Source organism: Cetorhinus maximus, chromosome 13 (assembly GCF_964194155.1).
Source record: "Cetorhinus maximus chromosome 13, sCetMax3.hap1.1, whole genome shotgun sequence".
Taxonomy (NCBI): domain Eukaryota; kingdom Metazoa; phylum Chordata; class Chondrichthyes; order Lamniformes; family Cetorhinidae; genus Cetorhinus; species Cetorhinus maximus.
In genome coordinates this window covers 90,872,437-91,160,794 of record NC_135891.1, presented here as the reverse complement: position 1 = coordinate 91,160,794, position 288,358 = coordinate 90,872,437, and the positions used below count along the sequence as shown (strand labels likewise).

The window sequence follows — 288,358 nt, the reverse complement described above, 5'->3', positions numbered from 1 at the left end:
ACATGTAGCAATACACAGACTTTTACAGCTGTTCAGCATATTTATTATATACAATACTTTTTAATATATTTTAATTTCACATCACAGGACTCTAATACAGTGGAGCAATCTTGAGGTCATTTTTTTCTGGCAAATATAATTAAGATCTTAAAGGAGCATTCCATTCTAATCAAAGCCTGGACCATTGTAAATAGCAATTTGGGGGGAAAAATGGTAAATTTTAAAAGTGCTGCTCATGTAATCTTTCCTTTAGTTCTGATGGTATATGTTTGCACAAACCTCCGATGTGCATACATTTCTCTCTTAAATGCACCATTTTGAGTATTAATTTAGCAGTGCTGGGACTGCAAATTACTTCATAGTATGTACTAAGAGCTGGTGCATCACCCATTAAGTTTTCTGGAAATGACAAAAGAACTAATCTCACATTTTTAGCCTGATGTTCTTCAGAAATATTAGTGTCAGTTTTTAATAACTTTAAGGCAGCATGGAATTCTGCTAGCTAATCTCCCTAAAGTTTTGCTATGACAATGAAGGGAAAATCTCATTCAAATTTACCGTCTGCCACTAAATATATGTGGTTTTATTTAGTAAATGCAATGTTGTAGAGTAGATTATTTTCAAAATATGCTAAGGACATCTAACATAAGGTATTGTTAGTTATTAAATCACTGTTGATTGCAAAACATACCTCAGCTAAAGCATTAGCAGAGCAATAAACATAACATTAGAAATGTATGAAGACTTGTAGTTACAAAAGCTTTGTGCAGACATTGATTTTATAAGTTGGATCTTAAGTGTTCATGAATGGTATTGGATTTGCTAGTCATTGATCTTTCGTGAGCTCCACTGCATTTACTGTAGTATTTAATGGGGCATTTGAAGTAAAACATTTTATACAGAAATCAGCTTTGTGTTCATACTGTGAAAATATACATTTTTAGAGTGTAAGCCAGTGCATCACCATTGAACCAGATATTGTATGGAAAAACTATTCTGCCTGAAGTTATATAAAATGTATATCTATATCTATAGATATATATCTACATCTATCCTAGAATTCTGAGGTTATTGTTGCAGAGAGTGAAAACCTGCCTTATGAAAGTGTTATATGTTCTTTGAGAGGATGCAGTTAACAAGTTCAGTATTTTATTTGTAGATTTTCAATCAAGTGCTTTTATTCCACTCCGTCAAAGCAATTGTTTGTTGAACAGCAAATTTTCCTTTTTCATTTATTTACACTTACACTACAGTTTATGTAGCCAAATGTGATGATGTACTGCCTTCATCATGCCTTCAGTGTGCTTAACATAGGACGCCAACATGCTGAAATTAATTTTGTACCATCGCATTGAAATTAATGAAAAGCAAATATTGCTGGAGACAATATCTTTACTTCTGATACGTGTTATTGGGTTTTACTGGATGTACTCAGTGGGTTGGGGGTGATGGGGTGAAGTCCTAATCTGGAATTATTGAAAGCTGGTATCAGCTTCTTGAAGAAACTATTCCCATTGAAATAAGTAGAAAAGTAATTAGTTGTAACATACTTCCATTGCTGATAGATTTACTCATATGGTTTTTTTAGAGGTAGTATTCAATTATATTGTCCTATCTCTGAATATTAGAAGTCAAATATAATTTACTTTTCTAAAGTGTGATGCAAGTGAGGGGTTTTTTTTTGCAGTCATTGGTGATGGTTATATTGTGCAAATACTTCAAATCAATTGGGTTTAAATCAATTTAAAAGATTGGAAAAAAAGAATATACAATGGCTTTACAATAAGACTGACTGTTTTGAGGTTGCTGCATAATATATAAATATTTAGACAAACCATATCACCTGAGGCATTTTTAAGCTACAAGTATAATTAATCCTACACATGGAGTATGCTTTTTTATTTTTTCCCCTACTTTCTGCTGATTTTTCTCCTCTTCTGAAGGCCTTATCTCTTATTAGATATGATTCCATAGGTAAGCATTTCCCTGAGGCACCAATATATAGCCAGTATTGGCAGGCTATTTGACTGTAGTGAGCAACATAGCGAAACCCAACCTTATCCAATTGGCGCACATGGGCTTCCAGCTTCCAGGAGTTGCTGGCTATTGATCAGTGGTCAACCCTAACTGAAAGCACTGAAGCCAGTTGTAATTGAGCAGGTTTTGACAGTAATTTCTTGGATTTTTACTTTGGAATTTTGTTTTTAAAGACTAATGTCTCTCAACTAATGTACCTACAAGACTGGGACCTGCTAAGTAAAGAAAGAACGTGTATTTGTATAGATTGTTTCACATCCCCGGGTTGTCCAGAGCACTTCTTTGTCAATATTTTTTTAAACGTGGTTACGGTTCTATAGTTAAATGCGACAGCTAATTTATACATAAGATCTTGCAAACAGGAAAAAAAATGCATTAAATCATGGGATGCGGACATCACTGACAAGGCCAGCATTTATTGCCCGGCCCTAATTGCCTTTGGTGATGAATGGTGGAAATCTACCTTGACTACAACTGAGTGGCTTGCAAGGCCATTTAAAAGAGCAATTAAGAGTCAACCACAGTGTCATGGGTCTGGAGTCACATACAGGCCAGCCCGATTTAGGAGAGCAGATTTCCTTCCCTAAAGGACATTATTGAACCAGATGGGTTTTTACAACAATCCGGTTGTTTCATAGTCACCATTATTGATACTCAGCATTTTTCCCCTAGATTTATTTAATTAACTAAATTTAAATTCCTCATCTCAGGATGATTAGTCCTCGCCTCTGGATTATTAGTCCAATAATGTAACCACTATGCTACTGTACCCCTAAGATGAATGATCAGTTAATCTCTTTTTAGTGGTATTAGTTAAAGGAAGAATGTTGGCTGGGACACTGGGAGAACTCTTTGCTGTTGAAATAGTGCTATGCTTTTTAAAAAAAAAATCTTTTGAACAAATGGACAGGGCCTTCGTTTAATAACATACCAATAAACAACCTTTAACAATGCAGCACCCCTTCAGGACTGCACAGAAATGTCAGTTAAATTGTTTGCTCAAGTCCTAAATTGGAGTTTTGAAGCAGATCCTTCTAATTATTCAACTATTCAGTATTTCAGTCAAGACTTGTTTGTTTCTAGGTACCACTTTTGCAGCTGGATAATGTCAGATGTTTATGGAAGAAGGAGATACTGAACATTGGGCACAGTGGTGATGCTTAAATTAGTGTTCTGAAGGTAGTTGTCTAATTTTCTTTTACCGTAAATGTTTCCAACATTCAGTACGCACACTTAAAGCAGGTTATAATACGCCATAAAAGTGTTAGATTATTTTATTTCCTGTAACACTTTCTCCAGGTTTACATAATTAAACTAATAATGCAGTTAAATTTAGAGATAATGCTGTTGATTCTGAGATGTAAAGGTATGTATCTTCATAAATTCTGTCTTTTTACTCTGGCACTAAAATTAGTTGCAGATAACTACCTCATCATCCTTCTATGATTATTAGATTCTATCTGGGAGTAAAAAGAATTCACTGAATGCATTACCAGCTTGCCAGGAAGGATGAATCTGGGCAATTGTTTTGCCCCAGTGGAGCTGCTTTTGGGTTTATTGGGGTGAGGGGGGAGGGGGGTAAAGTATTGCAATGAGGCCAGGACCTGTCTGCCCTTGGGATCTTGACCTTTTTACATTGCAACAAGATAGCGGTAGGAAATAATCTATTAAATATGCAATTTCCTGTCCCTCATAATAAAGCTTTGCTACTCTCAGCTTTTATTGCTGTGATAAAATGATAATTTATGTTCAGAGATAATAGTGCAGGGAGGTTATATTGGCTTTTTAAAAAAATCAATATGTTGTTGTAGTTGACCCAATGACCTAAGCCTTTTGGGGATGGGATGGATACTCAGTTGTTGCTGGCAAATGTGGTTCTTTTGTATGGCGACAAGCTGTGCCAGATTGATTTCCTTTTTGTAATCTATTGCTTGTACAGCACTCGAAAATAGTGATAAATTAGTAAACTGAATTGTATCTCTATCTTTGCCTAGTTGGTATTTGTAGTGAGCTGCACTTTTTACATTTTAGACCTGATTCTGCTATTGGGTTTAATAAATTACATAGAATTACAAAGAATATACAGCACAAATTGTATCTCTGTCTTTGCCTAGTTGGTATGTGCAGTGAGCTGTAGTTTCAACATTTTTAGACATGATTCTGCTATTGGGTTTAATAGATTTATGCTGATTTAGTTCTACCATTTCAGGGAACAGAACTTAATTCAGTGTCTATCTGCTTGTTAGTTGGTGGCCAATTTTCAATATTTGCCCCAACCGTTTTTTAATAAGACGACCTTTCTGATCTTTGTGTTATGTTTACTTCTTCCAACGCTAGAATAAAAAAAATCTTAAACTGCATATCTTGAGGAAGGTTTGTTGTGGTTCCTGTGTGCTAGTGACATTGTAAATGTAATGGAAAAAGTTCTGATTGCTATATCTAATGAAATTTCTCTCTTTTTTGCTACAAATAGTAGTTAGAGAGAACTTCTGTTTATAATGTCAACAGTGATTAGAGGAAAGCTTTGATATCGGAAAGTAGCTGCTTGTACACTGCAACTAATAATTAAAAAGAGTGAAAGATGCATAAGGGACTCCGTGCCTTACACAAAATATACCTCCACTTTTTCAACAGAAATATTGCCATTTAAGTATTGAGATACCAATAAACATCAGCAGGCTTCAGATTTGGGATTTGATGCTGTGACGAATTTTAGGTTGAAAATTAGCGTTTAAATATGGTTGCGGCTAACAGCTGTCAATCTCAAGCCCAAAACCAATAGCTGCTACTTTGTCAAGAGCTTTAAACATCACAGTGGATTAAGTAGTGAGCTGTATTGTGAAAACTGTATCCACTGTGTTGAAGTAATGCAAAAAAATGTCTCAAATGTGCAAATTATGTAAGTTGAGCTTAGTGATAATGAAAATACATATTCTGCAAAAAATAAATCAAAATATGAGGCATTGACTTTTGAATAATAGACCTAAAATGAGAGGGCAGATTTCAAATTGTCCCTTTTGGTGAAATATGATTACAACCATTGTAACACAACATACTACAAGCACTTTCATCTGTACTCTTCTTTTGTTCCTGATATTTCCTTTTGTTCAAATGTGCCCTGCACTGCATGTTCACAGGACAGAATTTATATTGTGTTCAAGCATTCAAGAATACAATATGGTATTAGAACTATGTTACTGAGATTCCTTGATGAGAATGTGCACCATGTGTTGTGGTACCAAGCCATAGACAGCAGAAGGTTAGTTCTGCCAGTGTGACATTTGGGGTGCTACAGTTTGGTCATGCTGTCCCTGGTGGGAGAAAATCAGAAAATGCTACTGCTGAAATGGGTAGAAGGGAGGAAAATGAGTTTTAGAAACTTATTAGTATATATACTTCCGAGTAAACCAAAGGAAATTGCTAATTGCTGCACCACTTAAATTGCTGTACAATATGGACCCAGTAATCAACATAAACCTTAGAAATTAAAAATCCTTTTAGGCTTTAGAAATGGAAGCATTTGCCATAAGCAAAATCCTACCAGTTTCTGGAGCTACCTAGTTAAAAATCTATGGTATGCCCAAATCTGAACTAGTAAATGGTATTACCAGGGAAGTTCAGACCAAAAAGTTTTCAGTAACTAGTAACTTAGAATTTTTGAACTATTGTTAGAAATGCTTTTTGAAACCCAATGCAAACTGGAGGAACAGCACCTCAGCTTCCTATTAGGCACTTGACAGCCTTCCTGACTTAACATTGAGTTCAACAACTTCAGACCATGGACTCTCTCCTCTATCCATGCCCCTTTTTTCAATATTCATTTTTATTTTTTATCCACTTATTTTTATTTATTTTCATTCTTATTCATTGTTTTATCCCAATCTTCTTTCCTATTTTCGATCTTTTATCCCAACACTGTCTCTTCTCTCTCTCTCTCTCTCTCTCTCCCCGCCACCCCCCAAGGGTCATCTGTCACTTGTTCATGTTGATCTTTTCAGAGTGCTTACCCTTGTCCTGCTATTAACACATTCTGCTTTCTTACCATAATGCCACCATCAGCACCTCCTTTAGTCCATACCACCACCATTAACACCCCCTTTGCCTTTTTGTTCATGACATCTTTGTCAATATCTCCTTTGTCCCCGTCTATCGCTCGCCTTCTATCCAGCTTCACCTGCTCCATCCCCCTTAAATTTCATCACATTTTTACTTCTCTTTAGCTCTGAAGAAGTCATACAGACTTGAAATGTTAACTGTTTTTCTCTCCACAGATGCTGTCAGACCTGCTGAGTTTTTCCAGCATTTTCTGTTTTTGTGCCTTTTGAGGAATTAGTCTATTAGTTAAGGGCACCACCTAGTTATTGCACTAGGCCATAAAGACCTATAGGCCCATGTTTGTGTTAAGTTGCCTGATCTCAGTTGGCACAGAGTGGGGGTACTACAAGTGGCATGAGCATGAGGTAGGAAGGAAAAAAATGACAAAGATTTCTGCTTCTGATTGTGCTTGATTTCTTTTGGGAAGTGCATGTCTTTTTACATTAGTAAAAGATAGGATTGGGATACCAAAAGGTTGGCAATGCCTGTGAAACCATATCCCAGTGAGAAACGGTGGGAAGAAGGAAGGTCATTTTTTAACTATTGCATTTTTTCATATATTTTGCATTTTATTTGTAGCTGATCGCTTTAGACTTAAGGATGATTAGCTACTGGTGCACAGCTTTTAAACCCAGTGATTTGAAAGACCAATCGCAAGCCATTGCTTATTGGAATACGCTCAAGCATAAAATTGCTATGTAAAGAGCTTCAGAGAGAACGAGCATTGGTCATTTCAGTAAACTAATGCACATTGCAGATCGTCTGCATTAATTTAGACAGAAACTTTCAGAATAAATAGCTCCAAGTTTAAAATTATACTTTCCAGTGATCGATTTCAGGCTTCTCCAACCACACTTTTAGTTCACCCTTTAGGGGTTCATAGGCATGTTAGCACAGGAGGAATCATAATCTAATTAAGTACAGTTTGCATAACACATTTGAATATTCTTACTGGATGTATTTTTACTGCAAGTCATTTTCTGCTTTCAAAATATGAACCACATATTTGTTAACCTTTTTTACTGATTTATAAATCATAAACTCTTTTTGAAAATGATAAACTTGAGCAAAGCCAACAGTTCCAGCAAATTCTCAAAACCATATTGCAAGTAATTGACATCCAAAGAAAAGTGCTCAGGGTTTAGGTGTGTAATTGTCTTGTATATGGTTTTACAAGACAATTGTCTGTGCACACTTGTGCACCAGTAGTTAGTAAACTCTACTCCCAAAAGTTGGCAACAGAAACATCTTATTTATTTATGTATTTTTATTTAAGTAACCATAAAGCCCAGTGCATTGGATCCTGAATCTTACACATTGTTGACTTAAGTGGCAACGGAAAGTTAATTGTTGAACAGTGTGATGGAGATTAATGTATCAGTTCCTTTTACCATTAGCACATTTTATTCTGTGGACATCAGCTGTTTTAAAATGGACACATTTTGTTTTAAATGACATGGCAGTTTTGTAATCCACAATTATGTGAATGGAAATATGAATATCAGCCTTACAGATTGAAGGTTGCTATTGATTTCTTTCCATTTAAACTTTGCACAGTAACGGGTGAATTAAGTGTTTTTTACTTGCAGATCATTGCAATCTTAAAGGGGAATGATCCTGGACTGGGTATCTATTTTGGCTTTTAAAGGAACGTTTGACTGGGACAACTTAAACATGAATTTGCACTTCCAGTCTTATGAGCATTTGATAGTGAAATTATGCTCTGAACGTAACACTTGTTTCTCTAAAATTGGTAGTCTGTAATTGGCCGATCCACTATGGGTCAAAAAATACAGAGTGGTAGTTAAATTGTTTATATCAGTAAATTTGGTACCTACAATCTGTAGGCAGATTGATTTATAACCCTGTAATGCATGACTACTGTAGTGATATGAAGCAGGTACCAATAAAAATATGTTGGCATTTAGGCTAATTGTAGCCTCAATTACACTGGCAGTACATAGAGAATTAAATTGCAAGATGTGTTAGGGCCTCTTAAAGTTCAAATCACTGAGCCAGGCAGCCTAACATTTTTTTTCTTGCTTTATTTATAATGCTTTATTGAATGTTGTTACAAACCTCTGAATATATATGAATCCTAATCTGTTTTTTGTATGAAATCTATGTTTAATATTGAGTTACAGGTACTGTTTAACATACCTCACCGATAAAGTGATCAATATGATCTTGCCAAACAGTTGCAGTTACTTTCCTTTCTGTACTTGTCCTTTATGTGAATAGTTATAAAATCTTTGCTTACTAATTCTTCAGATTCACTTACTGGGAATATAATGATGGTTCCTAGGACTTAAAATATTGGCAACAAACCGTGGAAAACTGGTACAGGGTTTTAGTGGAGGTATTAAATGGACAGCAGGGATGCACCACTTTGGTTTCAGTTGGCATTAGAAAATACCTAAAGACAGGGATTAATTGTAGAAGATGTAGTTAAAAGTACATTCACTGCATTAGACTTTTGACTTCAAATCAGTCTGAAGCAAAATTAGTATAGTAAACTAACTTGTAGTGATTAGTGTCCAGTCTTATAAGTGGCCTTAAACAGGTGTTTAAAAGCCAAATTTTAACGTTTTTTTAGAAATGCTTTTAATTTTAAACCCATTGGCATTAGATACTACCCATTAATAAGAACTACAAAGATAAGAAAAAACTGCAAGTGCTAAAAATCTGAAATCCGCAAAATACAAAGGTCTATCAGTGAAAGGCTAATATGTTTAGTGTATGCTGTCTATCAGTGAAGTCTGAGAAAGGGTCGAAAGTTGAAACATACGTGTGTGTGTGTGTGTATTTTCCTCTCTATAGATATTGTGTATTTCCAGCATTTTTTCAATTTTTTCTTTTCTATCCATTTACATAGGTTGTACATGTAAAGCCTTCAATGTACAGCGATGTCTGTGTATAGTAAGTCGACACAAGTCCTTTATATAGTTACTATATTCAACCCTGAACATCAAATTAGTAAAAGAAAAAGCCTATCTGTCCATAAAGATTACTTTTGGCCAATCTCCAGAGTTGGTTACCATAGGCTTTTTGGGAATCTGGATACATCTAAACCTGCTCTGGTAGAACTGCCATCAAATTATGCTTGAAATATTTACCTGTACTGTATTAAGCAGTTTTACATCTTTTGAGCTATAGTATAATTGAATCATGATTGAATTATTTTAATTGCTAACAAAATATAAACCCAGTTGCTTGAATGGTTTCTTGCACTCTGTGAAGGAATGCCATTACTCCAATTTTAATGGTTTCTTAGAAATTTCTATTATTTTAATCATTAGGTTCAAATATTGGATTATAGTTTTTGATTTTCATAATTTCTCCATTTGTAGCATTTTTGTGAAAAATTCTATCATCTGCTATGAGTTTCTTTAAGGATAAGGATTGCTGTATACCAAAGACGTAAATGAACACACTTTAAAGAAAGCAAAAGCACTATGGAACGTACTGCTTTGATATTGTCAACTTGTACTTGCTGTGTAAAGGCTAATAATTATGCTGTGCTGATAGAATTAGAATGAATAATGACTAATAAATATATACTTTTGTCTCAATGTGCTGTTTACAATCTAGTACTATCTATTAGAGGCTAGATTGTGATTCTCAGGGGTTTTGAAAACATTAACTGCTGTATATCTTCCAGTGATTGTAGAAATCAAATATTTACTCTAACTTGTAACTATTGTGAAGACCTATCTTACCTTGTGCCCTTTTTTCCTGTTTTTGTTTCATGTTTTGCCCTATTTGTGGGAGTCTTATTTGAGCAATTGACTAGGAAAATGAGAAATGCCAGTAGTTAAATTAATTGACTGACAGCCTTTAAACTGGTGTGGAAGAAGAATTGGAGTAAACATCTCCAGTTGATGTGCTACAAGTGATATGAGCTCTGATGAAAGGTCATCAACCGGAAACATTACACTCTGTTGCTGTTTCCACAGATGCTGCCAGACTTGCTAAATAATTGCAGAATTTTCTGTTTTTAATAAAAGGGTCTGTTCCATCTTACAAATTAAGGAGTGATGAAAAATAATAGTACGTAATAAAGGGGACATATTAATGTAGATCTTTTATTTCCTGTGATGAAGACAGGAAGAAAGAAATTAAAAATAAGCTCCCACAAATAAAGCTTCCAGGTTTTCTTTGTTCTGGGGTAGTTTCTTTGGCTTTTATTTCAAATGTTGACAAATACTGAATATTATGTATCTTTTAAAATATCACTTATTCTAACGAGTTAGAACAGGAAAATATATGTCTCAACTCAGGAAGACCACTTCAACTTATGCAAAGCTTCAATTATAAAGATGTGATTTATTCCACCGCCTTGTTTTGAGTTCACTTTTCTCAATTGTACTGGTGTTATGTGACTGATCACTAATGGTTTACATTTTATAACAACTTGTATTTAACCCTCTGTACATTTAAAAGGATAAAAATGAGAACATAAGATTTGACAATATTGATAATAAACAAAGTTCTGACTTTTTCCGATTTCATCTTCTGCCTATTTTTTTTACCAATGTGTCACAGTGTAGCATAATGAAGTGTAGTCAGAGATATTGACAATCTGAAGTAGCTGGTCTCAGCATTAAACTGTTAATGGTAACTGTAAATATGTTCTAGACCATGTACCCACTTGAATTTTACCACAACTATTTTTAAATTTTGTTCCTTTTATGGTAGTAAATTCATGCGATAACATTATTTTGGTACTGTTTTCATGAGGCTATTTTTGACCATCGTGCATATATCGTCCTATTGCTTTTCTCCAATGAAAACTCCAGACTAAACATGGGCAAAAATAATTTTTAACAGAGATACACCAATAACTAAAAATGATGTGAAATGTTTTTGTCCCTTTTTCTCTTTGACAGGATCGGTTATAGAATCATAGAATGGTTACACCACAGGAGGTCAGTCAGCTCGTTGTGTCTGTGCTGGCCCTCCGAAGGAGCATTTCATCTAGTGCCACTCTCTTGCCTTTTCCCCATAGCCTTGTAATTTTTTCCTTTTCAGATCATAATCCAATCCCTTTTTGAAAGTCTCAATTGACCCTGCCTCCACCACAACTCTATGCATTCCAGATCCCCACTACTCACTGCGTGAAAAAGTTTTTCCTCCTGTTGCCATGCATCTTTTGGCATTACCTTAAATCTGTGCCCTCTGTTTCTCGAGTCTTCCATCAGTGGGAACAGTTTCTATCTATCTACTCTGTTCAGACCCCTCATGATTTTGTATACCTCTACAAAATCTCTCCTCAACTTCTCTTCTCCAAGGAGAACAGTCAATTTTTCCATTTTTCCAAGCAAATGGTTGAATCTTTTCTGCACTCCTCTAATGCCTTCACATCCTCCCTAAAGTGTGGTTCCCAGTACTGGACACATTATTCCAGTTGAGGCGAAATCAGTGTTTTAACATATCTACCTTGCTTTTGTATTCTATGCCCCTATTGATAAAGCCTAGGATATTGTATGCTTTATGGCCCGTGCTCTCAACCTGTCCTGCCGATTTCAATGGTTTATGCATATAAACACCCAGGTTCCTCTGCTCCTGCATCCCATTTAGAATTGTAACCTTTATTTTATATTGTCTTTCCATGTTGTTTCTACAAAAATGAATCACTTCACATTTCTCTGCATTAAATTTCATCAGCCATTTGTGCACCTATCCTACTAACCTGTCCATGTCTTTTTGAAGATCTACATTATCCTACTCATGGTTCACAATACAAGTTTCGTATCATCCACAAATTTTGAAATTATGCCCTGTACACCATGGTCTAGGTCATTCATATATATCAGGAAGAGCAGGTGTCCTAACACTGATCCCTGGGAAACTCCACTTTTAAACCTCCCAATCCAAAAAACAGCATGACTTTTTGTTTCCTGTCATTCAGCCAATTTCGTATCCATGTTGCTAATGTCTCTTTTATTCATGAGCTCTAACTTTGTTCACAAGTCTGTTAAATAGCATTTTATCAAGTGCCTTTTGGAAGTCCATGTGCACCACATCAACAGTATAATCCCCTCTGTTAACTCAGCAAGTTAGTTAAACACTATTTGCCCTTAACAGATCCATGCTGGCTTTCCTTAAATAATCCATATTTGTGCAAGTGACTATTAATTTTCTTCCGAATGTCGGTTTCTAAAAGCTTTCCCACCACCTAGGTTAAACTAACTGGCCTGTAGTTGCTAGACTAATCTTTACACCTTTTTTTGAACAAGGGTGTAACATTTGCAATTCTCCAGTCGTTTGGCACCACTCCTGAGTCTAAGGAAGATTGGAAAATTATGAGCAGAGCCTCCACAATTTCCTTCTTCCTTCGGTATCCCGGGATGCATCTTATCCGGTCCTTGTGCCTTATCAGTAAGTACAGACAGCATATCCAATGCCACCTCCTTTATCAATTTTTAAATCCTTCAAATTGTCTGAATTACCCCCTCTTACACCATGACCTAGACTAGACAGCAGCATCTTTCTTGGTTAAGACAGATGCAGAGTATTCATTTAATACTTCACCCATGCCCCTTCCTCCATGCAAAATCCCCTCATGGCCCCACTCCCCCTCTTACCACCCTTTTCACTTCTCTGAACCTGGTTTATTCAGCCTGTTTCTCAATTCTATTATCCACCTGACATTTGTCAAAAGCGCACTTTTTTTCTGCTTTATCTTAATCTCCATCTCTCATTGAGGGAGCTCTGGATTTGTTTACCTTACCTTTCTCCTTCATGCAAATATACCTTGACTGTCCTTGAAATATCTCTTCTTTAAAGACAGTCCAATGTTCAGGTACAGTTTTGCCTGTTAATCTTCGATTTCAATTTATCTAGACCAGATCCATTCTTACCCGATTGAAGCTGGCTTTCCCCCAGTTAATTATTCTTTCCCTGATTCTTCCTTGTCCTTGTTCGTAGAAACCTAAACCTTAAGATACAATGATTACAGTTCCCTAAATGTTCCCCTACTGACACTTGATCCACTTGGCTCCCAAGAATGTCCCGCAATGCCTCCTTTCTGATTGGACTGGAATCACACTGCTTTAGAAAATTCTGCTGAACACATTCTAGGAACTTGTTCCCATCTCTGCCCTTTACACAACTATTATCCTGGTCTATATTCAGACAATTAGAGTCCCCCGTTATAACTACTCTAGAATTTGAGTATTGCTAAAAAATGAGACATGGTTGGCTTGCTGTATATCATGAATGGGCCTAATGCCACCACTTTCAATCTTGAAAAGTGTCCAGTCCATCTCAGATTACCCTGGAAGGGTAAGGTGTCTCAAAAATTTGAGCAACAGGTGAAGCCAGCTGTTTCATGCTGCTACTATGCTGTAGCAACACAAAAATGGTATTCTCCACTAACAGGATGCTATCAAGCTAAAAAGAGGTTCTGCTTACCACACAAATGAACAATGTGGTGTATGGATTTCAGTGCCGATGTGATGCCTGGTATCTATGTCCAAACATAGCCATATGTCCGAACACCTGATGGATCATATCAAGCCACACATTAAGAAAGTCAAATACTTAACTTACTTTTAAGTCAGAGGTCAGGAACTCTGATCTCCTGTGCATGTTCCAGCTGGAAAGTGGCCGCATGTGCACAGTTGGTGTCTTTTACCAGCTTTAGGCGCACCCCCGCAGAAGCAAAGAAGTGAAACGGTATAAAACTGCAGGTCAGGTGACCTGAACCAGAGCCCCATTACTGAGGAAGGGGTCACAGGGAGCAGGACACAAGGAAGGGGACAGGGAGATGTCCTGGGTAGGAAAAAAGACAGGGATTGGAAAGAAGTCCCAGGTAAGGGACAGTCGGGGATCAGGAAAAAATCCTGATAAGTAAAGTCGAAAGAAAGAAGCAGCGTAATAAGCTCCAAATTAAAGACAGATTGGTGAAGAGCAGACTTGAAGCAAAGCAGGCTTGAGAGAAGCCCTAAAGATCTGAGGGGGCAGCCGAAGGTGGTGACTCCTTACTTGGTGGCCTTTTGGAGCAGTGTTGTTTTGCTTGGCGTAGCTTAGAATCTGAAATTGTGCTTGGAAAGTGAAGCTTGAGTGTACTCGGAGATCCAGGGAAAGAAATCTCTGAAGGTGAGATTGAAACCCTAGAGGTGGATCCTTGTTGAAGCCCTCTGAGTGGGGATGACATTTGAAGAGAATTCCAAGGCAAGTTCTTCAAATGTGGAGCATGGAAACCCTCGTAAGAAAGACACAGTTTCAGTGAAACTGGTTGGTCCACGATGTGACAAACGTCTGGGTGGATTGTTGAGAAATCCATGGAATCTGCTTTGGTTGCATCTGTCATTTACTTTGGAGTGTGGTGTGTCTGACCACCATTCACCTGTTAATTCACATGTACCTCATAAGAGTATAAGATAGATTCAAATTCAGAAAGATAAAACAATTTGCAATGTGCTGTAAGGACATTGTTGGGGTAAAGGAATGGTGTGAATCTGAAGTATGCTTGCACTGAGATCTTTCCATCTTTTTGTTTGGTGTAATATAGTTCATTTTTTTCTTGTTTAATAAATATCTTATTTGTTGTACTAAAAGTTCATCAGACACCTGTGAATTTGTTCAACTTTCCTCCATGGATTTAAAAAAAAATTAAGGATCTATCAGCCAGGTTTCACTTTGGGATTTGACTTGTCCAGTATTAACATCAGCTGAGATCGTAACAAAGTCCTTTCAGCTGCTTGCTGTGGACCATACTCAACCAGTCCACGCTTGCAAAACTCAGAACATAGCGTCCGTCATTAGATGTGATACCATGATCGGATAATAGTTACTAAACAATCCCGATTGTGCTAAGAATTATATTAATAACCAATTTAAGATTATTAGTTGGGCTCGCAAGTGCCCTCTTATGCATGCTAGAAGCTACATACATTCATACGTAGGGTCTTGACGTGTGCTAACAGAATATGTCCGGGCATTGCGCCTTTTTGAACCGAACAAAAGTTTGGAAGACAACTGGTCCCTGGTGCAATCACAGTCATCTTGCCTGATTTGAATTTAAACAAAAGCTTGGAGGATAACTGTTCCCTGCTGCATTCTCCATGGCAATGCCTCTACCAATCAGATTTTAATGTCAACCAATCAGCACTCTTTTCTCATGCAGTACAAATAGTTATTCACTTTGAAAATTGGTATTCTTGTAATTCTGTCCTGATGAGTGCATGCTGAAAAGATTCAACAGCATGACTTTTTTTCAGCAATACTCAAGTTCTGTATTCTATAATTCTTGCACTTCTCTGTAATTTGCAAAAGTATTTGGTTACATCTTTCCCATTAGTTGGTGGCATATAGACTACACCAAGCTATGTAATTGCATCTTTTTTGTTCCTTAGCTCTAGCTTAATAGATTTTGTCCTTGACCCATCTTTCTCCAGCACTCCTTTAATACTGCCATCGCTCCTCCTATCTCAACTTTCCTGAACCTTATTTCCAAGAATATTTAATACCCAGCCCTGCCCTTTAAGCCAGGTCTCTGCAACTCGCCCCACAAGGAAACTGGTCCTGGCTCTGTTTAGGTGCAATCTGTCTGGTCTGCAAGTCCGATCTCCTGCAGACCTGATCCCAATGTCCCAGGAATCTAAAGCCTTTCTTGCACTATCTCTCCAGCCACGCATTCAGCTGCTCTACTCTCCTATTTCCATACTCATTTGTGTGTGGTACCAGGAGTAATCCAGAGATTGCTACTTTTGAGGCCCTACTTGATAATTTCCTCCCTAGCTCTCTCAATTCTGACTGCAGGACCACATCCTTCTTTCTACTTGTGTCATTGGTATTGATATGGACCATTTTATTCCCCATTCTAGTTTGTTAATTTTGTCCTTTGCTTTCCTCTCTTAACTGCTGACTCTTGGTGTGATTGGTTCCATGAATGCCAGATGTGTTCTCTAATTCTGATTAAGTGTCCATTCTGCAGTAAGTGTTAGCAAGCTAATTAACTGTGGGGAGTGTCACAGGCAAACCTGAGCCTGCTGTCAAGCAGCATTAAGCTGGGGCTAAGAAATGGAAATCTTGCCTTATTTTCTGTCACCTGGGGGTACTGACACTGCTATTCTTGACAAAGTTGAGATCCTTTTAAATCAATATTGACTAGAAAGGAAACCTGGACCATATTACCTTAACAAACTGAGCCAAAGCTAGAGCCTATTTTTAAGAAATGTGGTTTTGTAATTTTATTATAGTACGCATGTCAATGTAGATGAATATTTTTATTTTCCTTTTCCAACTCATTTCCTCCACCCGCCCCCATTCTCACAGGAAATGGTGGTTTGTACTGAGTTTGTTTTGTGATATGGTAATTTATCCAGATGGGCATGCTTAATGTAATGGACAATGAGTGCCCATGGTTTACAGCTGAGCATTAGCCAAACCTAATCCTCTCCTTGCATTCCAAAACCATCACATGCAGCAATGATTGCTTGATTTTTCATTAACCAAAAAGGCTGAAACCATACTGCCAGTGGTTGGTGGATGGGTCAGGGTCGGTCGGTTGGTTGGGGGGGGTGGGGGGCGGATGTTGAGGGGATCAAAAGTCAGCAGCACAGATTGAAAATTTGGGCATATGCCTACAATTTTCTGATCTTTTAATTAGTGTCATGGTTAGCATATGCCTGAATTCCTCATATGTGCTGCTGTTGGGTAAAGCTTTTTCTTGCCAGTAAGAACTAGTAATATTATACCTCAGATCTAAACTCCAATGTTGAAATCGACCGAATCAACACAGATCAGGTAGTAAACTGGGAATTACTATAGATGACACACCACTGCATTTACCCAGTGAACCATCTGCAGATGACATATTTTGGCCCAGGCCCTCCTTACAAGTGAAATTCTCATCCTCATCCAGGAGAGGGTTTGCAGCAGGAAGGACATCTGGCTGTCAAACCTCCCGCCAAATCCAAAAAACTGATGGTGATATGAAGCGATCAACCAGCATTTTGGCAACTGCATGTAACATGAGAAAGGAAAGGAAGGAAGTCTGCACTCGGGGAGTTGTTTGGCCTCTTGCTGATGCAGCGATGTTGAATTTTGATAGCTCCAGCGTCATTGGCAGAGTAAAATGCAGACAATTAGCTTGCAGTTGGAGTGGGGGAATATTGATCATATATATTGTATGTGTGTATTGTCATAAATGATGTAAAATGGCTAGAATACTTGTATTACCTTAAATTTATTATTAAAAAAAAGTCCAAAGATAAAATCATGTATGACTCAAAAAAAAGGCATTCAGTTATGATGGATCTTTCAATTAATTTATACCTTATTTCACCACATCTGTAGTATTTGTGGCTGCCTACTTAAGTGCACTATTTGGAGAAATTTAATGCATAAAATGACAGGTGCAACTAAGCGCCTAGAGGGAGGTTTCAAAACTGAGTTTTTGTTTCAAAGTTATACATGAAGTATGTAAAATAAAGGAGTATTAATAGAATGTGAGAATTTAGATCTGTAATTTGTTTAATGTAACTCTAAATGGATTGGGCATATGCTCTCCCCCAGAAGGTTTGGAGTTCAATCTTCAATTATGTTGACCATTTTAAAATGGATGATTTTATATAGATATGTTTGCTCCAGGCTTTGATTATAAATAATATAAGCAAGCCAAGCATCTAAGTTGGCTGTTGGATTAGACTTTGTTCCCTTTATGGGATTGACTTGCAAAATAGACGTATGAGGAGTGGCTAAAAATGAAGCTTTGTACAAATGATAATTCATTTTCCAGAGCTGCTACCTATGAGTACATAATCCAGAAACGTGCTTTGTTTGTGCAACCTTGCACTGTAATAATAGATTTTGACTCCCTATATATAGAGCTCAAGTTCTTTCTCATGTACAAAGTACAGATGCTTTCTGCATGACATTAGCAAGTACAAAAATAACTTAGACCCTGTTTCTGTTCAGTACTCAATTTTCCTCGAGCAATGTTATCTAATTAAAGCTATCTAATTAAAACTCAAATTGAAAAAATATCAGCAATATCTCTTCCTCCTCCACCTCACAAACCACCTCGCCAAACCCAGTCACTAAAAAATGACCATCCAAGTGACCCAATGTGTCACATTTATTTATTTTACGAATTTTTTGTCCTCATGAAAGCTCTGCCTCCTCCTGGGCTACAGTTCCATGGGTGCTAGGTGTCTTCTGGAACCTTGATGAATTGGTAGCTCATAGGAGTCAAAAACATGAGCATCAGCAAACTAATTGATTGCAGAGCATACAGCTGAGTGTTCCATGTCTACATTTAAGCACTTTACAGCCCGTGTTACTAGATAGTGACAGAGCAGTAACATAGAGTCATAGAGGTCTAGAGCACAGAAAAAGGCCCTTCGGCCCATCGAGTCTGCGCCAGTCAAACAAGTATCTAACTATTCTAATCCCATTTTCCAGCACTAGGCCCATAGCCTCGTATGCCATGGCATCGCAAGTGCACATCCAAATACTTCTTAAATGTTATGAGGGTTTCTGCCTCTACCACCCTTTCAGGCAGTGAGTTCCAGATTCCCACCACCTTCTGGGTGAAAAAATTCTTCCTCACATGCCCTCTAAACCTCCTGCCCCTTACCTTAAATCTATGCCCCCTGGTTATTGATCCCTCCACCAAGGGTAAAAGTTCCTTCCTGTCTATCCTATCTATGCCCCTCATAATTTTATACACCTCAATCATGTCCCCTCCTCAATCTCCTCTGCTCCAGGGAAAATAACCCCAGTCTTGCTGGTTTCCTGTCCTGTACCAACCCCACAACCAAGGAAATCTTGGAGCAACTATAGTGCCCCTTGTAATGTTGCACAGAGAATCATTTCTTGACTTCCTTCAGTATCATAATGTAGTTTACTGGGGGTGGGGTAAGTAAATAGTTTTCATTTAATCAGTTCAGGTACAGTATATGTTTATACTGGGAATGACATATGGCTGCAAGTAGAGCAAAAGTTAAAGAACGGGAGTAAAATTCAGAGGAAGAATGGGTTTTATAAAGGGAAGTAAAATCACAACAGCATTGTGCTTTGATTATACAAAATTGAAGGACCTTAGAGAATATGAAACACTCTCCTGCAACATACAGCTTCTCCCACAACACTGCAGTGAGATAGGAAATAGCTGTAAATTTTCAATTGCTGTCTACCTCTGAACAAATACTTGCTTACAGAGGGGTGGGTCCTTTTAAAAGACTAGTCTGTCTTCATTCCTCAGATGCATAGGCCCGAATCCATTATATTATTAATACCCAAAGGTTAAGGGTGCCTGACTCATGACCTCAGAAACAAGAAAGGTGAGATTAGTCCAAAAAACAGTCCTGCTGACAGAAACAGATTGATTAAAATGTTGATTTTGTTTGTGGTGCTAAGGCCTGTGTAATCAAGGGAGTCAAAAGCAGTGTCAGTCTTTTACTCGTTGCAAGTACAAACTTGTTAAACATTATACTGATGTAATATTCTTTTAGTTCTATGATACCCAGCAATGCACTTTTATTGGAAGTCTTTTTTTTAAATCATGAAATGGTTAAGCAATTTTTAGTCTTTGTGGTAATTTTCAGTCCTTGTGGCTAGGGACTGGCCCCTTTGTAGTTGCTAGACCCTTGCAAAAAAAAAGTACTGACTGAATTCAATCATGGCTTAATATTACTCTACTCCTAAGTAAATTTCTAGGTCAGTATATAAGAGCTGTACCTTCTTGATGAAAGATAGTTAATAATTTGGAACAGCCATTAATATTAATCATGTGTCATATAAATGTGCTCTGATCACCAACAGTTGTTTAATTGCTACTAAAAGTAAATTACGGTGATGGATTATTGACTATACATTAAACCTGCTGTCAGTTGCAGGTTATGTTTACAACAAAAGTACATCACTCAAAGGAGGAGACTGAGGAGGTTACTATGTCAAAAGGTCAGAAGGGGTTAATTTAACTACTGAATATAAAAGAAACCAAATAAATTTCAACTGTAGCATTGTGTGACAAAATCTGGGTTAGGAGCATTCCAGAGAATGATGGCATTGTAAAGCTTCTGTGAAAATTAAGGCATGATCCTGAGCATTTTAGTTTGACGTCTATCGTGGTATATTCACCAGCATGATTTACAAAAAAATCAACTTGGGAGCATCCAGTGAGAGTTAAGGCAATCGAGTCCAATATAAGATCAGGAAAGGAATGTTATTATTAACTATTAACTTAAACTTCCTTAGGATATAGGATATCCTTTAGTTACCAACTGAGTGTCATTATGACAAATCAAGATTATTAAACGGACTTGTAGTTGGGACCCCTGGCAATTCAGTGGGTTAGTGAACAATTCCCAGATCTGTATTGAGCCTCAAATGTAAAAAATGCCTCACATATTACATCTGCTACATTCTGTATGTTGTCATGGACAGATACATCTACGACAGGTAAATTGGGGAGGATGAGGTCAAGAAGGTTTTTCTCCCATGTTGGTTCCCTCTCAACCTGCTGCATACCCAGTCTAGCAGTTATGTCCTTCAGGAATCGGTCAGTAGCAATGTTCAACTGTATATCAATGCGCCACCACCTCTGGTGAGTCTGTCCTACCAATAGGACAGGACCTTCCCAGGGATGGTGGCTGTTGCTTGACTAGTCTATGGGACAGTTCTCCCAACTTTGGCACAAGCCTCCACATGTTAGTAAAGACTTTGCAGGGTTGGCTGGGCCGGGAGTGCCATTGTCATTTCCAGTGCCTAGGTCGATGCCAGGTGATCCATCCAGTTTCATTCCTTTTTGACTTTGTAACAGCTTGATACAACTGAGTGGCTTGCTAGGCCATTTCAGAGGGCATTTAAGTGTCAACCACATTGCTGTGGGTCTGGAGCCAGACCAGGTATGGACTGCAGATTTCCTTCCCTAAAGGACATTAGTGAACCAGAGGGGTTTTTACCACAATCGATGATGGTTTCATGGTCACTATTACTGAGAATAGCTTTATAATTCCAGATTTGTTGTAATTAAATTTCATCGCTTGCCATGATGGGATTTGATAACCATTTTCAGGGACTTCTAATAGAATACAGTTGCCACTGTAAGTGACTAGAGGGCCAAATCTATTGAGTGGGTAAAGTGAGAGATCTTACATACTAGAGGCTGCGTTGGATTGCATGTGGTGTCACATTTGTGCAGGGAGTGATGCGAATGCTTGTAATTTTGTGAAGAATATCTTTGTGGCATTGCCTATTTATAGTGAAATTCAACTTTGAGTGAAATACCATTTCTTAATGCAAGCTTAATTTTATGTAGATTTTGAGTCTGACTGTTAGAGTAAAAGTTTTAAAAGTGAAATCTTGTCCATCAATTCCTTTAGTCAGAGTTGTTTGGGGATTCTTTTCTTTTCTGGTTATTCGTCTCTTCGGGGATCATAACAAACTGTTTGGATGAGTGTAGTTCCAACAACGCTTAAAGCTCAACACCATGGGCTGAGTTTTCCGGGGGGGTAAGGGTCATATATTGTTCACCCAACCTGGAAGAAATGAGACACCAGCCGACCCACGTTAAACAAGACCACTACACAGCAATGACACGCTGCAGCGGCATGAACGAGATGAGGGTGGGACTTCTGCCCCTCTGTGGGATGAAGTCCTGCCCTCTAACTGCTGGCCAATCTGATGTGCTGCTAGGGCAAAAATCTCAGTAGTTGATGATAGAGACCCTTTTGGTAGCTCTAACAGACAACAGGAATTGGGTAACTATGGCGGGAGAATGAATCCCAGGAATAACCAAGGAATGGTAGACAGGTGTTTCAGATGTGACTCAAAACAGCATTCTGATGAATTGTCTGAAACGGAAAAACAGGGTTTTTGAAATGACATGACAGGGAAGATGATGATACTGATCAGTCAGAAAAATTGTACTGGTCACCAGAAGCTTTAGTCCAGTAATGGGTGTTCCAGTTGTGGACTCATTCAATTGTACTGTATTACAGTGGGTACACATCCACAATATGTAGACTGGATTGGTTAAAGTGTTACCTGGATTCTCTAAATAGTGAAGACTGAAGTATGGTGAAGGAATATGAAAGTTCTATTTACTCTAGGTTTCGGGACAATAACACATTAAAATCACTAAAGAGAGTGGTGATTCCTTGTAAAATAGTCGGGGTAAACCATTTTATCAGCACAAATGTAGTATCCAGTGAATATTCTTTCTTTGAGTATACCATCTATGAGAAGGGCTCAAATGAACTTAGATATGGTACACAATAAGGCAATTGCTTTTGGGAAACCTGTAGATTTACAATTTACACAATTGGGACATTATTGTATCCCCTTAACAAGACCTAACATTTCTATTCATGATGTTAAAGAAGTATAGATGACATCAGGGGATAGGAGTTTAAAAGGCAAATAGTTTTAAAACTACGTCGGCAGTTTGCCCATCCATCTTGTCATAGGTTAAAACTTCTACTAAAGGGTGCAGGGATTACGAGTGATGAATATACTAACTTACAGAAGGGATCAGTGAGAAATGTGATATATGTAGAAAATATAGAGGACACCATCACGGCCCGAAGTGAGTCTCCCATTAGCAAGAGACTTTAATGAAATTGTAGCAATGGACTTGAAGGGGTATGGGATAAGGACAAAAACATTTTTCTCTTTGTTATGATCCCAGCTGAGATTAGCCCTGGACAAGCCTGATTCCAGGGTGGAACCTAGCTTGATAGACCCTAATTTTTAATTTGTTTGTTTAGATACGTGGAGAGTGGCTACTGAACAGAGTCACCAGAGTTAGTTAACGAACTTCCAACAAAAGAATAAAACATTTAGGAACATAGGAACAGGTTGAAGGCCATTCAGCCCGTCGAGCCTGCTCCGCAATTCAATACGACCGTGGCTTTTACCCACACTATCCCCATAACCCTTTACGTTATTGTTAATCTGAAATCTATCATTCTCTAACTTAAACATTTTCGATGACTGAGCTTCCACGGCCTTATGCGGTAGAGAATTGCAAAGATTCAAAACCCTCAGGGTAAAGAAATTTCTCCTCATCTCTATCCTAAGTTGCTTCCCCCTTATTTTGAAATTGTGTCTTCTGGTTCTAGACTCCCCAACCAGGGGAAAAAATCTTACCTGCACCTACCCTGCCTATTCCTTTAAGTATTTTGTAGGTTTCAATAAGATCACACTCATTCTTCGAAACACTAGAGAATACAGGCCCAGTTTCCCCAATCTCTCTTCATAAGACAGTCCCACTATCCCCAGAACAAGTCTGGTGAACCTTCGTTGCAATCCCTCTATGGCAATAATATCCTTTGAGGTAAGGGGACCAAAACTGCACACATTACTCCAGGTATGGTCTAACCAAGCTTCTATACAATTGAAGCAAGACTTTCACTACTCCTGTACTCAAATCCTCTTGCAATAAAGGCTAACATTCCATTAGCCTTCCTAATCGCCTGCTGCACCCGCGTGTTACCTTTCAGTGACTTATGGACAAGGACACCCAGGTCCCTTTGTACATCTACACTTTCTAATCTCTTACCATTTAGGAAATATTCTGCATATCTGTTCCTTCTACCAAAGTGGATAACCTCACATTTTTCCACATTATATTCCATCTGCCATGTTCTTCCCCACTCACTAAGTTGGACCAAATCCTCCTGTAGCCACTTTACATCTTCCTCACAACACACATTCCCACCTAGCTTTGTATCATCTGCGAACTTGGAAATATTACATTTGGTCCCCACGTCCAAATTATTGATATATTTTGAGAACAGCTGGGGCCCAAGTACTGATCCTGTAGTACCCCACTAGTCACAGACTGCCAATGCGAGAATGTTACCGGATGAAAGCTTTCCCCCAGGAGCTAATTGCAACTGGGCAACCTGGAAGTGCCTTAACAGACTTAGGACTGGTGTAGGTCGTTCAAAAGTGTCACTAAGCAGATGGGGATATACAACCTGTCCAACAACTTGTGAATGTGGAACTGAGCCACAGACTATGCAACATCTCCTGCAATGTCTATCGCTAAAGGAACCCTGCACTGTTGCAGATCTTGCTGAATTCAACAACAAGGCGCAAAAATCTGTCCAGTTCTGGCTGAGCCATGTATAGACTGTTCGTGGACACGATAAGAAGAAATGCGAGAATGACCCGTATATTCCTACTCTCTGTTTTCTGCCTGTTAGCCAATCCTTAATCCATGCCAGTATAATGCCTCCTATCCCATGTACTTTTATTTTACTAATCAATCTCCTGTGGGGGTCTTTATCAAAAGCCTTCTGATATTCCAAGTATACTATGTCCATCGACTCTCCTTTATAAATTTGTTAGAGTAACATCCTCAAAAAGCTCCAACAAGTTCGTCAAACATGATTTCCCATTCGCAGATCCATGCTGACAATGCCCAATCAGATCATGATTATCCAAGTATCCATTAATCACATCCTTTATAATAGATTCTAGCATTTTCCCTGCAACTGATGCAAGGCTAACAGGTCTGTAGTTCCCCATTTTCTCTCTCCCTCCCTTCTTAAATAGTGGGGTGACATTTGCTACCTTCCAATCTTCAGGAACCATTCCAGAATCTATAGAATTTTGGAAAATGATCACCAATGCATCCACTATCTCTAATAGCAACCTCTTTCAACACTCTGGGATGCAGAATATCAGGTCCCGGGGACTTAGCAACTTTCAGTCCCATTAATTTCTCCAATGCAACCTTCTTATTTATACTAATTTCCTTCAACTCCCCATTCTCCCTCATCCCTTGGGTCTCTAAATCTGGAAGATTTCCTGTATCTTCCTCAGTGAAAACAGATACAAAGTAATCATTTAGCTTCTCTATCAGTTCTCTGTTCCCCATTATGAATTCTCCTGACTGCCTGTAATGGACCCACATCTGTCTTAGCCAAATGCTTCCTTTTTACAAACTTATAGAAGCTTTTACAGTCTGTTTTTATGTTTTTTGATAGATTGCATTAATATTCTATTCTCCCTTTCTTTACCAGTTTCTTTGGCTTCCTTTGCTCTATTCTTAAAAACCTCCCAATCCTCAGGTTTACTACTACCACTGGCAACTTTATAAGCCTTTTCTTTTAATCTTATACAATCCTTAACTTCCTTTGTCAGCAACGGTTGACTGACTTTTTTTGAGGTTTGCACCTTGAAGGAATGTATAGGTGTTGTAAGCTATGTAATAGTTCTTTTGAAGACTATCCATTCTCTATGTACAGTCATACCTTTTAATGTATTTTCCCAATCCACCTCAGCCAATTTGTCCCTCATGCCTTCACAATTTCCTTTATTCAACTTTAATACCCTTGCTTCAGAGTGAACTGCCTCACTTTCAAACATAATGTAAAATTCTATCATAGTGTGGTCACTCATCCCTAAAGGTTCTTTTACATCAAGATTATTAATTTGCCCCTTTTCATTACATAATACCAGAACTAAAATAACCTGCCCTCTAGTCGGCTCCTCAACATACTGCTGTAGAAAATCATCCCTGACACACTCCAGAAACTCGTCTTCCAAAACATTAATACTCAATTGGTTTACCCAGTCTATATGCAGATTGAAATCACCCATGATTACTGTATTGCCTATGCTACATGCTTCTCTCATCTCCTGATTAATACCATGTCCCACATTACCACTACTGTTTGGTGGCCTATAAACAACTCCAACCAATGTCTTCTGCCCTTTGCTGTTTCTTAGCTCCACCCAAACAGATTCCACACATTGTTCTTCTGAGATTCTCCCTTACTAATGCACTGATCCCAACCCTGATTATCAGCGCAACTTCACCTCCTTTCCCTTCTTGTCTGTCCTTCCTAAGTGTCAAATATTCAAGGATATTCAGTTCCCAGTTTTGGTCACCATGCAGCCATGTTTCTGTGATGACAATTATATCATAACCATTTACCTCGATTTGTGCCTTAGATCACCTACCATATTGTGAATGCTGCGTGCTTTCAGATACGACTGCCCTTAACTTTGTTTTTTTGACATCATTTCGCATTCGAAGCATACTGAATGCTCTGCTTTGTTTCTCCCATTTCTCCTGCCTTCTAGTCTCACTACTACTTCCTTAAAAGAAGAAAAGATTAACTATATTACAATATTTATTCACCCACAACTATACCTTTACAGATATATACAGATTTGTAAGGATAACACAAGTTACAAAAGCCATCTTATGCTAATGTCCACAGTAAGTACACAGTCCATGTACCAGTAGGCACCCTGTGGTCAGACACACCACACTCTGAAACCAAGTGACAGATGCCACCTCAACCAGATGCTATGGATCTCTCAACTGCACCCCCCCAGATGATTGATATACCATGAGCCAACCAGTCTCACTGCACTCCACCTTTCACATGAGGGTTTCCAATCTCCTTCCAAGACCTCGCCTTGGAATTTTCTACCAAACTGACACTTTCCCTCAGATACCTTTCACAAGGGTTCACCTCCAGGATTTTAAACTCTCCTTCTGATGTTCCTCTTCCTTGCATTGCCACATGCATTCAAGCCGTCTTCCACACAATCTCTCTCACCGACTCAGCCGCCAACAGTACCACTGCTTCATATGCCCGTAGCAAAGAGTTATAGACCTTCAGTTGTCTCTTTGGACCTGCTTGCCTCTTGCAAGCTGTTCTCGCTTTAAATCTGATTTCTACAGCTTTTGTCTCTTTAAATCTGAAGCTTGGAGCCTTTCTCTCTGCCCCTCACTCTTAACTTCTCTTAACAGGAACTTTTCCAGGTTCCTGTCCTTCCTTTGAATAGAAGGTGTGCTTTGGACTTTCCCCTGTTCCACTCCCTGCCCTGGTCTGTAAAGTGTGTCCTGCAGTCAGCATCGCAGTGAAGCAGCCTGGAAAAGAGTGTCCTGCAGTCAGCATCGCAGTGAAACAGCCTGGGAAGAGTGCCCTTCAGTTAGTTCTTGTTGAAAATAACAAGAGTGACATCACAAGACAGCGCGAGAGAGTGGCGGAGAGATCAGAACCAGCGCAAGTGCGGGGAAGCTTCAAACGATGACGTCAGCACAAAGGTGAGAGCTGATTGGTGAGTAGTGGGTAAGTGTTTTTCTGCAGTTTTCTCCAGTTTAAAATAGATTAAGTTAAGGAAAGGTAACAGTTCTAGTTTTTATTTAAAGTACATGTGGGAAGTCCTTGACGCTCCTTGCACTCTGACCAACCACGTGTGCAGGAAGTGCCACCAGCTGCAGCTACTTGAACTCCGAGTTTCGGAGCTTGTGCGGCAGCTGGAGGCACTGAGGTGCATCCGTGAGGCAGAGTGTTTCGGGGATAGCATGTTTTTAGAAGTGATCACCCCACAGCTTACGGAAGTGCAGACAGAGAGGGAATGGGTGACCATCAGTCAGAAGAAAGGTGTCAGGCAGGTAGTCAGGAAATCCCCAGGGTGCATCTCACTCGAGAACCATTTATCCGTTTTGGAAAATGGTGAGAGTGACGGATCCTCTGGGGAGTGCAGCCACGCTCATGACACTGAGTGGCTCAGCTGCATGGTGGGCAGGGGGGGAGGAAAAAGAGGGGAACAGCAATTTAGTGGTAGGAGGCTTGATAGTAAGGGGAATAGACAGGCATTTCTGTGGCTGTTGACATGACTCCAGGATGGTATGCTGCCTCCCTGGTGCCAGGGTCAACGATGTCACTGAACGGTTGCAGGGCATTCCAAAGGGGGAGGGCAAACAGACAGAGATTGTGGTACATATTGGTACCAACGACATAGGTAGAAAGAGGGATCAGGTCCTGCCAGCAGAATTTAGGGAGATGGGAAGCAGATTAAAAAACAGGACCTCAAAGGTAGTAATCTCTAGATTACTTCCGGTGCCACGCGCTAGTGAGTATAGAAATAGGAGGTTAGTCCAGATGAATGTGTGGCTGGAGAGATGTTGCAGGAGAGAGGGCTTTAGATTTCTGGGACATTGGGACTGTTTCTGGGCACGGTGGGACCTATACAAGGCAGACGGGTTGCACCTGAACCAAAATGGGATCAACATCCTTGCAGGGAGGTTTGCTAGTGCTGTTGGGGAGGGTTTACACTAACTTGGCAGGGGGATGGGATCCTGAGAGGAGGTTCAGCAGGGGGAGATGCACAGCCAAAATTAGAAGAGAGAGCAAGTGAGTCTGGAAGGCATAGAAGTTATAAGCCAGTTAAGGCACAAGGGAGTTTGGCACGGTTGGATGGTATTTATTTTAATGCAAGGAGTCTGACAAATAAGGCAGATGAGTCGAGGGCACAAATTAGCACATGGAAGTATGATGTCATTGCTGTCACAGAGACATGGTTGAGTGAGGGACAGGATTGGCAGCTCAATATTCCAGGATATACAGTCTTCAGGCAAGACAGGGAAGGAGGTAAAAGAGGAGGGGGTATCGCAATATTGATCAAGGAATCAATTAACTTAAAAACAAAAAAGAAGCAATCACATTGCTAGGAGTGTACTAAAGGCCCCCAAATAGTCAGAGAAATGGAAGAGCAGATACGTAAGCAAATTTCAAAGAAGTGTAAAAATAATAGTGGGGGATTTCAACTTCCCCAACATTAACTGGGTTAGTCATAGTGTGATAGGTTTAGAGGGAGCGGAATTCTTAAAATGCAGCCAGGAGAGCTTTTTAAGCCAGTACGTAGAAGTTCCTACAAGAGAGGGGGCAGTCCTGGACTTTAAGGGAATGAAGCCGGGCAAGTGGTAGAGGTATCAGCGGGGGAGCATTTTGCAGATAGTGATCATAACTCCATTAGATTCAAAGTTGTTATGGAAAAGGACAAGGATGGGCCAGAAATCAGAGTTCTAAATTGGGGGAAGGCTGATTTTAATAAGATCAGATATGATTTGGCCAGAGTGTACTGGGAGCAGCTACTTTTAAATAAATCTGCGTCAGAGCAGTGGGACTCATTCAAGAAGCAAATAGGGAGAGTACAGGGCCAACATATTCCAGTAAAGACAAAGGGTGGGACCAACAAATCCAGGGAACCCTGGATGTTGAGGGATATACAGGATTGGATAAAGAGAAAAAGGGAGGCTTATGGCAGATACCATATCGAGGGCTCAAAACAGCGGAAGCCCTAGAGTATAGAATGTGTAGGGGGGAAACTTAAAAAGGAAATTAGGAGAGCAAAAAGGGGGCATAAAAAAACATTGGCAGGTAAAATAAAGGAAAATCCAAAGTTATTTTACAAGTATATTAAGAGTAAGAGGATAACTAGGGAAAGAGTAGGGCCCATTAAGGACCATAGTGGTAATTTGTGTGTGGAGCCAGAAGACGTAGGTAGGGTTCTAAATGAATACTTTGTGTCGGTGTTCACAAGTGAGAGGGACGACGTGGGTATGGAAATCAGGCAGAAGGACTGTGATATGATTAAAGAAATTAGCATAGAAAGGGAGGAGGTTTGAAGTGGTCTGGCAGGCTTAAAAGTAGATAAATCTCCAGGCCTGGATGAAATGTATTCCAAACTGTTGAGTGAGGCAAGGGAGGAGATAGCAGGGGCGCTGACAATAATTTTCAATACCTCTCTGACCACAGGAAAGGTGCCAGAGGACTGGAGGACAGCCAATGTGGTACCGTTATTCAAGAAGGGAAGAAGGGATAAACCAGGGAACTACAAGCCAGTCAGTCTAACCTCAATGGTGGGGAAAATTTTGGAAGCAATTCTGAGGGACAGAATTAATCTACACTTGGAGAGGCAGGGATTAATCAAGGACAGTCAGCATGGTTTTGTTAAGGGGAGGTCACGTCTGACCAATTTGATTGAATTTTTCGAAGAGGTGACTAGGTATGTAGATGAGGGCAATGCATTTGATGTAGTCTACCTGGACTTCTGCAAGGTAGTTGATAAGGTCCCGCATGGGAGACTGATAATGAAGGTAAGAGCCCATGATCCAAGGCAATTTGGCAATTTGGATCCAGAATTATCTGAGCGGCAGGAAGCAGAGGGTGATGGTGGAGGGGTGTTTTTGTGTCTGGATGCCTGTGTCCAGTGGGGTTCCACAGGGATCGGTGTTGAGTCCCTTGCTGTTTGTGGTATATATAAACGATTTAGACTTGAATGTAGGAGGGTTGACCAGTAAGTTCGCGGATGACATGAAAATTGGTGGGGTGGTAAATAGTGAGGAGTATAGCCTTAGATTACAGGAGGATATAGATGGGCTGGTCAGATGGGCTGATCAGTGGCAAATGGAATTTAATCCAGATAAGTGTAAGGTGATGCACTTGGGCAGGACAAACAAGGCACGGGAATACACGATGAATGGTAGGACCCTGGGAAGTATCGAGGATCAGAGTGGTGTGCATGTCCACCGGTCCCTTAAGGTAGCAGGACAGTGGATAAGGTGGTTAGGAAGGCTTATGGGGATGCTTGCCTTTATTAGCTGAGGCATAGAATATAAGAGCAGGGAGGTTATGCTCTAACTGTATAATATACTGGTTAGGCCACAGCTGGAGTATTACGTGCAGTTCTGGAATCCGCGTTATAGGAAGGATGTGATTGCACTAGAGAGTGCAGAGGAGATTTACCAGAATGTTGCCTGGGCTGGAGAGTTTTAGTTATGAGGAGAGACTGGATAGACTGGGGTTATTTTCCTTGGAGCAGAGGAGATTGAGGGGGGACATGATTGAGGTGTATAAAATTATGAGGGGCATAGATAGGGTAGACCGGAAGGAGCTTTTCCCTTTGGTGGAGGGATCAATAACTAGGGGGCATAGATTTAAGGTAAGGGGCAGGGGGTTTAGAGGGGATGTGAGGAAGAATTTTTTCACCCAGAGGGTGGTGGGAATCTGGAACTCACTGCCTGAAAGGGAGGTAGAGGCAGAAACTCACATAACATTTAAGAAGTATTTGGATGTGCACTTGTGATGCCATGGCATACAAGGCTATGGGCCTAGTGCTGGAAAATGGGCCTTTTTCTGTGCTGTAGATCTCTATGACTCCCCTGGATTTTTGGGGTCTTCTCTTTAGCTTGGGACTGGCTATCTGTGCCCTTTTGCTCCAGTCTCTCCTGGCAGCTACTTTCAAAACCAACTGAACTCAGCAGTTTTCAAAATCAAATTGCTGTTTCTCTTCTGTATGTGTGTCTGTGGGAGGGACCTGCCTCTCTGACCCCTGTTGCTCGGCAACAGCCGAATTCCTCTACTCGTTTGTTTACCTTAGCTGCAACCGTCGTAAAAACCTAATTAGAAATGCAAGCACTTTTTAAAAAGTGAATCTAAAACTCAGTTGGACCTTTTCTTAACACACAAATACAGAAATACAAATCAAACTTAAACATTAAAGCTAAAACTCATTCCTAACACCTACAAATACCAACATAGCTTACTTAAACTATCTCTATTTCCTAACATCTTCCACTTCATAGACATGGCAACTAGATTCAGTGTATCAGCAGTCATATATGGTAAAGACAAAAAATATAATTGTGGACAATGGAAAAATGGATAGAAACTGGACTGGGAACAGCGGCTAAATTCCTAACTGACCATGGGTGGGAGTTATTATAGTGGTAATTTGTAGACTTATGTATGTGCTTGAAATCTTTTTTAATGAATGTTTAATTTATTTTTCCAAAAACCTCTGAAATCATGGCAGTCTCATTATTTCTGAATTCAGGGCATGCATCTCTAAATAAAATACAAATTGCAAAACAGTTGTGACCGCGTGATCAAGTTTCCCTTGTGGATTTGATCCACGTGGCACACATCATCTGCCATGTCATAACAGGGCTACAGTCCCTATCAATTAATTTATGGGAGAAATCCAAAAATACCTTTGATGTGGGATCATTCCCTGGCCTTGGAAGGGACTACAATTAGGTTTTTTTTCTGAGCACTTGAATGCCCTGCATGCAGTGAGAAAGGCATTTACCAAGGCTCAGGTTTCAGGGAAAATTTGACAAGCCTTAAAGCACCACATAAGGCCATCGGAAATAAATTTTAATCCAGGGAACATGGTTTATGATAAAGGAGAAGGGCAGAAAGACTGGAAAGGCCCAGGTAAGGTTATAGGCAGTGATGGAAAAACAGTAATTTTACAACATGACAATCAAACTGCTAGGGTTTGTCGAGGCTAATTGGCATTGATTATACATTTACAAAACCCAAACAGGTAATAGAAAGTGAAGAGGCACTACGCACTTAACATATGCATATGTTGGACAATTACAAGGAGCAGATTATGGCAGATAAAGAGCTAACTGAATATGAACAAAGTGATACTGAAGTGAAGGATAAGTCTAATTATCCCAAAGGGCAACTATCAAAAGTTGGTGCTAGAGTTACATATATGCCAGTAGGGGCCAGTGATTGGAGGGGTGCAATCATTATAAGGAGAGCAGGAAAAGCCACCAGCAAATACAAACATTGGCTGAATCTGCAAGATGAGGGACAGGAGGGAACATCCATTGATTGGCAAAATAAGGTAAAGATGTGGAAGGCCAGAAAATGCAGGAAAGTGGACCAGGAAGTAAACACATCCCAAGGAAAAGATCACAGACTTGCAAAAGGGACTCAGATTGTAGGAGAGAGAACATGCAACATTAGTCAAGAAAGAGCTAGGAAGGCGAGTAGAGGTCGTAGTTTGGCAAGAACAAGGACCATTGAACAGGCTAGGATTGCCACTAGAAGTAGAGGCCCTTCTGTTCAAGAAATTTTAATAGCTACTAACAAGTTGATAAAGAACGCCAAATAAAAAGAGTTGGAAAGAATTTGGTGTATACTGAAATACAGACAGGGTACAGCTAGCCTTATCAAACAGGTGGATATGTACAGAAAAAGTACTTCCTGTTGGCACATATAAAGCTAAAGCCAGACTAATAGCTCAAGGTTTTGAAGACAGAATTGGTGATCAAAATGTCAGAATGGACTCAACCATTGCAGGAAAAAAAGTGAGCTTGAAGATTTTCTTAGCTCTTTTAACAACATATTCCTGGGAACGTAAACTGATTGATACAAAAGCTGTATTTTTGCAGGGTGAGAAATTTCAAAGGGAAGTATTTTTGAAACCACCTAAAGAAGCTGGCAATATAGAAGGGGAACTATGGAAATTAAACACGTTTTTTTATGGGTTGAATGATGCATTAATGGTGTGGTATTTCTCAGGTCCATCCTGTTGAATATGGGTTGTATTCAGCTAAAAGCAAGCCCAGCATTGTTCTATGTATCACAAGGAGAAACTAACAGGCATCTTTATGATTTTATGATGCACGCTGATAATTTTCTATGGGGAGATTCTACAGAATTGAGCAATGGGCGATAGATAAAATAAAGGAGTTTAAGATTGGAAGTCAACTTTGGGGGCCTTTAAATATATAGGGTTAGACATTGAGCAGAATAAGTCAGGACTGATCTTGAATTAACAGTCTTATTTAGAATATGTCAATTGCATCCCAATAATTCGGGCCAGGTCCTCACAAACCTCAGGTTCCCAGCAGCTAAGGAAGAAATAGACCAATTAAGAAGTTTGTGCACTCAGAGACTTGATTCTAGTTTCAATGTATTGGAAATGATGAAACATGCTACAGTTGAAGTTCTAAGAGCAAATAAAACATTAAAGAAATTAAATTCAGAGAAATGCACACTCAAGTTTCCAGACTTGGGTGATCCAGAAGATATGAAATCAGTCATTTTTAGCAATGCTTCACATGCCAATCTTCCAGATGGATATTCTAGTACAGCAGGGTTTATCATATTCTTGGTGGGAAAGAATAAAAAATGTTGTTCATTAGCCTGGGAACTGAAGAAAATAAAAAAGGGTTGTTGAAAGCACCTTAGCTGTAGAAACACTGGCTCTAGTAGAAGCAATAGATATGGGATTTTACTTAAACATTTTGAGGGAAATCCTATAAAAGGGACATTCTGAGAAAAGTTTGCCAATTAAATGTTATGTGGATAATGTACATTCAGGAGTGTGACTGAGAAAAGGTTAAGGATTGACCTTGCTAACATAAAAGAAATGTTGGAGAGATAAGATAGGTCATGCAAACCACCAATTATTGGACTGTTTTACAAAAAGGAATGCTTGCTTGAAGAAATTGTTGGAGGTCCAAGAATTATGTCCCGTATTATGACGCGTTATATGAAACGTGGAAAATCTTTTTTTTCTTTGTTCCGAAGGAGAGTGGTTTGTTTTCTCAGTCCCAAAGAAGAGTCATATTGGACTTGAAACATTAACCCTTTCTCTCTTCCCCTCCACAGATGCTGCCAGGCCTGAGTTTTTCCAGCATTTTCTGTTTCTTTTCTTTGATTTGTTTGAAATTATTTGTGTATGTTATAAAGTTTGTTTAAAGAAAAGGGGAATCTCAATAATATAAATATAATTAACATACAATAAAAGATATACAGTTTAACTAAGTACTTTGATCACATAAATAGGGGATAGTTGGGACACCGGGTATTGAAAGGAGAGGTATGAGACTGAACAAAGTCAATAAACTTTCTCAACAAAGAAAAGCTCTGTGCCTTGGTTTTGACTTCACCAACCGGCTTGGATTATATTAACAGGGTTGACGAGTGAAAGGGACTTGGTGCGAGTGAGGATCTGGACAGCAGAGTTTTGAATGACTTCAAGGTTCCATCTGCTGTAATGCGGGAGGCCAGCCAGGAGTGCTTTGGGATATTCCAGTCTAGAGATAGCAAAGGATTTTCAGCAGATGTGTTAAAGCAGGGATGAGTCAGGCAATATTACACACATGGAAACCAGAGATCTTGGTGATATATGTGATTGCAAACTCATCTCAGAACCAAATATGATACTAAGGTAAGAATCTGGTTCAGCCTCAGACAGTTGCCAGAGACAGGGATAGAGCTAGGGAATAAAGTTCATGGCGTGGAGCGAAAAAAAAAGGAAACTAGCTATTGATTTCAATCCCACTTTCCAGCACCTGGTCCATAGCCTTGAAGGTTACATCATTTCAGGTGCAGATTTTAAATAAGTTGAGCATTTCAACCACCAGTTCAGGCAGTGAATTCCAGGTGCCCACCACCCTCCGAGTGAAAAAGTTTTTCCTCATGTCCTCTTTAATCTTTCTACAATCACCTTAAGTCTGTAATTTCCTCAGCTAGGGGAAATAGGTATTTCCTGTCTACTCTATCTAGGCCCCTCATAATTTTGTACACCTCAATTAGGTCAACCCTCAGCCACCTCTGTTCTAAGGAAAACAACCCTAGCCTATCCAAACTTTCCTCACAGCTGTAATTTTCAAGCCCTGGCAACATTCTTGTGGATCTCCTCTGTACTCTCCCCAGAGCAATTATGCTCTTTCTGTAATGTGACTGCTACTGTACAAAAATTCCAGCTGTGGCCTAACCAGCATTTCACACAGTTCATCATTACATCCTGCCTTTGTATTTGTGGGGAGACCCTAGGTAATGCTCTGGGGATCCAGGTTCGAATCCCGCCACGGGAGATGGTGGAATTTGAATTTGTTAAAAATCTGGAATTAAAAGTCTAATGAGCATCATGAAGTCATCAAATCTAAATGGTGACCATGAGGCCATTGTCGATTGGTGTGAAAACCCATCTGGTTCACTAATGTGTTTTAGGGAAAGAAATCTGCCGTCCTTACTTGGTCTGGCCTACATGTGGCTCCAGACCCACAGCAATGTGGTTGACTCTTAAATGCCCTCTGAAATGGTCTAGCAAGTCCTTAGTTGTATCAAACCGCTACAAAGTCTCAAAAAAAGGAATGAGACCGGACAGACCATCAGCCTGGCATCAACCTAGGCAATGGCAAACTCAGCCCTGTCGACCCTGCAAAGTCCTCCTTACTAACATCTGGGGGTTAGTCCAAAATTAGGAGAACTGTCTCAGACTAGCCAAGCAAAAAGCTGATAGTCATCCTCACAGAATCATACGTTAGAGATAATGTCCCAGACACTACCATCACCATCCCTGGTTATGTCCTGTCCCACTGGTAGGACAAACATCCGGATTTGATGTTGAGGACTCCCAGGGCAACTCTCTCCCGACTGCCGGTGGGACAGGACATAGCCAGCAGAGGTGGCGGCACAGTGGTATACAGTCAGAAGAGAGTTATCCTGAGAGTCCTCAACATCAAATCTGGATCCCATGAAGTTTCATGGCATCAGGTCAAACATGAGCAAGGAAACCTCCTACTGATTACCACATACCGCCCTCCCTCAGCTGATGAATCAGTGCTCCTCCATGTTGAACACCACTTAGAGGAAGCACTGAGGGTGGCAAGGGCGCAGACTGTACTCTGGGTGGGGGACTTCAATGTCCATCACCAAGAGTGGCTCAGTAGCACCACTACTGACCAAGCCCTAAAGGACATAGCTGCTAGGTTGGGTCTGTGAGGAAACCAACAAGAGGGAAAAACATGCTTAATCTCATCCTCACCAACCTGCCTGCCACAGATGCATCTGTCCATGACAGTATTGGTAGGAGTGACCACTGCATAGTCGTTGTGGAGACAAAGTCCCACCTTCATATTGAGGATACTCTCCATCATGTTGTGTGGCACTATCACCGTGCTAAATGGGATAGATTTCAAACAGATCTAGCAACTCAAGACTGGGCATCCAAGAAGGAGGCACTGTGGGCCATCAGCAGCAGCAGAATTGTACTTGAATACAATCTGTAACCTCATGGCTTGGCACATCCCCCACTCTACCATTACCGTCAAGCGAGGGGATCAATCCTGTTTCAGTGAACAGTGCAGAAAGGCATGACAGGAGCAGCACCAGGCATACCTAAAAATGTCAACCTTATGGAGCTATAACATTGAGCTATTTACATGTCAAACAGAAAAAGCACAAGTGATAGATAGAGCTAAGCGATTCCACAACCAACGGATCAGATCTAAGCTCTGCAGTCCTGCCACATCCAGTCATAGATAGTGGTGGACAACTCACTGGAGGAGGAGGCTCCACAAATAACCCTATCCTCAATGATGGGGCAGCCCAGCACATCAGCGCAAAAGACAAAACTGAAGCATTTGCCACAATCTTCAGCCAGAAGTGCCGAGTGGATGATCCATCATTGCCTCCTCCGGCGCTCCACATCACAGATGAGTCTTCAGCCAATTCGATTCACTCCACGTGTTATCAAGAAACAGCTAAGGCACTAGATAGTGCAAAGGCTATGGGCCCTGACAATATTTCGGCAATAGTACTGAAGACTTGTGCTCCAGAACTTGCTGCGCTCCTAGACAAGCTGTTCCAGTACAGCTACAACACTGGCATCTACCCGGCTGTATGGAAAATCGTCCAGGTATGTCCTGTACACAAAAAGCAGGATAAATCTAACCCGGCCAATTACCGGCCCATCAGTCTACTCTCAATCGTCAGTAAAGTAATGAAAGGGGTCATCAACAATGCTATCAAGCAGCACTGCTTAGCAATAACCTGCTCACTGATGCCCAGTTTGGGTACTGCCAGGGCCACTCAGCTTCTGACCTCAATATAGCCTTGGTTCAAACATAGACAAGAGATGAACTCTCAAGGTAAGGTGAGAGAGATTGTCCTTGACATCAAGGCCGCAATTGACTGAGTGTGGCATCAAGGAGCCCTAGCAAAACTGGAGTCAACGGGAATCAGGGGGAAAACTCTCCACTGGTTGGAGTTAGCACAAAGAAAGATGGTTGTGGTTGTTGGAGGTCAGTCATCTCAGCTCCAGAACATTACTGTAGGAGTTCCTCAGGCTAGTATCCTCGGCCCAACCATCTTCAGCTGCTTTATCAATGCTCGAAGCTTGACACCATCCAGGACAAAGCAGCCCGCTTGATTGGCACCACATCCACAAACATTCACTCCCTCCTCCACCAACGCACAGTAGCAGCAGCATCTACAAGATGCACTGCAGGAATTCATCAAGGCTCCTTAGATAGCACCTTCCAAACCAACGACCACTACCATCTAGAAGGACAAGGGCAGCAGACACGTGGGAACACCACCACCTGGAAGTTTGCCTCCAAGTCATTCGCCATCCTGATTTGGAAATATATCGCCGTTCCTCACTGTTGCTGGGTCAAAATCCTGGAACTCCCTCCCTAACAGCACTGTGGGTGTACCTACACCACATGGATTGCAGCGGTTCAAGAAGGCAGCTCACCACCACCTTCTCAAGGACAATTAGGGATGGGCAATAAATTCTGGCCCAGCCAGCGAAGCCCACATCCTGTGAATGAATAATAAAAAAATTTTAAGACCTTGTCCAATAAAGGAAAGCATTCCATATGTTTTCTTTACCACCTGCCCTGCCACCTTCAGGGGCCTGTAGACATGCACTCCAAGGTGTCTCACTTCCTCAACTCCTCTCAGTATCCTCCCATTTATTGAGTATTCCCTTGCTTTGTTTGCTGTCCCCAAATGCATTACCTCACACTTCTTTGGCTTGAATTCCATTTGCCACTTTCCACCCACTCAATCAAACCATTGATATCATTCTGCAGACAATAGCTATCCTCTTTTCTATCAACTACACGGCCAATTTTTGTGTCATCTGCACATTTCCCATTCATGCCTCCCACATTTAAGTCCAAATCATTAACATATACGACAAACAGCAATGGGCCCCAACACTGAGCCTTGTGGAATGCCACTGGAAACTGCTTTCCATTTGCAAAACATCTATCGACCATTACTCTGTTTCCTGTTGCTGAGCCAAGTTTGGATGCAACTTGCCACCTTCCCCTGTGTCCTATGGAATTTCATTTTTTTGACCAGTCTGCCATGTGGGACCTTGTCTACATGGATTTTAATAAGGCATTTGACAACATCCATTGCACTACCCTCACCAATCCTCCTTGTTACTCGTCAAAAATTTTGATTAATTAGGAAGACCCAATCTTCCCCTAACAAAACCGTGCTGACTATCCCTGATCAATCCATGCCTTTCTAAGTGACAGTTTATCCTGTATCTCAGAATGGATTCCAATAATTTGCCCACCACCAAAGTCAGACTGACTGACCTATAACAAAAACAGAAAATGCTGGAAAAACTCAGCAGATCTAACAGCATCCGAACTTGAAACATTAACTGTTTTCTCTCCACAGATGCAGTTAGACTTGCTGAGTTTTTCCAGCATTTTCTGTTTTTGTTTCAGATTTCCAGCATCCGCAGTATTTTGCTTTTATCTGACTGGCCTATAATTTTGATGAAGGAGGGAGCCATGAAACAGGAAGGAGAGGGGGAGCAAAGGAGGCAAGGCAGAAGACAAGGTGGGAGGGGAAAAGGAGAATGGTCGGAGGAGAAGGTGGTGGTGAGGGAGGGGAGGATGAAGGTGGAGGAGAGTGTTGGGGTAGAGGTGTGGATGAGAGGTGAAAAGAGAGAGGAAGTGAGCAAAGTGACATTAGGGAATTGGGTGGTATAAAGTTGTCAGTTTATAGAAGGGGAACACGAGGCCAGGAAATTTCAATCAGTGCTGCCAAGGAGAATGAGTCCAAAATTCAGCTCTTGGGAATTGTGCAAATGAACAACCTCAAAATCGGTTCTATATTTACAGCTCTTGCAGTTTTCCCTTCCATGGATTTCATTTTCAACTATAGCTATACGAATATTCAACTATACGAATAATTTCAATTATTCCTTTTTAATCTTTAGTGGTGTGTGACACTGTGGAGCATGACCCTTCACCTAGGTTTCTCAGTCAAGAATAAATATGGCTGATTGGTAACACTGAATAAACAGAACACAAGCTTTGTTCAGTTAGGGGTTTTGATGGTAACTTTGTGCTGATAGAGTCAGCATTCCTACAGTTGAGTCCTTTTGGGAAATTGAATATTTAAATCAGCTTTGGGCATCATTACAGCCTGTGGAGTAAAGGATTAACATCAGAAGCACCTAATGTAAATATGATATAATGACACATGACTAAGTGACAGAACTGGAAAAAGGAGAAGTCCAACCTTGTGCAGAGTTTCTAAGATGTACATAGAGCTGTAAATAAATGATAATGGTTTTATCAAACTACAGTCATGAGTAGCTTACTTAGGGAAAATTTACAAACCCCGAAGAACCCCATCTAGACCAGCTCAACACTGGGACAACTGGAGGAGGAGGTTTTCCAGGTTTGGAACTGCTTCTGGTTTGCACAAAAAAGGAACAAAAGGATCAGGTTAGTACTTCACTCTGCAGTTGGAGCTATTGTCAATGATGTAATAGCAAGGCAGAGTTGATGCAATTTCACGCACCTTCGAGGAGGTCCTCCAGGCATTTGATTCATACTTCAGGATTTGCTAAAATTTAATTATAGAATGGGCAAAATTTAACAAACAAAAACAAGGACCAGGCGAAAGCATGGATTCGTTCGTCAACTATCTCTACGGGCTGGCAGAAAATTGCAACTAAGGAATATTGAGGGATGAATTTATTTGTGATTGCATAGTAGTTGGAGTCCTAGATGAAGCTTTATCTGATCTCTTGCAAACTTTAATTAAGGCAGTACAAATCATGAGGCAAACTGAGCTCAGAAAGCAAAACAGAATATTTGTTTATGGGGAAAATGAGGTCTCTTGGAAATGAATGAGTGAGGCTGTTCAATATGTAGGCCAAAAGAGGGAACGTGTACAAAAACAGAAACCTCTGAAAACAGGGAAAAGTACGCCAATCTCCATCTAGAAATGCTCTTGGTGTGGCAGGAAAATCCTGCACAAGCAGGAAAAGTACCCAGAAGGGGGAAGCAGTGTGCCACAACTGTGGGAAGTTAGGACATTTTAGAATTATTTGCCGATCTAAAACACAGCCTGCAAAAAGAAAGAAAAATATTAAGGCCAACCCATGTACAAGGAGTAGAAGAACCACAGAAAAAAGGAAATAACTTTCCTAGGAGAAGTATATAAAACAGAAAATAAATACAGGAGCATTAAACTTGAAGTAGATGGACACCCCATGGAGTTGAGACACATGGGTAGGTGTTTCAGTCTTATCTGATGAAGTAAATGGCTTAAGCACATCATACTACAGACAAGATCCAGGTGGGACTACACTGGAAGCCATAGGACAATACCTGGCAAAATTAAAATACAAGAATAGAGAAATCATTGAACCTCTGTCATCAGAAACAAAAGTCATTGCTATTAAGCAGGAGGGCATGCTTACAATTGAAGCTGAAGCTGATCTATAAAGTTGATGAAGTTGCTGACTAGCAGTACAGTAGCACATTCAGGAATAAATTTGCAAGATTATTTACAGATTTGGGAAAACTGAAGACCAAATACCATATTACCCTAGTGTGGTAATCTGAGGTGCAATACACCTTTAAGAGAATGTGAGCGGATTGACCATGTGACTGTATTACCCAATTGCTTTGTAACACAGGCTACAATGTCAATGAGTAGTTTAGAGTAGGGTCTGGTTGGGGAAGCACACATCATGTTAGTGCTCTGTTACCTGTGTAGATAAACAGCATTTGCTTCATCTTATATTGGTCTCTATGGCTGCAATATCTTGTCAATTCATCCGTCGGTAGATAGGCATGCAACCGTGTTCATGAGCAAAGTGACCCAACAGTAGAACTTAACAACTGGCAACGAGACAAAACACGACCATGAAAATTCCATTGAAGTCAATCAGCTGTGTCGCGTGATCAGGCCACCGATGACTGGTCACATTATATTGAATGCCTTGTGTTCTTCTTTTTGGGGAGGAGAAGAGGTGGGCGATCCTCTTATCGACATGTGGCAGTAAAACATACGACCTAATTCGTAGTCTAATGGCACCCGATGCCCCAGATTCCAAGAGCTTTGATGAGTTGGTGAATCTTCTGAAAAGCCACTTTCAGCCTAAACCCCCAGTAACAACGTAGCATTTTAAACGAGGTGTCACGCCTCTGGAGAGACACTCACTTGCTATGTAGCTGTCTTAAAACAACTGACAGAGCGCTGAGTTTGGGACATCAATTAATGACATGTTGAGAGACCGATTAGTATATGGGATTAACGAAGATGCCATTCAAAAGTGGTTGTCAGAAACAAATTTAGACTTCCAGCAAGGTCCATCTTTGCTAAGTTAAAGACATAAATCTGGAAAATTCAGATGCTAAATTAAAGACTGGTGAAGACATATGAGTAAGAGGTATATGCAAAGTTCCAGAACAGTATGCCCAGTCTGTTAATCTACCCCTAATAATGATAGCAGGCAAAGGACCAAGTCTCCTCAGAAGAAACTGGTTAAGAGAGAGCAATCTTGAGGCTACTGAGATCTCAATCAGAAGCAGGAAATGTTACTGTTTGGAAAAAGGAGCATATAAAGACTCAACAAAAGGAACTTGTAGAGCTGATGCTTCAGGACAGAGTTCGAGTTGAAGTCAGTAACCTCTAAAAGGGAAAGAGAAAACCTGCTGAAGGTTCTGCATATTGCAAGATTCCCTCCAATCCCAATTTGTACCACTAAAAAAGGTATGAGAAAGAACAGAAAGAATTCAGCATATCTCTGGCCGAGATAAAGAATCAGTTAGGCAGGAAAACACAACAACACTTAATTCTCCAGGAAACAACTAACAAATATAAAAAAGAAATGGAAGAGCTGAAGAATCAGCTACATGAAAGCCAAGATGCCTTAGAAATAGAGACCCCTGAGTTTTCAAAGGAGTTAACAGATGAGGAAATGCTAGAAGATTCAACCACTGAGTTCACTCAAATTGAGCTTATACCTGAGCCTAGTCTAGCCAATAGAGAAATTGAAAAGAAGGGTGAGATTAAAGTCAGCACTACCAAGAAGAAAACCCATCAAAAGAAGACAGAAAGAAAAAGCAGAATTACTAACAAGGCCCCAAAATTTATTTATTTTCACACAACAGGAAGCTGATCATTCAGTGTTGAATTTAGCCTTGCTCAACATCCTGATTCTCAGAACCTTCCTGACAGTTGCCCTTCATATTTCTGAACTTGGAAGGGAGGGGCAGCAGGACTGCATGTGATGGGGCCCAAAAGAGGATGAAAACATTCCCATTGGAGTCTACATCACAGGTAGTAGGAACTCCCTTGGCTTTGGAAGTATCTGTAGGATTGGCTGAGCCTGAGAGAGTTGAAGAGACTAACTTACAGGTTCCTACTGGACAGCCTAGTGGACAGATAACTCCTGAGAGGATAAACCATCTGAAGTCATAGAACTACGACATTCGACATGTTTGAAGAAGCCTCCAGAGAGACTGAATTTGTAATAGTTATTTATGTAAATAGTTGATATATTGTAAAGATTGTAAATTGTACTTTCGAGTAAAGGGGGAGGGATGTGGTAATGAGGTGCAATACACCTGTAAGAGAATGTGAGCAGATTGACCACATGACTGTATTACCCAATTGCTGTGTATTGCGGGCTACAATGTCAATGAGTAGTTTAGAGTAGGATCTAGCTGGAGAAGCACACATCATGTTAGTGCTCTGTTACCTGTGTAAATAAACAGCATGTGCTTCATCTTATATTGGTCTCTGCATCTGGAGAATATTGTTGCCAACTCTCCAGCTGGTAGATAGGCCTGCAACCATGTTTGCGAGCAAAGCGACTCAATAGTAGAACATAACACCTAGGAGTTGATGCTAAACCAATTTGCCTCTTCATACTGAGGAAGGTCCCTCATCCACTCCTGGACAAAGTCAAGGGTGAAATTGGGCACATGGTACAGCATAGGGTTCTCTCTCTAGTAACCATACTGACAAAGCAGTGTTCTGGAATGGTCATGGTTCCAAAGGCAAATGGCTGGATTAGGATTTGCATGGACTTGACTTAACTAAACATCAGTGGAATGTGAGTTCCACCTGATGGCATCAGTGGTTAAGCATCTTGCCAAACTAGCTAAAACTATCCTTTTTACCAAATTAGATGTAAACAGTGGATTTTGGCAGTTGCCACTGGACAAAAAAATCCAGACTGCTGAACACGTTTATAATGCCATTGGTCGTTATTGATTTAACACATTTGGAATTGCGTCTGCTCCAAAAATATTCCAGAGAACAATGTCTCAGACCCTAGAAGGCATGGAAGCAGTAATATGCCATATGGACAACCTACTCGTATGCAGACCCACGAGGGAAGACATGACTGTGGAATGACAGCAGTCCTGAAAGTTCTACAGGATACAGATTTGACATTAAATGAGAAATGTGAATTTGCAAAATCTACGATTAAATTTTTAGGACACATCGTGCAACCCTCAGGAATAATAGCCAGCCCACAGAAAACATGATTAGAGAGTTTCCACAACTCAGGAACATTACAGAGCTACAGGCCATTCCTCGGAATGGTCAACCAAGTAAGCAGGTTCCTACCACAGAAGCCAATAAGCTGTTGCGACAAGGTCAACAGTGGTGCTGGAATGTGGACCAGCAAAGTGATTGAGAAAATCAAAAACCTTCTAATTTCTCCTGAAATTTTAGAGCACTATGATCCAGAACTGCTTACCATAGTTGCAGCAGATACATCACCAACAGGTCTGGGTGCGATTTTATTTCAATACAAAGAGATGGTAAACATAGACCAGTTTATTATGCCTCAAGATCACTCAGACACAGAAAAATTTTATGCTATAATTGAGATGGAGCATTGGCAGCAACATAGGCTTGCGAGAAGTTCTCAGACTGTGATGGGATTGCTGTTTAAAATTGAAACCAACGATAAACCACGAGTCACTCTTCTGAACATGAAAGAAATTACAAGGATGCAGCCTAGAATTCAATGCTTCGGACTGAGACTAAAAAGGTATGATTCAGTATCTGAGTATGTTCAAGGGAAGTACCAAATGACAGAAAATTCACTCTCAAGAATACCAGTTGAAGGAACCAAAATAGAGGATTTGAATTTATTGAAGAGGTGGAAGCGTATACATCATTCATTATCAAACATCAACTGACTATTGCAAAGAAGCTATGGAAATAAAACAAGCACAACAGCAAGATGACAAATGGGTAGATAAAGGAATATTGTCTGGAAGGATGGCCAGGTTATACTCCTAACAACCCAGTACTATGGCAGCACTTCCAATAGAGAAAACACCTCACAATAATTGATGATCTCCTATTTTTAATGACAGAATAGTCATTCTGAGAATGCTTGATATTTTCCAAAAAATTCATCAAGGTCACCTGCCGACTTATCACAGGTTGTTTAAAACCAACAAACACCAACAGCCTATATATCCTGGTGGGGTATCACTCCCCCTGATATAAGAAGAACGGTAGCCAGCAAGAAAGAGTGACTCTGTCAAACATCAGATGAGAGGCACCCTCTACATGGTCATACACCTATACCCAGCCGCCTAAAGTCAAGGAAGAGCTTCATGAACAGTGTTGTTCCATTACAATCAACTCCATCTGAAGCCCGCATCACCTTGTGGAAAGACCGGCTCGCCAGTCTCGAACAACCCCCAGCGATGGAAATTCTACTGGATGAAAGCCTTCCTCCAGGAGCTAATTGCAACTGGGCAACCTGAAAGTGCCTTAATAGACTTAGGACTGGTGTAGGTTCAAAAGTGTCGCTAAGCAGATGGGGATATACAACCTGCCCGACAACTTGTGAATGTGGAACTGAGCCACAGACTATGCAACGTCTCCTGCAATGTCTATCGCTAGAGGAACCCTGCACTGTTGCAGATCTTACCGAATTCAACAACAAGGCGCAAAAATGTGTCCAGTTCTGGCTGGGCCATGTATAGACTGTCCGTGGACATGATAAGAAGACGACTTAGGGATAGCAAAACATTGAGCAAGAGGCCAGCAATCAGTCTGGTGGCCAGGCATAACTTATTCTATTGAAGAGTTAATTTCGAATTGTCTAAAATGTGCAGTGAACAGCCAAGAGCAAAGAGAACGACTATCACCCTCCACTTTTCCATCAAGGTCATGGGAATGCCTGGGAATAGATTTATTTTATTTTAAAGGCAAGGTATTTATTGTCTTTAATTACTACTCCTGATGGGTTGAGGTGAACAGATTGCACAGCGGAAACTGTCACGCACTCACTGAAGATAATCTATGCAACTCATGGCATCCTGGACATTGTAGTGTCAGACAATGGTCCACAATTTGCTAATGAAATATTCCACAACTTTGTGAAGGAATATGGATTAATATACATGACTCGCTCACCTCGATATCCTGAAGCGAGCGGAGAAGCTGAGAGAGGTGTTCGAACCATCAAAGACTTGATGAAGAAAAATGAAGATCTCAACTTAGACCTTTTTAGTTACTGAACCTCACCACTACAAATGGATTCTCACCATCGTTATTGTTAATGAGAAAATGACTGAAAACACAACTTCCAGCTCTGCAACAGAAACGAGAACCAAATATCCCCCTGAATGAGCATGAGAGAATAAAAAAGCATAAGGAAGAACAGAGACACAAACAAGCTCGCAACTTCAACTTGAGGCACAGTGCATGAGACCTTTCAGTACTGTATGGGGAGAGAGACGAATAGAAAAAAGACATAATAACAGAAAGAGCTCCACAATGGAGATCTTATAGGATTGAGATGGACCAGGGAAATATAAAGAGAAACTGCAGTGTCTTCATATCCTTGGGAAAAAAAGCAGAAAGAAACTTGGAGGCTTATTCAGATCCAGATGGAGATAAGGAATAAAAAACAAGACAAAGCTCAATAGCTGTCCAGAAGGACACTGATATCAAACAAAGAGTGCAGAATGCCCTCAACATCAGAAAGAGATCAGAACAAGATCAGGGATATTCGTCAAGGCACCTTGGAGACGAACCCTGTGGAGTCTGAGACTTTGTGGGGAGGTGTAGGAGGTTGTATACAGTTGGGATAAAGATTTGGGAGGAAGATGTAAAGGGTTAACACCAGACGCACCTAATGCTGATGTAACTATGGTGTAATGACACATGACTAAGTCACAGGAATCTGGAGGCAAGAGAAGTCCAATCTCGTGCAGAGTTCCTAAGATGTACATAGGGCTATAAATAAATGATAATGCTTTGAACAAACTGCAGTCTTGAGTAGCTTACTCAGGGAAAAGAGACAAACTCCAAAGAACCCCATCTAGACCCCAAATGCACAATAAAACACAGCTTGGGGGAGAGAAGAGCATTGCATTTGTTTTGGATGAATTACACACAAAAGATATTTGCAGTCAGAGTGATTTACTTACCAGGGCATTTGTAGACATTTAAAAAAATATTCAAACTTTAAAGTTTGCATAGACTAAGCAACTTTTGGAGAGTGGTTTATGCTCTAGGCAATGGCTAAGTATTTGAATACTTAATTGAACACTGGAGATGAGGATATATATATATATATTTCTATTGTTCATTAAAATTGAAAGCTGATTATTCATCTGTGCCAGGCAAACTGGAGATCAAACCTGGGACTTCCCTGTGTGTAGTTCAGGTATTTAATGGAAGTCATGTTTTTTTTTCTCCCAAGGTTAATTGGAGGCAAATTGCTAGTCAGTAGATTGTCAACTGTTTATGAATACCTGGCTACTCTCCAAGATGAGAAAAAAAAGTAGGTTGCTATCTTTTTCTCTTTGATACTTTTAAAGTGACATATCTGGATGCATCATAGGATTACCCAGGCTTGGCCAAGTTGCGGATATAAGTTTTAAAAGTGCTTGCAGTTTAAAAAAAACTAGAATGAATATAATCCTCTGGCCAGGCCAGAAAGTTGATGAATGGTCTATGAATTATACTATAATAAACTGATAGCTTGATCTCAGGATCAAGGTATGTAGAATGCTCAGCACTGCAGTTAAACGTCAGGATAGATAAACAAAGTACATGATTTGGAACATTGTTTGTGCTAATGGTCAGGTCATTCCATGATTGCTTTACAAATTCCTTCTTAACTGCGGTGGTGATGAACAGGTCATTCTGTGTTTATGTTGTAAACTCATTTGTAATTAAGAACATTGTGAGTTAATGATGAATTATCCCAAAGATGGTATATATAACTGACAGAAACTGTGTAACTTTGAATTGCCTTTTAGAGCACTCTGAAAGAGCATTTCCCATTTGTGCACACTTGCACTGAATAAAAAAACTGCTGCTTGAGTCTACCTACAGTTGACTCTGTGTCAAGTGTCTTTTAGATACTCCACAGCAATTGGCACCCCAAGCAGTGTCTCCACCAGAAACTGAGGAACTGATCGGTTGGATGCACCAGGCAAGTGAGTATTTTTACTTTACCACTCACTCAAGAGTGCAAGACCACCGTTCGTGTGACACAGTTCACGGAGACCCAAGTCGGCGAAAGTGAGGAAGCAAGAGCTGCACAGTTAGTGGTGAGCTTCCAGTAGGCAGGTCAGACTGTTGCACTAGAGGAATTATGGTAACTTTTCCATTTTAAAATACATTAAGAAGGGGATTGTTGCAATATGGACACTTTTGGGGCTGTTGGGTATCAGATCTGAAAACTCAATCATTTTCCACTGAGAATGTGATTTGTTTTTTTTAAAACTTAGTAAACATAGAATCAGAACGATTACTGCACGGAAGGAGGCTATTGATGTTAATGTGACATCAATTACATTGTTACGATTAAGAGAAACGGGTGATGGTTATTAACTATCTGAGCACATATAAATAGGTGATAGCTGGGACACTGGTTGAAGTGGGAAGAGAGCTGTGAGACTGAACAAGTCAATAAACTCTTTCAATAAAGAAAAGCTCTGCGTCGTGGTTTTGGCTTCACCAACCAGCTTGGATCCACTAACAATTCAGCCTGTCGTGTCTGTGCTGGCACTCTGAAGGAGCAATTCACCTAGTGCCGCTCCTCCACCTTCTCCTTGTAATCCTGCACATTTTTCCTTTTCAGATAATAATCCAACTTCCTCTTGAATGCTTCGATTGAAACTTCCTCCACCACATTTTCAAGCAGTGCATTCCAGATCCTAACTACTTGCTTCATGAAAAAGTTCCTCATGTTGCCATTGCTTCTTTTGCCAATTACTTTAAATCTGTATTCTTTGGTTCTTGATCTTTCCACCATTGAGATCCGTTTCTCCCTATTTACCCTGGCCAGACCCCTCATGATTTTGAATACCTCTATCAAATCTCCTCAACTTTCTTTTCTCCAAGGAAGACAATCCCAGCTTCTCTAATTTATCCACATAATTAAAGTTTCTCATCCCTGGAACTGTTCTCATGAGTCTTCTCTGCGCCCTCTCTAATGCCTTCACATCCTTCCTAAAGTGTGGTACCCAGAACAGGACGCAATACTCCAGTTGAGAGCGAACCAATGTTCTAAATAAGTAACATATTCTCCTTGCTTTTATACTCTATGTCCCTATTGATAAAGCCTAGGATGCTCTATGCTTTATTAACTGCACTCTCAATCTGTCCTGACACCTTCAATCATTTATACATATTTACGCCCAGGTCCCTCTGCTCCTGTGCTTCCTTTAGAATTGTACCCTTGATTTTGTATTTTCTCTCTGTGTCCTTTGTACCAAAATGAATAACTTCATACTTCTCTTTATTAAATTTCATCGGCCACTTGTCCGCCCATTACACTAACCTGTCTATGTCCTTATCCTACTCAGTTCAGAATACTTCCAAGTTTTGTATCATCTGCAAATTTTGACATTGTGCTCTGGGCACAAAGGTCTAGGTCAGATATATCAGGAAGAGCAGGTACTTAACACTGATCCCTGGGGAACTCCACTATAAAATTTCCTCCAGTCTGAAAAAAAACTGAACCACAACTCTTGTTTCTTGTCGCTCAGCCAATTTCATATTCATCATATTTGCTACCATTCCATTTATTCCATGAGCTCCAATTTTGCTCACAAGTCTATCAAATGCCTTTTGGAAATCCATGTACATCAACAGTATTACCCTCATCAACCCTTTTTGTTACCTCATTAAAAAAACTCAAGCAAGTTAGTTAAACACGACAGTCCATTAACAAATCCATGCTGGCTTTCCTTAATTAACTCGCATTTGCCCAAGTGACTGTTCATTTTGTACTGAATTATTTTTTTCTAGAAGCTCCCTAACCACCGAGGTTGAACTGATTGGCCTGTAGTTATGGACTTATCTTTCCAATGTTTTTGAATAAGGGTGTAACATTTGAAATTCTCCAGTCCTCTGATACCCATCCCTGAGTCTAAGAAAGATTGGAAAATTTATGGCCAGTGCCTCCGCAATTTCCACTCTCACTTGCTTCAGTATCCGGGGATGCATTTCATCTAGTCCTGGCACCTTCTCGACTTGGAAGTACAGACAGCCTATCAAATACCACCTCCTCATCAATTTTAAATCCTTCAAGTGTCTGAACTACCTCCTCTTACATCATGACCTGTGAAACATCTTCCTTGGTAAAGATGGATGCAAAGTATTCATTTAATATCTCAGCCATGCCCTCTGGCCTCCATGCGTAAATCCTTTTTTGGTCTCTAATCAGCCCCACTCCTCTTACCACCCCTTTATTATTTATATGCCTATAGAAGACTTTTGGATTCCTTTTTATGTTGGCTGCCTGTCTCTTCTCATACTCTCTCTTTGCTTCACTTATTTGATTTGTTAGTTCCCCTCTGAACATCCTATATTCAGCCTGGTTCCCAGTTGTATAGTTCACCTGACATTGTCATAAGCACACTTCTTCTTCTTCATCTCAATGTCTATCTCTTTCATCATCCAGGGAGCCATGGATTTGCTTGCCCTAACTTTCCTCTTTGTGGGAATATACCTCAACTGACCCCAATCTACCTCTTCTTTAAAAGGCAGCCTATTGTTCAGTTACAGTTTTGACTGCCAAGCTTTGATTCCAATTCATCTGGGCCAGATCCATTCTTACTGAATTGAAGTTGGCTTTCCCCCAGTTAATTATTCTTACTCTGGATTGCTCCTTTTCCATAGCCTTATGATACAAAGATCACTGTCTCCTAAATGTTCCCCTGCCGACACTATCCACTTGGTCCACTTCATTCCCAAGAACCACGTCTAGCAGTGTATCCTTTCTCATTCGACTAGAAAATACCGCTGTAGAAAATTCCCCTGAACACACTCTAGGAACTCCTACCCCTTCTGCCAAATACACTACTATTATCCCAGTCTATATTCAGATATAGAAAGCTGCCATTATAACTACTTTAAAATTTTTGAACCTCTCTGCAATTTCCTTGCAAATTTGTTCCTCTACATTTTCTCAATAGTTGATGGCCTATTAGCTACACCGCACAATGTAATTGCACCTTTTTTGTTCTTTGGCTCTAAATTCTGTCCTTGACTCCTCTGGGAGATCTCCCGCACTGTGATGTTCTCCTTAATCAATAATGCCACCCACCTACCTTTCCTGGACACATTGTATCAGGAATATTTAATACCCAGTCCTGCCCTTCTTTGAGCCAGGATTCCATTATAGCCAAATTATCATATGTTCCCTGATCAGGTTCCCATCCCCTGCCACTCTAGTTTAAACCCTCCGCCATAGTACTAGTGAATACTCCTGCAAGGATATTGGTCCTGGTCCTGCTGGGTGCAACCTGTCCAACTTGTACAGGTCCCATTTTCCCCAGAATCAGCCCCGATGCCTCAGGAATCTAAACCCCTCCCTCCTACACCCTCTTTCCAGCCACCCATTCATCTGGTCTATCTCATATTTCTGATCTCACTAGCACGTGACACTGGGAGTAATTTTCAGATTACTACCTTTGAGGTCCTGCATTTAAATTTATTTCCTAGCTCCCCATATGCTGCTTTCAGACCTCATCCCTCTTTTACTGATGTCATTGGTACCGATATGGACTACAACTTCTGGCTGTTCACCCTCCCCCTTCAGAATATCCTGCAACTGCTCAGTGACATCCTTGACCCTGGCACTAGGGAGGCAGCATACCATCCTGATGTCACATCTGCAGCCACAGAAACATCTGTCTGTTCCCCTTTTGTTAGAATCCCCCATCACTATTCCTCTCCCACTCTTTCTTCTCCTTCCTGTGCAGCTGAGCCACTCATAATGCCACGGACTTGGCTCTTACTGCGTTCCCCTGAGAAACCATCTCCACCAGCAGTATCCAAAACAGAATATCTGTTAGAGAGGGAGATAGACCCAGGGGACTTCAGCACTACCTGCCTAGTGCTTTTAGTCTGTCTGGCGGTCACCCATTTTCTTTCTGCCTGTGCATTTTTTACCTGCGGTGTGACCACTTCACTCTATGTGCTATCCACAGTGACTCCAGCCGCAGCTCCAGCTCCAAAATGTGGATTTCAAATAGCTGCAGCTGGAGACACTTTCTGTACATGTGGTCACCCTGGACACTGGAAGTGTCCCTGACTTCCCACATTGCACAGGAGGAGCATTCCACTTGGCCAAGTTGCCCTGCCATGATTTACCCTTGAATGACTCACTTTACCTTTACTTCCTCTAGTTTAGAGAATATTAGGAAGAGAAGGTGCGGCCTAAAATGTTAATCAGTAGTTTAGAATAGGGTCTGGTTTGAGAAGCACACATGTGTTAGTGCTCTGTTATTTGTGTTAACAAACAGCATGTGCTTCATCTTACATTGGTCTTTGCATCTGCAGTATATCATTTACCAATTCACTCACCAGTAGATAGGCATGCAACTGTGTTCGCAAGCAAAGCAACCCAACAGAAGGAACATAACAAGTAGAAAATTAATGTATCCCTCCTTCCCTCTTCACCAAGCTCCAATTTAAGCACTCTAATGCAGCCCAAAGCAACACTTCAGGGCAGACAAAAACAGCATTGTAGATGGCCTGCTTTTATGGTATCTGAATTTAGCTTCTGAAAACCTGTTTAAGCCAATTATCTAATTAACCAGCTGCAAGCAGAGCCCCTGTTTTAAAACTGGACTAAAACTCACCTTCTCCCAGCCCGAAGAGCAATTTTTAGTTAGTTGTTAAATTAAAGAAAAATTAGATTTTAGATAATTAACCCTTACATTAATCCTGAAAAGTCCCTCTCTCACCAGCTCCAACATAAGTACTCAAAGCAGCCCTCTACTGCAGCCAAAAAATAAACTAATTCTGATTGTCCTCTTGATTATGTCCTGATTTCAGGTGACAATTTGCATTCCAAAGTCTCACTCTTATTTGTTTAAAAAAATAACTTTTTTTAGCTATATCTCACTTAAGAATAAGCACAGTTCATGGGTTTAAAAGGATTTGTGATGAATCTCAGTCCGATTCTAACTCTCATCCCAGTCAAACTGTTACTATGGTGACTGTTAGGCCTCTCTTGTCGCGCTGCTCTTTGGCAGCGGGAATTGTGGGAAGTCTCGTAAGATGGCGGCGTTGGCGTTCGAGGTGGTGCTCAGTTGTGATGCTGGGGGCTCGCTGTGGAACTGCAACGTGTGGGAGCCGCGCTCAGGGACTACGCTTACCAGCTACCGGGGCGGCAATACCTCGGCTCGTGGTCTGTGCATGCTCCCTGGCGATTACCTCCTGGGAGCGCAGCTCGGCAAGAACTACATCAGCGTGTGGGAACTGCAGAGGAAGGTGAGTGACCGGCGGCAGCGGGAACCGACAGGGAAGGAACATAAACTGTCTCCCAGCTAACGGTTCGGAGAACTCCTACTCCTCCCACCCAAGAATATGTCAGGAGTCCCGGTTAAGTGTACGCGGAGACGCTGCGAGTTTAACCAGCCAGAATCCGTTTGACACCAAACACGTGCAGCTAGTCCAGCCAGGAGCACGCATTGCTTTGCAAAGTTATCTGAAGTTACATAAAAATAGGAGCAGCAGTATGCTATTTGCCTTGAGCCTACTTTGTTATTCACTAAGATCATGGTTGATCTAATACCTTATTTACACCTTCCCGCACTATCCCCATATCCCTCGATTATCTTATTGTCTAAAATCTATCGATCTCTGTCTTGAATATACCCAATGACTGAGCATGCACAGCCCTCGGATAGTGAATTACAAAGATTTTGAGTGAAGATATATTTTTCTTCATCTCAGCCCTAAATGTTTGATCCTTTTGCACTGTGATTGTGGCCCTGTATCCTAGATTATGCAGCCAGGGCAATCAGCCTCTCAGCATCTTCCCTCTCCAGCTCTCTCGGAATTTAATATTTCAACGAAATCATCTCTCGCCCTTCTAAACTCCAGAAACTGTAGGCCTAGCCTTTTCAACCTCTCACAGGACAATATTGTATACCAGGAATCAGTAAATCTTTGCTGTAATCCTCTTGGGTAAGGAGACCAAAACTGTACACAGCACACCAGGTGTGGTCGCACCAAGATGCCATGCAATTACAGTAAGACAAGTTTACTCTTATATTCCAGCCCCTTTATAATAGAAGATGAAATACCATTTGCTTTCCCATCAACGAATTTATTACATTTGACCCATTCATTTAAGTCATTGATATAGGTAGTAAATAGCTGAGGCCCAAACACTGATCCTTGCGGTATCCCACTATTACAGCCTGCCAATCTGGAAACTATCCATTTATCCCTATGCTATTTTCTGTCGGCTAATAAATCCACAATCCATGCTAATACATTAACACCCCCAACCCCAATCCCACCAAATCCCAAAAACTCAAATTTTGCATTATCATCTCGTGTGGCATCTTCTCAAATGCTTTTTGAAAAGCTGAATACATTACAGCCACTCCCTTAACCAAATTTGAAAAACATTTTAAAAATTTGTCAAACGGGACTTTCCTTTCATGTTGACTGCCCAATCTTATGATTTTCTATGTACTTTGTTATCGCATCCTTACTTATAGATTTTCATTTGCATTTTCCTACTACTGATGCCAGGCTAAATGGCTCCTACTACCCTGTTTTCTCTCTCCTTCCTTTCTTGAATAGTAGGGTTATATTTGCTACCTCCCAACCCATGGGTATTGTTAGAGAATCTAGGAAGTTCTGGAAAATCAAAACAATTGCAGCCACTATCTCTGTAGCCATTTCTTTTAAAACCCTGGCCATCAGGTCCAGATGATTTGTTAGTTTTTAGTCTTGTTGCTTTCTGCAGTACTATTTCTTTACTAATATTAATATCCTTAAGTTCATCATTTCCTTAGAGCCACAGTTCCCCACTCCTTCTGGAAGGTTTTGTGTGTCTTCTACTGTGAAGTAGAGTAAAATATTTGTTTAATAAGTCTGCTGTTTCCATATTTCCTAGTATAATACCCTCTCTTTCTGCCTCTAAGAGGCATATGTTTACACTTTTTAATCTCTCCCTCTGTAAAATGCATTTACAAACTGTTTTCAGGTCTCTAACTAGTTTACTTGTATCTTATTTTCTCTTTCTTTATCAATTTCTTGGTCATACTTTGCTGACTTTTAAAATCCTCCCAATCCTCAGTTGTATTATATAATTTTTTGGCTTTAATGCTACCTTTAGCTTTTCTTGTTAGCCATCTTTGGCTTACTTTACCCATGGGGATTTTATTCCTTAAGGGAATGTATGATGATTGACTTAATTCTTTAAATGTTTGCCATTGGCCCAGGTCTTCCGTTCTCCGGAGGTCGTACCTTGGAGGTACACCAGAAGATGTGTGGGGATGCCTCTGAAGTCCCCATGCAAGAATAGCACAGGAATTGCGCGGGAAGCTTCAACTTCCGTTGGGCAATTATCCTGTGCCTGGAACCCTCTGAAACTCCAATTTAAAGTTGGAGACTTAGGGTGGTACCGACTTACATAGCAGAATAGTTACCCAGGAAAGGTCAGAAGGATTAAAACCAGTTTTAATTCTTGGGTAACTATACTACCGAACACCTGCTCCTCCTCTGACTATCCCCCCACTGATCCTCTGACTACTCCCTGACCACCTTCTTTGCCCCTTCTGACCCCCAACCCATTCTATCCCCTCACCCATTTACCTTACATACTTAACTTCTCTCCTAGCTTGTTAAAGTGGCTGTGACATTTAAACTTACCGGTATATGGCAGCTAGTGTCGTAAAAAGGGGGTGTGGCTTTGTTTCCCCCAATGTTTCTACACTACACTGAAGGACTCCAGGAGCAGCTACACTCCTCAGCGGGCCGGGGGTCGATGTCCGATTGAGAAATGTGGAGCTGCAGTCCATGATAAGAAAATAAGAGCGGAGTGGCAATCCAGCTGAAGATTCGGCTCAATGCCTACCTACCGTCATAACTTTTAATCCAAATTACTAATCTACTTTAGCCAACTCGCCTGTTAAACCTATGCAATTTACTTTGTTCAGATTTAAAACCCTAGTTTCAGACTTAATTAAATCTTGCTCAAACTCAGCATAAAATTCATCATATTATGATCATTATTCTTCAGAGGCACCTTTACTACAATGTTATTCATTACACTGTATCACCTGCTAGCGCAAGATGGTCGTTGATACCTGTCTGCGCAGAATCCAATGACATTATTTACAGGAGACACAAATCCACCCTCATGAACAGTGACATCTTTTTGGCAGTTTACTTCATTGCCCATGGATCCCTAAAATAATTTATACCACACACAAAAAAACACAACCATACCTCTGTACTAAATTTCAAGCACCTTCTTGAGCCTCGCAGTGGATGGGCACTTAGGCTGCAGCCATTTCCCTGTCTGTCAATTCTGCGTTAGGCTGCGTTTGCTGCCAAATAATTAACCCTATCTCATTGCACAATACTACAATAAAGATAGTTTGATTACTGTAATACCTTTGTAATTAATATTAAAGACAAAAAAGTAATTATCAATAAGATAATGGAAAGATGGATAGGGACAAGGCTGGGAGCACCAGCTAAATTCTTAACGGACGATGGAGGGGAACTTGCCAATGATGAATTTAGAAGCGTGAGAAAATGTGAATATTGTGGCAATGCATACAGCAGCAGAAAGTCCTTTTAGCAATGGGATTTGTGAGAAATCACACCTGTGATTGATGAAATGCTCCGAAAAATTTTAGCTGACCAACCAAATTGTAAATTGACAACTGCTCTAGTGTGGGCAGTATATGCAAAAAACACGCTTCAGATGGTTGAGGGCTGTAGCCCCCATCAGTTAATATATAGCAGGAATCCAAAGGTACCTTCAATACTGTGGGACCATCCCCTGCCTTTGGAGGGGACAACCATTAGTTCCATTTTTGTAGAATATTTGAATGCTGTGCATGCAGGGAGGAGAGCATTTATTAAGGCAGAGGTTTCAGGAAAAAGTCAGGAGAGCTTTGAGGTATCAAATCAGGCCGTCAGAAATGAATTTAAACCCAGGGACATGGTGTATTATAAAAGAGAACAGAAAGGATGGAGTTGCCTAGGAAAAGTTATAGGCATTGAAGCAAAATGATAATCTTGCAACACGGTAACCAAAACTGCGAGAGTACGTTCCATGTGGCTTACTGGCACTGATTACGCATTGACGGAACTTGGACAGATGATAGAAACTGAAGATGCACCTTGTGCTTCACACATGTATATGCCAGACCTGTACAGACAGCAGATTGTGGCAGATAATGGGCTGACTGAGAGTGGATCTAGTGATAGTGAAGATCAGGATAGGGCCATTTATCACAAGATCAACTACCAAAAGTTGGAACTAGGGTAGCCTATATGCCAGAAGAGGCTAGTGAGTGGAAGAAAGCCACCCTAATAAGAAGGGCAGGAAAGGCCACTGGGAAATACAAAACCTGGCTGAATGTACAAGACAAGGGGCAGAATATCAGATCTATGGATTGGCAGAAGGAAGTAAAAATGTGGAAAGCCAGGAACTGTAGTGTAAGTTCAAACAATGGGCCTAATGGTGATCACGGCCCAAGGAAAAGATCAAAAACTTGTGAAAGGGAGTCTAGACGCAGGAGGGAAAGGTCGAGTAGTAGTAGTAGTAGTCCAGATAGGGACAGGGGACCTAGCAGGGGACGTAGTTCAACAAGAGCAAGGACCAAAGAACAGGCGAGGAGCGACGCAAGAAGTAGGACCCCATACAATAGAGAAGCTCTGGTGGCCACGGACAAGTTGGATGGTAAATTGGTAAAGGAGGCAAACCATAAAGAACTTGATGTTAGGAGAGAGTTTGAAATTTACATGGAGGTGCCAGACAAAGGACAGCCAGCATTGCCCCATAGATGGATATGTACGGAGAACATGTATAGTATAAAGCTACAGCTAGACTTGTAGATCAGGGATTTGAGGAACAACTGGGCAACCAGGAAGTTAGAGCAGTCTCCCCAACAGCAGGAAAAGTAAGTTCGAGGATTTTCCTAGCGCTGTAAGTGATATACTCATAGGAATCTGAATCCATTGACGTCAAAGCAGCATTTTTGCGAGGAGAATACTTTCAAAGAGAAGTATTCTTAAAGCCTCCAAAAGAAGCTGGAGATATAAAGGGGAAATTATGGAGGCTGAACAAATGTGTTTATGGGCTAAACAATATGGTATTTTTCAGTTACGCCCTTCCTAAATGCTGGTTTTCTCCAGCTAAAAGCAGATCCAGCAATGTTTTGTTGGAACTCTGAAGGAAAACTAGCAGGCATTTTCTTAATGCACGTAGATGATTTCCTGGGGTGACATTTGAGAAATTTGTGATAGATAAAATTATAAAGGAATTCAAAATTGGAAGTTGGGCTTCTGGAGCTTTTAAGGATATAAGGTTGGACATTAGGTAGACTAAGTTGGGAATAACCCTAACCCAACAGCCTCACCTAGGGAATGTCAATAGGATCCCGATAAATCAGGCTAGATCCTCACAGAAGAAAGACTCTACGACCAAGGAAGAAGCAGATTAGTTGAGAAGCTTAATTGGACATTTAAATTGCACACAAACTAGACCGGATGTGTGTTGTGATGTATTAGAATTGAGCACCATGCTGAAATATGCTATTAAATAAGCACTTGGGGAAGTGCTTAAAGCAAAATAAGACATTGAAGAAATTAAATTTAGAAGATTATATGCTTAGATTCCCAGACCTGGATGACCCAGGAGCGGTGAAACTAGTCGTTTTAGTGACATCTCGTACGCTAACTTTCCCGATGGTTATTAGAGTACTGCAGGATTTTTAAAAATACTTTTAATGGGAAGAAATGATAAATGATGTCCATTAGCATGGGAATCAAAGAAAATAGAGTAGCTAAAAGTACCTTAGCTGCAGAGACACTTGTGCTGGTAGAAGCGGCAGATATGGCTATGTATTTATCGAGTGTTTTGAAGGAACTCCTATATAAGGGGCAACTGGGGAAAAATATGTCTATAGAATGCTATAGAGATAACTGTTCGCTCTGGGATAATGTCCATTCTACAAAGTGTGTTACGCAAAAGAGGTTGAAGATTGATCTCATGAGTATAAAAGAGATGCTGGAAAGGAAGGAGATTTCAAAATAAAATGGGTCGACGCAAGTTGTCAGATTGTTTCACAAAATGAACAGCTTGTCTAAAATTGTTGGATATTCTTGAAGAGGAACGCCTTGTGTTATAAAGGAGTAGGAGAAAATGAAAATGTTTTATGTTGTAACCTTAAACAGTTTTTTTGTCTTCAAGATGGTGGGGTGGGGGAATATGGTGTATGTTAAAGATTGATTATACAATATAACGTATTATAATTTTGTATTTTTCTTATAGTTTTGTTTATATATCGATTTAATTGAAAGAAAGTAGAAGAATCTGTTAGAAGCTGAAGTTTTGTTGATGGATATTAAATACCTAGTAGTTTAAGGTGATAAGGTGAACAGGTGTTGGGTATTGATTTGTTAATTATACTTAAATGTGTATATGTTACACACAATTTGTGAAACTGCCTATTTCATGAAATGGCCAGTCAAATTGCCCATTCTTTGAAATGGGCAGCCTACCTGTACAGTTCATGAAATTGGCAGTTTGAACATCCAATTCATATAAATGGAAGTTAGAAAACTCGCCCAGTTCACGAAACGGTTAACTTATATGAATGAAAAATAAAATTTCATTTACAAATGTATAATTTGCTTAATTCTGTTTATTGTCCTCTTATGTTTCATCCAGTATTAAATCCAAACCATTCAGATATAGCTTACATTCATCAATGATTACAATATAGCAAAAACAAATAAAGAAACAATTCATATATGCACAATGTCCCTTTATTCAATGTACATTTCAGATTCATTGTGACATCCAAACATTTCAAATTCATTGGTTTATGTTCTGTTATATTTCATTCAGGATCGCACCCAAACATTCAGATAGCTTATACATCAATGTTTACAAAAACAGCATAAAGATAATTCATACATATTTAATATGCCAGCACCGGTCAACGTTGTCACAAGACTTGTGGCTTCGACAAGCACTGTTGCAGCGGAGACCTGCTTTCAAACAGGAACATCATCTTGATAAGCAGTTACTTCCGCAGTGATATCTCTGGAAGCCTTGCCCACCACAAATACTTTGAGCATGTACAATCTCACGAAGGCGGAGTTGTTCTGGTGGAATGTCTTCTGCACTTAGTCCACTGTACTGCACAAATTCAAACTGATTCCTGGCAGGTTTGTTGTTCACAATCCCCTTAGCTGTTCCAATGGTGTAGCCAGTTTCATCTGCTGCCAGCACCACACCTATAACATTTGGTGGGTCACTCTTGCTGCGGTCAAGTGCTGACACTGGGACAACCACATTGTCTCCAACAGTAACAGCCTGAAGTGATCTTGTGCTGTGTGCCATCATCCACTTGGCTTGCTGTGTAATGCTCTGTTGTGCCACCTTCCATGCATGTCTGGCAGGATCAGATTTAGGGTCATCTGTAGTGGATGATCCAGAGGCCTGTTCAGGATACTTCATGGCGGATGGTCCCAGGGATGTCTCAGGATCATCCATGTTGAATGATCCAGGGGCAGGCTCAGGGTTGCCCATGTTGGGTGGACCAGGGGCCATTTTGGGGTCATCGATGGTGGATGGTTCTGGGACTCGCTCAGGATCTTCCATGCTGAATGATGCAGGGGCTGACTCGGAGTCATCTGTGGTGAATGGTTCTGGGCCAGCTCAGGATTGTCCATGGAGGATGGTCCAGGGGCCAGTTCAGGGTCAGGATTTTCCATGTTCTCCTCGAGAAGTCTTTCCAGTTCTCCTTCAAGGGCTGTGGAGGTTCTGTTGAGGAACTCAAATGGCAACTTTGATCTGAGGCTGCACTGTGGTTTGTTTCCAGTGAGTGCTTGCTAAGGAGCCATCTTTACCACCTGCTGTTCATTGGCCACTGAACAAAACGGACACCATAGCTCCACTGAACACAGTTGCTGTTATGCATCCAGGTCATTAGCTTCAGCTCTCGATCATCAGTAAAGTGATGGAAGGAGTCATCAGCAGTGCTAGCAAGTGGCGCTTGCTTAGCAATAACCTGCTCGCACGCTCAGTTTGGGTTCTGCCAGGGCCACTCAGCTCCTGACTCATTACAGCCTTGGTTCAAACATGAACAAAAGAGCTGAACTCCAGAGGTGAGAGTGACTGCCCTTGACGTCAAGGCCACATGTGACCAAGTGTGGCATCAAGGAGCCCTAGCAAAACTGGAGTCAATGGGAGTAAGGGGGAAATCTCTCTGCAGGTTGAAGCCATACCTAGCACAAAGGAAGATGTTTGTGGTTGTTGGAATTCAATCATGTCCGTTCCAGGACATCACTGCAGGAGTTCCTCAGGGTAGTGTCCTAGGCCCAACCATTTTCAGTTGCTTCATGAACGATCATCTTTCCATCATAACATCAGAAGTGAGGATGTTCACTGATGATTGTATAATGTTCACCATTCGCAACTCCTCAGACACTGAAGCAGTCCATGTCCAAAAGCAGCATGACCTGGACAATATCCAGGCTTGGGCTGACGAGTAGCAAGCAACATTCACACCACACAAGTGTCAGGCAATGACCATCTCCAACAAGAGAGAATCTAATCATCTCACCTTGACATTCAATGGCATTATCATCACTGAATTCCCCACTATTAACACTCTGGGGTTACCATTGACCAGAAACTGAACTGGACTAGCCATATAAACACTGGCTTTGACAGCAGGTCAGAGGCTAGGAACCCTGTGGCGAGTAACTCACCTTCTGACTCCCAAAGCCTATCCACAACCTACAAGGCACAAGTCAGGATTGTGTTGGAATACTCTCCACTTCTTGGAGCTGCACTCATCCAGGTAGCACTCGAAGCTTGACATCATCCAGGACAAAGCAGCCTACTTGATTGGCACCCCATCCACAAACATTCATTCCCTCCACCACTGTGCACAGTAGCAGCATTTTAACATCTACAAGATGCACTGCAGAAACTCACCAATGCTCTTTAGACTGCACCTTCCAAACCCATGGTCACTACCATCTCAAAGGACAAGGGCAACAGGCACGTGGGAACACCACCACCTGAAAGTTCCTCTCCAAGCCACTCACCATCCTGACTTAGAAATATATCACCGTTTCTTCAGTGTTGCTAGGTTAAAACCCTGGAACCCCCTTCCTAACAGCACTGTGGGTGTACCTACAGCACATGGACTGCAGCAGTTCAAGAAGGCAGGTCACCACCATCTCGAGGGCAATTAGGGATGGGCAATAAATGCTGGCCTAGCCAGTGAAGCCCACATCCCTTGAATGAATATTAAAAAAAATCATTACTGTGTTCCACAGAGCCTTGACTCTGTGGATGTCTGGGACACCCGTTGACCAACACCAGTTCTTCTCAGTTCTCTGTGTTCTTCTCAGAGTGTTGCCAGTTTTTGGATGACCTGTGCTGTGAACTCCCTTCCGTTATCTGACCGAAGAATATGTGGGGCTCTGTAGACTAGAAATATGAGAAGCAGCTCACGGACAACCCCAGCTGCTGTCTTGGGATTTCAGAGGACGAACGATGTGAAACTTGGTCAGGTGCTTTGTGTAGTTAAGTATGAAACTTCATAGTCTGCATATCAACCAGGCCTACCACGTTCAATCAAATCGTTGACAGACACAGGCCTCACAACCACTCTTATTGCTGTCTACTGCCTGCACTGCTTTTTTTTGCATCTCTCACAGCGACTGATGTATTATTCTATAAGAGACCTTGGGATGTTTGCATACTTTTCAGAACTTCCACCAGGCACCATTTATGACTTTGTAGACAAACTTGCTTCCCCAAATTTACAATGTTCATCTACTATTGAGCAACGTTGTACATGATGTTAAGCTTGTACTTGCAACAGGCTTGAGCAACAATTCCACAAATAAGATTTTAAAACTCCTACATAGCACTGGCCATTTCATGAAATGAGCAGTCAAACTGTCTATTTCATGGTCTGTGTAAAGGGCTTGCCCATTTCATGAAATGGGCAGTTTCACAAATTGGGTGTAACGTATATAAAGAAGCGTCAACCAGCACTAGGTGTCTGCTGTTGGGGTGGGGAAGTAAGCTCTGTGGTGAACAATAAATAGTCTCTACCAAAGCATCCTAGCCTGTGTCTTCACTATGTTCATCACTAAGCACACAATGTGACTCTTGATGATGCTCATATGACAAAACTAATGTTATTGTCAGAGGTTGGGTGGGAACTACCAACACTGATGCATGAGCTTCAGTTGCTTTTAAAGTTGTGTTTACAAAAGTAAGAAGTTGCTTTTGTATAATTTCTGTAGTGTTGCTGAGATCCTTTACATCCATAGCACAGAGTGATCTAACCAAATTCAACACAGTAGAAATCAACTCATGGTTTGATGTTTTATACTGGAAGAGGCCTATAGTAAATGGGGTTCAATGTTTTGAGGGTTCATGCTGTCACTTGGTACAGTATAGCCTCGTTCCTCGTGATGGTGAACTCCAGGTGCTGCTCCTGAAAGTGCACAGGGATCTGCCATTGCCTCTTATATTTACTTTCAACAAAGCCAATATTTAAATTCTATTCAATGATACTTGAGAGTGAATAATGGATGGTCATCTGATTGGCTGTGTTGCTCCACATAGAAAAATCTCTACAATGCATCTTAAAGTAACATAAAATCAGAGAAAGATTATTGGCACAGGAGGAAGCCATTCAGTCCATTGTGTCTTTTGAAGGTTGGAAAAAGAGCTATCCAGCTAAATTCCACCTTCCAGTTCTTTCTCTGTAATCCTGTAGATTATAGCACTTCTGGTACATGTTGAAGTATTTTTTAAATGTGATGAGAGTTTCTGCCACTACCACCCTTTTCAGGCAGAGAGTTCCAGACCATCCACCCTCTGGATGAAAAACTTACTCCTCAACTCCTTGCTAATCCTTCTACCAATTACTTTAAATCTAAACCCCTGGTTATTGGCCTCCCTGCCAATGGAAATACTTTCTTCCTATCCACTCTCTCTAGGCCACTAATATACTTCAGTTATAATATATTATATATTAATTTCCCTCAGTTAAATCTCCCTTCAGCCTCTTCTGTTGGGGGGGTCTTTCACATTGCTCGGGGTTGGGTGGGTGTGTTCCCTTTTTGACCCACTTGGGTGGAATGCAAATTGTATATTCTGGCTTGCTAGCAGCCCTCCATTGTCTTTATAGGGTTACAGTTTTTTTTTGAAAATCCAGCCAGAAAAAGGAGAATTCAAAATTGTATTTTTTTTAAAAAAGCACATCTTCGTAACAAGCGTTCCAAAGAAGAGTCATATTGGACTTGAAATGTTAATTCTGTTTCGATCTCCACAGATGCTGCCAGACCTAAGTTTTTCCAGCACTTTCCGTTTTTACTAAGGAAAATAGCTCGATAGTTTTCACATGATTTATCTTCCTTCTTGAAATAGTTATACTTGGTGCATTCTTGAAATCCTTTTTCCCCCCCCCCAAGTCTGTAGGATGTGTGCATGGAGTCTTGATGGGAGTAAAAGCCCACTAACTTTGAAGACGTCAGCTGGAATGCCAACAGGGTTGCAAACTTTCATATCATATCAATTGTCATATAATTTGCAAACCTCTTATCCATGTCCCCTACATTTAAGTCTAAATCATTGATATTTTCTGAGGAACAACAAGGGACCCAATACTGAACCCTGCAAAGCCCCACTGGAAACAGCCTTCCAGTCATGAAAACACCCATCAACCATAGCCCTTTGTTTCCTCCCACTGAGCTAGTTTTGGATTCAACTTTCCCTTGGATTGCAAGAGCTTTTAATTTTCTGACCAGTCTTCCATGTGGGACCAAAAGTCTTTCTAAAATTCATGTAGATGTCATCAAACATCCACCCTCTTTGTTACTTCCCCAAGAAAATCAAAGTTAGTCAGACATGATCTTCCCCTAACAAATCCATGTTGACTGTCCTTGATTAATCCGTGCCTTTTAAATGACAATTTATATTCCTCTCAGAATTTTTTCCAATAATTTGTACACGGCCGAGGTTAGGCTGACTGGGTCTGTAATTACTCATCTACCCCTTCCTCTGTTATTAAACAATAGTACAATGTTAGCTGTCTTCCAGTCCCCATGCCTATAGCCAGAGAGGACTGAAAATGATGGTCAGAGCTTTTGTTATTTTTCCCTTGCTTCCCTTAGCCTAGGATACATTCCATCCAGGCCTGATGCTTTCTCCACTTTCAACAGTGCTAAACAGCTTAATATTTCCTCCTTCACTTTGTTTCTTATCCAGTTTTTCACTTTCGTCCTCCTTAACTACAATGTCTGCTGTATTTCCCTTTTTTATGAAAACAGACACAAAATATTCGCCAAGAACCACATCTTCTGTCTCCACGCACAAATTACCTATTTTGGTTTCTAATTAACCCTATTCTTTCGTTATCCTTTTTGTTCTTAATGTATTTATAAAATATCTTTGGATTTTCCTTGCTTTAACTTGCCAGAATTTTTCATGGCCTCTCCTTGTTTTCCCAATTTCCTTTTTAGTGTCACCCCTGCACTTTCTATTCTTAGGCTTTCTGTAGTATTGAGCTTTTGACATCCGACTTCAACTTTTTTTGCCTTACCTTACTCTGTATGCTCTTTGAAATCCTGGGGAAGTCCAGATTTGGGAGTGCAGAGTTTCATATGAATTTTTAAAAATTCACACATGATATCCTTTGTAAAAATTGCACCAATGTTTAAAATGTGTTTACGATTGAGCTGCTGCACTTGGTGTGCCTTTTCTGGCTGAACACTGATGGCATTCCTTGGTTAGGAGTAAGATTCTTTGCTTGGACTAGTTGATTGTAATTTTAATACGTCGGATAAAAACTGTTCATATGTGTATGAATCACACCGTTTAAAACTATATTTTTCTTTTGAAATATGGAAAGACATTACATTATCTGGACACTTGGATGCGGTCCTGGAATGTTTTTAAGAAAGCCATAAGTTCACCTTGGAACTGTCAACAAGCATGCCTTTTCCAAGAAATCACCTGACCATCATGGTACTTGAGGGGGAAGAGCAATTTGTTTGTTTTGAACTGCAATCATTTTAATTAATTGAAAAAAACTGTCAAAGGCTAGTGATTTACTGGAAATCACATGACTGAGACAAGTTTTAAGTTTTGAACCTTTTATACTGTGTGTTTTGGGGAATAAACCGAAAAGGAAGGCTGCCCTAACTCGTGGCCTCCCTGCCTTGCCTGAAATTCCGTGTATGGTTATCAACCTGCAGCCAGAGAATCTTCATCTAAGTATAACTTGTCTGCATTTGCACCTGAAAAACTGAGATGAGAATCGATCCAGCTGTATATTCTCCTCCACGCCGAAGCTCTGGTGGCGAGAACCTCCAGACATCTATTGGGATCAGCAGCCTGTCTTCACACGAGGGAGCTCCAGATCAACAGCATCAAAACTCTGCGACCTTTATCCTTTATTTTATAAGCCTATCTTCCAAAACGCATCGCCGCACAGGCCCTATCTGTTTGTCCTTTGTTTGTGTGCGCATGCTGGGGTATTTTTAAAAAGGGATAGATATACTTCCAGAGTATATTGTGTGTGTGTTCCAGTTCTTGCAACTTGTATTTAAAAAAGTTGGTTTATTATAAAACAAAATCGTTCTGAGTTTATTGAAAGAAGTCTGGCTAAAGTCTCTTTTATTCTGGGTAACAGCAGTGAAGGTAAACTACTGCCCATTTTAGTGAGTGAATTAATTTTTTAAACTAATGGTATGACTCACGGAGTAGTGGGGCTAGATAAACTGTGCACTCCTCCCATCCCATATGGTAGTTCAAATCTCTAAATGTATCGGTAACAGCTAACAGTAGTACCAATGAATAACAGTTGAGTAACAGTCTATTGTTTCAATGGTGTATAATTGCAAATGATGCTGTGATTGAGCACCTTTAATTCCTTTTAATTTAGGATCAGCTGCAGCAGAAGATCATCTGTCCTGGGGTTGTGACCTGTCTCGCTGCATCACCTAATGGACTTCACGTTACTGCTGGGATTGGAGAGACCATCTATGTGTGGGAGGTAAATGTTAAAGCACCTGTTTACTGTTGAGCACTGAAACTGTATACAGAATTGGAATTTGGACATAAACACACAGTGGCTTCAGGCTTAGTTCGTAGAGAGTTCTTGTGTCAAGTTCTGTAAAACTTCTGAGTCTCAATAGAACTTTAATTTTCCCCAGGCTAAACAGTTACGAAAACAATAGCTGGTATTTCCCAGCCCCATCTGCTGCTGGGATCTTCCAGTCCTGCCGAAAGTCAATGACTTTTGGCTGGCATGCCAAAATGGGGCCAAAATATCCCGTCCAATGTCTCATTTCTAAATTGTCAATTCTGTGTTAAAATGAATGGAAAATGTAATTAAATAGCCATGGAAACATTTCAAGCTAAATATTTGACCTGCCAGTTTTGTTTCTTGAAGTGCATCAGTAGTCACTTTGCTATAGAATTTGCAAAAGTTGATTGGTTATTGGAGTTAAATTGAGTGAAATTTCCAGGTTCTGTAACTGGAAGCATTTCTTTAAAATAACCACAATGTGGCACTCTATGCACATTTCAGAGTCAGAAAAAATTCCTGCTACTTCACATTCTCAGTGGGGTTTCATTTTAATTTTTTTCATCATTTTATGGCTGTGATAGTTAAATGTGGTGCAGCTGAAGACTTAATTGAGGTAACCCGAGTGCAGATTCTGAAACCAGAATTCACAAAGAGAAAAAAAAGGCAGATGTTGGAAATCTAAAGCAGAAACAGAAAATGATGGAACATTCAGTCAGTCAGGAAATGTATTTAGAAAGCAGATTTCCAACATCTGCATTGTTTCACCATTTGTTTGTATTGTTTAGTTTAGTCCGACTTCTGCCTACCTTGGAGAAATTTTGCTCCTCTTTTCAACATGATTTCCATTTGCCCTTTTTATTCCTTTCATCTTCGTTGCTATCTATGTACCTTGTTTTTGATCACGCCTTTGCTAAGGCCCCTGTTCTACAGGCACATCTCTTTTCTCAGCACCAATCTCCAACTCTGATTCAATTCACATGGATTTTTTGCTTAAATCCTATTTTGGATCCATCCGTGATCACTGAAATTTGCATGAAATTCAACGGTCCACAAATAACTGTTTTCATCACTTCATGAATTTCTTCCTCTCCTGTTTAATTACTCAATCTATCCCTTCTTCTCTTCTTAAACAGTAGTACAATGTTAGCAGTCCTCTAGTCCCCTGGCACCATGCCTGTAGCCAAAGAGGACTGTGGGGGGTGTTCAAAAAGGAAATGGGGAGGGTACAGGCTCAACATGTTTCCTCTAGGGTGATAGGAAGGAGTAACAAGCCCAGAGAACCATGGATGGCCAGAGATATTCAGGTTACGATGAGAAGGAAGAGAGAGGCTTTTAGCAGGTACAAGGGAAGCAAATCAGCAGAGGCATTAGTGGAGTACAGACAGTGCAGGGTAGAGCTTAAGAAAGCAATTAGGAGAGCAAGGAGGGGATATGAGAAAGCTCTGTCTGGTAAAAGTAGGGAAAATCCCAAGATATTCTATAAGTACATCAATGGGAAGAGGATAACCAGGGAAAGAGTAGGGCCCATAAGGGACCAAGGGGGTAATCTATGGGTGGAGCCAGAGGACATCGCTAGAGTGTTGAATGAATACTTCATGTCCGTCTTCACCCAAGAGAATGAGGATGAAGGTATCGAACTCGGGGAGAGAGACTGCGAGGTTCTTAAGCCAATTAATATAGGGAGTGACAAGGTATTGGAGGTGTTGGCAGGCTTAAAAGTGGACAAATCTCCAGGTCCGGATGATTTGTGTCCCAGACTGCTGATGGAGGCAAGGGATGAGATCGCAGGGGCTCTGACCCAAATTTTTAATTCTGCTCTGGCCACGGGGGAGGTGCCAGAGGACTGGAGAACAGCTAATGTGGTTCCGCTATTTAAGAAGGGCTGTAGAGATAAGCCAGGGAATTACAGGCCAGTGAGTCTCACGTCAGTGGTAGGGAAACTATTGGAAAAAGTTCTGAAGGAGAGAATCTATCTCTACTTGGAGAGAGAGGCAAGGTTTGATCAGGGATAGTCAGCATGGCTTTGTCAGAGGGAGGTCATGCCTAACAAATTTGATTGAATTTTTTGAGGAAGTGACCAGGTGTGTAGATGAGGGTAGTGCAGTTGATGTAGTTTATATGGATTTCAGCAAAGCCTTTGGCAAGGTCCCACATGGGAGACTTATAAAGAAGGCAAATGCACATGGGATACAGGGTAATTTGATAAGGTGGATTCAAAATTGGCTTAGTTGTAGGAGACAGAGGGTGATGACAGAAGGATGCTTTAGTAATTGGAAGCCAGTGTCCAGTGGCGTACCACAGGGATCTGTGCTGGGTCCCCTATTATTTGTCATTTATATAAACAACATAGATGACTATGTGGGGAGTAGGATTAGTAAGTTTGCGGATGACACAAAGATTGGCCGGGTGGTTAACAGTGAGGTTGAGTGTCTTGGGCTACAGGAAGATATAGGTGGGATGGTCAAATGGGCAGATAAGTGGCAGATGGAATTTAACCCTGAAAAGTGTAAGGTGACACACTTTGGAAGGAGTAATTTGACAAGGAAGTATTCAATGAACGGCATGACACTAGGAAGTTCTGAGGAACAAAGGGACCTTGGCGTGTGTGTCCAGAGATCTCTGAAGGCAGAGGGGCATGTTAGTGGGGTGGTGAAAAAGGCATATGGGACACTTGCCTTTATCAATCGAGGCATAGATTACAAAAGTAGGGAGGTCATGTTGGAGTTGTATAGAGCCTTGGTGAGACCACAGCTGGAGTACTGTGTGTAGTTCTGGTCGCCACATTATAGGAAGGATGTGATTGCAGTGGAGGGGGTGCAATGGAGATTCACCAGGATGTTGCCTGGGATTAAACATTTAAGTTATGAGAGAGGTTGGATAGACATGGGTTGTTTTCATTGGAACAGAGAAGACTGAGGGGCGACCTGATCGAGGTGTACAAGATTGAGGGGCTTGGACAGGGTGGATAGGGAGCAGCTGTTTTTCCCTTAGTTGAAGGGTCAGCCACAAGGGAACGTAAGTTCAAGGTGAGGGGCAGGAGGTTTAGGGGGGGATGTGAGGAAAAACTATTTTACCCAGAGGGTGGTGATGATCTGGAATGCACTGCCTGGGAGGGTGGTGGAGGCAGGTTGCCTCACATCCTTTAAAAAGTACCTGGATGAGCACTTGGCACATCATAACATTCAAGGCTATAGGCCAAGTGCTGGTAAATGGGATTTGGCTGGTAGGTCAGGAGTTTCTCACGTGTCGGTGCAGACTTGATAGGCCGAAGGGCCTCTTCTACACTCTGATTCTGTGTGTTATATTCTCTGATTCTTTTTAACAAGAGCTGCCAGTCATGTCAGTTTTTCCACTCCCCTCACTCAGCACAAGTCAGAGACTGGGGAAGATGTTTCTTCCTGGGCAGAAATAAAGTTCAAGTGCAAAATCCTGTACTGGTGCTTCCACTTTGTTGATAAACTGCAAACCTGAGTAGGTTGAAACTTGGTGAGCTGTTCACTCAGAGCTGATCAGTGGTCTGATAGAACCTTTGGATCCCTTTCTGAGAAGATGATATGAGCAGCTCATTTCTGTGACACTGTAGTGCTCAGTGTGAGTAAATGGCATCGCACCTTTATTAACTTCTCTAATGAATTGCATGTTTTTTTTGATGCAAGGTTGATTTTTAATTTGCAAAGAATTGGTAGATAATGAACTCAGATTAATATTTTCACAAGTTAATTTTGGTGGAGGTTTTCTTTGTTCAAATTAATTTACGTGAACATAGTATAAAAATAAAAGAAGATGACTTGTTATGTTTTGATGCAGCATCGCATGAAATGAAAGTATTTGGATTTACTCAAGGTTATGGACATTGTAAATTGAATTGCTGCTGAATCATTCTAGAGGGGGTAGAAAGTGTAAATGGAGCAGTAATCAGATGCTATGTTTTTACGTAAGAAATATATGGAGATGATAACCTGGGCTGTGCTTTGACCTTATGGGTTCATAACAAAATTGTGCCTGGGGCCCAGGAAATGTCTATCTTGTGTCCATAGTATATTTTGAACAAGTGATGTTGTGAATAGTGTAACGGGTTTATGGTGCTAATGTTTTGCTTTGTTGTTTTCAGGTATCTACTGGAAACCTCCTGCTCACACTTAACAGGCATTACCAGGACCTGACATGCATTCGCTTCACTGATGACAGCAGCCACTTCATCTCAGGAGGGAAGGATAATCTCGTGCTGGTATGGAGTTTGTGCAGGTAATGGATTAAATAGAAGATAGTTTTAAGGGTGTCTGACTTCAATGAGGTGATGCTACAATTTGGCTGCTACCTAATGCAGCAGGTACTGATACTTACTGTATGACTCTGCTCTACAGCTGTAATTCTTAGTCATTTTTATACTAGAAAGTAACAGGCCTATTGAGAGACCTAAGCAATAGTTGCTAAGGCATTCAATTTCAAGTTATTTGACCAAAGGAGGTGGACGTACTTAAAAACAAACTTTTGATTATCTTCTATTTAAGTTGAAATTCTGAGTCCATCCCTTTTTTTCCTCCTAGACTTGATTATTCCAACACACTGCTGGCCAACCTTCCATCTTTCATTGTCGTCAAACTTGAGGTCATGCAAAACGCTGCAGCTCATGTCCTAACTTGCACCAAATCCTGTACATCCACCATCCCAATGCTCGCTCGTGGACTTAAATTGACTCCTTGGTTTTAAAATTTTCATCCTCTCTGGCCTCACCTCTCCCTATCTCTATAAACTCTTCCAGTCCTACAACCTTCCAAGATATTGCACTCCTCCATTTCTTGCCTCTTGCTCATCCCCAATTTTAATCACTTCAGCTACTGAGGCCCTAAGCTCTAGGATACCTTCCCTAAACCACTCTACCTTTCTATTCCATCTCCTCATTTAAGGCACTCCTTAAAACCTACCTCTTTGATAAGGCTTTTGATCATCCACCCTCTTATTTTATGTAGTTTTGCATCAGATTTTGTTTGATGATGCTCCTGTGAAGCATCTTGGGATGTTTTACCACGTAAAGGTGTGATATAGATACAAGTTATAATTTGTGTGGGGCAGCTTCCCTTGTTAGGTCTTCCATTAAAATTAACGGGATGGAAAATCATGAGTGATATCCTCATATGCTCCCTGTGAGAGTGCATCATTCTTTATCTTCATTGGCTTCTCAATTGCTTATGGTTGAGCCCTGTGGGCTGCATAACGACAACTGCAGAAAAAAAATACTGAAATTACACAATCATTCCCCTCTACAAGGCAAATTATAAGATAAAATAACTTGTGTAATTAACAATGCATAATAATGATCCTCTTGTTCACATATTATTGTTTAAAATTACGGGAGAGAGAGTCACTGTGGTTCTGCAGCTTAGATATGGGCAGTCTTCTAACTGTTCTGACCACAGGTTAACAACATTGCCAATCTGAGATGTTGGTTCCAACCTTCCCAGCAGGTGTTTGTGGCGAATTTGTAGAGTTATTGGGGCAGTGACTAGGGTGAGTGTTGTGGCTCTTTAGAGTTGCTAGGTGAATGGAGCACCTGATCTGACTGCTTTCATATCAACACCATGTCTCATTTCTTTCTTTTGAATGGATTAACTCCAGTAGAGGGGCACAACATCTTTATGGTCATAATCTTGTTACACTTTTTGGATTTTTGTCCAGACAGAAGACCATGTGTGCCTGACTCTGCTTGAATACATTATTCATTTCAAAACTCCAGTCCTTAATAGTATGATAGGCAGTTAGTAATTGTGTCTCGTAGATTTCCAAGCTATTGTCCCTGAAGGGATTCCAGGACTTCCATAAGGGCATTAGATATCTGTGATTGCGTATAACATGTGCTTACACATAGATGTACGGCACAGAAACAGGCCACATGACCCAGCCAGTCCATGCTGGTGTTTATGCTGCACTCAAATCTCCTCCTGCCTTTCCTCATCTAAATCTATCACTGCAAACCTCTTCCCTTCTCCCTTATATGCTTGACAGCTTCCCCTTAAATGCACCTATACTGTTTGCTTCAAACATTTCCTACGGTAGTGAGTTCTACATTCTCGCCACTCTTTGGGTAAAGAAGTTTCTTCTGAATTCCCTTTTGGATTTCTTGTTGACTACCTTATATTGATGGCCTCTAGTTATGCTCTTCTCGACAAGAAGGAACATTTTCTCTGTCTCCACTCGATCAAAACCTTTCATAATTTTAAAGATCTCTATTAGGTCACCCCTTGGCCGTCTTTATTCAAGAGAATAGAAACCCAGTCTGTTCATCCTTTCCTGCACCCTCTCCAGTGCCTCTATATCCTTTTTATAAAATGGCAACCAGAACTGCGCACAGTACTCCCAAGTGTAGTCTAACCAAGGTTTGATACATGTGTAGCATAACTTTCCTCCTTTTCAATTCTAACCTTCTGGAAATAAAGCCTTCTGCTTGGTTTGCTTTTTTAAAATGCCCTTGCTAACCTGTGGTGTAACTTTGAGTGGTGTATTTGTACCCCATGATCCGTTTGTTCCTCTACCCTATCTAGACTCTCTTATTCCAAATAATAAGTAAGCTCCATGTTCTTCCAGTAAGCATGGCATCTTGAGCCATATTTGTTACTATCAATAATCTTTTTGTAATGATTCAGTTTTCCTTTGGATAGCTGACTGTTAGTTTAGAATTACGACATGGGTTTCCTGGAAGTGTGTCAATATTTACAGTGCCCCCTCAACACTTCTCCCAAATGGAAAGGCATGAACATTACTTATCGCGACCAAGAACATACCAGGTTCCATCCCCAGGCTGCATTGAGTTAGCTGAGTTTAGCAAGAGCATTGATTGCTGCTACTGGCATTTGTGCTCCTGAGTTAAGGAGGAGAAAATTAGTCAACTTCCCACCTATGGTTGGCATCCAGTAATCCCATTTAAAAAATAAAGATTGGATCTTTACACTTCCAGACTGAATAAGCTATTTTAAAACTGGAGGGTGATTTGTTGCAAGATTGGAGACTGAAGATTCTTTGACTGTAATTCATTATTTGTAATTGGACATAAATTGCACAAGTATGATTCATGTTCTGGCTGAGCTGTAGCCCTGTTGATGAAGGTTTGGGGGGTGGGTGGGGGTGGTGAAAAGAAAGAGACACTGCTGTCATGATGGATTATTGAAAGGATTCCAATATATCTTTTCCTTAGGCAGTTTACTTTTAATGTTGGCGGCCTTGCAGGTGTAAGGGAGGACAGTGATTGGGACTGAAACCCTTTTTAATTCGGTGCTTCTTTTACTATTCTGGAGACTAGTTGCTGAATCTGATCATTACATGTTCCACTGCTAAACCTTCTGCTTTGCTAGGATTTCCCCATGTGAGTTGGATTCCCTGTCACCTCAGTTTAAAGGTTTCACTCTTGGAACTGTCCAGAGCTTTCCCAATGAGTGTAACTAGCTTACTGATATATTTAATACAGCATATTACCTTGATAGCATGCTCTAATCTGTCACACTCATACATTTAACATACATTTTCATCCCAAGCTGTATTTTCTGATTAATACGCTGTAATACTTTCATTTTAACTTTCAATTTTAGTTCCATAATCCCATAATAATTATTCTACCCTAATCACCTTATGAATAAGTCCTAAATCCTTATAAACTGGTTACATTGCAGTGCTAACTTTGGTATGATTTGAAAATTTCCTCTGCATTCTTGTCAATTATTCTTATCTATCTATCTGTACTATATACAAAAAAAACTTAGCTTGCTCATACTTTGTGGTCTACAAATTCTTACTTTCTGTTGTCACCTTAGGTTAACTTTTATAGATTATAATTCCTATGTCCACATTTATTATACAAACTACCTATGTAAATGTTATGCTATAAAGTACCCTTCCACCAGTGGCAGCACCCATCATCATCATGTGTGCTCTGCCTGAAGGCAGGTCCCTTAGTTTATAGTAGTTTTTTCGTATCTCTATCCTGTGCCATTCTTTTCATTTTCCAATGGCTTCCTTTAATTTCCAAGCCATCCAACATTGATATTTTCTTCCGTCCTCTTCTTTGAAATCTTCCCTCCGTAATGTAGTTTACAAGTCCATTTCCTCTTAAAATGTGCCCTACCCAGTCTCTCTGCTTTTTCCTAATTATGTTCAACAAATTTCTTTGTTTATTCACTCTCCGCAGCCCTTCATAATTTCTTAATTTTTCTATCCCGCAGATCCTTTCCATTCTCCCACATTTCAAAATTATTTAACAAGTTGATCTCCCCCTTCTGTAAGGTCCAAGCCTCACATCCATACAAAACAACACTCCAAATCAAGCTCTCTGTAAGTTGCTTTTTGAGTTGTTTGTTCAGCTTTCTGGTTAATAACTGAATTTTCTTACCAAATACGTTCTTTCCCATTGCTATCTTTGTTTTTTTATTTCTGTGCATGGGACAAACGGCAACAGTGCGAGTAGCCAAACCAAAGTCGGAACCATGTGTAATTGGAAGAGGAGTTCGACAAGGATGTTCTTCAGTGTCTGTGCAGAAGCAATGATCAAAGAAGCATTTGGAAACACAGAATCTGGTGTTAAGATTAGGGGGGGTGGGTGGCGCGGGCGATTGATAACATCAGTTAGATTTGCAGATGGCAAAGCACTTGTAGAAAGCCCAAAAGAAGGATTGCAAGAAGTAGTAGATAGACCAGTAACAGCGGGATGAACTTTGGAATGAAAGTGAACATTGGCCGAAGCCAAAGTGATGCATATCTCAAAATCACCAAGAAATACTTACATATCTGTAGAAGGAAGAGAACTAGAACAGGTGCAAGAGTGCAAGAATTCAAGTATTTAAGAAGCATGATATTTGCAGATGGAAAATGCAACAAAAATAAGAACAAGGATGGCGATGGGAAAGACCTATATTTGGTAAGAAGAGACAGTTTCCAACCGGAAAGTTGGTAGTATTATATACTCCCTTAATTTTACACCTTGCAACTCCTTGGCCTGCAGTGTAGAGAATTTCTAAGCTCCAAACATTTTAACTTGGCTCTTTACAAATTGCCCAATGTTGTGCTATTCAGTAACTATAAATCTATTTTTATATTAAAATTATTGGGCTGGCTGCAAACAGAGCTTCTATGTCAGTTGACCTCCATGAAAAATGCATTCTGACAGTTTCCGCATGTATTGGCGTGGTGAAGGTTTCAATGTTACAAAAGAAGTAACTACTTGAGCAATAGTTGAAATTTTGTTTAAAAGGCAAAACACTGCAGATGCTTGAAATCTGAACTCTATGAAATCCAGTTTGACGATATTGGGGACAATGATGAGGACATTGATGATATCTAAAGTGGGATTCCAACCTTGTACCAAGCTTCCTTTTGAATTGAATTATTTTTTGTGGATGAGTTGATTTATGACTAATGTATCTAAGAAACCCATTCTGTAACTTTTTTTGTTTTAAAAATCTTTTGATGACCTTTCATCAGAACTTAGCTCTGTTCTGCTCAATTTGGGCAAAAGATCATCAGCCTGAAATGATGTTTGAGTCTTCAGTGGTGACAACCATATTGGCAAATATAGGTAAAGGAAGTAAGGAAAATATTTCCATATCGTGGTCTGGTATTTGCTTTACTTTTAGAATCATACGGCCATAGAAATTTACGGCATATAAGGGAGCCAATGGCTCATTGTATCTGTGCCAGCTGAAAGAGAGTTATTAAACCTAATTGCCCTTTCCAGCTCTTGGTCCATAGCCTTGTAGATTCCAGACCTTCATGCGCATATCCAAGTACTTTTTGAATGTGATGAGGATTTCTGCTTCTGCAACCCTTTCAGGTAGTGTGTTCTACACCCCCACCACATGCTGGGTGAGGAAATTTCTCAAATCGCTTATAATCCTTCTGTCAATTATTTTAAATCTATGTCCTGGTAATTGACCTCACTGCTGAGGTACAGAGGTCCTTCTTATCTGTTTCAATGAGGCTTCCCTTCTGTGATGAGTGACTTGTGATATTTGGCATATAGTTTTTCTAGAAACTATATATTTATACTATTTACAAGACTTCATGTTAAGTACAAGGTTCCATGGATGCAGTCTGTTGTCTTGGAGCCTCTTGGTCATCTGACCCTGATGACATGCTTACATCATCATTAACATCATTGTCTCATTTAAATAACCATTAATCCTTTACACTATCCACTCTATTAAGATCCGTCATAATTTTATGCGCCTCAATTAAATCTCCCCTAAACCTTTTTTGTTCCAAAGAAAACAACCTATCCAATTCCTTTTCATAGCTAAAATTATACATCTCTGGCTACATCCTCACAAAACTCGTCTGTATTCTCTCTGGTGCAATCGCATCTTTCGAATAATGTAACCAGAGCTGTATGCAGAACTCTAGCTGTGGGCTTTATACAGTTATAGCATAACCTCCCTGCTCTTATGTCTGTGCTCAGCTAATATAAGAAAGTATCCTTTACGCCTTTGTATCCATCTTTTCTATCTGCCCTATCTTCAGGGACCTGTGGACATGTACTCCAAGGTGCTCTGCTTCTCATTGCTTCTCAGTATTCTACCATTTATTGTGCATTCCCCTATTTCCCCAAATGCATTCCCTCACACTTCTGATTGATTTCCATTTGTCATTTTGCTACCTACCTGACCAGTTCACTGATATCTTCCTGCAATCTACAGATTTCTTCCTCACTTTCAACCTCACAGCTAATTTTCGTGTCATAGAGGTCTACGGCACAGAAAAAGGCCCTTCAGCCCATCGAGTCTACGCCAGTCAAACAAGCACATAACTATTCTAATCCCATTTTCCAGCACTAGGCCCATAGCCATTGTATGCCATGGCATCGCAAGTGCACATCCAAATACTTCTTAAATGTTATGAGGATTTCTGCCTCTACTACCCTTTCAGGCAGTGATTTCCAGATCCCCACCACCCTCTGGGTGAAAAAATTATTCCTCGCATCCCCTCTAAACCTCCTGCCCCTCAGCTTAAATCTATGCTCCCTGATTATTGATCCCTCCACCAAGGGGAAAAGTTCCTTCCTGTCTACCCTATCTATGCCCCTCATAATTTTATCTACCTCAATCATGTCCCCCCTCAATCTCCTCTGCTCCAGGGAAAATAACCCCAGTCTATCTAATCTCTCCTCATAACTAAAACTCTCCAGCCCAGGCAACGTCCTGGTAAATCTCCTCTACACACTTTCTAGTGCAATCACATCCTTCCTATAATGCGGATTCCAAAGCTGCACGCAAAACTCTAGCTGTGGCATAACCAGCGTTTTATACAGTTCCAGCATAACCTTCCTGCTCTTATATTCTATGCCTTGGCTAATAAAGGCAAGTATCCCATATGTCTTCTTAACCACCTTATATACCTGTCCTGCTACCTTAAGGGACCAGTGGACATGCACACCAAGGACCCTCTGATCCTTGGTTCTTCCCAGGGTCCTACCATTCATCGTGTATTCCCGTGCCTTGTTTGTCCTGCCCAAGTGCATCACCTCATACTTATCCAGATTAAATTCCATTTACCACTGATCAGCCCATTTGACCAGCCCGTCTATATCCTGTAATCCAAGGCTATCCTCCTCACTATTTACCACCCCACCAATTTTTGTGTCATCTGTAAACTTCTTTATCATGGCCCCCACATTTAAATCCAAATCATTGATATATATACCACAAGCAGCAAGGGACCTAGTACTGAACCCTGTGGAACTCAGTCACGAAAATCCCCTTTGTTTCCTGCCAGTGATCTAAATTTGGATTCATCTTGACGCTTTTTCTTGGATCCTATGGACTTTTATTTTTCTGACCTGTCTTCCATGTAGGACCATATCGAAAACCTTGCTAAAATCCATGTAGACTACATCAAATGCACTACCCTCACCAATCCTCCTTGTTACTTCCTCAAAAAAATCCATCAAGCTAGTCAAAGGTGTCCTTCCCTTAACAAGAAGTGTGAAGTGATTCATTTTGGTAGAAAGAACGTGGAAAGACAATGAAAATTAAAGGGTACAATTCTAAAGGACGGCCAGAGCAGGGGGACCTGGGTGTATATGTGCATAAATTATTGAAAGTGGCAGGGCAGGCTGAGAGAGCAATTAATAAAGCATACAGCATCCTAGGTTTTATTAATAAGGGCATAGAATATAAAAGCAAGGAAGTTACGTTATTTATTTATTTTTTTATTCGCAGGATGTGGGCTTAGCTGGCTGGGCCAGCATTTATTGCCCATCCCTAGTTGCCCTTGAGAAGGTAGTGGTGGGCTGCCTTCTTGTACCGCTGCAGTCCATGTGGTGTAGGTACACCCACAGTGCTGTTAGGAAGGGAGTTCCAGGATTTTGATCTAGCAACAGTGAAGGAATGATGATATATTTCCAAGTCAGGATGTTGAGTGACTTGGATGGGAACTTCCAGGTGGTGGTGTTCCCATCTATCTGCTGCCCTTATACTTATTAAACTTATATAGAACACTAGCTTGGCCTCAACTGGAGTATTGCATCCAGTTCTGGGCACCACATCTTAGTAAAGATGTGAAAATATTAGAGAGGGTGCAGAAAAGATTCATGAGAATGATCCTGGGATGAGGAACTTCAGTTACACAATAGATTGGTGAAGTTTAGGACTGTTTATCTTGCAGAATAGAAAGTTGAGAGGAGATTTTATGGAGGTATTAAAATCATGAGGGGGTGGACAGAATAGATAGGGAAAAATGTTCCCATTAGTGGAAGGATTGAGAGCAAGAGGGCAGACTTGAGTAATTGGCAAAAGAAACAATGGCGACATGAGGAAAAGCTTTATCATGCAGTGAGTAGTTAGGATCTAGAATGGACTGCTTGAGAGTGTGGTGGAGGCAGGATCAATTGAGGTATTCAAAAGGGAGTTGAATTGTTATCTGAAAAGGAAGAATGTGCAGGGCTACAGAGAGAAGGCAGGGAAATGGCATTAGGTAAATTGCTCCTAAGGAGAGCTGGTGCAGACATGATGGGCTGATTGGCTGCTTTCTGTGCTGTAACCATTCTATGAAATCCATACTAATTGCCCTTGATTAATCTGTGCCTTTCCAAATGATGATTAATACTTTCCTCAGAACTTTTTTCAATCATTTGCCCACTGCAGAGGTTAGGCTGATTGGCCTGTTATTACTTGGGCTAACTCTTTTTTCCCTTTTTAAACAACACTAAAGTGTTGGTAGTCCTCGGGCACCATGCCTGTAGGCATAGAGGATTGAAAAATGATAATCTGAGCCTCTGCAATTTGCTCCCTTGCTTCTCTTGGGATACATTTCCTTCTCCTGGGATACATTTTATCTGGACCTGGCAATATATCTACTTTCAAAGATTCGAAATCCCTTAATATTTCTCCCTCACTATGTTTATCCCACCCAATGATCCATACTCCTCCTTAACTACAATTTCTCCATCGTGCCATTCTTTTATGAAAACAAATGCAAAGTATTCATTAAAATTTTGCTTTCCTAATTTCCTTTTTAACTTCTCCCCTGCGAAACTGAGGACTACTAACATTGTAGTGTTGTTTAAAAAGGGGAAAAAAAGATTGGCCTGTAATTACTTGGGCTATCAGCCTAACCTCTGCAGTGAGCAAGTTATTGAAAAAGGTTCTGAGGAAAGTATTAATCATCATTTGGAAAGGCACAGATTAATCAAGGGCAATCAGCATAAACTTCACTCCTCTAGACCTTCTGCATATTGAGCTGTTGATGTCTGCCGTAATCTTCCCTTTTTTGCCTTATCTATGCTATGCTATCCCCTGCTCTGTGACAACCAAGAAGTTTTAGATTTGGAAGTGCCACCCCTTTTCTTTCTAGGATCAAATTTGTTCTGAACCCTCTCCATTTCTCCTTGAATACTTCCCACTGCCCTGACTCTGGTTTACCTTCAGGTAGCTGTTTCCAGTTCATCTTTGGTTAATAACATTTGTTTCCCCAGTTGAGAACTTTTACTTATCTTTATCCTTTTCCTTAACTATGCCAAATCTAAATGAACTGAATTATGATCACTACTACCAAAATTTCCCCATTAGAGGCTCGCTATTTATTTAACTTTGCTAATGGAGACCTGCTCTTCAGTTTTCCAGATTAAGGTCTGCTCTTTATTTTCTTGGTTTTTCTGATATAGAGAACCTCCCCACCTCTTTTCTGGGCAGCTCTTCAATTAATTTTGCCTATGTGTAAGGCTGCTATCAATTTATTAACCCCCATACATTTAATTGGTTTTACAGATGAATGGTTGCAAGTTTAACAAACACACGTACTAACACCTCGGACTGATTGCTACATGTGAACTGAGCTTAATCAGTTTATGGCTGTCAGGCTGGAAAATATTTTAAACTGATCTGAATCAAATGTCTTTGGGTTATGATGTAATTGACATGCAGTGATTCCCACTGAAGTTATGCTTCTCCATTCCCATATCTGTTTGCATTTCACTATTCCCATATCTGCTTGCATTCCTGCTCCCATAAAGTTCATGGCTACAGAGTTCAGTATGTAGTTCTAACCAAATGTTAACTTTTCCTTATTTTCTCTCAATCTTCATTCAAGTACTGGTAACCTTTGCTGTCATTGAAGCAGGATTGCCTTTAAGAAATTTGTACCCTTGTGCTATCCCTTGGTGCTGCTGTTGCTCCATTACAGAATTTATAAATGCTTATTCTGAGCTGCACCTTCATTCTTTTATTTATATACTTTGGGGAGAAGTTCTGAGTGGAGTTCTCCAGGACTGATTGTTAGGACTATTTTATATTTACATCAATGACTTGGATTCAGAAACTCAATGCAAATTAGTTACATTTGCAGATAATACAGAACTAGGAAGCCCAATAGAACTGAAGGATGTACCTCAGAAATTATCATAAGTTTGACAAAATATGTTTATGAGCAGAACAATGGCAAAATAAACTTAGTAGGACAAGTGTAAAGTAAGAAATAAGCAAGGGTGATCCACGTACTCCCTAAAAGGTATTGAAATTGTTAAAGAAGCTCTAGAAGACCAAGATGCCTGGGGGGACCATCATCTCCCAGTTGCTTATCATTCGTACCTGGACGTTTATTGCTGTTCTTTCGTTGTTGCTGGGTCAAAAATCTGGAACTTCTCATCTAACAATATTGTGAGAGTTCGTTCGCCACATGAGTTGTGGTGAACAAGATGGAGGCTGTCCATCATCTTTTTAAAGGCAACTAGGGGTGTTGGCCTTGCTAATTACGCCCTTATGAACAAGGAGTAAGAGTAGGCCATTCGGCCTCTCGAGCCTGCTCCGCCATTTAATAAGATCTGGCTGATCTGATAGTAACCTCAAATCTGCATCCCGACTATCCCCGATAACCTGTTACCCCCTTGCTTACCAAGAACTTATCTACCTCTGCCTTAAAAATATTCAAAGACTCTGCTTCCACCACCTTTTCAGGAAGAGAGTTCCATGAATATATGGGTATTAAAAGCCTGGTGATGACCATGAAACCATTGTCAATTGTTGTAAAAACCCATCTGGTTCACTAATGCCCTTTACCTTACCCGGTCTGGCCTACATGTGACTCCAGACCCACACCGATGTAGTTGACTGTAAAATGCTCTCTGAAGGGCAATTAGGGATGGCAATAAAAGCTGGTTTAGCCAGCGATGCCCACATCCCATGAATGAATAAAAAAAAGACCCACAGCCCTCAGAGAAAAAAATTTGCCTTGTCTCCATTTTAAATGGGCGACCCCTTATTTTTAAAGGGTGACTCCTAGTTCTAGGTTCTCCCACAAGAGGAAATATCCTCTCCATATCCACCCTGTCAAGTCCCCTCAGGATCTTGTATGTTTCAATTAAGTAGCCTCTTAGTATTCTAAACTCCAGTGGATACAAGCCTAGCCTAGCCAACCTTTCCTCAAAAGACAACCTACCCATTCCAGGCATTAGTCTGGTAAACCTGCTCTGAACTGCTTCCAATGCATTTACATCCTTCCTTAAAAAAGGTGATCATAGTACTCCAGATGTGGCCTCACCAGTGCTCTGTATAACTGAAGCATAACCTCCCTGCATCTGTATTCAACCTCCCTCGCAATAAATGTTAACATTCTGTTAGCCTTCCTAATTACTTGCTGTACCTGCATACTAGCCTTTTGCGATTCATGCACGAAGACACCCAGATTCCTCTGCATTTCGGAGCTCTGCAGTCCCTCACCATTTAGATAATATGCCTCTCTTTTATTTTTCTTATCAAAATGGACAATTTCCCATTTTCCCACAATTTCCAGATCTTTTCCCACTCACTTAGCCTATCTATATACTTTTGTAGCCTCGTTATGTCCTTTTCACAAATTACTTTCCTACCTATCTTTGTGTCATCAGCAAATTTGGCAGCCATCCCTTCATCCAAGTCATTTATCTAAATTGTAAACAGTTGAGGTCCCAGCAGTAATCCCTGTGGCATACCACATGTTACACCTTGCCAACCTGAAAAAGACCCATTTATGTCTACTCTCTGCTTCCTGTTGTCAGCCAATCTTCTATCCATGCTAACATGTTACACCCTATACCATGAGCTTTTATTTTCCGCAATAAGTTTTGAAATGGCACTTTAGCAGATACCTTTTAGAAATCTAAGTACATTACATCCACTGGTTCCCCTTTATACACAGCACATGTTACTTCCCCAAATAACTCCAATAAGTTGGTGAAACATAATTTCCCTTTCACAAAACCATGTTGACTCTGCCTGATTACCTTGAACTTAACCAAGTGCCCTGCTATAGCTTCTTTAATAATGGCTTCTAACATTTTTCCTGTGACAGATATTAAGCTAACTGGCTTTCTGTCTCCCTTTTTGAAGAATGGAGTTCCATTTTCTATCTTCCAATCTAATGCGACCTTCCCCGAATCTAGGGAGTTTTGGACAATTAAAACCAATGCACCAACTATCTCACTAGCCACTTCTTTTAAGATCCTAGGATGAGGTCCATCAGGACCTAGGCACTTGTCGGCCTGCAGCTCCAACAATTTAGTCAGTGCCATTTCTCTGGTGGTTGCAATTTTCCTGAGTTCCTCTCTCCCCTGATTTATAGCTGCTTCTGGGATGTTACTTGTATCCTCTATAGTGAAGACTGACACAAAATACCTGTTCAATTCATCTGCCATTTCCTTCTTTTCCAGTATCAATTCTCCAGACTCGCTTTCTATAGGACCAATGCTCACTTTATCAACTCGTTTCTTTTTTAAATATTCATAGAAACTCTTATCTGTTGTTATATTTCTGACTAGCTTTCTCTCGTATTCTAATTTTTCCCTCCTTATTAATGTTTTAGTCATCCTTTGTTGTTCCTTATATTCTGTGCAATCTTCTGATCTTCCACCTATCTTTGCACAATTATATACTTTTTTTTTAAGTTTGATACTATCTTTAACTTTCTAGTTAACCACGGATGGTGCGTCTGCCCCTTGGACTTTTTCTTGTTGGAATGTATCTATTCTGTCTATTCATAAATATCCCCTTAAATGTTTGTCATTGCATCTCTATTGACCTATCCCTTAACCTAGTTTGCCAATTCACTTTAGCCAGTTCTGCTTTCATGTCCTCATAATTGCCCTTATTTTTAAAAACATAGTCTCGGACCCACTCCTCTCTCCCTCAAACTGAATGTAAAATTCAAGCATTTTATGGTTGCTGCTACCTAGGGGCACCTTCACTATGAGATTATTAATTAATCCCATTTTGTTGCACGATACCAGGTGTAGTATAGCCTACTCTCTGGTTGGCTCCAGAACATGCTGTTCTAAGAAACTATCCCAGAAACATTCTATGAACTCCTCATATAGGCTACCTTTGCCCATATGACTTTTCTAGTCTATATGTAAATTAAAATCTCCCATGATTATCACTGTGCCTTTCTGACAAGTTCCCTTTATTTCTTCCTTTATGCTCCATTCTACCATGTGGTTAGTATTAGGGGGCCTGTACACGACTCCCACAAGCGACTTGCAACTTTACCATTTCTCATCTCTACCCAAACCATTTCCACATCCTGGTTTCCTGAACTTAAGTCATCCCTCTCTATTGTGCTAATACCATCATTAACTAATAGAACCATTCCTCTACCTTTTCCTCGCTTCCTGTCCTTCCTAAATGTCCTATGCCCTTTAATATTCGGGTCCCAATCCATGTCCGCCTGCAGCCACGTCTTTGTAATGGCTGTCAAATTGTACTTACTTACTTCTATGTGCACTTTTAGTTTATCTGTTTTGTTTTGAATGCTTCATGCAATCAGATACAGAGCCTTTAGTTTTATCCTTTTATTCTTTTTATAACCTCTAGTCTCATCTGTTGATTTACTGTTAGAATTGTACTCTCTATCCCTTCCTGTTGCCATCTGCTTTTCATTTCCTATAATAATACCTTTCTCTTTTGCCTTGCCTCTACTCTTTGACTTACCACATCTCCAAGTTTGTACCCTGCCCCCACTACTTAGTTTAAAACCCTGTCTACTTCCCTAGTTATGTGGCACGCAAGAAAACAGGTCCCAGCATGGTTCAGGTGTAGTCTGTCCCAATATATTTGTATTGGTGCCAGTGCCTCACGAACCAGAAAGCACTCCTCCCACAGCAGGCTTTGAGCCACACATTCATCTACCTAATCTGATTTGTCCTGTGCCAGTTTGCGTGTGGCTGAGGCAATAATCCAGAGATTATGACCTTTGAGGTTCTGCTTCTTAATTTGGTGCCAGGCTCCCCTCACTGACTATGCAGAACCTCTTCCTTTGTCCTGCCTATGTCGTTGGTACCAACATGGACCACGACAAGTGGGTCATCTCCCTCCCACGGCAAGTTCCACTCAAGCCCAAGCAAATGTCCCGAACCCTGGCACTGGGCAGGCAACACAGCCGCCTGGACTCTCGCTCTTTGCTGCAGAGAATGCTATCAATCCCTCTGACAATACAGTCCCCGACTACCACTACATTCCTTGTAATTCCCCCTGCTTGAATGGCTTCCTGTACCAAGGTGTAATGGATGGTTAGCTCATCCACCCTGAAGCCCCCACTCTCATTCAAACCTCAAACCTGTTAGACAATTGCAAGGGCCGAGGCTCCTACCCTCTGGGTCCCCTCACTTGTAGTCACACCCTCCTGCCCTTGACCACTGACCAAATCAGAAGACTCCATCCTAAGGGGTGTGACTGCCTCCTGGAATAAAGCATCCAGGTAACTTTCCCCCTCCCTGATATACCACATTGTCTGCAGCTTGACCTCTAGCTCAATAACTTGGAGGCGAAGTTCCTGCAGCTGCAAGCACTTACTGTTGATGCGTTTGCCCTGGATTACACCAGTATCCAGAAGCTCCCACACTCTGCAATCGCAGCACATCACCTGCCCTGCCATCTCCAATATGTGTTAATTAATTATTTGCTATAATTAATAAAGCTTACACTTCCCTGTACATTTTGGCATTGCCAGTAAACTTTACAATACTGGTAAAACTAATAATACCAGCTACCGGTTTACCTGCTCCTTCTGCTGCACCAAAGTGGAAATCAAATACTGAAGGCTGAAAAAGAGTAGAAGAAAAAAAAAGCACCTACTCCCCACCCTTCACCAAGCTCCCCACTCAGCACACTAGATAAGGTTTACTCCAAGAAGTAAAGTACTGCTTTCCCCCTGTGCACCGAATTCCCACTTTGAACCAAATTCCCAAATATACTCACTTAGCCTCTGTCTCACTCAGGCCGAAATCTCCCCCCTCTGACCATGTGTCCCTTACTGATTTAGATGTTGGACCCAGGAGGAAGTTTTAGTGTATGTGAAGTTTAGTCCTCATTCACACCTTAGCTGACGAATGCTTCTTGTTTCTTTTTTTTTAAATCAATCAATACAACTGAACTATATAGCCAGAAGAGCTGAACTTAGCTTAGCTTAGAGAAAGTTATGATCGAACTGTATAATGCTCTGTTCAGACTGCTCCTTGAATTCAGTGTCGCCGCACAACATAGACAACAGCTAGGAGCTGGTGGTATTGCAGAGAAGAGCCGCAAAGCAATTTCTGGTGGTAGAGAAATGAGATATAAGGAAAGATTGGAGAAACTAATGGATAGGCGGTGCCTAAGAGGTGACCATATAGAATTATGCAAGCTAGACAAGGGAATGGAAAAGATAAATCCAAAACATTACTTTTAAATTAAATTATGGCTTGGCTGTTCGTTCAAGATATCGGTTTGGGAATGGTTTGACTGCTTGGCATTGAGTTCTCTTTTTGTGGGATTTAGATCTGGCTGCTGAGGAGCACTTTAAACTAGCAGCTCATGACATTTGTCAGAATTCAGTAAGCTAATTGGCTAATGAACTGTCTCTGCTCTGACATCTTATTTCAGAAACTGTCAAAGGATGTTTTCAGCATTATAGTGCCTGCCTGGTTGGATAGGGCAAATTGAAAGATACTGTAGTACTAATAATTATCAGTATCGATGGACTGATGCTAAGCTTTCTTTGGAATACATTATCCAGCTGGTAGCCTAAAATAATGGCCTGTGGTGTATCACTGTTAAAAGTAATGCATTGTTATGGTCATGTCTTGCTCAAAAAAATTTCTCATTAGCATATGTGCGCATAACAATTTCTATGGAGTAAGAGTAACATAGGTGCTTTTTGAGGTTTATATATTCTAATTTTATGGAATACTGAGCTCTTGCTGCTGTAAGCCCTAAGGCTTCAGTTCATAATGCCAAAGGTGATGACTGTTGTTGCTTAGTTTGAGTCCTCTTTTCCAGACTTTCGTTTTGCACTCCTTAATTTGCTCCAGCTTCCATTACCAGGTTTAAATTAGAGTAAAAGAGGGTGCGAGGGAGCTTAGTCAGCTTGTATATAGAACTTTATGTAAGGTTAAACAATATTTCACTTTGTATGAAGAAGATCCCACAGCTCATTCGACTCATTCTTTCAAAATCCCAAACCAAATATCTCTCCATTACAGGAGCTGATTACTGAATGATTTCAGTATCCCAGATCTTCTGGTCAGTGGTGATGCTGAGGATATTGCCAATGACAGTGAAGATAATTATGATCCTACCTTTTTGCATTCTTATAGCCAGACCTTCCTGTTTTAGCAGCAGCAGCAATGCTTCAGTGCAGCCAACCATGGAGGGCAGTGGTGAGGAGCAGCAGTGGAGAGGGCATGCCCTCTTTATACGACATCAACTGCTGTGTTCAGTTTGTAATGGTCATAAGGGTTTCAGTGGAGTGGAGTGGGGTGTTTGGGAGGGTGTATTTTTTGGGGTGGGTCATTGGGTCGGTGGGGTTGGGTGTTCAGGGGTGGGTAGTTGGGTTGGGGGGTTCGGGTTGTGTAGTTATGTCGGGGGTGGAGGCACTCAGGTTGGGCAGAGGTATATGTAGGGGGATGGCGTTTGGGTTACGATATTAATCACAGAGTTATACCAGAAGTTAAACTGGAGTAAGTATCTGGGTAAGTATTACGCATCCTGCCCAAGTCTCTGACCCTGAGCTCAGTGTTGGGGATATGTCCCGGGCAGCGCAAATCAGCCTGTCTGAAGTGCAATGGTCAGGATTTTTCATCTGTCATAAAGCACAACAGCGGTGAAAGTCTCGAGATTCATTCCGTTGGTATTGGAAGATCCAGCCCATTGTCTCGGCCTTAACCTTAACTGTCAGCCATGGCTCAGTTGGTAACACTTCTGCCTCTGAGTCAGCAGGTTGTATTCCACTTCAGAGATTTGCGCACAAAAATCTAGCTGACACTCCAACTACTGAGAGAATGCTGCACTGCTGGAAGTGCCGTCTTTTGGATGAGCCGTTAAACCGAAGCCCTGTCTACTCTGTCAGGAGGATGTGTAGAATATAGACCGCCAAATAGTGAGAAGGACGTAGAAGAACAAATCTGCAGGGAAATTACAGAGATGCAGGCATTATAGAGTGGTTATAATGGGGGAATTTAATTACCTGAATGTAGATTAGGACAATGGTAGCGTAAAGGGCAGAAGTTCCCAGATTATGTTCAGGAGAATTTTCTACCAGTATGTGTCCAATCCAACAAAAAATATGCACTGTTGGACCTGGTTCTTGGAAATGAAACGGGCCAAGTAGATCAAGTGTTAGTGGGGGAGCATTTAGGAGACAGTGATCATTGTATTGTACGTTTTAGGATGATGATAGAAAAGGATGATAGGCAATCCAGAGTAAAAATAATTAACTGGACAAGAGCCGACTTCGATGGGGCAAGAACGGAGCTGATCCAAATAGACTGGAACAAAAGATTGGCAGGGAAAACTGTAGCTGAACAATGGGCTACCTTCAAAAAAGAATTTGTTCGGGTATAGTCAAGGGAAAGTAGGACAAACAAATCCAGAGCTCCCTGGATGAAAAAGGAGATTGAAATTGAGATAAAGAAGAAAAAGTGCGCTTATGACAGGTGACAGGTAGAAAATACAATTGAGAACCAAGAGGAATACAGAAGGTCCGGGGGCAGTGAAAAAGCATGTTAGAGAAGCAAAGAGAGATTATGAGAAAGATTGGCAGCCAACATAAAGGGGAATCCCAAAGTCTTCTATAGACATGTAAATAGTAAAACGGTGGTAAAAGGAGGAGTAGGGCCGATTAAGGACCTAAAAAGGAATTTACAAATGGACGAAGGAATACTTTGCATCCATCTTTACCAAGGAGGTAGATGCTACCCCAGGCCATGGTGACAGATGAGGAAACTGTCACTAGAAGGGTTCAAAATTGATCAGGAGGAAGTGTTGAATAGACTGTCAGCACTTAAAGCTGACAAGGCACCAGGACCGGATGAGATGCATTCAAGGATATTGAAGGAAATGAGAGTAGAAATTGCAGGGGCTCTGGCCATAATTTTTCAGCCTTCCCTAGACTCAGGGGTGGTGTCAGAGGACTGGAGAATTGCAAACATTATGCCCTTGTTCAAAAAAGGTTGTAAGGATAAGCACAGCTATTACAGACCAGTCAGTTTAACTTCAGTGATGGGCAAGATTCTAGAAACAATTATTCGGGATAGAATTGGTAGTCACATGGAAAAATATGGGTTGATGAGGAAGAGGAAATGGATTTTTAAAGGGGAAATCGTGTTTAACTAACTTGCTGTAGTATTTTGAAGAGGTAACAGAAAAGGCCGATGAGGGTAACGCAGTTGATGTGGTGTGCATGAACTTTGAAAAGGTATTTGACACAGTATCGCACAACTGACTTGTGAGAAAAGTTATTGCTCATGGAATAAAAGGGACATTAGCAACATGGATACAAAATTGGCTAAAAAATAGGAAGCAGAGAGTAATGGCCAATGGATGTTTTTTGGGCTGGAGGAAGGTTTGTAGTGGAGTTGCCCAGTGGTCGGTATTGGGACCCTTGCTGTTCCTGATATATACTAATGATCTAGATCTTGGTGTGCAGGGGACAATTTCAAAGTTTGCGGATGATACAAAGCTTAGGAGTGTTGTAAACTGCAAGGAGGATGGTGTGGAACTTCAAAAGGACATAGACAAGTTGGTGGAGTGGGCAATAAGATGGCAGATGAAGTTCAATGCAGAGAAGTGTGAGGTGGTGCATTTTGGTAGGAAGAACATGGACAGACAGTATAAAATAAGGGGTGAAATTTTGAAGGGGGTGCAGGAGCAGAAAAACTTGGATATATATGTGCATAGATCATTGAAGGTGGCAGGACAGGTGGAGAGAGCAGTTAATAGAGCATTTGGTATCCTGGGCTTTATTAATATGGGCATAGAGTACAAGAGCCAAGAAGGTTATGCTGAATTTATATAAGACACTCGTCAGACCGCAGCTGGAATATTGTGTACAGTTCTGAGCACCATGTCATAGGAAGGATGTGAACACATTGGAGAGAGTGCAGAAGAGGTTTACAAGAATGGTTCCAGGGATGAGAAACTTCAGCTATGAGGATAGATTGGAAAGGTTGGGACTGTTCCTCTTGAAGAGAAGAAGGCTGAGGAGATTTGATAGAGATGTTCAAAATCATGAGGGGCTGGACAGAATAGATAGGGAGAAGCTGTTCCCACTCGTAAAAGGATCGAGAGCGAGAGGGCATAGATTTCAAGTGATTTGCAAAAGAAGCAAGCATGACGTGAGAAAAAACGTTTTCACACAACGAGTGGTTTGGGTCTGGAATGCACTGCCTGGAAGTGTGGTGGACACAGGCTCAATTGAGGTATTCAAGAGGGCATTAGATGATTATTTGAATAGAAACAACGTGCAAGGGTATGGGGAAAAAGCAGGGCAATGGCATCAGGCCATAATGCTCATTTGGTGAGCCGGTGCAGACGTGATGGGCTGAATGGCCGTTAAGATTCTGTGACATATAAGATTCTATGGCATTATTTCAAAGAAGTTCTGAGGAATTATCTCTAACATCTTGGCCAAAAGCTTTCCCTCAATCAACATCACCAAAACAGATTGTCTGGTCATTATCACATTACTGTTTGTGGAAGCTGCGTTTCCTACATTTTAACAGTGACTACACTTCAAAGATAACAAAGGTACACTTCACTGGCTGTAACGCGCTTTGGGATATCCTGTGGTCATGGAATCAACTTGTGTTTATATAGTGCCTTTAACATAATGAAACATCTTGAAGCTCTTCTGAGGAGCATTATAAAACAAGGTATGACACCAAGCCACACGAGGTATTAGGTCAGATGACCAAAAGCTTGGCCAAAGAGGTGGGTTTTAAGGAGTGCCTTAAAAGAGGAAAGCAAGGTAGAGAGGTGTAGGGGAGGGTATTGTAAAGCTTGGGGCCTAGGCAACTGGTTGTAAGAAGACATTGAGACTAGGATGCTTTGGTGGAGTCTGTTTATTGCTTACCACGGAGTTTACTACTTCACTCTGGCTGACTCTTTATATACACATCTAAGTATAATTAATTAATCAATACCACACACTTGTTCACCTTATTACCTCAAGCTACTAGGTATTTAACATCCATCAACAGAACTTATTAGATATTAACAATGGACGCCAATAGTGCAGCAGTTAAAATCAGAGATGCACAAGAGGCCAGAATTAGAGGTGTGCAGATGTCCTGGAGGGCTTTGGGGCTGGATGAAAGTGAGGGGCGAGGTCATGGAGGAATTTGAAAACAATATTGAGAATTTTAAAATCAAAGTGTTGCTAGACTGGAAGCTAATGTAGTTCAGCAAACATAAGGGTGATAGGGGAATGGGACTTGGTGCGAGTTAAGACATGGGTAACAAGGGATAATGTAAGAGAGCAGCCAGGTGTGCTTTGAATAGTCCAAGTCTAGAAGTGTTGAAGAGCACCACGTTAATTGCATTCTTTCTTTTATTCTCTGGCAAACCCAATAAAGCTACTGAGCATTCTCTGTGTAAGCAAATCTTAATGTGATGCCCTAAACATCCTCCCCTCTGACCAGAATGTGTGCCCCATTGTGCTGCTTGTACTGATGCTTTACAGTATTGTTCTAGTTTTATATGACTTCTGTTGTTGCTATATAGAATGGAGCAAGCTAGTGAAGTGTTGACTTTTTTTCCCATTAGTGTCTTACAGGTCAGTTTTGCCCGTGTGCCTGAACCCCGATACGTCTGGACTCGCCATACCTTGCCGGTGACAGACATACACTGTGGCGTTGGAGGCCCCCTATCCCGTGTTGCGACAGCATCTCTCGATCAAACTGTAAAAGTGAGTTTGTTCTCTTTAAAGCATAGATCTGACTATGTTCCTTCAGCCAAAACTGGTTTAACAAAACTTACAACTGAAATAGAATACCAACGTAGGCTTTGTTTCCAGGACAGCAGATCATTGAATATTGAATTATATTTATATAGTGTCTTTTCATGTGTCTGAAGCCATCTCAAAGTACTCATGAATTACATTTTTGGCTATTGTTATTAGTAAGCAAATGGAGCAATTGTTTTGTGAACAGCAAATGTTGCAGAATGGTGCTTTATTTTTTGGTGGTGTTGGTTGAAGGAGGGAATGTTGACCAGCACAGTAGAGATTTCCTGTTTTCTTTGAAATAGAGCCTTGGGCTCCTTAAGAGTAGAAGTGCCCTTGATCTGAAGCCTCATCCGAAGAATTAAAACTTTTTAGGCTTTTACTCAGCACCAAAGGCATACCCTGTAAGTGAACCCTCAGTCTATTTGAACCAGCGTATGATTTTGTGCACCAATAACTGGTAGTGTAGTGAGTGCATATGTTGAAAATAAACCTTTGTCATCATATTTAAATGACTGGACATATTACAAGTCTTCCAGTGAGCTGCAGGATTTTATACATAAATGCTCTTATCAGGCCAGAGCTTCGAATTATGGTACAGGTTTATTAACAACAAATGCAGCATCTAAGGCAACGAAGTATGTTGACAAGACATTGCTGCTCCTCCTTGAACATAAAAAAATAATAAACAAGAATGACCTTTCATTAATACTCTTTATAATAAAGAACCTGAGAGAGTGCACTTTACTGAAACTGATATGCGGCTGATTATTTAATCCCCATGGAGCCTTTGGCTTTACCCCAATAGTCTCAGAAGAACTAATGAGATGGACACAGGCTGCTAATTACAAACCCAAATCAGGTTGCTGGCCCAGGGGCAGACACTGCCAAAGTGGACAAAGAATCACTGTACCTACCTCTCACCAACCTTCTAGGAAGGATTCACTATTGGATCAGGTAATGGCAAATGAACGAGATCAGGATAAGAGAAGTAAGGAGGGGAATGTCTAGGCAATAATGATAATATATTACATTTTAGGATAATAACCGAGAAGGAAATATGTATGACAAGGATCAGGGTAATAGATTGGAGAAAAACTTCTTTTGAGGGGCTTCAGAAAATAAAGTGGTGAACAGTGATGTAGAATAGCAGTAGGAAACATTTAAAACACTATTCAATAGAGCCCAGGAAAAATATATTCTGCTGAAAAGCAAGAACAAATTAAACATTAATGAGACAATAAGGATATGATAAAGACATGAGGGAAAAGTTGAGGGTAAGGAAAGGATCATGCATAAGTATGTGGATGCAGGGGAGGGCATGACAAAGGAGAAAAGGAAGAGACTAGGGAAAAAGTCAAAAGAACACTTGGAAAGGCAAAGATATACTAGAAAATTAAACTATCAAGGAACTTGAAACAAAATAGTAAATTTTTTAGCGGCTCATAAATTAGAAAAAAAAAATGTCAGAATGGGAATAATGTCAGTATGAAATCATGGGCAGCAGTAACAAAAAAGCAGAAATATTCAATAATGACTTTTCTTCAGTATTTATCAAGGAGATGGATCAGGTGGCCAAGACATAAGATGAGATTAGAAATGATATAACCATGTTTCAAATAAAAATAGAAGAAACATTAACCAAACTAAACAAACTCAGAGGGTAAAATCCCTTGTCTGAATGAATTGCAGCTGTGTATTTTGAAAGAAACTAGGGAAGATATAGCAGACGTCCCATTACATGTACTAAAAGGTGTAGTGCCCAGAGGACTGACGGGTAGCTAACTTTCTACCTATATTTAAGAAAGGAGGTCTAGCAAACAATATACCATTCAGCTTAACATCAATAGTTTAAAAAATAATGGAATCCCTACCAAAGGAGAAAATAAAAAAACTCTAAAAACCAGAACTGTGATAATGAATATTCAAAAGGGCTTTCAAAAGGGAAAGCCTTGCTTAACTGACCCCATTATGTTCTTTGAAAAGGTAACAGAGAGAGTAGATAGGGATAATGCAGTAGATGTAATATATCTAGATTTCCAAAAAGGCCTGTGATAAGTTACCACATAATAGACAAATGAATAAGGTCAGAACATGCAGAGTCAGAGGTCAAACAGCAGAGTGGATAGCTAATTAGCTGAAAAACTAAGTTGAGAGTAGGGGCATAGGGTAGCTATTTGGAATGGTATAAAGTGGAAAGTGAAGCTCCACAAGGATTGGGGCCACTGTTGATCACAATTTATATTAACGATTTGAATTTGGAGTCAGGAATACAGTTTCTAAATTTGTGAACTACATCAAATTGAACTACAATCAACACTGAGGAGGACTGTAACAAATTACAAGAAGACATTAATAAATTGGCATATAATTGGCAAATAAATTTCAACATCTATGAGTGTGATGTGTTATGTTCTGCTCAGAAAAGTAAGGAAGTCACATATTACATGGAAAGTAAGAATGTAAATAGAGCGGAGGAGCAAAGGGATCTGAGAGTATTAACACACAAATCACTAAAAGCTAAAAACACAGATTAAGGTCATAACAGAAACAAACCCAGCACCAAGGCTTCTTTCTAGAGGGATAGAATTGAAAGGTAGAAAAGATATTATAAATTTTAAATCAAATATTGATTTGGCCATACTTGGAGTACAGTTCTCATTACCATATTATAAAAATAATATAGAGTGTTAGGAAATTGAGATAGTTTAAGTTATATTTGTATTTTTTGTGTGTTAGGAATGAGTTTTAGTTTTAATCTTTATTTGATTTGTATTTCTGTATTTGTGTGGTAAGAAAAGGTCAAATTGAGTTTTAGTTTCACTTAAAAAAGGTGCTTGCATTTCTAATGTGGTTTTTAGGACTGTTGTAGCTAGGTTAAACAAACAAGAGTAGAAGAATTGGGCTGTTGCCTAGCAACAGGGTCCAGAGAGGCAGGTCCCTCCCACAGACATGCACAGAAACAGCAGTTTGTTTTGGAAGCTGTTTGAGTTCAGTTCATTTTGAAAGTAGCTACCAGGAGAGACTGGAGCAAAGGGGACAGATAGCCAGTCCCAAGCTAAAGAGAAGACCCCAAAAATCCAGGGGAGTGGAACAGGGGAAAGTCCCAAGCAGATCTTCTAGTCAAAGGAAGGACAGGAACCTGGAAAAAAGTTCTGTTAATAAAGTTAAGAGTTAGGGGCAGAGAGAAAGGCTCCAAACTTCAGACTTAAAGAGACAAAAACTGCAGAAAGCAGATTTAAAGTGAGAACAGCTCGCAAGAGGCAAAAGGGGCCAAAGAGACGGCTGAAGGTCTGTAACTCTTTGCTATGGGCATGTGAAACAGTGGTGTACTGTTGATGGCTGAGTTGATGAGAGAGGGTACGTGGAAGACAGCTTGAATGCATGTGGTGACCCAGGGAGAGGAGCATCAGAAGGAGGGTTTGAAACCTTGGAGGTGAACCCTTGCGGAAGGATTATGAGAGCGCGAGTCGGTTTTGGAGAAGATTCCAAAGCGAGTTCTTGGAGATTGGAAACCCTCATGTGAAAGACAAAGTGCAGTGAGACTGGTTGGCTCATGGTGTGACAAGCATCTGGGGGTGTCAGGGGTGAGTGTTGAGGGGAGATCCATAGCATCTGGTTGAGATGGCATCTGTCACTTGGTTTCAGAGTGTGGTGTGTCTGATCACAGGGTGCCTATTGGTTTACATGAACTGTGTATTTACTGTGAACATTAAAGCGTAAGGTAGCTTTTGTAACTTGTGTTATCCTTACAAATCTGTATATATCTGTAGAAGTATAGTTGTGGGTGAAGGAGTATTGTAATATAGTTCATCTTGTTGAATAAATGTTTTATTCGTTTGTTAAAAGTTCATCAGTTGACTTCTGTGACTCTGCTCAGCAGCTACTCTCCACATATCTAAACACACAAATAATAGTTAGGATCTATCAAGCTGAGTTCCACTCTGGGATCAGGCTTGTCCAGGGGTAACCTCAGCTGAGATCATAACAAGAGGCACTGGAAGGTTTTACTGATTATGAAAGGATCAACATAATTGGGTCTCATTTTTTCCCTCCTATAAGGAGAAAGCTGAGGAGGACCTAATAGAGATGTTTAAAATTCTGAAAACTTTTGACATAGTAGACAGAAAAAGTGGTTTCTCTTGTGGGGAAGAGCAAAACTAGTGAGCATTAATATAAAATAGTCATCAGGAAATCAAATAGAAAATTTAGAAGAAATTTCTTTACCCAGAGAGTGGAAAGAATTAGATGAAGAAGAATGAGAGGAGGCTCGATCGAAGTCTGGACACAGGCATGGATTGTTTGGGCCAAATGGGCCTGTTTCTGTGCTGTATCTTATCCTATGTATTTATATATAAGCCTTTTATTAATTTCTCAGCACAAAAGGGAATTAAAACACTGCTTAGCAACTGCCATTCACAGCTGGGTTCTAATTCATCAACAAGTCTTCTATTTCTACCCTACCAGCATGTCAAGCTGACAATCAGGCAAATTGAATAGACTAACACCTATGCAAATAGCAGCCAGGGAGAACTCCTAAACAAAAACAGAATTACCTGGAAAAACTCAGCAGGTCTGGCAGCATCGGCGGAGAAGAAAAGAGTTGACGTTTCGAGTCCTCATGACCTTTCGGCAGAACTGAGTAAAGTTAGGAGAGGGGTGAAATATAAGCTGGTTTAAGGTTGGCGGGGGGAGATAAGTTGGCGGGGGGGAGGGGGGGTTGGTGTGGTTGTAGGGAGAAGCAAGCAGTGATAGGAGCAGATAATCAAAAGATGTCACAGACAAAAGGAACAAAGAGGTGTTCAAGGTGGTGATATTATCTAAGAAAATGTGCTAATTAAAAATGGATGGCAGGACACTCAAGGTACAGCTCTAGTGGGGGTGGGGTGGAAAGACTGACGGTATTACAGTTATAGATTTAAAAATAATGGAAATAGGTGGGAAAAGAAAAATCTACATAAATTATTGGAAAAAACAAAAGGGAGGGGGAAGAAATGGGATGGGGATGGGGGGAGGGGGAGTTTAAGATCTAAAGTTGTTGAATTCAATATTCAGCCCGGAAGGCTGTAAAGTGCCTAGTCGGAAGATGAGGTGCTGTTCCTCCAGTTTGCGTGGGGCTTCACTGGAACAATGCAGCAAGCCAAGGACAGACATGTGGGCAAGAGAGCAGGGTGGCGTGTTAAAATGGCAAGCGACAGGGAGGTTTGGGTCTTTCTTGCGGACAGACCGCAGGTGTTCTGCAAAGCGGTCGCCCAGTTTGCGTTTGGTATCTGCAATGTAGAGGAGACCTAGCTGGACCAAGGCTAATAGTTTTGCAGTTACCTCTTAATGGGCAATTAAAAGCCAACTGGTCACGTATCCATAGGTTTGTTCTTGGAGTGCATACACTGGCATTGTATAATGTATAGCTCTCAGACCCCGTTATTTCTTTAACTGGATCTGACTTTGATAAAAGCAAAAAACTGCGGATGCTGGAAATCCAAAACAAAAACAAAAATACCTGGAAAAACTCAGCAGGTCTGGCAGCATCTGCGGAGAGGAACACAGTTAACGTTTCGAGTCCGAATAACCCTTCAACAGAACTAAGTAAAAATAGAAGAGAGGTGAAATATAAGCTGGTTTAAGGGGGGGGGCGGTGGGACAAGTAGAGCTGGATAAAGGGCCAGTGATAGGTGGAGATAACCAAAAGATGTCACAGACAAAAGGACAAAGAGGTGTTGAAGGTGGTGATATTATCTAAGGAATGTGCTAATTAAGGGTAGAAAGCAGGACAAGCAAGGTACAGATAGCCCTAGTGGGGGTGGGGTGAAGGAATCGAAAAAGGCTAAAAGGTAGAGATAAAACAATGGACGGAAATACATTTAAAAATAATGGAAATAGGTGGGAAAAGAAAAATCTATATAAATTATTGGAAGAAAAAGGGGGTGGGGATGGAGGAGAGAGTTCATGATCTAAAATTGTTGAACTCAATATTCAGACCGGAAGGCTGTAAGATGCCTAGTCGGAAGATGAGGTGCTGTTCCTCCAGTTTGTGTTGAGCTTCACTGGAACAGTGCAGCAGGCCAAGGATGGACATGTGGGCATGAGAGCAGGGTGGAGTGTTGAAATGGCAAGCAACAGGGAGGTCTGGGTAATGCTTGCGGACAGACCGAAGGTGTTCTGAAAAGCGTTCACCCAGTCTGCGTTTGGTCTCTCCAATGTAGAGGAAACCGCATTGGGAGCAACGAATGCAGTAGACTAAATTGAGGGAAGTGCAAGTGAAATGCTGCTTCACTTGAAAGGAGTGTTTGGGCCCTTGGACGGTGAGGAGAGGGGAAGTAAAGGGGCAGGTGTTGCACCTTCTGCGGTTGCATGGGAAGGTGCCGTGGGAGGGGGTTGAGGTGTAGGGGGTGATGGAGGAGTGGACCAGGGTGTCCCGGAGGGAACGATCCCTACGGAATGCCACCAGGGTGGGGTGAAGGGAAGATGTGTTTGGTGGTGGCATCATGCTGGAGTTGGCGGAAATGGCAAAGGATGATCCTTTGAATGCGGAGGCTGGTGGGGTGATAAGTGAGGACAAGGGGGACCCTATCATGTTTCTGGGAGGGAGGAGAAGGCGTGAGGGCGGATGCGTGAGAGATGGGCCGGACACGGTTGAGGGCCCTGTCAACCACCGTGGGTGGAAAACCTCGGTTAAGGAAGAAGGAAGACATGTCAGAGGAGCTGTTTTTGAAAGTGGCATCATCAGAACAGATGCGACGGAGGCAAAGGAACTGAGAGAATGGGATGGAGTCCTTGCAGGAAGCGGGGTGTGAGGAGCTGTAGTTGAGGTAGCTGTGGGAGTCGGTAGGCTTGTAATGGATATTGGTGGACAGTCTATCACCAGAAATTGAGACAGAGAGGTCAAGGAAGGGAAGGGAAGTGTCAGAGATGGACCATGTGAAAATGATGGAGGTGTGGAAATTGGAAGCAAAATTAATAAATTTTTCCAGGTGCAGACGAGAGCATGAAACAGCACCGAAGTAATCATCGATGTACCAGAGAAAGAGTTGTGGGAGGGGGCCGGAGTAGGACTGGAACAAGGAATGTTCCACATACCCCATAAAGAGACAGGCATAGCTGGGGCCCATGCGGGTACCCATAGCCACACCTTTTATTTGGAGGAAGTGAGAGGAGTTTAAGGAGAAATTGTTCAGTGTGAGAACAAGTTCAGCCAGACGGAGGAGAGTAGTGGTGGATGGGTATTGTTCGGGCCTCTGTTCGAGGAAGGAGCAGGGAGCCATCAGACCATCCCGCTGGGGGATGGAGGTGTAGAGGGATTGGACATCCATGGTGAAGAGGAGGTGGTTGGGGCCAGGGAACTGGAAATTGTTGATATGATGTAGGGTGTCAGAGGAATCACGGATGTAGGTGGGAAGAGACTGGACAAGGAGAGAAAATGGAGTCAAGATAGCAAGAAATGAGTTCCGTGGGGCAGGAACAGGCTGACACGATCGGTCTGCCGGGACAGTCCTGTTTGTGGATTTTGGGTAGGAGGTAGAAGTGGGCCGTCCGAGGTTGGGAGACTATCAGGTTGGAAGCTGTGGAAGGAAGATCTCCAGAGGATATGAGTCAGTAACAGTTCTGGAAACAATGGCTCTGACTTTGATCCTGAAAGTGCTGTAATGAAAAGATGGAATAGAAGTATACTGGGGCAGTATGCAACATTTTCAAATGTCACCAATTTTCTGAACACTGTACTGAAGCATCAACCTAGATAATGCACTCGTGGTTTGGAATGGAGTTTAAGCCCATAATACTCATTTTCTGGAAAGAGTGCAATTTGCTAAGTGGAATGCATATTCACATAAGAAATAGGAGCAAAAGTAGACCACATGGCCCTTGAGCCTTCTCAGCCATTCACTGAGATCTACCCTGCAAACACACTTAATCTTGTATCATTGGCCTTTGCTCAGTTTGAATTGATAGCCTGTGCTCACTAGTGTATTTCAAGCCTATGGTGATATGAACTTTTATAGAAATCTGCAGAACGATATTGTAGTCCAATAACTTATTTGAGGATGATTTTAGAATCAGATTGAGTATGCATGAAACTAATAATTGAGGTTACTCCTCTTGGGTGAAGTGAGTGTAAATTTCTCTAATGTACGTGCAGTATTGCTAACAATTCCATTCGCTCTTCAACATGAAGTGCATTTAATCATACTGCCATATTTAGAATATATAGATTTTAAAAGCTTTTAGTTTGGCGTTGTTCTAAAGGTTTTACAAAGTTAGCTGCCACGCTATAGGCGAAGCCAACTGTACAAATTCAGAATCATTCATGCAGGTTACGTACAAACTTGAAGTTGTGGCACTCTGCGTGTCATCATCAAGAGCATAGATATCCATATTATTTTGTACGTTGTGTTGATATAGCAATTGGATTTTAGAACAGTTGTACTCATCTTGCATATAAGTGAGTAAGTATAAGGAAAAAATACTGGTATTTGAAACCCATTTATGTGCAGCACTATAATTTGTAATTGTGGGAAAAAAACAGAAATCAATGAATTCCTAATTTAAACATGAAGTCCAGGTCATTTCTAAGCTTGCTATACTACACCACAAACAAAAATGACATTACTTAGTACAAGGGCAGATTGTTTTTGGGTTTTTTTTCCCAATGCCCCCTTACCCTCTCTCCAAAGGCCAGGGTATTGTTTGTATATTAATAGAAGGTACATCTCCCATGTGGCCATTTTTCAACTGTGAACCTATAAAATGAATGGTATTGGGCTGTTTAACCACTGTAGTCATCATGACTCAGCCTATTACTATTCTGACATGCCCACATGTACATTTTCCAGATGTTGTTGAGTAGTGACAAAGAGCAAGTAGCTTAACAGATTTCTCCCCATCAGACTCTCGATGCGTAGGATCCTGAGATGAATTGTAGCACTCTAATTGTTGTTCTGATTGAAATTAACCTAATTCAGTACAGACTGTGGATTGGGCCAGGGACCTACTAGTCTCTATGATTATATTTTGGGTTGACTGATGCCTAGATTCTTGGTGAAAATAAAAGGAAAAGTGCTCTTCAGTGTATATGCTGCTGACTGTATCTAAGTTGGTTGCCAGATTGGATTAAGAGAATTGCTGCACAATAAAATTGTAAGGATTGTTGGAATTCAGGATATCAAAGTCAATACATCTTATAACCCATTACTCAAGCTCCAAAATGATTCAAAGTGATAATCCTTACTGGTGACAGTGGTTATATTTTATTCAGTATAAATAGAACCCAGCACGTACTGATGTCAAAGTAGTTGTTTCAAAGTACAACAGCATTACCATTACGCCCTGATCATGTTAATCAATGCAACATGTAATACATCTACAGTTTCTGTGCTCGGGGAATCCCTTGTACATTTAACCCGGTTGTTACCTTACTATTGTTTGAATGGCCCAATTACAGAAAATGTCATTTAACCATCTGCCAGCCCAAGCCAAGTCAACTCTCAAGGTCTCTCCCATACCCATAAATATCCCAATGCAAGCTTGACTAAAGCAAGAAAAACCTGGTGGCCTTGGTACTCGGCTATTTTGTCTCATTTCTACCCACATCTGGACCTCAGGTTCTGCAAAGGTGTTTATCTTTAGTTCCCACACTGTAAGCTGTCTGTTTTCACACTAAACGGTAATTAAGGATTGGCAATAAATGCTGGTGTTCCCAGCAGTGTTCATATCCCACGAAAGAAAGAAAAAACTGCTAGATTTCTGCTGAAGTTTACCTATTGATCATGAGCTTCATTTGCACTTTTAGAACCAATAAAATTTTTGATCGATGAAGGCCCAAAGCTAAGTTTCCCTCATGTTACCCTTCAACAGTATTTGCCCAGTGCATTCTAATGCCCACTGTTCCTTTTATTTAATAAACTAAAATAGGAACATAAGACATAGGAGCAGGAGTAGGCCATTTGGCCCTTCGAGTCTGCTCTGCCATTCAATTAAGGTCATGGCTGATCTGGCTTTGGTCTCAACTCCACTTTCCTGTCTGCCCCCCCATAACCCTTTACTCCCATTGTCTGTCAAAAAGCTGCCTAACTCAGCCTTGAATAAATTCAATGACCTAGCCTCCACTGCTCTCTGGGGAAGAGAATTCCACATACTAATGACTTTCTGAGAAAGGAAGTTCTCCTCATTTCAGCCTTGAAGGGGAGACCTGATATTGAACTGCTGTTTCCCTTTTTGGAACTCTCCTCTCAATTTTCTGCCCTGTGTGCACAAATAGATTGCATATTAATAAACTCTTCCCTTTCTCTAGATTTAAACTTGCCCAGGTTGATCTGATCCTAGATCCAATTGACTATCTTCTTGTACTAGTCCCCCCGCAAGAAATTAGACCAAGTCACTGGTAGAAAAATTCTCCAACACCCTGTCTCTGGCACACAAAACACAGTTACCCATCCTGAACTTGCCTTATTAAGATCCTGCTTACGCTGGGTAATATTTTAAAGTGAAAACCAACTACTGTCTTACCATTCCTAGAATTCAGGGTACTGGAGACAATTTTCCCTTGAACCCCTTATTCTCAAGCTCTGAAATGATTTGAAGTGATAATCCTTATTGGTGACAGTATATATATAGTTTATTCAGTATAAATAAGCCGTGCAAACATATGAATGAGGAGCAGCAGTAGGCCGTTTGAACCTGTTCTGCTAATCAATAAGATCATGGCTGATCTGATCGTACCCCAACTCCACATTCCCACCTACCCCGATAACCTTTGACTTTCTTGTTAGTCGAGAATCTATCTACCTCTGTCTTAAAAATATTTAATGACCCTGCCTCCACCGCTCTTTGTGGAAGAGAGTTCCAAAAACTTAGACCCTCAGAGAAAAAATGTCTCCTCATCTCCTTCATGAATGGGAGACCCCTTATTTTTAAACCATGTTCCCTAGTTCTAGTCACTCCCGCAAGGGGAAACATCCTTTCAGCATCCACTCTGCTAAGTTCCTTCAGGATCTTGCATGTTTCATTAAGATCTTCTCTCATTCTTCTAAACTCCAATGGACACATGCCCAACCTGTCCAACCTTTCCTCATAAGATAACTCCAAGATAAGACCAAACATGTACTAATCACAGTGCATCGAGTCTGCACCGACACATGAGAAACTCCTGACCTACCTACCTAATCCCATTTACCAGCACTTGGCCCATAGCCTTGAATGTTATGATGTGCCAAGGGCTCATCCAGGTACTTTTTAAAGCAACCTGCCTCCACCAGCCTCCCAGGCAGTGCATTCCAGACCATCACCACTCTCTGGGTAAAATAGTTTTTCCTCACATCGCCCCCCCCCCCCCCCCCCCAAACCTCCTGCCCCTCACCTTGAACTTATGCCCCCTTGTGACTGATCCTTCAACTAAGGGGAACAGCTGCTCCCTATCCACCCTGTCCATGCCCCTCATAAATCTTGTACACCTGATCAGGTCGCCCCTCAGTCTTCTCTGCTCCAACGAAAACAACCCAAGTTTATCCAACCTCTCTTCATAACTTAAATGTTTCATCCCAGGCAACATCCTGGTGAATCTCCATTGCACCCCCTCCACTGCAATCACATCCTTCCTATAATGTGGCGACCAGAACTACACACAGCACTCCAGCTGTGGCCTCACCAAGGTTCTATACAACTCCAACATGACCTCCCTACTTTTGTAATCTATGCCTCGATTGATAAAGGCAAGTGTCCCATATGCCTTTTTCACCACCCCACTAACATGCCCCTCTGCCTTCAGAGATCTCTGGACACACACGCCAAGGTCTCTTTGTTCCTCAGAACTTCCTAGTGTCATGTCGTTCATTGAATACTTCCTTGTCAAATTACTCCTTCCAAAGTGTGTCACGTTACACTTTTCAGGGTTAAATTCCATCTGCCACTTATCTGCCCATTTGACCATCCCATCTATATCTTCCTGTATTCCAAGACACTCAACCTCTCTGTTAACCACCTGGCCAATCTTTGTGTCATTCGCAAACTTACTAATCCTACCCCCCACATAGTCATCTATGTTGTTTATATAAATGACAAATAATAGGGGACTGAGCACAGATCCCTGTGGTACGCCACTGGACACTGGCTTCCAGTCACTAAAGCATCCTTCTGTTATCACCCTCTGCCTCCTACAACTAAGCCAATCTTGAATCCACCTTATCAAATTACCCTGTATCCCATGTGCATTTGCCTTCTTTATAAGTCTCCCATGTGGGACCTTGCCAAAGGCTTTGCTGAAATCCATATAAACTACATCAACTGCACTACCCTCATCTACACACCTGGTCACTTCCTCAAAAAATTCAATCAAATTTGTTAGGCATGACCTCCCTCTGACAAAGCCATGCTGACTATCCCTGATCAAACCTTGGCTCTCTCTCCAAGTGGAGATAGATTCTCTCCTTCAGAACTTTTTCCAATAGTTTCCCTACCACTGACGTGAGACTCACTGGCCTGTAGTTCCCTGGCTTATCTCTACAACCCTTCTTAAATAGCGGAACCACATTAGCTGTTCTCTAGTCCTCTGGCACCTCCCCCGTGGCCAGAGCAGAATTAAAAATTTGGGTCAGAGCCCCTGCGATCTCCTCCCTTGCCTCCCTCAGCAGTCTGGGATACATATCACCTGGACCTGGAGATTTGTCCACTTTTAAGCCTGCCAACACCTCCAATGCCTTGTCACTCCCTATATCAATTTGCTTAAGAACCTTGCAGTCTCTCTCCCCGAGTTCAATACCTTCATCCTCTTGGGTGAAGACGGATGTGAAGTATTCATTCAACACTCTAGCGATGTTTCCTGGCTCCACCTATAGATTGCCCCCTTGGTCCCTTATGGGCCCTACTCTTTCCCTGGTTATCCTCTTCCCATTGATATACTTATAGAATATCTTGGAATTTTCCCTACTTTTACTAGCCAGAGCTTTCTCATGTCCCTCCTCTTTGCTCTCCTAATTGCTTTCTTAAGCTCCACCCTGCACTGTCTGTACTCCATTAATGCCTCTGCTGATTTGCTTCCCTTGTACCTGCTAAAAGCCTCTCTTTTCCTTCTCATCGTAACCTGAATATCTCTGGTTATCCAAGGTTCTCTGGGCTTGTTACTCTTTCCTATCACCCTAGAGGGAACATGTTGAGCCTGTACCCTCCCCATTTCCTTTTTGAACACCCCCCACTGTTCCTCTGTAGCTTTCCCCACAAGTAACTGTTCCCAGTCTACCTTGGCCAGATCCTGCCTTATTTTACTAAAATCCACTCTTCCCCCAATCCAAAACATTTTTTTGCAACTTGTTGATTTCTTTGTCCATAACAAACTTAAACTGTACCATGTTGTGGTCGCTATTGCTATCGCTAAAATGCTCGCCCACCACCACCTCAGCCACCTGTCCGGCTTCATTCCCCAAAATTAGGTCCAGCAATGCACCATCCCTTGTTGGACCCTCTGCATATTGTCCTAAAAAGTTCTCCTTACACATTTCAAGAAATCCACTTCATCCAAGCCCTTAACACTATGTCTATCCCAATTAATGTTGGGAAAGTTGAAATCACCTAATATAATAACCTTATTGTTATTGTTTTTACACACCTCCACAAATTATGCACATATTTGCTCCTCAATTTCCCGCTGACTATCTGGGGGTCTATAATAAACACCTAACAATGTGGCTGCCCCTTTTTTATTGCTAAGCTCTACCCACAAAGCTTCATTCGATGCCCCCTCCAAGATGATATCTCTCCTTACTGCAGTAACTGACTCCTTAACTAATAATGCAACGCCGCCGCCTCTTTTACCCCCTCCCCTGTCTCACCTGAAGATTCTATATCCCGGAATGTTGAGCTGCTAATCCTGCCCTTCCCTCAACCATGTCTCAGTGATGGCTACTATATCACAATTCCACATGTCAATCCTCACCCTTAACTCATCCGTTTTACCTGTAATACTCCTGGCATTAAAGTAGAGGCCATCCAGCCTTGCTCCCTTGAAGCTTAATGCAGCTGTACTCCCTCTGACTTGATTGTTTTACTGTATTATGTACTGTACTATTCTGCTAACATTGTGTCCCCTCCCCCTGCTGAATTAGTTTAAACTCCTCCCAACAGCACTAGCAAACCCGCTTGCAAGGATGTTAGTCCCGCTCTGGTTCAGATGTAGACCGTCCCACTTGTACAGGTCCCACCTTCCCCAGAAACGGTCCCAGTGATCCAGGAATCTAAAACCCTCCCTCCTGCACCAACTCTTAAGCCACGTATTCATCTGCGCTATTGTCCTATTTCTGAGCTCGCTAGCACGTGGCACTGGGAGTAATCCAGAGATTACAACCCGAGAGGTCTTGCTTTTTAGTCTACTGCCTAACTCCCTGAATTCTTGATGCAAGACCTCATCCCTCTTTCTACCTATGTCATTGGTACCAACATGAACCATGACCTCTGCCTTATCACCCTCCCCCTCTCAGCAATAGTATCAAAGCACAGCAACATTACCATTATGCCCAGGGTTGAAGCGCAATCTCCAGATACTCCTCCCTCGTCATACCCCAGGTACCAATGCGAAAATAACACCTCTGTGATCTCTATGCTTGAGGAATCCCTTCTTGTATTGTCTTTACTCAGCAAAGCCAATGGAGAATGATTTAACCCAATCATTACCTTGGAATGGCCCAATTACAAAGGATGCCATTTAACCATCTGCTCGCCCACTCAAGATCTTGAATTTCCCACACTCAGACTCCTAACAGCTTGTTAACATTCCAATGCCAAGCTGGACCAAAGGAAGCAAAACATGGTGGCCTTGGTACTCAGCTAGTTTGCCTCGGCTCTATGTACATCTGGGACTCTCAGTTTCTATAAAGATGTTTTATCTTTAGTTCCCACACAGCAAGGTGTTTTTACGATCTGCTAGATTACTACTGATATTTACCTTTTGACCATTTGGTTCCTTTTACACCTTTCGCACCAAAAAACATTTGGTTAATGAAAGCCCAAACCATAGTTTCCCAATGGCACCTTTCAACCATCTTCACCCATGGCGTAGCACAGGCAGGATTAAAAGTATATTTCAGTATAAACATTATATACATAGCAACTAATGAAACTGCTAATTGGTCAGTAACAGTACCTGAATTAGTTTTTGCTAGTTAGCAAGAAAACCTGATGGAGGGATTTCCTAGGATTCTTAAGGCTGTTGCCAAAGATCAACTGATTGCTAAACTTTCTTAACTTTGAAAGCTGTAATTTTTTGAATTAATAAATAAAAAATTCTCCTAAGGTTTATAAGCTGAGTATTAACACTGATGCTGCAAAAGCATCCTTTTTTAATTAATCGTTCTTATTCCCTTTAGTGAAGTTTTACTGTGTGTACTACACAAGTTGCATGTGGCTCTCTGGGGTTGGTGATAATGTTAAAAATTAAACCAAATGAACCAAATGACTGTTAAAGTGACTTTTTTTTGTAAGTGAGTGGCAACTGTTCAATCTTGCAGGGCATCAAAACCAAGCTTGATGCTACCTTCTAATATCTACTTATACACAGTGCTGCAGTAAGCTCACTCCATAGCTAGCAGGAGCCAAAACTTTTGCTGCCTATTTCTATACCTCCCTTTCTGCTAAGCTAGCTGTGATCAACTAACAAAGCAAAGCAAGTGTCAGAGCTGAGACTTCCTGTTCTCTTATCGCATGAGGTGCTGCCTACCCATTAGATCATAAGGAAAACACTGTCGGTCTAAGTTGAGAGTCAGTTTTATTAATTGATATGGAACCTAGATAGTCCATAGGAATTGACTATAATCAGCAGAAAAATGGGCAAAGATTTGGGAGGTGTTACTTGCTTGTAGGGACAGATATTTCCCCCCCAAAACTTCAAACATCAACTTTCCTAGGTTCCATATCAATCATTGTTTGAACCTTTCCCATTAGGTTTTCACCCCTTTTACAGCACTGAAATGGCCTTAATCAAAGTCAATAATTACATCCTCTATGTTTGTAATTGTTTTACACCTTGCCTCCTCACCCTCTTAACTTCTTGACAACCTTCAACATGGTCGACCGCATCATTCTCTTCCAATACCTCTCTAATCTCCTTCAAGAACTCTGCATCTTTTGACTCTGGGCTGTCATGCACCTTTGTTCTTATTGGTGGCAAGGCATTCAGCCTTAAAGGTCCTGTCCTCTAGGATTCCCTCCCTAAACCTCTGACTCCCTTTAAGTAATCCCTGCTTATATCTCCTTTTATTGGCTGGTTCATTTTTGTTTAATTGCATCTCTGAGATGTGTTGCAACATTTGGGGGAAATGGTGGCATAGTAGTAATGTCACTGGACAAGTAATCCAGAGGCTCAGGCTAATGCTCTGGGTATATGGGTTCAAATCCCACTGTGGCAGCGGGTGGAATTTGAATTCAATTAATAAATCTGGAATTGAAAGCTAGTCTCAGTAGTGGTAACCAAGAAACTATCATCGATTATCGTAAAACCCATCTAGTTCACGAATGTCCTTTCGGGGAAAGAAATCTGCCATCCTTACTTGATCTGGCCTACATGTGACTCCAGATCCACAGCAATGTGGTTGACCCTTAAAAGCCCTCTGAAACGGCTTCTCAAGCTACTCAGTTCAAGGGTAATTGGGAATGGCAACAAACACTGGCCTTGCCAGTGAAAGAATAAAAAAAAAGTTTGCTATGCAAATATAAGTTGTTAAGTGTCAGCAGGCCATTTATCCATGACACACAGTAGTGCTTGGACCTGCCCTCAGCTGAGAGTCATGCACATACACTGAGCCCCATGTTGGAAAGTGAGCAGTAGTGAAGACGCTGGGTCATTTCCTCTTCCTTAGTTGAGCTACTGAGGTTAGATGTAGCATATTTGCTGCTGCTGCTGAGGCTGAGATCAGCTAACTGATGCAGACCAGAACTGGAATTAAAGTTCTGTTGAAGAGTCATACGGACTCGAAACATTAACTGTGTTCCTCTCCGCAGATGCTGCCAGACCTGCTGAGTTTTTCCAGGTATTTTTATTTTTGTTTTGGATTTCCAGCATCCGCAGTTTTTTGCTTTTATCCTAGAATTAAATGTATCTTCCGATATAGAATTTTTTTTTCGTAGCCAGAATTAGCATTTGATCTTTGATTTCCTTAAATATGACTTCAGAATTCAGAAGACAGGGAAGATTAATGAGAAATATTAGATTTACAGAATCACAGATTGGGTAAAGCTTGATTGGCAGAGTTGAGTAATTAGAGATTCTATATTCAAAGGTGGCAGAACAAGTTGATGAGGCTGTTTTTTTTAAAAAAAAGAGATCCTTGGCTTTCTAGATGTTTACAGAATACAAAAGCAAAGTTATGGTAAGCCTTTATGAATCACTGGTTACTTAGAATTAGAAAGAGTCTACAGCACAGAAACAGGCCATGCTGGCGTTTATGCTTCACAAAAGCCTCCTCCCACCCTTCTTCATCTAAACCTATCAGCATACCCTTCTATTCCTTTCTCCTTCATGCTTATCTTACTTCACCTTAAATGCGCCCAAGCTATGGGTAGCAAAGTGGTATTACTGCAGTAGTAATCCAGAAGCCTGGAGATGAGAGTTCAAGTTCCACCATGGTAGCTATGATATTTAAGTTGTTATTGAAATAAATCTGGTATCAGTAATGAAGACCATGAAGCTACCGGATTGTCGTAAAAACCCACTTGATTCACGCATTCTTTAGGGAGTGATGCCTCCCTCCCTTACCCAGTCTGGCCTATATGTGATCACACCGGTGTGGTTGACTCTTAACTGCCTTCTGAAATGGCTGAACAAACCACTCAGTTATACCATAATTTGGGGCGATTCGAGAAAAAGGTTCACCACCACCTTCTCGAGGGAAATTAGGCATGGAAAATAGATGCTGACATTGCCAGTGACATCCACATGCCAAGAATGAATTTTTAAAAATGCTAGTTGCCTTGTGATTGTAACATAAGAAATATGGGAGCAATCCAAATGTCCTTTCGGACCTGGTTCGCCACTCAGTAAGATCATGGCTTATCTTTGATCATGATTCCAATTTCCTGCGTGATCCCATAATCCCCTAGCACCAACTGAGCATTCAAATCCCTCTGGGGTAGAAAATCTCAAGGAAATTCCTCCTCATCTTGGTATAAAGTGACTTTCCCCTTATCCTGAGACTATGACCCATAGTTCTTAATTTTCAGCCAGGACCCATTGGTCTTCCTCAAAGTTATATGTTTGAGTGAAATCACCTCTTCTTCTAAACTCGGAGTAAAGGCCCATTGTACTCAAACTCTCCTCGTAAGAGAACTCTCACACCAGAATTCCATCAAATAAACACTTGCTGCACCTCCTCCAAGACAAGTATATCTTACCTTCAGTAAGGAGACTGAAACTGCATACATGCACGAGGTGTGGCCTCAGCAAAACCCTAAACAATTGTAGCAAGACTTCCTGATTCTTATACTCCAGTGTCCTTGTAAGAAAGGTCAGCATACCATTTGCCATCCTAATTGCTTGTTGTACCTGCATGCTACTTTGTGTTACTTGTGCGAAGACACTCAAATCTCTGAACGCCAACGTTGAAAAGTTTTGCCGTTTAAAAAAAATTCTGCTCTCCTACTCTTCCTATTGAAGTGAAATGATTTCCCCACATTATACTCCATCTACCACTTTATTATTCACTCACTTAATCTGTCTATATCCCTTTGCAACCTCTTTGTGCCCATTTCACAGCTTACTGTCCCACCTAGCTTTGTGTAGACAGCACTCTTGCTTCCTTCACCTAAGTCATTAATATTGATTTTAAATAGCCAAAGCCCCAGCACTGAACCTTGTGGCTTCCCACCAGTTACAAGCTGCCAACTTGAAAATGTCCCATTTATCACTTCTCTCTGCTTCCTATCCATTAACCAATCCCCTAACCATGCTAATATATTACCCTTAGCCGCTTGAGAACTTATCTTGTATAATAACTTTTTATGTGGTAACTTATTGAATGCCTTTTGGAAATCCAAATTTCTATGGTAGTGCTTTCTAAAAATTCATTCATGGGATGTGGGTGTCACTTGCTTAGCCAGCATTTATTGCCCATCCCTAATTGCCCTTGAGAAGATGGTGGTGAGCTGCCTTCTTGAACTGCTGCAGTCCATATGGTGCAGGTACACCCACAGTGCTGTTAGGGAGTGAGTTCCAGGATTTTGATGCAGCGACATTAAAGAAGTGACATATTTCCAAGTCAGGATGATGTGTGGTTTGGTGGGGGAGCTTTCTGGTCATGGTGTTCCCATGTGTCTGCTACCCTTGTCCTTCTAGATGGCAGAGGTCCTGGGTTTGGAAGCTGCTGTCTAAGGAGCATTGGCGAGTTCCTGGAGCACACCATGTAGATGGTGCACACTGTGCATCGGTGGTAGAGGGAGTGAATGTTTCTGGATGGCATGTCAGCCTAGCAGGCTGCTCTGTCCTGGATGTAGTCAAGCTTCTTGAGTGTTGTTGGAGCTGCACTCATGCAGGCAAGTGGAGAGTATTCCATTACACTCCTGACTTGTGCCTTGATGGTGGACGGGCTTTGGGGAGTCAGGAGGTGAGTTATTTGCTGCAGGATTCCTAGCCTCTGACCTGCTCTTGTAGTCACAGTATTTATATGGCTAGCCCAATTCAGTTTCTGGTCAATGGTTACCCCAGGGATGTTGATTGTGGGGGATTTGGTAATGTCATTGAATGTCATGGGGAGATGGTTAGATTCTCTCTTGTTGGAGATGGTCATTGCCTGGCACATGTGTGGCTCAAATGTTACTTGCCACTTGTCACCCCAAGCCTGGATATTGTCCAGGTCTTGCTGCATTTTCACATGGACTGCTCCAATATGTGAGGAATCACGAATGGTGCTGAACATTGTGCAATCATCAGCGAACATCCCCACTTATAACCTTATGACGGAAGGAAGGTCATTGATGAAGATGGTTGGGCCTTGGACACTACCCTAAGGAACTCCTACAGTGATGTCCTGGAATTGAGATGATTGACCTCCAACAGCCACAGCCATCTTCCTTTGTGCTAGGTATGACTCCAACCAGTGGAGAGTTTTCCCCCTTATTCACATTGACTCCAGTTTTGCTAGGACTCCTGATACCATGCTTGGTCAAATGCTTCCTTGATATCAAAGGCAGTCACTCTCACCTCTCCCCTGGAATTTAGCTCTTTTGTCCATGTTTGAACCAAGACTTTAATAAGGTCAGAAGCTCAGTGGTCCTGGCGGAACCCAAACTGGATATTAGTGAGCAGGTTGTTGCTAATCAAGAGCTGCATGATAGTATTGTTGATGACCCTATCTATCACTTTATTGATGACCGAGTGTAGAATGATGAGGTGGTAATTGGCCAGGTTGAAGTTGTCCTGCTTTTTGTTTATAGGCAAAGCTGGGCAATTTTCCACATTGCTGGGTAGATGCCAATGTTATAGCTGTACTAGAACAGCTTGGCTAGGGGCGTGGCAAGCTCTGGAGCACAAGTCTTCAATACTACTGCCAGAATATTGTCAGAGCCTGTAGCCTTTGCAGTATCCAGTGCCTTCAACCATTTCTTGATGTCATGTGGAGTGAATTAAATTAACTGAAGTCTGACATCTGTGATGCTGGGGACCTCTGGAGAAGGCAAAGTTGGATCATCCACTCAGCGCTTCTGGCTGAAGATTGTTGCAAATGCTTCAGCCTCATCTTTTGCACTAATGTGCTGGGCTCCCCCATCATTGAGGATGGGGATATTTGTGGAGCCTCCTCCTCCTCCAGTGAGTTGTTTAATTGTCTGCCAACGTTCACGACTGGATGTGGCAGGACTGTAGACCCTAGATCTGATTCGTTGATTGTGTGATTGCTTAGCTCTGTTTATCACAGGCTGCTTACGCTGTTTGGCATGCAAGTAGCCCTGTGTTGTAGCTTCACTGGGCTGACATCTCATTTTTAGGTATGCCTGGTGCTGCTCCTGGCATGCCCTCCTGCACTCTTCATTGAACCAGGGTTGAATCCCTGGCTTGGTGGTAATGGTAGAGTGGGGGATATGCTGGGCCATGAGGTTACAGATTGTGTACGAGTACAATTCTGCTGCTGATGGCCCACAGCGCCTCCTGGTTGCGCAGTCTCGTATTGCTAGATCTGTTGGAAATCTATCCCATTTAGCATGGTGGTAGTGCCACACAACATGAATGGAGGGTATCCTCAATGTGAAGACAGGAATTTGTTTCCACAAGGACTGTGTGATGGTCACTCCTACTGATACTGTCATGGACAGATGCACCTGCAGCATGGAGGTTGGTGAGGATGAGGTCAAGTATGTTTTTCCCTCCTGTTGGTTCCCTCACCATCTACCGCAGACCCAGTCTAGCAGCTATGTCCTTTAGTGGTGCTACCAAGCCACTCTTGGTACGGACATTGAAGTCCCCCATCTACTCTACATTCTGCACCCTTGCCACCCGCAGTGCTTCTTCCAAATGGTGTTGAACATGGTGGAGTACTGATCCATTAGCTGAGGATTGGTGTTACATGTAATCTGCAGGAGGTTTCCTTGCTCATGTTTGACCCAATGCCATGAGACTTCCTGCAGTTCTGAGTTGATGTTGAGACTCCCAGGATGACTCCCTCCCAACTGTATACCACTGTGCTACCATCTCTACTGGGTATGTCAGTGGGACAAGATGGTGGTGCCTGGGATTTTGCCTATAAGGTATGATTCTGTGAGTGTGACTATATCAGGCTTTTGCTTGACTAGCCTGTGAGACAGCTCTTCCAATTTTGGCACAAGCCCCCAGATGTTAGTAAGGAGAACTTTTCAGGGTCAACAGGGCTGGGTTTGCCGTTGTCGTTTTTAGTGCCGAGGTCGATGCCAGGTAGTGCGTCCAGCTTCATTCCTTATTGACTTTCTAGCGGTTTGATACAACTGAGTAGCTTGCTAGGCCATTGCAGAGGGTATTCAAGAGTCAACCACATTGCTGTGGACTTGGAGTCACATGTAGGCCAGACCAGGTAAGGATGGCAGATTTCCTTCCCTAAAGGACATTAGTGAACCATATGCTTATCACTTGTTCAGTCAAGTTTTTGATTTATTAGTTGCTATCATATATTCATGACCTCGGGTTTTGGACTTGCCCACAAATGGAAGAGGTGATATAGTTATTTATGGCACAAAAAGAGGTCATCCAGTCCAGGAAGCCTATGCTGGCTCTCCATGGAGCCCTCTCTATAGACATAGCCCTTCAAGTTTATTTCTTTCAAGTACTTATCCAATTTCCTTTGAAATCATTGATCATCTCTGTTTCCAATACCCCCTTGGGCAGCAAGTTCCAGGTTGTCACCACTTGCTGAGTAAAAAGTTCTTTTTCACATTCCCCCTGCATCCCTTGCCCAAAACCTTATACCCCTGTTCCCTAGTTCTTGTACCATCAGCTAATGGGGGAACAGTTTTGTCTACCTTATCCAAATTTGTCATAATCTTGTACATCTCTATCAAATCTCCCCTTGTTCTCCTTGGAGTAAAGGAGATTAATTGCAGCTTCTTCAATCTAACCTTGTAGCTAAAATCCTCCATCTCTGGAACCATTCTGCTCAATCTCTTCTGCACCTTTTCAAGGACCTTCACATCCTTCCTAAAGTGTGGCGTCCAGAACTGAGGCAATACTCTAGTTGTAGCCTACCAGAGTTTTATATAAGTTCAGCATAACTTCCCTGCTTTTGTACTCAATGCCTGTATTTATGAAGTCGAGGGTCCAATATGCTTTGCTAACAACTCTGTCATTATGTCCTGCCTCCTCCAAAGATCTATGTGCATTCACCACTCGTCCCCTCACGGTGCATTTCTCTATATCTATCAAATCCTTTCATAATCTTATAGACCTCTATCATCACTTCTCTTTTCCCCATCATTTTGTAATAATTATATCCCCTCAGTTTAGGTATCCATGTGAATCTTTTTTGTACCTTCTCTAGTGCCTTGATACCCTTTTTATAATACTGAGACAGAATTGTGCACAGCACTCAACAGTGTGTAGTTGAACAAAGTTACATAGCATGGGTAACGCAACTTCTCTGCTTTTTGAATATATCCCTCTAGATGGTGCTTGCTTTTTTTATGGCCTTATTAACCTGCATACAAATCCATAGTGATTCTGTGCCCCTAGATTCCTTTCTCATGCCTTTTTAAGATTCTTGTTATCCTAACAGCATGTGGTTTTCTTTCCATCAAAATGTACCACCTCTCACATATTTATATTGAAATGTAATGGCCAGTTAAATGCCATTTCTGCAAGTTTAGTAATGTCTTCTTGTATTTTGTCACTTTTTTGTCACTATGGGCCCTGCCCACTCCAGTTTGGTGTTTGTGAACAACAGTGATGGCAGCATAATTCCTATGGCACACTATTTTTCATCTTTTTGCCAGCCCAAGTAGCCGCCCATAACACCTACTGTCAAGATTTTTGTTTTGTGGTCAGCTTACTATCTATTCTGCTGCTTGTTCCCTATCTCCACATGCTTTAATCTTAGTCATGGCTCAGCTGGGGTATTGATTCAATTCTGCACATCACTCTTTGTTTGAATGATGAAAGAATGATGTTTAGGCCTTGGAAAGGATGCAGAGGAGATTTACATGAATGATACCAAGAATGGGGGGGGCTTCAGCTATGTGGAGAGACTAGAGAAATTGGGATTATTCTTCTTAGAGATGAGAAGATTAAAGGGAGATTTAACGGGTCATAATGAAATGTTTTGATAGAGTAAATAAGGAGAAACGGTTTCCAGGGGCTAGAGGATCTGTGACCAGAGCACAGAGATTTAAGATAATTGGCAAAAGAACCAGAGGTGTTTAGGGGAGAGGATGAGAATTTGTTTTTATGCAGAGTTATGATCTACATATGAACATATGAATTAGGAGAAGGGGTAGGCCACTTGGTCCTTCAAGCCTGCTCTGCCATTCAATAAGATCATGGCTGATCTGAATGTAATCTCAACCCCACAGTCCTGCCTACCGCAATAACCTTTCACCCTCTTGTTAATCAGGGATCTATCTAGCTCTGCCTTAAAAATATTCAAAGACTCTGGTTCCACTGCCTTTTCAGGAAGAGAGCTCCATAGGCACTCAAACCTCAGAGAAAAAAATTCTCCTCATCTCTGTCTTAAGTGAGCAACCCTTATTTTTAAACAGTGATCCCTCGTCTTAGATTCTCCCACAACAGGAAACATCCTCTCCACGTCCACCATGTCAAGACTCCTCAGGATCTCAAAGGTTTTATTTAAGTTGCATCTTACTCTTCTAAATTCCAAGCCTAACCTGCCCAGCCTTTCCTCATAAGACAACTCGCGCATTCCTGGCATTGGTCTAGTAAACTACCCACGTCTGGTGGTAGGAGGCATATTCAGTGCAGTGATTAATATTCTTCTTCTGTGCTGATCTGCTTCCATTTTCTGCTCACACTTGGCACTATTCCAGTGAAAGTTTTACAAAGGATTGCTACCCACCCTTGTACCCCAGAGTTGCTGTTGCAGTAATGTGGAAGTTAGTGTTTTGGACAGCTTCATAGAAGTCAGGAAATTTTGATGCTGACTGGTCACTGTTATATAGTGATATAATAATACTAGGGACTTCATAGTTGGAGTAAAAGCTATATAAACAACTTTAATTCACTTTAAAAAGTGCCTTATGATGATGAAGTTATTTTAAAAAGATGCAGTTAAGTTGTGTTTAATATTCCATTTGATTCAGTAAATCCATTGTGGATTCAATTGGGTTCAGTCAATGTAACTTCGCACCAAATTGGCTGAAACCAACCTTAGCTACTAATCTGACTCTAAAAGTAATTTTGAATTCCGATAATTCCAGGTCTCTGAGTGTTTGGTAAAAGCAAAATACTGTGGATGCTGGAAATCTGAAACAAAAACAGAAAGTGCCGGAAGCTGAGTTTTTCCAGCATTTTCAGTTTTTGTCTCTGAGTGTTTGGGATGTGCTGCAGAATCCTGCATGCCTTAAAAAAAAAGTAACCACCCCAGGCCTCCTTGTACTTAACTTCACATAACTACTTCATCCAAGTAAATCATGGCCTTTATCTCCTTAGCTTGGCATCTGCAGGAACTAGTTGAAGAAACCTACAATGTATAGAAATATGTGTCTTCATCCCCATGTGCGTGAGCAATATAAAATATTTGTTACATTTAAATTTTCTTCAGCTAACTCTTGCATCCTACGCAGTCTGTAAGCCAAGTAGGATCAGAAAAATTGCTGAATGCAATGACGTGAATCTTCTAAAGAGCTGAGATCAAGCAAAACAGTGATGGTCAGATATTCACCTCTTTGCCAACACTAAAAACCAGCCTCAGCCTAAATAGTTATTACTCCAGAGCTGACAGACACAAACAAGGATTCAGAACCACAAGGGAATTTAGCTGAACCAGGTCTCCTTTTTAATATTAAGCAGAGAACCACGCTAATGTACCAAGCCATTCAGTTATTGAAGATAACAGCCATTTAGCTAGACAATCAATATCTCATGAAGTTGACAATAGGAAGATAATTTCTTTAAAATCACATTGCACAAATGGAACACAAAAGCAGTTAATAAAAAAACCTTTATTACTGTAGCTTAATATGGATATATAAAGGTGAATTTTTGTTTTAAATAACTATATACTTTAAAAGCTTTAATATGTTAATATAGTGGGTGTCTGATGTTTGATAAGGATAGATATTGCTTTAGGACTGAGAAGAGCCAAAGTCAGAGTTAGCGCTATGCAATGATTTCCACCCTTGTCCAAACTGTAGAGAAGCTTTTCAATAAATCAGAGCTCAACGTGTCTGCTGATCCCATCATTCATAATGGATATGATAACTCTTGATGCACTTAAAGATTCATATGAAGTGACTTATCGTCAGTTGTAATTAGGAACAGTGTGACCCACTTGCATTATGTAATCAATAATGGTTTTTACTTTCTACATTCATTATTGAGAGGCAGGAAAATAACAGCTGCAGGAAAATATCTTATTTTATACTGTTAATTGACCTGAGCATATTGTCAACCAACCCACAGGCTACTGGAAGAATTGTGTAATCTGTATACAGTAATTCAGAATTAAATGTGAAATAATTGTGTACCTTGCCTTATTTGCCATTTAATGTTTGTGTAAATTAAACACTATAGTTTATTCCAATATTTTTTCTTTGTAAAATATGCATAAGCTGCAGCTGGGTGGCATGAAGTAAAGACAACAGGTACTATGATTGTTGATTAATCTTTCAAGAATATAAGTAACCTTTTCAGCTTGAACTTCTGTTCAAATCAGTTTTTCCTTTTTGCAAGACATTGGCTCCTTGCCAGTTTACAGTTGCAAGGATTTCAGTTCAAAGTGGGAAATTGCCTAGGCATGTCCTGACCACAAAAAGCAGGCCAAATCTAATCCAACCAATTACTGCCCTTTCAGTCTATTCTTAATCATCAAAGTGATGGAAGATATCACTGGCATGCTATCAGTTGACACTTATCAATTATTTGCTTACCGGTGATCAGTCTGGGTTTCACCAGGACCATTTAGCACCAGGCCCTATTTAAGCTTTAGTTCAAGCATGACAAAAGAGTGGAATTCCAGAGGTGGGTGACTGTTTCTGCCTTTGTTATGAAGACAGTATTTGACTAAGTGTGGCATCCTAGTAAAATTGATGTAAATAGAAGTCAGAGGGAAAGCTCTCCAGTGGAATAAGTGATACTTAGCACAAAGGAAGATGCTTGTCGTTGTTGGAGGCCAGTCATATCAGTCCATGGCCATCGCTACATGAATTCCTCAGGGCAGTGCCCTGGGCCCAGTTGCCTTCAGCTGCTTCATCAATGACCTTTCCATAAGGTCAGAAGTGGAAATGCTTGATGATGATTGCACAGTGTTCAGTTCCATTTGTAACTGCTTAGATAATAAAGTAGTCCATGCCTGCATGCAGCAACAATTGGATAACATTCATGCATGTGCTGATAAGTGGCAAATAACATTTGCACCATGCAAGTGCCAGACAGTGACCATCTCCAACAAGAGACTCTTACCACCCACACTTTACATTTCATGGCATTACTGTCACCTGAATCTCCCATCATCAGCATCCTTGGGGTGGGGGGTGGCATCATTGCTCACAAACTTAACTAGACTAGCTAAAAAATACTGTAGCTACAAGAGCAGGTCAGTGACTGGGTACTCTGCATTGAGTGACTCACCTGACTCTCCAAAGCCTTTCTGCCATCTACAAGGCACAAGTCAGGAGCGCAACAGAATACTCTCCAATTGGATTGATGAGTGAAGCTTCAGCAACATCTACCCAGGATAAAGCAGCCTGCCTGATTGCCACCTCATCTACTGTCTTAAACATTCACTTCCTTCACTGCTTGCATCCTGTAGCTGCAGTGCACCAAATACATGATGCACTACAGCAACTTGCCAAGACTACTTCAACAGCATTTTTCAAATCCATGACTTTCACTGTCTGAAAGAAGAACAACAAGAGGAACGTGTGGATTCCACCACCTGCAAGTTGCTCTCCAAGTCATGCAACGTCCTGATTTGGAATTTTATTAGTGTACTTTCTTGTCATTTGGTCAGCATCCTGGAGCTCCTTCCCTAACAGGGTGTATCCACACTACAAGGACTGCAGCAGCTCAAAGATGGTTGCCACCACCTACTCCAAAGGCAATTAAGAATGGGTAATAAATTCCGACCTTGCCAGTGGCATTCACATTCCATAAACAAATAAAAAAAAAGACCCTGCATCACCATCCCCAAGTGGTCTTTATTCACCTGTCAGCCTATAGAGAATGTGTCATGCTGTTTAGCCATAAAGGGTATTATTATTGAACTTGATACTGTTCTTACCTGTGACCTAAATACATACACTTTGATCAAGGTTCATGGGATAACCGTGAGAGCAGGATCCCTTGTTAACCTCCCCTGTTCCCCTTCTCTTTGTTCACCTACCCCTGCAAAAGAATCAGGGCCACTGATGCTAAAGATAGCTCTACAGCTGCCATGCTGAGATAGCAAATTCAGCACCTGGGCCTTTCTTGATGTGTACGGGATCAGCTGCTAATTGGATAAATCCACTGAGCCGTCAGATGAGAGAGTGTACTAGTTGCAGAACTATTTTTGTGGAAAACGTTTTAAATTATAGAATACACAATTGCAGAACATCGTTTCACGTGTTTCATCTGCAAATAGTTGTCATTTTAAATTTGGAGCAGAAACCAAGGAAGTGAAAACCCTGCTTTCTGTTGCAGGTTTGAGTCCTTTCCGATTCTTGCTCTTTTGCTGTGGGTTTGGCTTGTGCCATAATAGATTAAAGAGTGTGTGATTCCCTCTGGGATTTGAAATCATATCTAGCTGAAGCTGATTGGATGAAAGTCATTTCTCTCCCTCTGGCTGTAGCATTTTTATGAACATTTGGCTTGTTGAGTATAAACCTATTTCATTGAATCAGAATTTTATAGCACAGAAGTCACCTGACCTATCGTGCCTGCACTGGACTTTTATTGAGAGATTTATCCCATTCCTCCATCTTTTCTCTGTCGCTTAAAACTTTACATCCCTTACGAAACATATGGGTCCTCCTTCTGATTCGCTGGCTAGTGAAAATAGCTTTTTTCCCACCTGTTTATCTTATCAGTTTTATAATTTGGAACAATTCACTAGATTTTCTTGTAACTTTCTCACTTCCAATGAAAAGAACCTCAAATTCCCTGGTCTCTCTTCATAATTAAAGCCTCTGAAACCTTCGAACACAGTAGATCTCTTCTGCACTTTTTCATAGCTTTGACATTTTTCATAAAATAGTGTGCCCAAATGTGGACACACTATTCTGACTGTGGCACTAGCAATGTTTTTTATATTACCACTTTAATCAACTTGCTATTTGTGCTTCCACAATTTGCCTTAAAATTAATGCATTTGTTATTAATCAACTAGCTTCCTATGTAGCACTTTCAGATGCCCTTTGATAATCTGTTTACATAGCATCCACTGCATTTTTTTTACCTAAACTTTATTTCCCCAGAACTCATATACTTATAGAACATGACTGCCCTTTTACAAATTTGTTCTAACTGCCTTAATGAAGCTAATTCGTTCTAGGTGAGTATTCGTTTTATTCTGTACTTGCCTCTTGATGCTAACTCACTATGAAACTTAGGCTAACTGGTCTTTATTTACCTGGTTTATTTCTTTCCCCCTTACAGATCCAAAGTGTTGGCATTGCTTCTATATCCAAGGGTATTTGATAAATTGTGGTCAGAGCCTTTGTTACTTACTTTCAGGCTTCCTTTGTTATTTTTGGATGCATGACATCCTGGTCCAATGTCTTTTTCAGTTTTCTAACATTTCTTTGGTACTATTTTATAGCTATCTTAGTTACTCTATGAATCCTCTTGTACCATTTTATTCTCATAACTGAACTCTTCTGTGAAAACTGAGGCTAAGCACTCACTTAGTATATTTGTCATTCTTAGTTATCCTTAAGATAATCTCTTTCACCTGTTCACAGCCCTACCCTTTCTTCCTGATCCTCTGTTTTCTATACTGTTAGATTTTCTTTTATTTACAGCTCAAGGATTTTCATGTATTTTTTTTAAGTTTCCTTTTAATTTGAATTTCTTCATTCATGGAAGGAAATCAACCTTTTGCTACATTCCTTTTACTTCCTAGAAGAGTATGTCTAGTTTATACTCTAAACCACTGTATTTTTTTCTTCGTTATCACTTGGTTATCCACTGTGTTGTGTGACAAGTTTCTTCCCAATTTATCTAGATTAGTTCCCTTTATATCTCACTCAAATCTGAAATTTTGTTTTCTGTTTCCTTGATCTCGTCCTAACCTTGCTCAGTGGTATATGGTCCTAAAGTTCCCATAGGAAGAAACCAAGGTTCAAGGTCTTCTATATTATTAACCCTAGGCCGTGCATTTCCTAGGTGCTTCTGAGTCAAGAGACTGTGGGCTCAAGTTCCTCATCAGGGACTTGAGTACATAATTTTAGCTAACATGCACAGTACTAAGGATGTGTTAAGCTGCTGGAGGTCTGTGAGATGAGATATTAAGCCAGACCACGCCTGCTGTCTTAGAAAGATAAAAAAAATTTCATGACACTTTTCAAAGCCAGTAAAGATATTTGTGTACTTTAGTAATTCCCACTCATTTACAATTTCTGTATCCTCATTTAAATCTAGGCATTGATTAATTAGGGTAAGTTGATTGTATTATGGTTTTTAAATAATATGTATAGGGTCATAGTGATCTGCCTAAGGGTAGATTTCTCCATGCCTTGTGGGCTTCTACTTTCCTCTTCAGTTGCTTGTAGGGGCTTCCCAATTTCAACTTCAAATCACAGTCTTGATAATTCTCTTCCTAAGATCTCTTCTCATTCCCATGTTGATCAATTCTTTATGTTTGGGGAATGCTATTCTAGCTCTGATTTCTTCGTCAGTAGCCATCTTCTGACAAGCAGAAGTTAATTGTTTATGGATCTCTTAGCCTATATATTGTTATTGCAGCTTCTAAAGTGCCAAGGAAATGAACCTTTATATCTTTATATTGTTGAAAAGCTGAAGAGCAGTATTTTCCAAAATTTATGAAAGATGGTCAAACTTAAAATGTGTGCAAGCAGACTCCAGAAAGGGAGTGTTAAAGTGAATTACAGGCAGGCCACCTACAGTATTGACTGAAACTGAGAAGAAAAATTTTTCTTTTGCCCTAAAGTTGTTTTATGTAAAATTTAAGTGTGATTATTTACAGCCTGAGGGCGTCACTGTGAAGGAGTTCCTGACAGAAACCAAACAGTCATTAGATGTGATTTGCTTTTAGATCCAAGGGATTATTGAGCTGTACTAAATATGCAATGGGTTGAAATATGGAATTCCAGTTAACAAATTATCCCCATTTTGTTATTTTCAGATTAGAAAAATTGGCAGATAACAAACAATAGCTATGAGTTAAGCAGGAAATGCTCGATGGTGACAATATTTTAGTGTTCTTTTTAAGGCACATTGGATTTAGTTTGCCAAGCATGTCAGTCATTCACACACTAACAAATTATTTTGAAAGATTGTAATTCATGTAATGAAGTGTTGGGTTCCGTTATGAGGATGAGTGATTGTGGAAGTGGCCCGGGGTGCAAATTGGCGCTTTCATTAATATAAGCAATTTACAGAAATGCTGATCCACGCACGTTGTTCCTTGCCAAGCCAGGTTTGCATTTATTAGTGCTTCCACTGTACTGAATGACCCTATCTGGTTCAAAATCAGCTCATATTTTTCTCTCAAGCTTCATTAGCACTGTTGAGTGGTTTAAAATACAATGGTAGAAATGTACTGAAGCATATAGTACAGTTTGGAATTCAGATCATTCATTGCCTAAAGTATAATGATGATATGTCGTAAAAATCTTTTATACCTGTTCTGCTTTCAATTGTGGATTTAGTGCTTATTGAGGTGAGGGCTAATAACATTGCAGAATGGAACACACTTTCCGACAAAGCATCCAGGATCAACATAATGCTTTGCTAGATCAGATAATACAAGGTTAGATGCAGTGTAAAGCTTGCTCTACATTGTTTCAACAAAATGCGTCAGCCTTTTCTCATTTGAACACTCACTGTTATAGCGTGAGAATTTTCCATTTCCCATACCACACATTGGCACATAATTTGCTAGAAGAGTGCATCTAATGATACCTGCCTTTCATTAGGCTAGCCCATATACATTTAGGTTTTTCGTTTTTTTTTCTGTATGTGCCAGCTTATAGCATTGCAGTAAGGTATCTGGAACCGAGCCAACAGGGCAAACAGTTGAGGATCTCTTTAACCAATCAAATTGATGGATTACAAAATTACCAGTGCAAGGACTGAGCAGAAAGCCAAAGTTCAAGGCCAAATCGTGTACAAAAAGGTAAGGAAAGAAAGATGGCATTGAGAGAGAAAAAAAAAAAGAGATAGAAAGGAAAAGTTTTTAATTTTACCTTTTTAGGATCTCCAACAACAATTAAAACCTGAAGGAATGAGACTTAATACTAAATTTTAGTGCCAGAGAGGTTGACTGGCAACTGGCAATTAATACTTAATCACTTTCTAAAAGGATACTTAACTTTTGGAATGAGTTTGGTTTATATCTACTGCGCAAGTACAGCAACTTTATGCTGTTCAGTGTTTTTCAATGATGAGCCAGACAGCGAGATTTTGTTTTTGCAGATCCTAGAAGTGAAATACAAGTGTCTGGGTAACTAGGCATATTTTGAAATCTTTATTTCACAGATACACAAAGGAGGCCATTGACCTCTTTAGCTAATCCTTTCAGCGAAACTTAAGTTTGTGAATAATGGATCTAACTGCCTCTTGAATGATGAAGTTATTCACTTCCAGTAGCCCACCCAAAATGATCATTCCACATATCAACCATTCCTTGTGCTTTCTGGACTTAGTCTGCCTTGACTTTTACTATTTTGAGCCTATGCCTTCTTGTAATGCAGTTATTAGTGTTTGTATCATGATGCATACTGCACTCAAACCATATGGGACAGGCTAGATGAGCCTGTGGGCCAATTTTGTTTCTGTGCTCTTGAAATGATGCACCGGACACTTAGGTAGCAAAATTTGACTTGCGCTAAATGGAGTGGTGTTGCATGAGCTGCTTGTTTCTCTTGGTATTCAGTTCTGTAGAAGTCAATTGAATATCGGGCGAGGAATATAATATATGGTATCATCTGTTTAGCAGGATCACTGTAGATAAATTTCTACTTTTTGGTACCTTATGTACCTCCATAAGGTTGTCTCTTATTCACTTCGTTTCAACTACTTGCATTTTTATAGTGCCTTTAACATAGTAAGGCACTCGCCACTGGCAGTTATGAAACAGAATTTGCCACCGAACCATATGAGATATTAGAACGTGACGGTGCTTGATCAAAGAGGTAGGTTTTAAGGAATGTCTTAAAGGAGGGAAGAGAAGTAGAGCAGCAGAGCGTTTTAGGGAGGGAACACCAGAGCTCGGGACCTAGGCAGCCGAAGGCACAGTTGCCAGTGGTGGAGTGAGAGAAATACGGAATACACAAGAAGCCAGAATTAGAGAGCAATAATTTCAGAGGGTTGTAGGGCTGGAGGTGATGGGGGAAGGAGGATACCATGGCGTAATTTTAAAACCGAGGCTTTGCCAGACTAGGAGCCATATCTAAGCCTGTGAGCACAGGAGGTATTGGGTGAACATTGCATATTTGGCACAAGTTAGGATAAGGGCAACAAAGTTTTGGATGAAGTCAAGTTTACAGATAGCACAAGATGGGGCCTGGCTAGAAAAACATAGAATAATTGAGTCAATAGGTAACAGAGGCATGGATGAAGTTGAAGAGCCCAAGTTTTTCTAACCTTTCCTCATGATTCAGTCTTCTGTTGTTAGGGATTGGTCTCTTGGCTCTCATTTGCACAATTTCTAAGACTTTGATTTTTTGCTGGGATCTCTGACCAGAATGGAACACAGCATTCCACATGTGGTCTGCTGTAACACCATAAAGCTTCAAGAAGCCTCAAATTTATAATTTCGTCAGAAAGAGTCACTGACCTGAAACATTAATTGTTTCTCTCTCCACATATGCTGCCAGACCTGCTGAGTATTTCCAATATTTTCTGTTTTTATTTCAGATTTACAATATCCACAGTGTTTTGCTTTTGATATGCTGTAATACTCTCCCATTGAACTCTCCCATTGAACTGTTAAGTACAGAAGGACCATAATTTGAAGTTCCACCAAAGTCAATAATATACTTTCAAAACATGAAGAACTGATAGTGCAGCTTTATCTTTTGGAGGATCGTTATGCAATTTGAGTGACCACTCAAAGAGTGGTTTGAATAAGTTGCAGCACCAATTTTTTTTTTATGGTAATACATTCACATAGACCATTATTTGGGATTCCATCTACTTCAAATTGTAGCTGGGGTGTTGTAAATCCTCTTGGCAGTAGACTGTGATAAAATAACATTTCCTGTCTTTATTTCTTCACCCCCATAATTGCAATATAACAACACAATTTATAAGATTAAAAGAAACAGTCTGACACAGCACTAATAATTGGTGCTGCACTAGCACTTTCAGCCTTCTTTTATATTCTGCCTGACCCAATTAGGATGGAGTTTAAAAAATCAATTGCACTGATCTTTTGCACAACGTTTTTGAGCAGTTAGTGAATTTCCACCTATTAGTTTGCAAATTTATAGATTATCTTGGTTTCATAAAAACACTTATTGACTTAAAAAATAAGAGAATTTATGCAAAGTATCAGCTTTCCTAAAGACACAACAACTGAGCTGTACAGGACAGGTAACTTTCAGGTTTGCCATCTTTGAGGGTGGCAGTTGTTATGATCCCCAGCTGAGGTTACCACTGGACAAGCCTGATTCCAGGGTGGAACCCAGCTTGATAGATCCTAACTTTTATTTGTTTGTTTAGATATGTGGAGAGTAGCTACTGAACAGTCACAGGAGTCAGCTGATGAACTTTTAACAAAAGAATAAAACATTTATTCAACAAGAAAAGATGAATTATATTACAATACTCCTTCACCCACAACTATACCTTTACAGGTATATACAGATTTATAAGGATAGCACATGTTACAAAAACTATGCTATATTCTAATGTTCGTAGTAAGTACACAGTCCATGTAAACCAGTTGGTGGCCTGTAGTCAGGCACACCACACTCTGAAAGTGACAGATGCCATCTCAACCAGATGCTATGGATCTCTCCTCAACTCTCCCCCCGACACCACCCCCCCCAAGACGCTTGTCACACCATGAGCCAACCAGTCTCGCTAAACTCCGTCTTTCACATGAGGGTTTCCAATCTCCACTCTCCAAGAACTTGCCTTGGAACCTTCACCCAAACCTGACGCTTTCTCTCAGACACCTTCCGAAAGGGGTCATCTCCAGGGTTTCAAACTCTCCTTCCAATGTTTCGCTTCCCTGGGTCACCACATGCATTCAAGCTGTCTTCCACGCACTCTCTCTCAACGACTCAGCCATCAACAGTGCTACTGCTTCACATGCCCATTGCAAAGAGTTACAGACCTTCAGTTGTCTCTTTGGACCTTCTGGCCTCTTGCAAGCTGTTCTCACTTTAAATGTGCTTTCTGCAGCTTTTGTCTCTTTAAATCTGAAGCTTGGGGCCTTTCTCTCTGCTCCTCACTCTTAACTATATTTAACGGGACCTTTTCCAGGCTCCTGTCCTTACTTTGACTAGATGGTCTGCTTGGGACTTTCTCCTGTTCTACTCCCCTGGATTTTTGGGGTCTTTTCTTTAGCTTGGGACTTGCTATCTGCCCCCTTTGCCCCAGTCTCTCTTCCAGTTGTCTTCAAAACCAGCTTAACTCAAACAGCTTCCAAATCAAACTGCTGTTTCTAGTTTCTTCTCTTTGTGCCCGTGGGAGGGACCTGACTCTCTAGACCCCTTTTGCTAGGCAACAGCCCAGTTTCTCTACTCTTGTTAGTTTAACTTAGCTGCAACAGTTGTAAAACTCTCATTGGAAATGCAGGCACCTTTTAAAGTGAAACTAAAAGTCAACTTGACCTCTTTTTAACACACAGATACAGAAATACAAATCAAACTTAAACATTAAAGCTAAATCTCATTCCTAATACCCACAAATACCAATATAACTTAGTTAAACTTTTCTCTTTCCTAACACAATAGTGATGTATCAATTGGCCTTGGCTCTCCTAGATTAGGGAGTGAACATGAGCCAGAATTACTTTTCATAATCTCTATCAAATGATTCACTAAAAGTGAGAATTATTCATAAGGATATCCTTCACTCATGAGTAATCTCTGATTTTAAAATTACTGAAAATAAACTAAAAAAAATCTACACTGAGCAATTGAATAGTTTCATTGGTAAACAGACCGTGTTAAAAAATACATTAATTGTTTTTTGATATGAAAAGGTTTTTAAAGTGTACCTGTGTACAGATAAGTGAGATATGAAGAGCTTTCCCAAACCTATGATGCAATTTATCTCTTGGAGGATCATAATTATACTTAAGGGATCACTAAGGGATGGTTGCCACATGCAATCTTTTTAAATCTTGGCGCATTCACATAGCCTGTTGAGATTCAGACCATTTTAGAAAGTACCCACCAGTGCCTGTTTGTTGCAATTTGATGAACTTTCTCAAACCATTGCAATGGCAGAATCTCTCAATTTTTCAAACTGAAGGCATGGCTAGTTTTGTGGGTGGGAAAATTGAATCTTGAAGTAGGATAAGATTTGCAGGAAACAAATGTAAATATTTTTGGGTGGAATTTAGAGTTGCATTTAAAATTTCCTGAATGTTTGTGTAGTTGTAACCAATTCTACCTGCATTCTGCTGTTATTACTGGCATAAATGATCATTTGATATTTGACCTATGAATATCCACCATTCAACATTATTCCAGAACATGTGTAGCCCAGTAGTTTCTGTTTTATTTCTGGTATTCTCCGTTTTAGGTTTAAACTTTTAATTAAAAAATTATGTTCCCATTAATTTGCGAAATTCATCAGATACTGATGTAGATACAGTGTTAAATGAGACCAACATTGTAATATCTCACCAGTGTAGAATTTTGGTAAAGCCTTAATGCAGGATGACCAAACTACAACTGATCTCATGATCTGGCCTATGATTTGTCCCATTTGGATTTAATGGGTATGTAGCTTTTGAAAGTGCTCTTTTACAGAGGTGGCCACAACGGTGGATAAATTGCAACTGGAGTGCCAAGGTATGTTATCAATGCCTGATGATATTTGCAAAGTAATAGGAGTGTAGAGTCAAACATTTAACTAATAACCAAAAACTGAGAATGCCAGAAATATAAAATTAAACAAACTTTTGGAAACACTTAACAGGTTAGTTGCCATCTTTGTAGAGAGCAGACAAGTTAAAATATTCCAAATATAAACCCTCCTTCAGAACTGGAAAAAATATTGAGCAACAGAATGAAGGAAGGGGAGAGCAGGAGGTCACACAGTGGGCGAGGAAGTAGAATGGTCCAATAATGTTCAGCCTTTTCTGTTGTTACTTTGGATTCAAATTTAAATGTTGCTTTCATAACTATAACATGCATCTATATGGTTACAAAGGCCAACAGCTTGGGCACCTGACTTAGAGAAATAATAAGAAATAGAAAAAAACTATCAGGAAACAAGTTGGGGTTATCAAGAATAGATCATAAAAATAAAATCAAATGTGCAAAGAAGAAATTATGTGGGGGCAGGTTGAGTTCAAATGAATTTCCATAATTTCTGCCTGTAAAATGTTTCTAAAAGTGAAGGATAATCAGTCAAAAAAAAGCTGTCCACAAAGATCTAGGAATCTCTTTGTAGTGGATTTTATTTCTCTTTCTTGACATTAGTTTAAATCTGGTACTAAGTCAAGGGGATTTCCAATTTTCTAGCAACAGTGATGTGAATGAGTAAGGGTAGCATTTATGCATTCTTACAGGCAGCAAACTAGCAAGTAAAATGCACTGATTGTCCTTCACTTTTATCAGTAAAATAAGTGATTGGATATGCTCATGGGGTTAAGATTGAGGCTGAAATATCAGAAACTTTTTTAAAAAATCCACAAATAGAAAAAATTGGCATCCCAGAAATATAAAATTGTTTTTCTGGGTCAGTGAGGCTGTTTAGTAATAATTATCAACTTAGTTTGCTGTTAAAAACCCAGTTACACCTTATTCAACAAAGTTTTTCGCAGGTTTTTAAAGAGGGATTGATAGCATAAAAAGGCAAGTTCTCTTCAGTGATTTCTAATTGTTTGCAGTCTGGTGGGTGGGGTCTTCAACAGCACACCTAATGGAGAAACATAGAAACACTGACAATAACTTTTGGATCTCAATTTTTTAGCTGCACATGTGCAGACTTCAGAAGTTACTGTCAGTTTCAGAGGAGTAATCATGGTGATTGCTGGCAGCTTTTTTAACATTACTATCGCAAAATCAAAGCCTACATACTTGGTTTTGTGGATTTGTAGATTTACAGGGAACTGCTGTCAGAAGTGTTCATTTCTAGAACAACCTTTGGAACCAGTTTGGCAGTAATAATTTGTCAGTGAGCATTTTCAGCTTGAGATATTTGATATAAGCATGCTTGCCCATGTTTGACCATCAATTTAGCAATGTAAATGAGATGTAAGAGAATTGGGGCAGGCAGATGGGATATGGAACTTTTTGTTTTTATTTCATATCTCCAACATCCGCAGTATTTTGCTTTTATTACAGGATAAATAAACCTGGGTTTAAAATTCAAGTAGCTGGAGTGCATTGTCTCGTGTAAGCCACAGATCTGTCTTTGTATTAAGTATATTTCAGTTGAAGGTACCTTATAGTTTGAAACTTGAGACCAGTTCTCATGTATATTGGGAGTCTGTGTGTGTGTGTGTGTGTGTATACATATCAACTGGAGAATTTGGAATGAAAATGAATGGAGGCTATTGAGCTGGAAGATTCTCAGAAAACTATTTACAAGTTTCTTACTGCTTGACTTCAAACTGCTTTTAAGGTGCCAGTTTTCATCCTGTTGTTTACTCCATATTTTTTTTAAATTATTCGTTCATGGGATGTGGGTGTCACTGGCTAGGCAAGCATTTATTGCCCATCCCTAACTGCCCTTGTTCAGGGTGCATATTTAAGAGTCAACCACGTTGCTGTGTGTCTAGTCATATGTAGGCCAGACCAGGTAAGGAGGGTAGATTTCCTTCCCTAAAGGATATTTGTCAACCAGATGGGTTTTTACAACAATCGGCACTGGTTTTGTGGTGGTCGTCGGCCTTTTAATTCCAGATTTTTATTGGATTGAAATTGCACTATCTGCCGTGGTGGGATTTGAATCCGGGTCCCCAGAGCATTACCCTGGGTCTATGGAATACCAGCCCCCATGTGTAATGTTTATTGATGTCAGAATGGCTGTGGTTTCAAAATGGAAACCTTTTCCCCTACTAAAAGATTTTAATTGCCACCTTTTGAAATTTTAACAAGATTGCCATTCAACTGATGTTCAACATAGGATGTTATTCTGAAAAATAATTTCAGCATCAGATATATATTTGAAGTATGGAGAAGTTTCTGCATTGGTTCTCTTGCTTTGCTGATGGCTCAGGAGTGCTGCAAAATTAAGTGTTTTCTTGGGGAGGGGATAACTCAGGTTTCCTATTCTATCTAGTTATCTCAAGAAAGGCAAAACTAAGGAAGACCATTTTCACCCATCTTCTCTCATGCATCCAGAAAGACCCTCCAGACCTTCCAACACATCATCTGTTGGTTTGTGAAATTATAGGAGTTTTGCCTCCAATGCGCTCACAAAGTTGATTTCATGTATTAGTTAATTTTTGTGTGAAGGAGATTTTCCCTGAGCTAGTCCCCGAATTTGGCATTGACTAATTTAAACTTGTGCTCTGTGTCTGCTGGTAGTTTGCCTGCATAGAATTTCACAGTGCAGAGGTAGGGCATTTGCTCCAGCAGGTCGATGCCAGTGTTCCAAACAAGCCTTCTCCCATCTGAGTTCAACTAACCCTTTCAACATATACTTCTACTTCTAGCTCTCATGTATTTTTCTAGCTTTCCCTTAAATACGTCTATACTAATTCCCTCAACCACTCCAAATGGTAGCAAGTTTTGTATTGTCACCATGGAACTCATGTCCTTTCTGTGTATTTACTATTATGCATGTCTCTTTCTGCATTCTGAGACTTCCTGCATGACACATTACTATGTAGAAAAATAATTTCCACCCTGCCCCATCCACAATCTTAATGGATCTATAGTAACTTTCTCCAGTTTTTCCCTCCTGAACATTTATTTGTGTTTAATACCACAGACAGTAGCAACCCTCATTATCTTATAATGAGTGACTTTTATTGATGTATGAGTGTTGGCAAGCTATGGATTTCAGTCAAAGCAAGGCTCAGTTCTGTCCTCAAAATCCATATGTACACTTCCAGAGGATGTAATTGGATATCAACAGAATTAGTCTCTTTTCCCACAGCCCCCCTTCCCCCTGCCACTTTACCTCAGACCACCACCAACAATAGCAACTTGCATTTATATGATGCCTTTAATGTAGTAAAACACTGAAAGATGCTTCACAAGAGCATAATCAGATAAAAGTTGGCACTAAACAAAAGAAGGAGACATTAGGATAGGTAAGGAGGTATGTTTTAAAGAACATCTTGGGTGTTCCTTAGAAAGAGATAGAAATTAAGATGTTCCACAAGGAAATTTCAGAGGTTAAAGCCTAGATAGTTGAAGGCATGGTTGGCAATGTTGAGCCAAAGGGAGTGAGAGATGCACAAGGCCAGAGTTGGAGGAAGCCTGAGTTCTTGGAAGCTTGTAGAGCTGGTGGAGGATTTTACTGAGATAAGGAGGATCAAGGCAATAGAGGGATTTGAGCACGATAAGAGTTTTAATTTTAAAACATTTAACTGAGAGCTGATGCAGGTCAGGGAGCACAGGGATGATGGGTGAACAGGACTTGTTGTGAGTTAGAATACGGGCAGCAGGATTTTACATTGAGCTTAGGCTTATGGCAGACTGGCAAGATGTTTATTGGAGTAGCCAAGTGTGGAAGTACAAAAGCATGGCTGAGCACATATAGGACCTAAGTGTGGCTTTGACTGAGATTACCTAACTCAACAACTTGCTGTGTTTGGGGGAAAAAAGGACCTTATATATATTAATCAAAACTGGTTTATCATATTTACTGACCTTCTCGTGCGCACACTCTCTTGCTTTCTCGGTGCAGTCTTCCATCACATGCTCGACCAGTTGTTCTTATATATGCTCACTTTATTTTAGTGGTCCAGAGTTAGAACTAGTCCACAGAAAGCTTCTTGGCTGATTAATCTTTTTACACCATTATGTAATAAAAAAAAAACCCTTTTGAATAAGCTTTCAACACAGACTTTTAATTAAATTGAATCATTGACTCAATTTCAGCTTTTAACTGCCAGCCAGTTTAAAAGATGAATGCATAATTGTAGCCACCCAGTCTAATTGGTGTGCGGTACATCTATTTTTCAAATGTGCAGATTTGACTAAATTAATACTTGCTGATCTTTCCATGCTCAAACATTTTCCCTTCCCTCTTATGTATTATACTTTTACAAATCTTTTAATATTTTACAATAATGCATATATTCTCTGTATTAGTAACAACAATTATGAATGATCTTAAATTGATGCTATAGCACCCACCTTGCCAAATCTGTAAGATTTTAGTTATGTGTTCAGCATCTAGGAGCTGGCAATTACATCAAGAAAAACTAGGGGTAAGTGCAGCTGGAAAGTTGGGGCCACTCCTTGAGGAAGCTGTGTACAAACAATTCACAGTATTATAAAACATATGTCTATCCAATGATGGAGTATTGTAAAATACTGCAGATGCTGGAAATCCAAATAAAAACGGAAATGCTGGAAACAATCAGCATGTGTCGAGTGTGTAATAGAGCTAATGATTCAGGTTGATAATCTTTTGTAAGAACTGGAAGGTATTCCAGGAAAACATCTTAAAAGCTACAATAGCAGGCAAAAGGAGAAGTCTCTGATCTGGTGGAGGACAAAAGATGATTAAATAACAAGTGATGCAAAGCATAAGGAGAACCTACTAAGGGAAATAAAATATTTGTCTAAGGAATGGGTAAATGGTTACAGCAGATAATGAGGGAAACACTGAAAATTTGGCAAAAGTTATGAAGGTTCCATGGTCCATGAATGTGGTGGAAAAAAGACGTGTAGAGGCCAGGGTGAAGACCACCGCACTGACTGTGAACCAATCGAGGATCCTCACCGCAAGCTCCAGTCTTCATCTTCCCTATTTCCAGTAGCTCTGGTTCATCCATTTTATATTATTAGTGTCTGCAGTTGTTAGAGCCACTTAAGAGCAGAGGCTGTAAAGCACCTAGTAAAAAAGTGAGATGCAGTTCTCCTAGCTTGTAGAGGGTGCCGATCAAGTGGACTGCTTTGTCCTGGGTGGTGTCAAGCTTCTTGTGTTGTTGGAGCTTCACTCATCAGTCAAGTGGAGACCATTCCATCATGCTCCCGAATTGTACTTTATAGATGATGGACAGGCTTTCAGGAGTCAGGAGGTGAGTTACTCACTGTGGGATTCCTAGCCTCTGACCTACTCTTGTAGCCACAGTATTTATATGACTGATCTAGTTCAGTTTCTGGTCAATGGTAACCCTTAGGATGTTGATAGTGGGAGATTCAGCAATGGTAATGTCATTGAATGTCATGGGGTGATGGTTAGATATTCTCTTGTTGGAGATGGCCATTGCCTGGCACTTGTGCGGCTCAAAAGTTACTTGCCATTTGTCAGCCCAAGCCTGGATATTGTGTCAGGTCTTGCTGCATTGGGCATGGAATGCTTCAGTATCTGAGGAGTTGCAAATTGTACCAAACACTGTGCAGCCATCAGCGAATATCCCCAATTCTGACCTCATGATGGAAGGAAGGTCATTGATGAAGCAGCTGAAGATGGTTGGGTCTAGGACACTACCCTGAGGAACTCCTGCAGTGATGTCCTGGAACTGAGATGATTGACCTCCAACAGCCACAACCATCTTCCTTTGTGCTAGAAATGATTCCCCGGAGAGTTTTCCTCGATACCAATTGACTCCAGTTTTGCTAGGGCTCCTTGATGCCACACCCGGTCAAATGCGGCCTTGATGTCAAGGCAGTCACTCTCACCTCACCTCGGGAGTTCAGCTCTTTTGTCCATGTGTGAACCAAGGCTGTGATGAGATCAGAAGCTGAATGACCCTGGTGGAACACACTGTGCATCAGTGAGCAGGTTATTGCTAAGTGCTGCTTGATAGCACTGTTGATGACCCCTTCCATCACTTTGCTAATGACCAAGAGTGGACTGATGGGGTGGCAATTGGCCGGATTGGATTTGTCCTGCTTTGTGTGTACAGGACACACCTGGTCAATTTTCCACATTGCCGGTAAATGCCAGTGTTGTAGCTGTACTGGAACAGCTTGGCTTGTGGCGCAGCAAGTTCTAAAGCACAAGTCTTCAGTACTATTGCCAGAATATTGTCAGGGCCCGTAGTCTTTGCAGGTTCCTGTGCCTTCAGCCGTTTCTTGATACCACAAAGTAAATGGAATTGGTTGAAGTCTGGCATCTGTGATGCTGGAGAGCTCTGGAGAAGGCCAAGATTCATCATCCACTCGGCACTTCTGGCTGAAGATTGTTGCAAATGCTTCAGCCTTTTGCACTGATGTGCTGGGCTCTCCCTTCATTGAGGATGGGATATTTGTGGAGCCTCCTCATCCATTGAATTGCTTAATTGTCCACCAAATACACAACTGGATGTGGCAGGACTGCAAAGCTTAGATCTGATCTGTTGGATGTGGAATAGCTTAGCTCTGTCTATCACTTGTGCTTATGCTGCCTGGCATGCCAGTAGTCCTGAGTTGTAGTTTCACCAAGTTGACACCTCATTTTTAGGTATGCCTGATGCAGCTCCTGGCATGTTGAACCTCTGGCTTGGTGGTAATAGTAGAGTTGAGGATATGCTGGGCCAAGAGGTTGAGTACAATTCTGCTGCTGCTGATGGCCCACAGTGCCTCATGGTTGCCGAGCCTTGAGTTGCTAGGTCTGTTCAAAATCTATCCCACTTAGCACAGTGGTATTGCCACATAACACAATGGAAGGTATCCTCAATGTGAAGATAGCACTTTGTTTCCACAAGGACTATGCGGTGGTGACTCCTACCGATACTGTCATGGATAGATGCATCTGCGGCATGCAGATTGATGAGGATGAGGTCAAATATGTTCTTCCCTCTTGTCGGTTCCCTCACCATCTGCCTCAGACCCAGTCTCGCGGTTAAGTCCTTTGGGACTCGGCCAACTCAGTTAGTAGTGGTGCTACCTAGCCACTCTTTCTTGTTGATGGACATTGAAGTCCCCCACCCAGAGAGCATTCTGTGCCCTTGCCACCCTTCAGTGCTTCTTCAAGTGGTGTTCAACATGGAGGAGTACTGATTCATCAGCTGAGGGAGGGCAGTATGTGGTAATCAGCAGAAGGTTTCCTTGCCCATGTTTAACCTGATGCCATGAGACTTTATGGGATCCAGAGCTAATGTTGAGGACTTCCAGGGCAGTTCCCTCCCTGTATACCACTGTATCCCCACCTGTGGTGATGGTGGTGTCTGGGAAATTATCTGTATGGTATGATGCTGAGAGTATGAGTATGTCAGGCTGTTGCTTGACTAGTCTGTAATACAGCTTTCCCAATTTTGGCACAAGCTCCCAAATGTTAGTAAGGAGGACTTTAAAGGGTCGATAGGGCTGAGTTTACCATTGTCATTTCCGGGGCCAAAGTTGATGCCTGATGGTCTGTTTGGTTTCATTTTTGAGACTTTGTAGCGGTTTGATACAACTAAGTGGCTTGCTAAGCTATTTCAGAGAGCATTTAAGAGCCACATGTAAGCCAGACCAGCTAAGGACATGAGTGAACCAGGTCGGTTTTTACGACAATTGACAATGGTTTCATAGTCATCGTTAGATTTTTAATTCCAGATTTTTATTGAATTCAAATTTATCATCTGCCATGGTAAGATTTGAACCTGGGCCACCAAAGCATTACCCTGGTCCTTTGGATTACTAGTCCAGTGAAAATACCACTATGCCACCACCTCCCCTTATCAGATATCTTCTGAAGTCCATTTAGACATCATTTGTAGATGTAGTTTTTAATGAGATATTAAATTGAAGGCTCATCTGCTTGTTCAGGTAGATGTTAAAGAATTGATTGTATATTCCAAAATGAAGCAAGGAGTTCTGCCCTGGTCCTGATCAACAGTCCTCCCTGAACCAACACCACTAGAAACAGATCAACTCCTTACAGCTGGTTGCTGGATTTCTTTCTTTGCAAAATGGCTTCTACATAAGAAACAGGATCAGGAGTAGGCCATTTGGCCCCTCAAACCTGCGCTGCCATTTAGTAAGATTTTGGCTGATCTGAATGTTGCCTTAACTCTACCTTCTTGCCTGTCCACCAAAACCTTCTGCATTTGCACTTCAAAGTGACTTGTTGCATGTGAAGAACAATGCAATGTTCCTGAGAAATAATATACGTTGTTATATATAAACATTAGTGTTTCGACTTAAGTGCTTCCATTGCTCAATATTTGTCTGCTGTGATTAAGGAAACAATTCAATTTGGAATTAGTGATTTTTTTTTTCATTTCATGTATTCACAGGCACCAACATTGTCCAATGTTATACACGGAATTATTTAGAAAAACAGTTTATTGAAGTTAGATTTCTGTTGGGTATGAGTTTACAAATGGTAACTAGTACTACATAATGAAATAAGAGATAGGAGGAGGAATAGGTCATTTGGTCCCTCAAGCCTGCTCTGTCATTCAATAAGATCATGGCTGATCTGCTCTGTGGCCTTAACTCCACTTTCCTGCCTGCCCCCACCCCCCATAACCTTTGATTGACTTGTTGATCAAAAATCTGTCTAACTCAGCCTTGAATATATTCAGTGACCCAGCCTCCACTGCTCCGTGGAAGAGAATTCCAAAGACTAATAATCCTCTTGAGAGAAGAAATTTCTCCTCATCTCTGTCTTAAATCAGAGACCCTTTATTTTTAAATTATGCCCCATTGTTCTGGATTCCTGCAGGAGGGAAACGTCCTCTCAGCATATACTCTGTTAAGACCCCTCAGAATCTTACTTTTTTCAATATTATCACCTCTCACTCTTCTAAACTCTGAATCACAAAATTGTTAGAGCATAGAAGGAGGTCATTTGGCCCATCATGTCTGCACCAAACCTCCAAATGAGCAAATCATCTAATGCTATTCCCCCATCGTCTCCTGTAACCCTGCACCTTCTTCCTTTTCGGATAACAATCTAATTCCCGTTGAATGCCTTGATTGATCCTGTCTCCATCACGCATTCAGGCAGTGCATACTCCAATGATTATAGGTCCAACCTGTTTAATCTTTCTCATAAAGCAATCCTTTCACCTTGGGAATCAGCTTAGTGAACCTTCTCTAAACTGCTTCCAATGTAAGTATATACTTAAGTAAGGTGACCAGTACTGCACATACTACCCTAAGTGTGGTCTCGCCAATGCCCTCTACAGCTATAGTAAGACTTGCTTACTTTTATAATCCACCCCCCTTGAACTTAAAGGCAGCACTCCATTTGCCTTCCTAATTACATGCTGTACCTGCATGCCAACTTTGATTCATGTACAAGGACACCCAGATCCCTTCGTACCATAGCATTCCTCAAACTTTTAAAAATTTAATCTTTCATGGGATGTGGGCATTGCTGGCTAGGCCAGCATTTATTACCCATCCCTAATTGCCCTTGAGGTGGTGTTGGTAAGCTGCCGCTTTGAACCGTTGCAGTCCATGTGATCTAGGTACATCTATGGTGTTGTTAGGGAGGGAGTTCTGGGACTTTGATGCAGCAACAATGAAAGTGATGTAGTTCCACGTCAGGACAATGTGTGGCTTGGAGGGGAGCTTGTGGGTGGTCGTGTTCTGAGGCATCTGCTGCCCTTGTCCTTCTAATTGCAAAATATTCAGCACCATTCACAACTCCTCAGATACTGAAGCAGTCCATGTCCAAATGCAGCAAGACCTGGACAATATCCAGACTTGGGCTGACTAGTAGCAAGTAACATTTGCGCCATAAAAGTGTCAGGCAATGACCATCTCCGACAAGAGAGAATCTAACCGTCGCCCTTGATGTTCAATGCCTTTACCATCACTGAATCCCCCACTATTAACATCCTGGGGATTACCATTGACCAGAAACTGAACTGGACTAGCCATATAAATACAAGAGGGGGTCTGAGGCTAGGAACCCTGTGACGAGTAACTCACCTCCTGACTCCCCAGAGCCTGTCCACCATCTACAAAGTACAAGTCAGGAGTGTGATGGAACACTCCCCACTTGCCTGGATGAGTGCAGCTCCCACAATACTCAAAAAGCTTGACACCGCCCAGGACAAAGCAGCCCGATTGATTGGTACCACATCCACAAACATTCACTCCCTCCACCACCAATGCATAGTAGCAGCAGTGTGTACCATCTACAAGTTGCACTGCAGGAATTCACCAAGACTCCTTAGACAGCACCTTCTAAACCCACGAACACTACCATCTAGAAGGACAAAGGCAGCAAATAGATGGGAACACCACTACCTGGAAGTTCCCCTCCAAGCCACACACCATCCTGACTTGGAACTATATTGCTATTCCTTCACTGTCGCTGGATCAAAACCCTGGAACTCCCTTCCTAACTGCACTATGGATGTATCTACACCACATGGACTGCAGCAGCTCACGAAGGTAGCTCACCACCACCTTTTCAAGGGCAACTAGGGATGGGCAATAAATGTTGTCCCTGCCAAAGAAGCCCATGTCCCGTGATTGAATAAAGAAAAAAGGTCGTGGATTTGGAAGGTGCTGTCGAAGGAGCCTTGGTGTGTTGATGCAGCGCATCTTGTAGATGATGCACACTACTGTTACTGTGCATCAGTAATGGTGGGGGTGAATGTTTAAGTAGGCGGATGGGGTGCCAATCAAGTGGGCTGCTCTGTCTTGGATTGTGTTAAACAACCTCACATTCTTTCACATTATACTCCACCTACCAAATTTTTGCCCATTTGCTTAAGCTATCTATATACCACTTTGCAGACCTCTTGTATCATCCTCATGACTTGCTGTCCTACCTATTTTTGTATGGTTAGCAAATTTGTCTACAAAGCAGTCAGTCCCTTCATCCAAGTCATTAATTTAGATTGTAAATAGTTGAGGTCCCAGCACTGAGTCCTGTGGCATTCTACTACTTAGTTTGCCAAGTTGAAAAATTACCCATTTACTCTGACTGTGTCCTATTAGTTAGCCAATCCACTGTCCTCACTAATATATCACTCCTATCATCATAAGCTCTTATCTTGTGTAACAACCTTTTATGTGACACCTTACTGAATGCCTTTTGGAAATCCAAATACACTACATCTACTTGTTCCCCCAATCCACCCTGCTTGTTACGCCCTCAAAGAACTCTAATAAACTTGTGAAACATGATTTCCCTTTCACAGAACATGTTGACTCTTGCCTAACTTGCCCTTAAATACATCTATACTATTCTCTTTAACCACTCCCTAAGGTAGCAAGTTCCACACACTTACTGTTATCGAAGTATACTATTTGTGTAAATGAGTAAACATCACTGATTCTGAGTGTACATAATTTTATTTTCTGAGTCAAAACAATGTTAAGCATGTGGAAAACAAAAACAAAAATACCTGGAAAAACTCAGCAGGTCTGGCAGCATCTACGGAGAGGAGCACAGTTTACATTTCGAGTCCGAATGACCCTTCAACAGAACTAAGTAAAAATAGAAGAGAGGTGAAATATAAGCTAGTTTAGGGGGGGTGGGACAAGTAGAGCTGGATAGAGGGCCAGTGACAGGTGGAGATAACCAAAAGATGTCACAGACAAAAGGACAAAGAGGTGTTGAAGGTGGTAATATTATCTGGGGAATGTGCTAATTAAGGGTAGAAAGCAGGACAAGCAAGGTACAGATAGCCCTAGTGGGGGTGGGGTGGGGTGAAGGAATCAAAAAAGGCTAAAAGGTAGAGATAAAACAATTAAGCATGTGGAATTTGTTTAGTTCTGTATTTTTGAAAAAAATTATATTGAATTTTAAGTTCATTAAAAGCAAACTAATATTTAAACACTTTGAACTGTACCCTGCCCCTGTGAAAGTTTACCACAGTTAATGTGCAATAAGATTTTTTCTCTTTTCAGAGAAGGAAAACATTATAAATGCATGCCACAAGTAGCTGTGTGATTGATTGGCCTTACACAAGAAATACCAGTTCTGTCTAATCTTCTTTGTGATGTGGCTGCTCTGTGGCTTTTCAATTTTGTGTTTGAGAACGTGTGCATCAAACCTGATGTGCACTATGACCCTGGAATCCCTTTCATCTGAATGATCCTGAGGTCTTAGACAGAAGTCCTTTTCCCAGCAACACTGAAGGGAATCCTGAAAACTAACTAAAAAATGGCTGTCTTTTAGATTACTCCCAAATTGCTTTCTAACACCTGTACCCTATGGTGATGAGTAGACTTAATAATTTCACTCAGTGGTATAAATTAAAAAATGATTCCCCGAACAGCACCCTTCATAAAGTTAAAGCTAAAGTTATATTAGTAGTTGAATCTGTTAAAATAATTTCTTTAATAATTCTTTTGGAATGCAAGCTATTCTGGTTTTAGGGTAGGCTGAAAAGGGAGAAAGGATTATTAAGAATTCTAAAGTGACACAAAGACTCAAAACCCTCAAAAATTCTATTACGTTCACAATGGGTTATGGAACATACGAACATGCGAATTAAGAGCTGGAGCAGGCCACTCAGCCCCTCAAGCCTACTCTGCCATTCGATAAGATCATGGCCAATCTGATTGTAACTTCAAGTCCACATTCCCACCTACCCCTGATAACCTTTCACCCCCTTGCTTATCAAGAATCTATTTAGCTCTGCCCTAAAAATATTCAAAGACTCTGTGGAAGTGTTTGTCAGTATCCTGCAGTTATTAATTTGACTATGAAACCAGCAGAGAAGAAATTTTGGAGTCAAAAATCCCAACTGGTTGTACTGCGTTCCTACCCCTGTGCCGGTTTGGCACTGACTCGTAGAAGTATTTAAAACTGACCACTGGCTTATCCGGTAAATTATACTTTTATGACTCATTAAGAATGGATGAATATTTATACCTATCACATTATTGTGTCATTGGAATGTCTCTTAGCATTCATTTAATATAGGAAAATACAACAGACATTTTGTACCTGCAAGGTCCCATGTACCGCACTGAGATGATTGACCTTAAGGTTGGGTTCAGAGAGGAATGGCCAGTATACTGGGAGAACTCCCTGCTCTTCAAATTGTATCATTAGCTCACTAACTTGACCAATTTATTGTTTCCTCTGGTGATACGGTACTTGCTCAAAGATGCACTAGGTCACATGTTCACACTCAAGTGGGATCCCACAAACTTCAGACTGGGAGACAAGAGTGCTGAAAACTGAATCAGATTGATACGTTGGGGGTATTTCAGATAAGTGTAGCTGACATGCAAATCAAATGTTTCTAAACACAGCATATTGCACAATTTTACACATGCATTGTTCTTTGAAAACTTAGACCAAAATGTTGCAGTCGTTTTCTGTTTTTGATTCTAGAATTGTATGTCAATTTCTTAATGACCCTTGCATCACAAGATTTTATTCTGAACAATGACAATTATTTCCATGATTATTTTCTACAGGGGTTTCTTAGTATCTTAATAAATACCTTTCTGTTGTACCATTGTAATTAACTTTAAGTTTTAGTTCTGCCAATATTGTCATATTCTTTGCTTTTTGGGCTCTGGTAAGACTACTGGTCCTCATAATATCTCTCCCATTTCCTTAAGATGCGTATGTCTGCAATTGTTAATGTCCTGTTCCTCCTCTTTAGTCTCTCTTACCCCCAGCCTATCTAGACACTTTTCTTTGGAAATGTATTTTGGGGTACCCTACACATCACATTCTGATAAATGATTTATCCTGCCCCTGTATTAGTATACATTAGTCAGTCCCCTGTGGCATTAAATATGGGGAGTCAAGACCAAGAATCGTCTTCACGTAAAGTGGGGTTGAAGGGCAAGGGGATAATTGGACCCAGGGTGTGTAAATGTAATTCTGTTTCCATTTAAAAATTATGATTTTTTTGTGATTCTGTAATAAATTACTATACTGCTTATAAACGTGTCATGCCCTCCTTCCAGAAACAAAAAAAACTTCCCGGGAACATAAAATATTTCAGCTAGCATGTCTGCGACCTCTTAATTGACCTTGATGTGACCTCAACTGAGGTTTATTTAACAGCAGTTAGATTTTGTAGCTTTAATGAGAAGAATAATGCATTGTGTGACATGGTATAACATTCCTATTTTCCATTTTTGCACTCTTCACATTAAGCGACACACTGAGTAATGAAAGATTTCAGTCTATTGAGAAGTGTGGGGGATCACCGGGCAGCATGTGGCTGTAAGTGGCATTTCACGCCTGACATCTGGCTCATAATCCAATAGAAAGGAAGCTGCTTCAGGGACTTGAGCACGTTGTCTAATCTGACATTCCAGTGCGGTACTGTGCGCGCTGCACTGCCAAGGGTGCTATCTTTTAGATGATGCATTAAACCAGAGCCCCTTCTTCCCTCATGTGTGGATATAAATGATCCCATGGCATTATTTTGAAGAGGAGGTTGGGAGTTCATCCTGGTGTACTGGTCAATATTTATCTTTCAATCAAAATTACTAAAACAGATTATCTGGTCATTATTTCATTGCTTTGTAGGATCTTGCTGTGTGCAAATTGACTGCACGTTACCTACATTACAACAGTGACTACACTTCAAAAGTACTTAATTGGTAGTAAAATGCTTTGTTCTGAGATCATGAAAGCCACAATATAAATGCAACGTCTTCCTTTAGCTCCTTCTCCACCTTTTCTTTCTCCATTTTCTCTTTCTCTCCCATTTTTTGTTCTTTCGCCCTCTTCCCCTTTCATTCTAAATATGAAGCTGATTTAACATTTGTGTTTGGCTAATGATTCAATATGGACTTCTACTTTCAACAACAACTTCCATCTTTAATGAAGAAAATATGCCACAGTTTGTTAGAGGGGGGAGAAAGATAGAAAGATAAATAAAAGAAATATTTGGCTAGCGTCTCTTGCTCCCTCTGATTATCTGTTTAACTTGTTTGTGCATGCTCCTGTATTCATTCCAGTGAACCCTTTGCTCTTTTTCCCTATGTGATCTGTATTTGTCATTTTTAATTTGTTAATTTATTTAAGGCTACAATGTAATACTGAATCAGTAGTGGAGGAATAAACTGGTCACAAGATTTGTATGCATTATGGCCCCTTCCGAAATGGTCACCTTCCCATCATAGGTGCTGCATGGCCCAGAGAGACCGCAAAAGAGAAGAAAAGTTTTTAAAAACTGACCACCTGTAGTTTTATTTATGGGTAGTCTGGGGATTGGAGTGTGGTTGTGATCTTTAGCTGATTTCCTAGCCTACCCTTTTAAAACTAATGCTCTGGGGCCTTCTAAATAGAATATCCTGGAGTGGAGGAGAGAATGATTACTGTTGCTGTTTCAAATTGCTGGAACTTGTTTGTGGAATGGACAAATCATTGTTATAGTCAGGAAAATATGTAATTTTAAAGAATGGTGAATTATTTCACCACACTTCTGATGAATTCTCAAAGATAATATAGATAAGACAGACATAATTAAAATAAATCCTTGACATGCCATTGGTAGGATAGGTGTCCCTGATGTGCAAAATCACATCAGGAACACCTGATGTGTTCATTTAAGAACATGTAGTGCTTTGTGGCTTGTGGCCCATTTGTCAGTTTGTTTACCTTCTGCAACATGATGTTCCCAGAAGCAAGAACATTATATCTTAGATATTGTGCAGTTTGATGCAAAGCTGCAAATTTAGATTAGTACTACTAAAACATATACATCAGTCTGAATTTGGCAGTTTATTCTAAAATTTACATTTAACCCGGCTCCTGGCTCCATATTTAATTTACTGCAGGATGACCTTTTCTGTACTGAGTTGTCCTGTATCATTTTGTGGATCATTGCCTGCGTGTCTTTGTCAAACGCTCTGTAAGAAATCCAAACCAAAAAGCACCAAATACCCCTTTTGATATTGCTGAGCTACTTCCACTGGTGCCGAATTACTCAAATTTGTGTTACGGAATGTATCCAAGAATGCAGTGGATTGCAACAGATTTAAATAAGAGTAGATGCTCCCATGTGGCAGGTGTACATACAGTACAGTGTCTCAAATCTAGCTGTCCAAAAAAAGGCATTGTCTGAAAACTGGACATTTTTTAAAAAATGTGCCATGCATCAATTTTGGTTGAATAAAAAAAACTTACCTGGACAATTTGGCTAGGTGCTGCATTGGCACGGTGTGGCACCGGACTAGTTACCCCTTCGTCACTGCACACCAGCCTGTTGACATGCTCCGAGCAACCACTGACTCCACCCAACCCGACTTGACCCGACCCGCCCACAGCCTAATCCGGCAAGATCTGAAATCCGCATGGCCTCAGTTCTAAGGTTGCCAGTTTTGAGGCACTGTTCCTGTATAACTGCACTTAGTTGAAGTTCAGTACTGGCTGTGCAAGGCAGCTTAGACGTCAACCTGCCCATGTCCACTTGAAACCCCTGATTTGCCCTGTTTAAATTTGCTGCTAGTGAGACTTAGTTGGAGGTGAGTAGCAAAAAAAGAATTTCACCATTCTGGCTATTGTATTTTGTGTTCTTGCAAATAGCAGAAAACCATGTAATCTAGAAAGGATACGAAATATGAGATTGAGGCTGCTGGTTTTATGGGAGAGGGGAAATATTCAAATCCTGTCACTGGCAAGTGATTTAGTGCTTTAGTTTTCGGGGAATGGGACTGAGGCAAAACTTTCCAGATCTTGGAAGCTACCATTGTAATTCAGAGAATATAAAGCACTTTGAGAAAACTACTATTTGGCAAGTGGATGTTGCTATTAATTGAGTCTCTCCCACACGCTGTTGATCACCAAATGAACACTTAACTTCAACATTTATCTATCAAAAATGTTATGGAAATTGGCATTCACAATATAAGCTGGGACCTTTAATATCAGTGTATAATCATTTTTATACTGTATATCATTACTGCATTACCAGGTCTGAAATGCTGATTTAGATAAATGAAGGATTATTTATGAGAAAATAACTTTTATGAGAAAATAACTTTCATTACTAAAGGATTCCAGTGGACAGCAGTAAAAGGAAAATTCAATACAAATATAGAACTTTACCTCACAGAGGGAGGCCATTCAGACCATCATACTTGACCTGGCTCTCTGAAAGAGATATCAACATAGTGCCAATTTTCTGTCCATTTCCCATGTGCTTTTTAAACTCTCAAATATTTTATCCACTTCCACAGGAGTCAATCTCCTGTGGTAATGTATAAGACAATCAAGTTCTTGTGCAGTATTTAGATCCAGTAGGGTTAGAGAGTGGGGATAACTGGGTGCATGTAGAAAGGGAGGGGAAAGAGGGAAAACCGCAGGGAAGAAGAAGGGGTGGATAAGAAGAGAGGTCCATAGGGAAATGAGAGGAGGACAGGATAGGGGGAGGGTTTGAGGCTCTAAGGATGGAACCAGGAAACTACAGACCTGTCAGATTAATGTCAGTTTGGGGAAGTTACTGGTGTCAGGGAAAATATGCTTGATCATTTAGTAATGTAATTGCTGATCAGAGAGTTAGCAAGGTTTTGGAGATAGGAGACAGAGTAGGGATAAAGGGAATGTACTCGAATTGCAAGTGTGACTCATGCTGTTCCCCATAGATCTGTACTGGAGCCTCATCTTGATGTCATATATATCAATGATTTGGTTGAAGGAATAGAGGTTGTATATCCAGGTTTGTAGATGACATTAGTTAGCATAATAAATTTGTGCAGATGGGAGCAGGAAGTTGCAAAGGGAGATAAACAGATTAAATGGGCAAATCTGTGGCAGATGAAGTTCAGTGTAGGGAATTGTGAAATATTTTACTTTGGACCCAAGAATGACAAATCAGAATATGTTCTAAGTGGTGAAAAACTAGGCATGGTGGAGGAGCAAAGAGACTTGGATGTCCATATACACAAATTACTGAAAACTACTGCAGAGGCACAAAAGTCATCAAAAAGAATAGTTGGTCATCTTCCCGAGGGACTGGATACAAGATATTAGATTAAGGCTGCTAGCTTCTTGGGAGGGGGCAATGTTCAAATTCTGCAAGTGATTTAGTGCTTCAGCTTTCGGGGAATGGGATTCTTCAGTTGCACAGAACATTGGTAAGACCTCATCTGGGGGACCTGATTCAGTTTGGACAGGGCACTGTAGAAAAGATGTATTGGCTATGGAAGGGGCACAATGTAGATGTACAAAAATTGGCTTGAAGGGTTGAATTGTGAGGGCGGTTTGCATATACTTGGCTTGTTTGAGTTTAGTAGACTGAACTAATTGAAGGATGCCATTTAAGAGTAAAATCAGGAAGCACTTTTTCTCTGTGGCGAAACTGAAACATGTTTTCTCCCTAAAGTCTGTGGATGTTGGGTGAATTGAAATTTTTGAGACTGAGGTCGATAGATTGTTGTTAGGTAAAAGTATCAAGGGAAATAAAGCAAAGTTGGGTAAAGGTAATTGAAGTACAGAACAGCCATGGTCTGCTTGAATGCGGAACAGACTGAAGTGATAAATGGCCTAATCCTTCCTGTTCCTCTGGGTGTAGGATTCCCTGTTGATGTTTTAGGCGATGTTATTTTTACTAAAAAATACATTTCTATTGACAGCCATACAAGGTAGTGAATGAGAAGCACTTGCCTCCATAGGGCCCAAGGCCCAACGGAAGGAGTGGTATTACTAGGCACCTTGAGATAACATGCTGTTAGAAGCAGCTGGATTTTCTCGCTTCCGTTTTTGCTGCTTCCACCTGTACAGGCCAACAAAGCAATTGTATATTCACCAGTTGACATGGAATATCCTAACCACTGAAGAAGGTACGTTAGCCAGAAGCAATCAAAAAGTGAGAGTTTGCAAGCATGCATGTACTGCTGTTGAATTTACTGCATTATACAAACAGCAGCCAGGTCCTGAGGTAATGCTGCAGAACCAACTCTTCAGATTGTTCCAGAATATGAATGCAACATGATATTTCTGCTTTGGTTGTTTTAACAAATTCTGGCTGATTTCCAGTTGTTTATTATAACAATCCAGTAATCTAGCTCTTTAGTTGAGGATTAAATCCTCCCCATCCTTTCTTCCCCTCCCCTCCCCATCCCATCCTTTCTATCCCCCTTACTTTCAGAACATTAGAAACATCCTGATGCTAAATTATTCCATCATTAATGTTGTTTTTGTTTCTCTTTCTCCACCCAAATCCCCTACTGTCCAACCAAGCTTTGGGAACTATCCTGCGGGGAACTCCTGATGTCTGTGCTGTTTGACGTTGGAATCATGTCTGTGACCCTCGATCCTTGTGAATATTACCTGTTCTGTGGAGGAAACGATGGATCCATATTTCAGGTTAACCTGTTTACTGAGGTGAGTGGGGCCTATTCACTTGTAGGTGAGTTGTTACATACTGGAACCCTTGAGTTTTGTTATGATTCCTGTAGTGACCGATAATTTTTAAGAGATGAACTTCCCAGTGACCGACGCAAAGGATCGCAAGAGTTCATGTTTTAAAACGTTAACTATAACAAACTAAAATCAACATTGACTAAACGTTACTTAGTAATACACTAAACTCCAGGAAAGGTACTCCCCAGTAACAACACAAGGTTGAAAACCCTAAGCCACATTTATACGTTACACAGCACTCTCAGCAGAAATGTAGTCTTGTATATAAAGTCACAAGCTCCTCCCATACTCAGCAGGATCTCTTCTCCCTGCCCCATCAGGGTGAATTTACCAGTGTCCTTTAAGAAAAGTCCCTTCTAAGCATAATCGACTGGACTTTGAGTAGCAAGGCATCCTCTGGTGACACATATGTACTTATGGACATACAAATTAGGAGTAGGAATAGGCCACTTGGCCCTTTGAGCCTGCTCTGCCATTCAGTTAGATCATGGCTAATCTGATTGTAACCTCTCACCTACCCCCAATAACCTTTCATTCCCTTGCTTATCAACAACCTATCTAGCTCTGCCTTAAAAATATTCAAAGACTCTACTTCCACTTCCTTTTGAGGAAGAGAGTTCCAAAGACTCTCAACCCTCAGAGAAAAAAAATTCTCTTCATCTCTGTCTTAAAAAAGTGACCCTTTATTTTTAAACCGTGACCCCTAATTCTAGACCCACTTGGCATTTCTGGCTGAAGATGGTTGCAAATACTTCAGCCTTGTCTTTTGCACTAATGTGCTGGGCTCCCTCATCATTGAGTTTGGTGGAGGGGGTGGGGGTTGATAGTGGCAGGCGGATTAACACAAAAACAGTCCCTTTTCTCTGCTTGGCATGGTGTTTTGACAGCGGATCACAGCCCGAATTGCTTACGGGCATATTGAACATTTTGAGGAAGACTGTGTTTTTTAAAAAGGACATACAAACAAAAACTGGCTGAGACTGTAAAGTGACCACTTTCTGGAAAATTCCTAAATGCATTATATGGGATCGACTAGTTCAGAGAGGCCCTGGAATGTCGCATGTAAAAATATTTCAAGGCCCACTTCAGACAGACACTTGAAAGGGTGTGATGCAATGCAAAAGACTGAACTTTAATCTCCTGTGGTTGCGGAGACTATGGAGACTGATTACCATCTCAGCAGAAACCATCTCCTGTTGAATTATAGCTCAGAATGTGGACACGATCTGCATTGAAAGAAAGCAGATTCTCGGCGAAAGATGTGGTTGTTTTTCCCTTCCAGGAATACACAAGGGAATGGGTTAAAAAGCCAGCTGAGAACCTGATCGGTGTGTTCTAGTTCTGGGGTGCAAGTGTGTGCTGTGAAAGTCACAGCAAAAGAACAGCAACTGGACATCCCTGCGGCTTGCAGGGATAAGTCTCTCCTCTTTCTCCGTTGATGGAGGTAAGTCACAAGTCAGCAAAGCCACAGTCAAAAAGGAAACAGGGCAACTCCTTCAGCTAACCTGCAGAACCAAGTGTCTCCAAACCAACTACTCAAATGCCAAAGTTAGCTCTACCAGAATCACCCAACTTAACTGCCGCAACGTTTTGCCACTAATGCTCACGGACAAGCCAAAGACTGATTTGTATCTTTTTTTTTAGCTTTTGTTTTTGGACTAAACTTCTCATTTCAGATCTGTGTGTATGTGTATTGCGTTTTTATTATTTTTTTCTCGGGTTTTAGTAACTAATAAACTTACTCTTTCTTTTGACTCAAGAAAGCCTGGTTAAATTGGCTCCATCTGAAACAAGTACATTTGGACTGGAAAAGGGCATCCATGAGGGAAGGGATCGTTTTCAAATTAACCTTGTTGCGACCAACCGAAGGGGTTGAATAAAGAAGCTCATTACTCCTCACCTGGGAACATAACAAAATTGGGGTCCCGCTTGGGAAGTTACCAATTTGGCTATCTCGTCTGGGATCATCACAAATTGGGGGACCTCGCCCAGGGACCGGTTGTAATAATAGCAGCACCTGTTTTTGGTCATCTTCCCCAAATCTCTCCGTCTGACTGACTCTATGATCTGTGCACAGCAAGACCAGCTGCCTCTCTTCTGTGTCCAGGTATTAAAACTTGCACCTTACTTTCAATTACTTTTGACTTGAGCCTCTGTCCCCATGGCAACCAGGTCACATGAGCTTGTCTCTGGGAATATTTCAGTATGAATGCCCTTTCCAGGACATTCTGCCTTACTTTAAATTTAAAGAGACAGTTTAAAACATAACCATCTTATAAAATCTCTCATTTGCAAAAGTTCAGATGCCCAAGGTGACCATTGGAGACTGTATCAGATATTTTGTCATATTCTGCTATCTGTACAAAGGTCTTGAAAGTATCTGGACTGCAATTCTGAGAAGGTCTGCGATTGTTTTGATTGGATTTCTTTTCTCTCCCTTACCACTCTACAACTCTTGCTGTGGCACAGTTCCATAGGCTTGCAGGGACATTAATATCTCACCCAAGTGACTATCCTTCAAGTGTGAACTTGGGCAGCATGTGCTGGCAGGATGTTTAGTTGTGGAATTGTGGGAGGAGTGGAAGCAAAGGCACCTGAAACTAATTCTGTCCTTCCCCAAAAGCCCCCACATACACTTTTCAGCATGTGGCCAAGATGTTTTCACTGCCGGGGAGTCTAAAACCAGGGTCATAAATATAAAATTGTCATTAATCAATCAAAAAGGAATTCTTGAGAAACTTCTTTACTCAGGGAGCGGTTAGAATGAGGAATTTACTACACTAGGAGTAGCTGAGGTGGCCTTTACGGGGAACCTAGATAAGCACTAAGGCAGAAAGGAATAGAAGATATGCTGATCAGGTTCGATTAAATAGGATGCAGGGAGGCCTGTGTGGAGCATGGACGCTGACATAAACTAGTAGGACTGAATAATGTGTTTCTTTTGAATGATGTGTAAATTCCAATAATCGTTGGGTTCTGATAGGAGTAAGAATTCTAGATTTTCTTCTCCCCACACCGTTTCCCAAACTTGGGTGGAATGAAGACAATTGGAATGGATGTACTGCTACCTTGACTGAGATCACCTAACTGCACAAATTGGGAATTACTCTGTTCCCTGCTGGCCTGTTTGACTAAGTTCTATTATGGGTCATGCAATTATTCACTGAGTCACCAAAGAGTTGAGTAATTGAATCCATTGATTGTCAATGCAATTACACAAGCCTTGAAGATAAGTTAAATCTTTCTAAAGATGTGGGGCAGTGTAATATATATTCAGACCTCTGGACAGCTGTGCTCTATGCCCTTCCCTTTGGAACTTAAGTGACGTTGTGAGCAAATTGATATTTTATGTGCAGTGAAACGCTTGTTTTTTATATAGGAGATGACAAGAAAGGCTTGTACATATGTTTAATCTAGAGAAGATGGGATGGAGAGGACACTTGAAAATGTTAGGATAGCACACCCTTGACAAAATACAAGAAGACTTGTATGCTTAATGTGAGATTGTGTATTTTGTGCTGGTCCTTGATTTCTAAGCTATGGACAGTTGAATTAGCCATTTTTGTAGTTGTTGAGCTTAGACTTCACAGTTGTCCAGCACTGCATTGTAAATTTGAAATTTCTTGTGAATTAGTGCATTTCTTAATGATGAAATTTAAATGTGACTCTTGGGTTGAATATATTTTCTGTTGTAAGTGGAGAAAATCTTGCAGAACCAGGAGCATCATCATTCCATTGTGGCTCAAGATTTAAGGCGTAATAAATTCTGCCACTTTTAACCTTGCTCACTGCCAGCCGCCCACTGCCACTGCTGCTTTAAATGTTTGGATGGATGATCTATTTCTCGGCCCTGTGTGGTTACCTGTCAACCTGCATACATGGCACCAGAGGAAAACAGAGCAGAGAAGCATGAAAGCTGTAAGAGACTCCTTAGCTGCCAGCTCTACTTCGCTTACTAATTTACAAGAGACCAAAAGTGTGAAGATAAATTGGTAATCAAAGTGCTAATTAATATAATCCAACCTGGCAGGTAAGTTTGATCAACCAGTTTCAGCAGGGTGTGTTCCAGGTTCAGATGTATATGAAAAATTTCTTCAGGTACATATGAGAAGGAAGGAGCTTCTGACCTGAAACCTCAACACTGTGGTGTGGTTTCAGGCAGGTGTTAGAGTTGCTATTTCTTTGTTAGAACATAAAAAATTTGCCTTTGGGAAAAAAAAAATCAACTGTACATTGATGTAATTGAGAAAGAAAACAGAATGGTCTGAAATTCATTATGCCAGGGAAGTGAAGGAAGGTACATTGGGGGGAAAACACTTCTATTTCTGTATCTCCTGATCATACTGTGTTAGTATTTCAAAGCACTTCACATAATGAATTACTTTGGTGCAGTGACTGTCATGTAAGCAAACAGCAGCAAGCCTGAGTCAACAATTCTCCACATGCAGCAACTGAAACAAAATTACCAGTTGATCTGTTTTTGGTAGTATTAATTGAGGAAGGACTGTTAGCCATGACTCAGAACTCCTGCTCCTCAAATATTGTGAGAGCCTTTTATATCCACCTGAGCAGTTTTGTGTCCCATCTGAAGGATCGCACCTCTGATATTGGAACATTCCTCTGTTCTGTGCCAGAGTGCCCATGTAGATTAAGTGCTCAAGTCCTGAAGTGGACTGGAACTGCTGATTAAAGTTCTTATACAATCTTTTCAATTGCACAATTTCAGTGAAAATATTAGCACTTTGATCTACCAATATATTATTAATCACGCTGCTTAAATTTTTAAGATTGCATATTTTTGTATTGTGTTTCTTATGTAGGGAGTTCTAGCAGAGAAGAGCCTGCACTGTATAGAATCTTGTAGCAAAGTTGACAGTCTGAGACATTTTATAGAATCGTAGAGTGGTTACATCACAGAAGAAGGCCATTTGATCTGTTGAGCCTGTGTCACCTTTCTGCAAGAACAACTTAACTAGCTCCATTCCCCTGTAACCCAGTAATTGTTTTTTTCCACTTCAGGTACTTATACAATTCCCCTTTTAAAAACTAATCTTTTAGACAGTGCGTTCTAGATCTTAACCACCCGCTGAGTAAAAACATTTTTCCCCCTGTCACCTTTGATTCTTTTGAGAATCATTTTAAATCTGAGTTCACAACCCTTCCACCAATGGCAATTGTTGCTACATACTCTCTAGATCTCATGATTTTGAACAATTTTATCAAATTTCCTCTCAACCTTCTCTTTAAGGAAAACAGTCCCAGCTTCTCCAATCTATTCATGTAACTTTGTCCTTGGAACCATTCTTGTAAATCTTTTCTGCACCCTTTCAAAACCTTCACATCCATCCTAAAGTGCAATGCCGGAATTAGGCACACTATTCCAGGTGAGGATGAAACAATGTGTCATAACTTTTGTTTGCTTTTGTGCTCCATTCTGCTATAAAGCCCTGGATCCCAAATGCCTTTTTAACCACTTTCTTAACCTGCCCTGCCACCTTTAACAATTTGTGTGCACCCCAGGTATTTGTTCCTAAGCTCTCTTTAGAATTATATATTTTAGTTTATTTTCCTCTCCTCATTCTTATTACCAAAACATTTCACTTCACGCTTCTTTGCATTTATTTTCATCTGCCACATGTCCACCCATTCCACCAGGCTGGCTTTTGAAGTCCATGTCTATCCTCCTCCTCAGTTCACAACACTTCCAAGTTTTGTGTCATCTGCGCATTTTGAAATTGTGGCATGCACACCAAAGTCTAAACCATTAATATATACCAAGAAAAAGAGTGGTCCTAATATCGACCCGTGGGCATCACCACTGTATGTCTTCCTCCTGTCTGGAAAGCAAATGTTCACTACTCTCTCTCATGTCACTCAGCCAGCGTTGTATCCATGCTGCCTCTGAGCCCATTTTGGATCCAACTTGCCACTTTGCCTTGCATCCCATGGTTTTCTTTTGTGACCAGTCTGTTCTGTGAGACCTTATCAGAGTCCATATAGACTACATTAAATGCATTATCCTCATCAACCCTGCCTTTTACCTCCTCAAAAAATTCAGTCATGTTAGTGAGACATGACCTTTTGTTAACAAATCCGTGCTACCTTTGATTAATCTGTGTATTTCAAAATTACAATCTATCCTGTCCCATAGAATTCTTCCCTCTAATTTTTTCACCATCAAAGTTAGGTTAACTGGCCTGTAATTACTCAGTTTATCCCATTCTCCCTTTTTAAACAATGGTACAACGTTAGCTGTTCCCAGTCCTCTGGCATCACACCTGAGGATTGGAAAATGAGGGCCAGAGCCTCTGCTATTTCTTCTCTTGCTTCCTATAGCAGCCTAGGGTACATTTTGTGCAGGCCTGGAGAATTATCCAATTTAAAATATGTTAAACCCCTTAATACTTTCTGTATCACTATGCTAATTACAAATAATATTTCATACTTTTCACCCCAGATTGCAGTGTCTGTATGGTCTCTCCCTTTTGTGAAAGCAGATGCAAAGTATTCAGTAAGAACCGTACCAATGTCCTCTGTCTCCACACACTGGTTACCCTTATGTTATGGTCCCTAATAAGCCCCACTCTTTCTTTAGTTATCCTGTAACATTAACTACACTGAAAAGCATATAGAAGTCCCAGAATATGCAAGTACTGTGATGGTAATGGGTGGGGGGGTGGGGGGGGGGGGGGGGGGGGGGGGGTGTCCTGTGGGGGTCAGCAGGGTACTTGGGGGTGGGGGGGGGCTCAGTAGTATAATATATTATATACTATATTTTTTATATATATATATATGTATTATAAATATAAATTATATTTGTGTATATATATATTTTATATATTTAGAAAATAACCTTGGATTTTTCTTGATTTTACTTGCTAATATTTTTTTCAAGCCCTCTCTTTGCTTTCTTCATTTCCTTTTTAATTTCATCCCTACACTTTTTATACTCTAGGTTTTCTGCAGTATTGAGTCCTTGGTACCTGTTATAAGCTTCCCTTTTTTCTTTATCCTCCCCTTTAAGCCCCTTCACACCCAGGGGACCCTGGATTTGTTAGTTCCACCATTTTTCTTCAAGGGAACATTCGTGCTCTGAACCCTCACTATCACTTCTTCGAATGCCTCCCACTGATCTGGCACTGATTTATCTTCAATTTGCTGTTTCAGTTCACTATAGCTAAATCATATCTCAGCTTAGTAAAATTAGCTTTTCCCCAGTTGCTCTTTTCCAAAACTATCTTTAAATCTAACTGAATTATGCTCCTTCCACTTTCCCAGCTTCATTCCCTAAAATTAAGTCCAAAACCACCCCTCTCTGGTGGACTTGCTATGTACTGGCTAAAAAAAGTTCTCCTAAATGCATTTAAAGAATTCTACTCCCTCTATCCTAGTTGATATTTGGGTAGTTGAAATCCCCCACTATTACTACTGTATTGTTTTTGCATTTCTCAGAGATTTGCCTACATATTTGCTCTTCTATCTCTATCTGACTGTTTTGGGGGTCTATTGTACTCTCCCAGTAGTGTTGATTGCCCTGTTTTTTGTTCCTCAGTTCAATCCATATGGCCACATTTGATGATCTTTAACTCCATATCACCTTCCTCACAGCAATAAGAGTCTCTTTAATCAATATTGCAACCCTCCTCTCCTTTTCTATTTCTTCTGAAAACTCTGAATTCAGGAATGTTGAGCCACCATTCCTGCCCTTTTTTCAACTGTGTCTCAGTAACAGCTATATTATCATACTCCTTCATGACATTGTGTTTTCAGCTCATCTGCCTTATTCCCTGGACTACTTGCATTGAAGTATATAACATTTAGTACTGCCAAACTTCCTCCTTGTCTATTTTCTAACCTTTGTTTCCTCCACCAAGCAAACATGCTTGTTAATTTTTCTGCCTTCCATTTCCAACTTTTCTTCCCTCCCTTCTGAATCTACTTTCAGGTTCCCATCCCCCTGCCAAGCTAGTTTAAACTCTTCCCAACAGCACCAGCAAAAAACCCTGTGAGGGTAAAAGCAAAATACTGCAGATGCTGGAAACCTGAAACAAAAACAAAAATACCTGGAAAAACTCAGCAGGTCTGACAGCATCTGCGGAGAGGGATACAGTTAACGTTAACCCTGTGAGGATATTGGTCCCGGCCCTGTTGAGGTGCAACCCATCCGGCTTGTGCACTCCCACTCCCCCAGAAGTGGCCTTTCCCTCCGTTCTCCACCATTTCTTCAGTCATGTATTTATTAGCTCTATCTTCCGATGTCTGCACTCACTAACAGGTGGTACTAGAAGTAATCCAGAGATTGCTACCTTTGATATCCTGCTTTTCAATCTCTCTCCTAGCTCCCTAAACTCTGCCTGTAGCACCTCTTCTCACTTTCTGCCTATGTCATTGGTGTCGATATGGATCATGACCTCTGGCTGTTCACCCTCTCCCCCTCAGAATGGCCTGCAACTACTCAGTGACACCTTTGATCCTGATACCACGGAGGCAACAAACCTTCCTGGAGTCATGCCTGTTGCTGCAGAAGTGTCTGCCTGTTCCCCTCACTATCAAATTGCCTCCCACAATTATTCTTCCGCCCCCATGCAGCTGAGCCACTCATGGTGCTGTGGACTTGGTTCTGCCTGCGTTCCCCAGAGGAACCATCACTCTCACCAACTGGTTGGAGAGCGAGATGTTATCGAGGAATCCCTGCCTTGCCTACCTGATCCTCCTTGTCCATCTGACGGTCAGCCATTCCCTCCCTGTCTGCACATTTTTAAGCTAAAGATACTTTCCATGAAGCTCTCAGCCTCGCCAGTGCCCCATAGTGAATCCATCTACCTCCCAAGCTCTGAAACTCAGTTCGAGCTGCCGGTATTTCCTGCACATGAATTGCCAAGGCCATGAGAAGCAGCCGGGCTTTCCCACACAGCACAAGATGTGCATTTCCCAGGGCTGAGGTTTCTTGCCATGACTTTACTTTCCATCTAGAAACACTTATTAACTACTCATCAATCAGCTCCTTCCTTGGTTGGGTTGCCACTGTAGCTGGTTTTCAGATGTTGCTTTTGTTGTCGCAAATTTCATTGGAGGCTTTTTCCCCTACTTCAACTCCACACAGATATATCCTATTTTTGAATGAACAATATTGATAAGTTTTAAACCCCTTAAAATTATAGTCAACCCAAAATCTCTCACAATTGATCTGTTTCATTACCAAACGTCCAAATACAAATAGTGAGAAACACCCCTGGACTCTTGTGAAAGTTGCCCTACAAGTTGTGAATCATGGCACAGGTCATCTGTAATCATTTTCATCATTGTTGTTCAGATTTACTTTGTCATTAATGTTTTCCCCAAAACCTTCACCATGCAAGCTGCTGGTAGAACTAAAGGTTGAGATTGAAGACAATTTGCACTAGACCTAGAAGATCCAAATGCTGCCCAAGATCTTACAAGAAGATAGAGCTGGAGAGTCCTTATCATGGCTAACTAGCACAACCTGTTAAGTCAAAGTTTCCAAAAGTGCAAACACACTTTTCAACATGCGAAGTTGAATAATGAAAACTGGATGGTTGCTACTCTAACCCCTCATTTTAAGGATGTTGAGGCCCCTTATGAGACCCTTACAGTCACCCTGAGCTAACTTTGAGGCATCAAACCTGGGAGTTTTCATCTCTGGCTGTCTGAGGAATTTCAATTTGAGGTGCTCTTGTCAAATTTAGCACCAGTGGCTTTCAGAATTTAGTTCACGTCATGTGTGCCTTTATTCGGCTGTTGTTTGGATGCAAACCCACTGGGCAGAATCATCCCAGATTTGCACCAAGTGTGGTAACCAATGGTGGCTTTTCGTGCTGCATCATCCCAAACCTGCCACGTTAATTATGCTTTCCCAGGAAACATGCGGTTTCCATGGCAGGTAGGCTCCCATTCGCCTACCATGCCATCGCCTCGTCACTTCCATCACGCCGGACGCCATATTTAAAGTGCAGCCACGTGCACACCTCTGTGCTTCCAGTCTGGGACTGCTGCATGGAAGACATGGCCCCAAAAGACAAGAAGACTGCAGCCCCCAGGTTCAATGACGTGTCCCTCGAGCGCCTTTTGGACGCAGTGGAGGCCCGCTATGATGTCCTCTACCCCAGCTCTGGCTGCTGGATGGGTAGCAACATCACTAATCCAGCATGGGAGGCGGTGGCAACAGTAGTCAGCGCCAAAGCCCTGCAAAAGAGGATAGCCACCAAGTGCTGAAAGAGGATGAATGATTTTCTCCATTCCGCCAGGATAAGTCACTCTTCTCATCACTCTCAACTCACAAACCCCGTCACACATCCACAGGGTCCTCACTCACTGCCAGTTCAAGGGACATCGCCATTCACTCTCTCTCACACACACCTTCAGTGTCGTCATCCCATCCATGGGACCACTCACCACCCACACATGCCAGGCATACTTATCTCTGGCCTGACAGGCATCCTGTTTACACTCTGTCCATCTCTATTCATGCAGGACAAGCTAGCACACAACAAGGCGGAGAGGTTGCAGACTGGTGGAGAATGCTTGAAATCAAGGTCCTCAGGGACTTTGAAAACACAGCCATCCAGCTGGCCAGTGAGGATCTGGACCGCTCCTGTGCTGATGGTGAGATCGCCGGTCTCTTCCAAGTGAGGATCCAGCAGTGCAACGTCCATCAGGCAACCATGCTGTGAGTAATGTGTGCCGTTTCACAGGCCACTGCCATGCACTAATTATCTCTCCTTGCTTTCGCAGGCACACCTGGGAAACAACCAAGAGAGGCCTCCAATCAAGCATCAAAGGAAGCTCAGAAGAGGAATCCACTGAAACCCTTCCTGAAGACCCATCACAGCGCTCACCTACACCCTCCACTAGCGCAGAGATTCGCACCTCGGTGGGACCTAGTTTTAGAGTAGCCTCAGGATCAGGTGAGCACATCGCACTTTCTGATCCACAGCAGGTGGCGGCAGGGACTTCCCAGGCATCCAGCACTCAGAGGACTGCTGGAGGCCGAAATTTGCTGAGTCCGAGTCAGATGACGAGCCTCTGGACTCAGTCATGTCACAATTGCTGGAGTTGCAAAGGCAAGCTAGGGAACATCAGGAAGGGATGTCCGCTGCACTCCTCAAATTGAAATGCACGATGGAAGAGTCCATCCTTCTTCAGGCTGTGGTGATAGCGCTGGCGTTCCAACGCACCGAGGTCCAACACTGGAAGGATGGCGGCTGCCATAGAGCCCTTGGCCCAGATATTACTCCTGCACTGCTGCACAGGCTGAACTCCATCACCGCCCCACAGTTGGCCTCCAACGGGTGCGGGGAAGCTTGATCTCACTCCAGCTACCCCTTTTCCACAAGGAGTCAACCAGGGTTCCTCGGGCACCCATAGGGAGGAGGATCAGCAGGTGTACCCCTGGGACCATCCACTCAGGTGACTCCGGGAGAGTCTGGCCCATCCGAATCCCCTCGTCCTGTGACCTCAGCAGCTCCAGTTCCACAGGCCAAGGAGGGTGCTACTGTCACACAACAGGACCCCAAAAGCTGGCAGGGGCCCTCCAGGTCTCGGCCTTCCAGAGGATGCCCGTCAAGGTTATCACAGACAACAGGGCGTATCAATCAGCAGGCTGCCTCCACCTCTGCTGTGGATGTCTGGGGAGCACCAAAACATAGTGGCAGGGTTAGGAAAGTTAAGAAGATGTACTTTCACAGCCTGGGCACTGTTGTTAGTCACTTGTACGTAATATTCACTATTGTAAATAAGCTCCCAAGAATGTCTCCCTGCCTATGGCTCCTTGTTCTGATGAGCAGGTGTTCATGTCATTCAGATGTGAAACCTTTCTGCACAAGATAAAGGCAGGTGTCTCAGTCCAGGGCCTCTTCCCTGTGCTTTGTGCAAAGTGATGGTCCAGCCTCACACTCCCTGGAAATGTTAATGATGCCTGCATCTCGACAGTGCTTCCCATTGCTGCCAGAATGTCGTGGGCAGGTGTCACAGGGTTCTGTCATTCTTTCTGTGTGCTCTCAGCACTTAATGGTATGGCTGGTCCCCATCTCTTCAGCATCTGTGACCAGTGACCCTGTGCTCCTGAAGGGCTCAAGTACTGCAGGCGGACAAAGGATCAAGTGCTTTTAAAGTTTCATGGCTGTGTCTCCTTGATATGACCCTGATCACAAAGCACAAGTGAGCTGCCCTCAGCCAGACAGGAGTCAGACATTCTCTCAGGCTATGTGAAGATCTATGGAGTGCCGTCACTGGATGTTGTCATTATCCTCCTGGAATCGAGCAACTATTAAGGCCTCCATCTCAATGACAGGAGCATTATCACAGAGGGGTATGTGCGCTGCCATAAGTCAGACTGGAGTCAAACTTTCGTAGATACAACGTTGAGGATCCAAGGTGTCTCCTCACTGCATGTCATCATCATCCTCCACAAATCTAGCAGCTATGAAGGCCTTCTGAGTATGCCTACCTCGTCTGGCCAGTGCAAGGGCCTCATTGTAGCCATTGTCACCTTTGAGGACCTCCTCACCATCATTACCGTCGACGTTGTCCTCATCGGCGGAGACCTCCAGCTCCTGTATCTCCTCCTTAGCCAGCTTCTCTCCTTGTTGCAATGTCAGGTTGTAAAGGGCGCAATAGGTGACAACGATGCATGAGACCTTCTGTGGGCTATATTACAGGGCTCCACCAGACTGGTCCAGGCACCGGAACCTCATTTTCAGCATCTTGATTGTTTGGTCTGCCATGTTGCAAATTGCAGCGTGAGCCTTATTATACCTGAGCACTGCTGCAGTCTGAGGTCGCTGCACGGGTGTCATCAGCCATGCCCTCTGTGGGAAGTCCTTGTACCCTATGAGCCAACTCTGTGGACCCTGGAAGATGTCAGGGACCTGTGATCGACCGAGAATGCAGGAGTTGTGGACACTCCCTGGAAACCGTGCACATACCTGTCGGATGTGTTTGTGGTGGTTGCTCACCAGCTGCGTATTTGGCGAATAGAAGCCTTTGTGGTTGATATAGTTGACCTTTTTCTTATGGCGGAGATCTGAGTGCAGTCGATCGCGTCCTGCACTTGTGGGAAACCCAAGATCTGGGCAAATCCAATTGCTCTTGCATCCTGGCTCTCTCTCATATATATGAACACATGAATTAGGAGCAGGAGTAGACCACTTGGCCCCTCGAGCCTGCTCATCCATTCAATATGATCATGGCTGACCTGAATGTAACCTCAAACCTACATTCCTGCTTATCCCCAATAATTTTTCACCACCTTGTTAATCAAGAATCTATCTAGCTCTGCCTTAAAAAATACTCCACTGCCTTTGAGGAAGAGAGTTCCAAAGACTCTCAACCTTCTGAGGGAAAAAATTTCTCCTCATCACCATTTTAAATGAGTGACCCTTAGTTCTAGATTCTTCCACAAGAGGAAACATCCTCTCTGCATCCACCCTTCAAGACCCCTCAGGATCTTAAAGGTTCAATTAAGTAGCCTCTTACTCTTCTAAATTCCAGTGGATACAAGCCTAACCTGTCCAGCCTTTCCTTTATAAGACACCCTGCGCATTCCTGATATTAGTCTGATAAACCTTCTCTGAACTGCTAACACATTTACATTTCTCTTATAAATGGAGATCAGTAATGTACATAATACTCCAGATGTGGTCTCACCAATGTCCTATACAATTGAAGCATAACTTCCCTACTTTTATAATCAATTCCCCTCACAAATGATAACACTCTATTAGCCTTCCTAATTACCTGCTGTACCTGCATACTAACCTTTTGTTATTCATGCACTAGGACACCCAGATCCCTCTGAATCTCCAAGCTCTGCAATCTCTCACCATTTAGATACTGAGCTTTTTTATTCTTCCTGCCAAAATGAATGATTTCACATTTGCCCATATTATACTCCATTTGCCAGATCTTTGTCCACTCACTCAGCCTATGTCACTTTGTATCCTCCTTACGTCCTCTTCACAATTTACTTTCCTATCCATCTTTGTGTTGTCAGCAAATTTAGCATCCATACCTTCGATCCCTTCATCCAAGTCATTTATATAAATTGTTAAAAGTTGAGGCCCCAGCACTGATCCCTGTGGCACACCATTCGGCACATCCTGCCAACCAGTAAAAGACCCATTTATGCCAACTCTCTGCTTCCTGTTAGCTAGCCTATCTTCTATCCATGCCAATATGTTACCCCCTACACCATGAGCATTTATTTTCTGCAGTAACCTTTGATGTGGCACTTTATCAAATGCCTTCTGGAAATCTCAGTACAGTACATCCACCGGTTCCCCTTTATGTGACTCCTTCAAAGAACCCCAATAAATTGGTTAAACATGATTTCCCTTTTACAAAACCATGTTGACTCTGCCTGATTGACTTCAATTTTTCCAAGTGCCCTGCTATAACATCTTTAATAATAGCTTCTAACATTTTCTCTATGACAGATGTTAGACTAACTGGCCTGTAATTTCCTGCTTTCTGTCTCCCTCCCTTTTTGAATAAAGGAGTTACATTTGCTATTTTCCAATCTAATGGAACCTTCCCCGAGTGTAGGGAATTTTGGAAATTTAAAACGAATGCATCAACTATCTCATTAGCCACTTCTTTCAAGAGCTTAGAGTGAAGTCCATCCGGACCTGGGGATATGTCAGCCTGCAGCCGCAACAATTTGCTTAATACTACTTCCCTAGTGATTGTCATTTCCCAAGTTCTTCCCTTCGTTTTCCTGATTTGCAGCTATTTCCGGGATGTTACTTGTGTCCTCTGTAGTGAAGACTGGAGCAAAATACCTGTTTAATTCATCAGCCATCTCCCTTCTTTCCATTGTCAGTTCCCCAGACGAACTTTCTGTAGGACCTACGCTCACTTTGTTAACTTTTATTTAAATATCTATAGAAACTCTTACTATCTGTCTTCATATTACTAGCTAGCTTTCTCTCATACTCTAATTTTTCCCTCCTTATTAATCTTTTTGTCATCCTTTGATGTTCTTTATATTCTTTCCAATCTTCTGACCTGCCACCTGTCTTTGCATAATTATATGCTTTTTCTTTAAGTTTGATACTGTCTTTAACTTTTTTTAGTTAACCACGGAAGGTGGGGCCCTCCCCTTGGAATTTTTCTTTTTCATTGGAATGTATCTATTCTGTGTATTCTGAAATATCCCTTTAAATGTCTGCCACTGAACCTCTATTGACCTATCCCTTAACCTCATTGGCCAGTTCACTTTAGCTAGCTCTGCTTTCATCATGCCCTTTTTTAAGTTTAAAATACTCATTTTGGACACACTCGGTTCTCCCTCAAAATGAATATAAAATTCAATCAGATTATGATTGCTGCTACTTAGGGGTGATTTCACTATGAGGTCATCAATTAATCCTATCTCGTTGCTCAACACCAGGCCAGGTCTAGAATAGCCTGCTCTCTGGTTGGCTCCAGAACATGCTGTTTTAAGAAACTATCCCGAAAACATTCTATGATCTCCTCCTTATCTACACTACCTTTACCCATCTGATTTTTCCAGTCTCTATGTAGGTTAAAACACCCCATGACAATTGCTGTACCTTTCTGGCAAGCTCCCATTATCTCTTCTTTTATACTCTGTCCTACCATGTAGTTACAATTAGGGGACCTGCACACCACTCCTAGAAGTGACTTCTTGCCTTTATCATTACTCATCTCAGCCCAAACCGCTTATACATCCTGGTTTCCTGAACTTAGATCATCCCGCTTTAATGTGCCTACACCATCATTAATTAACAGAGTCACCCATCCACCTTTTCCTAACTTCCTGTCCTTCCTAAATGTCACATACCCTTCAATATTCAGGTCCCCATCTATGCCATCAGGTAGCCATGTCCCTGTAATGGCTATCAGATTGTACTTATTTATTTCTATTTGTACTATCAGTTCATCTGTTTTGTTTCGAATGCCATGTGCATTTAGATACAGAGCCTTTAGTTTTGTCCTTTTATTATTTTTGTGGCGTCTAACCATATCTACCGATTTACTCTTAGGTTTGTACTCTTTGTCCCTTCCTGTCACAGTCTTTATCATTTCCCATATTAATAGCTTTCTCTCTTGCCTTGTCTCTACTCTTTGGTTTACCGCATCTTCCCAAATTTGATCCCTTGCCCCAACTATTCAGTTTAAAACCCTCTCTACATCGCTGGTTATATGGCTCACGAGGGCACCAGCCCCAGCATGGTTCAGGTGTAGGCCGTCCCAATGGTACAGTTCCCACTTTCCCCAGTACTGGTGCCAGTGTCCCACGAACTAGTTGACGTGTTTGCCCTGGATCACAATGTTATCCAGGAGCTCCCACATGCTGCAGTGTTGACACATCACCTGTCTTGCCATCCTTGTGTTTTAAATAATTACTTAATTATATTAATCACTTATTTATGTTGCTTTCTTATATATTTTATTAACTTTACCATCAATTTGTGTGCTATTACCTTAGGGGTAGGATAGAACTTAACCACTTACCAGGTACCAAACAGCTAGCTCCGCTCCCTGTAGTAGAGCAAGAACCAATTTCTATGAGGTGAGAAAGATAAAGGAAACAGACATATCCTTCCCCCAACTCCCCTCTCACCAAACTCCAAGCTCTCTTGGCTCCTGACTCTCTTGGTCCCAGGCGAAATGCACAAAGTTGTGTGCCCTCATGGGCATCCATGACCTCATGGATGCATTTGTGGGTGCAGGCTTGTGATATCCCACAGAGGTCACCTGTGGAGCCCTGAAAGGAACCACTGGCGTAAAAATTGAGCGCTGCGGTCACTTTCACAGCCATGTCTCCTTGGCACCAAATCCTGCAGTAGTTGGCAGATGTGACTAACTAGGTCCCTAGATATGCACAGTCTTCGGTAACACTGGTTGTCGGCCATCTGCAGGAATGAAAGGTAGCGTCTATAGACACTGGAACCAACCAGGCGTCGACTGCCGACGGTTCAGTGTGGCTATTCAGCAACGTGTGGGGGAGCCCCAGCCATGCCTTCTTCCTGAGGGTGCTGCTCCTCTGCGCAGCCAAGCGCCTCCGTCGCTCTCTGTTCCGTCGTCTTTGCTCTCTGTATGCTACCAGACATACAGCTAGTTCACCAGGCTCCATGCTGCTGATAACCTTTCATCCTGCAGGAGGAGTCTAAGTCTGAAGGCCCCTTAACACTTCCCGGAGCGTGCTGGCCATCATTTGGATGGCTGGAGTTTAGTCTGCATACATGCCTGTTGAAACCCCAATTAGCTCCGGCCCATTCCACCTGACCAATTGGCTACAGCCTTGCCCACTGGACTGCATTCTGTGCTTGCAGCTCAGCTGCAGGCATTCTCCTTACCCACGCTGCAAGGCTGCGCTGTTAGCTTGAACCATGGGGGAGACTGGTCTAAACCAGGATGATGACATTACAAGGGGCTGTGAGCACCTCCACCAGTGACTGCTCCATGGCCAGCTTTAGCAAGGAGATTGTACAACATGCCCAGTCGTCCAACTGTTCTGCAGTCTACTAAAATGCTCATTAGCTTGCAGTCTGTGCCCAAGGGGTGAAATGCTCTGGAGCACTTGGTGGCACTTTCATATCTCTGCGTTACTTGAGTGGGCAAATAAACTAGAGGCCCCACTCCATGCATGTCAATGTGGCTGCGCCTGAACCACCTCGGTTGTAGAGGAATGGTCACTTTATACAAAGTTTCCCTAATGTGTGGCCGCTTCCCTCCCCCCCACCCCCCACCTCACGTGTGCTTGTGCACTACCTGCAATTGCAGGGCAGCCTCTGCCCCCACCCCCAAGTCACCTCAACTGCAGGGCAGCCCTCGTCTTCTCCCCCCCCCACCAAACCAACAAACCAATGCACCTCAACCTTGAATCCAACAGGTGGGCAAGTGCTGCGCGGCATAGCTCCCTTCAAAGTGCAGCCCTCCAAGTGCACGCCTTATATATGCTGTTGTGAGTAGGGTTGGGGGGTGCTGTGATTTCAGCCCTACAACAATATGAAATGTATTACAATGAGGTTCCCCACGTCTGATGGCGGGCACTTCAGCCCACCATTAACAGGCTGAGCAGGTGATCGCAAACTGGCAAACTGGTTTCACGATGTCGTGAAACCGATTTCTGGTCTTCTCGCCGTATTGAACTCTCATGCCACCGAGTGTGCCTGACGCCAGAGGGCAAGGAAAATTGTGCCCACTTTTCTTTTTTGCTCATTTGCTGGTGTGGATTCTTTGCTGGATTTGTTGGGTTCAGGAAATAATCTGCAATGCGGCCTGATGTTTTCCTCGATTTATTTTCACATTAAATCACAGTGAGGCAGTAAGTGCATGGGATAGTTATGTGCTTAGGTTACAATCAATGTAAAACTGACATATTTTCATTGTGCATTAGAACTCTTTGCAAGGCCAGCTTTGCATTATTTCAAATTCTGCCAATGGAAACAAGCCACTTAGTTAAAGTAGGTGGACATGTGCACTGAACAACTATAACTCACCAATTGTCTTTTTCTGGCACATTTTCTCAAGTTTGCTGGCCAAGAATTAGGGAACTCCCCAATGTTTGCCTAAGTTGATTTTGGAGTTGTTTATCAATCGTGATGCGGTGGCTTTCACTTCTGGAGCCACAATTGGAATGTAGCCCAGACTGGTGGCTCAAAGCCCTTGTCTCTGCTGGCTGTACTGGTCCAAAGTGAAATGAATATTAGACAGCCTTATCTAGTTCGAGCAGTACAAGTCCACTGCACAAAAGTAAGATTTTTTTTTAAAAAAGCTTTTCAATAAAGCCAGAAATTAAAGCTTCTAGGTTTAACCTGTCTATCACATATTAACATATAATTTAAGTTAAGGACAAAAGCAGATTTATTAAAATATTTTCAAAAAGTCTTTGCAAAAATAAATCCAAATTTAAATGAGGAAATCTGAAGTGCAGCTAATCCAAATTAAATCACAGAAGTTTGGATTGACTGGGTAGAACTTTGTGTAACACTGGAAACACATATGAATGGACAATGTGACTGGAATGTGCGTCTGAAGATATCATCCCAAGGCTCGTTTTAATTATGGGTCTCAAACCTCATCAGCATAAAACTGGAGAAATTTACTCTACTGATTTCTGGGATGGGGGCTTATCCTATGAGGAAAGGTTGGACAGGTTGGGCCTGTATCCATTGGAGTTTAGAAGAATGAGAGGCGATCTTATTGGAACATATAAGATCCTGAGGGGACTTGACTGGGTGGATGCTGAAAAAAATTCTCCTTGTGAGGAAGACTAGAACTAGGGGATGCAACTTAAAAATAAGAGATCTCCTATTTAAGATGGAGATGGGAAGAAATTTTTTGTCAGAGTAGTGAGCTGTGGAATTGTCTTCCCTAGAGAGTGGTGGAGATAGCGTCATTGAATATTTTTAAGGCAGAGGTAGATAGGTTCTTGACTAACAAGGGAGTCAAAGGCTATCAGGGGTAGGCAGGAAAGTGGAGTTGAGGCCACAATCAGATCAGCCACGATCTTGATGAATGGCAGAGCAGGCTCGAGAGGCTGATTGGCTTACTCCTGCGCTTAATACGTATGTTTGTATGCACGTATGTTTGCATGAGAACTGTAGATGCCAGTCAGACACCCGCCACAGCTTGCTGGTTGGGGTCTAAGGGAAATTGGCTGCCTCAAATGCTAAGCCAAGAAGAGAATGGAGTGCTGGAGGGAGACAGCGGGCTTGGACCCACAGTATTGTTGCAGAGCCTTCCTGGCTGCACATTAGCTTGTAATAGTACTCTTGCCCTTGAGTCAGAAGGCCGTGGGTTCAGGCCTGTCGGAAATATTGCATTCGGATGAGGGGTTAGACTGAAACATTAGACTTAATCTATCTTCTCAGGTGGGTAGCATATTCAGCAGGCCTGGGCCCACATCATATTTTGAAGAAGAGGAGGGTTGTTGGCCTTGGTGACCTGGGACTATGTTTATCTGTCAATCAACATAGGCGGATAATTTACCTCATTGCTTATTGTGGGACTTTTGTGTGCATGTTGGCTGCTGCATTGCCCTACATTACAGCACTAACTATAGTGCTTCATTGGCTATAAAGTGCTTTAGGATGTCCTGAGGCTGTGAAAGGCGCTGTGTAGATATTGGCTTTCTTGAAGTGTAAAAAAAAATTAATTTAGTTGCTGACAACTTCCGGTGGGCTCGTTAGGTGTGATGTAGATGCAGGAAAACTGAGTAGAGCCATGTGGGCTGCATGCTGTACCCAGTTTCTGACTAATATGCAGCAGGACCCTAATTAGCATATTATTTGTCTTGCAGATAGTTGGACACTAGAAGTCACTGGCTTCCAATTTGGCAGCTAGCACACTTCCAGATGTGAGAGATTATGACCCAAAATTGGTAATCTTCTACTGTCTCTCTCCCCTGATTTTTTATCATCCAAAAAGCATGCACAACATGGACCAATTTCTCCTCCACTGCCTTTTTACTTCCTCTTACTCTTGCTATAGAGTGAATGTTAATTTTGTGTGGGATTTTGCCTCACCTGCACTCTGTTGATAGTTGATGATACAAACTTTTTCCAAATAACTGACGGGGCTTCAAACACTCCGGCACATAACCCGCAATACCAGCTGCTGAACTGTATAATGCAGTATTTAAAAGACCTGTAGTAAATGAACTTTGAGAACTATTTTTGATTAATGGATTGATATGGTTCTTTTGTCAGTTATCTGATCTTTTAATAAGCGAATACTACACTGCTTTTTAAAAACAAAAATCGATCTTGTGTGTGCAATTGCTGCTAAAGGCCAGCATTTGTTGCCCATTCCTTGTTTCCCTGAGAAGGTGCCTTGCTAAGGCACTTGAGATGGCAGTTAAGACTTAACGACAGTGGCATGGGATTGTAGTTTCATTTAGACAAGACCAGTTGGATTGTTACAACCAGTGAGACCGCTTCATGGTCATTTTTTACTGCCCAATGTTGTTTATTTCCAGATATTTTAAAACTAAACTCAAATTCTCAAACTGTCGTACCCTGTAGCAGGATTTGAATTCCCGTTCGCTGAATTACTCGTCTGGAAACATAACCACTATGCTACTGTACCCAATGCAATAGATACATTTCTTTCCTCCATTCTAAAGGCTCTGACGTGAAGTATTGTTCCATGGGCAACGACAATCCCTTAGTACCTCACCTAAGTGGCCATTCTTGTTGTTTGAATGATGATAGTGCTGGCACACCATATGACTATGGGAACACTACAGCTGAATTTAATCAGACCCTCATCAGACATCCACATATTTGTTTGCCTGTCTTCTATCCTCCCTTTCAGGTGAGGTTACTGGACAGTGTTGAGGGGTGGAAGTGCTGGATTATTATTCCTTAATGAGGCTAAGGACTGTCTGGCAAATTTCAGAGCACTACCATTAATAATCCAAGCCAGGTAACATTGCTGAGAAGGACCACGCCATACATTTCATTTAGTTACTAAACCATTCAGGAACTTGAATAATAATTTCTAGAAAGCGTCCTGTTCTTGAGTAAAATATGAATTGTAGAATACAGCTCTCTCTATCCACTTTGACTTTCTTCTGAGGTGTGTTAATGGGCTATGTGCAAATCTCAAGTTTTAAAAAAAAACCCAAACATTTCAAGATCAAAATTTTGATGCTGCTTGAGCAATGGAGCAGAAGCAACTAAGTAAGATTGCTGATTAAACTTTTAAGTATAACCTGCCTCTTCTCAAATATGTAACTTTTTTGGTGTTTTTTTTTAGTTTGAAAGCACATAGGAATTGGTGCTTTTGTGATATAGAAAAGAAAAATCAGGAAAATTTGTCTGGGGAAAGCAAGAGTTAGACTGTCCACAGACTCCAGCACCCGGCGATGCTTGTCTTAAACTGACCCCATTTGTTAACTTTGAACTGTTTGTTTTGAAACTTGTTGGGAAAAAGCTGCCAGTCTGGCTTAGACTTGATGGAGTAATGCTATGTTTTTATTTTGTACGACTGATATCACAAGCTGAGAAAGGCCATTTGATAATCTTTCTTTATTCATTCTGAAAGGCACTCCAGCTCCTCCATTAGTGCATCCAGCTATTTCTTCAGTGTTTCAAGATTTTTTTTACCTCTGGAATTCATTCCATGCGTTGATCACTCTTGGTGTGAATAACCTAATGTCAGTCATAAATTTTCCTTGGGGCGCTGTAATGCTATGTAATGCAACTTGTTTTTTTTTTTGCAGTTTCGTTAATGTAAATCCTGGGTATACCTTTCAGTACTATTTAATATTTTATTTAACCTGAATAAGGTTCCTCTCAGTCACTTCCTTTCAAAGCTGAAAGCTCAAGTTGCCCCAAACAGGGACCCAGACTTTCAGCTGATGTCATGGTTAGGAGCAGGAACTCTACAATCAGCTAACTCAGCAGAGACCAGGAATAAAAAGTTAAATCTTCTGGTCAATATGGCTCAGTCACAGTAACTTTACAACTGAAACATTGGAGAACCATCATCCTTTAGTTTTTCTCCTAATTTAACTTTATCTTCTGATGCAAATGCCAGACTTGTACTGTTGAGTGCAGTCAACTTTAGTTAAGTAAATGAGAACAGATGGGATTATATGAACTTCAAAAGTCTGGGGATGTAGATTATAGATAAGATTAGGAGTAAGAAAGGAAGCCAGCAAGTAGTCGGCCTTTTCTTTATGCAATGCATAATTGAATTGTGTAATTGGTTACCAGCAAAAGACATTGAAGCAGACAATGTAAATGAGGTTAAAAGGCAGCTCGATATGTTTTTGGGAAGAGTAGCATTGAGGAATATAAACAGAATGCAATGAAAGGTCATTGACCTGAAATGTTAATTCCATTTCTCCACAGATGCTGCCTGACCTGCTGAGTATTTCCAACATTTTCTCTCTCTTTCAGATTTCCAGCACCTGCAGTATTTTGTTTTTGAATTGAAAATGAACAGGTTGTTAAGTCTAATAGACTTTATGTATACCTAAAAATTCTTCTTATGCTATGCTTTCAATAGTTCTTTAAATTTTACATGCTATTGAATTTACCTTTGGGCATTTTCATATTATCCACAGGCCTCTTTGCCTTCTCCAATCTTTGCCAAGCCTTTGTAGCCTGAATGGCCTCTGTCCATTCACGATACATTTTGCCCTCTGTTCCAAATATGTGTCCATTACCTCCATTTCTCTTGTTTGCTTCTCATGGCTCCTCTTGCACTCTCCTCTCATGTCTTTTCCCCTTTACGGATAGTGACGTTTTGTCCCTTATTGAAACCCCACATCTGGCTATACATTCTACCATCTGTCCTATTCATATGATCACTTTGGCCCCCACTACTAAATTGCACCTTAGTCTATTTCTCCACTCTACTAGTCCATTCTCCTCTTTCAAGCACCTCACCTTGTTCTACCACTCTCAGCTACTTCATTATTTTCATTTTTTACTGTTTCTTTGCAGACCTGCCAGACTTCGTCACCAATAACTTTTTACTTTCATCCCTCATCCCCTGCAACGAATGACTCCTCATCCTCAGTAATTTCAATTTGTATCTCAGCTAAGCTTGCCCTCTGCAATCTGGGGCCATGTTCTGGATTTATTTCCCTAACCCCCTCTGTCTCTCCACTTTCCTCTCCTCCTTTATGATCCTTCTTAAAGCCCATCTCCTACCAAACTTTTATTAATCCCTCCATGATATTTTCTTCTTTGTTTCAATTTCCATTTTTGTCTGATTAAACTTCTGTAAAATGTCTTGGAGCTATTCTTCTGTGTTAAAGGCATCATATAAAGGAACATGTTGTTTGTGCCATATTGGCTTAAAACAATCTCCAAATCTGTTCTTTTTAAGGCTGGGTCAGAAGTAATATGTGAAGTGCATTAAGTGGCTCTCATTGTTGACTGGGTTCGGAAGGGGGAAAAGGAACAGCAATAATTTTTGCTCTTTATTGCAGAGCCACATTGACTCCCAGTTGAGCAACGCCTTGCCTCTTTCATCTCTGTAACCTCATCCAGCCCTGCACCTCTCCAAAGTGTCTATACTCTTCCAATTTTGGCTTCTTATTCATCCCTGATTTTAATCACTGCACCATTGGCGGCCATGCCTTCAGCCATTTGGACATTAAGCTCTGAAATTCTCTATAAACCTCTGCCTTTCTCCCTCTCTCCTCTAAAACACTCCTTAAAATGGAACTTTTTGACCAAACTTTTGGTCACCTGTCTCACTTTGGTGTCAAACTTTGCTTAATAATGTGCCTTAGGAGATTTTACTTCATTAAAGACACTATATAAATATAAGTATTGTTGTTGATATAGATACAAGTATTGTTGTTGATGATCGCCACCCATTGAACTTACTTAAATTGTTTGCAAGTTGTTCTCCACCTTCATCCACTCTCCACTCATCCCGCTAAAACTGAGAATTTAAAAATCTTGCCTGAAGCCCACTGCTAAGTTTATTGGTTTTTTTAGGCATCACAGAAGCAATGTTGGAAAACTCTTAATTAGGAGAAAATTAAAATCATCATGGCATTGATAATTATTTATGCAGTTAATTAGTGTATATATGCCGCCAGCTGAACAAGTAATGAATCCGAGCTCCCATGTGTTTGATTTATCACTTTTTATAGGCACTTCATTTAAACCATAATTTGAATCTGAGCCAGGCAGGAGGGCTAAACCACTCTGACGAACCCATTACGCATCCATCATCACCTCAATGGCTTAACATCCTACCAATTTAACCTTCTGTATTAGTATCTGAAGAATAAATAAATGAATCATCTGCAAACAAGACCCTTTATCTGAAGTTGTCTGACACATTATTGACAAAGATTTTTTTTACATAGCCAGCAAAGTAAATTGGATTTCTTTCAAAATAATCACTTCCTTGCATTCTCATTGTTGAAATAGGGACTGACCGCATATTTCTTATTCCATCTCATTCTTTTCTAGGGTCTCCTCACCTCCCTTCCATGAATGGTAGCATAGTGGTAATTTTACTGGATATGTAATCCAGAGAACTAATCCTTCGGAGATCCTGGCAGTTCATAGAATTTAAATTTGATTAATTAATTAATCTGAAATGCAAGCTAGTCTCACTAACTTTGCAGTGGAACTAATGTTCATAAAAATTCATCTGGTTAACAAATATCCTTTAGGGAAGGAAATCTGCTCTTAGCAGTCTGGCTTACATGTGATTCCAGACCAACAGCAATCTGGTTGACTTTTAACTGCCCCCTGAATCGGTCTAACAATCTACTCAGTTGTATTAAACCTCAGCAGAAAAGAAGAATAAGAATAAAACTCTACATTGACCTAAGCACTGGAAATGACAACGGCACACCTTGACCAGTTGACATTGAAAAGTTTTCCTATTAACATCTGGAGACTTGTACCAAAATTTGAGGAGCTGGCCCAGAGACGACTCAAGCATAAGTCTGACAGTCATACTGACTAAGTCACACCTTACAGCCAATGTACCAGTCTAGTCCATTATCACCATTCCAGGATGTGTCCTGTACCACTGGCAAACCAGTGGTAGTGATGCACTCGGACGCAGGGAGTAGCCCTAGGAGTCTTCAACATTGACTCTGGACTCCGTATGGTTTTACGGCATCGGGTCAAACATTGGCTAGGAAATCTCCTGCAGATTACCACCTACTGCACTCCCTCAGCTGATGAATCAGTACTGCCATGTTAAATACCACTTGGAAAAAGCATTAAGATTATCAAGGGCACAAAATGCACGCTGCATGGGGAACTTTAATGTCCAACACAAAGAGTGGCTCAGTAGCACCGTTGCTGTCTGAGTCTTGATGGACATATCTTCCAGACTGGGTCTGTGGCAGGTGGTGAGAGAACCAAAGAGGGAAAAACCTGCTTGATCTCATCCTTGCCAATCTACCTGTCACAGATGCATTATCCAAGACAGTTTTGCTAGGATCGACCACCCATAGCCCTTGTGGAGACTAAGTCCCGTCTTCACACTGAAGATACCCTCCAATGTGTTGTGTGGCACTGTTATCGCACTAAATAGGATACATTCAGAACAGATCTAGCAACTAAGGACTGGGCATGAGGCACTGTGGGCAATCAGCAACAGCAGAATTGTATTCAACCACAATCTGTAACCTCTTGGCTCGGCATATCCCTCATTCTACCATTGCCATGAAGCCAGGATGTTAACTTTGGTTCTTGAGGACTGCAGGAGAGTATGCCAAATGCAGCTCCAGGCATACCTAGAAATGAGGTGCCAACCTGGTGAAATTACAACATAGGATCACATGCATGCTAAGAGCAGAAGCAGCATGTGTTAAACAGAGCAAAACAATTTCACAACCAATGATTCAGATCAAAGCTCTGTAGTCTTGCCACATCCAGTTGCGAATGGTGGTGGACAATTAAACGACTAATTATAGGAGAAGTCTTCACAAACATCTCCATCCTCAATGATGCAGAAACCAAGGAAACATCAAAGAGCACTATAAAATGGCCAAATATCCATTGGTGTTAAACTTCCCGCTATGGAGGTAAGTGATCTGGTATTGATAGCTGTGCTTCAGTCACAGTCTAAATGCTGCCAGTGTCCCTCTGTCCTTATGTGTTTTTTTTCCGCTATGGATTACCTTGTGATATTTGAAAATGAGACTTTGCCTTTAGTTTATTGGATGTTCTGATAAGCGTTGCCTGTAGGTTATATATAGGCAGCCCCCTGCCCTGACACCATTGTGAATTGGCAGTATAAAAGTGGTTGTTTGCCTGCACTGCATTGAAATTAGAATCTGCATGATGTCAGTGAATGCAGTACAATTTTTTTGGTTTATCTGACTATAAGATCATAGTACTGTGGCTTTTCTGTATTTGGTGAATAGCACATTAGTTTGATCGCTGTGTACTATTAAATATTTTCTACATTTTTTATTTTCTTTTCGGGTAGCTGAAATTGTTGTTTAGAAGTTAGAACATGGATCTCCAGGAATGTGTCTATATTTGCAGGGGGTTTCCCAAAATGTGTCAATACCTGGAGTGGTCACCCAGGAATGCAAGTGCTTGTGTGGAGTCCTCTGCCTAAAGTGGTTTAAAACCCACCAATCAGTAAATTTTACACAGGTAGTTTTCTTCTATTGGTTTCCTGAGGTGTGAGCTTTAAGAGATGTATTTGGGGCATTGGTTGAATCCAGCTTAGACCGATAGTAATTAAATTGTGGTCATGGGAATTGTGCTCAGTGTCATGAAAAATCAACATGACCACAGTGGTAGGTTGAAAGTTGAATTTTTAGCTCCAAATTCAACTAAATGAGATTTTCACAATCTTGAATGCTGCAGACAATTTGGAAGTTGTATGATAATTGTATTAAGACCTGTTTACAGGTTGTATCAGGCTAATCCATATTGTAGTGAAAGGACGATTTTAAATTGACAAAAGGTGCTGAGCGGTGAGCAGAGCATGAAATTTGATAAAGATCTGTGCAGATTTTCTGATGGAAGTAATAAAATGTTTCTTTAAAATCAGCAGTGTCTGTAGGACAAGGGGCAAATGGTCAGTCTTAAGAATTAAATACAGGAGTACTTCTTGGACTTCCTTAGTAGTGAAGGCAAAATCCATGGACCCATTTAAGAAATAGTTGGACATAATGATCGGTTAAGAACTGTAAGGGCTTCCTTAGCGGTTGAACTAAGGTGTGTTGAATGATCATCTTCATTCCTATTTATCTCGCAATCTAAGAGTGTGTTCTCAGAGCTGGAGCAGAAATAGAAAAATCAGTTTGTTCATGTATGCTACTTTGTGACCAGCTTTAGGCAAGTTTTAGGGACGAGTGAACTGCTCAGTCAGGCAACAGCCTGTAGTGGTGGTTAACGAATAAGGTGGTTGAAGGCAGTGTCTCACCTCGTAGAATCATGCACACACAAAAGTCATTTGGCTCTAGAGGCATAAATCAATTCAAATGTATTTACCTTTGTTTTTTATTCAAATGAACATTAAAATAAAAAACACTTTATAATAGATGCAGTATAAGGCTAGTGCAAGCAAAGTACTCAGGGTTGCTTCTTTGTTCATGGGATGTGAGCAACTTTGGCAAGGCAGCATTTATTGCCCATTCCTAGAGTTCCTGAGGCTATTAAATGGATTGGGTAGATGTGGCAGATTCTCTTCCCTGAAGGATGAGTGAATCATTTGGGTTTTTATAGTGAACAGCAATTTGATCCTTCTTTCTGGCACTAGTCCAGAAATTATCAGATTATTAAATTAGATTTAACAATTTGCAATGGTGGGATTTGGATTCACAACCTTGGGTTGCTGGTCCAATATCATAACCACTAGGACATTGTGTCCATGTCATTTTTATGGCTTGCTGTGATCTTGGAGTTGAAGGGTTGGCAACAGAAAACAAATCAGGTTCTTGGTGTGAGTTACTGATATAATTATTCAGTTGTCCTCTGCAAGCAACATGAAGACAGCCTTGCAAGGAATCCATCAGTTGCTAATCTTCTTTCAATTATGCATGACAGTAAAACTAATTAACTCAAAGCATGTTGATCCCTAAAAAGCCCATAATACTCACTCACATGAGACCCATTATGAAAGGGCACTTTTGAAAGTGCAGAAAGATGGAAATGGAGCAGTCATCAATTTTCTTGAGTGCAGTGTGACAGTTCAGGAGAATTCCTTACATAGCATTTACAGTGAAGGGTGAACTTGATGAACCAACTCACCATCTTCAGCTCTAACTCAGCCTTTATTAGGAACTCAAAATGATGTAACTCTTCAACACTATAAGCTCCAACTCCCCCCCACCCAACCTCGTTCCTACCCCTCATCCCCGTCTTCTCTTCCTTCTACAGTGTAGTCACTGGTTCCCAAACTGTGGGTCATGACCCCCGATGGGGCCGCAGCGGTCACATTTGGGTTGCGAGCACCCCTTCCTCTGAAAAGCTGTGGCGACTTTGGAGAGGAGACTACACATTCTGGAGGCACCATTCTGAGATTCTGGACCCAATGGACCAATTCTGCCAAATCTGGGACAGATGATGAACCCAAAGTACTCATTAATTTCAGAAAATATTTTTAGTGGTGAGTTCCAGTGGGCCGGGATGTTTGTGTGCTGACTTGTTGCAGCTAGAGACCGACAAGTGTCAGTGTGGGTGTGGGTAAAACTGGGAGGTCACATGGCTGAGCTGGGAAGGTGAGTGGCAACTTCAAACTTTGCTATGTTTGTGCTCCTGTCTGCTTGTTGTATGGGACCTTCACCCCAGGCTAGCAACTCTTCTTCACCAACAACTACACCCCAAAGTGGGGGAAGCTGAGAAGGGCTAGAGAGTGTGTGTGAGTGGGGTGGAGGGGTTTGGGAAGAGAGTCTCGTGTGTGCCTTTGAGAGTGGGGTTGAGATGAGGGGCTGGTGTGTTTGTGTGTGTGTGGAGTGGGGAAGAAGGGGGTTGAGAAAATGTGGGGAGAGAGGCTTCACTTAATCTTCTGTCACCAGGAAATATGGAGACCTTGGCTAAAACCTACACGAGTACATAAAATAACATTTTTACAAAGTACTTCAAAAACACAGACTTTCATATTTATATGATGTATTATCTGTTGGATCTATATAATACAAAAACGTTAATAATTATATACTGAATGTTGCTATACTGCTTTATTGCTGTTTAGTTTTTGCTGGCACCTAGGATTACATCAACTTTCAAGTGTTAAAATCACCTCACACTTCTTCGCATTGAACTTCATCTGCCACCTATCTGCCCACTCCACCAACTTGTCTATGTCCTCTTGAAATTCCACACTATCCTCCTCACAGTTCACAATACTCCTAAGCTTCATATCATCCACAAATTTTGAAATTGTTCCTTCCACACCAAGATCTAGATTATTAATATATATCAGAAAAAGCAAGGGTCCCAATACCGACCCCTGGGGATCTCTACTACAAACCTTCTTCCAGCCTGAAAATATCCATTGATCGTTACTCTCTGCTTCCTATTTTTCAGCCGATTTTGTATCCACATTGCTGCTGTCCCTTCTATTCCATTTACTCCTCTCCCCTCTAGCCTTGAACGACCATTTTGTTACTCATTTTTAAAGAAAGCAAAGTAACAAACCCCTCATTTACCATTGCTATGATGCACAAGTAATTCCAGTTTCTACATATTTTATTAGCCTTGTGCCTTGCCCTTCCTCATCTCTACCTTTTCCAGCCCTATAATCCTCCAAGGTCTCTGCTTTTAGCTGCCTCTGAATTCTGCTAGAATTCTTGCATTCTCTCCCCAAACCTCTCTTCCTCTAAATCTCTCTCCTCTGCTAAGATGCTCCTTAAAATTTGCTTCTTTGACCAAATTTTTGGTCATCTGTCCAATTATTTCTTTACACAGCTCGTTGTCTAATATTATTTTATAACACCCCTGTGAAATGTCTTTAGACATTTTACGTTGTTAAAGATGCTACATGAATGCAAGTTGTTGCTGCACTGGGCCAGACTCAATCCAGTGGTCCCCAACCTCTGCTTTACTTTATTGCAAAACTGTACTCCATCCAGTTATGAAGAAGCAGATAAAGGGTAAACTTTTAAAAAAAATATATTAGAGTGGCAAGAAAGAAACAGCACATCTGAGACGTTTTGTGTCAAATGTTTATCTAGGCAGAAAGTTTTGTTGTCCAGGGGAAGTTTCTGTGGGGAAGGAGGCATGGTGGGGGACCAAGCAATCATTTAAAAGGAGAATGGACCAGTCAGATTGAGACCTATGAAGTGTTTTAAGCTAAAAGTAACTTGTTAGGAAATTTATTTCAGTTGTTTTGTCAGCATGGAGAATTCTTTGTATTTTCCTAGGTTTTCCTTTCATGCAATAGCCTGGCGTCTGAACCTTGTAGTTTCGCAGTGGAGGAAATGTTATAATCACACAGAAGTATTCAAGCCGTCACCTTGTGTTTAAAGGAAAACAAAACTGCTAGGAGATGAATCAGGAATGAGAGCTAAGGGTTATCCTTTCAAAAGTGCCATCGCCTTCACCTTTACTCTTAAATTTGACATCTATTCCTTCTCTTTCATGTTTGATATACATTTTAGCCCCTGAGTAATGTATATTAACCCTCAATCTGCATGGATTTTAAGCCCAGATGGAGTGTGTTTATGTCATTGATACTAAGACCTACTCCCAAGCAAAGCACAAGGGTGCCTGTAAAATGAATACAGGTGTATAGTGTAGTGCAGAATATTGTGGCAACAGCTTCGAGCTAAAGTTGAATGTTTAGATTGTTAATACCCAACAACCCAACCTCTCAATTTGACTTTGGACATAGTGCTGTGAGTGATCTTGTCAGCAAGAGGAGATCCGAAGAGACTAGGCAGGCGTTAGAGATTGTTCATTCATTCTTGTTCATTCTTCGAGACAAAGATGATCATATTCACCTGGGGTGTTTGGTAGGATTCCCGTGGTACATAGGTGACTGCTAAGGCAGATCTGCACCCATAAAGTTCTGCTGCAATAGGACAGGATACCACAGATGTTTGAGTTTTGAACAAGTTGCTGATTTGGGATTTCCCCTCCTTGCATGTTCTCTCAGCTTCTGATATGGGCTTGCTTTTGAAGGAGGCCGCACTGTTTTCTATTTGGTTGTGCCAGATGCAGTAATTCTGGGCAAGCTTCTCCCAGGAGTCGAAGTCGATATCAAAACTCCTAAATTAAGCCTTCATGGGTTGGAAAACAAGTCCATGCTATGTTGCATATCCAACTCTTGAACCAGCAACTAGTGTCCGTCATCGGCAAACAGGAACTCGTGAAGTAAGGTATAAGGGAGGGGTGGCACCTCTCACAGGCAGGCTCGCTGCACCCTTTGGAGTGACTCATCCTGCATTGGTCCTCATCTTCACCCAACTCTCACCCATGGCTCCGAATAGTTGTTAGCATGCAACAAGGTCCACATACCTGATATGCTGCTTTGGGTGGCCAAACCAGTTGAAGGTAGCTATTGGGCCTCCTACTCTCGGCGACCTAGCGATTTGTCTACCCTGGCATGCAAAGACTGATGCAGGCAGACTAGGAACATGAGAGCAAACTAAGGTCCAGTAGTTTGGTCAGCATCGTTTTGTGGAACGCGTAAAGCTCGACAAGACACAGAAGACGTCCTGGTCACCCACTGCATCCGGATCTCTCTCCAGCCATTTAGAATCATCTTGCCACTGGGCCAAGATTGGTCAGGATGTGAGAATGAGGCTGACAATACACAACTTTCCCTCAATATAATCAGATTGTTCATAATGTATTCCTGAATGGAGTATTGAACCCTTTCCCAGATGTGCTTACGCACCTCTCTTTTGACTGGCTGACCCATCATATACCTGTAATGATACTGAATATGAAGTGATGACTCCAGCTCAACACCACCACACCAACCAAACTCTCTTGTGTCCATGTTGGTTTAAAAAATTTGAATAAAGACTGTTGTCAGATCTGGAATTATTTTCACTATTTGGCCATGGAGGATTTTGCATTGATTTATATCAATATTATTCTATTAAGTAAAATTTAGCACATGAAGCGCACAACACACTCTGCAGTTGGGAATGTAAATTAGATCCAGATGAAGTAGGAGAAATGGTGTTTACTGCATTCATCATCAGCTTGAGACGAGGATTCACTAACACAACCCAGTAAACATTCAGACGCCATTCATTCATGTGAGCCCAGTGGGTAAAGTTAGCTGCTGGGACCCCACACTTGTATGGTAGTTGCAGCTTGAAATGTTAACTTGGCTAGTCAATCCTCATGAGGGCTGGATGAGAATCAGAGGCCATTGTTGGCTTCCTGTCTAATTGGAACACAGCCTGCAAAAATCTGTTGTTGCAGTAACAGACAGAGGGTGACACTTCTTTCATTGACATTGACTAGTTTGAAATTTGTTGGTCATTAAAGTGACTTTAGTCCACTAATAGGTATAGTGTCTCAGTAAATTTGAAACCAGGAATTTATAATGTCTACAAATGGAAATAAAGTGCAGCATGATTTAAATCTTTGGGTAAAATTAATGTGTCATTTCAATAGATCAGATATGGAATAAAACTCCATCTACACGCACTTACCAAACACCCCTGGGTCATGATGAGCACAGGCTGAATGCAGAATAAAACTCCCTTTACACTGTGCTATTAAGCACTCCCTAGTACTTCTAAATGATATTGTTCTTATGAATAAAAAAGGAGATTTTGGTCAATACTATTCGCTGTTGTAATGAAAGTTTCTTAAGGTATGTGTTCAGGTTTTGCACTATAGAAACTCTCTAGCTGCATGGCCCTCTCTTGTATTTACTAACAAAAAAATTGGTTGCTATTACATTTTGAGACCTTTCGCAAATTAAGCATGGTTTTTGAAATGAAACCATTGATTGTTCTAAACCAACTTGTAATTTTATGAAACAAAAACTGGCTCATACAACAAAAGTAATGATTCGGGGTGGGGGGAGAATGAATAAAATTGCATCTTCTGCTTTGTTGGCAATTTTCAGCTTCAAATCTTCTTGTATTTTCTGTGTCCTCATTGTACCATGCATTCACTGTAGAAATTGAAACTAACATTAATGTAAATGTAATTCAAAATCCTGCTTTAGTATATGTTGTTTTGCAGGACTTATCCTGCTCTTCAGATAATTTTATTATTAGTTGTAATGAGCTATAATGCCCAATAAAAATCTCAATTTATTTTTCTTACACATTTGAACCACAGTTCTAATGCAGAGTTGGAATCAAAGTTTGTAGTTTATGTGTCAATCATTTTTGTCTTTTATATCCAATTACTATGCCATGACCCAACTATTAACTTCATAGAAAAATTAGTTTCTAATTTATATTTTTCCAATGGCTTCCATCAGCTTGCTGCAATTCTCGGTTAGTTGTGATTAGGAGAATCACTGTAATTCCTACAGCCGAACAGGAACTTGGCTCCCACTCCGTTCACTTGCGCATGTGTGATTTTTCCTGCCGCTGATGTCACTATGGTGCACCCGTTTCCCGAAAGCTCCTCGTTGTTCCCTCCCACTTGTTACCGTCTGTTCTGGCACTTCCCAAAGTGGGTGGAAGCAGTGAAGAGAGTGGAGGGTTGTGGGAAGCAGGAGAGAGCAGTGAAGGGGTGAGGGGAAGTGAAAGGGAAATGGGTGAAGTGGCAAAGGGACCGGGGGAAGCGCAAGGGAGCTGGACAACAGGTGCAGGAGGAAGAGAGTGGGAGTGGGCGGCTATGGGAGGCAGACAGTGGGGACAGGAGCGAGCTGGAGATCATGACGAAGAGAGCAGAGGGAAACGAGCAAGTGGCGTAGGGAGGCGGACAACTGGGTTAGGAGGGAGCGGCAAAGAGAGTGGGAAATGGGAGAGAACAGCAAGGGAGGGGGGCATCACCAGAGGCAGACAATAGGAACGGCAAAGATAATGGAGGGAAGTGGGAGGGGACGAGAACAGTCTTGTGTGTTCTTTTCTTTCTTTGCTTGATCTGTGCCACCTCTGATGCAGGCAGTTGCCTGTTGCTGTTAACGACATCGCAGGCACTCTAACTGTACATGCAGGGGGAGTACGTTCTCCACAGTTGCGGTGTCAGCAGATGCAGCCAATTAGGATACTGTACTTAAAATGCATGTCTGCATGCATTGTCAACATATGCTGGTAATCTCCAGTAAATGGTGCAAATGATCTTTATGATCAGCGAGGCTTGAAATTTAATAAACTTTGTATCCAAGTCTATGATAAGTGGCAATAAATTATATTTATTAATTGTACTTTGGGTGTTTAATCTTTTAATGATTTGCTAAAATGCAATTCCACAAACCAAGAATTTGTACTTCATACAAATTTTTGAAGAGGTCGAGTAATTTATTGAAGTGATCTTGGAAGGAAATGATTGGTCATAACATTTCACTTAATGTTTGTGTTTTGTAGCTGCTCAAATGTCACTGCTTTATGTTGGTGTCTATTTACCTTTGTATTTCTTTTATTCTATTTTTCTGATCAGCTGGTTAAACCCCAGCAGTGCCCCACACACATTAAGAAATCCCCAAACCTTTGCTCTGCTGAGCTATGCCTAAGTTCTCTGCTAATAGGACTGACACACTCTATAAGGCAACAGAAACCCTGCCTACGTGGAGTTCTTTAAGGCCTGTTTAGAGTTTTTCAATGGGTAATAGGTTTTCAGACTTGTCATACACCCATCTGTCTAAACAGAAGTCATATTGGTTTGAGGTGTAATCTGAAGATGCTATTCACCTGTGCCCTTGCACTCACCTTTTTATATTTTGATTTATTAAATATAATACATCTGCATTAATTAATTAATTTAACCTGGTTAGTTGTAGGATGTCCCTTAGGCTGAAGAGGAATTTATTTAATAGTAACTTGAGCCATAGTTTAGACAGTCAGGAGTTGTTGGGCTGTTTGTGCTTTATGGGCATTGTATTACATTTATAAATTTATATACTTGCCAGTTATGACCTGTTTCTTATCTGATGTTCTGTATGCATTAAGCAGAGGGGCAACAAATACTTAATGGGATAAGGTTAGAATTGCACAATTGAAGCACTTACCCTTTGATCTGCTTAAAATGTTTGTACATTAAAGTGGGATGAACTCCACAGTGGTGCCCTGATGTCTGAATTGTCAACAGTTGAATTTTTCTTTCTTTCCATAAAGCCATACCTCCAGTAATCTAACTAAAATAGCTAAGAAGGGGAGCTTGAAGTGGATGCACCATACAGCAGTGGGGCTATAAATGGGTCTAATTGCAGCATCTCTATTGCCACCATGGCTAAGGACAGATTACTCAGCCTATTAAACTGCAATCTTCCTGACTTGTGTGGCGCTCTGCCACAGTATACATGGACAGCTTAGGTGAATGGGCCAAAATTTGGCAGATGGAGTTTAATGTGGATAAGTGTGAGGTTATCCATTTTGGTGGGAAGAATAAAAAAGTGACTTATTATTTAAATGGAGAGAAACTTCAGAATGCTTCAGTGCAGAGGGATCTGGGTGTCCTCGTGCATGAATCACTGAAAGCTAGTATGCAGGTACAACAGGTAATAAGGAAGGCAAATGGAATTTTGGCATTTATTGCTGAAGGAGTAGAGTATAAAAATAGGGAAGTGTTGTTGCAACTGTACAAGGCATTGGTGAGACCGCACCTGGAGTACTGTGCACAGTTTTGGTCCCCTTACTTGAGGAAGGATGTAGTTGCACTGGAGGCGGTACAGAGGAGGTTCACTAGATTGATTCCAGAGATGTGGGGCTTGTCTTATGAGGAGAGATTGAGCAGTTTAGGCCTATACTCGCTAGAGTTTAGAAGGATGATAGGAGATCCAATTGAGGTATATAAGATGCTAAAGGGGATAGACAAAGTAGACGTGGAGCGGATGTTCCCCCTTGTGGGGCATTCTAAAATGAGAGGCCATAGTTTTAGGCTAAGGGGTGGTAGATTTAAATCAGAGATGAGGAGGAATTACTTTTCTCAAAGGGTAATGAATCTGTGGAATTCACTACCTCAGAGTGCAGTGGATGCCGGGACGCTGAATAAATTTAAGGAGGAGAAAGACAGATTTTTAATTAGTAATGGGTTGAAAGGTTTTGAGGAGAGCGCGGGAAATTGGAGTTGAGGCTGAAATGAGATCAGCCATTATCGTAATGAATAGCGAGGCAGGCTTGAGGGGCTGAATTGCCTATTCCTGCTCCTAGTTCTTATGTTCTTAAACTTGCATCAGGATATAAATGTGTTGTGACAATTTTCATAAGCAACTTGTTATAAATGTGGATATAGGAATTTATTGTGGAAATACAAAAATAAGGACAGAATGGACTATTTCTGTCTTGAAGGCCTGACCCATTGATTACCTGACCTAAACCTCTTTTTCACATGAATTTAACACTTAGTCCTGACTCCCTATGTCCAAAGGCACAATAATTGCCCAGTGCATGTATATGTCTTATGTCTCACTTGAGACATTACCCTTCACATTGTCAGTAGAATTTTAAAACTCCCTTTCTTTTTCATTTTATTCTGGAGAAATTTACAGGTTTCTGTCAAAATGGTGAGTTATTTCAGATTGGTTTCTTTTGACCTGCAGTCAGAGATTTACAAGCTACTCCCAATCAGCAAATTTCCCTTCTCCATAGAATTTAAATGATAATTGACTGGGCTTTTGTTTGTTTGCAGCAATGAGGCATTGTGGCCTTAAAGGGACAGACAAGCTTAAACATAGCTCTATCTCAGGAGACTAATGAGTGTATTGGGTGTTAGACCCATTGTAAAAGAGGGTAGTCTCCAACCTATCTTGTGCAACAACATATGAGATATTATTACAGTTACCTTTTTCGCAAATGCTGCTTTGAAGCCAGTAGACCTCAATTACTTTTTAAATGACATTTAAGACTAGGTTTAAAACATCTAGTATATTGTGTCGTTCTTATATTTAATAATGTTATGTTCAGGAAAATGAATAGCAAGTTGGAAGACTAGGAACATAGGAGCAGAAGTAGGCCATTCAGCCCGTCGAGCTGCTCCGCCATTCAATACGATCATGGCTGATCATCCACTTCAATGTATTTTTCCCCACACTATTCCCATATCCTATTACGTCATTGGTATTTAGAAATCTGTCCACCTCCACTTAAAACATATTCAATGATTGAGCTTTCACAGCCCTCTGGGGTAGGGGATTCCAAAGATTCACAACCCTCTAAATAAAAAGGTTTCTTCTCACCTCAGTGACTTCCCCCTTGTTTTGAAATTGTGTCTCCTGGTTCTAGACTCCCCAACCAGTGGGAACATCTTACCTGCATCTACTCTACCTATCCCTTGAAGTATTTTGTAGGTTTCAATGACATCAACTCTCATTCTTTGAAACTCTAGAGAATACAGGCCCAGTTTCCCCAATCTCTCTTAACAGGATAGTCCTTCCATCCCAGGAACAAGTCTGTGAACCTTCATTGCACTCCCTCTATGGCAATAATATCCTCCCTAAGATAAGGGAACCAAATCTGCATACATTATTCCAGGTGCAGTCGAAACAAGGTTCTATACAATTGAAGCAAGACCTTGCTACTGCTGCACTCAAATCTTCTTGTGATAAAGGCTAACATGCCATTAGTTTTCCTAATTGCTTGCCGCACCTGCATGTTAGCTTTCAGTGACTTATTGATGAGGACACCCAGATCCCTTTGTACATCTACAGTTTCTAATCTCTTCCCATTTAAGAAATACTCTACACATCAGTTCCTCTTACCAAAGTGGATTACCTCAAATTTTTTCACATTATATTCTAACTGCCATGTTCTTGTCCATTCACTAAGTCTGCCCAAATCCCCTTAAAGCCATTTTGCATCTTCCTCACAACTCCCATTCCCACCTAGCTTTGTGTGATCTAGGAATTTGGAAATATCACATTTGGTCCCCACATCCAAATCATTGATATATATTGTGAACAGCTGGGGCCTAAGTACTGATCCTTGCAGTACTCCACTAGCCACAGCCTGCCAACGCGAGAATGACCTGTTTATTCCTACTTTGCTTTCTACCTGGTAGCCAGCCCCTAATCCATGCCAATATATTACCTCCTATGCCATGTACTTTAATTTTGCCAACAAACCCCCAGCGGGGGACTTTATCAAAAGCCTTCTGAAAATCCAAGTATACTACATCCACCAACTGCCCTATATCAGTTCTGTTAGTAACATAATCAAAAAACTCCAACAAATTTGTCAAACATGATTTCCCATTCATAAATCCATAATATCATTATTATCCAAGTGTCCATTTATCACATCCTTTAGAATAGATTCTAGCATTTTCCCTACAACTGATATAAGGCTGACAGGTCTGTAGTTCCCTGTTTTCTCTCTTTCCCCCCCCTTCTTAAATTGTGGGGTGACATTTGCTACCTTCCAATCTTCAGGAACTATTCCAGAATCTATAGAATTTTGAAAGATGATCACCAATGCATCCACTATCACCATAACTACCTCTTTCAACACACTCGGATGTAGAATATCAGGTCCCGGGGACTCATCAGCCATCAGTCTCATTAATTTCTCCAATGCAACCTTCTTACTCATACTAATTTCCTTCAATTCCTCATTCTCCCTCGTCTCTTGGATCTCTGATTCTGGGAGATTTCTTGTATCTTCCTCAGTGAAAATAGACACGAAGTAATCATTTAGCTTCTTTGCCATTTCTCTATTCCCCATTATAAATTCTCCTGACACTGCCTGTAATGGATCCACAATTGTCTTAGCCAAACGTTTCCTTTTTATGTACCTATAGAAGCTTTTACAGTTCGTTTTTGTTTTTTGCTAGTTTACACTCATATTCTATTCTCCTTCCTTTATCAGTTTCTTGGCCCTCCATCGCCGTATTCTAAAATCCTCCCAATCCTCCTTATTACTATTTCTGGCAACTTTCTAGGCCTTTTCTTTAAATCTTACACAATCCTTAACTTCTTTTGTTCTACAGTTGACTGACTTCTCTTTTTGGGTTTTCGTACCTTAAAGGACTGTATAGTTGCTGTAAACTATATAATAATTCTTTAAAGACTATCCATTGCCTGTGTACCGTCATGCCTTTTTATGTATTTTCCCAATCCACCTCAGCCAATTTGCCCCTCATTCCTTCATAATTTCCTTTGTTCAAATTTAACACCCTGGCTTTAGTTTGAACTACCTCACTTTCAGACATCATGTAAAAATTCTATCACATTATGGTCACTCATCCCGAAAGGTTCTTTTCCAAGATTATTAATTAGCCCTTTTTCATTACACAATACTAGATCTAACACACTCCAGAAACTCGTCCTCCACAGCATTAGTGCTCATTAGGTTTACCCAGTCTATAGGCAGATTGAAGCCACCCATGATTACTCTATTACCCATGCTACATGCTTCTCTAATCTCCTAATTAATACCATGCCCCTCACTACCACTACTGTTTGGCCCTATAAACAACTCCTACCAATGTTTGCTGCCCTTGCTATTTCTTGGCTCCATCCAAACAAATTTTACATTCTGTTCTTATGATCTGAGATCCTCTTACTAATGTACTGATCCCGTCCCTTATTGTCAGCGCAACTCCACCTCCGTTTCCTTTATGCCTGTTCTTCTTAAATGTCGAATATCCTTGAATAGTCAGTTCCCAGTCTTGGTCGCCCTGCAGCTATGTTTCTGTAATGGCAATTAGATCATATTTACTTCCTATTTGTGCTTTAAATCATCTACCTTGTTGTGAATGCTGCGTGCATTCAGGTAGAATGCCCTTAACTTTGTCTTTTTGACATTACTCCTAGTTGATGCTCACCTTCGTTTCGCCTGCCTTCGACTTTCACTTGCTACTTTTCTACTTCCTGTTACCAGCTTTACTTCCATCAATTTGAGCTACCCCTCAGGTTCCGACCCCCCTGACAAGCTAGTTTAAACCCTCCCTAACAGCACTAGCAAATCTTCCTGTGAGGATATTAGTTCCAGTCCTGTTAAGGTGTAACTCATTCAGCTTGTGCAGATCCCAACTGCCTAGAACTGGCCCCAGTGCTTCAGAAATCTAATGCTCTCCCTGCTACAACAATTTTTCAGCCACGTGTTCAATCTCTCAATTCTCCTATTCCTGTGCTACATAAAATATTTCACTCGTCTTTTGCTTTTGTTCCCGCTTTCTTTTTACTCCTGCCCTTCTCCTCACCAACACCAAATGCACTATCACAACCTAACCTTATTGGGGGAAATTATAAGGAATTTACATTTTGCATGATTGTAAATGTCAACTGGAGCTCTGACACAATGAATTGCTCGGTAAGCTACTTTCTGTAGATTTCAGGTGTGTACTCGTCTAACTAGAAAAGTTTTCAAATTAATATGAGCATTGTTAATTATTTCTTGCTTTTTTCATGCATTCTTTATTTTAAATTAAAATTGGGCAAGTGTTGGTGAGGAGTGAAAGCAAGACCACTAATGGGAAGTATATGTGTGCTGCTTTCTATCATCTCAAGATTGCATTATTCAACATCCCCCACCTTGTTTTCAGGCTTTCTGAGCATAGATATTAAGCCTTAGTGATCCTCTGTCACACCTAGATACACCCGAATATTATGATGTCAGTCACAAAATTATGCAGAGGCACTCGCTGCATCTGATTCTGATACATTTTATAATTGGGCAGAGTTTGATGTTCTCAAGAAATCAAGAAAATTAAAACTTGAAATAATTCCTTGCGAAAACCAGTGTCTGGCCTGAGTGGTCCTTCCTTTTCAAGACATAAGACCATAAGACATAGGAGCAGAAGTTGGCCATTTGGCCCATCGAGCCTGCTCCGCCATTCAATGAGCTCATGGCTGATCTGATAATCTTCAACTCCACTTTCCTGCCTTTTCCCCATAACTCTTGATTCCCTTACTGATTAAAAATCTGTCTTATCTCAGCCTTGAATATACTTAACCACCCAGCCCCTTCAGCCCTATGCAGTAAAGAATTCCACAGATTCACTGCCCTCTGAGAAAATAAATTCCTCTTCATCTCAGTCTTAAATGGGTGACCCCTTACTCTGAGATTATGCCCTCTAGTCCTAGACTCTCCCATAGGGGGGAAAAAACCTCTCAGCATCTATCCTGTCAAGCCCTCTAAGAATCTTGTATGTTTCAGTAAGGTCACCTCTCATTCTTCTAAACTCCAATGAGTACAGGCCCAATCTACTCAACCTCTACTCATAAGAAAGCCCCTCCATACCCGGGATCAACTTAGTGAACCTTCTCTGGACTGCCTGCAATGCCAGTATATCTTTCTTAGATAAGGGGACCAAAACTGTTCACAGTATTCTAGGTGTGGTCTAACTAGTGCCTTGTATAGCTTTAGCAAAACTTTCCTATTTTTATACTCCATTCCCTTTAAAATAAAGGCCAATATTCCATTTGCCTTCCTATTACCTGCTGAACTTATATGCTAGCTTTTTGTTATTCATGCACGAGGACTCCCAAATCCCTCTGTGCTGCAGCTTTCTGCAGCCTTTCTCCATTGAAATAGTATCCAACTCCCCTATTCTTCCTACCGAAGTGCATAACCTCACATTTTCTGACATTATATTCCATCTGCCAAGTTTTTGCCCACTCACTTAACCTGTCTATATCCCTCTGTAGACTCTGTCATCCTCACCACTTGCCTTCTCACCTATTTTTATGTCATCCGCAAAATTGGCGATAGTACATTCGCTTCTCTCATCCAAGCCATTAATTTACATTGTAAATAATTGTGGCCCCAGCACTGATCCCTGTGACACTCCATGAGATAAAGGTTGCCATCTTGAACATGCCCCCTTTAACCCAATTCTCTGTCTTCTATTAGTTAGCAGATCCTCTACCTATGCTAATATACTACCCCTAATACCAAGGGCTCTTACTTTATTAAGTAACCTTATGTGCAGTACCTTATCGAACGCCTTTTGGAAATCCAAATATATTATATCTACTGGTTCCCCTTTACCTATCCTGCTTGTTACCTCCTCAAGGAATTCTAATAAATTTGTCAGGCATGATTTCTCCTTCATGGAACCATGCTGACTCTGCATGATTATATTATGTATTTCTAAATGCTCTGCTATTGCATCCTTTATAATAGACTCTAACATTTTCCCAATGATGGATGTTAAGCTAACTGGCCTATAGTTACTTGTTTTTGTCTTCCTCCCTTTTAGAATAAGGGTATTACATTGGCAGTTTTCCAATCCTCTGGCACTTTTCCAGATCTAAGGATTCCTGGAATATTAATACCAGTGCCTCCACTATCTTTGTAGCTACTTCCTTTAATATCCTAGAATGCAACCCTTCAGGCCCAGAGGACTTATCAGCCGTTAGCCCCATTAGTTTCCCTAGTACTTGTTCTCTAGTGATAGTTATTGTATTTATTTCCTCCCTCCCCTTTTGCCCTTGATTATTTAGTATTTTTGGAACGCTATTAGTGTCTCCTACCGTGAAGACTGATGTAAAGTATTTATTCAACTCCTGTGCCATTTCCTGGTCGCCCATCATTATTTCCCCAGCCTCATTCTCTAAGTTCATTTTGGCCTCTTTCTTCCTTTTTATATATTTAAAGAAGCTCTTACTGTCCATTTTTATAGCACTTGCTAGTTTACCCTCAAAGTTTATTTTCTCCCTCTTTATTATTTTTTGGTCATATTTTGTTGGTTTTTAAAACTTTCCCAATCCTCTGGCTTACCACTAATCTTTGCCGCACTGTATGTTTTTTCTTTTTATTTGATACTATCCTTGGTTTCCTTGGTTAACCATGGTTGGTTTATCCCCTTTCTAGAATCCTTCTTCCTCACTGGGATTTTTTTGTTGTGAGTCATAAACTATTTTCTTCAATGTATGCCGTTGTTCATCAACTGTCTTTTCTGCTAAACTCCTTTCCCAGTCCACTCCAGCCAACTCTGCCCTCATTCCTTTGTAATTACCCTTATTTAAGTTTAGCACAGTTGTTTCCGACCCAAGTTTCTCTTTCTCAAACTGAATGCTAAATTCTGCCATGTTATGGCCACTGTTTCCTAGGGGATCTTTTACTCTGAGATCATTTATTAAACTTGCCTCACTACATGTTACCAGATCCAAAATAGCCTGACCCCTGGTTGGATCCACAACATATCGTTCTAGGAAATTGTCGAAAACACACTCAATTGGTAGGATTTTTCAGTCGGCGTGCAAGGGTAGGCCCGACACGCTGGCACGTAAAGTGTCGCGCGATGACTTCAGGCGTGCGTCCCAACGTCATCATGCTGTCTTGTGATGTTTCATTCGGCGGGCGTGCGCCGGAGTCGGCTGCGTACCTGCCGATAATGAAAAGGCCTATTAAGGCCATTAAGGAACTAATTAATTTCAAATTTACGCTGCCCGCCAAACCATTAGGTTGGGCAGGCGAAAAGACTAAGCACCGTTTAAGTGTTATAGGAAACCATCCATGAGCGGGATGAGGTTTCCTAAAGCTTTTACAAATTGAATTTTTAAAATTTCTGAAATATAAAAACATGCCCCATGACATGACAGTCACATGAGGGGTATGTTTAATTAAATTTTTATTCTGTTTATTTATTTATTTCAAAAGCGCTTCAATCTCCTTGAGGCAGCTCTGTGCCTCAGGGAGATTGAAGAGCTCTTGCGCGAAAGAGCACTGGTCCTGACTCTCCCTCCCCCCAACCCGCACAGGTAGTGCTGAGTGCTACCACTCGCATCTTACTGAGCCCGCCCGTGTAAAATGGTGGCTTGGAGCCAATCGCAGGTGGTGGTCGGCTCTGCGACCGCTCCCGCCGAGCCTGCCTGACAAGAGAAAAATTCTGGCCTATGAATTTTTGCTTGTGGCTACCTCTGCCAATTTGATTTTCCCAATCTACATGAAGATTAAAGTCACCTATGATTAATGCACTGCCTTTTTTACATGACCTCATTATCTCCTGATTTATTTTCTGCCCTACAGTATAGCTAATGTTAGGGGACCTATAGACTGTTCCCACCAGTGACTCCTTTCCCTTGTTATTTCTTACCTCCATCCATATGGATTCTACATTTTCCGATCCAAGATCATTTCTTGCTATTGTACTTATTCCATCTCGTGCAAATATAGCAACCCCACCACCCTTTCCTTCCTGCCTGTCCTTTTGAAAAGCTGTGGTACATAATTTGTTTGCTTTATTATATCCAAAGGAATTGATAGACTGCCTTCTCCAGAAACTAATCAGAAATCAAAAGTAAGAGTAAAAAAAAACCTAGTTAAAATAATTACATAGAGATGATACAGACAAACTAAAAGGAGATCAAGGCACCTAACCTTAGTGGCAAAGCAAATCGACATGTTTGAATGCAGACTTTGATTTAAAAAGGGAAATATACAACAGCTAACTTCATTTCCCAACCACTGTAGATAGGTAATACTAGTATTTTCTTCAATATTTAATCATGGCTACCAGATTGCGGAGAGGAAGGGGTAATTGCTGATAGTAAGTAGGATAAAGACACTTGTATAATGGGAGGGATGTTATAGCATGTAATACACAATTGATTATTCCAATGTTATTATACAGGCTATGTTTAAGCTGCTGTGTTTCTCCAAGGCCACGTCCAATTGCTGCAAATTCTAAAGTTAACTACAGATTAATTAATTGTTGGTGGGGTAAATTTTCAGATTTGGATGTGTTGGGTAAATTTGCAGCTCAGATTGGCAGGAAATGGCATGAAATCACTGCCTCTTGGATACTTTTTGCTTTCTGAAGTGACAGATGCAAGCCTTTTATACATAGAAGGCAGTTAATAGCATAATCTAACTTTGGCCAGCAGGCAATTTTTAATGATAAAAATCTGTTAATGAATAGAAAATGTTCAACCCTGGAATGTTCACACATTAAATATCAAACACTGACTCAAACACATTCAGTGAAGGGAAAATTCCTTCCTCTGTTTCCTACCTTTTGGAGACTAATTTTGCAGCAACCAGTCTTGCACCTTCCCTCTCCTTGTTCTTTCCACTGTGATATGTAAAGACGATATCCACATGATTGAAGACTTGTTAGGTGTTCTTGTTGAACTCAGAATTGATGACACAGGCACAGAATGCTATAACAATATTTACACGTAATGGGAATAAGCTGCACTCCACAGTTTATTTCTTCACAATTGTATTTTCTTCAATTTTTAATAAACAACTGATTGACTTAATTACCTTAGAACTACATTCACACTCAGGAATCCTGTGGCTTTCTATCACCTCCATTATTAAAAATGTTTGGAGGGCACAGTAAATTTGAGCTCTCTACAAACTTAATTTTGATTTCTGGACTTTTGTTAAAGTAGGAGATGAAAATATGCTGAGTAGCCTGGGTTGAAAGGATTTAGCAGAATTTTACTGCATGCATTTGACTATCATTGCTAAGCTCAAAGCAGTTATTTAATGCATTGTGAACTACTGATTATGGACCATCCTGTCAGGAGCAATAGTGTTGATATAACAGAGATCCAAACATTGTGAAAGTAAATTAAGTGATGTGTGCAGTAGGACACAGAGAACCAAAACTGCTGCCCAAAAGTCAATTGATAAGCAATTGGAGACTGTTCCTTAAAGTAGGATTCTCAAGCTATAGGAGATAATACTTCATTGCTACCTACATATTTAGTTTAAGGATTGCTCTGAGATCCAAAATATTAACAAATCTATGTTGTACAGTTCTGGGGCTGGAAACTTTGTTAACTTTGTTCCCCAATTCTCCCCTTCTTCTGAATATACGGATTCTTATATGGGTATAGTTTCATGGATGCTGTTACCTTCCTGTTCCTTGTTCCAAGTAGTCATTCTTTTATATATGAGCTTAAACAATGAATAATAATAGGATACGTAGAAGAAGCATCAGATTGATCTCATATTGGCCTTGCCCAGCATCAACATATACAGTTTGAGGACTGAATCATTGGATGGTGATAAAGAATGGGAACCCTTGCTGGCATTTTTTGCCACATCCTAGCTTGGGAACATTACGTCTAATTGTAATGTGTCTCTCTTCCCCTAACCCAGCTGAAATTAGCTAATTTAATCTTCGAACTTTTCTGTTTGAAATGAAAAATAATAAATTTGAAGGGCCAGGGAATGTTGGTAAATACTGGTCATGGAAAAGGATAAGCACGTAAAGAATTATACCATCGGAAGTAAAGCCACACTGGGTGGTGTCCTAGGTGCAACCATCTTCAGCTGCTTCATCAATGACCTTCCTTCCATCATAAAATCAGAAGTGGGGATGATCGTTGATGATTGCAAATTGTTCAGCACCATTCGCAACCTCTCAGATACTGAAGGAGCCCATGTTCATATGCAGCAAGACCTGGACAATATGCAGGCTTGGGCTGACAAGTAACAAGTGCTAGGGAATGACCATCTCCAACAAGAGAGAACCTATCCATTGCCCCTTGACATTCAATGTCATTATCATCGCTGAATCCCCCACCATCAACATCCTAAGAGTTACCATTGACCAGAAACTGAACTGGACTAGCCATATTAATACTGTGGCTACAAGAGCAGGTCAGAGGCTAGGAATCCTGCGGCAGGTAACTCACCTGACTCCCCAAAGCCTGTCCACCATCTACATGACACGTGTCAGGAGTGTGATGGAATACTCTCCACTTGCCTGGATGAGTGCAGCTCCAACAGCATACAAGAAGCTTGACACCAGGCCAGAGCAGCCCACTTGATTGGTACCCCTTTCACAAACATTCATTCCCTCCACCACCGATGAACAGTGGCAGCAGTGTGTGTACAAGATGCACTGCAGAAACTCAACAAGGCTCCTTAGGCAGCATCTCCCAAACCTATGACAGCTACCATCTAGAAGAACAAGGGCAGCAGACACATGGGAGCAACACCACCTGGAAGCTCCCCTCCAAGCCACTCACCATCCTGACTTGGAAATATATTGTTGTTCCTTCACTCACTGGGTCAAAATACTGGAAGTCCCTACCTAACAGCACCGTGGGTGTACCTACACCACATGGACTGCAGCGGTCCAACAAGGCAACTCACCTCCACCTTCTCCAGGGCTACACCAGCCTAGCCAGTGATGCCCACATCCCGTAAATGAATTTTTTTAATTGTAAAAGAACAAATACTACAGCTTCGTCCTGTGACTATTAAAGGGACAAACTGTTCCTTTTAAATATTTTAAATGCTAGAATTTGTGGAATGTTGGAATGATTAACTTATTTACCCTAGAATTACATTTGCCCTCAGGAATGCCGGATGTGGTAGGTAATACAGCCAGGTTTTGGCAGGTCACTATGTCGGGCATGGATTGGGGAATAGGACTGGATGGAATTAATCAGAACTGTATTGGTTATTGAAATCTAATTGAGTATAAATTCAAATAGAACAGGAGTGTAATCTTGGGCTTTGACCCTGATGGAGTAGACACATTTCAGACTGTAATCCACACATGTCAAGCTCGCTGATGGTACTCCTTCCTGAAGAGTGTCTGCAATTCCTTATAGTGAAATATTGATGTCACGTTCGATAAACTTGCACTGTTCAACCTTGGCATCTGTGGAACAGGAAAAGGAAAATTGTCAATTCAATGACAAAGGTTTAATGCTTAAATATTGAGCTGAGGTATATACAATAATAATTATAATTGTCAGCACAAGAGCCCATTTTTAATACCCAGGTCGAGAGCCATGGCAGCTGGCTCAGGACACCACCCTGGTAAATCAAGCAGTAGTGTGCAGTTGTCTCTTAAGTTTCTGGTTTGAAAACTTTCTATTGTAGGAGAAAGAGAAGACTGAAGGAGATGGTGAGTTTTATAGTTTTGAACTCTAAGAAGGAATTGGTTAGAGCACAAAATGATGTTGTAAAGTCAATTTCATTGGAGTGCGAATGCAGGGAGGAGGATAAGTGTAGGACAGACTATTTACAGTTAAGAAGATACGAGGAAAGTTCCAAGAAACACACATGAATCATAAAATAGTTACACCATAGAAGACAGTCATTCAGTCTGGCAAGTTCACATCAACTCGCTGCAAGAACAATTTAGCTAGTCCTACTTCCCTGCCATTTCCTCTCGGCCCTAAATTTTTTTTTCTCTTCAGTTGCTTATCCAATTCCCTTTTGAAGGGCATGATTGAATCTGCCTCCACCACTCTCTTAGGAAGTATATTCCAGATCCTAACCATTCACTGCATAACAAAGATTTTCCTTGTTCCATTTCTGGTTCTTTTCCAATCACCTTAAAAATAGATGAAATTGGGAGGAAATCAAATTTAATACAGGATGCAGACCATGGACAGTTTTCCACTTGAGAGATTATAAATGAACAATCTGGGTCTGAGGTTCTGTGCTAGGATAATGCAGGTCTTGGGTGGTGTGCTGGGGTGGTGTGTTGAGATAGTGCAGGTCGGATTGGTGTGCCGGGATAGTGCAGCTCTGGAATTGTGATTGGGGAAGTGCCAGTATGACATGACAACCTTGATAGTGGTCTACAACTATTCCCCTACTCCCTATTCTAAGGGCAACCACCGCTGAGGGATTAACAAAAGAACTGAGAAGGCAAATACATGATAGTCAGATGAAAGGGGCCTGTTAAATACATAGGATGACAGATAATCAAATTGATCAAAAGATCAAAGTTGGATACATGGAAATGCTGAACTAAAGATGAAATGGGAGCAAGATGGACTAAAGAAGATTAATACAAAGCAGAATGAATGTTTTTTATTTTGCTCAGACAGGGGCTATTGTTCTTGGTGCTGAGCTGGCTCTCATTCTGAACAGTGTGTTGTATTTTAGCTTTGAAGTCAGACAGTTTAACCATTCATCATTCACAGTGGAGTGTAGGAATTGTACTTTGTGGTGATTAATTTTTGATTTTTACAGCCTCCTTAGCTCCCTGTCATGCTCACTTATTCTCCCAAAAGTAGTAAGTGCCCACACCAATTGTAGAACTATTAGTGAATTGCTGGGGTGACTAGGACTGTTGGTGCCAATCTTCATTGTTGTCACTAGGATTTCAAGAAGTTATAATTACAAATGTAAAATTTTTGTACAAGACCCTGTTTGAACTGTGAAAATACAATTAAAGATTCTGTCCTTCAAACTTGAGCTCTGTGTGAAGGGAACATTTTTAGCTGGAGTTGAAGTCCAGGAGGTTACAGATCCGTTACAGGTGATGGCAGTGCTGTTTTTGGAGCAGTATGGAACAAATTAAAGAATCATGATCCGTTAAGGTGTTTTTGGTTTGAGTGATTTTTCCCTGTAAGCCTGGTGACAGCACTGATATGGTGTGACTAGGGCTGGCAGTTCCTCAGAATTAGTCAAGGGGCAATGAGCATACGGGGCCACAAAAAGAGACAGATCCTGCAAGTGTAGTGTGTTGGTCAGCCTTTGAAATAGTGGGATGAGGGGAAGAAACCTGGAAATGGGGACTGGGGAAGTCTGAGGAGGCAGAAAATATCAATTTTAAATAGCAGATCACTTTTAATTCATGGTCACCACCTTGTGTCCCCTCTTTTAAGCCATTAAGAACTTATAATATGTAATACTTTTTCCAACATCCTTTGAAACCTCATGGCTCTTGAGTGAAGATAATCCAAAGCACATATCTTACTCCCAATGGGAATTCCACATTTGTTCCTCGTCTTGGGGCGTAATATTTGGTTGCAGAACACCACATAATTTTCTTCTCTTTATGGAAATGAGTTTGTTTCTTTTAAAGAAATTGTTTCATTTTGAAGATTTAAGTTTTTAATCTAGTTAAAGGCAGTTGTATTATTTGTAAATTGATCAATTTGTGTCACTTCTGGTTGGGAAGTTGGAAAGTATAATTTTACTTCGGGAGAGTGAGTTAGAACTGATTGAACATTGCACTTAGCACATGTGCATTTTTGCTTCAGTTATCTCTAATCTTTGGATTCTGGTGTGAAGATAGGCTCTCCTGATTGTGGGCATGCTGTCTCTGCAGTTTTCCTTTCTCCATACCTCAAGAGGGAAGAAGGGTTGCTTGCAGACCTGGCTGTAACCCTGTAAGTGGTCTTGGGAAAAGTGTGCAAGACTGTTTGGGATTATTTGCATTCCCCTGTATTTAGCTTTATGGTCTGTACAACAATTGTGGAGTTGTAAAACTTCTAAATTATTTTTTTAAAGTGTACTTAATTTAACTTATGTTTACATGCAAGCTCATACCTTAAGAAATATTTGGCTCATCCTGGACTGATATACTAATAATGAATTGTGCTTGTTTGCAGCCTGATCAGAGAGAGAAGAGCTTTCAGACTGACAAAGGTGGCAGCCAGATTTTCAAGGGACATCGGTAAAGAACTCTTTATTAATTGTTTCTCATCAGAATCCCAGTATGTAGCTTAAACAAATGTTGCAATTGAGTAATCTTCAGTAATTTCCTAGCTGTGGAATTTTTCTTCAAAGCAATGGAAATTGCAGGTAGTTTCACTTAGGACTAGGTAGAATGAATGTCCAAATCCATTCTCCCACTACCATTCCAACCACCCCTCCATACTCCCAAGCAAATAAGTTTAGGCTTTATCATTTTTCTCCACCATGGTCTGATCATTGAATTTATTGCTGATCTTGCTAAAGGTGAAATCAGGTCCCTTTTTTCTGTCAAACTAAGATGCCTTGTAGAGTTTTTATATGGAAGCTATTCATTCCTCTTTAATCATAACAAATCAGAATATATTTGTTAAAACTTCCAGGTATTTCCTTTTCTCTTCAGCCTTGGGAGAAAAATGCTATTGAAATTTTGGGAAGATTAAAACACTTCAGAATACTGATACCACTCCTTGCTTTCCTGTGAGACACATTAATAATTAGGAATATGCTGCAGTAGTATGTAGGACTGAGCAAAAACAAAACTGTGAAAGCCATATGCACTTCCACTATATTTCTCTTGACAAAGTCTGATTTCACTGAAATGCAGTCCAGTACTAAAACATAAATGGTACAGATTATTTATTTCAATAGGACAACAAATGGAACTATAGGGAGGAAAAAAGTTACATCCATTATTGTATTGAAAATTCTAATTTAATTCTAATATGTACTGATAAGCAGATTCTACATGCATTTTTAAAGAACAAAAGGCAGGTGTATAAATTATAAATTGTTGTTTTCCCATTGTTGTGCTTTGAAGAGTGAGAATCAGAATCTGCAGCGGCTGTTATCCATTTTATACATATATATTAATTTTTCTACTGTTCACGGGATAGCCTGTAGCAAAAATGCCACTTGAGAAGTTGACCTTTTTATTTTCAATTTTTGAGCCTGCAAACTTTCTGCCAGAGACATTAAAAGAATAATTTTGCTGCCTTATAACCTTCAGAATGTTCTGGAAAGTGGTATTTGTAAAGCATTTTGATATCTGGAGTTAAGCTACACCCCAGACTAATTGTTGACCAACCCTGCACTCCAACCCCTCTCTCCAGCTGGGGAGACAGGCAAGTGATATAAAACTTTGAAAATATCTTCTTTAATCATTGTTAGGAGGCATGACAAAGTGTCTAGTCTCCCATCTCTACCTCTTTGGTTGTCCTCTGATGCCTTACTTTATTACATTGCTGACACTGACAGGGAACCTTCACGACAGTGACAATACATTCTACATTTAACAATTTCTTCTGGCGTTTAAAACAGCCTTCGATATTAAGCAGCATTAGCTTGCATATTTTCATTACCTGTTCTTTTGTTTCCTGCCCCATCACCCAATTCTGTCCCCATCTGAAGACACTGCTCCTTGCTTGGGTGCAGATCCATAGATGCCAGGGACCAACCCAGTACTTTCCCCAAGTGTTCATTCTTCATGTGTGGTGCTGCACTCACAAATTTGCTTTTAAATTGTGAATCAAACCAGTGGGAAAAAGAGATGTACAAGCATAGGCTGCTGTGATGTTTTAAGTAGCATGCATAGAACATTGAGTACAACATTAATCACATTTTGTGTGATGATGCAGGTGTGTTTACTAGCCCATTAAAACTAGTGGCACCTGGGGAGACCCAGAGAAAAATGAATCTTTCTCATTGCTTGTCCTAACATTTCTGTGATTGTGAATTTTTTAATGGCACAGAAGGAGGCCATATGGCCCATTGTGTCTGCATCGAATTCTAGCAGGTTTACTAGTGTGAAGACCCATATTTTGGGAGTTAGCAACTGCAGAATGATATAAAAGCACCTTTTAAATACTTCACAATCCTCCATTGATTTGAAAAAAAAATTGCATTTATATGGCACCTTATTACATCCTCTCAGATTGTGAATTACTTTGAAGTGCAGCAAAATTCACTATTTAGGGAAACACCAAGCATTTTGCACACAGTAAGAGGTGAATGACCATAATATGTTTTTAGTGTTGGTTGAGGAGGATTATTGACGTTGACACTGGGTGAGCTTGCTAGTACTTTTCAGTTGGTGTCATGTAACATCCACCAGAAGCATCAGAGAAGGTAGATAGGTCTTGGTTTAATATCTCACTGAATCTCTGGCATTGCAGCACTCAGTCCTACATCAGCATGTCACCCGAGGATATGTTCAAGTTCTGAAATGGGCCTTTAACACAGAACTTTCTGATTCATGGTAAGAATGCAAACGATTGAGCCAGACTAACCCTTGTAATGTTAATGTAAACATAAGAACATAGAAGCAGGAGTAGGCCATTTGGTCCCTCAAGCCTGCTTGTCATTCATTAAGATCGCAGCTGATCAGATTTGTGGCCTCAACTCCACTTTCCTGCCTGCCCCCATAACCCTTGACTCCCTTGTCAATCAAAAACCTATATAACTCACCCTTGAATATCTTCAATGGCCCAGCCTCCACTGCTCTCTCAAGATGAGAATTCCAAAGACTGATGACTGAGAAGAAATTCCTCCTCATTTCCATCTTAAATGGGAGACCCCTTACTTTGAAACTATAACCCTAGTTCTAAATTCCTCCCACAAAGGGAAACATTCTCTCAGCATCTACCCTGTCAAGCTCCCTCGGGCTCTTAGAAGTTTCAATAAGATCACTTCTCGTTCTTCTCAACTCCAATGCTTATAGGGCCTAACCTGCTCAATCTTTCCTCATAAGACAACCCCTTCATCCCAAGAATCAAAACAGGAAAAATATAAAGCTAAATGTAAATAGCTAGTATTCATTATTATCTAAACGAGGTCACCTTGTTAACCTTTCTTTCATAAGGTGCAATAGCTTCCCTGCATTCAGGAGGTCAGCATCTATAATCAGCCCTCTGGTAACTGACCCAAATACACAGTCCTAAGTTATGACTCTGATATTTAAATAGGACTTCAGGTGTAATTTCATGTTAATTACTCCTTATCTGCACCATTGCGCAACAATGTCATACATAACACATTAATCCTGTAGTACTTCCCGTTAACTGACACAGCTAAAGTGGTACAGGCTTGCCAAGTCTATGGGCCAATGAAATGCCAGCATATATTCTAGCCTGTTTCGGTGTATTTTTTTTAAAAGGGCATTGAACATAGGTGTAACATGCTAATTGTGAACCAGATAAAATTGACTTTCTAAAGATGCAGCAGTTGAATTAAGATCCAAATTTCTACATCTCCAATGACCAAGTACTCCAATTCACTTAAAAACATCTCTCTATTGGCGCTTTCTCTGTCCCCTCCTTTCATCTCTCTACCCTGCCTTCTCTTTTCTCTGCCCCCTCTTCTCAGGAACAACGCTCTCAGGGACAGATTTTCAGTTTGCTACTTGGGTGGGAAACTGGCTTTGCTCATTTTTCCTTCCCATTCAAATCAATGAAATTGAAATTCATGTGGTTTCTAAATTTGGCGGTCAATCTGCAGCACCATTTCTATGTCAGGGTAGTGGGTTGAAAATTTGCCTCCATGTTTATTCCTCGCCCTCTCTCCTCTCCTCACTCATCCGCCTACACCACCATCACTGAATTAATTGGTTGGTTTTGCTTGGAGCAGGAATAAGGAACTCACTGGGTCGCAGAACCCTGGGTGTGGGAGGGGAAAATCATCCAGGATTCTCATTCCTATTATTCACCTGTTTGCATGTGAAGGTAGTATGGGCTATACTGTGACTCCCTTTATGGTACAATAATCTGTCACTTGCAGTTTGGCTCACACACATGGAAAGTGGCAGTTTGGGTGACGGCGGTTAGTACTGATGTAAGTGTCGAGGGCAGGAGAAGAGGGAAAAATAGTGAGAAGTGGGCCGGGGAGGTGGGGGAAATTATTTGAATCTTGTAATTTCTCAATGTTGAACTTAAACTGGAAACTTTGTTTTTTAGAAATCAGGTGACGTGTCTGTCGGTCTCCATGGATGGGACATTGCTAATTTCAGGATCACATGATGAGACAGTGAGACTGTGGGACGTTCAAAGCAAGCAGTGCCTGAGAACAATTAATCATAAAGGTAAGGCTAAAATATTTATTAAACGGAGGTGCTTGAGCACATTTGAGAGCTTCACATACACTTACTGTGTAGTATTATTTATGTACTTTTGCATGGCAGCTCGTTCCAATACTCCATTCATGTAATTCCATCATCCTCACTTCTGTCAAGTAGAATCTTAACAGCCATCCAATGAATAAACCTGGTCCAAGTATGGAATGCTCCCAGTTATTCCTGCTTTCAATGTTCATTTCATTTCACCAATCTCATGCCTTATTTTGGGTAAAGCTAGCAAAACAGGGCAGCACTAATCATTCACATATTAACAAATTGCTACAAAATTCTAGATGACATATCTTGTGTTTTTAACTGCCATTCAGCTGCAGAATAAATGTCTAAAGGTTTGGATCATGCTGAGTTGCTGCGTTTTTATATTTATTCTCTAGAAAGCGGAATTGCCTAAATGTCTTGATAAATTAGCTGAACACCAGGGAAGCACAAGCTTCCGTGACCAAAGGTTTGAAGTAGAGAAAGTATCGGTCATGGTTCTTAATCCTGATCAGTGATTGTTGCACAAAGGTGCGTTAGTGAAGGACTTGAAATTATTAAAATTGTGCTAATTTGGCAAATTCAAGATTTGAGTTTGGTTTGGCCCCAATCCATTGAGCATTCTTTAATGCGTAGCTTCATTATATGGATTAGCATAATTCTGTTACTATTAATTTCAAATAACTAGAATTAAGGCAACTCTTGGTGCTCCTTTAACTGGTGCTGCTAATCCTATCCGGAAGAACCATTCTCTGATGTGATGATGCTCCATATTACTAGTTCCCTTGATGGATCAGATCTAAACTCTGCAGTCCTGCCACATCCAGTTGTGAATGATGGTGGAAATGAAACAACTCATTGATGGAGGAGGATCCACAAATACCATCCTCAATGCTGGAGGAGCCCAGCACACTAGTGCAAAAGATAAGGTTGTAGCATTTGCTACAAACTTCAGCCAGAAGTGCCAAGTGGATGATCCATCTCAGCCTCCTCTGGAGGTCCCCAGCATCACAGATGCCAGTCTTGAGGCAATTCGATTCACTCCACGTGATATCAAGAAATGGCTGAAGGCACTGGATAGCGCAAAGGTTATAGCCCCTGACAATATTCTGGCAATAGTACTGAAGACTTGTGCTCCAGAACTTGCCGTGCCCTAGCCAAGTTGTTCCAGTACAGCTACGACACTGGCAACTGCCCAGCAATGCAGGAAATTGCCCAGGAATGTCCTGGACAACTTCAACCTGGCCAATTACCCATACCCATCTCGATTATCAGTAAAGTGATGGAAGGGGTCATCAACAGTGCTATCAAGCGGCACTTGCTTAGCAATAACCTGTTCACTGACGCCCAGCTTGGGTTCCGCCAGGGTCACTCAGTTCCTCACCTCATTACAGCCTTGGTTCAAACATGGACAAAAGAACTGAACTCCCGAGGTGAGGTGAGAGTGACTGCCCTTGACATCAAGGCAGCACATGACCAAGTGTGGCACCAAGGAGCCCTAGCAAAACTGGAGTCAGTGGGAATTGGGGAAAACTCTCTGCTGGTTGGAGTCATGCCTAGCACAAAGGAAGATGGTTGTGGTTGTTGGAGGTCAATCATCTCAGTTCCAGGACATCACTGCAGGAGTTTCTCTGGTTGGTACCCTAGGCCCATCCATCTTCAGCTGCTTCTTCAATGACCTTCCTTCCATCATAAGGACAGAATTGGGGATGTTCACTAATGATTCACTAATGATTGCACAACGTTCAGCACCATTCGCAACTTCTCAGATGTTGGAACAATCCATATCCAAATATCCGGGCTTGGGCTGACAAGTACCATTCGCGCCACACAAGTGCCAGGCAATGACTATCTCTGACAAGAGAGAATCTAACCATTGCCCCTTGACATTCAATGGCATTATCATCACTGAATTCCCCACTATCAACATCCTGGGGTCACCATTGACCAGAAATTGAACTGGACTAACCATATAAATACTGTAGCTACAAGAACAGATCAGAGGCTAGGAATCCTGCGGTGAGTAACTCACCTCCTGACTCCACAAAGCCTGTCTACCATCTACAAGTACAAGTCAGGAATGTGATGGAATACTCTCCACTTATCGAATTCAATCCGGAGAAGTGTGAGATAATGCATTTGGGGAGGGAATACTCAATAAACAGGAAGGTATTGAGAGGAACAAAAATAGCTGGAAAAACTCAGCAGGTCTGACAGCATCTGCGGAGAGGAATACAGTTAACGTTTCGAGTCCGTATGACTCTTCATCAGAACATGCTGCAGGAGTATTGAGGAAGTGAGACATGCCTTGGAGTGCATGTCCACAGGCCCTTGAAGGTGGCAGGACAGTAGACAAGATGGCCAAGAAAGCGTATGGAATGCTTTCATTTATTGGGCGAGGTATTTAATACAAAAGCAGGGATGTAATGATGGAACTGTATAAAGCGCTGATTAGGCCACAGCTGGAATTTTGTGTACAATTCTGGTCACCACATTACAGGAATGACATAATTGATCTGGAGAGAGAATGCAGATGAGATTTACAAGAATGTTGCTAGGGCTTGAAAATTGCAGCTATGAGGAGAGATTGAATAGGCCAGAGTTTTTTTTCCTTGGAACAGAGGAGGCTAAGGGATGACCTAATTGAGGTGTGCAAAATTATGAGAGATCTAGATAGGGTAGACAGGAAATACTTTTTTCCCCTAGCTGAGGGGGTCAATTGCCAGGGGGCATAGATTTAAAGTGATTGGGAGAAGGATTAGAGGGGACATGAGGAAGCTTTTTCACTCATAGGGTGGTGGGCACCTGGAATTCACTGCCTAAGTTAGTGATTGAAGCTGAAATGCTCAACTCATTTAAGAGGTACTTGGATCTGCATCTGAAGAGCTGTAACCTGCAAGGCTATGGACCAAGCGCTGGAAAGTGGGATTAAAATGAGCAGCTAATTCCTTTTTTCTCTTTTGATGGGCTGAATAGCCTCTTTCTGCACCGTAACTTTTCTATGGTTCTATGGTTTTTGCCTGGATGACTGCAGCTCCAACAACACTCAAAAAGCTTGACACCATTCAGGACAAAGCAGCTCGCTTGATTGGCACCCCATACACAAACATTCACTTCCTCCACCACCAGTGCACAGTGGCAGCAGTGTGTACCATTTACTAGGTGCACTGCAGGAACTCACTAAGGCTCCTTAGGCAGCATCTTCCAAACCCACAGCCGCTACTGTCTAGAAGGACAAGGGCAACAGACACATGGGGGACACCACCAGCTGGAAGTTCCCCCCAAGCCACTCACCATCCTGACTTACAAATACATCGCCGTTCCTTCGCTGTTACTGGGTCAAAATCATGGAACTCACTCCTTAACAGCACTGTGGGTGTACCTACACCACATGCAGCAGTTCAAGAAAGCAGCTCACCACCACCTTCTCAGGGGCAATTAGGGACAAGCACTAAATGCTGGCCTGGTCAGCGATGCCCACATCCCATGAATGAATTTTTTAAGAAATGAAGGCCAGGAATGTCCAAAAGCATTTATGTGGTATAGAGCCTTGTGACCACGTGGGCAGATAAACAGAGAGAATATTTCAAAAGCCATTTTAAAAATTGAATTCCTCCAGAGGAACAAATAATGTAAAGGCTACTGCCTGCTCCTCTTTTTGTTGGATTCCTGCTTTCTGCATGTGTCTCCACCAGCATTTCTTGATGATAGCCTATTATTTCTCTCTCCTTACATCTCCACCAAATTATTTTAACTTTGATACGGGATCAACAAAAAGCACCCACAATAGGGAAACCCTTTAACACCAGTGAGGTAATGGCATTTTCCAATCCACCATTTGTGAAATTGAGGAAGACAAATCGACCCATGGGTAAAATACAATTTTGGCTTTGAAGGACACAAATGGAGAATACTACAGTTTTGACACCTAGTTTCGACAAGCTGTGCAAACATAAGTCAGAGAGGTGTGGTGCATTGTCTCAGCTAGTTAGCTGATCTTAGTTAGGGCACTGACATCCCCCTCAGGACTAATGAGAGGCTAAACAGACAGTTACTGTTCCAGATTAGAATCAAATGACTCCTGCTAAGATGTGCTTCCATATAAACATAGAGTCAGGACTGGACAGGACATAACCAATTGTTTACAGTTAATAGCTGACAAATGCTAGCTTGGCTTATGGATAAAGAATGGTACTTGAAAAAGACAGCTGAAAATCACAGAACCCATAGCCTGTCAGAGGTAGCACCTTCATAAAAGAGAGAGGAAACTGACAAAGAGCTGTAAAACCCCTCTGCTCATACTTTTTCTAACTCCCCTGTGGTTCCCAAGGGTATAGTTTTATGCAGATTGGGCTGCTGTATTTTGTTTACGGTATTTTTGTCTTAAAAGATGTGACATAAAATTTAATTTTGACAAAATGATTAGCTTCCAGGTGCTAATTCTTTCCTTATCACAAGTAGCTTCATAACTGGGAAAATGGAAAAATGTAATTTCAGTGATAACAGTAGGAATGTCTGGAGCAATGTAATTTGTGAAATGTAATAAATGAATGAATGAGTAATCTGACGGCTGTCTGATTAAATACACCCCTTCAAGGGACTCTTGTTTTCCAGAAATGATTTTGTTCAATTATTTGACATTTAACAAAGCCTATAATGGTTGAAGATTGTATTTTACAGCTGGTTGCTGTTCAGAGGATTTGACTTTTTTAAAGCAACCTTGAGGGGCTATAATGATTTAGTGTTAATTACTAAATTGATATTTTTTTCCAAATTCAAATTTTTATGCTCTCAGTTAAGCTGGCTCATATATACATTGAGAATACATCAGGAATTTTTCTAAAATTTCTTCGGATCCTGAAAGCAATGCATCTCATTTGTTTAATTTGTAGTTGGTCTGCATTTGATTCATTGTGGACCCTATACCTGCATGCATTGTGTAAGAAGATAAATGTTCAGGGATAATATGCCAGGTTACATGGAGAAGGCATAAGAGCAAAAAAGTGGCAAATGTGGTATCAATAGTCAGGAAAGCAGCACTGTATGGATGGTCCTTGTGTTTCCAAATGGATATTATTGTAGCGGAGGCCCAATTACAGGCAGGGGTATGCCACTGACTAACAAGTGATCCTGAGGAGATTAAATGAGATAAACAAGAGACAGACCCTGGTGGGGGAGAGGAGAGGGGAAAATAAGGTTGAGACTAATTTAAAAGATGGATGAGTAGTGTACGTTTTATTATTTCTTATTGGGCGGAGAGAATAGCTCTGCACCTGTTGGCTTAACTATTTTTTAAATTCCCTCTTAAATGGTCTTCACTGATCCTGCCTTCCTTGACTCTGATGTTGATCTATCATTGTTTGTCTGAGATTTCATTCCCGTTTTGATAATTTGGTGCTCTCCCACAGCTCTCTAGGTGTTTGCTTCAAATTCTGTTTGGAAGCGAGTTCCTTTTGTGATAAGTAAATGAGCTTGACGTGGAATTGTGCCAGTCAGATCAGGGAAGTCTCAGGTTCCATCCAAGGTCACTGTTAATTTAGCTGATTGAGGTTTTTTTTACTCATTCATTGGATGTGGGCATCACTGGCTAGGCCAGCCTTTATTGCCCATCCCTAATTGCCCTTGAGAAGGTGGTGGTGAGCTGCCTTGTTGAACTGCTGCAGTCTGTGTGCAGTAGGTACACCCACAGTGCTGTTAGGGAGGGAGTTCCAGGATTTTAACCCAGCAACAGTGAAGGAACGGCGATATATTTCCAAGTCAGGATGGTGAGTGGCTTGGAGGGGCACTTCCAGGTGGTGCTGTTCTCATTTGTCTGCTGCTCTTGTCCTTCTAGATGGTAGTAGTCGTGGGTTTGGAATGTGCTGTCTAAGGAGCGTTAGAGGGCTCCTGCAGTGCATCTTGTAGATGGTACACACTGCTGCTGCTGTGCATCAGTGGTGGAGGGAATGAATGTTTGATGATGGGAAACCAATCAAGCAGGCTGCTTTGTCCTGGATGGTGTCAAGATTCTTGAGTGTTGTTGGAGCTGCACTCATCCAGGCAAGTGGAGAGTATTCCATCACACTCCTGACTTGTGCCTTGTAGGTGGTAGACAAGCTTTGGGGAGTTAGGAGGTGAGTTACTCGCCGCAGGATTCCTAGCCTCTGACATGCTATTGTAGCCACAGTATTTATATGGCTGGTCCAGTTCAGTTTCTGGTCAATCAACCCCGAGGATATTGGGGGATTCAGCAATGGTGATGCCATTGAATGTCAAGGGGCTATGGTTAGACTCTCTTTTGTTGGAGATGGTCGTTGCCTGGCATAAAAACAAAAAATGCTGGAAAAACGCAGCAGGTCTGACAGCATCTGTGAAGAGAGAAACAGAGTTAATGTTTTGAGTCCATATGGCTCTTCTTCAGAGCTAAAGAGAAGTAGAAATGTGATGGATTTTATACTGTTTAAGAGGGGGTGGAGCAGGTGGAGCAAAATGGAAAGTGAGGGATTGGTGGGAGCTCAGGAGAGATTGACAAAGATGCCATGGATACAAGACAAAGGGAGTGTTAATGGTAGTGTTAAAGACTAAAAAAAAGGTGCTGATAGTGACATAAAGGTAAGATAGCAAAATGTGTTAATAGCAGAACGAGGGTCAGCGTTCTGTGAAAGCACAACATAGAAACAGGGTCTTTCATCTTTATATAGAATGGGCAAACCAAATTCTTTGGCTAACGAGTTCATGAATGTATACAAAGGTATTATAGATCAGCATGTTGAGGAACCCACGAGGGAACAGACTATTTTGGATCTAGTATTGTGTATTGAAAAAGAGTTAATTTATAAACTTGTAGTAAAGGGGTCTCTATGGAAGGGCGTTCTTCATATGGTAGAATTTTATTTGAGTTTGAAAGTGATTTAGCCAAGTCTGAAAATAGAGCCTAAAATCTAAACAAAGCAGAGTTGGCTCCGGTAGATTAGGAAACTACATTAAAAGATATGATGACAGACAAGCAATTTAAAGAATTAATGCATAATTTGCAATATATTATACATTTATTTTAAGGCACAAAAACCCCACAGAAAATGTGGTTCAACCATAACTAATGGGATGAGTTAAAAATAGTATTAGATCAAAGAAAGAGATTTATAGTGGTACCAAAAAGAGTAGTAACCTAAGGATGCTAGAACTCAACAAAGGAGGACCAGGAAATTGATAGAGTATATGAGAAAAAGAGAATATGCCAGTACACTTGCAAGAGACAGATTGCAGATGTTTCTATAGGTATGTAGATAGGAAGAGATTAGTGAAAGTAATGTGGGCCCCATTAGAGACAGGGACAGGTAAAATTGTAATGGAGAGTAAGGAAATGCAGAGACTTTAAATAACTACTTTGCATGTGTGTTCATGGTAGAAGGTGCAAAAAACAATGGGGAGCCAAGAGTCTAGCAAGAATGAGGAACTTAAATCTGTATGGGTAAAAGCATTGGTACAGAAGAAATTAATGAGATTAAGTGGCAACATATGATCTTGACCTGATGACTTGCTTCCTAAGGTTTTAAAAGAGCTAGCAGAGATAGTGGACGCATTGGTTTTGGATCTTCCAGAATTCCTTAGATGAATTGTACTGGAATAATTCCCTCTTGACCGAAGTTTGTGGCGTTCTGCTTCCAAGGTAGTCCTGGCAAATCAGTAAATATTAGCAGGATCTTCTCAGGGCTTCTCTGAGGGACACCGGAGCTACAATTTTCATCTAATTGGAACCAAATAAACTAAAGTTGCTTTGTGAAAATATGAACGTGAGATTCTGGTAGATACAGAAAGTTCTCAAGTTCTGCCACAGAACAGGTCTGATCCATGGTCTGATCCATGCATTGATCCCACCATTAATTTCCATTACCCTTCACTCTGCATGAACAGCAAAAAGCTCTGATCATAAGCATGTTCATTTCAGCAACTGCAGTGCAAGGTCACATAAGGTGACCTTGTAATGTGCTTCATTAATCCCTCCATTTATGATCTGGTTACATAACAATGGCTTTAAGAAGCGTTATTATTGTGGTTGCAAATAAAATGAGGCTAAACTGCTTTGTTGCCTTCATAGCATGGATTACAAATTGTAAAATGTTAACACTGCATTTAATTTATGATTGCTTATTATCTTTGTATACTTGTAAAACAAAATCTAACGATCAAGCATTTGGAGGGTAATTATTTTCTTCGTGGTATTCTCAAATAATTGATGCCTTGCAGAACATGAACTCCATTGTAACATATTTTGGTTATGATTAGGACTTTTTAATTTTCCTATTCAAACCTACTCGAAGTAAAACTGATTTATCTGCAGCTTTAATTATGCAGATTAAAAAATTGATCCCTGTTGTATCCTTGTTTAGGTGCAATAGCACAAGGTATGTTTTTTTTTTCACCCTTTTGAGTCTTGATGGTGTCCAGTTTCGCAGACATCCTAATACTCTATGCTACCTGCCACAAGCAACCACACTTTGTGTCTAAACAGTGAGGATTGGCAGGCTACTGAATTGAAGAAGGTACCAACTTCAAAATACATATTTCACAGTAATAGTTTTTGGGTGGTGAGCAGGTTCCCTGGCTTGCTTATCTTTTCATGTCTCCCCAGCCCAAAGATACTGAAGTTGATTGCAGTTATTGGTCCAACTGAAACCAGCTAATTCAACACAAATATAACTCTGCCTTCTTGCTGTGGAGAGCTATAGTAGCAGTGTGCTGCTGAGTTAATCACATGGGTTAAGTTCAGTTTTCACAAAAGACACCAATTTAAACAAATTACCATGCGAGTCCAATTTGTTTTTTTCATATTAACTTGATGGGATTGATGAACCTGTTAGCAAAATAATTGATCTGAACTGGATCAGATAATCAAGACTAACTCTTCAATGCGATACTATGGGAGTGCTGTAAAATTGGAAGTGCAGTCTTTTGGATGAGATGTCCAATCCATGTTGTGCCACCCTTTCATTAAAAGATCCCATGACACTATTTGTAGAAGAGAATGGAAGTTCTTCAATTTATCTTTTATCTATCCTTAATAATACAAGAAATCAAAGTAACTTGGCATTTATTTCGTTGCTGTTGGAGAGCCCTTGCAAATTGTTTGCCACGTTTGCAAAAAAGTGTGTGACTACACTTCAAAAATATCTAAATAACTTGAAAACATTTGGGATGGCATGAGGATATGAAACTGCATTATGTAAAATGCAAGACTTTCCTTCTTCTTTCCTTTCTGTATAATCCACACGAAATATTCTCTGACCAGTGGTCATTACTATGTATCAGTTTTTCTTTTACCTAGATTACTGAGTGAGTTGAGATGAGTGGGCATCTTATCCTGTGGTAATAACTCCCATTATATAAATAGTCTATAGTATTGGGTCCCTGAGGTCAGAATTACATTAATAACTGATGCCATGAAAGAATCTAAGTTCATCTGATTTCTAAACCCTGCAAGAATATGAATAATTATTTCAAAAATATTTTGCAATGGATTAAAGGAAAAGGAGGCCAAAAGAAAAGTTTGACTTAGAGTGATAGCTGCAGATCTGGAATGTCTTAAAATATCAACCTTCAGGTTCTTCACCAAATGCCACTAAAGCCTAGAGAGAGCCAAATTGAAAATGTTGACTGTTCCAGCGGTGGTCTAATGTTTTAATTAAAATCCGTTCAACACTTCTATGTTGCTTCTGTTCTGAAGCCTCAGTTCATCCATCAACGTCTGAATCTTTTGTTCTTTCAAGATTCCATGTCAATCTTTACTGACCTTGGAAGCCTTATGCCTGGGTGGGTGGCCCCTCTGGCCTATTTCTGTATTCACTTTGAAGTATGGCTTTCATTTTAATGTGATCCTTCTTGTTCATAAAAGGCAGATCTGTCTCTAGATGTGATTGATTAGTCCCATCATGAAAATTGAAAAACACAACACTGAAGTGGCTTTTGGTAGTCTGGCTGTACCAAAGATTTGTGTATTTCAATAGCACTTCTTCTAAGAGAACAGTGACTAAGACAGTGTCAAGCTAAAGGTTTAATCATTTTCTGTTTTTATTTCATATTTCTGGCATTTTTTGATGTTCATTTACCTCCACTTGTATGCTACAGATGTACCATTCCTACATTTTTTTCCTGCCTGCATCTTCTGCCTGTGCTGATGCACCTTCAGTACTAGCTAGAAGATACTGCTGCTTGTGAAGTGTAGACTTGGAACAATTATCTATCCAAAGTGACACAAGTGCATTCAGATTCTGTACTTCATCTGTCAGAGCTAAATAGGGTGCTTAGCCACTGCATTTTAAACACATTAGTTTGATTTATTAAATTAGATTTGCATTAGAATAAGCACGTTGAAACTGTTTTTCTACTTGGGGAACAATATTCATTTTGTGTCAGTAATCTCCCAGAACAAGTGCAATATAGTTATAAGAAAGCTCCCTTCCCAATGTCCCACCAAGTGCACTCACATCATGTTCAGCACAGGTTAGATACATGGTGAAGCTCATTCTAAATTACCCTCACAACCTGCCTGAGCCCTAAGCCTGGACAAACACCCCTATTGAGCCAGTGTAGCATTTTCCTCACTTCCCACACCAGCAATCCTGTGACCTAAGTGAGATTGCCAATTAATGCAAAATTATGATTAATTTTATGCTGTGGGGCCTATGCCTGTTGTAATATCTCTTATTAGATGAAATCAAATGAAGCTGAAGGGCAGGCGATGTTGTCGTTTCAAAAAGATATAAGCATATGCTACAGGGACGTCACTTGTCAAACCTAAACACCAGCATAAGTAATTTCTCATTTACACTTTGTTTGCAACGTTTTAGTAAGAGTTGAAAGGGAAGAACATTACCCACATTCCGCAAGAGGTTGGGAAGAGACTGGTGAAAACAGAAAATTTACTATTTCAATTGACTCCATGGAATATATAATGGGCCGTAATCTCCGAGCTTCCCAGCATTGGATTTGGGGGGTACCCCAAAGATGCGCTGAAGAATCCCTCTGGGAAGTTCCCAGATAAGGGTTTTCATGGCAATTGCCCAGAAGTGCACACTTCCTCTGGACAATTGCGCTGCACTGGGAACCATCTGAAAATGTGGTTTAAATTACAAACTTCAGATGGTTCCACCAGGGTTATATCAATAGTTATCCAGAAAAAGTGAGGAGAATTAAAACCTCTTTTAACTTCTGGGTAACTGTTGTAAAGATCCAGACCGATCCCATCACCGGACTTCCCCCACTACAGCCCCGACCCCCAGGGGACTCCACTACCCCTGACTAACCACCCCCCATGGTATTCCCCAGTCGCCGACAACCCATGGGAATCCCCCCCACCTGCATGGGACTCCTCAACCGACATGCCCCTACTCCCCTGAATGCCCAGCTCGGTCCTTCCCCTCCCGATGCCTGACGCCTCCCCCTCCCCAGCCCGTCCTGATGTCCGATTTCCCCCCCCACCCCCACAAATGTCTGGCCTGCCCCCCAGGCTCCTGATGTCCGCCCCACCCCCACAAATGTCCGCTGCACCCCTCCCGTTGGCCGATCCGACCCCCAGCCCCCCTCCAAGTGTCCAAGCCCCCGAATGCTAGGACCACTGCCCCCCTTCCCGATATCTGACTCCTCCCACACCACTCCCGATGTCCGACCCCCTCCCCCATCCCCAAATCCTTTTTACTTACCTTAGGCACTTACCTTCTCCCTGGCTGGTCAATTTCTATGGGACCTTTAAACTTAGCTGCTTTATGGCAGCTAGTGCCGTAAAAAAGGGAGCATGTCCTCCTTCAATTCAACTTTGCTGGATTTCGACGCTGGACTTAGGGGACAGCTGTGCTGCCTGGATCTCGCCCAACCTGAGTTGGAAGGTCGGACGAGACAAGTACGGAAGAAATTTGGCGTAGGTAAGTGGGCACCGAGTGGCAATCCAATGTTGATTGCCACTCCAAGGAAGTTACAGCCCAATAATTCAGTAAACATTTGGGGCATCAGAACTCTTCTTTTAATATATTTAATCTTTAGAATTGATGGGAAAGTTCATTAAAGTTGCATCCTCCTTCGTTCAGTCAGCCTCCAAGCACAGAAGAATAGGACATCATCTAATCCAAGGGACAGTTAGGCTGATCTCATTTTGTGCTAAAGCCATTGGATCTCCAGAGAATCTGACAAGTTTACTTTCAATGTTACTGCCAGCATAAGGAACTAGAGGCAGTAGCATAATGTAAAGGCAAGTCAAGTTTGGCCCTTAAAGTAGGGGTCTGTGTGGGTGTCATGCATGCATGTGTGGTTATCAGACCTGCTGCTATGTTCATCAGCAAGACCATTTGCTTCCAGCTGTACAGCATCTTTATCCTTCTTGGGGCCACAGAGGCAAAACTTTTATCTTTGCTTGACCTCTAGACTAGATTTCTCCGAAGCTCTCCATTATGTTCTTCTGAGTTCCAGCTTCCACAAACTGTAACCCATCCAAACTCCACTACCTATATACTGTCCCACACTAAGCCCCAATCACCCATCACACTAAGCCTTAGGAACCTTCAGTGGCTCCTTGTTGCCCCAATATATTGAATTTGTCATTCTCATTCCCAGCTACAAATTCCTTCATGACATCACTTCATCTTACCTCTGTAATTAGGGACATTTTATAAATGCAGAAAGAGCAAGTGGATAACTAAATAAAGAGTAGGGACTGTAAGGGTAACCTGTGTGTTTAGAGTGGAGGACATTGGTACAGCTTTTAATGAATACTTTACTCTCTTTTCACAAAAAAGAGGGACAATACAGACATTGTAATCAGGGAGGAGTGAAAAATATTAAATTAAACTACCATAGTGAGAGAGGAAGCATTAAGGGGTTTAATATCTTTGAAAGTGGATAAATCCCCAGATACTGTTACGGGAAACAAGAGAAGGCTCTGACCATCATTTTCCAATTTGAATTTTTTGAGTACGTAAAATGGAGGGTCAAAGTCCCACATGGCAAACTGGTCATGAAAGAAAAAGCCCATGGACAGAATTTTATATTCCGTGGGCGGGCGCACGCCTGACCTGAACAGGCATAAAATCGCATGAGATGACGTTTTGATGAAACTTCACCCAAGGGCGGGATTAAATCTCCATTAGGATATCAAATAAAAAGAAATATCTGGGGACAGCACTTTTATGAGGTATGCTTTCAGGTTCTTGATTGTGCTGCATGGGCATTTTTTGCAGCATTTTTGTGCTTTCTTTTATTATTTGGAGTTCTGCAGCTCCCGGAGGCAGCTCTCTGTCTTCAGGGAGCTCAGTGGAAATGCACGCCCGCCGTCTTCCTGCCCCCACCCCAGCAGCGCTGAGATTTTCAGTGCGCATTTCACGCTGGCTAGCCGTTAATTGGCCAGTCAGCGTGAAATCGTGGTCGGGGGCCCGTTTCCCGACCACTCCTGGACCCGCTGATCGCATGCGCCCAACAAGCGCAAAATTCAAGCCTGTGGATCCTAGGCAAAGTGGCAAGTTGGAACTAAAATTAGCTCAGAGGCAGGAAGAAAAGGGATAATGGTTGATGGGTGTTTTTGTGACTGCGAGGCTGTTTCCAGTGGGGTTCCACAGGGCTCAGAATTCAGTTCCTTGCTTTTTGTGGTATATATATATCAATGATTTACGATAATGATATATATCAATGACTTGAATGTAGGTGGGATGATTAAGACGTTTTCAACCGATACAAAAGTTGTCCTAATGGTTAATAATGCAGTCTACAGCTTTCTTCCTCATTAAGATATCAATGGACTATCCAAGTGGACGGAACAGTGACAAATGGAGTTCATTCTGGAGAACTGTTAGGTAATACACTTGGCTAAGACCAACAGGGCAAGGGAATGCACAGTAAATGGTAGGATAGTGACAAGTGCAGTGGAGCAGAGAGAGTTTGGAGTGAATGTCCACAGATCCCTGAATTCTGCTGCACAGGCAGATAAGGTGGCCAAGAAAGCCTACAGGATGCTTACGTTTATTAGCTGAGCTGGGAGGTTTTGCTGGAACTGTATAAAATACTAGTTACTAATATACTATTTAGGCCACAGCTGGAGTACTGCATGCAATTCTGGTCACCAACTATAGGAAAGGTGTGATTGCACTAGAAAAGGTACAGAGGAGATTTACGAGGATGTTACCTGAACTAGAGAATTTTATTTGAGGAAATATTGGATGGGCTAGGGTTGTTTTCTTTGGAATAGAGGAGGCTGAGGGGAGACCAAATTGAAGTTAAATGGAGGGGCCTAGATAGAGTGAATAGGAAGGCCCTATTCCTCTTGGTTGAGGGCTCCATAACCAAAGCCATAGGCTTCAGATTCAAAATATTTTTTTTTCACCTACAGGGTGGTGGGGATCTGGAACTCACTGCCCAAGAGGGTGTTAGAGGCAGAATCCCTGTTAACATTTAAAAATTACTTGAATATGCACTTGAAATGCTGTAACTGACAAGGCTACTGACAAAGTATCAGAAAGTAGGATTATATAGGATGGCTACTTGTGGATTGGCCTGGGCACAATAGGCCAAATGACCACCTATGCTGTAAATTTCTGTGATTCTATGAATATCTTCCAGCATTATGTTCCATGCCACACCCTTCAGCCCTTTGTCACTGGCCTCTTATGCGTTCTCCCACACCCTTCCCCCCCACCACCAACTCCAATGCCAGTGGTAAATCTTTCAGCAATCTTAGTCCTATACTTTGGAACGTATCCACGCCCTCTCTTCCTACCTTGAAGAACCTACTCATTTAACTGAAGCTTTCATTCACCTTCCCCACCCCTCCCCACTGCTGCTCAGGACCCATTTTCTCCTTTGAACCTCAGCAGAGGCAAATATGTATGGTATTGCAATTCTGTGCTTTTCTTCTCTACACTGGTAGGAGTTCACATTTGTTGCACGTCAGGGAAAGTTGATGAAAACCATTTAACATAGTGCTTCGAGAGCATACATGTTCAAGGAGCTTGCAAATATTTTGAAAAATTTGCTATAATTTCTTGTTTTTTTTTGCCATTTCTGCAGGCAGAGGAAGTACTTGGTTAAATCTGTGAACTATACTCTTACATCCAGTTTATGCTGAGTTATGAGATGATAAGTAAATTAAATCCTATTTTATTTGGCAAGTGATACTGTTGTTCCTTAGCGATATATACTATATATATATAGCGATATATATAAACTATTTTTAAAAATTAAGCCTCCCACTGTTTATCTAGTTTTACCCGGTGACAGTTTTGACCAGTTTTCTGTCATCAGCCTCTGTCTCATCTATCAAAGTTAACCATACCAATACCTAGAATCTTACTAACTGTTTTGGTCTACATTTACTATAATCTTCCTTCTAGTAACTGAGGGAAGCATCAGTAACATTTGCGCACTTAAACCGTTCCTGAGAAGTTCCATTTCACATGATGCCTTCTGTTTGTAGCTTAGTCTTTTCCTGCTAGAATTTTTAAACCAGAAGCAAGAAAAATTTCTTAGATTCCAAAAGACATTTGATAAAGTGCCACGTAACAGACTAGTGAGCAAAATTAGAGCTCATGAATAAAAAGGACAGTAGAAAAATGGACATGAAATTGGCTGAGTGACAGCAAACAAAGAATTGTGGTGAACGTATTTTTTGGACTGGAGGAAGGTTTATAGTGGAGTTCCCCAAGGATCGATGTTAGGACTCCTGATCTTCCAGAACTAAAGGCTCTGTATCTGAATGCCTGTAACAAAACAGTTGAATTGTCAGCTCAAATAGAAATAAATATGTATGATCTGATAGCCATTATAGAGACATGGCTGCAAGCTGACCAATGCTGGGACCTGAATATTCAAGGGTCCTTAACATTTCAGAAGGACGGGAAGCTAGGAAAAGGTGGTGGGGTAGCTCTGTTAATTATGGATGATATTAGTACAATAGTGAGAGATAACCTTAGTTCTAAAGATCAAGATGGGGAATCAGTTTGGGTAGAGATAAGGAAAAGCAAAGATAAGAAGTCAATTGTGGGAGTAGTTTAGAGGCCTCCTACCTCTACAGGCAAAAATAATGGGGGCTTGTAAGAAAGGTTCTGCAATAATTATGGGTGATTTTAATCTACTTATAGATTGGAAGAATTAGATTAGCAGAGGTAGCCTGGAAGATGAGTTCATAGAGTGTTTTTGGGACAGATTCTTACAGCAGCATGTTAGTGAGCCAACTAGGAAGCAGGCTATTCTTGACCTAGTAGTGTGTAATGGGGCAGGATTACTTAATGACCTCATAATAGAGGAGCCTTTAGGTAGCAGCGATCTTAACGTGCTTGAATTCCATGTTCTGTTTGGGGGAGAGAAGAGTGGGTCTAAGACAAATGTTTTTAACTTAAATAAAGGCAATTACATGACTATGAAGACAGCTGGCTAAAGTGTGCTGGAAAATTAGATTAAAGGGTAAGACAGTGGAGATGCAGTGGCAGACATTTAATGAGATATCTTATAATACTCAGGAAACTTACATTTCAGTGAGAAAGAAAGACTCTAGGAGAAAGATGCACCATTTGTGGCTAACTAAGGAAGTTAAAGATAGTATCAAATTGAAAGAAAAAGCAAACAATTCTGTGAAGATTAGTTGTAGGACAGAAGATTGAACAGAATTTAGTTAAGAATGGCTAAAAAAAAAGTAATGAGGGAGAGATTAGAGTATGAGAGAAAACGAGCTATAAATATTAAAAAAGTAAGAGTTTCTACTAATATTTAAAAAGGATAAGAATAGAGATAGGAAGACTTTCTACTAGTATTTAAAAAGGAAAAGAATAATTAAGATGAGCTTGGTACTCGAGAGTGAGCCTAGGGATTATATAATGGGAAATAAGGAAATGGCAGAAGTATTGAACAGATATTTTGTGTCTGTCTTCACTGTAGAAGACATTAAATAACATCCCAGAAATACTTGTAAATCAAAAGGCGGCAGAGAGAGTGGGGCTTAAAACATTACAATCACCAGGGAAAGGGTAGTGAAAAAACCCTTAGAACTAAAGAATGACAAGTTCCCAGGATCTGATGGACTTCATCCAAGGGTCTTAAATGAAGTGGCTGTGGAGATAAATGCATTGGTTGTAATTTTCCAAAATCCCCTGGGGTAGAATTTTCGGGTTGGGCTGCTGTGATCAGAGGACCCAGAAGTGGCTGGGCAACCAACCGCAATCGGCCCCTGACTGCGATTTCATGCTGGCTGGCCAATTAATGGCCAGCCAGCGTGAAAGGCGCGCTGAAAGACTCAGCGCTGCCAGGGTGGAGGGACGGGAGGAGGGTGAGCGCTGAAATCAGCGCAGGTGTGGGGAAGGAAAGCTCCCTGAAGGCAGAGAGCTGCCTCAGGGAGCTGACAAATTTAAATTCAATAAAAATAGAATTTAAAATCTGGAGAAAATGTCCAAGCATTAGAATGAGTCACTTCAACATATGGATGCTGAAAATTCTGTTCAAACGTTTTTTTAAATTAATCTTGGAAACCTCATACCGCCCTTGGATGAGGGTTCCTCAAAAAGGCAAAGGCCGCCTGGCCGATTCGCCCACCCGCCAACTGTAACGTTGGACGGGCAGCACAAAATCGCTGTCAACTGCTACTTTATTGGCCTTAATAGGTCTCTTAATTGTTGATGTGCCCGCTGACCGAAATATTGCGCAAGCGTACAATGATGTCAGGATGCTCACTGGACATCATCACGTGCTATTTCATGCTCGAGCGTGTCAGGCGTACTCCCGCCGAGCGAAAAATCCAACCCTAGATTCTGGAAAGGTCTCGTCAGATTGGAAAATAGCAAATGTAACTCTATTCAAGAAAGGAGGGAGACAGATAGCAGGAAACCACAGGCCAGTTAGCCCTACATCTGTCGTAGAGAAAATGCTGGAATCTATTATTAAGGAAATTGTAGCAGGGCACTGAGAAAATCTTAATACAATCAGGCAGAGTCAACATGGTTTGTGAAAGGGAAATCATGTTCGACTAATTTATTAGAGTTCTTTGAGGAAGTAACAAGTAACGTGGATTGAGGGGGAACCTGTAGGTGTGGTGTACTTGGATTTCCAAAAGGTGTTTGATAAGGAATGACATCAATGGTTACTACAAAAGAAATAAGAGCTCATGGTGTAGGAGGTAATATATTAGCGTGTTTAGAGGGTTGGTTAGCTAACAGGAAGCAGAGAGTAGGGACAAATAGGTTATTTTGGCAAGCTGGAATCAGTGGGGGTATCAGTGTTGGGAACTCGACTATTTACAATCTATATCAATGACTTGGATGAAGAGACTGAAGGTAGCAAAATTTGCCGATAGGTAGGAATGTAAATTGTCGAAGTGGAGAGTCTGCAAAGGGATATAGACAGGTTAAGTGAGTGAGCAAAAATTTGGCAGATAGAGTATAATGTGGGAAAATGTGAACTTGTCAACTTTGGCGGGAAGAATAGAAAAGCAGTATACTATTTAACTGGAGAGAGATTGCAGAACTTGGTGTACAGAAAGATCAGGGTGCCCTGGTACAAGAGCCATAAAAAGTTAGTATGCAAGTACAGTGAGTGATTAGGAAGGCAAATGGAATGTTGGTGTTTATTGCAAGGGGAATGGAATATAATAGGGAAATTTTACTTCAGCTGTACAGAGCCTTAGTGAGGTCACATCTAGAATACTATGTACAGTTTTAAGCCTCTTTATTTGAAAACGGATATAATTGTGTTAGAAGCAGTTCAGAGACTGTTAACTTGAAGGTTGAAGAGGTTGGGCCTATGCCCATTGGAGTTTAGAAGAATGAGAGGTGATCTTACTGAAACATATAAGATCCTGAGGGCACTTGATAGGGTGATTGGGGAGATTAGAACCAGGGGACACAGTTTAAGAATAAGAGGTCTCCCTTTTTAATAAGGAGGTGAGTTGTTTTCTCCCACAGGATCGCTGGTTTGTGGAATTCTCTTCCCCAGAAAGCAATGGAGGCTGGGTCATTTAATTTATTCAAGGCTGATTAGGTAGATTTTTTAATAGACAAGGGAGTTGAGGGTTATGGGGGGGCAGATAGGAAAGTGGAGTTGAAACCACAACCAGATGAGCCATGATCTTATCGAATGGTGGAGCAGGGTCAAAGGGCCAAATGGCCTGTTTCTGTTCTTAAGCCTATGATCCTATATTGATGGTGTTTGCATAATTGCCAAAAATGGCAGCTTATTTTGGTTTAGATGAAAATATTTGCAGTCCCTCTGGCTGACAGGTCAACAGATCATCTATGGTATACTGTGCCTGCAAATCAATAGAAACAGAAATAGTGCAAGCATGTTTTAGACATGGGCCTGGATTTTCTGTTAGGAATAACAGTGAGGCTATCAGCACTCACCATTATTATGGAGTTAAATGGGACAACAACTTCCAGAGGCGCACATAAGCAGTTAAACGTAGAAATCTGGAAGTTGCCGTTTGATTTGCCCTGCTTTTATTGGTCATTCTTAATTACTACCTAGCAATCTATTTAGCACTGAAAATTTAATTTCTCAAGTAATGAGTCTCATTCTTTCAGAATTTAATTATCATCAGATTTTAGAAAAATTAAAATAACTTTTTCATCTGTCTCTTATCTCGCTCTTATCCCATCTTTCTTTTCCCCTCTTTATTTCGCTTTCTCTAAAATTTTGCAATGAATTAAATGTCCTAATAAATACATCCTGGTTTAGATTCTGTGCCTGTGAGGATTCTTCAATCTGATTGGTTGACAAACAGCGCTGTTTGCTTATTCTTCTCTTGCACACCACAGATCCTTTATAAAACACATTGTGCTGAAAACTATATCCGGCGAGGGGTACATTGGTGTTGAAAAGTCTTGGCAGCTGTAAGAGTGATAAATGGTGAGCGCCATTCCTTTATTGCTCACTGCAAAACCTGGGCCATTTTATTCAGACATGCAGTTTATAAGTAGCTAAATTATCTATATTTACCGACTGAAAGCATGGATTTAAATGAGGGGGGCCATTTAGGAGCTAAATATTACCGTTATGCTCCAGATTCCAGAGATGCCATGAAGAATGTGGCTGTTCTGCTAGTCAGACACTGTTGGGTTTCATGGTGATGTGTCACTGGACTGCCTAGTAGATCTCAGTTAAGAGTAATATTTAGCATGGTGTTCTTGCTGCAGAATATATACTTCAATAAAGCTACTTTTATATATTGACTGTGTAACTTCCCTAACACAATTACCATAAATTCCCAGATCATATCTTCAGACACTGGCCTTCCACAGTGATTCCTTCTGCCCTCACCTAAAGTCCTGAGAATCAGAACCTTACACTTTCAACAGGGGTCACTGGATAGCAATTTGGAGGTGTAAGCCTCCAGTTTGCACCCCAGTTTTTCTTTTCCTATCATTTGAGCACCCAAGCGAAATTCAGGAATTTACTGTGGAGAATTACAAGGGCAAAACTTCATCCTGCTTCTTGACATTGCATGAGTGCAAATATATCTGCACTACTAGCTCACCAGCCTTTTGGACAGGAACTTAGACTTACCAGGAGTAAAAATTTAGAATGTACTGGCTCAGTTCTGAGGGTTTGTCCCTTGTAAGAAATGCCTGGAGTATTCTCAAGCTCCTCATCTTTTCACCTTTGGGAGCAAGGAATAGAAATAGCCTGTCAGTTGTGGTACATTATGTAGACGTATTATTTATTCTGACACAAGAGATTACATTTTCTAGTAATGTATTCGGTGTCAGGCATTCCATCGTTCTGACAAGGTACTAAGAGATGCTAGTAAGCTCACAACGCTCTGAGCTGTTGCACATCATTGTAACAGAATAGGATGTGGCAGCAAATTCGCAGAAAGGCACAGTGTATTTGAAGAGTGCAAACAGCATTTTGTTTGTGCTGGAACTTCTGTACTGACCTCTCAGGCTATGATTCCATAGCAATCAAGATTGTGTTCAGACGAGTGGTTTAATATGCAGCAAATTCATCCCAGATATAATGCATTAGTCTCTGTATAGTGATTGTTGTCCTGTTTCAATGCAATTTACTTTTACAGTAAGGAACTAGAGCTTGTGTTGATATGGTGCATTCTGGGTCCTCAGGACATCCCAAAGCAGTCTGTTAATTACTTTGGGACTGTCTACAATTGTAGGTAATTTGCACACAGCAAAGCTCTACAACAGTGAGATAAATGGCCAGATACTGTAAACAGTTTTGGTGAGATAAATGGCCAGATACTGTAAACAGTTTTGGTGGTGTTCATTGAGGAATAAATGTTGGCCAGAACACAAGGCAAACTTCTATTTCTTTGAATGGAGCCTAGCTCGTCCAACTGACCAGGCAGACAAGGTCTTGGTTTATTGTACAGTCTGAAAGACAGCACTCCCAACAGTACCTCACCGTCACCCTATAGCACTAAAGTGTCATCCTAGATTATATGCTTAAATTCTGGAGAGGCCTTGAACACTCAATTTACTCTGTTGAGAATGCTACCATTGAGCCGTGACTTTAACGTGCTGTTCATTTCAAGCACTTGCCATGATGTCTTCCTCACACAAATCCTGAGAATTAGAACTGGAGCACTCTAAATGGTTATTCCTGCTAAGTCCAATAACAGCAAGATTGTTAAGCCTTTTGACACCTATTGGCACTCATACTCACATGTGATAAGTGTCCACATAAATGAGGTGGAAAAGGATCAAAATTTAAATAACTGTTTATGAGACTAATGTTCACTAAAGTGCGACACAAGAGAAACAAGTTAATTCACTTCAGGAAGTTCTGGTTTACAAGAAAATAAGTCAACAGTGCATCTTTTATATCATATTGAGGAAGTGTCCCTGTGCACTAATTTGTTCTCTGTCTCATCCTCTTAATAGCTCTGGAAGGCCTTGGTTTCAACCTGGTACCAGGTTTATGCAAGTATCGTAGCTGTTTGAGCTCAATTTACGGTTGATCGAATCCTGAGTGGCACTTGACATTTGAAACAAAAAGGGGAAAGTTGACAAGTGACCTGAATACCTCCTGGGCCCGAATCATCATTTGTAATCAGCCAGTTGCTACCAATCTTGATTCCAGACTCCAAGCAGTTTCCCAGCACTTAACAGTAAAACAGAATTGATACCTCATCCCTCCAATTTATCCTATTCTCAATTAGTAAAATACTGTAGAGAAATTCACATTTCCACTGTGTTATTTGTGTGGCTTGCATGATATAAGTTATTTGATTTTATTCTTTCATGGGATGGGGGGCCTTGCTGGCAAGGCCAGAATTTGTTGCCCATCTGAAATTGTCCTTGAGAAGGTAGTGGTGAACTGCCTTCCTGAATCACTGAAGTCCATCTGGTGAGGTACACCCACAGTGCTGCTGGGGAAGGAGTTCCAGGATTTTGATCCCACAACAGTGAAGGAATGGCGATATAGTTCCAAGTGAGGATGGTGTGTAGCTTGGAAGGGAACTTGCAGGTGGTGGTGTTCCCATGCGTCTGCTGCGTCCTTCTAAATGGTAAAGGCCCCGGATTTAGAAGGTCGAAGGAACCTTGGTGAGTTGCTGCAGTGCATCTTGTTTATGATAACACACTGCTGTGACTGTGTGTTGGTGATGGAGAGAGTGAATGTTTAAGCTAGTGGATGAGGTGTCGATCAAGCGGACTGCTTTGTGTTCACTCTATTTTCCTAGTTATATGAAGCTTGTAGTGATTTTTCCAGGTTTACCTGGAACAAAAATAGTTCTGTTGACACTTCCACTGTTTCAGTGCTGTCAGACTCCTTGAGTCTCAACATCCAGCCTTTGATGAGCTGCAATTTTCTGCAGTTAAACATTGGGAAGATTGAAGATGCTATATTAGGCCCCGCCCACAAATTTTGTACCTTGACTGTTAATTCCATCTCCCTCCTTGACCGCTGTCTTGGATTGAATTAGATTGCTTGCATCCTTGGTCTCCATTCAAGCCTGAACTGAGCTTTCTGACCCAGAACCCCTCTCTCACAAGACTGTTTACTTCAATCTCCCTAACATCAACTGCCTCCACTCCTGCCTTAGCCCATTGCTGTTGAAACTCTCATCCATGCCTTTGTAACCTCCAGACTCAACTATTCCAATGCTCTACTGGCCGGCCTCTCATACTCCACACACTTTAAACTTCAGCTCATCTAGCATTCTGTTGCCCATATCCGGAGTCAAATCTTACTCACGCATCACTCCTGTCACTGCTGGCCTGCAGTGCCCCCAGTCTCTCATAGCTACCAAATTAAAATTATTTGACTCCTGTTTAAACCCTTTTATAGCCTTTCCCCTCCCTAACTTTGTAACCTCCTCTGGTCTTGCAACCCTGTGAGCCTGGCATCTTGTGGAACCATAAGACATAGGAGCAGAAATTAGGCCATTCGGCCCATCGAGTCTGCTCCACCATTCAATCATGGCTGATAAGTCTCTCAACCCCATTCTCCCGCCTTCTCCCCGTAACCTTTGATCCCCTTACCAATCAAGAACCTATCTATCTCGGTATTAAATACGCTCAATGACCTGGCCTCTACAGCCTTCTGTGGCAATGAATACCATAGATTCACCACTCTCTGGCCAAAGAAGTTTCTCCTCATCTCTGTTCTAAAAGGTCTTCCCTTTACTCTGAGGCTGTGCCCTCGGGTCCTAGTCTGTCCTACTAATGGAAACATCTTCCCCACGTCCACTGTATCCAGGCCTTTCAGTATTCTGTAAGTTTCAATCAGACCCTGTTCCATGTGCCTTCAGTCTTCCAGGCCTCATGTTTTGGAATTCCCTACCTAAACCTCTATGCATCTCAACATCTCTTTCCTGCTTTAGGATTTTTCTTAAAGCCCATCTCTTTGATAAAGCTTTTGATCACCCTTCTTAATATCTCCTCCTTGGACTCTGCATTCATTTTTGTCTGATTATGCCTGTGTAAAGCCTCTTGGACCATTTTTCTACAATATAAATGCAACTCCTGGACTATGCTGTGTTAGGTGATAACAACCAGAACAGCACCTGGGGCGCTACTGTTGGCCTCAGTGCTGCTGAGTTAGGGTGGACCAAAATGGATCCAACTTGATGTTCCTACTATGGAATATCCCGCCAACACTTGCTTCTCAATTCATACATGAAGAATGCCATTTGACGAAACACCAGAAAACTGCCTGTTTCTGTGGGATCTGTACCTCAGCTAGAGTCAGCATCAGACAAAAAGTAGGGGGAACAGAAAGTTTCAAATGGCTAATTTGTCACCACCAGAAAGCTATTTTTATAGACTGATCGTTAAGATTCAATTGCGTTTATTTCCCTACCTTACAGGTGACCAAGTTAGCTACGGTGAATATGTGACAATAGTTATGTCACACAGGAACTTGGCTGATATGTGGCTGCCTTAAGTCCCAATTGATCACTTTGTTCAGCAGAGATAATGAGTGATGCGGAGGGTTGGGAGTTGGCTTTTAGTCCAGCAAAGGTTTGTGTCTAGGATATTGATAATGGATTAACTTAAAATGACCATATGAATATGACAGTCAGCAAAACACCAGCTGGTGTACACAGTTGTTGTGCCTGCAGCATCATGATAAGATAACCCCAGCTGCCAGCAGCCACACAATCGCCGGAGAGAGGCTGATAAAAATGGCAAATTAGGGAGGGAGGAATCTAGAAAATTCCTCTTTAAAACCTCTAGGAGGCCAAAAACTAGACCAGGAGACATGACCTTAGGGATTGAAGCTGAGACCTTCAGTTGTGTACCAGGTGGTTTCCCTCAGAAGGCTGATGGCTGATCCTTAAAATATCATTGGATTTGGAAGGCTCCTTTAACTGGTAGTACAGATACATTCATACTTTCCAAGTGCAATATATAGATCACGTATATGGTTTGGAGCAGAAAAATACTCCACTAACAGTAAGGACCCAATAACCTCAAGATCGTCTTACTCCAGAAAAATACAATCCATTTGTCCTATCAGCAATATTTGATCTTAACTTCAGATGCAGATTTATTATTTTTAAAATACACATTTTCAGAATTCTATCCTTAAAACACCACTTACTCTTATAATCCCATAAAATTAAAGAACAGAATTTGACTTATTCATTTGTTTTAAATCATGTTGCAGGAATAGCTTGTTTCTTTCTTTCCCCTTCTTAGTTCTTGTCATTGTGTTCCATGTTTCTTCTGCCATCACTTATTGTTGCTGGAATCAGAATGAAGGAAAAGTAAGTATGTAAGAGTTTTTAACAGTGAAATTTGGATCACAGTTGAAAGTTCCCTCCGGTTATCTATGATGGTGACATTAGTTTTTTACTGCAGAATGTTGTGCAGGATTTTTTTTCATTAGATTCACCGAAACTATTCTCCCCTCTTTCTGAATGTTCTGACTCCTACATGATATGGTTTCTACCTCAAACTTCCTGGTACCTTACCCAAATTTCTGCTGTTTCGTGCGAAGTGTAATTGTGGGTGCCAGCAGAATGTTTGACCATAGGGCCAAACCCAGTATGCCTTTGCCCAGTATCTACATTTGTATATTCCAGAAAGGATCAGGAAAATGTGAGTCTACAATTCTTTCATCCTGATAATTCACCTGGTTTTATTCCTTTGATATAAAGACTGGAAATACTCAGCAGGCCTGGTAGCACCTGTGGCGAGAGAAACAGAGTTAACGTTTCAGGACAATAACCTTTCAGAACTGTGAGAAGTTAGAAGTGTTATTGGTTTTAAGCAGGTGGAATGAGGGAGGGTGAGAAAAAGGAGGAATGGGAAGGTCTATGAAAGGGTAGAAGACTGGAGAGATTAAATAACAAAAGGTTTCATGCTGCAAGGCCAAAAGGAGTGGAAATGGAACAAGGAAAGAAACAAAGGATGTGCCTAGAGTGATTGGCCTGAACAACTGCAGTCACAAAGCAAAAAGAAGAGAAAAGTCAAGGTTATGACTGAAACATGCAAAGAAAAAGGAACAAAATGGGGACAAGAGATAATGGTCTAAAATTGTTAAATGCTGTGATGTCCCCAGTGTAGAGCAGATCACATTGTAAGCAGCAAATACAGTATACTAAATTGAAAGAAGTTCATGTAAATTGCAGTTTCACCTGGAAGGATTTTTTGGGGTCTTGAATTTTCCCTTCCTACAGCACCTTTCCATTCAAGTGCAGAAGATGGAACACCTCGTCTTTCTACCTCCTCTCTTCTCACTGTCAAAGACCCCAAACTCCAAGTGAAGATTGGGTGACCGCCTTGCAGAGCATGTTCTGTCCACAGCATAATTCCATGCTACCAGTCACCTGTCATTTTAATTCTCCACCTCACCCTCATGGTAATGTCTCTGTCTTCAGCCTACTGTAGTTGTTCCAATGAAGCTTAATGTAAGCTCAAGAAACAGCACCTCATCTTTCGATGAGAAACTTTACAGTCTTCTGGACTGAACATTGAGTTCAACAATTTCAGACAGTAACCTCTGCCCCCATTTTGTTTCCTTTTCTTTGCATGTTTTGGTCTTATCCTTGTTTGTGCCTTTGGATAGCAACTGATCATATTTCTGCAATTCATATCTCCTCTGGGCCCGTCTTTTGTTTTGTTTCTTTTCTTGTCCCATTACCATTCCTTTTGGTCCTCCACAACTAACTGTTTTGGGGACAGATTAGAGTCCAGTCCCCACTCTATTACAGGTTTCCTTTTGGTTCTTTTTTCCCCCCATTTCACCTGCTTAAAACCTATTACATTTCTAAATTATCCCATTTGTGATCAAAGGTCTTCAACCTAAAATGTCAACTCTGTTTCTCTTTCCAAAGACACTACTAGCCCTGTTGAGTATTTCCAGCATTTTCTGTCTTTATTTCAGATTTCCAGCATCCATGGTATTTTGCTCTTTTATTCCTTTGATGTCCGGTTAGGCTTTATATTAAAAATGGAGGCCAGCACATTGGTGGAGATCAGCTCCCTGTTTCAAATGTAAACAAGCAAGAAAGCAATCTACATGCACTGTTGTCCAAAAATTGAATGCTCTTTAACTGTGAAGATGAGGGAGTCTAAGGAAAGCTGGGAACAGATCACAGTTAAAAGGAGAAATGTATTCACTTATGGGATTCACTTCATCCACTTGAGTTTGCTTCTCTTGAAGCAAAATATTTTCTCATCTGTTGGTATCCTATACTTTGAGGGTTGAGAGAGATGAAAATAGCCTAAATTCGCAGAATGCATCTTGCATAGCCAGTCCTTACCTGTCTGCCAACTTTTGATAGTGTCTGCATGCCATTAACTTTAAAAAGACAGGTTCCTAAGTGCTTCTGGTGCTTTCATTAAAAGTTAAATAAGGACTGTGGCTGGTTAGACTCCTCATTAGTTTCATTTTGCTTGGGCACAGTGTATGTCTTCCTTAAGATGATAGTTCAATTGGCAGTCTTATTTAGAACCGTAAAGAAATTCTGAAAAAAATGCCAATCTGTCATCCCACTGACTTTCTGTTTCTGAGACATAGGGACCAGTTAGACTTTTTGATTTGGTTCCTGGTCTGTATTGGACACCTGTATTCGCTATTAGTCCTTTGGATTATGGAAAGGCAAATCCCTTGGGGCTCTTGCTACTGAATGGTATACAGCAGCACCTGATTGAGTGAATGAGTTTTGGCATGCGATGAATAGCTTATTGTCAAAGCTCATTTATGAATAACAGTTAATTGATCAAGGTAGGCAATCTACAGCAATGCAATGGTAACCTTGTGAGGAAGGAGATGCCTTCTGGAGAAGCATAAAATTTGGGGGCACTGAGAAGATAATCAGCAGAGATTCTAAAAGTTTTCTCACTGAGCTTGCTGAACCTATTTCATTGTGTGAGATGTTTAGACGCAATTAATCAATCTAAATGTTTTTCTGCTTTATATTAGCACAGGAGTTGGTGTTTGTGTTACAAGTATCAGGTTTTTTTTTGATATTTTATCAGATAGCCTTACCTGTAAGCTGACCTTCCATAAAAACATCAGAACTGGGAGGAGGCATAGGTTATACAACTCCTCAAGCCTGCTCTACCATTCAGTAAGATCATAGCTAATCTGATGTTGGCGTCAACTTCACGTTCCTCCTGTTCCTCCAACCCTTGATTCCCCTATAGTTCAAAAAGCTGTCTATCTCAGCTTTGAATATATTCAGTGACTCAGCTCTGCAGCAGGCCTAATCAGGAGTTTGCCTGAACTACCCAGTATCTTGTTATAGGATGTAATGACTTGGCATAACAATGACACTGGCATGTTACTACAAGTTTACACTTCTCCACACTGTATCTATATACCTGAGACAAAATTGATTTACATTGTAGTCAGATGTGAATGAAAAGCTGTGTTATTTCAGTCATTAGGTAAAAGTACAGAGGAGCAGTTGTAACAAATCTCACTTTCCTTTAATTTAATTTCAGTCTCTCACAATAAATCTATGTCAATGCATGCCTTGCTGTTCCACTTTGAGGAATAATTGCCACTACCTTTGAATCCTCACATAATCAGACCAAGGTTTACTCGGCGTTTGATCATCTCCCAAAGTAAACTGGCCTTGCCCTCCCTACCTCTCAGTAAGGCTTACCCAGAACACGTGTTTTCAGCTCTATTATTGCCTCTCTTTACAGGAGATTGAGGGCTTGACTCCAACATCTTCCCTCTCTGGCGATGCCAGTCAAGCTGGATCCTGCTTCTGGGTTGAGGCCCCTGACAACTAACTCTTGTTTTCAAAATGAATAGGGCTGACCCAACATGTGAGGCTTGGATGATTCGCAGGGAAGAACTAATTATCAGAAGGCAAAGCCACATTCCACATTTTGTCTGATTTGGTTTGAATAAATGTCTAATTTATATAAATGATTTAAACATTGGAATCAAAAACACAATTTTAAGTTTGCGGACGACACCAAATTGTGGGGGGATAGACAACACGGAGGACAACTGCAACAAATTACAAGAAGATATTAAGAAAGTTGCAGAATGGGCCTATAATTAGCAAATGAATTTCAACATAGGTAGATGTGAGGTATTACATTTTGATTTTAAAAAAAGAGGCCACATATTACTTGAAAAAATAAGTTAGGTGGGGTAGGGGAGCAAAGAAATCTGAGCAAAAGGGCACAAATCACTATAAGTCACAACACAGGTCAATAGGGCTTGACAGAAGCAAAGAAGGGATTAGAGATTTATGCCAATTGCTGGATAAGGAAGGATGGGAGGCTCTTGTGGAGCATAAATGCCTGCATGGACCTGTGGATCAAATTACCTGTTTCTGTGCTGTATATTCAATGTAATTTCTCCTCCCACTCACACCCTCCTTCCCAGCTTCATGCTGGAGAGGAGACCTTTAAACCACTTGAGCTCCATTTAACTTTGAAGTAATGCATCAATATGAATCATACCCATGTACATACATACGAACATACAAATTAGGAGCATGAGTAGGCCACTCTGTCTTTCGAGCATGCTCTGCCATTCAATAAGATTATGGCTGATCTGATTGTAACCTCCACTCCACATTCCTGCCTACCCCCTATAACCTTTCACCTCCTTGTTTATCAAGAATCTGCCTTAAAAATATGCGAAGACTCTGCTTTCACTGCCTTTTGAGGAAGAGAGTTCCAAAGACTCTCAACCCTCAGAGAAAAAAATTCTCCTCATCTCTGTCTTAAATAAGTGACTCCTTGTTTTTAAACCATAACCCCTAGTTCTAGATTCTTCCACAAGAGGAAACAGGTTCTCCACATCCACTTTGTCAAGATCCCTCAGGACCTTAAAGGTTTCAATCAAGTCGCCTCTTACACTTCTAAATTCCAGTGGCTACAAGCCATACCATATCTTCTGCAGCTAAATGCTTAACACCCCCAAACATGACAACGGGTGATGTAAACATTTTTCCACAGACATTTTTAGGAATAAGTTAATATGCATCTCACATTCAAAACTACATTTTAATCTAATCCAATGACAGGAGAGAATCTTTTATCTTGCCAGTTTTCTTCCATTTTCTTCACAATAAATGCTAAGTATTGGCTCCATGAGCACATCCTCTTCCAAGTGACTATCCATCATTCGACTGTGGGACAGAAGCACCAGGCTGAAGCCAATCCATCTTAACTTAGCATCAACACATTGCTAAGTTTCCAGACAGGAGCAGAAGCCTTGGTTAGCATAATCTTCTCCCTAGCCCAGTGTGTGAAGACCAATTTTAACATCCCTATCACAGCCCCTGTTAAGATCAGTTAATCAATTCAGTTTCTTCTGTTTAGAGGGAGCAGCCTGTAAATTTGATGTTTTATGCTTCACTGAGAGTGCATGAAGAAATCATAGCAATGTTATTGGAACTGACAAAATAAAACTAAAGGTCTCAATGTTTGGCTGGATAGCTCCACATTTTGTGGAATTAGCCACTCGTGCAATTGGAATATGCTAGATGTTGTGAGGTGCAGGAAATGAGAGACAAAATCATGAGTTAGTTGATTCTTTTATTGGACTGAAAAGCAAGGATACAGCTTGGCTCAGCTGGTAAGGCAAGTGAGTACCTGAACTGTACACATCAGTAAGGTCTCAGCTTCCATCCATGGTTTATGCTGAGATTTAAACAGGGGTGGAAGTTTACACAATACAGTTGGCCCAGAACCCTTGGACTCAGGACGGGAACTTCATTGTCCATGATTTCCACTTCTGACCATTAATCACCAACACCTGCTGGAAGTGTACGTTCGTGGATATTTGATGAGGACAGGATTGGCCCTGGCTGAGGAGTCTTCCATGATCGAGTAATCGATGACCTGGTAGCATTCGCTGTCCAGTCAGTCGTTCTCTTATCTCCAACTATTTTTTCCTCCATTAACTTTTCTTTATTTTTTTTTGTTGATTCTGCTACAGTTGGTGCTCCTCTGAAGATAGGAAAAGTAATGGACCAAAAAATTGCACTACCTGAAATTTCTCATCCGTCTGGTACCCTAGTTCTCTTTCCCTGCTCCACCCCTTCTCCACCAAAGCCCATCTCCAGTATCCTAACTGTCCCTGTGAAGCCTATCTTGTTAATACCCTCACTCCCCTATTGTAGTATCAAGCCCTATTTTGACTGTTCTTGTCTCCACTGACCTCATGGTAGATTATTCCAAACATTTATCATTCTTCCAATAAATTTCTTGAGATTATCTGCTTTGAATTTAATATTTCAGGTAAATATCTGGGTATTATCACAATAGCTTTGTTGCAGATTGGAGCTCTTCACTTAGCAACAGTGATCATAACATGAAATGGGTAGGCACAACCCTGGAATCATTTACAAATCCTTTAGATGCTGTAATGTGAGGAAATCAAACATGCTTTGGGATTTTTTGGTTAATTTTCCACAAAGTATTCGGATAAGGGTTACATTTAAAGGTTGGTTTTTAAGAGCAAAGCATATTCACTTAAGTTTTCTTTTAAATTATTGCAACCACAGATGCTTAAAATGTTAATGTACTATGCAATGAAGTTACCAGGCCTTCAACAGTCATCTGACATAGACTTTCTCTCTCTGGTTGTGAACATGGGGATTAGTTAGATAGGGATGGAAAAGCACTTTTGATAGTTACATTTTTAAACTGGAAGCTGCTGGGGAAAATTTCCATCAGATTCAGAAGGCAGGGTAGATAAATATTACGTTGTGTTCACAGCCTGTCTGAAAACAGCATAACAATGTACATGGCCTCCTCTTGTGTTTCTAAGTCTACTATTGAAAAGATTGCAGGGACATGTGTGAAAGACAAATCCAATTGGGATCACAGAAGAATCTTATTGTTGTATCTTGGTTTATGCTATCATACTAGATATTGAGCAGGATGGCCACACAACAAACGCAGGATGCTCAGATTACTTACAAGATTGACCAGCAGCATTGTACTCCAAACGATATCTGAGGAAAGGCTCAAATTTGTGATGGGTTTAGATATTTTCTGGATGGCCATGCAGATAAGCCAAATAGCTTTCTTCAGTCATCTTAAGTATGTTCTTTTGGAAAAAATATTATGGGGGTGGAGTGATTTGATATAACTTATCATATGCAAAAAGACTTTCTATGGGGCTGAATTCTCTGCTGGCTTATGTCAGTTGGTGATGTCCATTTAAGTAGCTCTTACAGCTAATACGCAAGTGCAGTTTGAGAGTAGAAAATTTGTACATTTAAACATTTTTTTTATCAACTCCAGTATTGATTGTCTTGAGTTTATTTTTCATTGGGTAATCAAACACAAATGGCCATTGCTGAGCCTGTTACTTTTGTTAGATTAGATGGATCCGTATCATGTTAGTATCTCCGACACCAGCTTCACGTACAAGTTCCTTATGCCTTTATGGATGACTGAGTTTCTAGTTATCCTGTGTAATTTTGACTTGTTTCTTGCTCACTGGGCATCATGTTAGACTAATACAAAGGTTGAATGAGTTCATCTGTATAACAAGTGTATTACATTAAGTCATGAGGAATGTGGACTTGATGCTGGATGCCCCCAGGTTGGATTCTCAGCCTATACTGTTAGTCGATATCTCAACTGCAGTGGCAATGCATTGCTGCCACTGGGTTAGGGGTGTTTCAAAACTAGTCAGGATTTTGATCCAGATTGGTACCCAGTGACACCCTCTGGAAAGCATGGGCAGGATTTTCCCGTTGGCGAGTGGGGGGCGGGGCCCGCTTGCCGACACATAAAATGTCGTGTGGTGACGTCGGGCGAAACTCCTGACATCATCGCGCCCCATTTAAATTTCCAGGAAGGCGGGGGGCGCAGCAAAATCAGCTGTGCGTCCTCCGACCTGTCAATGGCCAATTGAGGCCATTGACAGAGTCATTTAACTAATTAATGGACCTGCCTGTCCAACCTTTAGGTTGGCGGGCAGGCCAGGAGCCCTGGTGGGAATTAGAAAAAGCATGAAACTTCATCCACAGGCAGGATGAGGTTTTATGTAGGTTTTTAAAAATGTTATTAAGGTTTTTTAAAAAATTATGGATGTCCCGACTCACGTGACAGTTTCACATGAAGGTACATGTCAGGGAATTTTTTTTCTCTCTATTTTTGATATTTTTTAATGTACAGCCGATCTCCCTGATGCAACACTTAGCCTCAGGGAGATGAATGCGCTCTTTCATGTGCATGCGCGAAAGAGCGCACTCTCAGGTTTAGTGATTCGGCCCCCTCCCCCAGCCCACACAGGGAGTGCATAGTGCTTCTGTGCAGACATCACGCTAGGCGGGCCTTAATTGCCCCGCCCACATAAAATGGTGCCACACCCCCGATTGGGGGTGCTGATCGGAGACGCGCCTGTGCGCGCCCACATTTCAATTTTGCCCCCAACAGGGGGAAAATCCTGCCCCATGTGTTTGTGTATGTCAGCAGAAGACAGGGTTGGGCATTGGAGGAATGTCCCACATGAATATCAATTGGGGGATACTTGCCTGGATTCATGGTTATGTGGATGAGGCACTGAAGGGAAGCCCATGGACCTATAACCCAGAAACAGTCAGCATCTTCAGAAGAAGAGGAGAGAAAAGAGAAGTGGAAATGAAACCCACAGATGGCAATGTATTTTCCAGATCATTAAATATTCAGGTATTATGGCTGCAAACTCATTTATTTAACACTGAGCTCTAGAGGCAGCACTTAAAATGTGTATAAAATAAAAATAGAATTACACGGGCTTAAAACACCTGACTTTCATCAGTAATTGAATTTGATCAAGCTTTTGGTCCTTAATAATTAACACACAAAACTTAAGCAACAGAAAGGGGTTTAACTGTAGGAGACAGTCTCCACCAGGAACACAACGCTAATATCTCTTCCAGATACTGACTGATGTGTATTTTCAGTATTTGTATTTTTTTTAAGCTTGAGTTATTTCTCTGTCACCATAGAAAGATTAAATTTAAGACTGGGTAATAAACTGAACAGAAGTAGTTTAAATAAAATAATATCCTACAGAGGTGTGAAGTTATTTTGCACCGGTAAATGATGTTTTGACGAAACATTAAGGCCCAAATCTTCCAGTCTTTGAATTGTCAGAGACCGGACATACGACTGCTGGACGTACAACTGAAGGTGCACGTTGGAATCCTATGGAAGCCCTGACATGCCAACCTCTCAGAATTGCCCAGGAAATATCAACTTTCTATGGGAAATTCCCCTGCTCCCCAGGACGTTCCGCTAATGCCTCCAACTCTAAACTGGAGTTTGACACGGATCCATCTAATCTAACAAAAGTAACAGGCTCAGCAATGGCCATTTGTGTTTGATTACCCAATGAAAAATAAACTCAAGACAATTAGTACTAGAGTCAATAAAAAATGCTTAAATGTATAAATTTTCTACTCTCAAACTGCACTTGCGTATTAGCTGTAAGAGCTATTTAAATGAACATCACCCACAGACATAAGGCAGCAGGGAATTCAGCCCCATAGAAAGTCTTTTTGCATATAAGTTATATCAAATCACTCCACCCTCATTTCCACAGTATTTACTTGGGTAGTTACTTAGGACATGTTAGACAGATCAAAATTTAGTCTAACCCCTGGGTAACTACACAACCACATGCCCCCATCCCCACCCCACCCCCGATGATCATTGCTGCTGCTTGGTAGATCCAGCCGAAGAATACTGGTGAAAATATCTGTAATCCTTTTCAAAGCAATATTAAATGGCACTCCCCATGGCCTAATGGATTAGAAGGTCCCTGTTTAATTACTCAATCTATGCTGAACTAGGGGAGCAGTAGGGAGGCAGCATTTACCCCATGACCTAGCTGAACAGTTGAAAAAATAAACTGGGGCTCTGATTTTTGTTTTCTTCCTACCTGTCTCCCAAATGATATCCAGTGTTCACAGTTGGAAGTACAAGGTGGATGAATGTTAGGCGATGATAGACTGGACCAATAATACCCCACTGTCAAATAACCTGCTGACATATATTGTGAGTTCATAGTTGATGAATGACTATGGGTGAGGTAGCAGAGAGCTGCAAACCATAGGTTTCAACTCCTTGAGTTGAGTTGAAGGGAAGAAAAGTCGAATTACAGTTTAATATATTGAAGTACCATCAGTTTGGTAACACATTATCAGTAACAGAGACCATAGAAAGCTGTTGCAGTAAGGGAACTGCGATGAGGGACATTTCCATCTTTGTTAATTTTAACAAAAAGGCTCTTGGTGTTTGTGTTTCTTATGTCTGTTGTGCTTTCTCTCCCTTCATCTGTCTAAACTGATTTGTGAATTTTTCACATTGACACTGGGCACCTGAAATTGGAGAGTGTTTTATTTCCCGGTATTAACATCCCTTTTCTTTCATTTTCTGTCTCTCACTGTTCCATCAACCAGCAGTAACATGATTCTGCTTAGAAAAAAATTAATTTATATCATGCAATAAGAAGGCAAAAGTTAGAAAATTTAGGTTTGTTCTTTAAATGAGGTGTAATCTGACTATGTTTTATAAGAATGGACATATTTTGCAAAATATTAATGATGCTTAACTGTACCTACTGGTTTGAATCAAAGCCCTGGTAAAAAATGAATAGGTTTTCAGTGCAGTATTTTAAATACTGTCCACGTTAATAACACTCCCATATTTATCCCTAGGACCAGTGACCAATGCCTTTCTGACAGTTGCCTCGGCTAACATGTTCAACCCTGACAGCAGGCCCAGTGTAAGTCTCCCAAAATTTAGCAGACATGTACAGAGCTCTGAAATCACAGACAACGAAGAGGGTGGTACCATAACTCTACGTCTTCAGCACAACAAGAAGGTAAGATTTTACTCCATAATGTCTTTCGAAGTTTCATTAGTTGCTGCAAAAGTCTTTCTCAACCTCTCTTGACCACACCATCCTCTTCCAATGCCTCTCCTCTGTTGTCTAGCTGGGTGTGACTGCAGTCACCTGGTTGCATTCTTATCTATCCAGTGATAGCGAGAGAATCACCTGCAATGACTTCTCTTCCCGCTCCCACACCATCATCTCTGGTGTCCCCCAAGGATCTAATCTCAACACTTTCCTATTTCCCACCTACATTCTGCCCCTTGGCAACATTATCCAAAAACACATCTGGTTCCATATCAATACAGCTGACACCAACACTGCCTCTCTTGGCCACTCCACTGTCTCTAAATTCTCTAGCTGCTTGTCTGACATATAGTAGTGGGTGAGCAGAAATTTCCTCCAATTAAATAGTAGGGAGACCGAAGACCATGATCTCCTTTCCCATCCCTAGCAACTGTCTGAGACTGAAACAGACTGCTCAAAACCTTGATATTGTATTTAACCTTGAGATGAGCTTCCAACCATATTTCCAAACCATCACCAAGACTGCCTACTTCCACAGCCGTAGCATTGTCCAATTCTGTCCCTGCCTCAGCTCATCTGCTGTTGACACCCCATCCTTGCCTTTGCTACCTCTAGACTTGATCATCCCAATGCACTCATGGCCAGCCACCTATCTTCCACCCTCCATAAACTTGACATTATCCAAAAATTTGCATCTGCATCCCAACTTGCTCCTAGTCCAGTTCATCCCTCAATTCTGTACTCTCTGCCCAACATTGATTCAAATTAAGCAACACTTCGATATTTAAACTCTTCATCCTTGTTTTTAAATCCTTCCATAGCCTCGTCCTTCCCTATCTCTGTAACCTCCTCCAGCCTTAAAACCCTCAGATATCAGTGCTCCTCCAAGGCATCCCTGATTTTCATTATTCCACCACTGATGCCTGTGCTTTCAGCTACCAAGGCCCTAAGCTCTGAAATTCCCTCCATAAACTTCTCCACCTCTCTTTCCTCCTTTAAAATGCCCCTTAAAACCTATCTCTGACAATACTTTGGTGATCTGTCCTAATATCTCCTTATGTGTCAACTTTTGTTTGATAAACCTTCTGTGAAGCGTTTTAGGACATTTTACTTTGTTAAAGCCTCGATATCAATATACATTGTTGATGTTGTTTCAGACACTCATGAGGAATACTGCATGATATTTACTGACTGTTGCATTACACCCCAGGCACTGCACTTTTCTTCTTTTAATTGTTTTGCTTTTCTAACAGAGAAAGTCACTTGATGTTAGGTAGACCTGCTGCAGCCTAAAACTTACAAGCATTTTCTAATCTAATCTAACAATAATTATACTGCAGCCTTAGTGGCATATCTTCAATTCAGCGGAATAACATTTCTGAAACATATAGGCCAGAATTTTGACATTGGTGTGCGGAGACGGGCCTGACACACCGATGCGTAAAGTGACGCGCGGTGACGTTGGGCGTACGTTCCGACGCCACCCTACGTCATTCAGATCTTTCGTTCGGTGGGTGCACACTGGAGGTGGCTGCGTGTCCACCGAACTGTCAAAGGCCTGTTAAGGCCATTAAAAAACCAATTAAAGTAATTATCAACACTGCCCAAGCGGCCTTCGTGTTTTTCAGGAAACCTCATCCACAGGCGGGATGAGGTTTCCTGAAGGTTTTATGAAATAAATAAATAATTTTTGCACAATTCATAAACATGTCCCAGCTCATCTGACACTGTCACATGAGGGGACATGTGTAAATAATTTTTGTTTTCTTATTCAAAAATTTCAGTCTGTACTTAACTTCACTGAGGCAACTCCATGCGCAGTGCAAAAGAACACAGGCCCCGACTCTCCCTCTTCCCCCCCGCCCGCACAGGTAGCACTGAGCGCTACTGGCTGTGCATCACACTGGGCAGGCCTTAATTGGCCTGCCCACGTAAAATGGCAGTGATCGGCTCCATGCCTGCTCCAGACCGGCCCACCCGACGTGGGGAAAATTCTCCCCATAAAGTAATGTAAGTAGTTCGTCTCGGATATATGTGTTATATAGAGAGAGTGAAAGAAGTACTTTGAAAACACAGGCACTGGCGCAGGCAAGCTAGCCTATATTGGTGCCAGTTTCCAGCCTGGATAAATGAGGAGGGTTAGCAGCAGGAAGGACATCCAGCTGTAAAACCACCCACCAAATCCAAAAAACAGTGATGGCTGATATGAAGGGTCATTAACCTGTATTATAGTGACCCCATGTAATGCAAAAAAGGTGAAAGGGAAAGGAAGAAAAGTGCTTTGAATAACCATGAGAATATTTGAGCTGATAAAGTTTTCAGAATTTTAAAATCACGTGAGAGCAAAACTAGAACTCAATAATGTTATGATGATTCAGCTTCAACCCTTAATATTAATTACAATGTCTCAAGTTGTTGTGCATTTCTAGTCCACCTTGCCCCGAATTAGACTGTGATATGATAAACTTAACCCTCCTTGACCTCCTCAACATTGCAATGGCTTTCAACTTGGTTGATCACACCATATTCTCTTCTGCCACCTGTGCCATGATCCAGCTCCATGGAGCTACTGTTGAATTCTCAGTGCATATTCAGCGATAATTTCTCACACCCTCACGTTCTCACTGCTGGAATTCCTCAAGGATGTGTCATTGGTCACCACTCCCTCTTTCCATCGCTTGGTGGCGTCATCTATAGGCTTGTGGTTAGCTGTCATTTGTATCGAATCAAGAGAATGGTTGCAGTGCAGAAGTGATGCACAGCTATATCTCTTTACCAGTTCCCTTGGCTGTCTCTGTGGTATCAGACTTTTTAATAGCTATCAATATGTGAATGAGCCAGAACCACCTCCATTGAGCATTGTGGTGCATAGCAATACTCTTCAAATCCTTACCACTGATTCTTTCCCAAAGCTGCAGCACCAACTCCTTCCCTTTTTCCCAGACTGCTTGCTTGCTTAAACTGAACCATATTGCACATACTTGAAGTTCTCTCCAACTTTGTGATAAGCTTCAAAGTCGAAATCCTCTCCATCATCAAAACCACTTGCTTCCACCTTCACAGTGTTGACCATTTGTGCCCTACCGAAGTGCACTGCCCTCTCCCCAAAATCCCTTTATGGCATTGTCACCTTCAGACTCAACTTCCCCAGTGCCCTCTTTGCCAACCTCCAATTAATTCAAAATTCCACAGCCAGCATCCTGTCCCACTCACCCTTCGTCCTTGCCCTTGGTGACTTACATTGGCTCACTGGACCCCAGCATTTGGATTTAAAATCTCTTTCCTCGGCCATGCTCCAAAAACAAGCAAACAGAAAGACAGAGCTTAAGAAAAGTATTAAAATACACAATGTTTCAAATTGAAAGGGGTGCCGAACTTACTGCTTAAATGTTTTACACTGTTGCAGGGCTTGGACCATTCTTGTCCATGTCTCTAATACACAGGTTTTCAGAATGTCATTAAATGTGCTAGGCACCACCTCAAGATGCTGATTCTGCATTAATTCTCCAGCAAACAGCCACTGTTTAATGTGTTGCCAACTCCCAGAATAACACAGTTGGAAAATGAGCTATATTTGTCCTCTTAGAGCAACAATGGCTGTTTGATGGAAATGCTGCAGTGACTTACATTTTTAAATATTTACCATTAGAATCTTGTTTGAGATTTTTTTTGTCAACTTGTTTAAACAATGTTAGGCTTCCAGAATATATTTCTGCTTAATCAGGTTGACTAAATTATTTGCTGCTTTACTTTCTCTGAGACATTTATTATGGCTGCAAAATTGGATCTTAAACGAAAGAAAAATATTTTTGATTAATAAAAGTAAAAGCTTTGGTTTAGACTCAAATTTAATTCAGCTTTTTCTTGCTGACTCAGCTTCTGTGTTTATGAAGCACGTTATGTTTCAGAAAAAAAGAGTGAAGCTTAAGTGCCTCGTGGTTAAGCAATGCCTCAAATTTAAAATTCTTGTCCTTGCGTTCAAACGCTTCATGGCCTTGTCCGTTCCATCCCTACAACCTCCTCCAACCCTAGAGCCATTGAAAATCTTTGTGCTCCTATAACTCTGGCCCATTGCACATTCTAGATTTTCATCGCTCTACTATTGGCGCTAAGTTCTGGAATTCCTTCCCTAAGCCTTTCTACCTCTCTACTTTTCTCAACTTCCTTAAGTTGCACTTAAAAGCTATCTCTTGACTAATGTAGCTAGGTGTCAAATTTTCTTTGATAATTGTTCCTGTGAATTGGCTTGAAAAGATTTTACTACATTAATGGCTCCATATATATGCAAGTTGTTATATTATTAATAATTTTACTTGGATGACTGATGTCCTTAATGCAGTGCATCACCATGGTTGGGAAAAAGTAGGTGAGGTAAATCAGAGAGTTGTGGTTCCTAGCCGCCAAACTTGTTTTTTAAAAGCTTGCAAATTTAGGAGGAAAGGAAGAAGGGCGAAGATAAGAAGTTCCACTGTTGTGATCTAAGTTAAAAAGGACTTGGAGTAGTATTATTTTCTGACATTAATTCTATTTGTATCCTCTTTACAGCAGACACTTTGATAATATGGGGATTAATCTCTAATCTTCACCACTTCCAAAGAAGAACTCTTGTAAATTCAAATATTTAACTGACCCAGATCATCAGCATGCTGATTTTACATTTCCTTACATCACAAAACTACTTCATTGACTGTGAAGTGCTCTGGGATGCCTTTATGTTGTTAAAGGTATTATGTAAATAGCTGCAAATGTTTTTTCTGGGTTAAGGAGACAGTGTGTATGTTTGCATCAAGGCCAGGATTCTAATTGCGTTCCATGAGTCTATGGCACCACATGGTTGTTTTAGTAAGCTGTCATTTTACCCTTGGGACACAGCAGCACAATGTTGGCATTGACCATATTTGGCAAAGAAAATGTTGCTGTTGACTCCCCAGTTCCTTAGTGGATCTGGGAAAACTTGGAACCATATAAACCAGCAAACTCACAGCTTCCATGCCCACATGATTTCAACTGGGGAAGCAATAGGAATGATACAAATGGTGTCCGCATCTTAACGATGGAGCAGGAAAATCAGCCAGAGGTCCAGCTCCTGATCATTAGTGATCAACTGGGGAAGATGTGCATGTAGGCATTGGATGAGGGCAGTAATGGACTTCTTTGCAATGCGGTCTACAGTCATATATTCTGCCAACAATGACTGTCTAGGCTCACACATAAAAGTAGCCACTAGGACAAGGTTCCAATGGCAGGGAGCCTGTCCATATGGCACAGTAACCCAGAAGCAAATGACCCAGATTTTACATTCAGCGGTCAAGTGACTATGCTCAGTGCCGACTTTGAAGAAAGAAACCCACAAAGATCTAACGAACTTTGTGGCATGGGTTTTACCTTTCCCGATGTTAATTTAATTCTGATGCCAAACACAGGGGATTTCCATGTGTCCAGCAACAATGATGCCATCAAGCTGGTTATGCAACCAGTCGTATTGAAGAATTTCCACAGACAGCAATACAGGAAGTAATGAACAGATTTATTTCTCACTTTTTATAAAGTGTACAGAAAGCAAAATAATGATTGGGACATACAACGTGGGATTATATCATTAACACTGATATATCATATACATATTTTAAAATCCATGGAATTTTAATCATAATTGAGAAATTTGACAATCCACAAATGTGCAGTTTGGTTTTCAGGGCCAGAGAGGCTGTTCATCAACTACTATCATTTAGCACACCCAGTTAAAAGCCCAGTTATATCTCATTCAACAATGCTCAACATTTTCAGAGGCTTTCACAGCCAGATTATAGTGTGAAAAGTGGAAGCTCACATCAATTTAGATCATTTCTGAGATCGCTATCCGCAAAATCTTCAAGAGCGCACCCTGTAGAGGAGTGGAGAATCACTCGCAGCAACTGCTGGATGCTGTGTTTAACTGCACATGTGTGGAGGTGAGAAGTTGCTATCATTTTCACAGGGTAATGAGTCAAGTGCTGACAGTTTCACCATTATTATAACTGCAAAATCTGGACCAGTCACTAGGAGGGGATATAAAATAAAAGCATGCCTTGACCAGACAATTAATCTGAGCAGGCCTTAAAAGATTAAAATCCTGCACTGGTACATTTTTCAACATTGACCTGGAGAGCATTCCTGAAGTGTTTCACAGTTTAATTTGCGTTCTATGAATATTCAGTTGATCAGAAATCCAATATCAGAACTGTTCTATATCACGGGTCATAAACTACCACTCATCAGACAGGTAACATAAAAACATTGCTACATGGTACATAGCAATCTGCAGGTAAGTAAGTTATTTGTCTTTCTGCTTCACCATTATCTGTGCATATTTGGTGGAAGCATTTCCAGGGGTATTTATGGTAATCATCCCAGCACCCTAATGGAAGTCAGGAGGACGGCCAATAAACAAACAAAGACAATGTACTTATTGCTCAGGGCCCTTTACTGCCCCAGTTTTGAGGTGGATATACTTTTCTGGAGTGCAGGAGGGTTTGGGCTGCGATAAGTTTTGAACCCATTTTTCATAATTTGTTAAGCTTGTGATGATGTTTGCAACTCTCCCCCTCTCACCCTAAACCAATTCCTTGCCTCATCACAACTGGTATCATTCCTGTGCTTTGAAAAAAATCTCCTTTTAATTTTATCTGCTGCTCTAAATCATTAACCCACAGGAACTGGCCCTAGTTTCAAAGTGGGCTCTGTGAGCTCAGAAAGTGAGCATCAGCAGGCAATGCATTTCTGAATGGCATCACAATCAAACCTGGTCTATTTCTTATCTAGCCAGTGTATAGGCATTTTCCAACAGGGCTCGTAATTAGGAGCAGGAGCCTAGCCTTATGTTTTGTTCCCCTCTGTTATCTCGAGTTTCTCCTCAAGAGAAATTAATACTTTTTCTTAAATATGATAATTGGCTGCCTGCCTCCGTTCAGTGGGCAGCCGACCCAGGTTCTGTTCTGATGTGGCTCCCCACTATTTTGAATTTATATAGCACTTTATTTGACACTGCACAGTGCTTTACAGCCAAGTAATTACTTTTGAAATTCTGTTCAGTTGACAAACAGTTTGCCTCAGCAAGGTCCCACAAACAGTCCTTGAGATATCTGTTTTTGGTAATGTTAGTTGAGGGGTCCATGTTGGCCAGGGCATGAGAACACTCTGCTCCTCTTTGAATAATACCATGTTTCTGTATTTTTCACCTGAACAAGCAAATATAGGTTTAATTTCTCACCCATAAGATGGCATCTTTAATGATGCAACATTCCATCATTGCTGTATTAAAGTGTCAGCCTCGATTACATGCTGAGGTATTGCAGTTCTGACTTGCAGGGGAGAATGACTGCAAAGCTGATGCATAAAAATGAATTTGACAATAACATGCTTCCAGCTGGGAGCTGCACTTTAGGAGTGTATGTTGGTCAACTGGGGCTACATATATTTATATCAGATTCTCCAACTTATGCTACCTTCCCTTCTGGCCAGGGAAGTTCATAGAATTAACCTTATATTGCCCTCATTGAGATGAGGAATGGTAATGCAGCGGAATGAGGCACCTAATCTCATGATCATATTCCATATCATTATTAGATCAAGTGTTACACAATAAACTGTCCTGTATTCTGCCCCAAAGGATGCCTCAGTTCCAACCATGCAACAGCGCAATATCTATCTATTTCTCCCCCAAACCAAAAGTGCAAAATGCAAATAGTTCTTGGGTTTGAATATGATTCCCTGTTGACTATAGGTAGTAAACTGGTGACTAAGAAAGAAGAAATACGTATAACATTAGAGCATTATTTTCAATAGAGTGGAAGGTAATTTCAGTGGGGCCTTAAATCAATCAAATATAAATTGGAATTGCCCAAGTAGGTCAGAGTCCAAATTGGCCCACTTTGTCTGGGAAGTCAGATGAAGCAGTACAAATCTTAACTTGATAAGAGTACTGACCCAGAAAAAATACAAGAATTGCAGGTCCAATGTCCAAGAATCAGGTATATAATTTTAAACGAGTAACTTCAAAGAAAATAGAGAGCAGCTTGGACAAATCAATTGGAAATTTATTCAACATTTCAGTACGAGGACAAATGGGACACCTTTAAAGGTGTCAACATATGTGACCCTAAATGGATTAACAAATTAATCAAAAGCAAAATAGGAAGGAAATGGAAAAACATACGGACTCGAAATGTTAACTTTCTCTCCACAGATGCTGTCAGACCTGCTGAGTTTTTCCGGCAATTTTTGTTTTTGTTTCAGATTTCCAGCATCTGCAGTATTTTGCTTTTACTTCTACAAAACCTTCTTGGAGAAAGGTTTGGAGGTTCACTGGGAAAATAGGAAGATTTATAAACAAGCTGAAAGGGTGGTCAGAGGGCCAGAGAGATATAGCTACAGAGGAAAAACATAACAGGAAGACATTCTCTCTGAAGGAGCAGTTAGGGAAGAGGAGAGAGCCACGAAACAAAATTCAGATGAAGCTGAAACTAAGGATGAGAACAATATAGAATGAGTGATTAATCCCTCCAAATGTTCATTAGGAAAGACACTTATAAGCTAAGTACATTTAACGACTTCAGTAAAAATTAAATGGAATTCTCAAAATAAATAAATTCATAGAGGTTTGCAGCACAGGAGGATAGAGTTTGACCAATCATGTTTGTGTCAATTATGTGCTAGAGAAATCCACAACTAATTCCCATTGCCTTCTGTCCCCCCAAAGACTTATATTTACCTTGCCCCTAATGTTTATCCAATTTCCTTTTAAATAATGCAGTGGGCTCTGCTTCAACCATTCTGTGTTAGAAAGCATTCCATGCTTGAACAATCTTAAGTAAAAACGTTTCTCCTAACATCATTCTCTGTGACTATTTCAAATTGATTCCCCTTGCCAGTGGCTTTCCAACAAGAGGAAATGGTCTATTCCCTATTCACTCTCAAAACTTTTCATAAGATTATTAAATCTTCTCTTGGCCTTCTCTGCTCAATTGGAAATAGTCCCAGTCTCTCCTTATAATTATAGTTTCCCATTCTTGGCATCATTCTGCTGAATTTACACTGCACATTCTCTGTGGCTTTAATGTCCTTTCTTTAATCGGACACCAAAACTTTATATACAGTACTCTAATTGTTGCCCAGCCTTTGTCTTGTACAATAAGGGAATATTGTTGTCGTTGTACTGTATGCTTATACTTATAAGTTTCAAAACGCTGTTTGCCTTTTTTAAAATCACTTTCTGCCTGCATTTTCCCCTTCAAGGGCCAGGATTTTCCTTGCTCACTGGCGTCAGGCGTGTTCAGCAGCGTGAGCGGACAATATGGCAAGAAGGCCAAAAATCGGTTTCACATCGTGAAACCAGTTTGCAATCGTTCGCTCATCCTGTTGATGGCAGGTTACGTTCCCTGCCACCAGACGTCGGGAATTGCGTGGTAATACAGCAGCATATCATTATAAGGCTAGCCCGCCAGACTCATTACCCCCGCTGGATCGTCCGCCCATGTCAGTGGGAAAACACGCCTTGGCAGAACACGTCTGGACAACTGTGATGTGCAGAAGCCAGGACTTACCCCCAGGCCTTGCTCACATCGCGGACATCTGAGGAGCAGGCGATGCTGGAGCCCGACAGCAACAGCACACTGGAGGAATGTCCATGGCATGCTGGCTGGATTCTCATGGACATGGCTGTGCTGCGAAGCAGCTCACAAAATTTGGAGTCTAGGATTGACTGGGAGAGGAAGAGGTGATGGGGTGGGGTGAGGTTGGGAGGGGGGGAAATGAAGGTGTCGGGGGAGGTGAGGTTGAGATGGGAGGAATTGAAGGTGTCGGTGGGAATGAGGTTGGGAGGGGGAATGAAGGTGTCTCGGGTGGGTGAGGTTAGAAGGGGGGGAATGAAGGTGTCAGGGTGAGGTTGGGAAGGGGGGAATTGAAGGTGTCAGGGATGAGGTTGGGAGGAGGAATGAAGGTGTCGGGGGGGAGAGATTGGGAGGGGGGAGGGAGTAACGGGGAGAAGGTGGCAATTGGGGAGGTAGGTATAAGAGGGATGGAAGGTGTAAGGGAAGGAGTTCAGAAGTGGGAAGGAGTCCAGGGGGAGGAAGAAGTGCGGAAAGGGGAAGGAGTCCGGGGGCGGAAGGAGTGCAGAGAGGGGAGGGAGTAAGGGCGGTGGAAGAAGTACGGGTGGAGGAAGGAACCGGGAAGGGGGAAAGAGTAAAGCTGGAGGAAGAAGTGAGGATATCTGAGGGAGTCAGGAAGGGGAAAGAAGTCGGGGGGCGGGGGAAAGACTAAGGGTATCAGAAGAAGGAAGGGGGTAGGGACTAATCCGCGGGGGTGGTGAAGGCGTTCCAGGGGGTAAGAGGTCCGGAGGGGGGAAGGGGTTCCGAGGGGGGAAGGTGATGTCCAGGTGAACGTGCAAGGGACGAGTCTGAAGGGTCCATGATTTCCTCCTTGGGAGCGAACTGAAAGTGGGCATGTAATGAGGGAATGGTGAGAGTGACCGAGGGCAGAGTGAGGTGTTAGAGTGGGTGGGTGAGGGTTCAACAGTAGCGGTAGAAGGGACAGCGAGAATGATTGGTGGGGACTCAGAGGCAGACACGGACCCTGGGGGTGGGAAAGAGGAGGTTGGGCAGATGAATGCTGATGGTGGGATTTTCGGGAAGGTAGGGAACAACGTGCACATTCACCTGCACGTCCTTGAAGGAATAGGTTTGTGGCTGGGAGGTTTAGGAGGGGAAGTGGAAGGTGATGCCATGGAGGAAAGGAAATGGGTGACTGGGGGAGGGGAAAAGATGAGGGGAGCGCACGAAAAACCAAATCCAGACCATGCTGTCCAAATTGAAAGTGAAATGACAGTCATGGTGGGCGAGATCAGGTACTGCATGGGAGTGTGATCATTGGGTGGTTGGAGATGCAGGTCAGCTCAGAGAGACAACTGAAAATGAACCCCAGCAGGCAGCATTCAAAATACTCGGGGCATTGAGGGAAGTATGATATGCGAAGGATCCACTGCATGGAAGAGTGCTTGCACGAGGCTCCGAAAGGCCCTGCCATACGCACACTTCTCCCTCCAGAATCACTCGTTGGCCAGCTGCTCCCTCTGCGATGAAGTTGAGGGGCTCACAGGCAAAGGGGAGTCAGAGGGAGAGGACAACCTCTGAGATTCCTGAGTGGATGACCCAGGGGTGTCCAGCTGCCACTCCTCCTCCCTTTGAGTCCCCGGGGGCCTTGGGCTGACTCCTTAAGGGAAAGGAGCACCTGGAGGGACGTGGAGGTGCCCCATTTCCCTCTCTCAGTGCCACTGCAGGAACTCACCCATGGCTCTGTGATGGAGTGCGGGCCTACACACATCTCTGCATTCTGTTGGACCACAGTCTCCATGGCATCCGCCATCCTCCCCATGGAGACCTCCATGCACGCATGTGTGGGCACCGCTTCATCAGTGAGCAGGCTCATGTGCCACTCCGCTGAGGGCCTCCAACAGCTCTGCGTGATGTTCCCACGCCTTCTGCTGACTCTCCAAGATGAGTTGGAAGGCCAAATCTAGAGGCTCGTCACCTGACTCAGTCCTCTCGGACTGTGGTGCAGGATCCTTATGAAGGTGTTCACTGCCAACCTCACTGTCACCACAGGCACGGTCCATGTCCTCACCAGTCAGTGCAATGGCACACTCTTCAAAGAGAGTGAGGGGCCTAATGTGGGCCACTCCATTTCTGGTCTGGGACCTCTCCCTGCTGATGTGAGCAGGCTTCTCCTTCATGAAAACAGATGGAGAGAGTGTGAGCAGGACATATGGCACTGCTTGGAATGTTTGTCTGGTGAGTGGAGCCATGGACAGGATGAAGATGTGAGCTCGAGAGGGTATGAGCCTGATGGAGATATGATGGTGTGTATGAGAGTTAGTGGCGTTGTCCCTTGAGCTGTGAGATCCCTGTGGATGTGTGATGTGTTTCTGAGTGTGTGTTGAAAGTGATGAGAAGAGTGACTTACCCTGCAGACGGATGAGACCATTCATCCTGTAGCGGCACTAGGTGGCTGTCCTCTTTTGCAGGGCATTGGCGCTGACCACCGTTGGCACTGCCTCCCAAGCCGGGTTAATGAGGTTGCTGCCCATCCTGTGGACAGAGTGAGGGTAGAGGACCTCATGGCGAGCCTCCAATCTTTTGGGTTCAAAAGGTGCATGAGGGACGTGTCATTGAAGCTGGGGGCTGCAGTCTTTTTGTCTTTCAGGACCATGTCTTCTTTGCAGCAGCGGTGGGCTGGAAACACTGAGAGGCGTGCGTGTGGCTGGACTTTAAATATAGCGCCCAGCGTGTTGCATGATGAAGTGGCGAGGTGATGGCGTGGCGGGCAAATGAAAGCGTGCATTTTGGAAATGGCGTATTTCCCGGGAATTCATAATTACTGTGGCGGGTTTGGGACGAAACAGTGTGAAAAGCTGCCATTGCAGCCAGAGGGTGAAACGTTTTACCCACCCGCTGCTGCACTTAGTGCAAATCTGGGATGATTCTGTCCAAGGTGTTATATTGTTATCGTCAAGAGAGAGACCATTAACTTTTAAAAATAAATTCAAACTCCCAGTTGTCAACTGAGCAAATTATGCCACAAGAATTCACAGTTTAAACAAAAATTTTACTGTATAAGAATTAAGCAAAGCGAGTACTACCAACTTAACACTATATTTCCTATAGCCTTATTCTTTAAGGCCGAAAATCTCATCAGGACACTCCCTGTTCTATTTTATTTTCCTTATACACGACAGGATCTTGAAGGTTCCTTCACTTCTCCTGGAACCAAACTAAGGTGTGTCACAGTTCTCCTCAATGTTCCTGCTATTCTCAGAAGTATGAGGTTTCTTGGGACCTTCCCATAACATCCAGCTAAGCAACCCTCTAATTCTTTAAGCATCTCACAATTGTGGAGACTGCAGCTCAAGCATGGGCCTCACTGCACTCTTGCTTAGTGACTCCAACTGAGAAATACCCCTGATTTCTGATCGCACTTTTGCTTCGAGTCTACAGCTGTTTCTTCAAGTTTCCCACTGAGTCAGCCAAAATTATGGTGGAAAAAATACGTGTAAATTCTGCCCTGAAATGTTTATCTAATACAATATGCCATACCTTCATCTGCATGATAATTTATTTTTACATTCTTGAGTGGTCCCATTCTTTATTATTCTTTTATTTTTTATGATTCCTTTTATTCATCCATTAGCCTGTTTTGAATTTCCTTTATAGACTCCTAATCTTCTTTTCACCTACTTACTGCTCTTTTCCCATCATGGTATCTTTAATATTGTTTCTGCTTTTATCATATGCTTCCCTTTTAAGGTTCAGTACAAATTTAATGTATTTACATAAACACCTATTATTCCTGGGGATTTATCGTAGGGTCTTGAGAGAAATAAGGGGAGAGATCTATGAGGCACTAATAATTGTATACTGGAATCACTGGAGAAGTCCCAGTAGGTTAGAAACAGACTGATGATGAAGCAGATGCAATAAAGTACAGATCCATTAGTCTTCTTTAGAGTATAAAATAATGTAATTGTTAACTAAAATAATAACCAAACAAAAAGCTGTGAACATGAGTTCAGAAGGAAAAATATGCCCTGACCAACCTCCTTGCTTTTTGGTGAAATTGCATTTCAAGTGAAATGTTTAAATCCCTGCAAATGTGGCTACATTTCCGAGAAAAGTTCTACAAAAAGGAGTTTTAGTTAGCCTCAAAATAGTGGGACTCACTGTATACCTTGGGAGTGGATACTGAATAGGTTGAATGTTAGAAAATAGCTGGTTTTAGAGGAGTTGTGTCTCGGGAAAGATGCTAAGAGGAGGCACCTGATCACTCAGTGTAGGGATACCTACTGTTTCTAATTTACATGAATGACTTGGAGTCAGAAACTCAATGTAGCTCAGGAACTACCAAATGAGCAGGACATGGAATTTAACATGGACAAAGATAAAGTGCTCCATGTAGGAGGAAAAAAGTGCATGGATTTAAATTCAACCTATCCAATCACTACAGCATAACAACCATTAAAAGCAGAATGCTGAGCTATATATAGCCACAACAATAGGGTGAAAGTCAAGAAAAGCTATAATTAAACTGGTCAGACTACATCTTGAGCAATGTTCTGTTCTCGCCAAGACGCACAGAAATTTAAGCATGGGAGACAGTTTAGGGAAAAACCATGAAGCTGATTACTATTGCTAGAGGATTGCCTCATGTGTCAAGACATTGCTCAGTGTAGTACTAAACCATATGATCAGTAGGATCCATTTTCAATTCTTGGTCTATTTTGAGTTAACTTATCTCAGCCAGGATAGTCCGAATGCATTATAATGCCCTCCATGCCACTGGACTAGAAGTTAAAATGGCAACCAGGATGCTCCATGATTGTTATCGAGTGACCGCTGGAAACTGTGCTGCAAACAGGATAAGACTCGGCTATGGAGCATTCATCCTTGAGTAGGCTATCTACAAAAACTATTTAGGCTTACCTGTTGAGTATGGCCACTTAGTTGGACTGTAAGGACTGGAACGGGATTGGGGGTCGGTGCCCTCTGTGAACCTCATATCCCAGCACAAGCTGGCGCCTTCAGGAGGAGAAGGGAGAAAAGTGGGGGGAAGAAATTAAAGGATTGCTTACTGAGAGAGAGTTAACATTTGCTGTCAATATTGAATGGATCCGAAGCTCTTAGAAGGTTGTTTCAAAATTAAAAGTAATAAATACTGGAGTCAATTAACATTCAATGCAGTTTCATAAAATTTCATTCCTGTGAGATTAATTAAGTCAAATTCATGTTTATACGTTCCCTCTGTAATCGGATTGTTTCCCAGTCCCCATTTCTCTCGTTGCATGATAGGTAGCCTGTATAATGATTGTATGAAAGTCTGGTCAGAAACTTTTGTTATGAGGTTTATAAGATTATTATATTTTGGGTGAATGAAAGGGGGTCAAGTGACATGTTCTGCAGACGGCCCTGACAGTAAGCCTGGGTAGTTTGATTATTAGAAATCAAACATAAGCTTAGATTGTTTTACTGGGAGAAGGGGGAAGGTATTTATGCATGGAGACACTGACAGCAGGTTCTGAGTTTACCATGAGTAGACCCTGAGTCTCCCAAAGCTGTAGAAAGTTGTTGGTATCGGGCAAACAGTTGTGCTTTAGACTATCTATTTACTTCTAAAAATAAAAGGGAGTTGAGATCAACAGTAGTTAATCAGCATTTCTAGCAATGGGGAAGAGAGTAGAGGAAGCCGTTTTTGAGATCACAGAATAACGCAGACAGACAGCAGAAGTTCTGTTTGGCCAGCAGAGAGAAATGGCTGCTTGACTTTGTGAGCTAGCATAGCCAGATGTGGGAGGGAGACGGTCTCTAGTAGAAGAGATGGGACCTGCAGCCTTCTAATGCTACTAATGATTCTGGGAGATTTGTTTTGGCATTGCCATGGCAAAGAAGAATCATATGAGCAGGATTACTGCTGGTGGTGGATTTAAGAAACTCTTCGAAAACTGAGGAAAGTGCCTGGAGATGGTCACTCGAATTTACTACTTGGTGAAGTGAGAATACGGGAAGCCATTGGAAGCTAGAAGCAGCTGTGGACTATTTGCTTAAAGAACTAATTCTGCGGAATGTGCGATGGGTGATACTTGGGGAATGTCACTTTCTGTAGTTATGGTATAAGTTGCCTACAAAAAGAAAATAGTGTTTAGCCAATAGTTTTTTTTAGTCATTTGTTACAATAAAAGTTTTAAAATTTCAGGTCATTCTTTCAGCTAATAACTGAAAGTTTGAACCTTTTTGAAGATTATTGGTCACTTCGGGGACACTACTTTTCTCTGTCCCAACCTGTCACGAACTTCCTCTTTTTTCTGTTTTTATCAATATTACTATGGTCATTGTTTCCTTGAGCTTACTCCTCTTGCTTTTCTTAAACTCCAAATATGGCAGTCTCTTTCCTCCTCCTGTGTTGAAATCAAAATTCATTGTGTCATCTCTGATTAATTTATTCATCCTTTCCCAAAAAGTTCTCAACTCTGAAACTCCAAAGTATATTTCCCTGGGCGGTCACTTTTACAAGGGTACAGTGCCCCTGGTACTGACTTGCTAGAGTAGTCTCTTGGGTGCCGATTCTTGCTAGAGTATAGTTCCATAGGATGCAGTATAACCATAGTGATCACAGTGAGATTCAATCTAAACAGAAATTTGTCAATCCATCTAGAGGAGCTCATCGCTCACCCAATCGACTTCAAGATGTAACTTTATTTTAAATGTTAGAGATTGTTTGCTGTTTGGAAACAATAACACCATGACACCCAATATCATTCAGCAGAATGACCATGTTTGACTATAATTTATAGCCTGTTCAGTGATCTGGGCCTTTCCTGCTGCATATAATGCATCATGCAACAGCTCCCTGGATTAATTCTTCTCACAATTGGAGTGTAAATCACTTACAATTCAATGCTGAATTTTTTTCTCCCTTTTTCAACAGGAGGCTCAGGAAAGTTACCTGGAAAAAGCTGAGGAGTTATATTCTGTTATGTGTGCTGCTGCAGATAAGGTTTGTTTTGCTTTAATAGGTTCTTTGTCATGTGCAGTTTAAACTCTGTACCAGATTCTTCCTCTGTCAACTCCAAAGATTCTTTTTGAAATGAGTTTCTGTACTTTCAATCCACTTTCTATTGGACACTGACCCACAGAACAAAAGAGGCTTTAATTCAGTTTGATAGATAATCTCGTTGAGGAAACACTCAATGGTTTCCATGGCAACTGAAAAAATATCACATGCTCTGCAGGTCCTTCTGAGGTTGGGCCTAAGGTACATTATTGGGGTGGAAAGGAAGCTTCACTCTTCGTCTGAACAGTGTTTCACCTGGCCTAGGATGTGCTTGATGGGCAATGTAGAAGATGTCACACTTGACCTGGGAGTGCTTGATGCTGGTCGTGGGTCTCTGAAATAGGAAGGTATTCCATTTCCCAACACTAACATCCCTCACCTAGATGAATCCAGAACTTACCATATGAAAACATATTCCTGTTCTTGAACCCAAAAATCTGCTTAGTGAATTATTGGATGAGCAAAACAGTGTGTCATCACAATATAACTTGTGGAGGGAACCTTTCAATATGAAGGCACACCATGCATGCAAAACTCTGCACTCACTTTTTGACTCACTTCTAGTATCCCTCTGACATTAAAAACATAAAGTACTGGAAAACTTCAGCAGGTCTGGCAGCATTTATGGAGAGCGAAACAGTTAACGTTTTGAGCCCAATATGACTCTTTGTTGGGAGTAATATTGGATTCGAAACGTTAACCCTGTTTCTCACTTCACGGATGCTGCCAGACCTGCTGAGGTTTTCCAGCACTTTCTGTTCTCATTTCAGATCTCCAGCATTTGGAGTAAAAGCAGTATTTTGTTTTTATTTCTCTGACATTCTTGGGCAAGGAAAATAAAGAATGCTTTGATATTTTGATACGTTTCTCTCTTTTAGCCACCAACGTTGCCCTCCCCACCTCAGTGTTTTTTGTCTCTTTCCATTTTAGCAAAAGCATGAAAAACTGTGAACTTTATTTCCTCCCTTTCCCTAAGCTGTAAAGTGTGTCCTACACAAAAGCACATCCTCACTGTGTTGAAGTCAAGATTCATCTCACTACCACCTAGGATCTCAACTGCAGAACTCCTCGCTTTCCTCAGTCTTCCCTTCCCCTGACAAGCTGCAGATATCCTTCCTATGGATTTCTGAACATAGATTGCTTGACAGAGTCCATTTAGTCAAAAGTTATTCTCAACAGTCATTATAGCCCAGTCAGAAACCAATATTTTTCTACATAAATTAGTTTCTCTGGTGACTGAAGAATAGCTTCTTATGCAACAAAAGCAACATGCTGGAACTTAACAGTAAGTCTATCACCATCTTTAAAGAGAAATACTAGTTTGTTTTGAGTGCAAAGCCTTCAAGGTACATAGAAACATAGAAAATAGAAGCAGGAGTTGGTCAGTCGGCCCTTCGAGCCTGCTCTGCCATTCAATATGATCGTGGCTGAACCTCTATCTCAACGCCATACTCCTGCTCTCTCCCCATACCCCTTGACGCTTTAGAGTGTAGAAATCTATCTACTTTCTTAAACATATTCAGTGACTTGGACTCCACAGCCCTCTGTGGTAGAGAATTCCACAGGTTCATCATCCTCTGAGTGAAGAGGTTTCTCCTCATCTCAGTCCTAAATGGCCTACCCAGAATCCTGAGACTGTAACCCCTTGTTCTAGACCCCCCCCCCGAGCCAGAGGAAACATCACCCCTGCATCCAGTCTGTCCAGCTCTGTCAGATTTTATACATTTCAATGAGATCCCCTCTCATTCTTCTAAACTCCTGTGAATACAGACCTAGTCGACCCAATCTCTCCTCATGCCATTCCAGGAATCTTGCTGACGAACCTTCGCTGCACTCCCTCTATGTCAATTATATCCTTTCTTAGGTAAGGAGACCAAAACTGCACAAAATACTCCAGGTGTGTTCTCACCTAGGCTCTGTACAGCTGCAGTAAGACATCCTTGCTCCTGTACTGAAGTCCTCTCGCAATGAAGGCCAACATATCATTTGCCTTAACTGCTTTCTGCACCTGCATGTTTGTTTTCAAGTGATTGGTGTACAAGGACACCCAGGTCCCTTTGTACATCAACATTTCCCAATCTATCACCATTTAAATATCACTCTGCCACCCTGTTTTTCCTATCAAAGTGGATAACTTCACACTATCCATGTTGTACTGTATCTGCCACGTATTTGCCCACTCACTCAACTTGTCTAAATCGCCTTGAAGCCTCTTATCATCCTCCTCGCCACTCACATTCCCATCAAGTTTTGTGTCGTTAGCAAACTTGGAAATATTACATGTGGTTCCCTCGTCCAAATCATTGAGATAAATTGTGACTAGTTGGGGCCCAAGCACTGATCCCGGTGGTACCCCACTAGTCACCGCCTGCCATTCTGAAAAAGACCCATTTATTCCTACTCTCTGTTTCCTGTCTGATAACCAATTTCAATCCATGCCAATATATTGCCCCCAATTCCATGTGCTTTAATTTTGCAAACTAATCTTTTATGTGGGACTTCATCAAAAGCTTTCTGAAAATCCAAATACACCACATCCACTGGTTCTCCCTTATCTATTCTGCTAGTTACATCCTCAAAAAACTGCAGTAGGTTTGTCAAACATGATTTCCCTTTCATAAATCCATGTTGACTTTTTCTAATCCCATTGATACTTTCTAAGTGTCCTGTTATCACATCCTTTATAATAGACTCTAGCATTTTCCCTACTACTGATGTTAGGCTAACTGATCTGTAATTCACTGTTTTCTCCCTCCTTTTTTAAATAGTGGGGTTACATTTGCCACCATCCAATCTGCCAGGACTGTTTCAGAATGTACAGAATTTTGGGAGATGACAACCAACGCATCAAAACTGTTTCCATGGCCACCTCCTTTAGAACCCTGGGATGTAGATTATCAGGCCCTGGGGATTTATCGGCTTTCAATCCCATTAATTTCTCCAGCACTGTTTTTTTAGTCATACTAATTTCCTTCAATTCCTCCTTCTCACTAGATCCTTGATTCCCTAGCATTTCTGGAAAGTTATTTGTGTCCTTCCTCCATGAAGACAGAACTAAAGTAGTTGTTTAATTGCTCTGCCATTTTCTTGTTCTCAATTATAAATTCTCCTGTTTTGCACTGTAAGGGACCTACATTTGTCTTCACCAATCTTTTTCTTCTTACGTATTTATAGAAGCTTTTACAGTTTTCTTTTATGTTCCTTGCAAGTTTACTCTCTCACTTTATTTTTCCCCTCTTAATCAACCCCTTGGTCCTCCTTTGCTGAATTCGAAGCTGCTCCCAATCCTCAGGCTTGCTACTTTTTCTAGCAACTTTATATGCCTCCTCTTTGGATCTAATACCACCCTTAATGTCTTTTGTTAGCCATGGTTGGGCCGCTGTTCCTGTTGTGTTTTTGCACCAGATAGGAATATATAACTGTTGCAATGTATACATTTGTTCCTTAAATATTAGCCATTGCCTATCCACCATCATGCCTTTTAATGAAGTTCCCCAATCTATGTTAGCCAACTCATGCCTCATACCTTCATAGTTTCCTTTGTTTATATTTGGTACCCTAGTTTCAGGCTGGGCTACTTCACTGTCAATCTAAGCAAGAATTCACTCAAAAGATTAACCTGGTTTTGACACTTTCCAGTTCCAGTTTTCAAAAACTTGATTTGATTTCCAGCCTTGTGATTTTAATGGATCCTTTATGTCCTTTCATATGAGCTCATTGAAATACTTACTATTAACATAAAAAATATGGGGAAGTCTGTAATAAATTGTTCAGTTCATTTTTATTTTTCTTTGCAGCATATGCTGGGAGATGGCGAGAACACAAAAATGAGAGTGGTTGAGCTGGAAGATGAAGTGAAGACATTGAAGAAGATCAATAGAGACTTGTATGATTTTTCAGTGCAAGTTCTGACCAAACAGACATAAGTAGCGGAGATGGTGATAGAAAGGGCTGCACATTATGTTGCACCCAGTGTCAGGTTTTTGTTGGTATTATGTCAATGCAGACATTCATAGACTTTGTAAAATGAACTGGTACCCTCAAGCATTTCCAATTGTGGCCCCACTTAGGAGTCTGTTTAATTTGAATTATTTTTGCTGAGTTCAGAGGTCAGGGATGTTTGTGTCCTATGCTTCTTCCCATTTGCACATAGTCAGGTCCACTTAAGTCAGATGTTTCTCAAGCTGTTTTTAAATTGTCCTTGTTGGCCTGTTAACTATGTTGATTCCAAACACATGGGCCTCAATCTAGTAATGGTCCAAGCGTAAATGTGCCAGATTCACTCAATCTTAGGATTACGGGATCCAGTTGATATTGGGTCTTTCTGGTGACTTTTTTTTGGAAAAGATATTGCTTTCACCTTCGTTTGATTTGTATTTTGAGAATGTTTGTAAATATAGCAGTGCTCTACATATTTATTCCACATGTGGACCCTGGAGCCCTGTTTGTGCTTCCAATTCTTCTTCGTAAGTTTGTCCCATTTGAACTTTGTGAACTGCGAGATTTGCAAAGGGCTCTTCTCCTGTCGCCACATTGGGGTTAAGATCTGTTGTCTGAGCATCTTGGGTATATGCAAACTAAAGGAAACATGGCTTTAAACTTTACCTGTGGCCTGAAGCTCCATGGTACACACATGACTCATAGACAGAAGGCTTGGACATTCAAATACTAAAGTAATAATTTCCAGTTCTCTGTAGGTTGTGATATATTCCCTGTTCTGACTGAACTCAAAAGCCTGAGGTTTGTATTCATAGCACAACGGACATTCACTGTCTCTATACTCATTTTGTCACTTAAGGTGGTGATATCCAGCTGTTGGATATCACCAGAGTTGCAGGTCAAACCTCTGACCAAACAATGATACTGTTAGCAAGTGCGGTTATCCTGGAATTCATATAGGATATAAGAGTTCAAAAGGAATCCAGGCTTTGTGATCTCCCCTCTTCCTGTGGGGAGGTTGCCTCTTATTTGACAACTTTCCACAGTGTTGTGATTGAAATCAGGAGCTACATGTAGGCAAAATCGCATGCGTAGACCCACATCCCATTTTGGGGCGTTCCAGAGTATGGTCATCAACTAAGAAAACAATTGGAATTGCAATATCTATGCAGTCACTGCAGTAACCAATCATGTGACACAGTTCTCACACTTGCGAATAGCTAGTGCTTTTGTTGCTATTTATGCCAATCTAACTGTGTGGTTTGATTGACGGGAGCATTTAGAATCCCAGCTCCCATCACAACATTTGCAATCTACTCTGTGCCTCGTATTTGAGTTGTCTGTCCTCTCAATTTTTTTTTCTGAAGACTTTGTACATATCTGGAGTAACTGACACTTTTTAAATAAACTTTTTGAAATATAGCCACAAATAATATGAACTTTCTACTATGCAGTTATTTAAAATAGAATTCAGCATAAGATTAATCTTGCACCCATGCTGTCTACAATCTTTAAATGAAGTTTTATTACTAGGATTTGTTTCATTCTTCCTATTGTAGAAATATCAACTGAACATACGCAAAGTTTCTAGTTCAATATCATGAGAGGGAGAGCATTTCTTTAAAAACTCTACTAATTACAAAGGTAAATAAGTCAAAAACAAGGGTAATTAGGCAAACGTATTTTCAAATAGCATTCAACAAAGTCCTTCTTGTGAGGCAAGTAGGGAAGGTTGAAGCTCACAGAATAGTAGACAAATTAACTCAATGGATTAAAAATTGATTCAGCAACGATAGGAACAACAGCAACAAGGAAGTAACAAGGAGGATTGATGAGGGTAGTGCAGTGGATGTGGTCTACATGGATTTTAATAGGACATTTGACAAGGTCCCGCATAGCAGACTGGTCAGAAAAGTAGAAGCCCATGGTATATGTGGGAATGTGGCAAGTTGGATCCAAAATTAGCTCAGTGACATGAAACAAAGGGTAATGATCGATAGATGCTTTTGCAAATGGAAAGCGATTTCCCGTGGCATTACATAGAGCTCAAAGTTGGGTGCCTTGCTGTTTGTGGTATATATTAATGATTTGAATTTAAATGTGGGAGGTATGATTGGGAAATTTGCAGACACAAACATTGGCTGTGTAATTGATAGTGCAAAGGAAAGCTATGGACTTCAGAATGAAATCAATGGTTTGGCTGAGTGGGCGGAAAAATGGCAAATGGAATTCAATCCGGAGAAGTGTGAGGTAATGCATTTTGGAAGGGAAAACAAAGCAAGGGAATACTCAATAAATGGGAGTATATTGAGAGAGGTAGAGGAAGTGAGAAATCTTGGAGTGCATGTCCACAGGTCCCTGAAGGTGGCAGGACAGTGGCTAAGGTGGCAAAGAAGGCATATGGAATGCTTTCCTTTATTGGGCGAGGTATAGAATACAAAAGCAGGGATATAATGCTGGAACTGTATAAAACACTGGTTAAGCCACAGCTGGATACATTTGCATACAATTCTGGTCACATTACAGGAAGGACATAATTGGTCTGGAGAGAGGAGATTTACAAGAATGTTACCAGGGCTTGAAAATTGCAGCTATGTGGAGAGATCGGGTAGGCTGGGGTTGTTTTCCTTTGAACAGAAGACGCTGAGAGGTGACTTCATTGAGGTGTACAAAATTATGAGGGGTCTAGACAGATTAGACAGGAAAGACTTGTTTTCCCTAGCGGAGAGGCACAGATTTAAGATGATTGGTAGAAAGATTTGAGGGGATATTAGGAAAAGCTTTTTCACCCAGAGGATGGTGGGTGCCTGGAATTCGCTGAACATATTGGTAATTGAGGCAGAAACCCTCAACTCATTTAAAAGGTACCTGGATCTGCAGCTGAAGGCTGTAACCTGCAATGCTATGGACCAGGTGCTGGAAAGTGGGATTAGAATGGGCGGCTAGTTTTTGCAGCTGGTGCAGACAAAATGGGCTGAATGGCCTCTTTCTGTGCCATAACATTTCTATAGTGCTGTGGTTTCTTTGGTTCTATAGGCAGAGAGTGGCGGTAAGTGGAAAATACTTTGCCTGGGGAAAAGTAACCAGTGGCATTTTACAGGGATGTGTTATGGGTCCCCAGATAGTTACAATGTTAGTGAATGATATGGACAGTCATAGTATTAAGTTTGCTGATGACAAGTTTTGTAGACATGTGACAAGCAGAAAGGAAGACTGATTACGCTTACAGAGATTTAGGCCGATTATTTGGCTTGGATGTATTTAAACCTAGATAGATTTAAACTAATGCATGTAGGTAAAGATAACAAAAACCATAAATAATATGAATAATTTAACTGACAACAGAAAACAATTCTGGAATGATCACTGATCTTAAGCATTAAGTTGGTGTTTGAACAACTATTGATAGGGCAAATAAGGTTCTGGGATGTTTCTGGAGGACATTAATCCTTCACAGTCGAATAGCCTGCTGATAACTGTCTGGGGCCACAATGGAGAGGACCTCTTCTGGTGCCTGTGAGGCAGAACCTCTGCAGCAAGGCAGCATCTTCAGAGATGGCAGGAAATGGGAAATATTTGAGGCTCTAAATGAAATATACTGTGGGATTACATCCAAAATAAAAACTTTTAGTCGATCTGCAGTTCCTATTCAACATAAGGCGGAAGCTGCTGCACAAAAAGCCAACATTGATACCATCAGAGGGGACAGAATCGCATCAGCCAAGTAAATGAGAATGGAAATTTAAAAAATGAAAATGCTGGAAATTCTCTGCAGATCTGGCAGCAGTTGCAGACAGAGAAACAATTATTGTTTCAGGTCGATGACCTTTCATCAGAAATGAGAGCAAATTCAGTAATAGAAAAAACTGGAAGATTCAGGCAGTAAGAATGGCATCCCTGGGTTTGAAATTTGATTCAGGCAACACTAGGGAGAAAATAGCACCCCTCATATGAGCTTTACTGGTGATGAGTCCAGTGACGAATCGACACAATTTCAATGTAAGAAAAGGCCTGTTACGTGGAACCAATTGGCAGGCACCTAGAGTACACAAAAAAGGGGAAGTGATGGGCATTCTCCCCCCACCCCACCCCCCGGCACTTTGAGCAAAGTTTTATTTAAGGCTGGGACAATGGCAGAGTAGAGGGAGCTCTACTCTGCTTCTAGTCTGTACCATACCCAACTTGGGAATGTGTAATACCAGTACTGGACCCATTCCATTTGTCAACCTTCATGAGCACAGCAAATCATCTAATGTTTTAAAATCAACTTCTAGAACTCTTCTAGATTACTTCTAACCAGCTTTTTATAATACAGATTATGCAATTGATTATAAACCCATCAAGACTGAACTGAACTATTTATTACATGCTTACTGATTGAATTTTTATTGTTTTTTAAAACCACAATCTTCTAGATAAACCCATGCTGTGAGATGTTATGTAACACGTTTAGGTATTAATTGAATAATTGCTAACTCATTAGAAGATCAACATAGTGCATTACAGTTGTTAGCAGGATGTTCCAGTTTTTTTTGAGGGAACATTGCTGGGTGTCTCACTTTTGTAATATAAATGATAATTTATGCCTTCCTACTGAAAGAGAAAAGTATTTTCTCTAAGCATCTCCCATGACCAATGGCCCAGTCAGATTCAATTTACCACCAAAGCAATTCTGCTTTTAACATACCTGTGAAGTAGCTCTCTGCATTAACTGTGGTGCCTATAGTTGTAAGTAGGCAAGATCATCCAGAGGAAGAAAAGGGACAGCGTGTTAAAAGCCAGCTTAGGATGCAGGAGTTAAGGTAGATCTCTACATAACACAAAGTAAAACTTTAACATAAAAAAATAAAATGATTAAAATAAAATAGTTAAAAATAAAATAATTAAAATAAATACCTAAAGCACACCCCTGTATTTAAGAAATGTATAACTTTTAGTTGTAATTGTAGGTGGTACTAGCATTTAATAAACTCAGTAACTTGTAGTATACATAGGAATTATTCCAAATTAATTAAGAAAATGAAAATAAACAAGTAAATTAGAATAAATTATTAAATAAATACTGAAGTAAAAGCTTTATATAAAGTTTAAGGTATGTCAGTACATCTTGTCCATGTGAAATGTACGTCTTGTGGGATGTGGGAAGTTGTGCAGGCACAAAGTGCCCTCGATGACTACATCTTCAGGAAGTACCGCCAGCTGCAGAAACTTGGGGCAAGATTTTAGGGTCCTCAGGCAGGCGCGGTGGGCAGGCCCAGGAGTGGCTGGGAAACGGGCCACCGCCCGCGATTGGCTGACTGCGATTTCACGCTGGCGCCAGCCAATGTGAAAGGTGCACAGAAAGGCCCAGTGCTGCCAGGGTGGGGGCAGGAAGATGGTGAGTGCTGAATGCTGATGCGGGGGAGCGTGCAATGCAAGCTCCCTGAAGGCAGAAAGCTGCCTCGGGGAGCTGAAGAACTTTGAAGCTGAAAATAAACATTATGAAATTCTGAAAAAAAATTTCGACCCATAAGAATCACTCACCTAAACATATTGATGATAAAAATTCAGCACAAACATTTTTATTTTTTAAAAATTAATATCGGAAATCTCTTGGATGAGGTTTCCTCAAAAATCCAAAGGCTGCCTGTCTGATTCACCCGCCCGAATTCACTGCCAATTCAAGTGCGTGCCCGCCGACCAAAATATCGCGTGATGATGTCGGGACGCTCGCCCAACAGCATCACGTGCTATTTCACGCTCGGACGTGATGGGCACGCGCCCGCCCGACAACCTGAAAATCCTGCCTTTGAGCTCTGAGTTGTGGAGCTTGAGTGGCGGCTGGAGTCACTGTGGTGCATCCAGAAGGCTGAGGATTATGTGGATAGCACGTTTAGAGAGGTGGTCACAACACAGCAGGCAGAGAGGGAATGGGTCACCGCCAGGCTTTCTAAGCGAAACAGGTAGGTAGTGCAGGAATTCCCTGAGCTTATCTCGCTCTCTAACCGTTTTTCCATTTTCGATACTAGTGAGCGAGATGGTTCCTCAGAGGAAGAGCCAAATTTGTGGCATCATGGGTGGCTCAACTACACAGGAGGGGAGGATGAAGAGTGGAAGTGCTACAGTAGTAGGGGATTCCATAATTAGAGGAACAGACAGGCGTTTCTGTGACCGTAGACGTGAATCCAGGATGGTATGTTGCCTCCCTGGTGCAAGGGTCAAGGATGTCACAGCAGCTGCAGGACATTCTTTTGGGGGAGGGTGAACAGCCAGAAATCGTGGTTCACATTAGGACCAGTGACATAGATGGGCAAAGGGATGAGGTCCTGATTTTAGGGAGTTAAAAAGCAGGACCTCAAGAGCAGTAACCTCCAGATTACTCCCTGCCATGTGCTTGTGAGCATAAGAATAGGAAGATTGAGCAATTCAACTCGTGGCTGGAGAAATGGAGTAGAAGGGAGGGCTTTAGATTTCTGAGGCACTGGGATCAGTTCTGGGGCAGGTGGGACCTGTACAAGAAGGACAGGTTACACCTTAACAGGACTGGGACATATGCCCTCGTGGAGAAGTTTGCTAGTGCTGTTGGGGAGTGTTTAAACTAGATTTTTAGGGGGACGGGAACCTAAGGGGAAATTCAGAGTGCAGAAGAGAAAAACTGGCAGCGGGAAGTAGTGAAGTATCAACTGATAACGAGGATATATCACAGAGTAGTGTCAAGGTAGACAATACTTGGAGAGTTTGATAGAATTAGAGTAGGCAATATTAAGTTATTAGATTGGGCCAGAATACAGGGGGTGGAAAAACGCCTAAATCAGGGCTAATGTGAATGCATGGAGTGTGGTTAATAAGATTGGTGAACTGCAGGCACAGGTTGACAAATACAGTTATAATATTATTGCTATAACAGAGACTTGGTTCGAAGAAAGGCAGGAAAATGTGTTAAATATTCCTGGGTACAAAGTGTTTAGGAGAGACAGGAAAGGAAGAAAAAGTGGAGGGGGTGGGGGGGTGCGAGTGGCAATATTGATTAATGATGGCATTACAGTACTGGAGAGAGAGGATGTTCCATAGGGGCCAAGGACAGAATCTCTCTGGCTAGAGGTAAGGAATGAAAAAGGTGAAAAGGTGCAATAACATTGATTGGTGTAGTATATAGACCACCAACTAGTGGAAGGGATGTGGAGAAACAAATTTGCAAAGAAATTACAGAGGGGTGCAAGAATTATAGAGCAATCATATGGGGGACTTCAAATATCCACATGTAGACTGGGATAGGATTGGTACAATGGGATAAGAGGGTCGAGAGTTCCTGGAATGCGTTCAAGATAAATTTCAGTAGCAGTATGTTTCCAGTCCACCAAGAGAACATGCACTTTTGGACCTGGTTCCGGGGAATGAGTTGGTCCAAGTGGGAGAGCCTCTAGGGTCTAGGACAGTGACCATTGTATCATAAAGTTTAGGTTAATCATAGAAAAGGACAAGGCACAATCCAGAGCAGGGTTAATTAATTGAGGGAAAGCCAACTTCAATGGGATGAGAATGAGTTTGAGTCAAATGTTGGCAGAAAAGATGGTGGCTGAACAATGGGCCACCTTCAAAGAAAAGATATTGCAAGCCATGTCAAGGTATATTTCCTTGAAGGGGAAAGGTAGGAGAAATAAATCCAGAGCGCTCTGGATGACAAGAGAGATAGAAATAAAGATGAAAAGGAAGAAGTGCGCAAACGACAGATGTTAGGTAGATAATGCAATGGAGAATCAGGCTGAATTTAGAAGGACCAGAGGGGAAGTGAAGAAACTAATAAGAAAAGCAAGGAGAGAGCATGAAAAGAGCCTGGCAGCAAACATAAAAGAGAATCCCAAGGTTTCCTATAAGCATGTAAATAATAAAAGGGTGGTAAAAGAACGAATAGGGACAAAAAAGGAGACTTGCACGTGGAGGCTGGAGAAATAGCACAGGTGTTGATTGAGCACTTTGCATCTGTCTTTACAAAGGAGGAGGATGCTACTCAGATCGAGGTGAGAGAGGAGGTAACTGGTACACTAGAAGAACTTAAAATTGAGAGAAAGAAGGTGTTGGAAAGGCTATCTTTACTTAAAATCGCTAAAATATCAAGACCAGATGAGATGTGTCCCAGGGTACTGAGGGAAGTGAGAGTGGAAATTGCAGAGGCACTAGTGATAATCTTTTAGCCTTCTGGTGCTGGGGGACTGGAGAATTGTGAATGTTACACCCCTGTTCAAAAAGGGATGCAAGGATAAAGCTGGCAAATACAGACCAGCCAGTTTGACCTCAGTGGTAGGGAAACTTCTGGAAACTATAGTATGGGATAAAACCAATAGTCACTTAGACAAGTGCAGGATAATTAAGTAAAGCCAGCATGAATTTATTAAGGGAAAATCATGTTTAACTAACTTGCTGGAATTTTTTGAGAAGGTAACAGAGAAGGTTGATAAGGGAAACGCTGTTGATGTGTATATGGATTTTCAAAAAAGGCATCTGATACAGTGCCACACAACAGACTTGTGAGCAAAATTCTAGGTCATGGAAAGTAGGTACTTGGATCAGAAATTGGCTGAGTGACATGAAACAGAGAGTAGTGATAAATGGTTGTTTTTCAGATTGGAGGAAGGTTTGTTGTGGAGTTCCCCATGGGGTCAGTGTTGGGACGCTTGCTCTTCCTGATGTATATTAATAACCTAGACTGTGGTGTGCAGGGCATGATTTCTAAATTTGCAGATGATACGAAGATTGGAAATGTTGTCAACTGTAATGGGGGTAGTCTTGAACTTCAAAAGGACATAGACATGTTGGTGGATTGGATAGACAAGTGGCAGACGAAGTTCAATGCTGAGAAGCCTGAGGTGATTCATTTTGGCAGGAAAAATATGGTGAGACAGTATAAAATAAAGGGAGAGAATCTAAAGGAGGTGCAGGAACCAAGGAACCTTGGTGTATATATACATTGGGTATTGAAGATGGCAAGGCATGTTAAGAGAACGGTTAATAAAGCATTTGGCATCTTAGGCTTTATTAGTAGGGGCATCGAGTACAAGAGTAAGGAGGTCATGTTGAACTTGCATAAGATACTAGTTAGGCCTCATCTGGAGTACTGCGTCTAGTTCTGGGCATCACACTTGAGAAAGGATGTGAAGGCATTGGAGAGAGTACAAAGGACATTAACAAGAATGATTCCAGGGATAAAGATCTGTAGCTATGAGGATAGATTGGAGAGTTTGGTTCCATGGAGAAAAGAAGGCTGAGAGGAGTCTTGATAGAGGCATTCAAGATCCTGAGGGGCATGGACAGGGTAAATAGTGAGAAACTGTTTCCACTCAAGAGAACATCAAGAACTAGAGGGCACAGATTCAAAATAATTGGCAAAAGGAGTAAATGTGATGTGAGGAAAATTTTTTTCACCCAGAGGGTGTTTGGAATGTGGAACGACCTTCCTGAAAGGATGGTGGAGGCTGGTTCAATCGAGACATTCAAAATGGAGTTGGATTGCTACCTGAAAAGAGAGAATGTGCAAGGTTACGGGGATAAGGCAGGGAAGTGGAACTAGGCAGAATGCTCTTTCAGAGAGCCAGTGCACCTTCTTTAGATTCTCTCCCTTTATTTTATACTGTTTCACCATATTTTTCCTGCCAAACTGAATCACCTCAGACTTATCTGCATTGAACTTCATCTGCCACTTGTCTGTCCAATCCAGCAATATGTCTATGTCCTTTTGAAGTTCAAGACTAACCCCATCACAGAGCCAGATAGGTTGAATGGCCTCAAAGAAATCTGAAGGATAATGTTGATGGTGTGAAGCTGAATACACTGAAAGGTGATTTCAAACATAAGGAGTTAACTGTAACCTTTCAGAATGTGGAGATTGATCAACAGAAATTTCTCAGAACACATTTCTTTTTCTGCCTGTACTTTGTGTCTCTTTTGGGGTCATGGAACTTTTACAGATAATAAACTGAAAAGCATGTTAATGATTTTTGAAGGAATATCTTCAAATCACATTTCTGCTTCCAAGAAAGAAAATAAATGGCAATAAGTGGTTTAAAAAGTGTCTGTTCAACTTTGTTTCTGACCAAAGCCATGTATAATGCAGGGGCCGCATTGTTTCTCCACCAGAGAAGGGAGGGTAACACCTAAAACCAATTTTTGGAATTCTCTAATAGACCAGTTGTATATTTCTATCATTTTCTACATTGTTACTGAATTGCCTTTCATACAACAAATGCATTTTTTGTAATGGGTGGAATTCATTTGAAACTTTGCCTTCTGACTATGCCTGTCAAATACAATCCAGGATTGCCTGCATGTTCTGGTAAATATCCTGATAGAGAGGTGGTGTGTTGCTGCAATATCTAGAGGTAGCATCAGTATGGGTAGTAATTCTAGATCCTTCCCAAAGCAAGGGAAAAGCTAACAATTAATCAAAGAAAGCCATCTTCTTTGTTAAATTAGGTTTGGAAATAGGCAGTCAAAATGATTGAATAAGAGGTGAATACATGTTCAATTTAACAAGAAACACATCAAAATGTCAATCTCCGTCCTGTCCAAGAAGCATTTTGTTCTGTTAAGCAAACCTTAACTGGCTTGTGAAATGGGTAAATGTATTAAAGTGTAGAAGTATAAACTGTAAAGTATAGAAGGGAGGAGGGGGAAGGGGGAAAGAGGGCAGTGCAACTATCATGGCACCTGAGAGAAAACAAATTCCTGCAATCGTTGTAGTGACACTGAACGGATCTTCATGATTCCACTCCTGATCTGTGTTGAGTTACCTGGTCTCAGGCAGGCAGTAGTTGGGGAAACAACAACAACCTGCATTCATATAGTACCATTAATGTAGTAAAACGTTGAAGGTGCTTCACAGGAGCAATCACCAAACAAAATTTGACTCTGAGTTACATCAGGACAGATGACCAAAGGCTTGGCTAAAAGACAGGTTTTATGAAGCATTTTAAAGGAGGAGAGAGAGATGGTGAGTTCTAGGGATGAATTCCAGAGGTTTGGGCCTAGGCAGCTAATGGCACAGTTGCCATTGGTAGAGCAATTAAATCGGGGATGCACAAGAAGTACGACAATTGTCATCAGCACCTCTGGCTGAAAAGGGGAAATCAGCTCTTATCACTATTCAATGGCCTCTTCTGGAATGTACATCTAAATCTTGGGTGAGGATAAGTGAAGCTACAGTGTTTCAGTGGTCAAATACCCTGCTGACTCTTCATCCCCTTCATCCAGCTCCTGGTACTGGAGTTACTGGGAGCAATGCCACAATGAAGATTGGGTTTTCAAGGGGTGTGGGGCCATGAACTGAACGTACTCAAGACTGTTTCTAAACAATGCACAGGCAGTTACTTTTTACCCTTTTACCATTGTGATTAAGATGAGCAAACTCAAGACAAATCCAAGATTCAAACTTGGGACCTTCCCAGTCTTATAAGGCTTACATCTACTCTGGAAACAGTTTTGCTTATTAAACTATCTTGGAGCAACTTCAACTTATAATAGGATATAATCTGTATCAGTTACATATCTTTACCAAATTGTTCCAGAAATTGGTATATTGCTCCAGTTTGAATCATGTGGTTTCAATTAGCATGACATAAATGGCATACACTTTGCAGTAGTATCGTTCAAAAGATTTTTTTTCTTTCATGGGATATGGGCATCATTTATTGCGAATGCCTAGTTGCCCTTGGGTAGCTGGTGGTGAGCCGCCTCCTTGAACTGCTGCAGTCCATGAGGTATAAGTACACTCTTATTGCTATTAGGGAGAGCGGTTCACGGTTTTGACCCCGCGATGGTGAAGGAATGTCGAAGTATTTCCAAGATGGTACATGATTTGGAGAGGGACTTGCAGGTGGTGGTCTCCCATGCGTCTGCAGCCCTAGCTCTTCGAGATAGTAGAGGCCAGGGGGCTGTTGAAGAGAGTTTGTGGAATCTTGCAGACTATGACTACTGTTCATCAAGTCTCATGTGCCCATTCTAGTTGAGAACCGTGAAGACTTGGCACCAAGTAGGCTTCATCTTTAATTGCTGCTAATGGATAATGTTATTGTTTGATAGCCTTGCTTAAGTCTTTAAAATCTAAGCAGATGTCATTTTGCCATTCTTCTCAGGTAGAAGTAGAATTGAACGGATTCATTGGGCTCAATGAGTAGATCATGTAGGGTTTCCTTCAGCTCATTCCCTAAAGCCAGTGGTACATGACACAGAACATATTGGACTGGATCTACTCTGTTTTCAAGCCTGATTTGGTGTTCTTCCTCATTTTGCCCTATGAACACCGGAGATTGTTCCAGTATTAAACAATCCTTGTCTAGTGGCTTGTAGTCACTCATCATGTATACCATTACTCCAGTGGATGATGTTCCAATGATTTTGTCATTAGTATTAAATGCAAGGTTGTTTGTCTTCAAGTATGCCGCCTTATCTGGCAAAGACATAAAGTTGTGCTTTCAATGCACTTAAAGTCCAGCTTACATTTATAGTCACCATGTTGTATCAGAATTTGTACTTGCCCTCTAATTGAGAGACTTAGTTCCACCATGGATTGAATGGTTCCACCTTAAAATCTGTTGCCTTTTGATATAGTTGAAGCAGAACTATGTTATATTGTACACTTGTGTTTACTTGACATCTTATGTGATTGCCTGATTCCCACTTAAGTGCAACACATTCCAAGTCATCCAAACCACTAGGACTAACCTTGTGGTGACCTCCAACAACAATGCAAAAAGGACCTGGAGAGCAGGAGAGACTTCAGTTTGAAAAGGACGCAGAGAGTGGGAGAGACTTCAGTTTGAAAAGGGCGCGGGGAGCAGGAGAGACTTCAGTTACAAAGGTGCGGAGAGTGGCAGGGACTTCAGTTTAAAAAGGGCGCAGCCCAGGAAAAAAAAAGCAACTGTGACGTCACAGGAAGCTAGTAAGTTGATTGGCTGGTAAGTGCTCAGTCAAAGGGACAGTATGTGAGAAACCAGCTGAGGACAGGCAAGTTACGGTCGATCTATAAGTAAAAAGAATTAAAACTTTAAAATAATAAACCAAAATTTGAAACCTTTAAAATTAAAATCAAACAATAAAAATAAAAAAGCAATAAAAATAAAGTAAATTAAATAAACATCTAAAACACAGCTTGTAGTTAAGAAGCATATAACCTTTAGGTGTCAGTGGTACTAGCATTCAATAAACACAGTAAATTGTAGCATAGGAGGAAAGCAATTAAAGTAAATGAATTAAATAACATATGTTAGAATGTGGGACAGGTGTAATGTTGCATCTGTGAGATGTGGGAGCTTTTGGATGCCAAAGCGATCCATGACAAACACGTCTGCAGGAAGTGTAAGCAGCTTGAGGAATTCTGGATCAGGATTATTGACTTGGAAGCTGAAATGCATACACTGCGCAATATAAGGGGGGGGGAGAAATACTTTGTTCCAGAAGACAATCACACTTCTTAGAAGATGGTCATCTGTTTTGGTCAGCAGTGAGGGAAAGGAGGACGTAACCGTGAATGAGGCAGGTCATGGGACTGAGCAGACAGGAGGGGAGGACCCTCAGGCTTTCCAATTGTCAAACAGGTTTGAGGTACTTGCAACCTGTGCGGATGAAAGTGAAGTCTGGCTGGCCATGGCACTGTGGTACAGGAAGCCGTTGAGGTGGGTGGAGAAAAAAAGAATGTAGTGGCAGTAGGGGATAATGTAGTGAGGGGGATTGACACTGTTCTCTACATCAAAGAGTGAGAGTCCAGGTGGCTATGTTGCCTGCCCGGTGCCAGGGTTAGGGACATCTGCTTAGGGCTGGAGAGGAACTTGCAGTTTGAGGGGGAGGATCCAGTTGTCGTCCATGTAGGTACCAATGACATAGGTAGAACTAAGAATGAGGTTCTGCAAAGTCAGTATGAGGAGCTAGGTACCAAATTAAGAAGCAGAACCTCAAAGGTAATAATCTCTGGATTATTACCTGAGCTACGTGCAAATTGGCATAGGGCAAATAAGATTAGAGAGACGAATGCGTGGCTCAAGTACTGGTGTGAGAGAAGTAGATTCTGGTTTATGGGGCACTGGTATAAGTACTGGGGAAAGTGGGGACTATACTGTTGGGACGTTTTATACCTGAACCGTGCTGGGACGAGTGTCCTCACAAATCGCATAACTAGGGAAGTAGAGAAGGCTTTAAACTAAACAAGAGGGGTGAGGGATCAAGCTTGGGTAGAGGTAGCAATTCAAGGTGTAGAGTCAAGACAGGAGAGCAAAATAGTAATATGAGAAATTAGGGTCAGAGAATGGCAGGAAGGGTCAGAGAGAAAAAAACCTAAGATTACATTAACAGTCAAGACCAGATGTTACAAAGGTAACAAAAAGACAAAACTGAAGGCCCTCTACCTGAATGCACATAGCATTCATAACAAAGTAAATGAATTGATGTATCACATTGAAGTAAATAAATATGATCTGATAGCAATTATGGAGACGTGGCTGCAGGTCCCCAAACAGTTGTCACAGTGTAGGACAAAGTATTCAAGAGAAAATATTGTGTGCTTGTGATAAAGGGATGACAATAACCATGGGTGATTTTAATCTACACATAAACTGGAAAAATCAGATTGGCTGTAGTAGCCTACATGAGTTCTTAGAATGCTTTTGAGAGAGTTTCTCAGAGCAGCATGTTCTGGAACCAACCAGGTTATATTAGATTTGGTATTGTGTAACATGACAGGATTAATTAATGACCTCAGAGTAAAGGCACCCCTAGGTAGCAGCAACCACAACATGATTGAACTTTACATCCAGTTTGAAAGGGAGTAGAGTGGGTCTAAGACTAGTATCTTAAACTTAAATAAGGGCAACTATGAGGGGACAAAAGCTGGGCTAGTTGAAGTGAACTCGGATACTAGACTAGAGGATAGATCAATAGAGAAACAGTGACAGACATTTAAGGGGATATTTCAGAGTACTTAAAAAGGAAAAGAGTAAGTAAAGTAAGTGTTGGGCCTCCAGAGAGTGACAGTGGGGAATAATAGTAGATAATAAGGAAATGGCAGAAGAAATGAACAAATATTTTGCTTCTGTGTTCACTATAGAGGATTCAAAAAATATTCCAGTAATAGCTGCAAATCAGGAGGTGAACGGGAGAAAGGAACTTGATGAAATTGAAATCACTAAGGAAATGGTACTGAGCAAATTGATGGAGCTGCAGGCTGGCAAGTCTCCGGGTCCTAATGGACTGCATCCTAGGATCTTAAAAGAGGTGGCCAATGAGGTAGTAGATGCGCTGGTGCTAATTTTCCAAAATTCACTAGATTCTGGAAAGGTTCCATCAGATTGGAAAGTAGCAAATATAACCCCTCTATTTAAGAAGGAACGGATGCAGAAAACAGGAAACTATAGGCCAGTTAGCTTGACATCTGTCGTGGGGAAGTTATTAGAATCGATCATTAAGAAGGTTATAGCTAGGCACTTAGAAGCGCTCAAGGCAATTGGGAAGAGTCAGCATTGTTTTTTGAAAGGAAAATCATGTTCAACCAATTTATTAGTGCTTTTTGAAGAAGTAACATGCTCAGTAGATAAAGGGAGGCCTGTTGATGTACTGTACTTGGATTTCCAGAAGGCATTTGATAAGGTGCCACATCAAAGATTATTATGGAAAATAAAAGTGCATGGTGTAGTGGGTAACATATTAGCATGGATAGAAGATTGGCTGGCTGGCAGAAAACAGAGAGTATGCATAAATGGGTCTTTTTCTGATTGGCAGAATGTGACGAATGATGTCCCACAGGGGTCTGTACTGGGGCCTCAACTTTTTACAATTTACATCAATGACTTAGATAAGGGGAGTTAAGATATGGTAACTAAATTTGCAGATGACATAAAGATAGGTAGGAAAGTATGTTGTGAAGAGGACATGAGGAGGTTGCAGATGGATATAGATAGGTTAAGTGAGTGGGCAAAGATCTGGCAAATGGAGTTTAATGTGGGAAAATGTGAAATTGTTCACTTTGGCAGGAAGAACAAAAAAGCAGAGTACTACTTAAATGGAGAATGGCTGCATAATTCTGAGGTGCAGAGGGATCTAGGCAACCTAGTACATGAGTCACAAAAAGTTAGTATTGTCATGAAGCTAATATATAATATTTTGGAAAATATTTTTCATTTAAAATAGTGGTTTGATCTGTGGGTATGTCTTAATTGGATTTAAGCCAGCTAGTCTGGGTGCTTTGATATGTATAGAGCATTCAAGAAGTGGGGTGAAAATTTGATGCCTTTCTAACAGCTACCAAGCAATATGTTTATATTACTAATAAAATTGGCACAATGAATGGGGTTTCATTGTTAAAAGGTAAAGTTCAAAGAGACTGGTGAGACAATGGGAATTTGAATTCAATCAGTGGTCGTAGGCATAACTTCAGTAGTTTTCAGGTGTGCAGGCAGAGGCAATGTAAGATCAAAAGGCAGCTGCAAACCTCCAACTGGCTCCACAGTGAAAAGAACTTCATTTTGAATTTGTAAGGTGAAAATGCTTTGCCTGGTGTCTGGTTAAGTCTATGGGTTGCTGTTGCCTTAATGGAGATTAGTTTGGGAATTTATTAAAAATTATGATAGTAGTAATTTCTAGCCATGTGTATATATTTTAACCTGTGTAAATTAATAAAATGTTTCATTTGTTTAATGTAAAGCCTCGAGAACTGATGGTCTGCTTCCTGAATTTAAGGTCGCATTTCAAACATAACACTTAAAATTATAGGTTATGACAGTTGTTTAAAGTTTCCCTCTGGGATTTTTAAATAACTCCGCTTCACCAACTGCATCAATCATAACAGTACGCAGGTACAGCAAGTAATTAAGAAGGCTAATGGAATGCTTATCCTTTATTACGATAGGGATTGAACATAAAAGAAAGGATGTTATGCTTCAGTTATATAGGGCATTGGTGAGACCGCATCTCAAATACTGTGTGCAGTTTTGGTCTCCTTATTTAAGGAAGGATGTAAATGCATTGGAGGTGATTCAAAAGATGTTTACTGATACCTGGAATGAGTGGGTTGTCTTATGAGGAAAGGTTGGACAGACAGGGCTTGTTTCCACTGGAGTTTAGAAGAGTGAGGGGTGATTTGATTGAAGTATATTAGATCCTGAATGGCCTTGACAAGGTTAATGTTGAAAGGATGTTTGCTCTTGTGGGTGAGTCCAGAACTAGGGGGCACTGTTTTAAAATTAGGGGTCGCCCTTTTAAGACAGAGATGAGGAGAAATCTTTCCTCTCAGAGGGTTGTGTGACTTTGGAATTCTCTGCCTCAGAAGGTGGTGGAGGCAGAGTCATAGAATATTTTTAAGGCAGAGGTAGATAGATTCTTGTTGGGCAAGGGTTATCGGGGTTAGGTGGAATGTGGAAATCGAAACACAAGAAGACCAGCCATGATCTTGTTGAATGGCAGAGCAGGCTTGAGGGGCCAAATGGTCTACTCCTGTTCCTATTTCTTATGTTCTTATGTACCCACAACCACCTTCCTTTGTGCTGGGTATGACTCTAACCAGCAGAGAGCTTTCCCCTTGCTTCCCATTGACCCCAGTTTTGCTTGGGCTCATTGATGCCACACTCGGTCAAATGCTGCATTGATGTCAAAGGCAGTCACTCTCACCTCACCTCTGGAGTTCAGCTCTTTGGTCCATGTTTGAACCAAGGCTGTAATGAGGTCAGGAGCTGAGTGGCCCTGGCAGAACCCAAACTAAGCATCAGTGAGCAGGTTATTGCTAAGCAAGTGCCGCTTGATTACACTGTTGAAGACCTCGTTCGCCATTTTACTGATGATCAAGAGAAGGCTAATGGGGTGGTAATTGGTCGGGTTGGATTTATCCTGCTTTTTGTGTACAGGACTTACCTGGGCAATCTTCCACATTGCCAGGCAGATGCCAATGTTGTAGCTGTACTGGAACAGCTTAGCTAGGGGTGTGGAAAGTTCTGGAGCAGAAGTCTTCATTACTATTGCCAGAATATTGTCAGAGCCCATAGCCTTCGCAGTATTCAGTGCCTTCAGCTGTTTCTTGATACCACATGGAGTGAATCCAATTGGCTGAAGACTGGCATCGGAGGAGGCTGAGATGGATCATCCACTCGGCACTTCTGGCTGAAGATTTTCAAAAATATCTCAGCCTTATCTTTCGCACTGATGTGCTGGGCTCCCCCATCATTTAGGATGGGTTTTGGGGAGCCTCCTCCAGTGAGCTGTTTAATTGTCCACCGCCATTCATGACTGGATGTGGCAGGACTGCGGAGCTTAAGTCTGACCTGTTGATTGTGGAATTGCTTAGCTCTGTCTATCACTTGCTGCTTATGCTGTTTGGCATGCAAGTAGTCCTGTTTTGTAGCTTCAGCAGTTTGACACCTCATTTTTAGGTATGCCTGGTGCTGCTCTTGGCATGCCCTCCTGCATTCTTCATTGAACCAGGGTTAATACCTTGGTTTGGTGGTAATGGTAGAATGGGAGATATGCCGGACTATGAGGTTACAGGTTGGTTGAGTACAATTCTGCTGCTGCTGCTGATGGCCCACAGCATCTCATGGTTGCCCAGATTTGAGTTGCTAGGTCCATTCGAAATCTACCCCATTTAGCACAGTGGTAGAGCCACACAACATGAAGGAGGGTATCCTCAATGTGAAGATGGGACTTTGGCTCCATGAGGACTGTGCGGTTGTCCCTCCTACCAATGCCATCATGGACAGATGCACCTGTGGTAGGCAGGTTGGCGAGGATGAAGTAAAGTATGTTTTTATCGCTTGTTGGTTTTTTCACTCCCTACTGCAGACCCAGTCTAGCAGATACATCCTTTAGGACTCTGCCAGCTCGGCCAGTTGTGGTGCTACCGAGCCACTCTTGGTGATGGACAATGAAGTCCCCCACCCAGAGAACATTCTGCACTATTGCTATCCTCAGTGCTTTCTCCAATGGTGTTCAACATGGAGAAGTACTGATTCATCAGCTATGGGTGGGTGGTATGTGGTAATCAGCAGGAGAATCCTTGCTCATGTTTAACCTGATACCATGAGACTTAATGGGGTCCGGAGTCGATTTTGAGGACTCCCAGGGCAACTCCCTCCTGACTCTATACCACTATGCCATCACCTCTGCTGGGCCTGTCCTGCGGTGAGACAGAACAAACCCAGGGATGGCGATAGTCGTATCTAGGGCATTGTCTGTAAGTTATGATTCCGTTAATATGATTATGTCAGGCTGTTTCTTCACTCACCTGTGAGATAGCTCTCCCAATTTTGGCACAAGCCCCCAGATATTAGTCAGGAGGACTTTTCAAGGTCAACAACATTGAGTTTGCCGTTGTCATTTCTGGTACCTAGGCTGGGTGGTCCGTCCAGTTTCATTCCTTATCCATCTTTCTGTAGCAGTTTGATACAACTGAGTGGCTTGCTAGGCCATTTCAGATGGCATTTAAGAGTCAACCACATTGCTGTGGCTCTGGAGTTACATGTAACTAGGCCAAGTAAGGACAGCAGATTTCCTTCCCTAAAGGGCATTAGTGAACCAGATGGGTTTTTAATGACAATCAACAATGGTTTCATGGTCATCATTAAAAACCTGGAATTAAGAGTCGATTGAATTCAAATTCCACCATCTGTCAAGTTGGGATTTGAACCCAGGTCCCCAGAGCAATACCCTGGATCTCTGGATTACTAGTCCAATGAAGCTACCACTACACCACCACCTCCCCTGTTTCACCAGGATTCTGCATTCTCCTGTTAAATTTATATCTCTCAAAAAACAATGTTCTTACAAGGTTGGCAGTACCGTGAAAATTTAGATCTGTCTTATCTCTGACTCCATTCAGGGCCCAATCCAACTACATGGAGTGGACGTCACACACTTCATCCACCATTGCTGTGAGAATTGTCAGCAGCTGCAGTCATTGCAACACTTGATCAAGCTTCATTGCAAAGGAGTAGTGTTTCTAGGCTTGCTCAGATCTCTTCCACTTCCCTGCAACATTCACATCAAGGATTTTAGGAGCCTGAGGTGGTGATGTTAGAGCACCTCCTGTCACACACAGATTTTAGTTGTTGTGCAACTTTGAAAAACTTTATAGTAATTTCAGGAGCTGCAAGTCTCTTGCTGCTTTCCGGACCTCTCACACAAGAGTGAAAGCCAGAAGACAAAAAGATCACCTGGCAAGTCACATGACAGATCCAACCATGATCATTCAGAAACTATTTACTATAATCCAGCATGACCTCACATCACAATGTTAGCCACATGACTGACAACCGACACACTGAACAACACTATTCCAGTGTGCAAGCCACCAGCAGAGAGTGAGTAGAGCTTACCAGAGTGTGGCCAATTCTAAATAAAGCTAGAAGCTGGGATTCAAAAGTTTCTTCACTGGGAGTCAAATATTTAGATTAGATTCCCACATTCAGCCACTCTCAACATCTTACTGATTCAAATTTTTCATAAAACATATCGATAATTTATGAGGCATTTTACATGGTGATTGCCTGCAATTATCACACTGTAATACCTGTGCAACAGGTGGAAGATTACCTTGCACAAATGATTGAACAGAATCTCTTGACAAATGTACTTCACTTTATATTGAGAAGAATTGCCATTACTGCCCATTGTCAGTGTACATTACCAAGGTTAGGTGAGATGGAGCCCTTGATGGCCCTGAGTAGAATACTGATCTCGGTGTCAAATAAACTGCTTTTCCTTTACTCTGCAGCCCAAGGGATATTAGTGATTCACTATTTATATGAAATTGCTTTATATTCATGACTAATTCCAAAAGTACTGCAGCTCTCATAATTTATTGAATGCCTTGTTTACTCCAGTCTTTGTGGAACACGTGAATAATGCATTTTTGTGATTTTTTTTCTCTACCCTCCATCTCCCAAAGTTGCTGACTTCTGATCAGCAACAGTTGCACAGCCAATGCTACTCTCCAATTCCTCACCAAAGTGACCATTCATTGGCCTTAATGGTGAGCGCTAACAGGCTATTGTCCCATGAGTACATCACCTAAATCTTATCTTTGCCCAACGACAAAGATACTTTGATTTCTAGCAGGGATCACTGAACTGTAGCCAAGAGCAGGAACCATGGCTGATGCCTCCTCGCTCTGGTGTAAGGAAGGAAGCTAATTGGCGTGGCCCCACCAACCCACTTCCTGTCATGTCCCTCCTTCCCCCAGAGCTCAGGGGTAGAATCTGGGAGTCTGTCACTCTGTTTGGTTCAGTATTAAACTGGACGGTTCATTTAACTAATGAGTCACCATGACTTCGCAAAAAAGGTGCACACATATGCTTGATCTATTTTAACCCTTTCCCACATACCAGAGCTGTTAATTTCAAATAAAAACTAGAAAAAAGACTTGCTAAATAAAAGTGACTCTGCCCTGGAGGCTTTCACCTGATATCTGTTAATGCTGCAGTCGTAATTTCTATTGTTTCTCCTTATACAATTTTCGTGTGACGCAGGAGAGCCACATACATACTAAGAGCTATTCTTTAGAAAGTTGAAGTCCTTGAGTTAATATGTTTTTCAAGTGTCAGCTTGGTTCAATGGAAATTACTCTCATCTCTTGAGTTGGAATGTTCCAAGCCTCCCTGTTTGACTATGCCTTCAATTATCTGCCCTAACACTGCTTATTGCACATTTCCTCTCTCTGAAACACCATGAGACATTCATTGAATTTCAGGCGCTGTATAAATAGATCATTATTAGGATGGAGGGAGGAAAAACTAAGAGAAGCGTGGATAAACTAGAGAGAGAAAAGAAAGGTTGTTACAGACAGCGGTTGGTAGCTGGAGGTGAGGGAAAGATGGCGTGTCATTCATTATGTTTTCTTGTATTCCATCCTGGCATGTGGCAAAGATGCTGGATGAAGTCTCCACACATAGGGCTGGGTATTCTTGGAGTAAGGGAGAGTTCATGGAGCGGTGAAAATCGTACCCAGGACCCAATTCCAGGATTCTCAACCCCATTCTCAGGGTTTCCAATTTTCAGGAATGCTTTTTAAGAGTGTGGGCTGGTTCAGGTTGTGAGCCTGCACCTTGCACTCCTGATCTGGCCGGGTCCATTGCGGGGATAGGCATGTCCTACTCCACTGCAATTTTCATGGAGTCGGGCCAGCTTTTCAAAGCGTCATGGTTCATGGCACCTCAGAGGTGTGGGGGAACCTTTGAAAAGGTAAGTTCAAAAGGTCCTCCTCATGCACCCATTGCCAAGGTATGCCCCCCTACCCAGACTTATGAACCTTCACCACCACCCCCATGCCAAGCTATGGCATTTCCATGCCCATTCACCGACTATACACTGTATAGAACCAATAAACCCTATTGTGACAATGAGATGTGCAAAGAAAGCATTTTAAAAGACAGTCATTCTTTGATAAATTTACACTTCCTTAAAACTTTCCTATAACAGGCCAGTAGAAGTGTTAATCTCTGGACCCTTTAAAGTATCAATATCTGAAACTGCAAGCACTTTAAACCTCTTCATTTTGTGCAGGTAAACATTGTGCAATTGACAGAAGAAATTAAAGAGCCAGGGTTGTCAATCAAGCAATGTTTGGCTGAGAGCCCAGAAATCTATTAGCTGCACCCCAGGCTATTGATACTTTAAAGAGTTTGGGTGATCGACCCTTTTATTGGCCTGTAGTAAAAAGGATTTTTTTTAAGTAAAGTGGGGAGTTATCACTGAACGTCTTTTTTAAGGCTTCTTTACACATCAAATTGTCACTCTAGGGCTCATTGGTTCTATACAGTTTGTAGTGCATGAATGAGCATGGAAATGCCAAAGCTTGGCATGGGGGGCATGAGGGGCCATAGAGGGTGAGTGGGGGGCATGAGGTGGCATGGACAGAGCATGGGATGTGTGTGGGGGTAAGGGGGTGTGAGGGGTGAGGGCTAGAGGGCCTTACACTTTTCATTATAACTGGGACAAAGCCCCACAGCACTGAGGTGGGCCTTATAAACAGCCCGCCTCTGCACCTGGCAGCCCCTGTGGCTGCCTCTGAACTCTTTCCAGGGTTGGGTGGCCCGACCTACACCCACCAAACGCATCCTCCTCATCCCCCACTTCTAGGCACTTTTTCCCGAGGCGAGTGGGCCAAGCCGAAATTTTCCCAATTCTAGTGACTGGCCTCAACGGAGAAAATCCCACCCATGTAAGAGCAATATTCCACACCTGAACATATTGTGGCTAGTAGAGCATTAAGTGTTAGCTAAGCTTTATTCTTTCAGGCAGTGTGTTGAACACGTAATTTGGAACCCTACATTGATTGTAGCTGGATAGCAGGTTTTGCTGAGCACTGTGGCTGACTCATGATTTTGCAGAGTGTTGAGCAGGAAGTCATTGCAAAGGCAGCTGAAGTCTGACTGAGGGATGATCCACTTTGGAAGAACTATAATTCAAAATGGTTTTTATAGTAAAATGCGATGTACTCAATCCAACGTTTACTATATGCACTTGGAGTTAGAGGGCAGAATCATCCCAGATTTGCACTAAATGCAGTAGCGGCCGGGAAAAATTATGGTTTACCCTTCGGCCGCAATGGCGGCTTTTCACACCGTTTCATCCCAATACCATTGCATTAATTATGCATTCCTGGGAAACACACTATTTTGAAGGCAGGCAGGCTCTCATTCGCCCGCCACGCCATCATCTCTCCGCTTCCTCATGCCGGGTGCCATATTTAAAGTGCAGCCACACGCACACCTGTCAGTGCTCCCAGCCCAGGGCCGCTGCACAGAAGACATGCCCCAAAAGAAGACTGCAGCCCCCAGGTTTAATGGTGCGTCCACCAAGCACCATTTGGACGCCATGGAGGCTCGCCCTGATGTACTCTATCCCCACTCTGGCCGCTGGATGGACAGCAACATCACGAATTTAGCTTGGGAGGTGGTGGCAGCGGTGGTCAGCGCCAACGCCCTGCAAAAGAGGACAGCCACTCAGTGCCGCAAGAGGATGAATGCTCTCCTCCATTCCGCCAGGCTAAGTCACTCTTCTCACCACTCTCAACTCACACACTCACAAACCCATCACACATCCACAGGGCCCTCACTCTCTGCCAGTTCAAGGAACATCACCATTCACTCTCTCTCACACACAGCCGTTGTCCTCACGTCGTCCATGGGATCACTCACCACCCACACATGCCAGGCATACTTACCATCTAGCCTGGCAGACGTCCTGCTTACACTCTCTCCATTTCTATTCAGGACAAGCTGGTACACAAGAGTGAGAGGTCAGAGGCTGGTGGAGGAATGCCTAAAATCAAGGTCCTCACAGACTGGCTGGCGAGGATCTGGACCGGTCCTGTGCTGACGGTGAGATTGGCAGTTCTCTATCAAGTAAGGATCCAGCAGTGCAACATCTATCAGACAACCATGCTGTGAGTGATGTGTCCTGTCTCACAGGTCACTGCCATGCACTAATTATCTCTCCTTGCTTTTGCAGGCACATCTGGGAAACATCCAATGGAGTCCATGACCCAGGGCCTCCAATCAAGCCCCATAGAAACCTCTGGAGGAATCTGTAGGCACCCTCATTGAAAACCCATCAAAGCACTCACCCACACCCTCCACCGCAGAGACACACGCCTCAGTGGGACCTAGCATTAGAGTGGCCTTGGGATCACAATCCAGTGAGCACATCACACTGTCTGATCCACAGCAGGAGGTGGCAGGGACTTCCCAGGTCTCTGGCACTTGGAGGACTACTGGAGGCCAAACATTTGCTGAGTCCGAGTCAGATGATGAGCCTCTGGATTCAGTTATATCTCAGTTGCAGGAGCTGTATAGGCAAGCTCGGGAACATCAGGAATGGATGTCTGCTGCACTCCTCAGATTGCATGGTACAATGGAGGAGTCTGTCAGCCCTCAGGCTGAGGTGATAATGCTGGCATTCCAATACACTGAGGTCAACACTGGTAGGATGCCGCCCGCCATGGAGACCTTGGTCCAGGACGTCACTCCTGCACTGCTGCGCGGACTCAACTGCGTTGCTGACACCATAGTTGGTCCCAACAGTGTGCACACAAGAGAGGTGCAGGGCAGTTCGATCTCACTCCAGCTACCCCTTCCCCTCAAGGAATCAGTCAGGGACCCTGGGGCACCCAAAGGAGGGAGTATCAGCAGGTGCACACCCTGGAGCCAACCACCCAGGTGACTCCAGGAGAGTCCGTCCCATGCGAATTCCCTCTTTCTGTGACCCCAGCAGCTCCAGCGCCACAGGCCGAGGAGGGTGCCTCTGCCACACAGCAGGACCCCGAAAGCAGGCTGGGGCCCTCCAGGTCTCAACCCTGCAGAGGATGCCCACCAAGGTCATCACAGACAGAGTGTAGCAGTCAGCAGGCTGCCTCCACCTCCACTGTGGATGGCTGGGGATGTAATGGCAGGGTTAGGATTGTTAAGAAGATGTAACTTTCTTGAGTCAAAACAAATAAACTAAATTAACTAATCAAGGGACAAATTAAAAGGTAGCCCCTTAAAGGGAAACTGCAAGTTGCACAGCCTGGGCATGGGTGTTAATCACTTGTACATAATTTTCACGATTGTAAATAAACTCTCAAGAATGTCTCCCTGCCTATGGCTCCCTGTTCTGAAGAACAGTGTTTGTGTCACTCAGATGTGAAACCTTGGTTCCTGCATATGATAAAGGCAGGTGTCTCAGTCCAGGGCCTCTTCCCTGTGCTTTGTGCAGGCTTCAGACCAAAATGATGGTCTGGCCTCACACTTCCTGGACACATTACCGACCTGCACCTTGACGGTGCTTGTCATTGCTGCCAGAATGTCGTGGACAGGCATTACAGAGTTCCGTCATTCTCTCTGTGTGCTCTCATCTCCTTTAAGGTGGGGCTGGCCCCCATCTCGTCACATCTGTGACCAGTGACACTGTGCTCCTGAAGGGGTCAGGTGCTGAAGGTTGACAAAGGATCAGGTGCTTTTAAAGTTTCACAGCTGTGTCTCCATGATATGGCCCTGATCACAGAGTGCAAGCAAGCTGCCCTTGGCCAGACAGGAGTCAGATATTCTCTGAGGCTATGAAGATCTATGGAGTATCCTCACTGCAAGTCATCATCATCTTCCCAGAACTGAGTGAATATTAGGGCCTCTGCTGTGTCTCCATGACAGGACCCTTATCACAGTGGGTATGCGCATTGCCAGAAACCAGACGGGAGTCAAACGTTCATAGGTGCAATGTGAGCATCTGCGGTGTCTCCTCACTACATGTCATCATCATCTTCCACGAATCTAGCAGCTATTAGGGCCTCCCAAGCGCGCCTGCCTCATCTGGCGAGGACCTCATAGCCGTCATCGTCGCCTTCGAGGACCTCCTCACCCTCATCCCCATCGACGTCCTCCTCATCAGAGAAGATGTGCAGCTCCTCCATCTCCTCCTCAGCCAACTCCTCTCCCTGCTGCAGCACCAGGTTGTAAAGGGCGCAACAGGTGATGACGATGCATGACACTCTTTGTGGACTTTATTGCAGGGCTCCACCAGACCAGTCCAGGCAACGAAACCTAACTTTCAGCATCCCGATTGTTTGCTCCACCAAGTTGCGATTTGCAGCATGAGCCTCATTATACCTTCACTCTGCTGCAGTCTGAGGCCGCCGCACTGATGTCATCAGTCATGTCCTCTGTGAGTAGTCCTTTTCCCTGAGGAGTCATCTTTGCAGCCTCTGTGGACCCTGGAAGACGTCAGGGATCTGTGACCGACTGAGAATGTAGGAGTCATGGGCACTCCCTGGGATACATTTGTGGTGGTCGCACACCAGCTGCACATGCGGCGAATGGAAGTCCTTGCGGTTGACATAGTTGACCGCCTGTTGCGACAGAGATCTAAGCGCCATGTGAGTGCAGTCGATGGCACCCTGCCCCTATGGAAAACCCAAAATCTGGGCAAATCCAATTGCTCTTGCATCCTGGTTTTCCTGGTCCCGAAATGCACAAAGTTCTGTGCCTTTGCAAAGATGGTGTCCATGACCTCATGGATGCATTTGTGAGTGGAGGCTTGTGATATCCCACAGAGGTCACCTGTGGAGCCCTGGTGTAAAAATTGAGCGCCGCGGTCACTTTCACAGCCACAGGGAGTGGATGCCCTCCATTTCCCATGGCATCAAATCCTGCAGCAGTTGGCAGATGTGACCAACCAGTTCCCTAGACATGCACAGTCTTGAGTGACACTGGTTCTCATCTGCAGGAATGAAAGGCGGTGTCTATAGACCCTGGGTCTGGCTGGGTGCCGACCAATGACGGCTCACTGTGGCTCTTCGGCAGCTTGTGCGGGAGCACCAGCCACCCCTCCCTCCTGATGGCGCTGCTCCACCCTCTGCACAGCCAGGCACCTCTGCCGCTCTCTTCTCCTTTGTCTCCGCTCTTTGTACAGCATGAGGCATACAGCTAGTTCACCAGGCTCCATGCTCTTGTTGTACTCCTCCTGCAGGATGAGAGAGATGCATGAGTTAGCTTGGGTGTACTAAAAACCTCTCTTGGTTAAGTCTGAAGGCCCCTTAACGCATCCCGGAGAGTGCTGGCCACCACTTAGATGGCCAGAGTTTAGTGCGCTACATGGCTGCCTGAAACCTCACACTCCTCCGCCTCCTCTACCTGACTGATTGGCGGCAGCTTTGCCCACTGGACTGCATGCTGTGCTCTCAGCTCAGGCGCATGCATTCTCCTAACCCACACTGCAATGCTGCACTGTTAGCTTGAACCATGGGGAAGACTGGTCCAACCTGGGATGATGACATTGCAAGGGGCTGTGAGCAGTTAC

General features: G+C 41.4%; 2 protein-coding genes across 3 annotated transcripts in view; both read left to right on the top strand.

Annotated features, from left to right (window-relative positions):
• The window catches only part of arid3a (AT-rich interactive domain 3A), a 95,420-nt gene extending 89,557 nt beyond the window's left edge, over positions 1-5,863 (top strand). For both annotated transcript variants that reach the window (XM_078555764.1, XM_078555762.1), the window contains exon 7: positions 1-5,863. This exon is cut by the window's left edge and continues 645 nt beyond it. The gene's annotated coding sequence lies outside the window, so the exon portion shown is untranslated.
• Positions 5,864-53,268: 47,405 nt separating this feature from the next.
• wdr18 (WD repeat domain 18) lies at positions 53,269-262,017 on the top strand. Its single transcript, XM_078555761.1, has 11 exons — positions 53,269-53,498; positions 67,196-67,306; positions 71,454-71,587; positions 92,866-93,007; positions 149,157-149,300; positions 200,082-200,146; positions 204,114-204,238; positions 239,811-239,977; positions 256,520-256,588; positions 260,443-260,659; positions 260,694-262,017. The coding sequence occupies exons 1-10, from the start codon at positions 53,286-53,288 to the stop codon at positions 260,569-260,571; spliced, it is 1,299 nt and encodes a 432-aa protein (XP_078411887.1). The 5' UTR covers positions 53,269-53,285; the 3' UTR covers positions 260,572-260,659; positions 260,694-262,017.
• The last annotated feature ends 26,341 nt before the right edge of the window (positions 262,018-288,358 follow it).

Coding starts and splice junctions, on each gene's coding strand:
- wdr18 (XM_078555761.1), top strand. CDS start 53,286: ATGGCGGCGTTGGCGTTCGAGGTGGTGCTCAGTTGTGATGCTGGGGGC. Junction 53,499..67,195: donor TGTGGGAACTGCAGAGGAAG/GTGAGTGACCGG, acceptor CTTTTAATTTAG/GATCAGCTGCAGCAGAAGAT. Junction 239,978..256,519: donor GTCTTCAGCACAACAAGAAG/GTAAGATTTTAC, acceptor CTTTTTCAACAG/GAGGCTCAGGAAAGTTACCT.